This window comes from Syngnathoides biaculeatus, chromosome 14 (genome assembly GCF_019802595.1).
Source record: "Syngnathoides biaculeatus isolate LvHL_M chromosome 14, ASM1980259v1, whole genome shotgun sequence".
NCBI classification, from domain to species: domain Eukaryota; kingdom Metazoa; phylum Chordata; class Actinopteri; order Syngnathiformes; family Syngnathidae; genus Syngnathoides; species Syngnathoides biaculeatus.
Genome location: NC_084653.1, coordinates 4,225,307 through 4,440,675, shown reverse-complemented (window position 1 = coordinate 4,440,675; position 215,369 = coordinate 4,225,307). Strand labels below are relative to the sequence as shown.

Genomic DNA, 215,369 nt, shown 5'->3' with positions numbered 1-215,369 from the left:
TATTTGGCCAAGTGTGTAAGAAAAAACACTCAACGAATAGTCTTTCGAGTGTTCAAAGTAGTAGCAAATGTAGCGCTCCTCTGCGGAAGGAGCAAAGTGAAGAAAAATTAATTCATAACGTGGTGTCTTCCTCTTCAGGACACAATATGCGCTGAGTAGAGAACACGCACGCACTCTCTGTCTAGGACTGAGACAGCACCAATTGATCATCAAGTACTTAGTCACACCAGTCGACATCCGATTCGCCGATCAACGAGAAACAACATTCCTTTCCGCTTCTTTAGCATAACAGAAAATAATAAAGATGAGAGACAATTCGACCCAGGTAGCGGACTTCCCGTTTAAATATCTTACACTTACTGGGCTTCAGCTTGATGCTGTGTTGTCGCAGACGTTGCAGCACAGCTCTCACATCTTCCATGTGGTCCAGGAATGACCTACTAAAGACCTGGGTGTCGTCTAAATATGGGATGCAAATTTCATCCTTCAGCCCTTCCAGGCATTCCTCCATGCACCGCTGGAAAGCTGCTGGAGCATTCATCAGGCCAAACGGGATGCAGATCCATTCATAGAGACCCCAAGGTGTAACAAAAGCTGTAACAGGTCTGCTCTCTTTGCCCATGAAGCCCTGATGGTATGCCTTTCCCTGATCTAATAGCGAGAACCAGGAGTTTCCACCAAGACAATCCATTATGTCTTGCACATGGGGGATAGATTGCCTGTCGTGGAGAGTTTTCTTGTTTGCGTCACGAAAGTCAATGCACAATCATAGAGTCACATCTTTTGTTCATTGGTTTAGTTCATTGTCTATAATCAGCTCAATAATATTACATCCAATGATTTGTCGGCCAAGCTTGCACCTTTCATTACGAGATTAGGGACTTTCACTGAAGTGGTGGGAGCTTCCCCTGAAGCTAAACTAAAGGTTACTTCTACCCAGCCCACATACGACATGTTCTCCCCATTGGCTGCTACTATGTATAAAGGGCCCCCTCTGTCCAAAATTTCAGAATTTATTACACCTGTCACCGATCACAGCTGCTTCACATGAAGTACGATGATTACACCATGTATTTAAGTTGGAGTTTTGTCACTGGCAGTTGCCAGTTCATTGAGTATGCTTTACCGCATCCAGGGTTACTCCGCCACTGCGCCATTACAGTCAAGTCACGCTTTTGGTTACGGACTTTAGTTTACTCACAGTTATCGGACATTGTTTCTTGTGTTTTGGATCCTGCCTTCTTGACTGTGTTGTCATCCATAACTTTTGTTGTAAAAAAAAAACCACTGAGCATCATGTCTTTGTCTGGGAGCCCTGCATCTGGGTCCGCTCGTGCAACGTTGGTTCGTGACACTTGCGAGCCAGAGTCCCACAAAGCTTGAACTTCTTGACCCAGCCCATGGTGGTCCCAGTAACTTCTTCTTGTGCTGTCTCTCTGTCTCATAGGCACGTGCTCTGTTTACCTTCTCCAGTAACAATTCATCAGGGTGTCACTCTGTTCAAGATAAGGCTTTAGGTCATGTTTTATACTGTCATTCTGCAGGCCAATTAATACAGTATGGCGAAACATATTTTGTACTAGATCTGGGTCGTATTTCAAATCTGACTCAGCCTCTTGTGATGCGAACAGGATTTTCTGTCTTAGGTCAAGGGTTCGGATGAGAAAGTTCTGTGGTGTTTTTCTGATGCCCTGGACTTCAGAGGTCAGCTGCTTGGAAAGCTCTGTGGCACTTTTCTCCTGATAGTGGGATCGGATGATTCTTCTGAGGGTGGGGAGTGTTAGATTGACTTTCCACTCTAAATGACTCCGAAGTTACATGTCGGGAGTATTACTGCATCAACAATTTTGAGTCCTGGAGCCCCTTTATTTAGTTCATGTTCTATTTGACAGGCTAAACTTGAAAAGGTCAGACGATCTTTCTGCCCTGGCTCTCTGATTTGGCCAGATATTTTAAAGTCTTTGTGACACACGGCAGGGAGGAGATTCTGGTTTGTGCTCTGTGTAAGCATGCTAGGGCCAGCGGTTAGAATGTTTCCGTGTGCGGGCTCTTTGTCATTCTGTTTCTCTTTGGCAGCCAACTGAAGTTGCAAAGTCTCAATCTTCTTCCTTAATTTCTCCTCTTCTTATTGTGTTTGTTTCTGTTTTAGAGCAGTGGTCTGTGAAGATTAGCATTTCATCCTTAAGTCCGAGCAAGTCAGCCATTCCGTTATTCTCTAGCTCTTCAAGTTCCTTCCTTTGTGTGTAGTCTGAAATTAATTTGATGAGAGCTCTTCGACTTTTACCAGTCACAAGTTCTAGATCTTTCCCTGCAATGACTAAAAAGTCACATATTTCAACCAATTTTTCCCAACACAAATCACATAGCTCTCTTATTCTCTCAACCTGTAGTTTTTGTGCCTTTGATGAAAATGAAGCCCTCATTGTGCTGTGTAGTGGTGAACGGTTTGGTGTGATGCCTTTTTAGCTTAAGAACATGAGAGCAGACTCTCTGTCTCAGACTGTGACAGCACCAATCGATCATTGAGTACTCAGTCACACCAATCGACATCCGATTCACCGATCAACGAGAAACAACATTCCTTTCCACTTCTTTGGCATAACAGAAAATAATAAAGATCAGGAAAAAGAAAAGGTACTTTGCAATACTTAAGCTTCACAGAAAAAAAAAATTAACACAAAGAAACACGCATTTCACTACACCAACTTCTGAGTGCCAGCTTCCCATTCTTTTGTTGACAGCATACTAGCATAGTTAGCATTATGAGGTGATTAATTTGTCTGGTTTCACAATCATAACAGCCCTCCAAACAAAAGTATAAGTATGATGTGTACCATGCCAAAAGTAAGTTTGACACCTTTGACAGAGAAAGCCAAAGACAGCACCTTGAATGGGGTCTTGTTTCTTTTGTTTTTGTCAGTTGGTGAAGCACTCTGCCTCATACCTTGAAATCAGGCACACATCACCCAGCACCTACTTGACCACCGAGCTCTTCTTTTACTTCAACCCCCCGTCATCTCCCAGCTTCTGCTGTGTGAAAGTAGGTATGACGATGCTGTTCGATAAATCCCAACTGAAAGTGTCATTCCATCACAGGCCACTTCAAACACAAAGTCCTCCAACTCCAGCAGCAACAACTACTGCCTCCTCTACAACCTAATGAATGGTGAGTGATAATGGATGGAAACACATTTTAATACTATAAAATCATTTAGATATCATCATCAATTGTAGTTTGGACTAGCTCACTTAAGTTGAATTCGTAATTGTTCATCTTTTCAGAAAATGTTGGACGGAAAACGGAAAAAAATTCTATAATTGCAAATTCCCTATAACTATCGTCCCCACTCTACTGACAAAAATATGCAAAACACAGCATTCAAAATGGTATTGATACAATGCTCCAATTTTCTTCCAAAGTTAAGTTTAGCCAGATACAATTTGAAAATGAATTTCTCAAGGAAATTTTTGAGGTCCACTTGTTTACTACAGAATCCGTAGGTTAAAATTTACCAATCACAAATTCAGAATAGTCTTACCAAATATGTCAGTAAGAAAAAGGATGGATGGATGGATGTTCATACAGTAATCCCTCGCTACTTCGTGCTTCACATATTGTGACTTCAGTGCATCATGCTTTTTTTTTCACCCCTAAAAAATAAAGCTAGATTGGCATACAGTATCATAGGAAGACGCATTGATACAAGGCACGAGATTGGTCCCCGGCGCGACAATGACCAATGAGAGGATGTGTGGATTTATCTCGTGAGCTGATTGGCTGTGTATCATCAAAGCCTCACCCCGCAACTTCCGTTCCAGCCTTTCCCTTGTCCTTCCTTTCTGCCATTTTCTATGGTATTGACTGTGTTCGTGATAACCTCGTGTTCACAATGCCGCCAAAGTGCTGTGCTGATGCGAAAGCTTTCTCCGAAGCGCTCAAGAAGAAGAGAACAAGGAAGAGGATGACGATCAGCGAAAATGTAAAACATTTGGATATCATCAAAGACTCCAGAAGTTACATTTTTGTGCCATTGTTAGGACGTGAATGAATCAGCGGTGCACTACATAAAGAAATATGTGGTAAACATCCCAAGAAAACGTTTCAATAACTTTTAATGAGGAAGCGAAATGTGTGGTGACTCTGCAAAATAAGAGGATTGTTTGAAATGGTAGCTGCGTTCGCTTTGTGGACAGCAGACTGCAGAAAAATGGTCTCGTGACGATGATGAAGAAGCTGAAAAAAGTGCTTAACATTCCGTCCGGAACATTGTGTGCTCCACAGGAGAAAACATCACGTTTGCTTTGTTTGTCAATTTGTTGTAATTTTTGTCTCAAATATGCAACGTATAAATACTGTACTATTTACATATTTTAAACATTCTAGCACCCACACACAAAAAAAAAACTCTCCATCTCAAAGCTACATCGCCAGCACTACCAGTGATGAATGGTAATTATACAGTAATATAATCGTGTTTTGTAATCTAGATTTACATGATAAATTTATAATAATGTATATATTTATAAGGTTTATAATTAAAGATGTTACTAAATACCTCTTTTGTCTTTGGTATATAGATGTTAAAAGTTTGTGTACCCATATAAACACATCCCCGCTACTTTGCTGTTTTTCACATTTCGCAGTTGGTTCTGGCCCCAATTAACCACAAAAATTGAGGGACTAATGTACTCGTTATAATCTGTCATTTGGCTGAGTTCAGTTAAGGATGAACTTAATCTATGCCTCCACTTGAGTAAAGTGGGGAAAAATGGCACAATGAGGGTAACATTTAACGTTCTGATTCCCTCACATGTGGCCAAAGAGAGCCACTGTTGCTAGTGCACATCCAAGTGTTAAAGTGAAAGGGGCAAACACTTGACCACTCAAGACAAAATGAGACACTCACACGCAAACTAACCAGTAAACCCATCACTCTCTAAGCCACAGCCCTTAAAGTAAGCAACACTCGTCCAACACATGTATACTACAACGTGTATAATAATTCATCTGTATAGAACCAGTTTATTTCTTTACTTTTTATTTTGATTTATGATTTTGTACAAGGGCAGCACAGTGGGGCAGCTGTAAAGCATTGGCCTCACAGTTCTGAGGACCGGGGTTCAAATCCCGGCCCTACTTGTCTAGAGTTTGTATGTTCTCCCCGTGCCTCCATAGGTTTTTTTTTCGGGCACTCTGGTTTCCTCCTACATCCCAAAAACATGCATTAATTGGAGAAATAAATTGTCCCTAGGTGTGATTGTGAGTGCAAATGTTGTCGGTCTCTGTGTGCCCTGGGATTGGCTGGCAACCAGTTCAGCGCATACCCCGCCTCCTGCCCGTTGATAGCTGGGATATGCTCCAGCACTCCTGCGATAAGCGGGTCACAAAATGGATGGATTTTATACTATACCGAGCTATTTTCTTCATGATAAATTGATTTAAATTCAGAATTTGATAAATTGACTTAAAGTCCATAGTCAAGATATTTTATTATTATTATTATTATTTTGGGAGGGTTTTTTTATTGTATTTGTGTGGGTTTGTCATCCCTAACTTGTGTTTTCTGCAAAACAGGAAGCGGGCTGACCCGCGTACCAGGCGTCAGGGAGATATGCAACGAGAACATATGTCCTTCAAAGAAGATGGCATTGTGCCGTTAAACTAGATGGAAGTGGAATCATTGTTTGATGTGAATGTAAATTGCTCCAAAGATAAACTAGTGGTTGTCATTTCTGATCACCCAGGCACCCGCATTTTCTCACTGTTGCAAACTCACAACCCACTTTCATAGAAGTACATATGTACTGTATACTGGAGTTCCCTGGCTGACTTATTTCACATTCTGTGCATTATGGAGTTTTTTTTTCCCATTTTCATATCACGCAAAACTTACCATATCACAGGATTTCAAGTGTATAGGGTAATGTACAATCCTAAAACATTAGAAAGAACAAAAGAAAAATTAATAAAATCACATCACAAGGAATAAAACAGTTCAATTGTGTGTTCCTGTATGTTTAAGAGTTTAAAAGCTGTTAAAATACAGAAGGTTTTTAAAAGTAACCAACTTAAAAAGCACGTTTACTTGATCAGCTATGATGTTTAGAAATAACTCTGATTTAAATCTGCTGAACTTTGTAATTACATGTTGCATTGTTGTGTCATTTTGCCCAATAAATTCATTTTTTTTAATGTGTCAGATGTGTGCTTATTTCTTGTGTAGATTCCGTACAAAATTGGAAATGTGGGAGCTGTTTTAATGAGAAAGAGTGTACATCTTGTAGTGATTGTATAAAAGCTTAGATGCTTCTGGCTAGACTTTCCAAAATATATATTCATTCATCCATCCATCACCTGAGCCGCTTATTGTCACAAGGGTTGCGGGAATGCTGGAGCCCATACCAGCTATCTAAGGGCAGGGGTAAACCCTGAACTGGTTTCTAGCCAGTTGCAGGGCACAGATATGATCAACCAGCCGCACTCATAGTCACCTAAGGGCAATTTAGAGTCTCAAATTAATGCATGTTTTTGGGATGGGGGAGGAAACTGGATTGGCCAAAGGAAACCCACACAGAAACAGGGAGAACATGCAAACTCCACACAGGCAGGGCTGTGGTTTGAACCACGGTGCTCAAAACTGTAACGTCAAGGGTCTAAGCAGTTGCGTCCCCATGCCTGGAGTTTGGGCAATATTATTATTTCAGGAATGGGCAAATTACTTTCTCTTCATGTCATCAAACAACGAAACGCCTCATACGCAAATACTGTGAATTTATAATGAAATGAGCCTCGCTCGAGTGGCTTCACCTTACTCATGAGAACCTGAAAGATACCATGACAGGAATGTGTTTCTGAGTTAGCCATTTAATGGAGAAGCACAAGGAGGAATATGGCTGGTGAGTCAAGAGCTAATGAGTGTGACGGACCCTCCTTGTTAGCTGAATTTGAGGAAATTAAAGCAGAGGTTCAAAGTGTGCGCGGCATCTCAGAGATAGAAGTTATTTCCATTATTCCAAATGATTATAGGTCCGTCTGAAACCATTAGTAATATAATTTGACCATCGTTTTGTGAAAGTGCAGAGCATGAGTCAATTAGTAATTATTTTGTTGGGGGGGGGTACTGTAACCAACCCTTTCCAAAAAATTGACAGAAGAGCTGAGGGAAATGCAGGAGGAGCGTTGGACATGGAGATTATTGATGTTGAATTGAAATTAGTTGGAACTGGTGCTGAGTGAAATTAGTCACTTGTAATTGGAAATAAATTTCCATTGACTGTCATGTAATTTTATTTTTACATTTGTGTCACGTCCCATCGGAACGAGAGTAGGACCCAAATGCAGGACTCGGAAGATGCAAGGTAGTTCAAGGAGAAACGTTTATTATATGCAGAGGTAGGGGATCAAGCAGGCAGTCGGGTGCAGCAGCGGTAGTTGGGACGTCGGGCGAAGAGAGCAGGTGAGCGGGCAGGCAGGAGTCGGTACACAGGAGAACAATCAAAGCAGGCAGAAGTAACGAAGGAGTCAGGCTTACAAAGTTGGTCGGAGAACGGGCGAAGGTCGGTACACACAGGTTCGATCAGGGATACCGGAGCACACGAACGGGACATGAAGATCAACGAACTGGCGCCGGCCAGTTGTCATCGGGGTCATATAAATCCACAGCATAATCAGGCTGCATGAGGCGCAGGTGTGCACCTCCCAATCAGCGCACCTGCGCGGGAACCCGCACAGCTCGTGCTGGAGCGGCAGGATCATGACAATTTGAGCATTTCTAAATGCTTTTACTAGAACTGAAAGCTATTCTAGATCAAAGAAAAACACCAATAGCACTATTTCATCTTTGTTGAAATTCAGAATTTGTTTACATTTTACTGTATTCTTACATTTGAGTATTTTTCTGAATTTTATTTGAGTTATTAGATATTGAACGGCATATACTAATCCCTTGTTTTTCGTGGTTAATTGGGACCAGAACCACCTGTGAAAAGTGAAAAACCGTGAAGTAGCAGGGGATGTGTTTATGTGGATACCAGAATGATTAAAATATGTTAAAAAAGTATTTGTACTTTGCATATTGAGCAAAAAGAGATGTTTAATGAAATCTTCAATTATAAAACCTTGGAAATGTATACAGTATTATAAATCTATCATATAAATATAAATTACAGAACACTGTATTATACAGTATTACTGTATAGTTACCATTCATCACTTTGGGACTCTACTGCTGGGGGCGCTGGCGATGTAGCTTTAACATGGAGAGTTGTTTTTTGTTTGTGTGTTTGGGTACCAGAATGTTTAAAATATGTCAACAATACAGTATTTATACTGTGCATACTTGAGACAAGAATTACAACAAAGTGACAAACAAAGCAAACACGTGGTCTTCTGTCGAGTGCAGAATGTTCCAGACACACCCGTGACATCCCCTCTGTCTCACCGTTGTGATGTCCCCTCAGTCTCATTTTTCTAATGTCCTCTCCCTCCCACCAATGTTCCTCTCTTCGTTGCATTACATTTTTTAAGCACATATAGCATCAAGCATAAAAAACAATACAAGAGAGCTAACACGATGTAACTTTATGCACAATTAATTAATGTTTTTATCTTTGAGAAAAGTGGTGTTGGTGGTGAAAAGGTGTTGTCTTTGTTTTTCCTTCTCCATTACCCCGTCAACACAATTCCTACACTCGACACTTCCTACCATATTGTCATTGATGTCTTGTGCAAATTCTTCCTCCACATAACGACGAGCAGCATTGTCGGCGGAGGAAGTCTCACCATATACAGGCATGCTTCTGAGGACGTAGCACTTTTGACATTTTTAAACCAACCTTTACTTGCCGAAAAGCCTCAACCTCAAGGGGGTCAATAGCTTCTTGCTGCACTAGTGCCTGGCTGAAATTCGTCAACAAATTCTGCAGCCTCTTCATTATCGTCACCAGATGATTTTTCTGTAATGCACTGTACACAGATCAAATGCAGCTTCCATTTCGAACAATTCTCTTATTTTGGGGATTTCGCTTCCGTATTAAAAGTTACTGAAGCCGTTTTACGGATATTTACCACATCCTTCTTTATGTAGCACACTGCTGATTTATTCATGCCATCATGGGCTCACAAAAGCTTAACTTCTTAACATTTTTGATCATATCCAAAGGTTTTATCTTTTCGCTGATCATTATCATCTTCCTGTTCCTTTTCTTCTTGGTTGCTACAGAAGAAGCTTTCTCATCAGCACAGCGTTTTGGCAGCATTGTGAACATGAGAGGTTATCACGCAGACAGTCAACAGCATACGAAATGGCAGAAAGGAAGGACAAGGGAAACGGTGGAACAGAGGTTGCTAGGTGTAGCTTCAATGATGCCCAGCCAATCAGCTCACAAGATAGATGCACACATGCTCTTATTGGTCGATGTTGCGCTGGGGACCTATCACATGCCTTGTATCAATGCGTCTTCTCACAATATTCTATGCCGATCCGGCTTTTTTTTTTTGGAGGGGGGTGGGGGGGGGGGACCGCGAAGCGCTGAAGCCGTAATAAGTGAAGTGCGAAGTGGCAGGGGATTACTCTATACATAAAGCAGGAACTTCAGCCTCTGTTTAACATTTATTCTAGTTAGTTTTTATGTTCATTCAAACATTTGGAAATTTATTTCAAAGCTGCATGGTATACTTGTGTAATAGTTCAGATTACTTGACCAAGATGGCGGCGACTAGTGTGGCATCCTTCGGCACCTTTTCTCTGGTACTGTATAGGTTTGTGTGTTTTTCTGGCGTCTCGGGATTCACGTACACAAGAGAGGACTTGCAAACAATCAGAGTCTTCTCCTGCCTTTTTTTCAATAACTCTTGCAAATTCACTGAATCTTTTTCCGGAGTTGCTAGTCCGCACGTTCTTCAAAGCCTTGCAATGAAGAGGGACGCGAGCCGGTTCACAACTCTGCCTGCGAAAGGGGGGACATCGCCTAACGCTTCCGACGATCCATCTTGTGAACCTATGTATTTTCCCCTTGAGTCTGGGGAAGCAAACAGAGGAACCAATGCCAGAGACTGAAGTTTGGGCTACCGTAATTTCTTGAAAATAACGCGCAAATTTTTCGCAAAATATTTTCAACAACTTAATAGAGCACATTATATTTAGGTATGGAAGAAAAATACAAAATACAATCACATTGTGTAGTTGTATACAGGTCCATAGAGTAGTAAATAAAAAAAGGTATACATATACATTTCGATATGATATTCAATGTCTTATGTTACACATTTATATTTATTACGCTAATGTGCACCCCCAACCTGAACTCTATGACCCGCTTGGGGAGCTTGCATTTTATGATTGCTAGCGTAGCATGTTTGTTGCTACTGCACCAAAGATCGGAAACAACTGCGGATGAGTTTGGTTTAACTTAAACCAAGACGAAAATTGTTGACTACAAGGGCTAGTTATACGGCTGCTTTTAAAATAAATGTGTCATCACTCGTGCTGATGACGCCCCCAACCTGGAAGTACCGACACAGTCCAAAACAACGATAGATTGCCTCAATGGCTTCAGGTGGGTATAAAGACAACATCAGCTCCAATTGCGCGTTGTACATTGGTAGAAGGGTTTTCCCTGTTTGATTTTTTTTTTTTTTTTGGGGGGGGGGGGGGGTCAACTTTGGGGGTGCGCATTATACTTCAGGACATATTATACTTGAAAAATTACGGTAATTGTTTTATTAAGAGGTGTCACAGCTGCAAGCTTCAAGTCCGATCATCTGTTGCATTCTAGAGTGCTACCAAAACCAAGCCCTCCCTTAGCCTTTTTTCTCTCCTTCAAAAATAGTCCTACCCCATGTGCATGGAGAGGAGGTTCCCCTTTTATTTTTCCCCAGGGGACCCTGCCTTCCCCGCCTCACCTATGCCACATCCCCTTCTTTCTGGCCCGGGAAGTGTTTGGGCATTGAATACCATACTTGGATGCATTAAACCAACAAATGCGAATTTGTTACCAGGACCCCTGGTGATAACCCCAGGTGGTCAACAGTGCTAACAGGGCTAACTGTGAAAGCCCCGAGTGGGCATAGAATTCCTTTAAAGTAGACCTTAAATTTCTTTTGAAATAGAACTACTCGTGGAATTTGCCCATCTTACTTTCTAAGCTCAGACTGTACTTCTCCTCTCCCAGATGTTATCAAATGCAATGCCAAAACACACTATATACCCCCCTTTAATGAGTTTCCAAAACTCATTACGAACATAGAGGCAACTAGTGACACCTGATTGGAAGTAACAATCCAGTATTAGCTAAAAAAAAAAAAAAACGAACAAACTATTAACTACAACTTAGAAGAATCTGCTTGATCAAGAAATCCAAAAATGCTCAGAGGCAATTAACGAGGAAAAACTATTATTCTAATAAGGCCGAAACACTCCCTGTGCCCCCTCGTCAACCCCGAGGCACCACGTGATCACCGGACAGCCAAAAAAAAAAAAAAACTCATACTCAAGAATTTTAATTTATTTATTTGACCAGGTAGCCTCTCTGGAGTGCCAAGGCACCGCAGCTTCCCGTCGAGAAAAACCTGCTCCGCTAAAGGAACATGCAAAACAGAAGAAGCCATTCTACAAACATCCATTAGAGCCTCTTAAGGCCACATATGGAAGAGGCCCAAAACTGGAAGAGAAAAAATATACAGCAGAGAGATTGGCAACAAGAACTAGACCGGTAAAATACAAAATGTACAATTGTGGAATCGAGCATGGCAGCCTACACACAAAAGACCTTTAAACTGTGGCCATCCTTCATATGGTGCATTGTTTGTAACACTGCCGGAGTTCATTGCATCGATAGGAGTATGCCTAGGGCCCCCTGTCCATTATCACAGTCCATGCATCAGTCCGAAAGTCAAAATCCATCCAACTGGGGCCAAAACAGCTCCAGAATGCATACTCCTAGGGGGGAGAAAAAAAGAAAAAAACATCTGCCAGTATTTTGCAACAGACAACCATATGTAACAATTTTCAGATGGATATTGATTAAAGCAACACATGGATGCCAGTCATGTCCACAGGTTTGAAACACCCTGGTGGGGAAGTTGTTTAACAGAAGTGGAGTTGTTAATGGTACAACCCCCTTACATAGTTCCCCCCTTCCCCAGGGCCCCATAGATGTAGACATGACAGCTCTGGGTGTCATCTTTGTACACCTACTTACGAGAGTAACCTAGTATAATCGTATCCTTCTATAACGCAAATGCAATGGACACACATATTATGTGCTAGCATAGCGCACATGTATATTGTCCACAGCCCATATTTTAAATTTGTTGTCACAAACACCTTGGATCTCCAATCTCCTCAGGGTATTGAACAGCAAGTAATTGTCACCTAAAGTTACAGTGAAGAAAATAAGTATTTGAACACCATGCTATTTTGCAAGTTCTCCCTCTTAGAAATCATGGAGGGGTCTGAAATTTTCATCGTAGGTGCATGTCCACTGTGAGAGAGATAATCTAAAAAAAAAAAAATCCAGAGATTACAATATATGATTTTTTTTTAATGATTTATTTGTGTGATACAGCTGCAAATAAGTATTTCAACACCTATCAGTTAGAATTGTGACCCTCAAAGACCTGTTAGTCCGCCTTTAAAAGTCCACCTCTACTCCATGCATTATTGAATTAGATGCACCTATGTGAGGTCGTTAGCTGTATAAACACCTGTCCACCCCATACAATCAGTAAGACTCAAACTTGTAACATGGCCAAGACCAAAGAGCTGTCCAAAGACACCACAGACAAATTATACAACTCCACATGGCTGGAAAGGACTATGGAGAAATTGCCAAGCAGCTTGGTGAAAAGAGGTCCACTGTTGGAGCGATCATTAGAAAATGGAAGAAGCTAAACATGACGGTCAATATCAGTTGGAGTGGAGCCCCATGCAAGATATCACCTCGTGGGGTCTCAATGATCCTTAGAAAGGTGAGGAATCAACCCAGGACAACATGTCAGGACTTGGTCAATGACCTGAAAAGAGCTGGGACCACCGTTTCGAAGGTGACTTTTTGGTAAGACATTATGGTTCGAAATCATGCATGGCATGGAAGGTTCCCCCGCTTAAACCAGCACATGTCAAGGCCCGTCTTACATTTGTCAATGACCATTTGAATGATACAGAGGAGTCATGGGTGAAAGTTGAGACCAAAATTGGCCTTTTTGGTCATAATTCCACTAACCGTGTTTGTAGGAAGACGAAAGATGAGTTCCATCCCAAGAACACCATCTCTACTGTGAAGCATGGGGGTGGTAGCATCATGTTTTGCCGGTGTTCTTCTGCACATGGGACAGGATGACTGCAGTGTATTAAGGAGACTGCGGCCATGTATTGAGATTTTGGGGAACAACCTCGTGGCTGGGTCTTTCAACATGACAATGACCCGAACCACACAACCAGGAAAACCAAGGAGTGGCTCCGTAAGAAGCATATCAAGTTTCTGGCATGGCCTAGCCAGTCTCCAGACCTAAAGCCATTAGAAAATCTTTGGAGGGAGCTGAAACTCCGTGTTTCTCAGCGACAGCCCAGAGAAGATCTGTGTGGAGGAGTGGGCCAAAGTCCCTCCCGTAGTGTGTGCAAACCTGGTGAACAACTACAGGAAACGTTTGACCTCTGTAATTGCAAACAAAGGCTACTGTACCAAATATTAACATTGGTTTTCTCAGGTATTCAAATACTTATTTGCAGCTGTTTCACACAAATAAATCATTTAAAAAAAAAAAACATACATTGTGATTTTTCTTTTTAGATGATCTCTCTCACAGTGGACATGCACCTACACTGAAAATTTCAGACTCCTCCATGATTTCTAAGTGGGAGAACTTGCAATATAACACGGTGTTCAAATACTTGTTTTTTTCTTCAATGTAGATTTGGTAGTATTTTCACGTGATTATTTTACTACTCATCCCCTTGCTCACAAAGAAAAGTATTATATCATGGACACAAACATGAGTGGACAATTGATTGTCTTAACACACCTTTAAGTGTAATCATTATAACGGCTAGGTTTACACCTATACCGAAGAGCTTTCCGGATTCCGCTGTGGTTGCTGGATCACTTACTGGGTCATTACTGTTCTCGTTGGCCAAAGTCATTCTTGGTGTGCACGTGTATGCTTGTGTTCAATTGGGATGTGTTGCAGGTTGATGCTTCTGAATTTTTTGCCCTTCGAATACAGGCTATGCCATCACAGGTAGCACCCTGAGCATACAAAGAGGGATCCGTAGTGGCCATATCGCCCTCTGTCTGTAATTTACTTTGTAGTTGAAGACCCTCGAGTGCTTCTTTCTCTTCTTCCTCTGTGACCTGAAGTGGTTGGGGGCCATCCATTTTGGTCAAGGTTCTTGTGCCGCTTCTTCATCTGGCACTTTGACACATTGTGAAAGATGGTACCAGGTTGGTGACCCTATAAGATGGATTGCTGTGCTAGTGCTGCGAACAACTTCATATGGACCTTGTCAGTGCTTGTTGAACCACTCCCTCCGGAAGACTTTCACAAACACTTTGTTACCCGGTTGCACTGTGTCCTTGCTTCTTCTTGCGTCTGCCTATCAGCAACATACATTAATGTAGACCTATGTAGAGTTGACAAATATTTGACGTAGGCTCTCATCTCATGCTTCAAGAGGGATAAGCTTGGATCCTTCCCGCAAATTTGTTAGCATGGTGAGGGCATCTGGCGACCAGTAACCAATTTGTGCGGCGTCATATGCAAATGCCAAAGCAGACTTTAACTGCACATCATGAATGCAAGTGGAAGTGCTGCTATCCAGTTGAGAACTGTATGTTGGCAAATTTCAACAAGTTGATTTTTCAAGACTACGTTCACCTTCATCACACATGCCCGGACTTTGTGGGTGATATACAGCTCCCAACCGTTGCTTGATCGCGAAAGCTAGCGAAATTATTCTGACTGTTTTATCCACAAACTCTTTTCCATTGTCTGAAATCCGATTGGGAAGTCCCTGTGATATACACAGATGTGGAGCTTAAGGGTTACTGTGATGGGAGCAGAGCCAAAAGTTGACCAGGCGTAGTCTGCCGACATGGAACGTAGGATGCACGCTCATCGACCTGGGTAGTCTAAGTGATACGGTGAGGTTAATGATTTTGGTGATCGAGAATGGACCAACGAACCTGGGTTTGCGGGACTCCATCCACAGCGGGAGATCCTTGGTGGACAGCCACACTCGCTGCCCCACCCTGAGTTCTGGTGCGGCTCTCCTCTTGCGGTCTGCTGCGGACTTGTAGATGTTGCCCATGCGCAGCAGCATCCTCCGGGCTGCCTCCCAGGTCCGTTTGCAGCGCCGTACCACTGCCAGGGCCAACGGCACCGTGGAGTCAGTGGCCAATGAGGGAAACAGAGAGGGAGTATACCCGTGCACAACGTGGAGTGGAGCCATACCTGTTGAGGCGGAGGGTTGGGAGTTCTGTGCGTACTCAACCCATTTGAGGTGCTCGCTCCACGTGCTCTGGTCCCAAGATACGAAGCATCGAAGTCCGGTCTCTAATTCCTGATTTACCCTCTCTGTTTGGCTGCAGGGTTCATACTCAGTGTGACAAAAAAAATTTAAGGGCTTTTTACGGACATTCTTAGGGGCTGACACAAAAAATTTAGGGCTGACACGGAAAAAATTTAGGGCACACGAAAAATTTAGGGCCATCGTGGGAAATCAAGAGTAAGGCAAAAAGACTCACCCAATGGTGCCATCAACCGTTCTTGGTTCATCAAATGTTCCAGTACCTGTGACAGTGATCACCTGTCGCCCCTTGTGGTAGTTCTCATTGATATGACCATTGTCAATGTCGTCACATAACAGTCTACAGAAAAACAGATTCTAACTCCAATTGCAACTATATACACAAATGTCTTCTACTGATGTCTGTCTCAGCACCCCTACTCTTGTTCCTTGAGCCTACCCAGTGCCGCCTCTATTTGTTGCTGCAGTGGTGCCAAAGTGGCTCTCTTGTCCTTTGCTCTCCCTCTGAGTGTATTGGCCTCGGTGATAAACCTCAGCTTCCTCTTTTCTTCTGCCTCGTCACACAGCCTGTCAGCCTTCTCAATAAGCGTAGATATGTCAGTCTCTATTCTGGCTTTGAGGCAGTAGAGATGAAAAGTGGGCAGGTACAAAGTCTTCCTTTCCCCGCAGTGGTAGTTTTTAGCAATGTCACTGTCTGGGAACATGACTGCAAACACTTTCGAATTATTTTCACAAGATTTGTAACTGTAATTGCTGCAGATCACTTTTAAAGTCCACACGATCTCTGCCTTTAACGAGTCCGCCTTCGGGGATTGAACTACGTTCAGAAAGCCTGACTTCTGGCTGGTTGAAGTCGATGGCTGGACAACTGTAGGTGCGCATGCACTGCGAATACCACTGTCTGAAGTTGATGCTTCACTATCTTGATATTTTAGAAACAGATTCATTCCAATGGAAGATGAGAGAGTCTTTGCCAAATCAGCGTCTCTCCTGTTTTTCTGGTGCGACTCCAGCGCTTTGACGCCCATCTTTTCAAGCTGTTAACTCTGCTTGCACAGATGGCAGTAAAACGTGTGCCGATCTTTTGGATCTGGACGAACTCAGCTCCCAAACTCCTTACTTTCAACCCAACCTTCTTGGAAAAATGCACTTCCCCATGATACAAGTTGGATCGATGAAAGAACTACGCTATGTCGTAACGAAGACGAAGTGAAGTGCCTACTCGTGGAAACAAACAATGGAATATCGACAAGACGGCGACTTGTTGTCAACATGGTGACTTCCGTTGACAATTTCCGGCTGTTTTGGACGCCAGACGGATCGCTACTTTTTTTTAAATAAAAGGTTTTTTTTTAGGGAGAATTTTGGCGGTAGAGGTCCTCCCTTTGATTGTTTGTAATTTAAGGCCTTTTTAGGGGCTTGACCGGTTTTTGCGGATTTTTAAGGACTTTTAGGAGCCCCTAAATGCACCTTCGAAAATTTAGGGGTTTTTAGCGACTTTTAGGGCTGCGTGCGAACCCTGTGGCCGTTAGACTCTGGATGATAGCCCGAAGTTAGACTGGCCGAAGCGCCGATGAGGGTGCAGAATTCCCTCCAGAAGTGGGCGCTGAATTGCGGGCCTCTGTCCGAGATGATGTCCCGGGGGAACCCGTGGTAGTGGACCACCTTGTCCAACACCAGCTGGGCTGTCTGCTTTGCCGACGGGATCTTTGGAAGTGGGACGAAGTGAACCATCTTGGAGAATCGGTCCACTACAGACAGCACAACTGTGTTTCCCTGAGAGGGCAGGAGGCCGGTGACGAAGTCCAACGCGATGTGTGACCACAGGCAGAAGGGGATGGACAGAGGCCGCAACTCACCCACCGGTCATCAACGGGACGTCTTATTGGCCGCACACACCGGGCAGGCATTGACGAATTCCTTCACGTCTTTGCTGAGGTTGGGCCACCAGAATCTCTGCTCGACTACAGAACGAGTTTTTGCCATACCCGGGTGGCCGACCGTCTTGTTCGAATGGGCCCAATTGACGACGTCTCCCTAAAGTGATGGAACGGCGAACAGGCTATCAGACGGACAATCCGCAGCCGGCGGCTCTCCCAGGGCCTCCTTCATCTGTGACTCGACCGCCCAGGTGAAGCCGGACACAAAGCACGCCTATGGCAGGATAGGAGCCGCTACTGACTCCGTGCGCTCCCCCTCGTGGAGCCGTGAGAGGGCGTCCGGCTTGCCGTTCTTGGAGCCTGGGCGGAAGGACAGAGTGAAGCGGAAGCAGGTGAAGAAGAGAGCCCAGCTGGCCTGGCGGGCGTTCAACCGCTTCGTGGTCCTCAGGCACTCCAGGTTTTTGTGGTCGGTGAGGACCACGAACGGTACTTGTGAGCCCTCCAGCCAGTGCTGCCACTCCTCCATAGCCGTCTTGACCGCCAGCAGTTTGCGATCCCCCACATCGTAATTTCTCTCTCCCAGGGTTAGCTTCCTAGACAGGAACACACACGGGTGGATCGTTCCGTCTTTGGGACTCCTCTGCGACAAAAGTGCTCCTGAGTCCGATGGTTCCACCTCCACCACAAACTGGTGATCTGGATCCAGGATAACGAGGATGGGTGCAGTAGTGAAACCTGCCTTAAGTTTATTGAAGGCCTCCTGGCAGGTCCTGGACCATTCGAAAACATTGTGCGGAGAGGTGAGGGCGTGCAAAGGGGCGGCCATGGCGCTGAAGTTCCGAAGGAACTTTCTGTAGAAATTTGCGAAGCCAATGAACCTCTGCACGTCCCTCCTGGTGGCGGGGCTGGGCCACTGAAGCACCGTGTTGATCTTCCCGGGATCCATCCGTATCTCCCCTTCTGCCAGGATGAAGCCCAGAAAGGATACGGATGCTCGATGGAACTCGCACTTCTCCCATTTCACGAACAGCTGGTGCTGCAGGAGACGCTGGAGCACCTCTCTGACCTGTCGGATATGGGAGGTCAGGTCTGCTGAAAATATAAGAATGTCGTCAAGGTACACAAATACGTTTTTGTTCAGGAATTCCCGAAGCACGTCATTAATAAAGTTTTGGAAGACGGCCGGGGTATTGGTCAGTCCGAAGGGCATCACAAGATACTCGTAATGCCCCGTGGGAGTGTTGAAAGCCGTCTTCCATTCATCGCCCTCGCGGATCCACACCAGATGATACGCACTGCGCAAGTCCAGCTTGGTGAAGATCCGGGCTCCTTGGAGGAGTTCAAATGCCGCAGCGATTAAGGGCAAGGGGTACCTGTTCTTGACCGTGATGTCATTCAATCCTCAGTAGTCGATGCATGGTCGTAAAGTGGAATCCTTCTTCTTAACGAAAAAAAAAAACTCTGCACCGGAGGTGAGGACGACGGGCGAATGAGTCCGGTTGCCAGCAACTCCTCGACGTAATCCCTCACTGCCTGGTGCTCCTGTCAAAGAGAACACTCTCCCTCTGGGAGGTGAGGTGCTGGGGAGGAGTTCAATAGCACAGTAATAAGGCCGACGCGGCGGCAGAGATTTTGCCTTGGACTCAGAAAAAAATTCCTTTAAATCATGGTAGCAAGAGGGCACAGTGGCTAATTCGGTAACGGTACTCAGTTCAGCAACTTGAATCCCTCCGTCCTCCCGAGCGGCGAGACACTGCTTGTAGCAGTCCTCACCCCATGCCATTATCCGACCTATGACCCAGTCTATGTGGGGGTTGTGTCTCTTGAGTCACGGGGTCCCCAGGATTATATCACTGCTTCTAGAGTTAAAAACATGGAAACTAATGCGTTCCGTGTGCGTGTCCGGAAAGTCCATAGGTAAGGTTTGTGTACGCTGTGTAACCCGGTATAGGAACTTGCTGTTGGCGGCGTAAGTGATATGAAGACGCTGTATGGGGAAGGTCGCCGCATGCAACGCCTCGACCACACGGGGATTTATTAGGTTAGCGTCTGAACCGGCGTCAATGAACGTGGTCACTAGGTATGAGTGAGAGTCTGTTCCTACGGTGAGGTGCAAAAACGACCGCCCTGACTCAGCGACAGTATACCGCACACGCACCGGCGTAGAGATCCTAAGGTCGGAGCGCTTCGGTCGAACCGGGCAGCGGGCGATTAAGTGTCCAAGACGACCATAGTCAAAACAGCCTGGGCAGGATGCCAGGAGCATGACACACACCACTCCCTAACGTACAGACCTCCAAATCTGCGTACGCATAATTGTTCCTGACGCACCTCCTACAACTAATGTGACCATATTAGAACACGGACGTGACTACTCTGACCATGACGATGCCAAGTCAATGTTAAACGAACTGTCTAAATTAGTCTGGTCCTCTGGACCCTTTGATGTTGGACATTGTACCAAGACACCAGACATTAAAATTACTGTTTTTCCAGGATCTCATGTTTACTGACCTCAATATCCTTGGCCCGCGGCTGGTCACCAGGGGATGGAAGACACTCTCACTGGCCTGTGGAATTCTGGACTCCTGGAAACATCCACCTCCTCATGGTGTACACCACTAAAACCAGTTTTAAAAGCAGATGGTAACAGTCATCGTATGGCGCATGATTTGAGAGCTGTTAATGATGTAACAACCACACCAATGTTACCTGTACCAGACACCCACAGAATGTTGTCTACCATCACACCTGATTTGAAATACTTTGCAGCGATTGATTTGACAAATGCATGCGTCTGTGTCCCACTCACACCTGAGTGTAGACACTTGTTTGCATTCAAATATCAGGGACACAATTTGTAATACACCAGGTTGCCACAAGGCTTCAGGAATTCACCTGGAATTTTTAATCAATGTTTGAAATCATTGCTGCAGGATCTAGATCTCCCAGACGGATGTAAACTCCTTATGTATGTTGATGATCTCCTGTTGGCAGCCCCAACAGCAGAGTTGTGTTTATCTCAAACCAAGCTTGTTTTGTTTCGTTTGCATGAGCTGGGATTCAAAACTTCCAGAAAGAAGCTTCACTGTTGTCGCAAATCGGTGAACTTCTTGGGCAGAGTGGTGTCCTCTGAAGGATCCACTCTGTCCTCGAACATCGTTCTTCTATTCCACAGATTCTTTTCGTCCACTTGGTGATCTTTCTGTCCAACCTCTGACTAACGGAAGGGTCCTGTTCACTAATGGTTGCTGTTACCGTAACCCGGATGGCTCTTTGGCTGCGGCGGCTGCGTTCTTTTGCTTCAAATTTCTCCTAACAGATCCAGGACACTCTTCCAACACCACCTCCAGCACTTGATCTTCCTGAGTGGTCATCTGTCTACCTTAAACGACTTTCTCATAAGTGGTCAGAACCCCATTGGTCCGGCCCACACAAGGTGTCTGCTCGTACCTCCAAAGCCGTCCACTTGGAGGGAAAAGGAACTAAATGGTTTCATTATTCTATGCTTTGCCTTCCTGCAGACTCTTAATTGCACTTTTATTTTATTGTTTGTTGTTGTTTTATTATTTATTGCTTTACGGATCAAGAGAGGGAGAGCAGGAATTTACGGGATTCTTATTATTGGTGTTATTGGTGTTCTTGGTATTTTGATCTGAGATCTCCAACTCTTCCTTCCCACGGAACCCCAGTCCGCCTTTCCATGGAGACGATCGCTAATCGGCAGCACGTCACCCACCCAACCAGGCACACTTCAGACCATGTTCCGTCCCCCCCTTCGCCACTCACATCGGGGACTATTGCACACATACACTGCTCACCTCTTCGCCACAAAACGGACTCTTCCTTCCTTGTGCGTGTGCAACTCCACTTGGCCGATCAGGATCTAAGAACCTTCCAGCGGATTTGGCGTGAAGCAACTCATTCTAATCTCAGCAAAACATTGCCGATGTCCACATCATCACAACCCACCATCCTACGAATCCAACCGCTGATTCGAGATCACAACACTCCTATTTGCTTACACATTCTCTGCAAAGCTCCCATGTCCCTCTGTCATCTTGTACAGCAACAAACACGGAATCTCCATACATGTTTGTCTCCGGCTCTCTCGCTAAGCGTTCCTCTTTCTAATTTCCCTGATCCATTTCATTCTTATTTTATAACTAATGGGTAGACACCAAAGCACTCATCTGCCTATATAGTAGTTATATCACATAGAATACACATTCACACATGGCCTGATTTTATTTCACCCCCAGGGGGCTCCTTTATGCCAATTAGAGGTGTTGTTTATTCGTATCTTTATTTTGCTTGCATCTGCTTCACATAATTCAACTGACCGGCAGATATGCTCACAGCGGTGACTTCAACTGCTGGTCGACCATGAAGTTCATATGCCATCACTGTATGCAATCAATATTGTTCCTCCAGGCCCCCAGACGCATGCGGTGTGATCTCTGAAGAAACATATAAACGCTGAAATTCTTGAGCCCCAGACTCTTGCCGTAGCTCATCAGCTTGACGAAGACCCTGAAATTCCAGAGCTCCAAATGTGTGTGGCAGCTCTACAGACACCCAATCCATTGGGAAGTCTTATACAGTGAACTCATGTAAACAAATGCTGTTACAAACACACTTCCATCTTTGTCTCCTAAGCCTTCAACCACCTCCCAACCACAGACAACTCACAAAGGACGAATTCCAAAGCCACAATTTCGAGAAAATGCTCAGCAGCAGGTAACTGGAGTGGCCTGCAGCGCCACCACTCGAGAAAGGCTCTGCGTGTGCTGTTCGTGACCCCACCTGAAGTGTATTTTCCCCTTGAGTCTGGGTAGTAAACGGTGGAAGCACTCTCAGAGACTGAAGTTTGGGCTAATTGTTTTATCAAGAGGTGTCACAGCTGCAAACTACAAGTATGACCGTCTGTTACATTCTCGAGCCCCTGCCAAAAACGAGTACTGCCCCCCCTCAACCTTTTTTCTCTCCTTCACAAATCCTCCTTCCATAGTGGGCATGGACAGGAGGTCACCCTCTCATCTTTCCCGCTGGTACCCTTCCTTCCCCTCCTCACCTATGCTACGTCCCCCTCTTTCTTGCCCCAGGAAGTCTATGAGTATTGAATACTTGGGTGCAATAAACCAATAAATGCAGACTTTTAACCAGGACCCCTGGTGATAACCCCAGGAGGTTGCACGTGAGGTGGCCAACTGTGAAAGCCCCAAATGGTCATAAAATTCATTTGAAGTAGACTTTATTGTTCCTTTGAAGTAGAATACCTCAGGGAGTTATCTTACTTTTAAGCACAGACTTTAAGTCTCCTCATTTACGTTGTATCTGATTAAATGCTACTCCCCCGGACTGAGCAGAACCAGATTGGGTGGCTCGGGGATCAGTTCAGGATGCCCCCTGGACGCCTCCCTGGTGAGGTGTTCCAGGCATGTCCCACCAGCAGGAGACCGTGGGGATGCCCCAAAACACGCTGGAGAGACAAAGTCTCTCAGCTTAATGGGAACACCTCAGGATCCCCTCAGAAGTGCTGGAGGAATTGACTGTGGAGAATGTATGGGCTTCCCTGCTAAAGCTACTGCCCCTATGACTCAACTTCAGATAAGCAAAAGAAAATGGATGAATGGCTTTATCAGAATCGCAATCAGCTTTATTCACCAAGTATGTCGAAAACATACAAGGAAATTGTCTTTGGATTTGTAGTTGGAGCCGTTCTAGTACGACACGTGACAACAGACAGACAGTCATTTGAGACAAAGATATTGCGGTTACAGTCACAGAGCAATAAAGGCTGCTAGTAATCTGGCAATGATGGAACTGTGCAAAGGATACAGAGTCCTATTGCATATAGAATACCTAATAGAGCAAGACTCCAGTGCAATGGCCATTGTGCAAAGGGCGTCAAGACTTCAAGGAATGTATGCAATTTAAAATGACTGTCACAAGAGCTGCTGAGACAGTTCTACACAAGTTATCCAATCAGTACCCCCATCCAGGGTCTGGTTTGGAGCTGGCACAAAATAGGACAAACTCAGACTAAAACAGACAATCAAAACTGCTGAACGGGATTGTCGGCACCACACTACCCACTATTGAGGACTTGCGCCCAGCGCGAACTAGATCCAGGCATTCGAACAGTTTTTTTCCCCTCTAGCAATTACCGTATTTTCACGGCTATAAGGCGCATTGTATTAAAAGGTGCATACTCAGATGCAGGTGCAATTCCAGTATTTAACACACGTACAAAGCGCACCACATTAGGCGCAGGCAGGGTGTCCCTTGCAAGAGAGTGAGGCACAATTGCATCTTTATTTTTGTAAGCAGAAGAACAAGCTTACACTTTTTCCCCCCACTAAGAGCGTTGGAAGCGAGTTATTAGTCAACACATCATCTTCACCCACAGTTTCACACCAAACCAAAATCTTTACACCACAGCAAACAGGACAACACAATCAGCAGACAACAAAATGATGAGCGAAGAAGTAATTGACACAAAACATCCACTTCAAATGTTGTTTACATACACGTTTAGTGCCGGAAAGGATATAGCTTTATAGCAACATTAGCTTAAAACATACAGGAACATCCATGCATGCTATTTAAAAAGGTACCAGATAGGAAACCAAGTTCAGTGGTATGTACTTTACTGACATATTTAACAGTGAGTTCAGTTGTATTTTATTTAAGTATTTAACTATGTAGCTATACAGTATAGCTGTTTAGAGATACTTGCCGAAACCATGCGGTAGCGTGTATGCATGCTTTTTAAATACTTCAATAAAGTACAACCAAGTTCACTGTTTAAAATATTAAATGCTTCATTAAAATACAATCGAACTCAAGTTTTTCTCCAAGTGCCTTTTTAAATAGTGTGCAAGCATGCTACTGTATGCTTTAAGATAGTATCACTATATAGTATAGCTACATTATTAAATACGTTAATAAAGTACAACCGAACTCACTGCGTATATGGTATATCCCACGCCGCTCACAACTTCACTTTGCTTACCCTGTTCACGTTGATGTCCAGCGAATGAAGGTGTTTTGTAGTTTTTCTTTCACGACAATTGTTTGTTCTTTGTTAATTAATCCATTGCTTGTGTTGTTCTTCCAACTTTGGCCACCTCATCTTGTTTCCACGGACATTCAGCTTGGTATTCTCGACTTGGCAAAGCTCGTTTTCCTACTTCCTCAAGTGCCCAAGCATCCACAATCCTTTCAGAAATTGTGGTGTAACTCGCCCGGGGGTGCCTCTTAATAACGTTGTGTTCGCCATTTGTCATTAATCGATTGCTTATGTTGTTCTTCCAACTTGGGCCATCTCGCCTTGTAGGCTCCCAGTATAACAGCAAGTTCCGAGTTTATTAGCTGCGCTTGTTTATTCACGGTGGTTGTTTGCTCGGCGTCTCAGGAGTGGGAAGCTCTGGACTGTCAAGACTGTGTATAGTGGGGATGGGGCGCTGCTGACCTCAACTCGGGATGTTGTGAGTCAGTGGGGAGAATACTTCAAAGACCCCCTCAATTCCACCAACATGCCTTCCCATGAGGAAGCTGAGTCTGGATGCGCTGAAGCGGGCTCTTCGATCTCCGGGGCTGTGGTCCCCGAGGTGGCTAAAAAGCTCCTTGGTGGCATGGCCCCGGGTGTGGATGAGATTGCCCGGAGTTCCTAAAGGCACTGGATGCTATTGGACTGTCCTGGTTGACACGCCTCTGCAACATCGCGTGGACGTCGGGGACAGTGCCTCTAGATTGGCAGACTGGGGTGGTGGTCCCACTTTTCAAGAAGGGTGACCGGAGGGTGTATTCCAACTATAGGGGGATCACACTCCTCAGCCTCCCTGGTAAGGTCTATTCAGGGGTACTGGAGAGGAGGGTCCTTCGGGAAGTTGAATCTCGGATTCAGGAAGACCAATATGGTTTTTGTGCTGGCCGTGGAACAGTGGACCAGCTCTACACCCTCGGGAGGATCCTCAAGGGTGCATGGAAGTTCGCCCAACCAGTCTACATGTGTTTTGTCGACTTGGAGAAGGCATTTGACCATGTCCCTCGGGGAGTCCCATGGGGGGTTCTTCGGGAGTATAGGGTACCGAACCCCCTGATACAAGCTGTTAGGTTCCTGTACGACCGCTGTCAGAGTTTGGTCCGTATTGCCGGCAATCAGTTGGACTCATTTCCGGTGAGAGTTGGACTCCGTCAAGGCTGCCCTTTCTCACCGAATTTGTTCATAACCTTCATGGACAGAATCTCTAGGCGCAGCAGAGGCGTAGAGTGTGTTCGGTTTGGTAGCCTCAGCATCGCATCTTTACTCTTTGGAGATGATGGGGTTCTGTTGGCTCTATCAAGCCGTGATCTCCAACTCTCACTGGACTGGTTCACAGCTGAGTGTGAAGCGGCTGGGATGAGAATCAGCGCTCCAAATCTGAGACCATGGTCCTCAGTAGGAAAAGGGTGGCGTCCCCTCTTCGGGTCAGGGATGAGATCCTGCCCCAAGAGGAGTTCAAGTATCTTGGGATCTTGTTCACGAGTGAGAGAAGAATTGAGCGAAAGATTGACAGACGGATCGTTGCAGTGATGCAGACTTTGTATCGGTCGATTGTGGTAAAGAGAGAGCTAAGTTGAAAGGCGTGGCTCTCAGTTTACCAGTCAATCTTCGTTCCTACCCTCACCTATGGGCACAAGCTGTGGGTTGTGACCGAAAGAACAAGTTCCCGGATACAAGCGGCCAAAATGAATTTCCTCACCCCATCTCCCATAGAGATGGGGTGAGAAGCTCGGTCATCCGGGAGGGGCTCAGTGTCAAGCCGCTGCTCCTCCGCATTGAAAGGAGCCAGATGAGGTGGCTGGGGCATCTGATTCGGATGCCTCCCTGGTGTAGCGGGCATGTCCCACTGGAAAGAGACCCTGGGGACGACCCAGAACACTCTGGAGAGACTATGTCTCTCGGCTGGCTTGGGAACGCCTCAGGATCCCTCCGGAAGAGCTAGAAGATGTGGCTGGGGAAAGGGAAATCTGGGTATCCCTCCTGCAGGTACTTCCCCCGTGACCCGACCTGGAGAAGCGGTAGAAGATGGATGGATGGATGCATCATCCACCAGGAATCTCTCTGTAAATCGGTATTTTAGCTGAATCATGTTGTAAATCCTGTCGTGAAACTAGTCAACTTTATATGTGAAAGGGGAATACAGCACCGTCAGTTTATTGTGTTCCTGGAGGAAACCGATGCGGATCACCAGGACCTACTTTATCACTGCCGTCTGCTGGTTAAGTTTGGGGAAAGTGCTTCAATGCATGTGGGAGCTCAAAGAGGAGATTGGCGTGTTATGGCATTAGGCTGATGAATTCCCTGAGCTGAGGAACATGAACTGGATATGTGACTTTGCGTTTGCGCAGGACTGATTTCACACTTGAACAAGCTCACCACGAAACTGCAAGGGAAGGATCAGTTTCTGCACGACTTGTTCACAAATGTGAAAGCCTTCAAATCCAAGCTGTCTTTATTCTCCTACACTAGCCTTGCTGAAAGAGGCCAGAGCAAAAATGAAGAAATAAAATGACTCACTGGAAGCACTGCATGGAGAATTCTGTCGTCGGTTCTTGGATTTTGACAAAATTGACAAGTCACTTCAGTTGGTGGCCTGTCCTCTGTCACAAGACCCCGAAACAGCTTCAGAGGAGCAGCAACTCGAACTGATCGACCTTCTGTCCGTCCCTGTCTTAAAAGAGAAGTTCAACTCTCTGAAACTAAATTACTTATATGCTTCACTCAATGAAGCAGCATTTCCAAGGTGTCTACGTGATGCACACGTTTTCAAAATAAACAGTGCACACAGATGAAATGTAACACCGCTCCACAGGCGAAATTGTGACCATTCTTGCACTGATGTTTGTTGACTTTTGGCACCGATGATACAAATTTAATAAAACAAGCAGGACAAGTACATCTCCATCTCCTACCATTAAAAAAAAAAAAAAAAAACAGTCAGAAGGTGAGGGATGGTGCTATCCTGAAGGATAACAGAACATTCAGTGCTTTAAATAGAAATGGTTTGTAATAAAAAAAAACTGCACATTTTATTTATTCATTTTTATAATTTATTATTTCCACACTATTATATACAAACGGAGAAAGAAAGAAAAAGAGAAAAGAAAAGAGAAAAAAGGGAGAGAAAAAAACAATTAATTTACATTCATTGACAGTGGGTTAGAATCGGAGGGTTTCTCTCATCTCCAATTTTTTGATCTCGTAGGTCATCCTCAACCAAGTTCATCCCCGTATGTGCGCAAATAAATTAACTTTAAAGGGAAGACAATAACAATAATCATAGTAGTCAAAAAAAAAAAAGAAAAATGATACCACCTCAAATCACCTTACAACAAATGTTCCAAAAACTATGTGTAATGATTTACATATTCGCTCCAAGTAAAAAAAAATTTAGGTTTCAAATTTTCTTGGTATTAGAGATAGTTGGGTGATATCTGTTCTGACAACAAGACAAGATGAAATACTTATTAGTTAAAAAAAAAATACATGGCACAACATGCTAAGAAAAAGGAAAGATAATAATAATGACAACAACAAAAGCAATAAGTGGTGGGAACCAACAAACAAAATTAAGATGATTGATTTCACATTATGTATTAACATCTTTTGATGTTATGGCATATTTTGTCCAGTTTTCCCAATGTCTCTCAAGCTTGTCTTGTTCTTGCCTCAAGATGAAAGTTAACTTCTCCATTTTAAAGACATCATGAACCACTTTAATCCAATCCTCAACTGTGGGAGTATTCAACCATTTCCTTGTAATAGCTTTTTTTTTTGCTTTTCTGGACCCTTGACAGTGCCCGGTATTATTCCCAAGCATAAGGTTTCAAATTTTAAAGTAATCCCGACTTTCATAATTATCTCCATGTTTTGTTTTATGTCTTTCCAGTTTTTTAAAATGATTGGACAGTCCCAGAACACATGAAAATGTGTCACCTTATTCTCTCCACAAGCTCTCCAGCAGGTGGTACTTGCTCCTGGCGAGATCCTCTGAGCTGGAACTCTAAAAAAGTCTAACTACATTTTTCCACCAAAATTCTCTCCAGGATAGAGCAGAAGTACTTTTCCACTGGTTGGAGATGATCTTTTTCCAAGTTTCCACTTGCAGTTTAACGTTACTTTCCTTTTCCCATTTCTCTTTTATATATATGGGATCATCAACGTCTAATTCCTGTAATAGTCGCTAAATCTTAGATATGTTTCCACCCCCTGGGTCTGACTTATAAGCAAGAAGGAATATCTTAACCATACACAGATTAGTTTGTGATTCTTCTTTTTTCATGATTTTCTCTAGGTAATGTCTCAATTGCAAAAATCTATGAAAGTTTTGATTGGTTAATCGAAACTGATTCAAAGGTAGAGGTGGCAATGGCTAAACAAGAGGCATAGGAAGACATGTACACCAGGTTGGACACGAAAGAAGGAGAAAAGGATCTCGACAGGTTGGCCAGACAGAGGGATAGAGATGGGAAGGATGTGCAGCAGGTAAGGGTGATAAAGGATAGAGATGGAAATATGTTGACTGGTGCCAGTAGTGTGCTAAATAGATGGAAAGAATACTTTGAGAAGTTGATGAATGAAGAAAATGAGAGAGAAGGAAGAGTTGAAGAGGCAAATGTGAAGGACCAGGAAGTGGCAATGATTACTAAGGGGGAAGTCAAAAAGGCACAACAAAGGATGAAAAATGGAAAGGCAGTTGGTCCTGATGACATACCGGTGGAGGTATAGAAGCAATTTGGAGAGATGGCTGTGGAGTTTTTGACCAACTTATTCAACAGAATACTAGGGGGCGAAAAGATGCCTGAAGAATGAAGGAAAAGTGTGCTAGTCCCCATTTTTAAGAAGAAAGGCGATGTTCAGAGCTGTGGGAATTATAGAGGAATAAAGTAGATGAGCCACACAATGAAGTTTTGGGAAAGATGAGTGGAGGCTAGACTCAGGACAGAAGTAAGTATCTGCAAGCAACAGTGTGGGTTCATGCCTAGAAAGAGTACCACAGATGCATTATTTGCCTTGAGGATGCTAGTGGAAAAGTACAGAGAAGGTCAGAAGGAGCTACATTGTGTCTTTGTGGATCTAGAGAAAGCCTATGACGGAGTACCAAGAGAGGAACTGTGGTACTGCATGCGTAAATCTTGTGTGGCAGAGAAATATGTTAAAATTGTACAGGACGTGTATGATGGCAGCAGAACCATGGTGAGGTGTCCCTTCGGTGTGAGTGGAGGTGGGACTGCATCAGGGATCAGCTCTGAGCCCCTTCCTGTTTGCAGTGGTAATGGATAGGCTGACAGATGAGGTTAGACTGGAATCCCCTTGGACCATGATGCTCGTAGATGATATTGTGATATGCAGTGAAAGCAGGGAGCATGCAGAGGAACAATTAGAAAGATGGAGACATGCACTGGAAAGGAGAGGAATGAAGATTAGCCGAAGTAAAACACAATATATGTGCGTGAATGAGAATGGTGGAGGGGGAAGAGTGAGGCTACAGGGAGAAGAGATAGCGAGGGTGGAGGACTTCAAATATTTAGGGTCAACAATCCAGAACAATGGTGAGTGTGGTACGGAAGTGAAGAAACGGGTCCAAGCAGGTTGGAACAGCTGGCGAAAGGTGTCTGGTGTGTTATGTGATAGAAGAGTCTCTGCTAGGATGAAGGGCAAAGTTTACAAAACAGTGGTGACGTACGGATTAGAGACGGTGCCACTGAAGAAACCACAGGACGCAGAACTGGAGGTAGAAGAAATGAAGATGTTGAGGTTCTCGCTCGCAGTGAACAGGTTGGTTAGGATTAGAAATGAGCTCATTAGAGGGACAGCCAATGTTGGATATTTTTGGAGACAAGATTCGAGAGAGCAGACTTCGATGGTTTGGACATGTTCAGAGGTGAGAGAGTGAGTATATTGGTGGAAGGGTGCTGGGGATGGAGCTGCCAGGCAAAAGAACGAGAGGAAGACCAAAGAGAAGGTTTATGGATGTGGTGAGGGAAGACATGAGGGCAGTTGGGGTTAGAGAGGAAGATGCAGAAGATCGGCTAAGATGTCAAAAGATGACACGCTGTGGCGACCCCTAACGGGACAAGCCGAAAGGAAAAGAAGAAGAACAATCTAAACTGATTCTTTAGTTCCTGGAATTGTCGAAGTGCACCCCCTTCAAAAACATCACTGTGTATGATGAGCCCCTTTTCTGCCCATTGTTCGAATCTTATGTCAAACCCGTTGGGTGGAAAATCTGAATCATATCTAATCCATTTTATTATCCACTATGGTTCATTATGTTTGTTTTCATTAATTATTCTATGCCAAATCTTGATGGACACTTTTATTAATGGGTTGGTGTCTTTTGAAAACTTAACCAGGCCTGTGTCCCCTATGATTGCTTGTAAAGGAATATCACTAGATATCATACATTCTATATCTTTCCATTTTGCTTTGAAGGAAGGGTTACAAATGTCAATGAAAGTTTTTATCTGCACTGCTTGATCGTAATTTTAATATTTGGGAGAGCAAGGCCGCTCTTGTCTTTTGACAACTGGAGAGTCTTATAACGAATTATTGGTCTCTTGCTCTGCCAAATATATCATACAAATTTGTCTAATTCTCAAAATGTCCCTTTTGGGAGCTCTACTGGTATATTTTGGAACACATAAAGTAATCTGGGTAGCACGTTCATTTTTATTGTCTCCACCTTCTGTCCTAATCCTAAAAAAGGAATCAGATTCCACCTGGTTAAATCGGATTTAATTTGAGAGATTGTTGTAGTTCTCTGATATAATTGTCTCCAGATTTATCAGAATATTCACCGCTAAATATTTAATTGTTATTGAATTCCAATTTACGTTGAGTTCTTCCTTGATGTGGTGGCCATGGAAATAATTAATTAATAATTGAAATAAATAATAATAATAATAATAATGACAAAATTTGAGTTTTGTATATATTCAATTTATAACCTGGTACCAGGCCCTATTCTGTTAGTTATAAGTAATTCGGGAGGTATTTGGAGGGGTGTCTTAAATATATCAGAATATTGTCATCAAACAGAGTAATTTTATGTTCTTCATCCGTTACCTTGATTTCCTTAATCTTCTCATTCAGTTTGATCCACTGACTCAGTGGCTTGATAAAAAGAGCAAACAACGGTGGTGAGAGAGGGCAAGCCTGACGACAGCCCCTCTCTAGTTCAAAGCCACTGGATAGTCCTCCGTTGTCGTATTTTAGCAAGTGGTTTGTGATACAAGGCTCGTATGGTCTAAGTAAAATCATTATGGAATTGGAATCTCTCTAGTATCTTGTATTTAAAAAAAAAGCCAACCGACGGAATCAAATGCTTTCTTCGTGTCAAGCCCCAATAGAACAGCATCTAGTCTGTTCTTGTGAATTACATCTAGTGTCCTCCTGACATTGTTTTGTGTTTGTCTTTGTTTGATGAAACCTGTTTGATCCAACTGTATAATATCTGGGAGTATTATTTCAAGGCGTTTTGCTAAAATTGAAGTCCACGTTCAACAAGCTGATTGGCCGATAATTAGAACATTCCGTCGTATCTTTCCCTTCTTTTGGTATTACTGTAATAATTGTTTCTCTCTTGGATGCAGGAATTTCTCCTTTCCTCAAGACCCAGTTCAGTTCTAAGCAACAGTGGGGATAACAAATCTTTAAAGGTATAACACTCTCCTGTAAACCCATCAGAATCTGGAGTCTTGTTGGGTTTTAATCTGTAGATTGCCTTTTGAAGTTCATCTATGGATATATCGGCCACTAATATTTTATTCTGGTCTTCTGTGATTGTTGGGAGACTGAGTGGTAGAAGCAGAGATTCAGGTGAGTTATCCCCTTTGCAGTCCATCCGGTTTTTGGTAATATTTTTCAAAGCTAGTTGAAGTTTGTATTTCATTTCTTTAGTAATTGGGTCTTTAATTTTGTGTGTTGCCCTTTCTGCTTGTTGTTCTCCCAACCTATATGCCAAAATTTTGGCTGCTTTACTACCTACTTCAAAATGCCTCTGTTTAAAAAAAAAAAAAAAAAAATTCTGAATCTCTACATCATAGATTTCTGTTGTTTTTTATTTCCCTGATTCTCTGACTAATTTCCATTTGAGTGTCTTTTTTATGTTTTTTCCCACGTCTTCCAATTCTTTTTCTAGTTTATTCAATTTTATGTTGTTTTAACGTCTTGTGAAGTGCCAGTATAGCAATGATCTTCCCTCTCAGGACAGCTTTACCTGCATCCCAAATCTTGAGGGGGGAAACTTCCCCATTATCATTCTCTGACATGTATAATTTTATGTCTTCCTGGAGTTCTTCTTTCATCTTCCTTCATTTAAATTAAGCTTCCAAGAAAACATTTTTTTTAAGTTTTTTAAATTTAAGTCCGAATATACTGGGGTGTGGTCTGAAAGATCCAATAACCCAATTTTAAAGGACTTTACAAAACCAATATCTTGACTATACACAAACAAACAATCAATTCTCAAGTATGTTTTATGTGGTGGAGAATAAAAGGTATAATCTCTGAAACACACATTTTATTCATTTGATTTTCACTGTTTTAAGACTCATTACTAAGTCAGATATTTTGTTGTAATGCTTTTCTTCATTTTCATTTGAAATTAAAGCACACGTTTTCTCCATATACCAAGATGTGTATTCATTTCTTCAATGAGATGGGTGACCAAAGCACTCCATCCATCTGCTGCTGATCTGTTCTGAGGATTGCCACAACAGAATTACCACCAGACTTTGATGTGTGTGTGTGTGTGTTTCTTTCGGCTTGTCCCTTTCGGGGTCGCCACAGCGTGTCATCTCAGATGAACGCATATATATGTTTGGCACAATTTTTACGCCGGATGCCCTTCCTGATGCATTGGCTTAAATGACTGAGAAAACAACACAAAGCTATCTTAATACTTCAATACTTTCTTCTTGGTATGTTTGATATGGACTGTTAAAAAATGCATTTTTTAAAAAAATATATATATGTATCGTATCTTGTGCTAACCCAGCCCATCTGTCAAATTTTAAAAGTTGATGTGGCCGCCGAGCCAAAAAGTTTGCCCACCCCTGGGTCAAAACGATTGTCAATCAATCGACACACGCCATCAAACCAAGCGACAAGATGGATGATGGGCTGACATCATTATTGATGTCAAAGGCTTGACTCATTGGGCATCCCTGAATTAGCATGAAATTGCTGCATACTTGTCAGTGGCGTATTTCTTTAAAACTGCTGCCGTAAAAGGTTACGCACAGCGTAGCGTAGCACATCTCCCTTGTGTTCGTAAAGGTTGGTCATGGCTCATGAGTATCCTAAAACTGGGTTAAAAGTTGCATTAAAGACGTTTCCTTTCTCAGCATTTTAAGAATTTAAAAAAACCTTTCCTCCAAGTGCTTCCAGTTCCTCTCACCTGACTAGGAATGTTCCGAAACAAAAACCAGATCCCGAAGATGCCTATCATGTTCATGTTTGCAGTGTGCAGGTGCTGCAGAAAATTGACACATACTTGTAAATTGCTATGAAGACAACACCGCTGAAAGTAGTGTAATAGAGCCAGGTTTACCATGCTCAGAAGCTAATTTGCACGGTAACCATTGTGAAATAAACAATCAGAGCGCTTCCAGAGCAACAAGTCTTTTTATTACTTGAGCAAACCATTTCTGTTGTTGAAGTCTATCATGGGTGGCTGTTAACGAAAAACATCCTTCAGTACAGTTTATGTTGACGAAGTAGAATAAAATAAGGATAATAAATATTAAGGGTTCAATTTGCATTGCAAAATAAAACCAATTAAAAAAACCTTTGGTATAAAATACTGCCTCATGTCTGTTTGGATGTCGTAATAGATGACTCCCCCTTACAACAAGTATATATTTGACACCAATCATGGATTTGGCAATTATGTGAGATTGTCAAAAGGTGTTAAAGATGTCAGACATGGGTCTGTGTAAGGGGTAATGTCACTGTTAGTACCTTGAATCGAATATTATAAAAGAAAATGTGTTGAAAGTAAGTGACACAGATTTACTGTCGTCAAAAGAACAGACCTCATTGTGTGGGATTCTCATTGAAATGACTCACCAGGTAGAGAGGGCCTTTTTACACCAGCAGAATTTACATTTTTAAATCAATAATACATTTGCAAAAAAAAGGAATGTATTCTATATAATCATATTTAACCCAAGAAAAGTAGTTGACTTTCCAAACATTTAAAGCTTTTCATACCCATTAAGATCTTAAATATGATGCTAAAATTAAAAGAACATTTCTGAACGTGTCTACCAAATGCACCACCGATAAACAGATGGTGGCATATACTGAAGTAATGAGTTGAGCAATACAATATTACAAGTGCACTTAAACAGCCAAAAACCTGGGCCCTTCATACAGCATAAAAGACGACGTGCTTGCAGGTTAAGTGCAGGCTAACGTGCAAAAGATTGACATAGGCAACTTACATTTTGGAAAAATGTTGCAAAACCGAAATTTTAAAGTGTATATATACTGTACAACCTAACCCTAACCCTAACCCTTGTGGGTTTTCTGATAAAAGTAGAGGCTGGAGTTACATAGAGCAGAATACTGTACTGTGTTTGCATCATTACAAGGGTCAGGCCCCCCCAACAGATTCACAGTTTTTGTAAGCAGATAGTTTACAGTTTTGTACAAGCCGGTCCCTCGCTGCAGTTCTGCATGTTCCGTGCATGACGTGAACATAGTGACAGCTTCAGATTGTTGCTCTCTCCCATTTTAAGATAGAAAAGACATTTGCAGTACTTACAAAGCTTCAAACTTTCTGTCACTCAAGTTACATCAGCCCAACAGTAGCCTGACATACAATACCATGTTAATAATAGAATGTGGAAGGAACATAAAGCTGCAGTTTTTACGCAGATGGGAATCAATTAAATTAAGATACTTTCAATTTAAAATGAGATTAACAAAAACATTCAACGCAATTTAACTAAATACTACCTGAAATTATAATACAGTACAGTTTTTTTCTGATTTGTTTTCAGTTTGTACATATACAGTTTTAAAAAAAATTTATTTGTTGCACCAAAAAGTTCATTTGCACATTTCACTGTGTAGTGACTGAGGTTTTTATTCAGCTAAATCTGGTAGCTAAATGGAAAAACAGAAAAATGTACAGGAGAAAAATGACAAATTTGCACAAAAAGCTTAGTCTTGAAGCAACAAAGGTGGATAAATGATCTCTCTTCATCCACACCACATTCCAAAGTTTTCAGCACAAAAGCGTTGGGGTGGAGCCGCGAAAAACGCAAGAAAACAGCAGTAAAAATGTGAAGGTGGAAAAAAAATTAGACTAGGTGGGTCCCCGAGTAGGACAGCAACGTTCATTTGCATGATTTCCAGCGGAACATCCGTCTATTAACTGTGACAGGAGACATCCGAGGAACTGCTGCTATTGCTGTTTGTGGTCTGGGCACGCTTGATGTACAGATTCAGTAATTTCATCTGCAAACAAACAAGCACATGACACATCTCTATCATTGTGCTTCAGCTATTGTATATTTTTCTTTCAGATTCATATTGTACATAAATCTCTATATCGCAACATTCTAAAAAAATGTTCTATTGTTTTTTTTTCGGTGGGGGGGTTTCTAGACAAAAAAATGAAATGGACAGTTTACAGCACTAGTGTATTTAAGATTTAAGGTGTTTAAGAGGTCAAAGTTTTTAACAGCAAAAAGAGCTTTGAGAGGGTCATAAAGCTTGAAATAGGATTAGGGTTTAAATAATCAAAACAATATGTGCTATTCAAGAAAAAAAAATGTTGTACTTTTTTTTTTTTAATCACAAAGTTAATTGGTTAATCATTATCCAGGTCTTACATCCAGTATGACCTAAGGGATTCATCCATCCATTTTTGGAGCCACTTATTCCACAAATGTCATGGGAGTACCCCCCCCCCCCCCCAAAAAAAGGTTCTTTTTTGAGAACCATTTCCATGTACTGTAATTCAGTTCCAAGCGGTTGGATTTCTTGCACAAGTGAAGCGAACATCTTGGCGACATCTGCCTTACACGTCACATGAAACGATTAAAAAAAAAAAAAAAAGAAAAATATTTGGTAATAGTCAGTACCTTACTGCCTGTGAGTTGTGCCAGGTGGGGCTTGAGCTCCTCGCCGATAACAGAGTATATTGCCACCAGACAGAAAACGCTGGCTTTGCGAACGCTGCTCTCTGTGTTGTCATAACCCTGCAATGAGACAGGCATGATTCAATGGTGTCATTGAAGTGCACCTACAGCAAGGACAGCTGCCAATGTGGGAGCGCGGAGAGTACATAAAAACATTTTGAGGAACTATGGCAAAAAAAAAAAAAAAAAGTCGTAAATATTGACAAAGCATTTTCGTTTGGTTCGCTTTTTTTTTAAAGCATTCGACACTGAATCATCAATCATAATAAGTTTAAAATTCAGAATCACAATACTGAACCCAAGCAATTCAAAGTTGTCGCAATTGAACTACATCTGAATTTATTTGAGAATAGATTTTGCTGGCATCATTTTTAAAGTTTTGAAATTTGAGCCTAATCTCAGCAAAACTGTGACGATGTTTAAATTTGTAACTTTGTTCCTATTCATATCGCAGCTCAGTCTCATGAACAAATTTGGGGAGGTCAACGCCAAGTCTGTAATGTGTTTGTTGCCGAGTAAATCCCATTTTCAACATCCATTAATGGTAAATCAGTGACTCAAGGTGTGACAGCCAATTTGTGCCTTTCTGACAGAAGGTACCAATATCTGATGCTTTGCCAATTCAAGGCAAATGGTTTTCAACACAAATGGATGTGGACAGTGAGAAATTTCATACTATGGTTAAGTCCAGTGGCATTATTTATATTTACCCCTTGTGATGACTTAAAACACCTTAAAACACCTCTTGTATGTATGTCCACAGGACAGCAAGGTGGCGAAAAGGCTGACTTGGATGGCCAGTTCAAGGCTAAAACATTCTCAAACCTGCAGGAGTCCTGGGATGATGTCCACCAGCAACTGTATTAGAGAGTCTTTAGTGATGCGTTCAATGACTTTTGTTTCCATCTTGATGGCAGCCAGGTTGATTGGGTAATCTGCTGTCTGTACAATTGGACACAGCACCTTGACACACTGTTCCGGATGGATGGATGCGGCCAATGTCGAAGCGGCGTCCTCGGCCGCACGCACCACCTAACAATCATATGAGCAGAAACAGGAAAAAAAGGAAATCATCTTTGTCCTCGAGTACAGTAAAATTCTCTTGGGGGCATTTTTGAAGGGGACCTGATGAGACATGAGCTCCTTGTTGCACTTTTTGGAGGCAAACTAGCTGAAAGTTCAGTTCATCTTTCCAAAAATGAACAAGTTCTTTTTTCCCCTCAATACGTTACCGGCAGGCCACTACCATCAAAATACTGGTATTTAAATTCACTATTGTTGGCCGCCCATTCAGTCCTCAATAGTCTTTTTTAAAAAGAGGAATTAACACAAACAGAACTTTTGTACTTAATGTGCCAACAAAAACACAACACAGAACGATTGGAACGACGGTGAAATATGCTCCTTGCAACTTTGGCTGACGACACTGACAAAATATTTTTTCTCAGCTACTCTGATACTGGATTACAAAACCAAAGGAATTCTACATTATGACAGTGTGATCAGACAGTCTGCACAAAAGCATTCTGATAAAAAAGAGTAATTGTCCCGACAATCAATTTTTACAATGATGTATCGCATTACAAAACAACCAATGAATACAGTGTCCCGAACACATCTCGCATTCACATGCTGCTGAATGGCGGTTACTAAATACGGCATTAATCCCCGACATTAGAATGGTTAAAATAAAGAGTGCCCAAATGGGTCTTGTCCCGGAAGTCCCAAACAAAACCTAGCACTCTTGAATCAAAATGGAATTGTTTGGAAACTGTTCATTTAGACGTTACAATGAGCACATTCTAAATAACGTTTATTGGGCAGAAATTAACTAAGATCACTTTTTGTTTGCCCATAATATGAAATACTACATTGAACTTGTTCAGGTGAATAACTCACCTGAATCTCCTCACTTGTAACACATGTACTGTCAAAAACAGGTATTTCAAAAATACTAAGGAGGTATAATTTGTATTAATGCTCATTTGGAAATCAAAGTGTGTTGAACTATTGTACTATGGGTGAAGTAAACTACTGCCTGCCTCCCACTTCAGTTTGCAACAACAATCTGTTTTCTTACAGTCATCAGTCCTTGCACAAACAACATTTTACCCTCATTACCATTGCCACAAATAACATTGCACAAGAGCGGACATGGGCAAATTACGGGCCGTTCGGCTTTTCAATACAGCCAGCTGAACAGCTGAAAAAAATCATTCATGAATCATTCATTTCATCTTGTCCCTGCAATGCATTTTCCCAATAGATGGCGCACAGAACATTAGTGCACCTTTTTGGATTGTATGTAGTGTACTCTTTATTACACTCTGATTATCCCGTTGCGTTTCAGCCCTTCTGTAGAAATAAATGCGTCAAAAAAAAAAAAAAAGAAAAATGACAAGGGAACAGTGAGTGCAGAGTATTTTAATAAAGAGTGGACAACGAAATATTTTCTCACTGAAGTCCGATCAACGGCTTTGTGTCTCATATACCAAGAAACCGTTGCGGTTGTTAAAGAGTACAATATCAGCCGTCACTTTGCAATGAAGCACGGAAATTATGCTGGCAAACAGTCAATAAAAGAAAGGGCGGCTACCGCACAGAGGTTGGCGGCTAATTTACAGAATCAGCAGGATTTTTTTTTTTAACCGACAAAATGAAATTCAAGAGTCAAAACCAAGGCAAGATTTTTGCTGGCATTCAAAGTGGCAAATCCCAGCAAGCCTTTTGAAAGAACGCATGGTAAGTGCAGCAGGTCACTTGTGTCCAGAGAGTAAAGACAAGTTAGAAAAAAATCAGTTTATCACACAAGACAGTGACTCTTAGAGTGGAACTGATTGAAGTTGTAGTGAGCGAGTTAAAAAGGCAAGGACCTTTCTGTTATATTCACTATTTCAGATTTTGATAAAATCGTGACGGCACTTCAGCTGGTGTCTTGTCTGTTGTCACAAGACACTGAAGCAGCACCGCTGGAGCTGCAATTGGAACTGATCGAGCTTCAGTCTGACTGATCCTCAAAGGAGAAATTCAAGTGTCAAACTTGACTTTTATGAGTCACTCAACAAAGCCACGTTTCCAAACCTCCAGAGGACTGCACAGAGGATGCTAGTGTTGTTTGGCTCCACCTACGCAGACTTACTATGAACATCAACAATGGCCATCATCGATCCAGGTCAAATGACAATCTATCCTGAGAATTGTCACAACAAAAATAACTCCAGGAAAGAGAAAAAAAAAAGACCAGCAACACTGTCCTCACTAAAATTGGTGAGTTTTTCTGCTGTGTTATGAAAAAAAAAATGCCTATGGAGTGAAAGTGTCTTTTAATTTAGTGCACATTTATTATTATTACTAGCAAGCAGAGTAGGTGCAATGGAAAAGAGGTTTTGTTTGGATTAACAAGTACAATAAAAATACTTTTATTTAGACAAGTACAATAAAAATGTAGAAAACCCATCCCTTAAAAAAAGCAAGAAGTGTATAATAATCGCCTACCATCATTATACACCAAGGTGCTAACATTTTCAGAGCTTTCTAACAACAAAAAAAGAGTGACTCCATGGAGTATTTGTACATTTGGTGTGAAGCAATGTAATGTACCTCTTTGTGAGAATCTTTATGGGCTTCCAAGGTCTTCATGATGGTTAGCTCTGCATAGTTCTTGAATCGGGCTGGCTGATTCTTTAATATTTCTTTCAAGACACGCAGTGCCAAGGCTCGGATGGTATGCTATCAGAAATAGAAGATAGTATAAAGATTCACCGACTCTAAAAAGTCTACAATTCCTATATGAACACATCTGAACAAGAGTCACACCTGTGACTCTTATAAGTAATAGTTCCTATTAATTGAACGTCTCTTGTTCTTTGTTTTGAATGTTGTACGAGGGCGGCACCAACTACTGGAGACAAATTCCTTGTGTGTTGTTACGTACTTAGCCATTCAAGCTAATTCTGATTAATCCTCGTAAAGTATCTGAAAAATTGAGTGCTATAGTATAGTAGTATCATAGTCATGACTGTGAGGCTTCAGTTACATTATTAATCCCAAAGGAAATTCTGTAGTGTTGGTTAAAGACTATCGCGTTTCAAAACCTCTTTCAAAGGAACTCTGATCAAGAATAAGACAGTTGACACTGTGTGTTTCTTTCGGCTTGTCCCTTTCGGGGTCGCCACAGCGTGTCATCTCAGATGAACGCATATATATGCTTGGCACAATTTTTACACCGGATGCCCTTCCTGACATAACCCTTCTCAGGGCGTGGAGGCCCCAGTGGGATATGAACCCACAACCCCTCGTTTACCAAACCAGTGTTCTAACCACTGAGCTAGACAGTTGACACTAAACTGCTTAAATACTAGGAAATAGATCTACTGCACATACTGACATTTCTTACTTCCATTAGTTCCATTTACAAGCAGTTTCAGAGAAGTAATCACATCTCTATTAACATGGAATAGTTACCATTTTGTTATTTGTGTTTTTACAATATTTTTTTGCATTCATATTACTTTGTAAAACATGTACAGTGGAACCTCGGAGTTCAAACATCTCAGTGCTTGTACAAATCATAAGTTCAAACCCCCCCCTCCCCCCAAAAAAAGCAGCATAAAAAAATGCCTAGGTTTTCAATTCAATCCATGGATACGTGAGAATGATTGACAGCTCCCTTCTGACCAATCAATGACCGTTATTTTCTGAACTCCGCCCATGCTGCCTATAACCGATCTTTTACTCACAAACAAAGAGATGGTTACTTTACATTACATGGTTACTTTAGGTCTCTAAACTGTATACCCCTGCTTATATCCGATTTGGAAATACGTATGGTGCTTCGATGGGGCTGGGGGAACGTGTAATGGAGACGAGCGCTATCCAGAGCGATTACTGGGAGGATATTTGGTGCGCTTTTCCACCCCAAAGCGTAATTTTGATAAATTCAAACGGTGGATTAAGGCTTGTGGCCGACCTCACGACCAGCAGAACGTATCAAAGATAAATCAGCACAAATCCGTCTGTTCCAAGGTAAGCTATTCAATTAGTCGGTGTAGCAGCGATAGAGGAAGGAGGAAGTGCTACCTGAGCCTGGCGAAACTCAAAGCTTCCAGCCGCACTTTGGCTCGGCTCTCAACCACTCTTATCCATGATTAAACACATCACATGAATACAAATATTTTGGCACTATTTACGTGTACAGTACGTACGTTCAGACTGATAGAGGACTCGCATACTGAAATCATTTAATCAATCATGAACGGAGATATCATTTTGAATTGACATGTTTATGTAGCGTAATAATGCAAACTTACCCTGCTTTGCATGAACAATAGGCATAAGAAATCTTATCGCATTCGATGTCCAACATTAGTTTTTGATTGATTCTTTCGCATGGACAGCCAACACGTTGCAGAAACTTTAACTGGCGTTCCCGTTTGGGAAACCTTGACATTATGAATATATCCCTGTTGAAAGTAATTCAGGGCGTTCTGTACAATCTTTGTCGATATTTCTGATATTATGGGCAGAAAGGAAACAGAAATACTATCGTGAATTCACTCTAATGAATCGCTCATAATATACTTTGGTCGCACTCCGTCCACCATTTTGATCGGTAGCTTGGGGTGCATAACAACAGTATCTAAGTAGTCTAGGCTTAGGCGCCCTACGCAGATCTATCCATTTTCGGTGCCCAAACACCCTCACAAAACTGAGCCCATATTGACCGGGTAGATTACTCAAGCTGAGCGATGCGGAACGCACACGATTCAGTGCCGACACAAGCCACTGCCCACTTTGTGTGAAGAAGTCACTCAGGCTAAAGCGAGTGCGTGCTCATAGTTTGAGCATGCACATTCGCGAGTGGTTCTCAAGATTGTTTTAGGGGGCCAAAGAAACAAAGCGGTACTACCAGTAGCAAAAGAAAAGTAAAGTTGACCGAACCACAATGGTAAGGAATGAGATAATCACTTAGCACGAAAAGGGAGTGTGTGTGTGTGTTACGGCTCTTGCTGACATCGTATGGCTAAGTCGACTATTTCAATTATCCTAAAGAATAAAAATATAATAAAAGGCAGGTAGTGTTGCCAAAGGAGTGACTGCCGTTACAAAGCAAAGGCCACAGAAAATTGATAGAATTGGAGAAGGTGCTGGAGAATACCCAGTCAAACCATGGAGCGTGACTTCGGTATAACACTTCCTCCTTCCCTCTTGAGTCTCTCCAGCCACCAAAAAGGTTAATGATACACATTTAAGTTGCTTTTAGTTTATGCATTTTTATTGTTAAAATGCCAAGGTGTACATGTTTTTATATAAACAGGAATTAAAATAGGAATTTACGATTTGGAGGTTGGGAACGGATTTAACGTGTTTACATTATTTCCAATGGAAAAAAAATGTTTCTGAGGTTGAACAAATCGGAGATGAAACGCTTCACAAGAACGAATTATGTTGAAACTACTAGGTTCCAGTGTAATAAGGAGAAGCCCATTGTCTGGAGCATATACCGTTTGGAGACTATATATTATCTTGTCCATTTTTCTTGTCTTGTGCTTCGGACTACTCTGTCCTAACCCTGTTAAAAGTTTTCCTCTCCACACCAGACACTTTCCAAAGCTTTGTAGAACTAGGATAAAGATGCTGTATCGGAATCTTTTATCTTTATTCGAAACAAAAGTTGCTTTAAAATTCCGGGTTGGGTTTTCAGAAATGTGTCACAAGGAATTACATTTACCATTAGGATTCTATTACAATAAAACCTCAGCGTTCAAAGGAGAATAACTGCTGACATTGGAACATAAGAATAAGGCATTAGGTTACTTACATCTTTATCGCTTAGTGTCTCCAGAAGGAGGAGGAGAATAGTTTTAAAATGTTCATCCCACACAGCCAGGCTGTCTTCTCGTGTGATCTTCAGAAGCTCCACCAGGGCACTTTTACGTTCTTCAGAGCGCTCATTGTGATTGGACAACTCCTTAAGCAGATCGGCAACCAAGTCGGAGTTGTCCTGACCAACTGATCACCAAGACAGGATGACAGCAAAACAAGATTTTATCTTATTATTTTTATCTCATCTTGTACCTTAAAATACAACAAATTATCAAGTGGCTTTGATTTAACATTTTTCAGCCTGCAAAACCTAACCTGCAGCTCTGTAATGTGTTACCTTTTGATGAGCAACTTAATGTTATAAATTAAATAAAGCAACTGAATTACAAAATATTACATATCCCTCATCAACTGTAGCAGTTGAAATAATAATAATAAATACTATGACAAGGTTAAATTGTCAATTTTTAATTATTTGTAATAAGAATGTATACACACACACACACACACACACACACACACACACACACACACAGACACGCACACACCCACACACAGACAGCCATACACAACTGTTTGGATTGGCAATCAATCCTTTATTATTTATTTTTTAATCAGAGGCCCTGCAATAGTTCCACAAATATCACAACATATATTTTTTTTAATAGTTGCTAGCTGTGTTTGGAATTTAGTGAAGCGAAATTACAAAAACCATCGAGTATAACTCCAAAGATTAAGTGTAAAGGACAGCAACACAAAATTATCAATATCATCCGCAGAGCCAGCCCTGCCCAACACAAAATTATCAATATCATCCGCAGAGCCAGCCCTTCCCTACCCAATGTGGCACCCGAAGCATGACTTTATATGATTCATCCCTTCATCAGTGACTTACAAAATGAATTAAATAGATAAATTTTAACCAGAGAAGCCGTAAACCACAGTTTGATTTGGAATGTGAGAATGCTGAAGTATTGAGAATAATACAGTGGTACCTGTACTTAAGAAATTAGTCTGTTCCGGAAGTCATTTTGTAATGTGAATTTTTCGTAAGTTGAACCGCATTTTACATGTAAATAGCCTAATCCATTCCAAGCCCCCCGAGCCCTCCTCCTTAAAAAAACAAAAAACAAACAAAAAAGATGCAATCAAAGTACATAATGTAAATAAAAATAAAAATGATGTTCATTTACCTTTGGAGTTGGGCGACTATGTGAAGAGAAGGGTGAGTGAGAAGCAAAAGTCATCGTGGGGATGGAGGAGAAGGCAAACGTTTTGACAGCTGAGAGAAAACATACGTACAAATGTACACACTCACATAAGTCCACTAAAGTTTCTTGGGGCCCATGGTGAATAAAAATGAATAAACTTGCAACAAACAAAAAACTCGCGAAAAAAATGTCCTTTTCCAATGTGTGCTAGTGTGTGACAGCGATAGCATGATTCGGTGACAGTCGAGTGTCCAAGGAAAACAAAATGCATCAAGGGTAAAAACTGACATCCCTCCTAGCCAGTGGGATGGCAGGATGATGCTACAGCAATAGCTAATAGGTGAGGAGCTCTATTGCACCACACAAACCAAGACACAGGATGTTTACGTTTGGTGTAATTTGGGGGCTGTGAATCCATATGCCCGTTATTTTTTCCTTTCGTATCCTGAATTTTCCTTCGTAACTGGAGATAATATTTTTCTGAGGAGGCGTTTTGTAACCTGGATTTTTCGTTACTAGAGACGTTCGTAAGTAGAGGTACCACTGTAATAAAGTGTACTTTAACACTCATATAAATAAAAAAATGAACATGGTTTTCCAGCGAATAACAAAGGCAAAGGTTTTACGTTACAACCCCTCCAGAAAAAGAAACATTTATGCAACACTTCCCCCCATGAGCACACTTCTCTATAACATTGTATCTAAAGGATAATTTAATGTGATCTAATCGAATCCTGATAAACATTGAAGAAAATACAATAGAAAGGGAAATCGATCAATTTACAGTAAAGAATACATTTATTAATATTGTTAGTCATGTTCTGCTTGATCTCACACGCTCCCCCCTCTGGCATTGTAACGTGACCCCCATTGAGTAGATTTAATCTATACAAGTGATCTATATCATTTAGGACCTCTCCTTGCAACCCAACTACAGAAATATAAAACTGGTTATTTAGTAATTACCATATCATGTTAATTCTCACTCAGAAGAGGTTATCAACGTAACAGTACACCACACTAAATGATCGGTCCGATACAACTGACACTTCATCTTATTACTGTATATTTACTGCTTTCTCTCCTTCCCCCCTTTTCATTTCCTGCATGCCACACAAATTTGGTTCTTTTAATAGGTTTACAGAGTTCTCTGATATCAGATCAAGATATTACCTTCCCCCCACAGAGAACAAGCATGTACTAATGAGCTGGGCAGGGATGGCAGCACTCATTCGATGTCATATCTAATAAAATGAATTTGGCATTGCTTCACTTTTGAATCAATACTAGCTTCTCAATTATAAAAAGTTAATCACACTAGTTTCAATACATTTACACTGAAGGTGAATCCCCCCCCCGCCCCCATTATGCAGATATTGCCTCATGGGCAACCTGGCTATGACCATCAGTAAGAGGAGGACAGGGATATACTGTCCCAGGTAGAGATAAAAGAAGGGATGGCAGTTAAAGAAGTTGAGAAAGAGCAATTAAAGACAAACAGTGAAAGTAATGAGGACAGTTGTATCATCATCATCTGTTTTTGAATTTTTTCCAAACACTCAGCAAATATTCAAGACAGCGACGGAATTATTACCAGAGAGCATCACCGTGTTTTCACCACTTTCGTTACGTTGGCCTAAAGGGGAGAGGGGTGGAGGAGACGTTGATGGAGAATGGGAAACAGATTCTGACAACATCAACAAATGGAAATGTTTGCTTATGTGTGAAAACAAAGGAGGAGTAGTAATAAATACTAATTGACATAATTTTTCCTGGTTTAAATTGAGGCAGCTCTGGTACCATTCTGACTATTGCACCCCCCCCCCCCCCACCACCAACCACCTTCCTCCATTGATTCCAAAAAACAATTTGTTTCAATGTAAGTATGGACATGTATTTTATTGTTTCTTTTACCTTTTTAGTCAATGAGATGAATTGAGAAATCATACGTCTTGATAAAAAGCTTGTAAAATTATTTTTAGTTTTAATATCGTACACTTTTAATGATCATAACTAGGGCGTCACTCACTGGAAAGCAGATCTCCAATGAGGCTCAACTATTTACAAAAGTGGGAGAAAATTGTCTTTTTTGTACATCTGTATCTTTATTAGCAGGATATTTTATGGTTTATGGAGCATGACAAAGAGAAGGGAGGTTCCATTCATATTCTGGACTGTGCAATTTTCTTTTACCCGGATTGTCACTAAGATTTTATGGCTTCTTTAGCACATGCACCATCCCTCAATAAAGTTAAATGGAAATCTGGATTTTTTTTTTGCACAAAACCGCCAGCACTATATGACTACAAAGCTTGAGGTGGCCTCAAACATTTGATATACAATACTGCTATGGTCTACGATACAGAAAAATCTGGACGAACTCACAGTCACGAAACTGCTCCACATCATCATCAAAAACAGCCTCCTTAAGGGCACTCTTGTCATAGGTACAGATGGTTTCTCCATGGCCATAAGGCGCAAACTCCCGAATTCGTGGCCCAGAGAAGGAGCGCGGTGATGGTGTATTTAGCAGTGAAGTCTTGTTGTCCAAAGCAGTTCGACCCCCTTCCGGTACGTCCAAGCCTAGGCGAGCTTCAGAACCAGGGGTTGACGCAATTCCTTCTCTGCCAGCCTATAAAAGTGCCACACAAGGTGTGAGGACAGTGACGATTTTATACTTGTATATAAGATCAGCTCTTGATAGAAATCGATTTTTTCATCTTTAATGATGCCAGGTAACCCAAATTGCATATATTACTCCCAAAATTTCCACAAGAAGGTGGAGGAAAACCTGAACGTGTACCTCAATTTGTAGAGTTCACTGTAATTTAATCTGCATTTACTCTGTATAACAAGGCATATACAGGGTGATTTACATAATTCCCTCTTTTAAAATTGTTATAAAATCTTCGATTCCCCCCGCCAATTGTGTATTCATGCATGAATTGTTACAAGAAATGGATATGACAGAAAGTTAGCTAGCGTTAAGCAGTAGGTTTTAAGTATGATAGACTTTGATAAATGTGACAGATTACTACCAGCTTGGTGAACTGCCAAGAAATCTGATCAACTGATTTTACTATGAAATCTTGTGGGATGGAACACATAAATTCTCATATTTACTCTTCTTCCAAAGTCTTTGATTTGGTCTGGTAGACCTACTCCTTTTTACAAAATCCAAAGTCAAAAGGTGTTAACTTCTACCTGGTCAAACAGACCACAATGACCCATCCATCTTCCTCGAAGTGCGCCAAATCAGCCACTAAAGAACAACCATACCACAATGTCTGAGGGCCCCCATCTTACATGAAAATTAAACCGTCAACATTCTGCAACACACTGGTTGGATTTCATTTGTAGTTGTGATAAGATACCGTTTGCCATTCATGGTATCGTGAAAAATTAAAGGACCCACAAACCTGACTGAGATCATTCCACACCACAATGTTACTTAAATGCTCATAGATGAAAGAAAAAACATTTATGGTTAATTTATGTGACTAAGAGAGAACAATACAAAACCTTCTACCTTCTAATCAAGCATTTTTACAATACATCATTTTGCTTCGACTCATATGATCAAAATATGAAGTATTCTGTATTTTAGAGTTTTCCAAAGAATTATTCTTACAGTTGAGCACTTTATTTTTTTTATTTCTGTGCTCTTATTGTGAAACTCACAGGTCTATTTCTACTTTGTAATTAGTGAATGAGGAAACACAGTTATCCTCATACGTTCGATTACGCAGGAAAATTTTCAAGATAGGTACTGTATATTTCTTTAAAGAAAATATGAAGGACCAGGGGAAACACTTTTTATTTTATTTTAATGAGATTCAAATTAAACGGTTAAACATTTCAGAAAAGCACTGTTAAAAAATTGATGGTCAGTCATATTAAAAAATCTCGGTATGTAAACTCATGAGCACAACTATATTGTACATATATGCAGTCATACGTACTCCTGTCATATCAAAGTGCAGGCTACACCTTTTTCACAACCTCTTGCTGGGGGTGGCATATTGGAATGAAAGTACAGTAATCCCTCTCTACTTCACGGCTCACCTATCGTGGATTCAGTGCATCCTGTATTTTCACTATACCTATGTATAATACTCAGTATTGACTTTCAACTTTTTGTGAGTGTGTGGGAGGGGTGCGCATTATACATGAGAAATTATGGTAAAAATAAATAGAGTGCACATAAATGCAACAGATAATTAGCGGATAAATTGGGCTGCTGCTGTGCTCTGTTTGCTTACACTAAAAATGAATGAAAAATAATTTTCCTGTGCAAAATATTGTGACTCACTGCATCATCTCTCTTGCCCTCCCGTCTTATTGACTCATTCAGGTCCTCCTGGCTGCGGTAGCTAAAGCTCTGGATGGCCTCAGTGACACCACGTAGTGAGCTGTAAATGTCGTCCGCGTTCATGTTCTCAGTGTCATACTCCATCACACTATCACAAAGTAAGAAAAAAAATAAAACCACATGTAATTTATGCATAATTATGTTTCTTTCTTCATCATACAAATAACCTTTGCAACGATTGAACATAATTTTCAAAAGTGTGGTGTGTTAGTATAAATTTATAGAGGGCCTGATTTACTAAGAGGTTTGTGCATAAAAAACGGGTGCCAAATTGATTGCACATGGAAACATGTGTGGAACCAGATCTAACAACCAGGTGCCTGAATTTCTGAACAGTTTATTTTGTGCATTAAGGGAAGAATATACAGAGAGATACATGAATTTAACACACACACAATTTGATTTTTCAAACCCAAGACAAATTGCACTAGCTGATTTTGCGTCTTTATATAGTCTCTGGCTCTTTTCTGCTGAACTAAACTTCTTCTTCACATCATATGTTTGGACACATGTCACATGTGTGAAACTCATGGGCCTTGGTCCAGATCTATTAACGTAAAAAGCACTTCTACTTACGAAAAATTCACGTTATTTCCGGAACAAATTAATTTTGCATGTAGAAGTACCAGTGCATTCACATTTTGAAGAATGATCATATTAAGATATGGTAGTAGCGTGATGTTTCCCAATCAGGTAGGGGACAGCTGAAGATAATAATGTACATATCTTAGTTGTGTTTGTGGGGAGGTAAGATGCATTTGACAGCTTAGTAGTAGAAGCCTTTTTTCTAGACTTTGTCCTGTGGAAAGGAGTAGAAAAATGAGTGTCCATGGTGGGAGTGCTCCTTTTTGGTTCTAATAATTGTCTACATTCACCTGCTTTCACCGTCAACTGCAGGTCTCTTGTGCTCCCTGTTGTCATTTGTCTCCTGTTTACTCATAGTTTGACACCTGTGGATTCACCTTTTAGTGGATTTTCTTTTGAATTTTTCCCCTCCATTTGTCAGGAGGCTTGCCATGCTGGATCTGTACAGGTTTATCAGCAGATGTTAGGGGAACAAGATTGGCACAGTTGCCTGAGGAAGTAAAGCCTGTGAAATGCTTTACCCACTTGATGGAAGATGTACACTCCCCTCCAAAATTAATGGAATGGCGAGGTCTATTACCTTGTTTTTGTTGTATACTGAAGGTACAGTATTTGTGTTTCAGAATATGGTGGGCATATGGTTTGCACATTTGCTTCACAGTTCTGCGGACCGTGGTTAAAATCTTGGCACGACTAGTTTAGCGTTTACATGTTTTCTACGTGCCTGCGTGAGTCGCCCAAAGATAGCTGGGATTGGTTCCAGCATGCCTGCAACCCTAGTGAGAATAACCGGAATGGAAGATGAATGAATGAATTCAGGAACATATTAAATAACTCAGGACAGAGCAGCTTCTGTTTGAACCCACCAACTTTTCAAATGAGCGAAAGTATTTGAACAGACATGATTATACTAACAAAGTGAGTAAGATTTAATATTTGGTGGCATAACCCAGCCATACATGAATTTTTCAAAGCCACTTATCCTCACAAGTGTCGCAGGAGTGCTGGAGCCTATCCCAGTTAACTTCAAGCGAAAAGCGGACTACACCTTGAATTGGCCGCCAGTTACGCGGCACAAATTGACACCATCATTGAGCAGGAATTGAATCCACAGTACCCACAACAAAGTTAGGCACGCGTACCGCTACACCATCAGTGACTCTTTCGTGGCAAAACCATTACTGGCAATAACTACCCCAAAACTGCGACCCAATGACTTCACCACACTGTTGCTTTCTTCATTTGAAATGCTTTTCCAGGCCTTTACTACAGCCATTTTCAGTTCTTCTTTGTTTCTGAGGGTTTCTTCCTTTTGTCTCCTCTTCAGGAGGTAAAATGCATGCTCTATTGGGTTAAGGTCTGGTGAGTGACTAAGCCTGAAATTCCACTTTTCCCCCTTATGAAGTCATTTGTTGTGTTGGCTTTCTGTTCTGGGTCATTGTCTTGGACGTTGATGAAGCTTCTCACGGTTAGTTTGTATATGTTTTGCTGTAAACTGTCCAGATGAAAGCATTTTTGTAAATTTCAGAATTTATTCGGCTGCTACCATCATGAGTAATAAAGACTAGTAAACCCATTCCAGAACCAGCCATGCAAGGCAAAGTCATTACATTAGTTCCAATATGCTTCACAGATGGGCTCATGTGTTTTGGATCACAAGAAGATCCTTCTTTCTCCAAAATTTGACCTTTCCATCACTTTGCTTGAGGTTACTCTTAATATCATTAGTTCACAAAACTTAGCTGTAAAACGTTTTTGGCTTATCTCTTTACGTTTTTGGAAAATCAAATGATAATGTTTTCTTCAAACAATGGATTCTGATACCATTACCCCTGCCCTGTAGAGGTTGACAAACTCTTTGTCTGGCACTTTAAAGAAAAAGGCATTCAACTAATCAGAAGAAGTTTCATCGGGCAACAAGACAATGACACAAAACACACTGCCAGCACAACAAAGGACTTCATGAGGGGGAAAAAGTAGAAGGTCTTAGACAGCCCAAGTCAATCACCAGCCTTACGGCATTAAAGTACGCGTATTACCTTCTAAAGAGGAGCAAAACAAGCAAAAACTGAAAGAGAGTGAATGCCTGGAAAAGCAATTGTCATGAAAAATGCAACATTGTGGTCATGTTGGTGGGTCACAGGCTTGACAGTTTTTGCAAATGGGGGTTATACCATCAAATGTTAAATGTTATTAAGTTTCTCCAAATGGAAAGTTTACATTCTTAAAAAAATTCAAGCAGGACAGACTTGAAGTTTAAATGGTCAAAGTCTCCTGCGACAATGAAAAAAACACATGATGTTATGCCACAGTTTTCCAGGAAGATTTTTTTTTTTTTTTTTTAAACTCTTGTCTCATAACCACTGTTTAGTTTTTCAGACCGTTTAACACCTTTTAGCAACGGTATGTGCAATCTGTTTCAGTGATTTGATCTGCAGTTCCGTGCCTGCTACTTCTTGGTAAAATCCCCTGCAACATGACCACCAACAGCATGTCCAATTTGTGTGGGCAAAAACGCAATTTAGCATCCGCTATTGGGGATCTTTGTAAATCAGGCCCTTAGTAGCTTGTTGTTTTCACACAGAAAAATTATCCAGTGAGTAAATGAAGTAATGCATCAGTTTCTCAGTCAGCGGTGCTATGTAATATGTAATCAGCTATAAACTGAGATGCCAAATGACATTGGATCTGGGAGCTTCATCTCTTTTCTTTCCCATGCCACCTAATTACCTGGGTGAGTGTGCTCTGCGTAGGACCCTGAAAGAAGGGGCAGCATGGGTGGAGTTAGGCGGAGGAAGAGGAGTAGGGGCAAGGGGTTGCTTTGACAGACCGTCGACACCCCAACCCCATAACCGGCTGTTGCCATAGCGCGGTTGGGAGGGAAGGACGGACAGACAGCGGCGAGAAAATGGAATCAAACAAAAAGAGGAGACCGCAAGACAAAACAAGGTGGGAGGGTGGTGGTGTTAATAGGAGAAAGAGGAAAAAATAAGTGTGCAGATAAAGAAATGTCAAAAATGAACCAGTCTTTAGTAAAACCAAAGATATACTTTAGATGAAAATATTACACAAAGAGAATCATTTCCGCCCCTATCCAAAAAAAAAAAAAAAATGACTTTATAGTTCAATGACAATAATCGAACCCAGATGAAAATATCTTTATTGGCTTCTTAGCATTTAAAAAAGGTTTAGTTGCAATTGAATGAGCTGCTAATTCCAAGTTTGAGATGTGAACTGTATGAAACAAATCTACTTCACTGTACTGGCCACACCTGGCCAATAAAGTTGATTCTGGTTCAGGTAAAATGTTTTATGCTGTACAGGTAAAATCACAATATTGAATTTTGTTGAATGGATTTATAATAAATCACTGAAATGGTTTTTGTTGAGTTAAATTTTAAAGGACAATAAATTTTGTTACTTAAGATGAATCATCAGAGGACAACAAGTAATTTAGACCCGACTGGTTTGTTTGTAAAAGGGCTAAACAGAAATCTAAAGTGGTGTGTTTTGTATCAATTTCTACAGCATGTACTTGAAATGATGTTGCGTCATCAGCAGATCAACGACAATAACAGATTGTAAGAGGTTTGAGAACTTTTAAAATTGAAAATTACTATTCGAACCAAAGCCTATAACATTAAGCATTACCATTTGACACTAAATAAATATAATGTATTCATTACATATTTATATTGATATAATGGCTAATATCCTTTGATTGTATCTGCAAGTAGCTACATTTTGAGTTGAAATAATCTAAGTGAAAGAAAAAAAATCATTGACTGTCAAGGTCTGTGAAGAAAATGTATGAAGACAAGATAGGTCTTCATTTTCATCTTCACTTTACTTTAGTCACTCTGGTTAAAGCTAATAAATCCACTGCCACAAATCAACTGTATTATTATGTCACATCCATGCAAGCTGATCAAGTGAAGTTGATCATCAGGCTCCTTATGCCATTATTAATTAATGACTTGTGTTTTTTTATACCTACAAGAAATGCTAAAAATGCTAAGAAGTAAAGTAAGAAGTTTAAACTGAAGTTTTTTTTCTTGCCTGACTGAAAATATTTCTAGTGAAGAAAACAGTTTGCTGCTCAGTGTGAGAAATAAAATGCTTGATTATTTAAAAATGAAAAAAAACATTGGTTAGTCATTTTTAAGTAAAATGGCTTACTTCTTCTTGTGTATTCATAATAGTTTTTTAAGCATACAAAAATATAATTGTTCTGAATAGTTGATTATTCAAGACCATTTTTAGTATGATAGTCTCATACAAAAGGATTTGAGAGTTGCAACCCTACATGAAACCATAAACATTTCCAAATGTCCAGAACAGTACACACACTACTCATCATTCAGTAGCTAAAAGAGGCTTTTTTTTTCGTGTTGGATGTAAAACAGGTGAATAGGGATGTGCCAAAAAAAATGTCAGGAACTTAGTAACATACGAGTAACTTATGTTGTGAGACAGAGAACACATGGAAGTTGTATTTAGATGGCTAATTGCCAGGCATGCACTCGAAAATGGTGGTGTATTGCAAGCAGATGGCTCTTTACTGTACCTTGGAGACATTCCTCCATGTGAGCAGTTAGTAGGAGAGGTGAGTGGGCTGGTTCGATTGGGTGTGTGGCGAGGTGGCACACGCCCAATGAAGTTGCTTGGTGATCCCTAAAAAGGCCATAAAAAAAAAAAAAAAAAAGCAATTGTGAAAACTGATAAAAACTGTCATTTTGTTTTTTTCCCCCTTTATGTGCGTGACTTGTTTATGTGTGGTGTGAAACACAAAATATGTGCTGAGGAGATGGAATTTAGTTTTTTTCTTGAGGGATTACCATAATTTCTCATGCATAATGGGCATTTTATCCCCCCAAATACTGACAAGTCGATTTCACATTGTACAACAGTATATGGGTAAATGTGGAAAAATGTTTTCATATTTTATAACTGTACACTGCCTGCTAGTGGTTATGAGAAAGGTGGACACTTTCACTCCAATATGGCACTGTAACATTGTGGTTATAGAAAAGGTGTGGCCAACGATTTCATTCCAATATGATGGGGGTACATATGTGTGACAGCATATATGTACAGTTGTGCTCATAAATTTACATAACCTGGGAAAATTTGTAATTTTTTTTTAATATGACTGATCGCTGAATATCAACCTATATTAATTTCTTTATCATTATGTTTTATGTAAATGTTTTTTTCTGAAGTTTTTGATTCCTTAATTTGAATCCCGTTAAAGTAAAAAGTGTTACGCCTAGCCCTTCATGTTTTCTTTCAAGAATTGTACCCATCTCACAAATTCTGGCTGTAGAATCAAACGTGCACAACTGTTTGCTCATTTACTAAATAAAAGCACGGCTGTGAATTTCAAAATAAGAGAAAGTATATAAAAGGAAAACATGTTCAAATAAAGTGCTTAACTTCAGAATATAAAAAATATATATAAATAAATATATATAAAATGTTGTTTTCCTTTCGGCTTGTCCCTTTCGGGGTCGCCACAGCGTGTCATCTCAGATGAACACACGTAATTGTTTGGCACAATTTTTACGCCGGATGCCCTTCCTGACGCAACCCTTCTCAGGGAGTGGAGGCCCCAGTGGGATACCCACAACCCCTGGTTTACCAAACCAGTGCTCTAACCACTGAGCTACGGGGCCTACCAATAAATATATATAAAATAAAAATATTTTAAAAAATTATAATACTTTGTCATCATCATATGGACAAAAGCAAAATTATACACCATAAAAGTGCATTATACATAGGTAGAAGGGTTTTCCAGAATTTTGATGTCAACTTTAGGGATGCTAATTATATATGGGTGTGCTTTTTACACGAGAAATTACAGTAAATAACAAATAGTGCTAAATTTGATCTCAGCAAGAATAATACAGCATACTCGTGGTCATTCAAATGTTGCCTGAATGTAAAAAATTAAAGCTCAGTTTAATTCAATGATTAACAACAACATGAGTTCATTTGAGCTTCATTTACTGTAAAAAAAAAAAAAAGATATTTTATTGTCTGTATTCAATCAACTTACCACACTGCTACCGGCATTACTAGAGTTCTTCAAGTGGTTGTGCAATAATTTGGTGGCGCCATCCTGGAACGTCTTGGGCAGAGCTCCCAGCAGCATAGTAAACTCCGGTGTGTTCAGCTCAAACAATGATATCAGCACCACCTGGGCTGCCTAGAGGCAGTGAGACACATGGAGCATATGTGTTGTATGAGCCAGAAGTACATTGACCCTTCCAAAAAAATAAAATAAAATAAAAACAAAAAAACCCACCAAAACTAAAAATTTATTACGAGACAGAAGACAAAATATTTTCAAAACTGATATACAATGGAGATGTCACATTCAGAGGTCAAAGCAAATTTGAAAGCCAGGCAGCCAAGACAGTCAACATCTTCATGAAAGATTATGGCTTTGTCTGTAAAGAAAACCTGTTGACACTGTGAAAGTCAAAGTTTAAATCAGAAAAGGGAAAAATAGCGTATTACTAACATTGTTTTATTGTTTAAATGTGTGTGATATGGGGTCAAATTTCAAGGGAATACTCTTGGCTAAGTAAAGCAGCAGAATGTGTTTATGGAGACAAGCTGGTACAACAACCAGTGAGGAATTTGCAATGTGCAGAACACTAGGGTAGTGGGTATTGTTTAATTTGACATATTTCACAGTTGCTTATTCAGCAATATTGTTTATATTTTGTGTTTCTTCTTTGACATCAGTACTCTGTTGGCCAGTATAAAACAAACTTATATAAATATATAAATATATAAAACAACTACTCCTACTAATAATACTAATAACAATATGTATAATATTTAGGTTTCGTATATTTATTGTGCAGGTTTGATCTTAAAGTCACAATAATGCTGGGCAGGACTGTTTGGTACACTATGGCTACCAATACGTGCACAATGATAAAATTATGAAGTTATCTCTGGTCGTTGGATCTCCCCACAATTAAAAACCCAAACCATGTTGGTATGGTTTCTTAGGCAAATTGTCCATCAGCTCGGTCATTTGGTACATGCATTTCAACACAAAGTACAGGGTGTCTCATACGTCTCCATTCATAGAAGACATAATACATTACATTAATGGTTCTAACATGTATTTCTTTATATTTCAGATAACCCAAAGAATGCATTCGAATAAAGAGCAATTAATTGAAATCATCCTGATGGCCGGTTCAGCATATAGTTGTATGGTCGTGAGCACATTTAACAGAAAACATGGGACAAGTCTCACACACAACACTGGAAAAACCTATGGTTGTGTTAAAAAAAACAGGAAGTGTTTTCGATCAAGCAAGATGTGGTCGAAGATGTACAGTCAGAATATTATCGAAGCCATAGAGCATACTATATGAATAAGAATGGTTTATGTGAAGAAACGTCTGTAATTTTTCCCATGTATGGAGAATTATGGGACATCCTGTACATACATTTGTCGATGAATACAGTTATTAGAATTGAAGACAGGCAAAAGGATGCAGTTAGTGAGTTCCAACACTGGCCTTCCCAAGCATATTTGTACAGTATATCTGACATCTAGGTCAATTAATTAGAAATGAAGGCACTCATATTATTCATTTCCAGGTTGCATGAAAAAATTGTTTGGTGAGTGAACAATTCAAAAAGCACAAACTCAAATTCTCAGTACATTATTAAAGCATATCAGCTACAGTGTAATCAGCACAGGTAAATTAGAGATGCTACACGCAGTTTCACGTAGTCTTTAGAATGTTGGTTAGGCACGGCGCAGGCAAGAAATTGGATATTTGTCGTGCATTGGAGCTGGTTCTACCTGCTTACACCTTTCTCCCAGGTTGCCCTCAATGGACAGTAAGGCTGTAGCAGTGACTCCACCAGCTAGTTCCTCACTCACCCAGTTATGTAGGGTCTGGGGCACAGTGGCAAGGCATAATTGGCATTACAAAAAGAAACGAGTCTTCCACTGTGATACTTGGATGAATTGGATTGAATATTGCACCGTTTCTTTCCCCTATAGACATGGGTTAGTCCAATATAAAGTATGATACAGTGATACAGTGTTCCCTAAAAATGAAAAAAAAAAAAAAAAAGAAAAAAAAAACAGTTGAAAGACATCTTAAGAGCAACACAACTCTACAATAAAATTTCTTAGTGAATATGGCAACCTGAATGTTTTCGGGGAAATAAATAATGAGTTTATAGTTTGGCAATTTTTATTTTTATTAATTCTGCCATGTTAATTTATTTGCAGTATGGTATAGCTGAAAGCACACTAGTTGTTCATGGAGCTCTTCAGAGGGCTTTGTGTATTGTTGTACATGAATAAATTGCTTTAGTTTGTGCCTTGATTGATAACCTCTATTAACTGGAGTCATTTTTAAGAAGTATGTAACTTAAAATTATAAACTAATGAGGAGGAAAGATAATTTCGAACAAAACACAAAATGAAGACATCTTAACAGCTGCCACAAAGTGTGATCCAAGCCGTGCAGGGGCTGTGACCTAGGTGACAAATAGTCCTTAAAAATTTGACTGCCTACCTAAAATTTCCTTCTTGCAATTGTAAAGGATTTTGTTTTTGCTGTCACAATAACTTTTTATGATTTTTCCCCCCAAAACTATCATGATAGCAGAGCAAAATGAATTTATCTGTATAGTGCATTTCATGGTCAATGTGCTTTACATGATTAAAATGATCTTAATACAAAGAGATAAAACATTTAAAACAGGAAGAAACAATAAAAATGACAAAAATATAAAGATTTTTTAAAAACTAGAATTATAACAGTGCATAGTGTAAAAAAATATAATTAAAATTGGAAATACTCTAAAAAGCAGGAGGGAAAAAAAAAAGAGTTTTCAACCTGGATTTAAAAACATTCACACTTGGGGCTGACATCGCCTCTATTGGTAACTTTTTCCATTTGTGTGCATCATAATAGCTAAATGCTGATTCACCATGTTTGCTTTGGAATTTGCGCTCAATTATTTTACCTGAGTGAGTCGATCCCAGAGCTTGACAGGGTAAGCCTTTTTCATGTATTCAGGACCTCAACCGTTTTGATTTAAAGACCAATAGCAAAACATTCTAAAACTGACTGGAAGCCAGTGCAAGGACTTTAGAATTGGAGTTATATACTCTGACCTCTTATTTCTGGTCAGAACCTGAGCTTCAGCATTCTGAATGTGCTGCAGCTGTTTAATGCTCTTTTAGGGGAGCCTAGTCAGAAGACCATTACAATAGTCAAGTCTATTTGTGATAAAAGCATGGATGAGCTTTTCCAGGTCTGCTTGACACATACAACCCTTCACACTCTAGATGTGTTTTTGTGCTTGATTTTACTAACTGTTCAAGTCACGTCGGAATCTATCAGAACGCCAATGTTTCGGACTTGGCCTTTGGTTTTCAAATATAGTGCATTTGTCAGGTGTTGGAGTTCTGGAGCTATCTGATTCGGGGGGGTTGTGAGCAAACAGAATCTGTGAGTATTGTCGTTTTTCAAGGCCATGTAGGTGATTCTTTTTCCCAATTCCATTCTCCAAACTGCTTATCCTCACAAAGGTTGCAGGAGCGCTGGAGCTGATCCCAGCTAACCTTGGGCGAAAGGCAGAGTACACCCTGAATTGGTTGCCAGTCAGTTGCTGGGCACATAACACCAAGAGGGAATCGATTCCACGCTGCATGCATCAAGTCTGGCGTATGTACCACTACCCCATGAGTGACACCTAACTGAACAATAGAAGTTTAAAAAATAATAATACGTAATACAAAAAGGCACACAATTGACAGTTTTATTTTACTTAGGTAGCTGGTGTGTCAATGAAAAAAATAAAATATAACCATAACAACTGCAGGCGCCAACTGTACTTGCGGTAGCAGGAATATTTTGCCAAAAGACCCACCCTATCCGCGAGCCCACGAGCAGCAAATGACAGCTGTTCAACTTTGTCGGTTTGCTGTGATCTCATTATTGTTTATATATACATTTTGGGATCTGTGAAGTCTCTAAGCACCCATCAACCACTCAACCACCCAAGTGTGGAATTAACGAGATTTGTTAATTCAACACTTTACATAACAGGTACATCTTTTTGCCTCTTTCTGAAAACGCATCTGTTGTGTCGCCACAAGGAATCATAAAACACCTCCATTGTCGTCTACAAACTTAATGCACTGGCTTATTTTTCACATTTTGTACTCCACATTGTTGCTGCAACTAAAATAAATTGCCCAGCCACTGCAAACAATCACTGGTGAATGAGTCGAATGAGGAGCTGGGTAAATACTGGCTGGAACAGGCTGGTGAGATACAGCTCACTACACATCATTTTAATGAAAGCCAGATTTACCATTGCCAAATCAGTATGGAAGCGGGAAGAGGGCTAATTTACACATGAAAAGAAATATTCTCCAAAATATTGATCACTGGGGTATTTTGACAAATTCGTGTCAAACGTTACAAGGAAACATGCAAACTCTTTCACGGTGAGGAAAGTAAGTATAAGAACACTGTGCGGTTTTGCACGTTCTCCCACTTTGAAATCATGTAATGGTCTAAAATATTCATGCTAGATGCATATCCACTGTGAGAGCCCCCCCCCAAAAAAAGTCCAGTAATCACAATGTATGATGTTTTAAAAATGTTATTTCTATGTGACTACTGCAATAAGTATTTGAATACCTGGTAATCAGCAAAAATTCTGGCCCTAAAAGATGTGTCAACTGACACTCCACCTATTATTTTAAATTATAACCACCTGCTTGAGGTGGTTAGCTGCATAAAGACCTATGTCCACCCCACACAATCAGTAAGACTCCAACTACTAACATGGCTAAGATCAAATAGCTAAACATGACAGTCAATCGCAATCGGAGTGGAGCCCCATGCAAGATATCACCCCGTGAGGTCTCAATGATCCCAAGAAAGATGAGGAATTAGCCCAGGACTATACGACAGGACTTGGTCAATGACCTGAATAGAGCTGGGACCACCGTTTCCAAGGTAACTGTTGGTAATACACTAAGACGTCATGGTTTGAAATCAGGCATGGCACGGAAGGTTCCCCTGCTGAAATCAGCACATGTCAAGGCCCGTCTTAAGTTTGCCAATGATCATTTGGATAATACAGAGGAGTCACGAGAGAAGGTTTTATGGTCAGATGAGACCAAAATTGAACTTTTTGGTCAGAATTCTACATATCGTGTTTGGAGGAACACGAATGAGTTCCATCTCAAGAACACCATCCCGTCTGTGAAGCATAGAGGTGCTAGCATCATGCTTTGGGGGCTTCTTCAGGCATCTTCTTGCCCACTAGTATTCTGTTGAATAATTTGATCAAAAACGTCACAACCACCTCTGAATTGCTTCCGTACCTCCACAGGTATGTCATCAGGACCAATTGCCTTTTCATTTTCAATCCTCTTTAGTGCTCTTTAGTTCTAACTTCCCCTTACTAATAATTCCCACTTCCTGGCCATTCACACGTGTCTATTCTACTCTTCCTTCTCTCATTTTCTTCATTCATCAACCTATCAAAGTATTTTTCCATCTATTTAGCACACTACTGGCACCAGTCAACACATTTCCACCTCTATCCTTAAAGGAATATTCATCTGAACAATGAAAAGCCTTAATACAATAGGTCATGTCATATGTACTGTACCTTGATAATTTGACGTTAATCCAATATTTTTAAAGGTGTTTTGAAAGATTTTTATTGGCAATAATGAATTTTCACGGGCGCCGCCATTTTGGCGAGTCACATGACATAAAAAACAGGAAGTGACGTCTCCTGTGCCCAAACAATCACGGACAGTGCTGATTTCTTGGATTTATCCTTATCTGATGAAGAAATAGCAGTATCGGTTGATCGGGAAGATGGAGGAATACATCCGTCCAGATTTGAACCTGTGGCTGTAAATAATGATAAATATTTGGATGGATTTTCGGACAGGAATGACGCGGAGTCTGACTAGTTAACTAACCACAGGCACAGAACGGTTGAACACCGATCGTGTCAGAACAATTTTTGACAAAGGTCGCTCAATGAAAAAAAATACAAGGATTATCGAAGTCTTCAACAAGAACGGACAGCCTTTGTTGAGAGTGAGGGTTCTGCTGTGTGTCTCGAAGCTGGTCTGGGAACACCTCGGGATCCCTCCAGAAGAGCTGGAAGAAGTGGCCGGTGAAAGGGAAGTCTGGGTATCCCTGCTTAAGCTACTTCCCCTGCGAGTCAATCAGTAGAAAAGCAGTAGAAAATTGATGGATGGATAACTCGTGATTTCCTGATTTTGTTTTAGATTATGTCTCACCGTGGACATACACGTAAGATGAAAATTTTCAGACCCTTCCATGATTTCAAATTGGGAAAACTTGCAAAATGGCAAGCTGTTCAAATACTTATTTTCCTCATTGAAGATGAAAAATAACTCTCTCCTTTAAGAATCAACAACATTGTTTTGGCAGAGTAAGTAACTTTATGCAAGAGAAGAATGGCCTTTTTATTCGGCAAAAGTGGTATCAACATTTACGTCGATGAAATGTTACAATACAATCCTCCCTCTTACTGTTTGATGTGCTATTCTTAATTCCCACAACATCTTCAACATAGATATTTAAAAGTGTTTACACTAAACACAATTCCCAATTTTTAACTGAGATCATCTTTGAAATGGAAAACAGCCTACCTTTCTGACATCTGAGCTTTTGGGTTCAGTGGTCCAGGTGATGATACGTGATACAGCCAGGCGAGTCTCACTGGAGTTGACAAAGTCTGTTGGGTCCATCTGCCGTGCCAAAGACTCAATATACTTCAAAATCGCAACCTTTACCTATAAGGTAATAAGCACCGTTCAGTTATGGTGCACAGTGAAGTGCACTAATCAATTCAATTAAATTTTCTATTTCTACAATACCTTGAGGTTTGGTGTCTGTGTCTGATCGACAATGAATCTCATCAATATATTGAACTGTTGGTCAAATGGGAAAGACTCCCTGAAAAAAATGAATAGTTGTCAACTGTTGTGCACAATATTTGGATAATTATGATAGCAGATTTCACGTTGGGCGTGCATAAATGAAGACCTTGTGATATCCAGGGCCTTTTGGACTTTAGCTTGGACTGAGCCAAGTAGGTCTGCTCCCATCTTCTTTAGCAGTTGCGTGAGAAGGACAAACAGCCAGTCCTGCAAGTCGTCGCGATGTACAGTGACAAAATCCACTAAGGTCTCTAGGAACATGCTGAACACCTGAAGCCAAGTAAAATGTTCAGGAATTAAAGCAATATCGGTTACTTTGACGACAGTCATATTCAGGCAATGCTATGTTAATGGGTTAGAACAAACTTACTCTCTGTTATCAAATCCACAGCAACGCAGGCCATGCAATGAGACATATAATACATTAGTTCCAGATGAGAAAAATATTGTCATCAGAAAACAATAATAAAGTTGAGAAAATAAATAATGCATCAAATGCATTTGAAACATTTCACCTTGCTATGTGGATCTGCAAACATTCTTGTGAAGATTTCACAAAGTCTCTTCAGCTCCACTCGGCTGCATAAAAAAATAAAACAAAACTAGGCATCAATCAACTAAATTATTACATAAATCCAAGATTCCTCCTGGATATTTTTTGCTCCTATCGGAACACAGAGTGCACAGCACTTTGCCGGGAATGTCCACTTTTTGTATGTGTTCGGTTAGACATGTTGATACCGTTTTCGGTCCTATCTACAGGGTTACACATTTTTCAAGCCATGCCCGTCTGAAACAGTTTTTGATTCCAGCATCCTTGTCAACTGCCCTCGCTCGATCTTCATCCTTTTTTTGTAACACTTTCGCCATCGTAAAACTTTGAACATACGGTATCTCAGTTCGCGGTATCTAAGTCCCACGTGCCATTCCTTGGTTAACTAACACGTTACACTGCGATTTCTGAGAACTGAGAACACATGTACATGGCAATGGTGAAATTCGATTAACCACTAACACGATTGGATCGTTATACTGTATAAATCTGTTGTCCAATCGAGTAATCTGCGGCAAACAAGTTTCAATGTTTATGTTGCAAAATGCAAATATTTACTCTACTGAGCAAGTTAGAACGGCATATGATAGTCGTGCTTGTGCTAGCACTCAGCTGAACTTGTAGCTCGGAGCCCACCACCGAGAGGCAGGCGCATGATACCACCCCCCCCACCCCCTGAAATTTTCCCAATGGATTTGCGCTTATCTTGAGAATGATCATTTTGGTCTGAAAAAGTCGGAAATCCGTTCATCCCTGCAGAACTAACAAGCTAGTCAGTGAGTTACCTCCAATCTTTATCTCTCAGTGTTTTCTCTGAAATTTAAGAAGGGGAAATAATGAGTGGGGGAGCTGGAACAAGAGAAAAAAAAATAGTATTTTGATACAGAATGTGAGGAGTAGTACAGTGAGGAAAATAAGTATTTCAACACCCTGCTATATTGCAAGTTCTCCCACTTAGAAATCATGGAGGGGTCTGAAATTTTCATCGTAGGTGCATGCCTACTGTGAGAGAGAGAAACCACAATGTATGATTTTTTTAACGATTTATTTGTGTGATACAGCTGCAAATAAGTACTTGAACACCTGAGAAAACCAATGTTAATATTTGGTACAATAGTCTTTTTTTACAATTACAGAGGTCAAACGTTTCCTGTAGTTGTTTGCACACACTGCAGGAGAGATTTTGGCCCACTCCTCAATAAAGATCTTCTCGAGAACAGACAGGTTTCTGAGCTGTCGCTGAGAAACACAGAGTTTCATATCCCTCCAAAGATTTTCTGTTGAGTTTAGGTCTGGAGACTGGCTAGTCCACACCAGAACCTTGATATGGTTCTTACTTGGTTTTCCTGGCTGTGTGCTTCGGGTCATTATCATGTTGAGAAACCCAACCACGACCCATCTTCAATGCTCTGACTGAGGGAAAGAGGTTGTTCCCCAAAATCTCACAATACATGGCCGCAGTCATCCTCTCCTTAATACACTGCAGTCATCCTGTCCCATGTGCAGAAAAACACCCCCGAAGCATGATGCTACCACCCCCATGCTTCAAGGTTCATCTTCCTCCAAACACGGTTAGTGGAATTATGACCAAAAACTTCCATTTTGGCCTCATCTGACCATAAAACTTTCTCCCATGACTCCTCTGTATCATCCAAATGTTCATTAGCAAACTTAAGATGGGCATTGACGTGCTGGTTTAAACCTTTTGTGCCATGCATGATTTCAAACAATGACATCTTAGTGTACTACCAACAGTCACTTTGGGGACCCATACCTCTGTGGTTAGAGCATTGGTTTGGTAAACCAGGGGTTGTTAGTTCATATCTCACTGGGGCCTCTTCTCCCCAAGAGGTGTTGCGTCAGGACGGGCATCCGGTGTAAAAAACTGTGCCAAACAAACATGAGCCTTATTCTGAGATGTTACGCTGTGGCAACCCCTAACTGACAAGCTGAAAGAAACTTACTTACCTTGGTGGTCGCAGCTCTTCTCAGGTCATTGGTTAGGGTTACGGTTACCAAGTCCTGTCGTGTAGTCCTGGGCTGATTCCTCACCTTTCTAAGGATCATTGAGATGCAACGAGGTGATATCTTGCATTGGGCTCCATTCCGATTGAGATTGACCGTCATGTTTCGCTTGTTCCATTTTCTAATGACTGCTCCAACAGTGGACCTTTTTTCACCAAGCTGCTTGGCAATTTCTCCATAGCCCTTTCCAGCTGTGTGGAGTTGTACAATTTTGTCTCTGGTGTCTTTGGACAGCTCTTTGGTCTTGGCCATGTTACAAGTTTAAGTCTTACTGATTGTATGGGGTGGGGAGGTGTCTTTATGCAACTAACGACCTCACAAAGGTGCATCTGATTCACGATAATACATGGAGTGGAGGACTTTTAAAGGCGGACTAATGGGTCTTTGAGGGTCAGAATTCTAGTTGATAGACAGGTGTTCAAATACTTATTTCCAGCTGTATCACACAAATAAATCGTTAAAAAAAATCATACATTGTGATTTATGGATTTTTTTTATTATCTCTCTCACAGGGGACATGCATCAATGATGAAAATTTCAGAGCCCTCAAAATTTCAGACCCCCATTCCACCTTAATGATAAACACTTGTAAATGGCTGGCTGTAAGACCTTACTCTCTGTACTAGATGCATCCCTGGATGATTTACATTCGTGCAAATTATTGGAGTAAACTCAGGCAATGACAAAAAAAAAAATAACATTGTTCATTATTTGGTGTATTTTGTGCAAGATTGGTGACAGTTGAATGTCCAAGAGAGCAGCTCTATTGTGCCACACAAACCAAGATACAGTAAGTACATCATAGGTCAAGATTGACGTCACACCTAGCCAATGGGATGCCAGGAAGATACTATGCGATAGCCAATAGGAGAGCAGCTCTATCGTGCCACACAAACCAAGATACAGGAAGCACATCATGGGTAAAGATTTACGTGTCTCCTATCAAATGGGAAACCAAGAAATGCTCCTATGATAGCCAATGGGAGAGCAGCCCTATGGGACCACACAAACCAAGATACAGGTTTACGTTCGGTGGAATTTAGGAAATCCAGCGCCTATTTTTTCCTTTCGTATTCTGAACTTCCTTCATAACTAGAGACAATATTTTTCCAAAGAGGCATTTCGTGATGTGAATTTTTTGTTACTAGAGACGTTTGTAAGTACAGGTACCACTGTACATGAAAATCCTGTACATTAATCTGTAATTTGTTTCGTTTTGACATTCTAGTATCATAAATATCTTGGCTATATTTAACATACAGTGGATTAAAAAGTCCATCATATGCCTATATTCATATTCCTGATTTTGTGGATTTTATGAGCTGCAATCCCAAATTATGTAAATATAACTAAATAAATATTTGAAACTGTTTTAATTGTGAACCCTGAATTGCAAATCTATGAATGTTTAACTTTTTGGTGAGAATTATGAAAATACATAAACTCTTGTTTTCAAAATTCTTGGAAAGGTCTGTGTCTATCTGCAATTAGCTGGTAAAGGTTGCAAAAAAGTGGGATCGGGAAACCTCGACGAAAAGATTGTACATAATTTGTGGATTATACTACTAAGATTTGTGTTCTTAAAAGGTTAAAAATATTTTAAAATGTTCGATAGAAAATAGATAGATTAACCCCTGTGGATGTCAACACACACACACACACACACACACACACACACACACACACACACACACACACATATATATATATATATATATATATATATATATATATATATACTGTATCGTAGTGCATCCAATTATAAGCCTCACCCAGTACACTTTTAAAGGAAAAAACATTTTCTACATACATAAGCTTCACCTGTGTAAAAGTTGCATGTGCCCACATTGAAACGTGAGATATTTACAAAGAAAGATGGTACAAAGAAAGAGTTGAGGTGAAAAATCTTGAGGTGAAAAAGCCCACCTCAGTATTCTTTGACCCTTGAGGAGATTCTGCAAACCCAGAAGTCCCTCCTTACGCTCTGACCAATTGGAGCTGGCACAGTGGTTCAGGACCTCTGCGACATCCTCAGTCTGGCGAAGATAATGAGGGATGCCGCCATTTCTTGAGCCATAAGAACGTTCTGAGCAGGCACTGGAGGCATCGCTGTTGGCATCATCATCGGAGTATATCCCTGGTGATTCATATCGTCGCCTCATTGGCTTCCTCTGAAAGGAATAAAAGTAAGAAATTATCCAATATAAAAAACATTTCTGAAGAAGCAGCTCCAAGGAAAAGGAGCTGGTGCATAAACACAGCAGGTTACTACTAGCATCAGGCAGCCATTATGCCCTTTTGTCAATTTTCTTATTCAGTTGGTTTACTAAAAGATGAATTTCCTAATTCATATGCAGCCTATATTCCCGAGTTAAAAACTAAACAATGTACAGTAAACCCCTGTTGTATAACAGTTTACACTTTATGGTCCCACTGTTTTTCTTATTCCTCAACACTTTTTTTTAATGAGTTAAAGCAATTGGTAGCACTGGTAGATTCTCTAGGATGCCAATTTTTTTTGTACTGAATGTCTTATTGTGATCTTTTGGGTATTTTTAATCCATCGCTCTCTCTCTTTCACTCTCTCTCTCTCAATATAGATTGACTTTAAATGTGTGTGTTTTTTTTAAAGTGTGTTGTAAGACCCAAAAACAATTACAGGAATTTTCTTTTGGTTCATACTTCTCTTGATATGGTATTTCTATTTCTATATTGTGGATTTTATCACTTGGGTCTGGAACGTAAACCCTGCGATGGAGGAGGGTTCACTGGACAGTATTTTCTTACAAAACATCAGAAGCCAGGCAGGTTGAAGCAGTGCACCTGGATAAGGTGGGATTTTGATGACAAAGAGAGGTGCAATGTGCTAGGGTGAAATTCACAGACAAAAACATTTAAACGGATCATAAAAATGGGGAGGAAAAAAAATCAGGGGTCCAGTAATTTAGTGACACAATATAAAATGCCACATGTCGTACAGCTGTACACATTTGAGATACATTAACTCAAGCAGAAAAGCAAAAATCAAATGATGAATATACACATGGACAAAATTGTGACCCTTCCATTAGAGAAAGAAAACCCTTTTAACTGATAAATCTAACAAACAAAAATGGACAAACTTCACTCAAAAAAACTATTTGCTTTGCTTTTAAATTGTGAACAAACAATTATATAAACTAAAAAAGGTGTCAATGAGACTTATGCACTTTAAGTGGTATTCTGGCCTACTCCTCAAGAGCAAACTGCTCTTTCTATCTGCGGTTTGATGGGTGCCATTCCTTGACTGCAAGTTTCAACTCCTTTTACAGATAATAAAGCCGATTTATTAAGGGCCCACAGAAGGTCACTTCAACAAGCCATTCTCAGTGGTTTTAAGTATGTGTTCCTCCTGTTGCAGGACCCTTGACCTACGACCGAGACTAAGCTGTCTAATAATGGGCAGTTTGTTGCTTTGGTAGTCTCGTGATATCATTGCAAAGACAAATATAGTGCCATGAAAAAGTACTCACCCCTCTCCTGATTTCTTTTTTTTTTTTTGCACATCTAGTACAAACAAAGGTTTCAAATCACCAAACCAATTTTAGTATTACTTAAGAGACAATGCAAGGAAATATCAGAGTTGGACTTGCGGGTTTGTTTCGGATTGATGATCCAAGAGCGCTTTAGTTTGAGGGCATCAAGTGTTGACCAGACGTTCTCCTTCAGGATTTTCTGGTATACAGTATAGGTCATTGCTCTATCAATCACAGCAAGTTGTCTTGGTCCTGAGGCAGCAAAGCAGCCACAGATCATCACACTGCCACCACCGTGCTTCAATGTTGGCATAATCTTTCTATCAAATGGTGTGCCAGATGTAACGTGCTGCACACCTCCCAAAAGGTTATATTTTTGACTCAGTCCACAGAATGTTTCTCAAAAATCTTGAGGATCAAGAAGATATGTGAGATGAGGCATTGTATTCTTTGCTGACAGCAGATGTTTTCACCTGGGAACCCTCCCATGGATGCCATTTTCTGCCAGTGCCTTTCTTATGGTAGAATCATGAACACTGACCTTAACTGAGGCCAGTGAGAGCTGCAAGTCTTTCGATGTTGTTTAAGATTCTTTTGTGACCTCCTGGATGAGTCCTCGTCGCACTCTTGGAATAATTATAGTTGGTCCTCCACTCCTGGGAAGGTTGCAACTGATCCCAGTTTTTTCCAATTGTGGATAATGGCTCTGACAGAGGTTCACAAGAGCCCCAAAGCCTTGGAAATGGCTGTGTAACCTTTTACAGACTGATAAATTTCAATTGTTTTATTTTCATTTCTTCTTGAATTTCTTTGGATATTGGCATTGGTTCTTGATATCTTGTAGCCTACTTCACGTTCTCTGACAGATTCTATTTAAATGATTTTTAGATTCAACAAGTATTGGGGTAATCATGCTTGGGTGTAGCTTGTAATATTGAACTCACCTTCCCCAAATTTGTTGTTAGTCACAGTGAGTGTGATTTAACAAGAGAGCCAATTACCTTTTCCTAGCGGGTCAGAAATTGTTGGATTTTTGTCATGCCATTGTCATTTGAAAACTGCATTTTGTATCTCCTTGGGTTGTCTCTGGGTGATATAAAAATTGATGTAATGATTTCAAACCTGTGCGCGCAATAGATATACAAAAAAACAAAAAAGAAATCAGGAGGGGGAAAAATTCATTTTTAAGACATTGTATATCCTGTGTCAGATGTGGCAAGATCTCAAACTTTGTCTCATATGTCCAGAGTAGATTCTCACAAAAGCATTTTGGCAAATTCTAGTCTTGAAAGTGATCATTCTAGGTTTTTCTTTCGATAACAGAAGGTTACCAACAATTTTGAAGCTACATTGCATATTTCTATACTTCATTCGTGCACGATTGCAAGGAAATGTATATACAGTACAGTGTATTGTTCAATCTGACCCACTACCTTATTCCTGGAGTCTCCTAATAGCTGAAATGGTAAAGAACAACAAGAGAAAAGGAAGTAAAAAAGTTTAAATTGGCACAAAGAACAAGTAGAGTCCTGGATTTGCAAAAGAGGATTTCACCACATTATAGTAAATCATTTCAACTTTTCTGCTAACTGTCAGTTAAGGTTCTCAAGTTATACAGTGTCAGTAAAATGTATTTTGGAAAACTGTGGAAAAAATAAAAAAAATCCCACTCAAAATTCTATTCAACTTACCAGAGCATCAGCAACTGCTGCTTCCACTTCAGTGCCAGTGTTAAGAACCCTCATAGCGTTGACTGATGCTGAGATTCTAGCTTGGTGAATCAAACCATAACGTTCTATAGGTGAGTTGAAAGGATAAAAAGGAGAGAAAAAAGATGTACTACTTTTGGCAAGATGGGTTCATATAGCATAACTTACCTGATGATCAAAAACGATATTTTACTCCCTCCAAAAGTAGTGAAACGGTAAGGGAATGTGCTTTGTTTTTGCCAAAGGCTGAAAAGATTTGGGCTTGGCATAATATGAGACAATATTGTAGGTTTGCTCTACAGGAATTTAGATCCACAGCTGACACACAATTTACAAGATAGCTTTATGTACTGTATTTGTAACAGAATACCACATTTTTAGGTGAAGAAACAAAATGTGCCATCAGATCAATAAGCATCTCTAATGTGGGGATAAAACTTCTAAATATAATTTCTTGTCTCATAATCATCTGTTCCATTTTAAAGGGGAATGTATTGCAGGATGTCAAGTGCATTTAATATAATACCAAAAATCATCAGTTGAAGGAAAGTATTATCAACCTTGTCATTTTGTCACCTTTCCAAAACTAAACAGAACAATGAAAGAGAATGAATGGCATGTGCAAAAGGAGAGGAAAAATTTAGCAACCTTAAAATCTCAAAGAGATGGAGCAGCACCAAAAATGTACCAAAGAGAAAAAGAAACATAGATATACACCAAATTAAAAGAAAAGAAATGAACATCATCAGAATGACCCACGTGAACAATGTCTGGAAACTATAAAACTAAAGGCTATAACCTGTAAAATCCCATCCTATTAACTATGTAGATTGTGTCTGTCACAGGAAATCTCTTTAGAAACCTCCTCTTAGCTGTCTTGCGAAAAGATAAACAACAAAATGCCCCTAATATAGGTCTTTCCTGCAGTTACCACAAAGCATGCAAGTACAAAAGACAACGGGCGGATATGAGACATGGTTTTGAGGGAAAACTAAAAGGGGGCGGTGGGTTGGGACATCTATTCATGCAGGTCACCTGACTGGCCATGGGGGTCAGCTGTGAGAGCACTGGTTGAACGAGAATGCCGTCGGGAAGCTGCGGGGTACAGAAGAGGTGGGTAATATCCTCAAAGGCTGATTATTAATATTTTAATGTATCCCATGAATCTGTTTCACTTTAATATTCTATATATATTGTTTTAAATGGTACGGGATGTTTTTTTTTAAACTGTTGGCATTTAGCAATGTTTAATGATTTTGTTAAACATATTACTACATTTTAAACATTTAAACAAATTTTACATCAATTCAGAGTGGAATGGGGATATTAATTGACAATGTGAATGTAAAATATTTGGGTAAAAAAATGTAGCAGTGTGCTAATTAGTCATGACTTCCACCTGCCTCGATTTTGTATTGCTACATTGTCTTACATAAGGGTGCACAATTATCCATCCATTTTCCTTCACACTAATCCACACTCGGGTCGCGGATGAGGTGGAAACCGTCCCAGATACACCCCTACTCTTATATTGGCCCAATTTGTTTTTTTGTATTTTTATTCTTTCAATTATTATTTAAAAAAGTTGGGTACCTTCCTGAAACTGAATTTCAATTATGGGAGAAAATATCTGTGTCTCTGTATGTCCAACGAAAATAATCGTTAGATGGTGATTGTTCATTACTAATCCATTTATTGTGTTCATTCATCTACTAACAAATGTTTTACAGTGAAGAAAATAAGTATTTGAATACACTGCTATATTGCAAGTTTGGCCACTTAGAAATCATGGAGGGGTCTGACATTTTCATCGTAGGTGCATGTCCACTGTGAGAGAGATAATCTAAAAAGAGAAATCCAGAAATCACAATAAATGATTTTTTTAACGATTTGTGTGATACAGCTGCAAATAAGTATTTGAGCACCTGAAAAAAACAATGTTAATATTTGGTACAGTCGCCTTGGTTTGCAATTATAGAGGTCAAATGTTTCTTGTAGTTGTTCACCAGGTTTGCACACACTGCAGGAGGGATTTTGGCCCACTCCTCCACACTGATCTTTTCTAGATCAGACAGGTTTCTGGGCTCTCGCTGAGAAACACGGAGTTTCAGGTCCCTCCAAGATTTTCTATTGGGCTTAGGTATGGAGACTGGCGAGGCCACACCAGAACCTTGATATGCTTCTTACAGAGCCACTCCTTGGTTTTCCTGGCTGTGTACTTTGGGTCATTGTCATGTTGAAAGACCCAGCCACGACCCATCTACAATGCTCTGACTGAGGGAAAGAGGTTGTTCCCCAAAATATCACAGTACATGGCTGCGGTCATCCTCTCCTTAAAGGAAGACTTTCCCCAAAATTCATATGTACAATAAATCCTCCAATGTGAAGTAATATTATTATTACATATTTTTGACATTAATTGAAAATAAAAATTGAAAATAACGAACATATTTGAAATCCAAGCAAAATCTGGATATGTGCCAGCTTTCAGAGCCAAACGCGGAAGAAACATCCTTAACCCCGCCCCTGACATTGCCAGTGCTTAGCATTACAGACCATTCATTCTAGCTAAGCCAAGATGCCGACTTGTTCTGGACCAAAACTGAGAAAACGCACCCAAATTTGTACTTCTATAACCTCCTGTGGGGTCAACCTGACAGGATAAAGCTGTGGCTGTCACAGCTGAGGCTTATTCATTAGCAGGGAAATTTGCACGCATTTAATCATTACTGGTTATTAGCCGCTAAGTTCTAGCCTCTCGTGCTGGTATGGTAAAGCAACAACATACGTTATGAGGCGCAGCTGTTCAATCCCGGACTTCCGTGTGTGGAGTTTGCATGTTCTCCCGTGTCTGCGTGTGTGTAAACTTGCCTCCTCCCCGTTGACAGCTGGGATAGGCTCCAGCACACCTTCGACCATTGTGCGAAAAAAGAAAATGGATGGATGGCTATATACGTATAACATTTCCCGGTTACTATTTACGGCGATCCGCGCCCGCAACAGCCCAGCCCCCACACCCGCCGCCGGTGGATCGCAAGAAGCTTTGCTGCTTGAAAAGTACAACTTGGTGTTAAAAAAAAAAGTCTGGCCACCTGCTATATATTCTCTACATCTAAATCAACTCCTCAGAAAGGCATCAAATCTCGATCCATTTTATGTTATTGTTCGTCGTCAGCGCCACGTCCCTCCCAACAAGTCGAATTCCGCTTGTGTGTGTTCTGGCTCAAACGCTTGAACATTGTACATTGTTATTTTTATTTTGTCTGCTCAATGGTCGGTATAGTAATAACACGGAGCATCAACTTGCTTTGGTAGCTCTCAGAACACAACACTTCCTTGTTACTATTTACAGCGATCCGCGCGTGATACAAAAAAAATAAATAAATAAAAATTTGAGCCATGCTTGCTGTATCATCTCTACATTTAAACCAACTCCTCACAAAAGCATATAATCTTCGCGGTCCCAATAATGGGACTGTAATTGTTCGTTGTTAGTGCCGCCATCTCTATAACACGTCAAGTGATGGCTGTGTGTATTCTGGCTCAAGCGCACAAGCTTGAACATTGTACATCATGCTATTTTTGCTTTTCTTGTATATAATTATTTTTCACAAACATCGGCCACAAAATGCCAGATAGTGGACGTTCTATGTTCAGTGAAACGTATCCGCGAGCAATAGGGCGTCAGAATACGAAGCACTGCAGGCGTGGCAAATGCTGATTGGCTGTCAGTTTTCCAGCCGGGCTCATTGGAATGTCTGAGCGAGAGAGGAATTTCAATAATACTTTTCCAGTTTAGAGATGTTTTTCGGTGAAATCTGCGGATAACTCTGGCATGAAAAGAAATACTGAACCCTCATCTACTAACTTTTAATGTGTGCTCTCCTTCCTATCAGTTTCGACAAAGTCTTCCTTGAATAAACAACGTAAAGCAAAACAAAGCAAATTTATTTGGATTTCATACACGAGGTAACTCAATATGCTTTACATGATTAAAGGCATTTGAAAACAAAGAGATAAAACATTTAAAAATGGGATAAAAACAATAAAAATGACAAACAAAATATATATTAAAAAAAGAGTTAAAACTGCATACAGTGCAAGTAATATGATCAAAAAGTGGATATAGTCTAAAAAGCATGAGAAAAAAGAAGAGTTTTCAACCTGGATTTAAAAACATTCCCATTTGGGGCTGACCTCACCTCTGTTAGCAATATATTCCGTTTGTGTGCGGCATAATAGCTAAATGCTGCTTCACCATGTTTGCTTTGGACTCGGCACTCCACTATTTGACCTGACTCAGTCGATCTCAGAGCACTACTGGGTTTGTATACCGTAAGCATTTCTTTCATGTATTCAGGACCTAAATCATTTAGTGATTTATAGACAAGTAGCAGAACTTTAAAAACTATTCTAAAAATGACTGGAAGCCAGTGCAAGGACTTTAGGATTGGAGTTATATGCTCTGACCGCTTTGTTTTGGTCAGAACGCGAGCTGCAGCATTATGAATGAGCTGCACCTGTTTAATACTCTTTTTTGGGAGTCCCGTCAGAAGACCATTTCAGTAGTCAAGTCTACTTGAGATAAAAGCATAGATGAGTTTTTCCTGGTCTGCTTGACACATACAAGACTTCACTCTAGATATGTTCTTCAGATAGTAGAAGGCAGTTTTTGTGATTGATTTGATATGATTGTTGAAAGTCAGGTCGGAATCAATCAGAACAACAAGGTTTCGGACTTGGTCTTTGGTTTCTAAAGATTGAGAGTCCAGGTGACTACTAACAGCAATTGTCTATTCTTTATTGCCAAAAACAATTGTCTCAGTTTTGTTGTGATTTAGTTGAAGAAAAGTTTGGCTCATCCAGTTATCTGATTTAAACAGTGGCACAATACCTCAATTGAACTGTAGTCATCTGGAGACACTGCTAAATATAACTGTGCATCATCTGCATAGCTATGGTAGTCAAAATTAATGTTTTGAAGAATTTGGCCCAAGGGTAGCATATACAGGCTGAACAAGAGAAGTCCAAGAACTGACCCTTGAGGGACCCCATAGGTCATTGCCATTCGCTGAGACCCAGCACCTCCAATGGTCAAAAAGTACCTCCTTTCCTCCAGGTAGGACCTAAACCATCTAAGGACCGTTCTATTTAGTCCTACCCACTTTTCCAACCTGTTTCGCAGTATATTGTCGTACGGTATATCTACCGTATCAAAAGCTTCATATGTGAGCTCATTCTAACTTTTTGCTGATTTGTGCTGACATTTGACCTGATGGATTGTATTTTTTCACTAAAATAACAGGCAAACTCATTGCATTAGTCAGCTCTTACGAGTTCTGGATCTATCTGATTTGGGGTGGTTGTAAGTTTGTCAACCACACCAAATAGAGCACGAGTATTGTTGAAGTTCTGAGTGATGATCTCAGAAAAGTGTTGCTGTCTATTTCTAACTAACTCTACGTTAAAATTACAAAGACACTGTCTGTAGCGGTCATAGTAAATTTTGAGTTTTTCTCCACTTGCGTTCGGCTTTCCTACAGTCCGATTTAGATCTCTTAACCATCTTTGTGCTCCTCTACAGTGTTCTCGGTCGTCTCAGGACGGTCTTAGTTTTAACAGGAGCGACAGCATTCATGGAATTTATGATTTTTGAGGTGAAATTGTCCAAAAGTTCATCAACTGTCTCAGGATTCACAGTCTGTGGCACAGCCACAGTCTCCATAAACTTAGTGGCCGTATTCTCATCTATGTACATTTTCATAACAGAGATAGAGGTTGTCTGAACTTTTGGAAGAATATGTAATTAAAAAAGATACACAAAAATGGTCAGAAATAGCCATATCCTTAATGTCAATCTATAGAATTTCAACATCCTTAGAGATGACATGGTCTAATATGTGACCTTCAGTGTGAGTTGGACTCTTAATATGCTGCGAGAGGTTAAATGTGTCTAGTATTGCAGAAGGTTTTTAGGATGTTTTTTTCCACGTTACGGTCAACATGAATTTTAAAGTCCCCTGTTATGACAAAATAGTTGTAGTCAGTACAAATCACTGACAGCAGTTCTGAAAAATCCTCCATAAACTTTCCATTGTATCTTGGAGGTCTATAAATTATTAAAATGATAACCTTTGGGTCACCATTAACTAAAAAACACATATTAAAAAAAGACAGCAATGCCACCACCTTTTTTCCCTGTTCAACACTTGTTCATAAAATTAAAATCTGCTGGTGATGCCTCATTTAAAATGGTATTACAACTACTTTTTCTCAACCACGTTTCATTTAATCACAAAAAGTCCAGACCATAGATTGCAAGTTGCAGGATGTCATTGATCAACATTGATTTGTTATCCAGTGATATAAAAAAGAACTAGTCTCGCAGAGATGGCTGGAGAGAATGGTTTGATAGACTCACATTTTATCCTCGCTAAGTTGGAAGTTCTACTTTTTTGGTGCCATATCTTTTTGAGGAACTTTCTGTCCCTTGTAATTGCAGGGATGAAAAATGCCTGCTCTCCATAGGGATCTGAGTTATTCTGGAAAAGACCCGGTATATATCAGTCAGATTTAAAGATAGTGATCATGGGTGGAGGAGGGGCCTTCTTTCCTTCTTAGTGGACGGTGGTTTCAGGTGAGGGGGGATGGGAGGAAGATCTTGGCGTAGTATGGGGTGGACTCAATCGTTGACAATAGTCTTCATCCTATCCATCAGACCCAACATAGCATTCAGGCTGGGAGAGGGGGAGCCAACATCTACTGTGGATGTATGGTTTTTGTAGTCATCGACGGGAGATTCTGAGGTGGGCAGGAAGCAGTGTGGGAGATTTAAAGTGCTGGCGCATTCCATTTGTCATTTGCCCATCAGATTGTTTGAATGACGCAAATGAATCTGTGTGGACCTTGTCTCACCTAATCTCTTGTTCCTTCGATTGTTTGGGAACAACTGGATCCTCTTGTCCTTGGTTTTTGTAAACATTTTCTTTACAGGGCGGTGAATGACGCACACATTAGAAAATGTCGGCAGCTAATAACTTAACCCCCTGTCTATTCAGACAGAAACCCTCTGCTTTGTAAAGGTTTTTATACTCCCAAAAAAGGCAGAAATTGTCAATGAAACTCACGGATAGTGCAGTGCACACCTTGCCTAACCACCTATTCAATTGACGGAGCCTTGAGAAACGTTCAGCTCCAGACCCGACAAGTGGGAGAGGTCCACTTATAAAAACCTCAGCATCCATCCCTTGCACTTTTGTTCGGAGATCCATGAAATCTCGCTTCAGTACCTGTGATTGCTGTTTGAGAACATCCAGGCCCGCTGTGTGTATAATGACAAATTTCACAGTTGGATTAATACAGTGCAGTCGTCCTCTCCCATGTGCAGAACACCCTCCCCCCAGCTGCAAAAGCATGATGCTTCAACCCCCATGCTTTACAGTAGGGATAGTGATCTTGTGATGGAACTCATCATTCGTCTTCCTCCAAACACGGTGAGTGGAACTATGACCAAAAAGATCCATTTTGGTTTTATCTGACCACAAAACTTTCTCCCATGACTCTTCTGTATCATCCAAATGGTCAATAGCAAACTTAAGACGGGCCTTGGCATGTGCTGGTTAAGAACCTTCCGTGCCATGCATGATTTCAAAACATTATGTCTTAGTGTATTACCAACAGTCACCTTGGAAACGGTTGTCCCAGCTCTTTTCAGGTCATTGACCAAGTCCTGTCGTGCCGTCCTGGGGTGATTCCTCAGCTTTCTAAGGATCGAGAAGCCACGAGGTGATATCTTATATGGGGCTCTACTCCAATTGAGATTGACCGCCATGTTTAGCTTCTTCCATTTTCTAATGATTGCTCCATCAGTGGATCTTTTTTCACCAAGCTGCTTGGCAATTTCTCCTTCGCCCTTTCCAGCCGTGTGGAGTTGTACAATTTTGTCTCTGGTCTCTTTGGACAGCTCTTTGGTCTTGGCCAGGTTACAAGTTTGAGTCTTACTGATTGTATGGGGTGGACAGGTGTCATTATGCAGCTAAAGACCTCACGTAGGTGCATCTGATTCAGGATAATACATGGAGTGGAGGTGGACTTTTAAATGCAGACTAACAAGTCTTTCAGGGTCAGAATTCTAGCTGATAGACAGGTGTTCAAATACATATTTGCAGCTGTATCACATAAACAAATCAATAAAAAAATCATACAAATAAATCCCCTTCATGATTTCTAAGTGGGAGAACTTGCAATATAGCAGTCTGTTCAAATACTCGTTTTCTTTTGTGTATATACAAATTATAACTGGCCTGGATTTCATGTGGAAGAGTAAAATGCAAGAAATGAAAGCAGATTGCATTTGAAAAAAACCATGGACTGTGAGTAATGTCACTTCCATGACGTCTCAATACACTTCCAGACATAATAGGAGTTGAAAAGTTCAAGAACAGGTCAAGTGATTGGTATCCACTTTAATCAGGTGTTATTTTCTCAACCCAAAGATTCCAATTAAAGCCATGCATAGAGAGAACCCACACAGTAGAAGTATGCGCAAACTGAGAGACAGCATGTTTTCGACTATAGACAAAATAATTAATAGCATGTGGCATTTTGGGCAAGACCGTTCGGTTGGGACAATCTGAGCTGGATCAACTGTTCAAAAACAGCTGGTAGTACACAGATACTTACCCAGAGGAGTAAAGCCGCGAGCAGGGCTGGTGTCACGGCTGCTCTCGCGACTAGTGTCGCGACTGCAACCCTGACTCATGCTAGGGCGGGGTATGCGGCTCCGGGCTAGCGTGCGGTAGGGAAGAGCAGCAGGGAGAAGAGCTTTTTTACCAAACAAGCTGGCTGTGAGGATAACAAGTTAGGTGTAAATGTCAGTATGCATTCAAGGAAGAAAGTTAGACAGGCAGGGATGGGACATCAGAGATGTAATGAGAGAGCGTGTTGGACAGACTCAGCAAAATGTGGTGTGATAATGGCTTGCTAATCTTAATCCTTAAAAATGGTTTCATTGTCTTATTTTTTAGTTTTTCTTTATCTTTTACACTTTAACAAAACAATTTGCTTTTCAAAAAAAAGTATTGAAATGCAAAGACACCTAAATGGTTACACAAAAACATATATATAGTAACCTTGGTATTAGAGTAAATTATTCAAAACAACAGACTGAAAGTTATACGGTTAAATAGTTTGTAAGGTTACAAATAGAAGACAACCAATTTCCGTAGTGAAATTCAAAAGTAGCACTGGATAAAAATAAGAACAATTCATGTGAAATAAATATTATTACATATTTTACTTCAGAACAAGCTCAGACATACAGTATAATCCATTGATTTTTATAACGGAAAAAATAAGGGGGAAAAAACACTTTCACTTTGCCTGCACTCTCATTTCAAAACAGCCACAAATAAATTAATAGCTAACTGTCATCAAAATCTAAAAGGACCTATTTCACTATAAGTCAGCTACGCATATTCAGTCAACAAATTAAACTTTGTTGGAATAAATGTTTGCTTTATGGGTTCACAAGGTTTGACTTTCCTGAATGTTTTTCCACATAAGTGAAAGTCTTGCAGCATCATACTGCAATGTAATAAAAGAGAGATAGCTTGTGTGTACGGAAGTGCTCGGACCATACAGTACCTAAGCCCATTCGACTCGGACTCGTCTCTCTGCTGCACCCTTGGCTGCGAGGGATCCTGCTACGTTTGTCAGCTGGTGTGCTGGAAGCAGATATTGCTGCCCGAGGGATCCGACCATAGCTGCTGTGCCCAAGAAGTTTGCCTGGGGAGCTGGAGCGACTGCCAGCTGTTGCAAAGGAGACAGTCATAATCATATATACAGTATAAATATTCTGTACATATAAAGAGCATGAAAAATAATTAACATGAAAGTAGTTGTAAGAATATGACTGGAAGAAAAAACAGGAACATCTGAAATCAATGAATATATTTACAAATACTCAAAAGTATCGCTAAGTATTATACATCCAATGTAAAAAATGTAGTGATACATAAAGTGTTCTATTGAACTAATATGGACAACTTTTATTCAAGACCAAAAGATCGCTATCACATAAAATTATTATTACAGTGGTACCTCTACTTACAAAATTTTAGTTTTGTTACGTGAATCTTTGGTAAGTAGAAAAGCTTTTTACATGTAAATAACCTAATCTGTTGCAAGCCTCCCCCACACACATCCCCAAAAAAGCATTCAAAGTACATAATGTAAAGAAAAATAAAAACTATGTTCATTTACCTTTGGCGTTGGGCGACTATGTGAAAAGAAGTGTGAGTGACAAACAGAAGGCATCGTGGGGGATGGAGGACGAGGCAAACATTTGACCGCTGAGAGAGACCATACGTACGAATGTACACACGCACACCACTTAATTCCATTAAAGTTTCATATAAAAATGAATATCTTGCAAAAAAACAAATGTAAAACTCACAAAGAAGTAGTAGTTTACCAATGCGTGCTAGTGTGTGATAGTGAAACTGTGATTTGATGACACTTGAGTGTCCAAGGTGAATCAAAAGCATCATGGGTAAAGATGGACGTCCTTCCTAGGTAGGAACATTCAATGGCGATAGCCAATGGGAGAGCGGCTTCATGGCGATATACAAACCAAGATACAGGATGTTTACGTTCGGTGGAATTTAGGGGCTGCGAATCCAACGTCTATTTTTTTCTTTACATATACTGAATTTTCTTTCGTAACTAAAGACAATATTTTCCAAGGGGGTGTTTGGTAACCTGAATTTCTCATGACTAGAGACATTTGTAAGTAGAGGTACTACTGTATAATTGTAAAAGGTAAATCTTTAAAGAGAAATATGTTTTTAAAATATTAAATACTCAAATTCTGACATATTTAGGTCAAACGATCTGCCCTGAGATCAGTTTTGAGAGCTAAAACATGCTATTTTTCTGAATAAAAACATTTTTTGTCAGCCAGGCGTAGGAAAATGTACATTTACTGACGGTAAGAGGACAGAAATTATGTAGCACTAAAGTAAATGTATCCAGTTCTCCATTAAAAAGAAAATCCCACATTGTAACATTGACTTAACTGTACTAGAAGTCAATTACATACAATACTTACTCATAATTTGAGTAAAGTATATTAAATTTACAAAAGTGAGTGTTATATAATATGAATTTAGTGCTGAAATGCTAAGTGTCTTTAATATCCTGTAATTCCAGCAACAAATGAAGGCGAGACCAACATGTAATCATGACTATTGACAAAAACATGGTATTGTAATTAACTACATAGTGAGGCAAACGTGGCAAGTGTACACCATACGAGACAAACATAAGACAAAATAATTGCCATTGACACCTTTGAGGTTCCAATCACCATCTCATCACACACAATATTCACAATCAAAACATGCAATAAATTAGTGATCTGAAAGTAAAGGCTTAAAGGAACGAGACGTGCAAAGTTGAGTGATGTCTGGGGATAGTGCTGTACCCATCCAGTTTATGATTGGATGAAGCCTTACCACTGATGGGATTGGCCGATCTGGATCCTGAATGATGGAAGCAATAGGCAGGACAATTGGAGATCAAGAACGGTCAAAATGAGACAGAAAGGATTATGTTTATTGGTTTTATGCACCATGGACTCTTAGGACCCTATGAAATCTAACAACTGTATTGGTAAATTTTGTCAGTTTGAAGCTACATGAGGTGTGGCTGATTTTGACACTTAAATGGATGATTTGATTCAGAAATCAATACACATAACTGGTGATAATTCTTCCTGTGTCCAACTGGAAACCAATAGAAGTTGTCAGACGCATAATACTCTATTCCCAACGTGTGTGCTTGTGTTTTGAAAGGACAGCAAATTCCAGTTTGAGATGCAAAAATTACAAGCTCAACTACTGAGAAAATTACCATATTTACAATTGGCTAGAGAAATTCCGCCCACCCCCACCATGTTAATGCTTGATGAAGAACTGAAAGTGTTTGTATTAACTGCATCTCAGAAATCGTAGGGCCCCACACTTAAAATGACTTAGAATTTGTTGCCATTGGTAGAATGTTGAAAATATCTGTAGCAACAACACCATAATTCAACTCAAAATGCAACCATACACAGCATAAAACGTATGCACACACAGAGATTTATTAGTGAGTGGAGGTGAACACATAAAAGCAGGTCTAAGAAAAAAACAAAATTTAATATTTGTGCATCACAACTTGTGTACAAAACATGACTATTGATGGTATTTCTTTTGCATTAATTAAATATTGCGTATACGTACGCTGAGATTGAGACACCACTTTAGCTCGACTCCGTCCTCTACTGTCCACCGCTGAAGAACTAGCTCCGCTTGCACTACCTGAGCTTTGTCTTCTGGTACGAACACGACCTGAATAAGACGACAGGGAGCCAAAATGCAGTGAAGTACGGTTCAGAATAAGATTTAGAGTGAGAATATGCCACTTCAATGAACAAAACACTGATAAAGAGTGCATCTGGGAGTAACAATGTAAAGAAAATATTAGCCCCCCCACCCCAAAAAAAAGGAAGTTGAAACCAGAGTTTATTAAGGTTATTATTGGGCTTCATCCATCCTTCCATTCATTTATTACCATTTCTCCAATTAAGGGTCATAGTTATGTGTAGTGGAGAAGTAGGGCACAAACTGGATTAAAGACATACGCACAGTACTTCTATTTATACTTACGTTGCATTCATATCTATGAGCAAAATTAGAAACTTCAATTAACCAAACACACGACTTTTGGAATGGGGGACGGAAGTGGAGTAAACACAAGTCTGAGCTGAGAATCAAACGCAAAACCCTGCAGCTGTGTCATACACACGAAACATTCTACAATTCAGGCTAGAGATCTTTCCTCGTCAAAACAGAAACTTGACAATGTATTCATTTCAATGTACTGTAGTGTATTTTTAGATTTTAAAAACAGGAAAAAATAATAGAAGGATGGGATTGATTTTACCGTTAACAACGTGTAGTTCCAACACCAGTGCAAACTATAGAGATCATGTACGTGACGTCTCTGTTTTTACGGCGCCATATTGCCGGTAAAAACAAAGCTGCTAGGCAGTACGGGAGTCGTTGAACTGGAGCATATTTTTCACAATGCCTGAGATGTGTTGTGCTGTTGGTTGTCACAATAGATGAGACAGTTCTTCAAAGAAATAATACTATAGAATACCAGCTGAAAAGACCAGAAAAGATCGATGGATTTCAGCAATTAAGATACACACACCTATTATGTGTGGGTATTTTTATTCTTTATTTTCCTTTCATGCTTTTAAATTATTATAATGTGGATCTTTTGTGATGCGGTTTCCTTTTATAGTTTTAAGTTAAATGATGCAAGTGATGCAGGTCTTTTGTTATGCGGAATTCTGGAATGCTCCAAGGAGTAACTATAAAAGGACGAGAAAGACCATCAACGGGGCTTTTTACCACCACAGCGCTGCTTGGAACAACTACAACTCGGTCTTTGAACTTCAATTTTGTGTTAGTTTTATTGTGCCAGTGTTGTATTGTTGTGTGTGTGATTAAATTGTCTTAAACACAATCCAACTGCTTTGTCACATTTTGATGGTTTGAGCAAGGGGGATTTTTATCTAAATTCACACATAACACTATATAATGATCATTTCAGGTAGGAATTCATCTTCTCAATCTCAAATTATCAAGACGTATTTATAATGCCAAGTTGACTGGAGGAATAATTGTGTTCGTAATTATCATACATCTGCTTCCAATAAAGAAATGCTTTGCTCTGCTCTAGATAATGTGGCAGCCTCCTAGCAGGAGATAGCAAGAACAAAAACGTCTAATCATCAGAACTGTTAGAACTGCTTCCTGTTAAAGAAATGATGACCACACATGTATTCAGCAATCTTCCACACGTGCACACGCACATGAACAAACATGTACACCTTGTTTCCAACTGTTTTGCTTGGCATCTCCATTTTGTAAATCCATGTAAATAAGGGGCGTCTAAAAACTAAATAGAGGTGCTGAGGAGAGGATAATCACAGAGTGCAGTGGTGAATTGTACGAGACAGTTCCTATCCTCTCTCCTCGCAAGACTTGAACCTGTTTAATGAATGTCTGATTGGTGAACCTGACATTGACACATTTGAGAACAATTTGTATTGCAAAAAATAATAAACGTCTGTTTTACAAACAGTTTATTATTTAATAATTATTCATTATTATCATTATTATTCTATAATTATTTCATAATATTTGTTATTATTTTTATTTTTGTTTTAGAGGTTTACGGAGGTAAATGTGTGTCAGCAATACGCTTCTGTGTACGGAGGAGAGGACTCCCTGTCTTAATTTTTTTTCCAATCACAGTTAATGAAGGCAAGTTTGTATAAAACCAGGGTTCATTTATTTAAACAGTGGTATTTGTATTGAAAAAATTGGAGTGGGTCCATCACTATGTGGCATTTATTCTTGATTGAGAACTGATCCAGCAATGAAGTATTTGTATGCGTCCAGACTTTTACACGCTTTCAAACTCTTCTGGGTAAATCTCAACAACTTATTCACTAGATACATGTGTATATCCAGTCGTCCAAGACAACGGGAAGCGAATTAACAGTCAAATTTCTTATCGGCGAAAACATCGACTTCAGCATTAAATGTGGATCTCTATGCCAAGCGTCTCTAAATTTTCTGTGTACCTTTGTTTATTATCACCTTCTAAATGTTAAAAGTATCAGACAAAACTATGGGTGTTGTGTGATAAGACTTTCGTTTCGTCTCAACGGAATTAACTTTCAACAATGCTTTGTTTGACCGGCAATATGGTGATGTAGACAAAAATCCCGTGATTTTATGACGTAGGTGCCCGTTCTCTATTCCTAGAATGACACTCAAATATAAGGATTATTATGTTTGTAATAAAGGCACAAAAACTAAGAGGTCTCAAAGGATCAAAATGTTTTGACTAGATGGTGTACAGTATCTTAACTACTGTATCTTCTTGTGATATTACTTACTTGAAGACCTCCTAAACAGAACCCTGCAAATTACTCTGTGATCTCGTCCAATCTTGGAAGCTAAGAATGGTCAGTTGTAGTTAGTATTTGAAAGGGAGAAAAACACTACAGATTCCAGAAATTGTAATTGAGGCCAAATGTCTCATAGCACTGAGAGCTCTAATTATCTAACTAAAACAGGGGGGAAAAAAAAATCAAAATCTGACACATCACAGAAGATTCATTAAGAAGCTGGATCATGAATGAATAGTAATATTTAGTTGTTTTTTTTTTTTTTAAAACGCAACGTATGTGAAATCAGTCTTCAAAATATTAAAGAATTTAGACAATTTTTCAGGTTGCAGATGCTGTGGGCGTCACTGATAGCTCTGAATATCCTGCCTCCCTGAAACTTTCAGCTGTCAATTAAAAACACAAATACTACATCATTCTCTCACTCACTCTCATGCTCAGAATTTTCAGTGACAGTGGTAGCACACACATTCACAGGCTAGAGAGAAGCTTCATCTAAGCTGACCAAATTGCAAAATGCCGCTCTGCCAGAGAAATTCCCTCCATTGTAATTAAGCGGTACAACGTGCTTCTGTGGCCCCCTAAGGGTTTGTCACATACAGCAAAAGCGTGGGGATAAAATTTTCCCCCTCCTCTCTTCTCACTCCTGCAACACGGTTGGGAAACTATGAGGCTGAAGCCCTTAATGCAGTTTCACTGGACCTCCAGCGCCTTCTTAACTGCATTTTAGGAAGCAGTGGGGCACAGGGCAGAGGATCTCTTTCGTTTCGGATCTTGGATCTGCCTTGCAACCTCACTCAAGGTGCTAAACGGCAAGACATATAGCCAAATAACGCCAAACACATTACATTTTCGAGGTGGGAGCATAATTTGATGTTCAATTGCATATTATTCTGAGAGTAATTCATTATTTTAGGTCATAATCAATGAGGAAAGTGGCTGTTAGGCTGGCAATGGGCTCGGTTCACTTCCGCTTCACGAAATGTGTGTGGTGGCAGACGGCAAGAGACCGAAATAACATAAAACAATTTATACTTCTGGGAAGACATATTTTTTCAAGTTGTGGGCATACTTTCATGGCCAGTTGCATGCTTTACTGGTAGAGATGTGTTAAGTTAGTTATGAACAAGGAGGTGCAATTCTGCCGAATGGCCACTGAATGAAATAAGGGCACTTGGTGTTTATATAGTAGGAGAGCCGCATCCTCATGACGTCATGAAGATACCATTTAATTCCACCCACAAAATCAGGGCAATTTAGGAAATGAAAAAAAGATCTTACAACCAGAACTGAACAGTTTAGTAGTATACTGTTTGCACATGTTTTCACTGCTTATTTTCAAACATATTTAAATAATTTACAAATTTAACATGGATTTTCCTTTTGTGGGTCATTAAAAAGCAGGGCATGAACCCTTTACTTTTCTTCTAATTTTAATTTGATTCAATTTGAGAGGGATGAAACAAAAGAGGAAATATGACAGACAGGTGGCATAGAATACAATAGAAAGAATTACACTTGGAGAGACTGAATTCTGCAGGTGAATATTGTTGTTTGGGTTACAAGGAGACCATGCAGACAGTCCATGCAGTTACACACAACCTACAATCACTTGGAAGGAATAAAGAGAAGAGACAATGGCACACATGTAGCAAGAAAAGATGTGAACAGAGAACTGAATAGAGACATATGAAATTGTCAGTACAATTTGCAAAACTACAGACACTAACACAGATAAGTCTTACCATCACTTCTACCAGGGATCCCATCTTTTTGTTATATAGGAAAGGTCGGCGAGTAGGAGAAGCGGTAAATAAGAAGATGTTAGTTAGAACTAATTCAGGAAAAGAAATTAATGGGCAAGGAAAATGCCCCACTCTGGAAAACATCTGCGATTAGGGAGCTTCTGAAGTAAAGCAAGACACTCAAAGATTTTTAACAGCACAACTGTATAGTCTCAGCCAGGAATGTGTTAAAGTAGGGATGTTCAATTTTTTGTTTAGACTGAGACTAATAGAAATATTCTTTCTTGACTACTTACAAATACCAAGCAGCTATACCACAAGTACAAACCCAATTCCAATGAAGTTGGGATGTTGTGATAAACAAATATAAACAGAATACAATGATTTGATAATCAGGTTCAACCTATATTTAATTGAATACAAAGAAGAAAGTAATTGCTCAAAAATTGACTTTTTTTTTAAGAAATCAATCATTAACTTGGAATTTTATGGCAGTAATACATTCCAAAAAGGCTATGAGATGTTGCAAAAAAGACTGAGAAAGTTGAGGAATACTCATCATACACCTGTTTGTAACATCCCACAGGTGAACAGGCTAAGGTGGGTGCTCTGGGTGTGAAAGTCAGCTTCCCTAAATTTCTCAATTATTCTCAAGCAAAGATGGGGCGACGCTCACTTCTTTGTGAACAAGCATGTGAAAAACAGTTAAAGTCAATGTTCCTCAATATACTATTGAAAGGAATTTAGAGATTCCACCGTACACTATCCAGAATATCATCAAAAGGTTCAGAGAATTTGAATAAATCACTGTGTAAGCGCCAAGCATGAAAACCAACACTGAATGCCGGTGACCTAAGTGTTTTTATTTTTGAAAAGTACATAAAATGCCATTTTTTTCATATAGTGACATTTTGCTTTGTTTCTTTATAGTTCCATTGTTTTTTGTTTCTTTTTCAGTTGCTGCCATGAATTGTACTGGTGATCATCACGCTTTCATTGTGGAAACATTTATCAGAACAAACAAATTTGCAACTGCAACACAACGAGCGTTCCGTTCGCACTTCAATCTTGGTAGACATGATCCTGTACCAGCTCGAAACACGATATTATGGGTTACCAACTTCAGAGCTACTGGATCTACATTAAAAGGAAGCTCAACCAGCCAACCTCGCACTGCCAGAACTCCAGAAAATGTGGTTTGATTTTTAAAACATAATGAAACGGAATGCCATTACATGTACTTTTTCGAAAATAAAAACACTTTTTTGTTTCTTTACTTTATTTGCCTTTTGTTTACTCTATAAATCTGTCAGATCATTTTGCCTGACCCTTTATAAGCATATCCAGAATATTTCTAGTAAAAAAAATGCGCTCTTTTATCAAGTAATAACATTTTTGTATGAGCGGCACCATTTTGACTATTTCTACGAGATCACATGACCTAAAAAAAAACAGGAAGTGACATATCCCGTGCATAAACAAAGGAATACACAATCATGGACAGCGCTGATTTCTTGGATTTATCCTCATCTGATGAAGAAATAGCAGTATCAGTTGATCGGGAAGACAGAGGAATACGTCCATACAGATTTGAACCTGTAAATAATGGTGAATATTTGGATGGATCTTCACATGGGAATGACGCGGAGTTTGACATGCTAACTAACCACAGGTGCAGAAAGGTCGAACGCCCATCGTGTCAGAAAAACTGATTATGGAAAAGCTTTGACAAAGGTGACTCAAAGGAAAAAATATGAGTAGCGAAGTTTTCAACAAGAATGTACAGGCTTTGTGGAGAGGGAGGGTTCTGCTGTGTTTAAATTCACAGATGGGGTGTATGCCAAAGCATTCGTACTCGACGTTGCCCATCAAAATTTTGACAACTTCGCGTAAAGACTAGATAACCAAACGAAAAAAAGACATGCCGTTGTCGGCAAGAACCATTCACCTTCGTACCAACATGATGGCAAATCAAATTGAATTACGTTCACAAATAATGGATGGAAGTCTCAACGCCTGCATGACGTATGAAAGCACAAGAAGTCGCATTAATGGTAAGAAGTACTTTTGTCATCATTGGTGAGCAACATCATAACAATGTTATGGACATTGCTTGAACAATCGGGAGAATGAGTTTAGCCTTCATAAGTTTGCAAGAGACCTGGTTTGTTGTGAAAAATGGATTGCACGGGTGCAGAGGACGAGAGCTTCGTGGGTTACAAATAACAGGTAGGCAGTAATGCGCCCCGGCTCAATGGTGTTCAACAAGTACTGCTGCAGCTTTGAACATCCCCCTAAAAGCAGCACGGCTCAGCTCCATTATATTCCACCACAGCTCCGTAAATCAGCCACAGTGGCTGAGGCGCCGCGTTCGGCGGTCACTGCTTCTGCAATGGCTGCGCGTTGGGCTTTGGGGATGGGGGCGGCTCTGAAGAACCCAGCAGAGAATACCTCACTCAGCCTCGTGTGCGCATAAAGCGCCCCGGCTCGACTGTGTTGCTCAGTACTGCGGCGTCTGTGAACACACCCCTAAAACAGGACGGCTCGGCTCTGTCATAAGCCACACCGGCCGGCTCATCCGCGATGGCTCATCTCCGCCGCAGAAGTGGATTGGATGGGGATGCGGTTTGGCCGTGATCGCATATCATCTGAATATGGCTCGAAACAATAGTGTAATATTGCCCAGAGGGCTCGAAACAATAGTGTAATATTGCCCCGAGGGCTCGAAACAATAGTGTAATATTGCCCCGGTAGTGTAATATTGCCCCGGTAACTTCACTCGGTTGTGTGGTGTTCACCTTTTCGAAAAGAGTTTCCGTGTCAGAAGGGGCGCGTTTGTCTCCCATAGTTAGGGTGCACCTTGTGTTTTCATTGCCGAATGTCCGGGTGACGTCACGGACGGAGGATGCAGCAAATATGGCGACCACTTGTATATCGTAGAATGACACTTCTGCAACTTTGCCCATGGATGCATTCTCCGCTCACATTTATTTTTTCGTATGGACATTGAAGTGAATAATGTTATATGTATTTTTCACTACAATATCTATTTTAGAATGTTTATCGGGATGACACTTGGGCTTTAAATGTTTCTTTTTCTTATCGGGCAGAATATGGCACCGAGCCTTCCTCTGATTATTTCTATCTGAACTATGGCATTTTCACGTGTCCGGTGGTGGTGATACTGCATGTGATTACACTGCAAATTGGCCATGATTTCTTTGTTTACACACAGAATATGTCACATCCGCGCAAGTAGGTCATGTGGATCGTCAAAATGGCGGCGCCCATGAAAATTTGGATTTGCCAATAAAACCACCATTAAATGATATGGGATTAACCTCAAATTTTCAAGGTACAGTAAATATGACATGACCTATCGGATCAAGGCTTTTCTAAGTTCAGTGGAGTCTTCTTATTATTCTTTTTTTTCTGCTTCTCCCGTTGGGGGTCGCCACAGCCCGTCATCTTTTTCCATCTAAGCCTATATCATGTATCCTGCTCTCTAACACTGTCATGGTCCTGCCGGTCCAGCCCTGGCTGTGCAGGTCTCCGCACACCTGCGCTGATTGGGAGGCGCACACCTGCACCTCATCTCCAATAATTAACCCTGGTATATAAAGGACCCAGCGGATGGCCTGTCTTTACCAGATTGTCGCTATCCATGCTTTGTTCCCGCGCTTCGGCATTCCGCACTCCGAACTCCTGTTTACCAACCTCCGCCTGCTCCCTGACCAACCCCGTAAGCCTGTCACTTCTGATTCTTTGGTTTTCCTCTCGCGTTTTTGCCTGGCAGCTCCATCCTCAGCACCCTTCTATCAACATAGTCAATCTCTCACCTCTGAACATGTCCAAACCATCAAAGTCAGCTCTCTCACACCTTGTCTCCAAAACATCCAACTTTGGCTGTCCCTCTAATGAGCTCATTTCTAATCCTATCCAACCTGTTCACACCAAGCGAGAACCTCAGCATCTTTATTTCTGCTACCTCAAGTTCTGCTTCCTGTTGTTTCTTCAGGGCCACCGTCTCTAATCCGTACATCATGGCCGGCCTCACCACTGTTTTGTACATTTTGCCCTTCATCCTGTATTCCTTTAAAAGCCAACATCCATGTTTAAAGGACATCACCGGATGGGCTTAGGAACACTTCAGAAAACCAATGTCAGTAAATCTAGTTGGGCTCCATCCGTAAGTGCAACTCTGCAAAGACAAAGCTATTTATCAACAACACCCAGAAAAACTGCCAGCTTCTCTGGGCCCAAGGTCATCTAAGATGGATTGATGAAAAGAGTAAGAGTGTTCTCTGGTCCGATAAGCCCACATGTCAAATAGTTTTTGGAAATTGTGGACATTGTGTCCTCTGGGCCAAAAAAGAAAAGAACCAAAAGCATATTATGGTATTGGGCTATGTTAGTGCCAATGGCATGGGTAACTTATGCATCTGTGAAGACACCATTAATGCTGAAATGCAGGTTTTGGAGAAACGTTAGGCTGGCTTCCACGCAATGTCTTTTTCATCAACGCCCCTGCTATTTTTAGTCAATCCCAAACCACATTTTGCTCATATTACAACAGCATGTGTTTATAATAAAAGAGTGTGGGTACTAGACTGGACTGCCTGCAGTCCAGACTAACTGCAGTCCAGACCTGTCTCCCACTGAAAATGTGTGCCGCATAAAATATAACAATGGAAACCTGGACTGTTGAAGATCTAAAGCTGTACATTAAGTAAGAATGGTAAAGAATTCCACCTACAAAACTTCAACAATTTCTATCCTCAGTTCCCAAATGTTGATCAAATGTCGTTTAAAGAAAAGGTGATTTAACACAATGGTTAACATGATCCTCTCCCAGCTATTTTGAAACGTGTTGCAGCTCTAAAAAGGAAGTTATTTGTTGAAATATTTGTTGAAAATAAAGTTTATCATGTTGAACATTAAATATGTTTTCTCTGTAGCGTTTTTAATTAAATATGGGTTAAACGTAATTTACAAATCACTGTATTCTGTTTTTATTTATTTTAAGAACATCTCAACATCTTTGGAACTGGGTTTGTACTTCTGATTTCTTTCAATTATCACAATGATGGATATGATGTGATCAAAGACATTTCATTCTTTGTGACACACTTGATGATAGTGTCAAACTGCCACAGTGTCCCGAAGACTTGACTTACTTAATATCTGATTTTTCTTTTCTTTTTTTGCTCAAGTATTGGTGGCTGGTATTGGTAACCTTCACGAGTTCCCAATACCTTGAAATAAGGGTGTATTGATCTCAGTCATCCCTGATAACCTACATCAGGTTGAAAAGTTAGTGAAGTCTCTGGTTTTCATGATGCTTGAGGACTACTTAGCCTTAGCTAACAGAATGAAGGATTGTTCTATTTATGTATGAATCAATCCAGGACAGAATGTAAACTTTTTTTAGTTATTCATTGGGTCTGCAGTCTGTATGTCATACAGAGGGTATGGAACGTATTTAAACCCCTTAATTTTCACCTTTTGTTAAATTGCAGATATTTTCCATTTACGACCCTCATGATTGTACATACCTCACCCCATATTGACAGAAAAAAAAATTTAATTGTTGAAATTTTCACATATTTAACAAGAAAATAAATAAATAAAGAGCCATAAGGATTCGGATCCTTTGTTGTGACATTCATATAGAGCTTGTGCATGTGACCTCACAGTTTGTACGGCGCCATATTGTTGGTCAAACCTAGGTGCTTTCCACTGTGGGAGCCGTTGAACCAGAGCAGATTTTTCAAATTGCCCGAGACCTGTTGTATTGTTGGTTGTCACAACAGACGAGACAGATATACAAAGATATCATTCTATAGAACACCAGCTGAAAAGACCACAAAAGATCGCTGGGTTACCGGTCAAAAAAAGCTGCTCGGGTGTCGCTGAACGGGAGCACATTTTTCCCAATGCCAGAGACCTGTTGTGGTGTTGGTTGTCACAACAGACAAGATAGATATTCAAAGAGATCATTCAATGGAATGCCATCTGAAAATATCGATGGATTTTGGTAATTAAACATGATGAATGGTGCCCAAACAAAATACACACACACTTGTATATCTTAAGCTTCATTTCAGGTAGGAATTATTCTTCTCAATCTCCAATTACCAATAAGTATTTATAATGTCAAATTGACTCATTTGAGAACAATGCGTGTGTGTGTGGCCCCAATCGCTTCCGTGTACATTCTGTGGGGTCATTTATTTAAATATTGGTATTTGAATTGAATACTAGCTGAAAAGATTGATGGATTCCGCCAATGTGTGGCAAAATGCTTCCACGTTCAAGAGCCGTCAACCCGTCACTATGTAGGATTTATTCCTGATTGAGAACAGATCCAGCAACTAAATATTTGTTTGCGCCCAGAGTTTTATACGGTTTCAAACTTTTCCATTTAAATCTCGACGACTTACTCACCAGATACATGTGTATATCCAGTTGTCCAAGACAAGCAGAAGCGAATTAACAGTCCAATTTCTTATCGGCGAAAACCTCAACTTAAGCATTTAATATGGGTCCGCTATGCTGAGTTTATCTTTTTTTTCCACGTACCTTCATTTATTTTCACCTTCTAAATGTCTCATGGTATCGGACAAGACTCTGGGCGTCGACCTATAGGACATATTTTCGTGTCGTCTCCAACCAATCTTGGATTGAACAATGCTTTGTTAGACCAGCAATATGGTGACGTAAACAAAAGTCACGTGATTTTATGAGGTACGTGCATGAGCTCTATACTTTATTCGGGTAATTGTCCATTTCTTCTGATCATTCTTGGGATGGATCTACGGTTTCATTGCGGTCCAACTGTGTTTGATTATACTTATTGGACTTGATTAGGAAAGCCACACACCACAGGATTCTTTCACACAGTTTTATATTTCAAAGAGGAATTAAACAAGGTTGTGCACAGCACTGCAATTCTATCTGCAATATTCATCAAACCTCTTGCTGTCCACTATTTGTCAGAGTGTTAATCTTAAATGTATCTCTTCAGCAGTGACAGAACACAAAATTTATTTTTAATAATCTATTTGCTGATGAAATTCTTCTTTATTTGCAGGAGCCCAGGCATTCTTTTCAGGTAGTCTTCAGCCTTAAGATATTTTCTCAAATATTAGACAACTAACTGGACAAAATCAACAATACAAAACAAACAAACCCATGGACTCCTGCGGATCAAATGCCATACCCTACTTTTACCCTTGCCATTACCCTAGTCCTTTAAGAAAAGCAAGTGAAGAGTTCGTTTTCAAAACGAGACAAAGGCATTTTTTTCAGATTTATGAAACTCCAGCTCCGAATGGATAATTTTGGCGCGAGTTTCGTAAATCTGAAAAAAATGCCTATGTCTCGTTTTGAAGTATATACTGAGGCATTTATAATATAGTCAAATCTTACAGAGCTAACAAATCTAACTTATGGACCACTTCTGGAAAAAAGTTTACCTGATTTAAGACGGTGCAATAACTCGCCTATATCATTAATGAAAAGAATAGCTGCAATACAAATGAAAAGCTTACCTCGAATAAATTATTTTCAATAATTCCATTTAAGACCACAATTAAATGGTTTCAAACCTTAGACTCAACTGTAATCAGTCTATTCACTTTTCAGAAAAGCAAACAGGAGTGACGCCTAAATGCTTCCAATTTGCATTATTTAGCTAACAAATTAAAATATCCTATCAAATGATTGCATCACAATTAAGAGTGTGATCCTTAGCTAGAATTGGAGAAAATAGACAACATGAATATCCCAAAACTCCCTTTTATTTCTATTAGTCTTAAATTTCACAAATGCTTTAAGAATCCAATAATCACATCCACCTTAATGTCTTAATGGCAAAGTCTAGAATCTACAGGATCTCAATGAGCTCCCCAATCTGTCATAATCCAGATTTCGAAATTAATAACACACCCCTTCATTTTAGTATCTGGGAATAACATGGAATTGACCACCTACAACAAAATTTAATAGTAATGTTTTTAGAACGCATGATAAAAATGCAGCCAAATGGGGGCACAAGTCAGTGCAATCTGTAGGCTGGTCTCAAGGTCAGATAAATGCAGAGGGTTGCGTCAGAAAGGGCATCCGGGGTAAAACTTTATGAGCGTTCATGTAAAGAATCCCATACCGTATCAGCCGGGGCCCGGGTTATCAACGGCCTCCCCTGGCACCGTTAACCTGCAGAGCGTTGGTGGAAATTCAGCTACTGTGAGTCGAAGACAAAGAAGAAGAGGAAAGCGGATTCGGTGGAAATTAAGCTACTGTGGGTCGAAGACAAAGAAGAAGAGGAAAGCGGATTTGTCAGCAGAAGAAGAAGAGGAATGTACAGTCTACAACTGAGTGTAGGGACTTTGAATGTTGGGACTATGACAGGAAACGCTCAGGAGTTGTTTGATATGATGATGAGGAGAACGGTTGATATAGTGTGCATCCAAGAGAGCAGGTGGAAAGGTAGTAAGGCTAGAAATTTAGGAGCAGGGTTTAAATTATTTTACCATGGAGTAGATGGAAAGAGAAATGGAGTCGGGGTTACTTTAAAAGAAGTGCTGGCTAACATTGTCTTGGAGGTGAAAAGAGTATCAGATCGACTGATGAGGCTGAAATTTGAAATTGAGGGGGTTATGTATAATGTGACAAGACGCGTAAAAAAAGGAAAGCCACACACCTGTCAATATAGCAACTGACTGGTCATAGTGCATGTCAGAGCAAATGAGAATATGAGGTCAAAGGAAATGCCTGAAGACCTCAGAGGCAGAATTGAGGCAAGGCATTGATCTGGACAAGGTAACAAACGAGACTCTGCTGTACTTAAGGTTGCTAAGACCACAGTGGCCTCAATAATCCTTAAATGGAATATGTTTGAGACGACAGTTCCTAGAGCCGGCTGTCCGGCTCAACTGAGCAAATGGTGTAAAGAGCATTGCTGAGAGTGGTAAAGAAAAACCCAGGCTGTGGCTGAGCTCCACAGATGCAGTCAGAAGATGGGAGAAAGTTCTAGAAAAATCAACCATCACGCAGCCCTCCACCAGATGCCTAACTTCAGAAGAAACATGAAAGCTCGCATGAAATTAAAAAAAAAAAACACCTGGAGGACTCCAAAATGGTGAGAAATACAAGTTTTAGGTCTGATGAGACTAATATAGAGCTCTTTTGCCTTAATTCTAAGTGGTATGGGTAGAGAAAACCAGGCACTGCACATTACCTGACCAATAAAATTCCAACAGTGAAGCATAGCGGTGACAGCATTAAGCTGTGGGGGTGTTTTTCAGCTGCAGGGACAGGATGACTGGTTGCAATTGAAGGAAATATGAATGTGGCCAGTATGGTCTACAGTGATATCCTGGACAAAAATCTTCTCCAGAGTTCTCAAGACCTCAGACTGGCCAAAGGTTCACCTTCAAACAAGACAATGTCCCTAAGTGCAGCTAAAATAAAGGAGTGGCTTCAGAACAACTTGACTGTTTTAGACAGGCCCAGACAGAGCCCTGACTTAAAGCCAATTAAACATCTGTGGAGAGACTTGAAAATGGCTGTCCACCAACATTCACGTCCAACCTGACAGAACTGGAGAAGGTTTGCAAGGAGGAATGGCAGAGGATCCCCAAATCAAGGCGTGAAAAACTCCATTATTCTGAAAACGGCGATTGGCTGTATTAGCTCAAAATGGTGCTTCTAATAAATACTGACCAAAGGTTGTCAATACTTCAATAACCAAAAAATTCAACTAAATTGATTTCTTTCAGTCAATATGTGGTCCTGTGTGTACATTTATTAAGAAAAAAATGAAAAATTATTTTAGTAAATTGTCTGCCATATAAAAAAAAAAGTAGAAACATTTAACGGTGTCTGATAGCTTTCCATATCCACTGTCTGTCAAGAAATTACTCAAAGTAGTGTGGAACATTATAAAAAGTAAAAGGAATACGGACAAAGTAGAATGCATTATTATCCAACTAATTACATTATTTTACATTATTTTCAACTAGACAAGAAGTCATCATGAAGATACAGTCTTTGGTAAATTGATGGACATAACTAATGGATTACCTAAAGATGCATAGGATCCAGGGGGAAGGGCAGCTGCTGAGCTGAATGCCGAAGATGTAGGCACAATTGACACCCTTGACTTGGCGCTGGAGGCAGCATTTACATCGACGTCGCTTCGTGAACGCTGGAGGGAACTCGTTATAATAGGCATCCGGGTGCTCACCAGTTTAGCTGAGACAACAGAGGGAAGAAAAAAAAATGACTTCAGCTCCAGAGGAATATAAATTCATTTTTAAGATCATTAATTGTAACTAACTCCCGGACCATTTCAGATAATGATTTGTTGCTAATACACAATACCTATAAGATTTTGAAAACATGAGTGGACTGATTAATTCTGCACATTGTTTGATTCATGTATTTGGTAAAAGTACAGAATTTACTCTACTTTCAAGTGTTTATGCGTTTCATTTCATTTGCTTAATACTGAAAAACTGCTAATTCAAAGGTTTTATCGATGTGAACAATGTAACATTAATTGGAACACTAATAACTAAATTAGGCAAAAGTGCTTACTCCTTGCTATGCTGCCTCCAATGACCGTCTTCACAGACGGAGGTCGGCTGAAATGTAAAGACATTGTACAGAATCACTGACCGACAAATTAACGTATGGCTATGACAACAAAATCAACTAAAAAATGAATGGCCTCTTGGTTGTGCGTGCACTAACTCACACGTACGCACAGTCACTCACACAAATGACAACAAAAAAACTTGAGTAGAATAACTATCTCTTACTTATTGCAACAAGAATCCAGATTTCAGAAATTACATTTAATAACTTTTTTATTCTCTTTCAAACAATCAGAAAATACATTTTAAGCCTGGCAAAACTATATAAATGTCACAATTACAGGACAGGTTTCCTTACTTTAGGCTCTCCTGAGACGACGATGAGGAACGATCTGACTGGGGTAGAGAGACAATGCTGTCCGAACTCTTTAAATGAGTCTGGAGCGCTTTCTGATATGTAGACTCCAGTGCTTGGAAGAGATGTTCTGCCTCTCGGCTATAGTGACCGTGGAAGCCCCAATAACACCTAATGATGAGGACCAGCAAAAGCATTTTGAGAGCGCGAAAAATGTTCAGGTCTCTTGAGAATTATCACATCACAGCCTGAAACTCTTGTATACAGTAGTACTTACTTCCTTGCAATGGATCTGGCGTCTGAGTCAGCATCATGTATGCCTTTCCTGATGGTCTCAGTCAAAACAGCCACATGCCTAGGACAGTACGGAAACATGGTGAGAAAATGTATTTTGTTCTTCTCTTATCAGTCTCCAGTTTTCCTTGCACTGTCAACAGGGAATGTGACCCTGCCAAACAGTTACCTAAATGCCTTTTAAAGTCTCTGAGGTGGTTGTCATCCTCATTAAAGAGAGGGACCAACTTGATTTGCGAAATTAATGATAAAAACATCCAGAATTTATCAATTTAATGGCCATCATCAGTGATGCACCCACCCTTGACAGCTGCAAAACTCAAGTACAACAATGTGGGAGGAAAGAAAAAAAAAAAAAGAAATTCACAGATTAGGGGCTAGGCGATTATGGAAAATATATATTGAAATTATGATTACTAAGCAATTAGGCATTGATTTTGAAAGTATTCTTAATAGTTTTAACTACTAAAATTCAACTTTAAATATAATCTAAAAGAAAGTACAACCCCAATTCCAATTCCAATTCCAATGAGGTTGGGACGTTGTGCTAAATGAATAAAAGCAGAATACAGTGATTTGCATGTAAATGTAAGGGAGCATGGAAATAGCGTTTAAAGTGCATGTTTTATGTCTGTTTCTTGAGTCATTCTTGTATTTGCTTTATTATTTGCTAGTTATGTTTTTCTGTTTGCTGAGGTATGATAATTTTAATTTTGATGTGACATCACGAGTGTGTACAACATCATCAGTAATATCTTCCTACACAGGGAGTGTGTTGGGCAATGTAAGCTTCTTCTGCTTACATATGTGAAATGGAATTCTTCCTCACTGATTCGTGACCCATATTATATGGTAGCTTACGAACATGGTAAAACACATGCTGGCATGCATGCTAAAAATGTAACCACTGTGTTCAAGTATACTTCAGGAGACACGTCACACAGCAATTGTGCATTTAAGGTATTCTGTCCATTTTGGAGGAAATGTAGGACTTTTAAGTGCATCTTATAGTTGCAAAAATGTGGTACATACCGGTGTAGGCATGGAAGCAATTTGGAGAGGTGACTGTCGAGTTTTTGACCAGCTTATTCAATACAATACTAGCGGGCGAGAAGATGCCTGAAGAATGCAGGAAAAGTGTGCTTGTTCCCATTTTAAAGAACAAAGGCGATGTGCAGAGCTGAGGGAATTATAGAGGAATAAAGCTGATGACCCACACAATGAAGTTATGGGAAAGAGTAGTGGAGGCTAGACTCGGGACAGAAGTAAGTATCTGCGAGCAACAGTATAGTTTAATGGCGAGAAAAATGAAAAATTAAGATGCATTATTTGCCTTGAGGATGCGAGTGGAAAAGTACAGAGAAGGTCAGAAGGAGCAACATTGTGTATTTGTGGATCTAGAGAAAGGCTATGACTGAGTACCAAGAGAGGAACTGTGGTACTGCATGCGTAAGTCTGGTGTGGCGAAGAAATATGTTAGAATAGAGGGAGGAATAATTGTGAATATGATTATCATACATCTGCTTCCAATCAAGAAATGATTTGCTTTGTTCTAGATAATGCGGCTGCCACGTGCCAGAAGATAGCACAAGAATAAAAACATCTAATCATCATCAAAACTGTTGGAACCAGGAGCACCTGTTGTCTGTTAAAGAAATTATGACCACACATGTACTCAGCAATATTCCACACACACACCCACACAAACAAACAAGTACACTTTGTTTCCAACTATGTTTTGCTCATCCGTCTCCTTTTTGTAAAATCCATGTAAATAGGGGCGTTATGAAACTAAATAAATAGAGGTGCTGAGGAGAGGATAATCAGAGAGTGCAGTTGTGAATTGTACAAGACAGTTCCTCTCCTCTCTCCTCGCGAGCTGTCAAACTTGAACTGGTGTCTTTGCTTCCTTTTTGTCCAGTTTAATAAATGTCTAATTGGTAAATCTGACATTTACTTGGTCCTTTGAGCCGGATCTCAAGATACCTGAGGTTTCCAGGGGCTGTTTCCACGTCTAGGCAAAGACCGTGGCCACGGCATTTGAGACCCTTTCCAAGACTGGGCCTCGACTTTGTGTCTGGAGGCTGAGGGTTGAGGAGAAGGCGAAGGAAGTAAAGACATCTCTGGTGAGTTGGAAACTCACACAGTCATGAGGAATGAGTGAATGTGCGTCTGGGTGACGGCGGCAGAACCAAACCACAAGAATACTAGTCCCTATTGAGTAGACTAAAGAGTCTATAAAACTGAGAAAAGGGCAAGGTGTGTCCTGTACGCACTTGAGCTCTGAGGAACGTGTGCATGTGTAAAAGTGTGTGTGGAGGTTCGCTACCTCATTTAAACAGGAAATTGAGTGACAACTGTTTGAGGATGCAGAGGTAAGAATTCTCCGTCACTTGTGGGAAAAGCTTGAGAATTACCTCAAACAGAAAGTAATTGTCACCCTGTTTAGAGGGAAGTCAGTATAATCACCCTAGGTGAACCCCTGACTCCAACAGGGGAAAAACAAATTGCAAATTAGTTGATGAACAGCAAAATAGTTGATACAGGAAATCTGGAAAAAAAAAACGTGTTTAAGGACTAGACGTTTGCGAATTGTGGATAACACAATATGGCTTTGCTGGCCAGTATACCCTTCTGTCACATAGAACACCAGACACTATCCGCTAACTGTTCCAACCTGCTTGGACCCGTTTCTCCACTTCCCTACCACACTCACCATTGCTCTGGATTGTTGACCCTTAATATTTGAAGTCATCCACCCGTGCTATCTCTTCTCCCTGTAGCCTAACTCTTCCCCCTCCGACCCTTTCATTCACGCACATATACTCAGTTTTACTTCGGCTAATCTTCATTCCTCTCCTTTCCAGTGGATGTCTCCATATTTCTAATTGTTCCTCCGCCTGCTCCCTGCTTTCACTGCATATCATAATATCATCTGCTCACATCATGGTCCAAGGGGATTCCAGTTTAACCTCATCTGTCAGCCTATCCATTACCACTGCAAACAGGAAGGGGCTCAGAGCTGATCCCTGATGCAGTCCCAACTCCACCTGAAATTCTTCTGTCACACCTAAGGCACACCTCACCATTGTTCTGCTGCTATCATACATGTCCTGTCTTATCGCACGACATTTAGAGTTTGTCCGATACCGTTTTAACATGTTCTCTGCCACACCAGACTTACGCATGCAGTACCACTGTTCCTCTCTTGGTAATCTCTCATAGGCTTTCTCTAGATCCACAAAGACACAATGTAGCTCCTTCTGACCTTATCTGTACTTTTCTACTAGCATCCTCAAGGCAAATAATGCATTTGTGGTACTCTTTCTAGGCATGAAACCATACTGTTGCTCGGAGATACTTATTTCTGTCCTGAGTCTCGCCTTGACTACTCTTTCCCATAACTTCATTGTGTGTCTCATCAACTTTATTCCTCTATAATTCCCATAGCTCCGAACATCGCCTTTGTTCTTAAAAATGGGAACTAGTACACTTTTCCTCCATTCTTCAGGCATCTTTTCGCCCGCTAGTATTCTGTTGAATAAGTTGCTCAAAAACTCCACAGCCATCTTGCCATATTACTTCCATATCTCCAACAGTATGTCATCGGGACCAACTGACTTTCCATTTTTCATCTTTTGTAGTCTTTCTAACTTCCCCCTTACTAATCATTGTCACTTTTTGGTCATTCACACTTGCCTCTTCTACTCTTCATTCTCTCTCATTTTCTTCATTCATCAACTTCTTGAAGTATTCTTTCCATCTATTTAGCACACTACTGGCACCAGTCAACACATTTCCATTTCTATCCTTAAAGCCCTGGTGTCATCCCTATAAACATTCTAAAATAGATATTGTAATGAAAAATACATATCACAGTAGTCACTTCAATGTCGATACGAAAAAAAAAAGTGAGCAGAGAGCGCGTCATCCATGCACAAAGTTGCGCAATTGAGTGTCCCTCGACATCCAAATGGTCGCCATATTAGTCACGTCATCTGTCCTTGACGTCATCGTCACTTCTGATGTTGAAAACGCGCAGTGCCTCCTACTACGGAAGCCGAACAACAGAGGTATTTGCATTTTTCCGACGCCCCTTCTGACACCGAAGTTCTTTTCGAAAAGGACAACACCACACAACAGAGTGAAGTTACCGTGGCAATATTACACTATTGTTTCGAACCCTCAGGGCAATATTACACAATTGTTTCGAGCTATATCCAGATGATATCCGATCCACTCCCGCGGCGGAGATGAGCCATCGCAGCCGACTGGTGTGGCTTATGACAGAGCCGAGCGGTGCTGCTTTAGTCACAGTCGAGCCGGGGCGCTTTATGCGCGCACGCGACTGAGTAATGCATTCTCGGCTGGGTTCTTCAGAGCCGCCCCCGTCGCAAAGCCCGACGCGCAGCCTTCGCAGAAGCTGTGACCGCCGAACGCGGCGCCTCACCCGGTGTGGCTAAGTTTCAGCGCCCGTGGTGGCATATAAAGAGGAGGTGGAGCCTAGCTATGTTGCTTTTAGCGGTATGTTCAAAGTCACCGCAGTACTCGATGAACACTATCGAGACATTGTTGCCTGGGCGACGCGCACATCAACACATTTCATACGCGGATCTTTTGTTACGTTATGAGAGAGACCTATTACGTGGTCCCCCCCAAACTATTATTTTTTTTTTGGAGCTGTATACACACCTACCTGAGGCCCTGTAGCTCAGTGGTTAGAGCACTGTTTTGGTAAACCAGGGGTTGTGGGTTCGTATCCCACTTGGGCCTCCACTCCCTGAGAAGGGTTGCGTCAGGAAGGGCATCCGGCATAAAAAATTGTGCCAAACATATATATGCGTTCATCTGAGATGATACGCTGTGGCGACCCGAAAGGGACAACCCGAAAGAAACACATACACACCTCCCTGTTATTTGGAACCCACGAAGCTCTCGTAGGCTGCACCCGTGCAATCCATTTTTCACAACGAACCAGGGTCTCTTTCAAACTTATGAAGGGTAATTCCATTCTCCCGAGTGTTCAATGCAATGAGCCGGCATTTTGGCTAACACGAAGGAACAACGAGCTACCTTCCCGGAGGTAAAACTAATGGAAACAAACGAGTCCACTAGGGGGCGCCTCTGTCCTGTAAGTCACTTCCTGCTTCTTCTTGAAAACAAATCCCTCGAGAGGATTTTCATGGCGGGAGTTACAAAAAGCTGTATAAGTCAAAATCATGTTTTGTGGTGAAAAAACACATGGGACCATATTGGCTGTGGGTTTTTCATTAATAATATACCAAAAATCATCCATTTGACGACACTTGCACTTTAATTACCCTTACCTGCTGCACATCCTTCCCATCTCTATCCCTCTGTCGGGCCAACCTGTAGAGATCTTTTTCTACTTCTTTCCAACCTGGTGCACATGTCGTCATCTGCATCTTGTTTAGCCTTTGCCACCTGTACCTTAGCCCTTCGTCACATCTGAATGTATTTCTTTCACCTCTCCTCCGACCCCTCAGTGTCCCACTTCTTTGCTAATCTCTTTCCTTGTATAACTTCCTGTATTTTGGGGTTCCACCACCAAGTCTCCTTCTTTCCTTTCCTACCAGAAGACACACCAAGTACTATCCTGCCTGTCTCTCTGATCACCTTGGCTGTAGTAGTCAACAATACAACAACAACGAACCATTTGAAGAATATAGAATCAGAATGACTGCATGTTTTAAAGCAAACAGTGGCATTCCTGAAGATCACACTCCAGAGAGTGGGTATCAAGAGCAATTAAAAAAATGCCCTTCATGTGAATTCAAATAATCCTACAAAACATTGCGTTGACAAACCAACTGGCAGCCTGTAACAATACATTAACCAACCACTACACACAGAGAGCATGCAACAAAATAAGAAAAGGAAAATTGTCCTAGTTCCTATAACTCTGTTTGCAGCTATTCTTGCATTAGGTGGATATTGTTGTAATCCCTGCATAAAGGCATCACTTAACCAATTTATAACCACTGCTGTTGCCCCGACAAATTCAAAATTGTCGGAAACATATCCACTATTGGCACAGTAGGGTAATGACACTGATATTGTTGAGCATGATGATGAATGATGCCTGCAACGAAGAATGCTTTGCTCTGCTCTAGATAACGTGGTAGCAAATGTAGGATAAACAGGAGGGAAATGTAGGAATAATTGTGAATATAATTATCACACATCTGCTTCCAATAAAGAAATGCTTTGGTTTGCTCTAGATCAGTGTTTTTCAACCTTTATTGAGCCACGGCACATTTTTTACATTGGAAAAATTTTGTGGCACACCACTAACCAAAAATGTTACAAAATGACACTCTGTGTAGTATATTTAATTACAATATAATTTCTCAATTTATTTATACTCACTCAGTGTGAAACCTGGGCCTGTTTAGATGAACACAAAACCGATATCCTGGCAGGAATAGAAGAAAGACACACACGAAGCTCTTCTTCAAGCGCTCTCAGTCTTTCTCTGTTTTTAGTTTTTATAGCAGTTAGGCTTGAAAAGCTCAGCTCACACAGATATGTTGTGGAAAATGGGAGAAACAGATTTGTTGGCCAGAATGGGGAACTCCTTGGCAGCAGTCAACCAAAAACTGTCCAAAGGAAGATCAGCAAATCTTAGTTTTAAACCACGATCCTGTTTCAGTTCAGTTAGTTCCTCCTGCTCTTGTAAAGTCATGTCCTTTCCAACAACTGATGCCGAGCTGTATGGGTCCCTAACCCAGTCAAAGCATTCAGTGGAGGCTGAAGAGAAATAAAATGACAACTTCTTCTCAAGACTTTTCAAATGTTTACCTATTACCTCAGACATTTCAGCAGTGTTCCTTTGCCGTTTGTCTGTGAGTGGGAACATCTCCAGGTTGGCACGTTGCACATGTTGTTGCCAGAGGTGCACCTTTAAACGGAATCCATTTATTTTATCTGTGCTTGTAAGCAGGTTTTCATTTCAGCCCTCCATCCTTGTGTTCAGTTCATTAAGATGATGAAATATATCAGCCAGGTATGCCAGCTTTGCGCACCACTCATCACTTGCAAACAGATTTGAGTAATCAGACCTCTAATTTGTCATAAACATTTTAAGTTCCTCTCGCAGCTCATACACACGGGTCAGCACCTTACCCCACGACAACCATCGGACCTCCGTATGGAGCAATAAGGCTTTATGCTCCGCTCCCATTTCCTCACACAGAGATGCAAATATATGGCTTTTCAGAGGTTGTGTCTTTACAAAGTTCACTATGCGCACCACATCGTCCAACACAGGAACCAGTTCTGCTGTTAAAGTCTTAGCAACGAGGGCCTCACGGTGCAAAAAACAGTGCGTAACAATCAGATCTGGGTTTCTTTCCTTCACTCTACTCACGAAGCCTTTGGTGCGCCCGACCATGGCTGCAGCTCCATCAGTGCACACACTTGTGCAGTTTTCCCACGTAAGTCCTCCCTGGTCAAGATATTCCGATGTGACCCGAAAAATTTCCTCTCCAGTTGTTTTTTCTGGCAGTGCCTTGCAAAATAGGAAGTTTTCTCTAATGGCATCTCCATCCACAAAACGCACATTGGCCAAGAGCTGAGAATGTCCACTAATATCCGTAGACTCGTCAACTTGCAACCCAAATTTCCTACTGATGCGTATGTTTTCCAAAACATGGCATTCGATGTCTGTAGACATGTCATCAATACGCCTGGCAATGGTGTTATCAGAGAGCGGGACTTTAGCTATGTCTTTAACCGCATCAGGGCCGAGCATCTCGTTGACAATGGCTTTACAGGCAGGTAGTATTAATGTCTCTGCCACAGTGTGTGGCTTAGCAACAAGTTCGGCGACTAGGTAACTAGCTTTGAGCGCTTTCTCATTTACCTTTGTGGTTTTTCTCATAAACGTTGCCTGTTTCTCTCTGTTTACACGGAGGTGAACAAAATAGTCTATCGGCTTGTTTTGAAGCGACGGGTGTGTCGTTTGGAGATGGCGTTTAAGCTTGCTTGGCACCATGGCGCTGTTGGATAGCTTCTCGCCACACAGAGTTTGCAGTTGTCCTTTTTAAAAACTTCTCCATGACTGTCACCACGGCCTCTCAGGTGCATCACTAATTCTCTTGGAGGAACGAGGCAATCAGCCCCGTGTTGCCATACGGACAAACATTACATTAATCTGCCAGCCTTTACAGCACGGACACTGGACAATGACATAATATTTGCAGAAAATTATTAATAAATGTTAATTAAAAAAAAAGTGATATTGGATAGTTTCTCACGGCACACCTGACGATCTCTCACGGCACACTTGTGTGCCGCGGCACAGTGGTTGCAAATCACTGCTCTAGATAACGTGGCAGCCACCGAGCAGGAGATACCACAAGAACAAAAACATCTCATCATTAGAACTGTTAGAACCAGGAGCACCTGTTGTCATTTAAAGAAATGATGACCACACATGTACTCAGCCATATTCCACTCACATCAACACACGCACACAAACAAACAAATACACTTCGTTTCCAACTATGTTTTGCTCGCTCGTCTCCTTTTTGTAATATCCATGTGAATAAGGGGCGTTTTGAAACTAAATAAATAGGGGTGCAATTGCAAGGAATTTAGGGATTTCATCATCTACAGTCCATAGTAATATCAAAAGGTTCAGCGAATCTGGAGAAGGGCACAAGACCGAAAACCAACATTGAATGCCATTGATCTTTGATTCCTCAGGTGGTACGCTATCAAAAACTCACACCAATCTGTAAAGGACCTCACAACATGGGTTCAGAAACACTTCAACCAATGCCAGTAAATACAGTTTGGTGCTACATCCGTAGGTGTCCAGACCTGGCTTCCATTGAAAATTGAGAAAGCGCATTATGAAGCATAAAATATAATGGAAACCCGGACTGTTGAAGAGCTAAAGCGGTACATCAAGCACAAATGGGAAAGAATTCAAAATGCAAAGCTTCAACAATGGATGGATCTGTGAGAATGATTGACAGCTCGCTTTTGACCAATCAGTGAGTGTTATTTTCTGAACTCCGCCCATGCTGTCCACATCCGGGATGTTGTACTCACAAACTAAGAGAGTGCATGCTTACTTTAACCCTCTGAATTGCAAGTGTATAGTCCTGGTTACATCCGATTCGGAAATATGGTGCTTTGATGTGGGTAGGGAACGTGTAAAGGAGACGAGCGCTGTCCACAGAGCTTACTGGGAGGATAACTGGTATGCTTTCCCACCCCAAAGCGTAATTTAGACAAATGCAAACGTTGGATTAAGGCTTGTGGCCGACCTCACGACCAGCTGAATTTATCGAAGATAAATCAGCACAAAGCAGTCTGTTCCAAGATAAGTTACTCAAATAGTCGGTGTAACAGCTATAAGGTACAATGATGATGAACATCTCCTGGAATGTGACAAGGGGCTTGCACTACAAATTGACAAAGACCATCCCATTATTTTCCCCATTATTCACTCTTTATTTAATTATTTCAACCTGTAGTTCATATCCGTCTGACCAAGAATCGGTTCTCTTTTCCTCCTTTCTGTTGGTCGAGCTACAACAACTTCACTCATCCGCACTGGTTTGATTTTGGAGCCCTCTGGGTTTATTCCACTGCTGTGGCAGAGACGTGCAGCTTTGCTCCTTCGGCACGTGAGAAAAGTTATGGAGTTTGAGCCCTTGTAGAGTTTTAATCAAACCAATAATATGGGAGCACACCAACCAGCCAACACATCGCAGAAACTTGAACTGGCGTTCCCGTTGGGGAAACCTTGACATTATGAATATATCCCTGTTGAAAGTAATTCAGGCCTTTCTGTACACTCTTTGTCGATATTTATGATACCATGGGCACAAAGGAAACAGAAATACTAACGGGAATTCGCTCTAATGAATCGCTCATAACACGCTTCGGCCGCACTGCGTCCGCCATTTTGATCGGGACCTTGGGGTCCCTAACAACTATACCAAAGTGGGTGGGGCTTTGGCGCCCTGCGCTGATCCATGCATTACTATCCTCAGTTCCCAAACGTTTATTAAATGTTTGTAAAAGAAAAGCTAATGTAAGACAGTGGTAAACATGATCCTGTCCCAGCCTTTGTGGAACATGTTGGAGCCATAAAATTCCAAGTTTATGATTATTTGCTAAAAACAATGAAGTTTATCAGTTAGCACATTAAATATTTTGTTTTTGTAGTGTATTCAATTAAATATGTTGAACTATTTATTTGTTTGGCAAAATATCCCAACTTCAATGGAATTGGAGTTGTAATATATTATAAAATAGAATTAAAAAACAAAATAAATACAGCTATCGCTAAAAGTATGACCAAACCTGGGGTGAATCTACAGTCTCTCTCTCTCTACCTTTCTTTCTCTCACTCTATATCCATTCATCCATCCATTTTCTTTGCCACTTATCCTCACAAGGGTTACGGGAATCTCTCTCTCTCTCTCTCTCTCTCTCTCTCTCTTTCTCTCTAAAAAGAGTAGACGGAGAAAGTCACGATAAACCTTTAGTAAACTTGTTTTTCACGGATTAGAAAGAATACATGATTGTGAGCATTATTACATGACCTGTCTTTATGTGTTCATACAGTGTTTGTGTGGAAATATTCGTTATTTGAAGGTAAATCCTTGTGATCTACGGTAAAGATAGCTAGCCTGTCAATCGAGTTTTCCATTGTGTGTTGAAAATTATATTTTGTTTAAATATACTGTACAAAGTGTAATTTTTTTTATTGTGTATTTAGTTTTACAGTTAACTCCAACTGAGGCATAAAAAAAGGCTTAAAGCACGCTCAGGGATTGAAAAACATGCATTACGCCCCACTACGCACTACACCAAGATGATGGATATATTTAAGAAGCCTTTCTACTTACCTTTCCAGTGTATTGGTGTGCCACTCTTGTAGCATTAGGTCTAAAAATTCATAACAGCGTCTACAAAGGAACCAAAGTTTTGAATAAATAACACAATGATAGAATACAACCACAATATTGTAAAACTACATGCCTGGAGTCATTAATGGTATCAAAAACATGATTCAATTCATAATGATGGATTGACAACCACAATCAGTGCGCCACATAAATTACGCAACTAAAAAACAAAGCAAATAATTTCAATTCAAGAAGCCTTATTTCCCCTAAATGCCAAGAACAAGCCCACCTTACCGTCTGACTGCGACTGATTTAGAAGTGCAGTTACTTGTAATGATGGGGATAAGACGTGGATAGTGCGTATGCTGTAAGACAAAAGTGTATACATTTAAAAAGATAAAGGCAAATAATTTTAGCATTGCCAGGAGGAAATTTTTTTTATTTGAAATCTGTCATTTATAAGGTTGGGCATCAAGAATCGAGAAGAAACTGGAACATTGGAACTAACAAACTAACTGGAACTAACATTCCGGTCCCGCAACAAAGAAGAGGTGGTGAAAACCAACGAAGAAACGCAGCAAAAACCAACAAACAACAAGGAGCACGAAGATGTGCTTGTGCCCAACAGTGGTGGTGCCAAACAAAAGTATGTTATCTTTGTTAAAATTAATGACCAGCTTCCTCAATGCACCACTTGGAATAAGATTATATTGTGCGAAGGAGGCTTTCACAATGTATAGCTTCTGACGTGCTCCGAGCCTCAACCGACAATTGTGCAGCGCTTCAGTGAAGTCAATGTAGGTCTCAGTCAATTGTTTGTGTGAAATAAAATATGGCTAAAACATTGAGACAGCTAACAAGGTTGTTTGCCCTTTTTTAGTGATCGTTTTTAGCATTTTCAGTAATCCCTCTCTACTTCGCGTTTCACCTATTGTGGCATCAGTGCATCACCCCCCCACCCAAAAAAACCACCAGATCGGCTTACAGTACGTACTATAGAGCTCGTCCGCTTACGTCATATAATCATGTGACATCACCATATTGCCGGTCAAACAGAGCATTGTTGAAAGTCTTATAGCACGACATCTAGAGTTTGTCCGATACCGTTAAACATTTAGAAGGTGATAATAAACGAACGAACATGGGAAAATGACAGACACTTGGCACAGAGGACCCACATTTAATGCCAAAGTCGATGTTTTTGCCGATTAGAAAGTGGACTGTTAATTTGCTTCCACTTGTCTTGGACAACTGGATATTCATGTATCCGGTGAGTAAGTCAGCGAGATTTACACAGAAAAGTTCGAAAGCGTACAAAGGTCTGGACACATACAAAAAAAAATTTAGGACACGGAGTCATCGCGTCCATACACGGAAGCGTATTGCGGCCACACGTTAACCTCCGTAACCCTCTCTGAAACAGACTTTTTATTTTTTAAATACGCATTGTTCTCAAATGAGTCAACTTTGCATTATAAATATTTCTTAGTTATTTCAGATTGACAAGAATAATTCCTACCTGAAATGAAATGATCGCCACAGAGCCGTTTGTATTTCGTTGGGCACCATCCATCCCATTTAATTGCCGAAATCCATTGATCTTTTGTCATATTTTCAGCTTGCATTCCATAGAATGCTCTCTTTGAAGAACTGTCTCGTCTATTGTGACAACCAACAACACGATCGGTTTTGGGATTGGAAAAAATCTGCTCCAGTTCAGATGACTCCCAAGCAGCTTTGTTTGACTGGCAACCCATTGATCTTTTCTGGTCTTTTCAGATGATTCTCTATAAAATGATATCTTTGAAGAACTGTGTCATCTATTGTGACAACCAACAGCACAAGAGCTTTAGTGAAATCCGAAATATTTGCTCCGGTTCAAAAGCTCCCGCATTGCGGAGCAGCTCGGTTTGACCGGCAATATGGCCCCGTGCAAACTGTGACACTAGATGTACGAGCTTTATATCACTTTAAGAAGCCAACCAAAAAAAAAAAAAAAAAAAAAAAACCCAGCTCAGCTTTTTGGAGCTGATTGGCTGCATCATCAAAGCTCCACCAAGCAACTCTCTCTGTCCCTCTCTCCTCCTTCCTCTCTGCCATTTCTTACACTGTTACTGTGTGTGCATAACAACTTCGTGAGTTCAAAATGCATCGAAAGCACTGTGGTTAATCTTAAAGCTGCTGTTGAACCACCCAAGCTGAAGAGGAAGATGCAAAATAAGAGGATTGTTTGAAAAGGTGAGCTGGGTTCACTTTGTGGTCAGCGGATTGCAGAAAAATGACCCAGTGACTGAGGAAGAAGGTGATGGATCGGTGAAAAAGTTCAACTTTTGGATATGATCAAAATGGCACAAGTTACACTTTTGTGACACCATTATGGCATGAATGAATCAGTGGCGCACTACATAAAGAATGATGTGGTAAACATATGTAAAACCGCTTCAATAACTTTTTATAAGGAAGCTAAATGTGTGATGATGAACCACAAGCTGTAATAAGGGATTCACCCCCTTGAGGACGAGGCTTTTCGGCTAGCAAAGGTTGGTTTGAAAGATTTAAAAAGCGTGCGACAATCTGGTCCGAGCTGTCGAGTTCAGCAATTGTGTTTATGGGGTTACAGGTATGTCCTTGTACAGAGTGTTGGATTAAATGGATTAACTGTAATGTTCTCAGATATTTGCTCTCTTGTTTTGCTTTGAATGCTCTTTTTCTATGCCTAATATGTTTACATTGACTCGCGTTTGCTTTGTTTGCTTACAGTTGCTTTATTTCTCATGTTTCCTGTGTTTGTTATGTTTCGGACCGCCGTAAGGAAATAAAAAAATGTCATGCTCCTGGCGCCCAGCCAAGATGGGCGGGGCCAGGCAATCAGCATTCACACACCGGCACCTCGTGAACCCGAATGACTCTCAGTATATATAGGACCCGGGGGACGACTAGTCCTCCCCCAGATTGTTGCCTTTGATGCCTCGTTCCCCCACTCCCGTTTGCCTGACTTCTGCCTTCTGTGTACCGACCCTTGCCGGTCCCCTGACCACCCTTGTAAGCTTGCCGCTACTAATACTTCTGTTCGTTTGGACTGACTTGCTGGTAACTGACCTCAGAACAAATAAAGACCTCCTTTGTACTGTCTGCCTGCCTCTTGAGTCGTGCATTTGGGTCCGCCCTCGAGACTCGTTCGTGATAAAAGGAGGATTCGAGGAGATGGTGAGAGAGACATATCTCAAGTTCTCCTCGCAAACAAAAGTTCCTCTTGTTGAGGAGGGGGCACCACATTGGCAAAACGGAAGAGATGTAACAGCGGTGTGCCGGAAGTGGCGTCACAACTGTGCATCACATGCTTTCAGTCCTACACAAGTTTGCTTTGTTTGTGACTTTCTGTACAGCAGTAAACATTTTTATTGTCATTGTTTAACTAAACATTTGTAGTGTTGTAATTTTTGTCTTAGAAATATATAATACTGTATATACTATATTTAAAAGATTTTATAATTCAAGTTTTAACTAAATACTTTTTTGTCTCAGATATGCAAAGTAATAATACTATTTACATATTTTAAACATTTTGGTACCCACATAAACATACATCCCCCGCTACTTTGCGGGTTTTCACTTTTCGCGGGTAGTTTTGGTACCAATTAACTGCGCAAAAACAAGGGATAACTGTATTTTAGTCTGCAAACCAATCTACAAACTTCACATAAATGTCTCACAGTATCACAAACACTAACCCTTTGACCTATTGGTGGGTAAGGAACTGAATCTATGTTTCATAGCAATTGTTTCCATGCGTTAAAAAAAAAAAAAAAATCGATGTTAGGTGAAGTTAGTTTTGATGCCAAACACTGAGTTCCGGTGTGTACCCCTCAATATAAAGACTGCAATCTGAAAACAGGAAGTCATGATATAACTTACATATGTAAACCATTTGACATGATAAAACAGTCCCAAATAACGATTTTTAACAATCCTATATTTAACTGTTAGCTGAAAGATAAATTAATATTAAGTCAATTGGATTAGTTCCACTCACATAATCTTTTAGTTTACACTTTGGATATGGATACTGATTATTTAGAACCACGAGTCAAATGTCCATTGTAGTCTATGCTGTAGGTTGCAAAAAATAAAGTAGATGTTCATAATTTGGACACCCTTTATTTAAACCATGGACACTTTTTTTGATCCAGGCCCCTAAAAAACTGTAGCTGAAATCTAAATAAGAAACAGGAATCAGGACTGGAATCGCTCAAATTCAAATGATGCCCAACTTTAGGGTTGGACAATGTTGATTGAAGAACTATACAATAGATCTACAAATGTTTTGAGCAAAAACATAGCATCTACTGTGTCTAGACAACTTACCCTAAGGATAAGGCGGATGGCAGCCATTCCAGATGTGGCCATGATTTTTGCACTATTGGGCACAAGGTTCAACAGTATAGGCATGGCACTCTCTGCTCCATGGTCAAACTTGTTACCCAGCAGTGATGATAAATGTCTGAAAGACAGAAGTTAGGATTGTGATTAGAACCCATGGATCCATAGTTTGTAGAATCTGATCGACAATGCAAGGAATGCAAGGTTTTGCTGTAGCAATTGTACACATTTGGCTTTTATTTTCAAGTACATTGGTAAGGACGTCTAATTTTTGGACTTCTTCTGCCGAAGATAACCATGGACAGAGTACAGTTGGGAGAATGAATAATTCCTGGCATGAATGACAATGGCTCTTCTAAAACAAAAATAAAGTGCTTAGTAGATTCATACAAAAAAGATCACATCATTTGTACACCACTAACATGCTTTGGTGTGCTTCCACCTCATTAGTCCATCTGTATTGACACTCCGTTTATCAACTCTCTGCTTTTGTTCTTGTATTTTTAGTGTTTCATTCATCAGGGATGTAATAAAATGTAAATGAAGGATGTTTTTGATCAGAAAACTTGGTCATTGTTTCACAGAAGAGCAACCTTAATTAAGTGGAAAGAAACTTAAGTCAACCTGTTGCCCATTTGGTGTCACCAGTTATACAGAAAAAGTATTTGCCCCTTCCTGATTTCGTTTTTGCATATCACACAAAGGTTTCAAATAATCAAACCAATTTAATATCATTCAGAGACAACCCAAGGAAATACAAAATGCAGTTTTGAATTCATTAAGGCACAAAAAAATCCAAACCTTTCTAACCCTCGGTGAAAAGGTAATTTCCTCCTGAACCTGATAACAGGATGTGACACCCTTGGCAGCAATAACTGAAATCAAGCCTTTGCAATAATTGGTGATGACTCTTTCACAGTGCTCTGGAGGAATTTTGTCAAACTCATCTTTACAAAATTGTTTCAACTATGGCCATATTGGAGGGTTTTCTAATACGAACTGCCTGTTTAAGGTCACACCACAGCATCTCAATTGGATTTTAACATGGGCTTTTGACTTTGCCACTCCAAAACCTTAATAGTGTGTTGTTGTTTTTTTTTTAAAGACATTCAGAGGTGGAGTTGCTGGTGTTTTTAGGATCGTTGTCTTGCTGCATGTTCCAAGACCACATGACTTTAAGGGTGAGGTTTGACGAACTGATAGCCTGACGTTTTCCTTCAGGATTTTCTAGCCGGAAGGGGGGGGAATACTTTTTCACGGCACTGTAAATATACAGTAGAGTAGATCCCCACTATTGGTCAGGGTTTGGGGTTAAGCCTGACCGCAAATAGTGAAATCTGCAAACAGCATGGGTCAACCAAATGTGATTATAAATGCCTTGTCCACTAGTTGAAACCAGGGGTGCCCAATGCGTCGATCATGATCGAAAAGTTGATCGCCGAGCCAGTTTTGGTCGATCACTTGACTGCGTGCCCATTAAAAAAAAAAGACAGCCTATCATCTATCTCATGGCTTGATTTAAGTGAGGCTAATACGTCGGTCACGCACGTCAATTGACTGACAGTCGGTTTGACCAATCCTGGCCTCTTCTGACACCTGTCACTGCACATGTGCACATAAAGGTGTGTTCTAGCAAACTGGCCTCCTTTTTACGGTCTATCTTTTTTTCTCCCCAGCCACCACATCTAGCTCCTCTCAATGCAAGAAAGAGCAGCGGTTCGACTCAGAGCCCCTCCCGGATGACCGACCTTCTTGCCTTATCTCTAAAGGACACCAGACACCCTGTAGAGGAAACGCATTTCGGCCGCTTGTAACAGGGATCTTGTTCTTTTGGTCGTGACCCACAGCTCGTGACCCGAGGTGAGAGGAGGAACGTAGATCGACTGGTAAAATGAGAGTTTCGACTTTTGGCTTAGTTTATGGGTTGTTTTCACGTGACGTCACCCATTGTGCTGCCCCAAACGGTGGCCATTTTTGATCCCAGAGCTCCGTTACTCATACATAGACAAGGTGGATGACATTATGTTTCGAACTGCATTTATTGAAGACGCGACCGACGGCACATCAAGCCCAGACTGACTATTAGGCTATCTGGCATACACACATCATGGGACTCAGGACTGCGTAACAAAGGTGCAGTATTGTGCCCTGGATCTTTTACTCTATGTGACAGAAATCATGAAGGAGAAGCACTTGTATACATACACAACCTGTAGGCTAAAATGGAAAACGAAAGGCAGTGGAATATATATATTTTTTTTAATATCGAGGCAAACTAAAAAGTAAAACCTGTATGTGAGTTCACCACAAGCAAAGCAAAATGTTTATTATTTGTTTAAAATTTGATGACAATGGCAAAAAGACAAAAGAGAAAAGAAATCCAGTATTTCACAATATTCACAAATCTTTCAAGTAACTAACAAAAAACGATATTAACTGTAATGTTGGCCTTCTGAAAAGAGTATTGATTGAGCTGATTAGCTCTGCGACACATCAGCACGATGGAGGTTGTGACCGGGCAGCGTGATAGCAGCGTCGGGCAATCGTTCACAAAGCCAAGTCTTCGTGAAACACAGAGCCGTAGAACGTCCAAAGTCTTTCGTTGGAAGCGTTAGACGATGTCGCCGCTTACACAGCCGGACTTGTGTACCGGATTGCGAGGCTTTGAAGAGACACAAGAGATATTCTGTCCATAAAATTTATGAAAAGAATCAGCAAAAAAGGACAGTCTTGGCGGAATCCAACTCTCATTGTCAACGAGTCCTACTTACTGCCGGCAATGCAAACCTGGAAAGCCGATACTAAGGGGTTTGGTACCCCATACTCCGGAAAGACCTGCCCCACAAGACTCTCTGAGAGACATAGTCAAAGGCCTACTCCAAGTCCACAAAACCAGTAGACTAGTTGGGCGCACCCCATTGCATCATCAAGGACGCTGCCAATGTTGTTGAGTCCACTGTGGCACAGCCAGGGTTCTTACCAATCACACCCTTTCAGGTCTCAGAGTCATTGCCCACGTGAGCATTGAAGTCCCCCAGGAGAACGATGGAGTCCCCAGTGGGCGTGCTCTTCAGCATTCCCTCTAAGGACTCCAAAAAGGGTGGGTACTCAGAACTGTTATTTGGTGCATAGTCACAAACAACACTAAGGACCCGTCCCCCCACCCGAAGGCAGAGGGAGGCTTCCCTCTCGTCCACCGGGGTGTGAACCCCAAAGTACAGGCACCAAGCCGGGGGAGAATATGTATACCCACACCAGGTCGGTGCCTCTCACTGTGTGCAACTCTAGATTGGAACAGAGTCCAACCCCTTTCAAGAAGACTGGTACCAGAGCCCAACCAGTGTGTGGAGGCGAGTCAGACTATATCTAGTCGGAATTTATCGACCTCACACACCAGCTCGGACTTCTTCCCTGCCAGAGAGGTGACATTTCTTGTCCCTTGAGCCAGTTTCTGTAGCCAGGAATCAGATCCCCGGGGTCCCTGCCTTCAGCCACTGCCCATCTCACACTACATCCAACCCCTATGGCCCTTCCCACAGGTGGTGAGTCCATTGGAAAGGGGACCCAGATTACTTTTTTAGGCTGTGCCCAGCCGAGCCCCAAGGATGCAGGCCCGGCCACCAGGCGCTTGCCTTCAAGCCCCAGTTCCAGGCCTGGATCCAGAGGGGGGCCCCAGTCACTCGCGTCGGGGCAAGTTACACCTAGAGCCATTATTTTTACTCATCATAGAGGTTTATGGAGTCATGCTTTGTCTGATTCCTCACCTTGGACCTTTTTGCCATGGGTGACCCTAGCAAGGCTTGATGCCCCAGACAACTTAGCTCCTAGGATCATTGGGAAACATAAACCCCTCCACCACAATAAGCTGACGGCTCAAGGAGGGGAGGGGAGAGATTGAGAGATTAAATACAGCTTTGGGGGAAGGAAAAACACGAATTGGGCCCTGAAAGAAATTCAGAAGTCATCCCATAGGGCTGCACCTTTTCAGCTTACCCTAGTGTGATGCAGGCCTCACGGACCACCTGGGAGCGTAGATCTTTCGCCGATAGTTTGAGCGGTGCCTCCAACAAACGCAGCTGCTGAGGGAATCCCTCATACTCCGCTGCGCCAGCCAGCATTAACGAGCGAACCTTTTTCAGCTAAAGTAAGATCATGATGAACAGATATGAGTCAATATTGCTGTGGTTTTCCTTTAAATACCTCATGCTCACATAAAAGCAAAGCCATTTGTTTGTGAGGTTGTCTGGCACTTACATTCTGACTCAATTTACATTGGAAAAATTACCTGTTCAGGGTTGTGTGCATTTTTAACTTAGCAAGGCAAAAACAAAGCAAATGTATTTATATAGCGCATTTCATACATAAAATAACTCTCTGCACTTTACATGATTAAAAGCATTCAAATACATAAATAAAAACATTTGAAAAAGTACAATTAAAACGGCTTTATACTTACTGCTACCACTCTGTGCTCCCAGTCGTGCTTGTCATCTGACAGAACGTCTCTGATTTTTGTCATGTGTTCTTCCAGCTCTCTGTTAGAGTAAATCTGGTGACAGTGGGTACAGGTTTTTTTCATGACTATCAGATCCAATTATTTTGTTATCCTATGATGAAAGAAAAATATTTTCAAATACCTGGACGGAGGGCACATCTTCAAAAGATTTTATAAAATCCACTTCATCAACAGCCCCAGCAGCTGGCTCTTTACCTTTAAAACAAACAAAACATTATATAATTGTACACAGCGTACATTAACATAGACATACTTAAATACTTGGAAAAGCTAATGGTTTGTGGTAAGACGTGTGTAACAAACACACACACACACGCATGCATCCACACACACACACACACACACACACACACACACACCTGTGGCCTTTGCTGAGGTTGCTGAGCTTGGTCTTCTCGCAGTCAGTATAGACCTCTTGCCACTAGGAGGTGCTTTGGATGATGATGAGGAGGAGGACCGGCCTCCATCAACTGAGTCCTCATCTTCAAAGTTCTTATCTGGAAAACATAAAAAAAATCTCTATAATCTTTTAAAATACTGAATTGCGTGTTTAGGTCGAGCGCTGCACCAAATTTTTAAACATAAGCAATAAATGATTCATCCCTCATTGCTTCAGGCAGGAGGGACAGACATTTTTACACAATGCTCTTTCCATTTAGAATGACGCAGCGTGAAATACATTCAGTATTTTTCTTATCCTTAATCAGCACAGTGGACAACCTGACGCAGCTCTGCAATGCAGCAAAGTATTAATACAATATGACATTGTAGTATGATTAACAGGAAAATCAGTCATTGAGTAAGGACCTGTCCATGCTTCGATTTAGCATTTATCTAACCATCCTCCTGACCTTTGTTAAACTAGTTTGACAAATGTGCATAAATATCAGACATGGAAACACCAAAGTCATGACAAAGGTGACAAGACAAAAAAAAAACTTCCAAAAAAAAACTTCAACACTGGAAAAGCTGTGTGCTTAATTTGTGGTACACAGGTCTCTGTGTTACCAAAAAAAAAAAAAAAAAAAAGCCACTACATGATCAAACATGAGGATAAATACAGAAATTTGTCTGATTAGAGATTGCAGAAGGGAGTCTGATGTGTTGCAAACAAAACTGTTATGCTAACAAGGATTTTTTACAACCAGAGATGCAGCAGTCAGGACAAGTTGCCTCAGTTGTCATTTCTCAGAAAGTCGGGAAAAAAGGTAGTGTTTTCTGATATAGGGTTTATTAAGGACTGCTGGTTGGACGGTTGCGCTGTTATGTCCGTTGAAAAGGGGTCCATTTGAGAATGTGTCACTCTCCTGACGCACTGCAAAGAGGCGGATTGAGGAACGCTGGAAACTTAGACCTTCAGCTGAAGAACAGAGTTTTTTCTCTGGCGTTGGATGAGAGCTATGACGTACTTGACACTGACCGGTTGCTCATTGTATTATGTGGTATAACTGCAGACTTTCAAATCACGGAGGAGCTACCAGCCATACAATCAAAGAAAGGGACCACCACTGGGAGTGACTTGTTCACAGAGGTAACTGGATCTTTTGACACATTAGGACTCAAATGGGACAAGCTGGCAGGTGTGACATTGAGCGGTTGTCCAAATCTGACTGGGAAAAATGTCTGACTTTTGAACAGAATGAAAGATAAGGTGGCAGGAAGAAACCCTATGCAGAAAAATTGACATTTATATCTTGTATTATACATCATGAAGTGTTGTGTTAATCAGTATTAAAAATTAACCATGATATTGATGCTGTAACGAGTTGCATCTGCATGAGAGCATTAAATCAAAGTTTGTTGCACTTTTGGAGGAAAATGAGACAGAATATGGTGACAAGATATAACTGTGCCAACATGTGGTTCAGCCTAGGCTGAAAAGTGTCTGGGACCTGAGAGACCAGATTCAGGATTTCTGTGTGAAGAAAGGACAGGACATCCCACAGTGTTTAGATGAAGACTGGGTGGAAGACCTCGGATTTCTTGTGGATGTGAGTGCACTGTCGAATGAACTAAAACTGCTACGCTTGGGCCTTTTTGTTTATTAAATTTACAGTGCAGTGAAGTGAAAGTTGCAACTTCTCTCAAGCCAAGTGGAGAACAACATTGTCACCCACCTGCCAACATTAAAGGAAGCAACAAGATCAGCTGATCCCCTCCACAAGTTCTCATCCATGTTAGTTTTTAAGGTGATTTCAAGATTTTAAAACAGTTGATGGTGAAATGCACATGGTTTCTTCTCCCTTTAACTGTAGTTTACCAATAACGCACCAACTGATGTTCAAATGGAACTCATCAACCTGCAATCTAACATACTTCTGGCATAGTGCAGTGATCAAGTTTGATAAATTCAAGCAGATCCTCTATCACTGATGACCACCGCTCAGCTTTTCTTTACATAGCCACCTCAGACAGTCAGCAAGACTTGAACATCTTTGATATTTTATGTCTTATGTTACACATTTAAATGTATTACGGGAATGTGCGCCATCAACCTGAGCTTCTTCTTGCTTGCAGAATATCTTTAGCAATGGATGTAGAAAGTTGAATGATGCTGCCAAACGGTTTTAAGGTTAATGTTATGTTGCCTCCTATATTTCAAATACATAATTGGCTTTTTTTGCACTGTATTGTCTGTGCTTTCATCCTTGATCAGGCTGTGCCAAGGTGGAATTTTAACATTATACACCATCTCATCCTGTACTTTTTGTACTTTTGCTTGAGACCAGACCTTTTTTACTCAATAAAAGAGAAAATCTCATCTATTATTCACATACCCCAACATTAATTAAAGCAACAGTACTTTTTTTTTTTTTTTTTTACTTTTACCATTACTATGGAGAGTATACATAAGCAGCATCTCAAGGTCGTCTTTGCTCTACGTTGCCCAGACTGTGTTGCTAACTAAAGCACTGGTGGTGGACGGTGTTTGTAATTATGAGTGTACACCTTTAAAAACATGAGGAGTTCTGTATCATGTAAACTAGGAAGTAGAAGTAGGCTGAGCAGCAGATGTGTGCTTCTGTGTTTAAAAAAAAAAAGAAATAAAGACGTCGGGCTGTGGTTCACTGCGCTGGATCGGTTTTCATGTGTGCTGAGAATGTGTGACAGGTTTGCAAGACTACACAAAATAAGTGATTTTTTTCAATATCTATGTATTTCTACTCTTAACAAATTTTACGTGCGCGATTTTTCATGCTCAACTGTGCATATTTGCGAGTGCGATGGCGCGCCCGTCAAATCACAATGACTGCAAATGGCCTCATAAACTGCCTCGTATACAACAAGCCGAATGTGGAACACATTCGACCAATGAAAAAAATCAGACGCGTATCAAGCGTTTCCGCCTCGGTTGCAAAATTCAGATCGGAAAATGAACGAGTGTGGATCCTGGCACGGGAAAGTCAGATCGGAAAATGAATGAGTGTGGATTCTGGCACGGGTTACGGTCCGAATATTGCAGAAAAATGGAAATTCAATCCATCCATTTTCTTACCCACTCATCCTCACAATAGTCGTGGGGAGAAAAACTGAATATTTTTTTTAATCCATGCAATTTTAAAAAGATGGTATCTGGGGAGTTTAAAACAACGAGATCTCAAACTACGTAGAAATAAGCATAATGGACACAAAAAAACGTGAGGGTGCACACAATTAAAACGCTCACTTTTTTTAATATGCCTATTATGATCGTTTCGACGTAGTTTGAGTTCTTGTTTTGATAGCGAACTGATGCTATAGAAGAGCTGCTACAAATTGTAGCTGATAGAGGGCAAGAGGCTGCATCATTAGCACTGTGAAGCTTCGCCTCAAAGCGCTGACAATAATGCGGAATAAAGGGAACCAAGACTCTTGGGATTAAAAAAATGTTTCCTCTCAAACGCCATGGATGGCTCAGAGGATGATGTGCTGTGGGAGGAAGATGGGATTACAGTTCATGATGCAATGAAGGAGGCAGCGGAACTGGTTCAAGTCATAAATGATGAGTTTCACAGTGATGCAGCAAAGGTAGCTAATATGGATCTTTTTCAGACTAGAGATGAATCAGATGCTTATTTTGAAGGCTTGGGCAAGGATGTGTAATGTAGTGGATAAACTGAACTATGCACAAACATTTTATGCACAAAATTTAAGTTAAAGGGCTCCTGTCATGAAATGGATGATTTTTAGTATGTTATTAATGAAAAAAACGCCAGCCAATATATGGGCCCATGCATTTTTTTCACTTGAATGTTGTAAGGACAATTTTTTGAAAAACAATACAAGTACAAAGATTACAAATAAAAACCTTGCAATCTGGAAATACATATAATTCCTAATATTTTGAGCAAATGGAGAGTAGCAAAATGGTTGACAATAGTCTCCACCCTGTCCATCAGACCTAACATTGCATTCAGGCTAGGACAGGAGGAGTCAACATCTACTGCAGATTGTTTGGTTGTCTAAGTTGGAGAGGGGAAATTCTGAGGTGTGGATGGCTCCCAAAGGGCAAGAAGAGGTGTGAGGTGTTGGAGATTTAAAGTGCTGGGTCATTCCATTTGTAATTTGCTCCGCCAATTGTTTGGATCACACCAATAAGTCTGTCTACATTTTGTATCGCCTTGTCTCTTGCTCCTCCTATTGTTTGGGAACAATGGATCCTTTCATCCTTGATTTTTGTAGACTTATTTTGGGGGGCTGGTGAATGACGTACATAGTAAAAAATGTTGGCAACCAACAACTCCTTGCTTATTTAAACAGAAACCGTCTGCTTTGTAAAGATGTCGAAGATCCCAAAAACATGCAGAAATTGTCAATGAAACTCACGGGTAGTGCCATACACACTTCGCTTAACTACTTTTCAATTGACGGAGCCTCGAGAAATATTCCTCTCCAAATCGTACAAGTGGGAGAGGTCCGCTTATAAAAACCTCAGCAACCAAACATTGGACTTTTGTTAGGCAATCAATGAACTCTCGCTTCAATACCTCTGATTGCTTTTTGAGAAAATCCAAAGCCCCTGTGTGTATAATGACAGATTTCAAAGTTGGGTCCCGATCAGTAATCTACAGAAAGATGTCAGACACCAAGTCATCAGTAAAACACAGTACATTGGTGTTCTTCTCATTGCAAAAATGTTGTACATCCTTGACGGCTCCATTACCAACTATTAACGTTTGGGGTCCCAATTTTTACTTGGCTGATTTAATTTCATACCTTTCAGAGATGGTGAGGAATGAGCATTCTTGGCGAGGGTCTTGTAAAAGTGGCTCCAATCTATTTTTAAGTCTGATGTCAATGTTTTGCATTGCCTAACATTCTTTTTTTCTTGCTCTTCGCTGTAACGACCGTCCATGGCTGCTCACTCGGGATTGAGGCAGCCTGCAACGCAGGCCAGCCGGATTCTTCGGTCATCTGCTGGTGGTGTGGTGTCCTCCCTTTTATATGTCCTGTATCTTTGGGCTTTGTTCCCAGGAAATTCCAGGAAAACTGCTGGAGGATCTATTATTGTTTCCGCAGTCCACTTCTGTCCTTGTTGTTGAGCTTAGAGGCTGTCTGTTAGCACACTTCTGCTCACCATTTTGAGAGATCGGTAGTAGTTTCATTCCCCGACTGTCCATTTACATCCACATAGAATTCAAGATGGTAGATTTTGGATTAAAAATTGACAACGGAGACCCCAGACAGTTGAAAAGCTGAAGCTGTATATCAAGGAAGAATGGGAAAGAATTCCACATACAAAGCTTCCTCAGTCCTCAGTTCCCAAATGTTTATTTAATGTTGTTAAAAGAAAAGGTGGGTGTAACAGTGGCAAACATGACCCTGTTACAGCCTTTTTGGAATGTGTTGCAGATGTAAAATTCCACGTTAATATCCATCATCTACTGCTTTTCCGGGTTGGGTCGGGGGGTAAGTAGCTTCAGCAGGGATACCCACACTTCCCTTTCCCCAGCCACTTCTTCCAGCTCTTCCGGAGCAATCCTGAGGCATTCCCAAGCCAGTCGAGAGACATAGTCTATCCAGCATGTCCTGGGTTGTCCTCGGGGTCTCTTTCTGATGGTACATGCCCGGAACACCTGACCAGGGAAGCGTCCCGGAGGCATCCGAATCAGATACCCCAGCCACCTCATCTGGCTCCTCTCAATGCAGAAGAGTAGCAGCTCGACACGGAGCCCCTCCCGGATGACCGAGCTTCTCACCCTATCTCTAAGGGAAAGCCCGGACACCCTGCGTAGGAAAATCATTTCGGCTCCTTGTATCCGGGATCTTATTCTTTCGGTCACGTCCCACAGCTCATGCCCATAGGTGAGGGTAGGAACGTAGATTGACTGGAAAAGTGAGAGCTTCGCCTTTCAACTTGGGTTCCTCTTCAGCATAACGGACCGATAAAAAGTCTGCATCACTGCAGACGCTGCATTGATCAGTCTGTCGATCTCCCGCTCCATTCTTCCCTCACTCGTGAACAGGATCCCAAGATAGTCAGGGTTCATACTCAGTCTGACCAAAAAAATTTAAGAGCTTTTTAGTGGCATTCTTAGGGGCTGACATGAAAAAAATTAGGGGTGACACGGAAAAAATTTAGGGCCATTGTGGGAAATCAAGAGTAAGGAAAAAAGACTCACCCAATGGTGCCATCAACTGTTCTTGGTTCATCAAATGTTCCAGTATCTCAGTACCTGTGATAGTGATCACCTGTCGCCCCTTGTGGTAGTTCTCATTGATATGACCATTGTCAGCGTCTTCACATAACAGTATACAGAAAAACAGAATCTAACTACAATTACAACTATATACACAAATGTCTTCGACTGATGTCTGCTTCAGCACCCCTACTCTAGCTACTTGAGCCGACCCAGTGCCTACTCTATTTGTTGCTGCAGAGGTGCCAAAATTGCTCTCTTGTCCTTTCCTCTTCCTCTGAGTGCATTGGCCTCGGTGATAAACCTCAGATTCCTCTTTTCTCATGCCTCCTCTCACAGCCTGTCAGCCTTCTCAATAAGTGTAGATATGTCAGTCTCCATTCTGGCTTTTTTGGCTTTGAGGCAGTCGAGATGAAAAGTAGGCAGCGATGCCAAATGTAGCCAGGTACGAAGTCTTCCTTTCCCCACGGTGGTAGTTTTTAGCAATGTCACTGTCTGGGAACATGACTGCAAACACTTTCGAATTATTTTCACAAGATTTGTAACTGTAATGGCTGCAGATCACTTTTAAAGTCCACACGATCTCTGCCTTTAACGAGTCTGTCTTCGTGTATTGAACTATGTTCATAAAGCCTGACTTCTGGCTGGTTGAAGTCGATGGATGGACAACTGTACGTGCGCATTAGGGATCGCAACCGGTTACAAATAACCGGTTATAACCGGTTTTCTGTTTTTTTTTTTAAACCGAAACCGTAATCGGACTTTCGAAATCAGTTAAAATTTCCAATAATTTCTTCCGGTTCCGGTACTCCACATTGCGCTATTTTTTCAACATCATCTCCACTTTTTTCAAGTTTCGCTGTTAAGAGTAAAGTTAGACTCAAAACAACATTCAGTTAAATCAAAGAAACATCAAACATGGCATCGAGGAAACGCTCGGTATACTTTCATGCCCTTTCTGAAAGTCCGAAAGAAGAATGTCAACATTAAAACATTTTTACAAAAAAAAAAATAACAAAAATTCAACTTACACGAGTGCGTTGTTGAAAGCCACATTCAACAAGCTTGTTTTTCAACATTGGAAACAAACTACCCCATTACCGCGGAGTAAATTAACGATCGATGGTGTAGCGCCAGAGAAAAGTAGTCGGAGGGGGAGTGACGGACACAGGAACAAAACTTGTTTTATTGGCAGACATCAAAACACTACTCACATAACGGGGGGAACTCTGTGAACTCGTCACTCCGGAAGAGCAACAACAAAAACAGTCCGTGCGGAACCCCGCACCCCAACTCGAGGTCCCGCGGGTGAATTTGACCCCTCCGTACAGGGCACTTAACCACGCCTCCTGAAGTTACGTCACCCCACGTGTGCTAACCTCAGACAAACAATTAGCAAAAATGGCGGCGCAGCAAGAAAAGACTAGAGCGAAACTGTCCGATTTACCATCTGATTTCTCACTCGCATTCTTAGCTAACAGTGAAATATCGTTGAAAAGGAGACAGCAGGGCTTCAAGTATTTCAGCGAGGGGTATTTCAATGGTAATTACATGCATATCGACGGAGAAACCATTGATATTAGCGCGAGATCTTTCCGGAGTCAGAGGAAGACCGAGAAGCCACATAATATAATATATTATAACCCAAAAGACGAATTCGTCATTGACAGTTTCCTATTTTCGTGTTACCTATTACACTTGTGTGCAGAATCTGTATGTGTATCTGTATCTGTATAGCCGTTTGTGAACCGCCGTATGAAGGAAAAGAAGCAGGCGAGGCTTGATTTACGAGTTGTTTCTCTCGTTTTCTTTGTGTAATGTCACGCGCTATCCTCAATAATTATTCTTGAAATAGTGCCAAACCTACGTAAGTCCCGACCGAGTACGACAATCACTACTTTATAGTGTCCTCAAACATCCTTCAGTCTTGGTGTCTCGGTCCACGTTGAAGGTTTTTAAGACTCGCTAGTCCGGTTTTGCTTAGCTCGGGAGCCGCCGAACAGAGACACGTTCGTGCAGTCAGATCATCGCAAAATATCGCTCAACACAGATCAAGTGTGTCAATCATTCACACGTAGCTATGTTATGCAAGCGAAGAACTGCTAATTCATTTATATGAGACGAATTGAAAATCAAATATAGGGCATACCTTCGTGCAAAGTCCGGTTTAGCTTAGCTCTGGAGCGCCGAACAGAGACACGTTTGTCCAGTCAGATCATCGCAAAATATCGCTCAACACAGATCAAGTGTGTCAATCATTCACACGTAGCTATGTTATACAAGCGAAGAACTGCTAATTCATTTATATGAGACATGTATTGAAAATCAAATATAGGGCTTAGCTTCGTGCAAACGTATCTGTTCCGGTTGATGGATTCAGTTGATCATGCAGTCTTCCACAAAGTTTGATCCATGGAAGACATTTTTCGTACTCAGTCTTATGTTCTGGTTGATTTTAGATGGATTCAGTTGATGGTGCGGTCTTCCACAAAGTTTGATCCATCGAAGACATTTTTCGTCCTGGGTCTTCGGTTTTGGAAAGGGTGCGAATTGAACTCCACCAACTAGCCTTTCAGGATACCTGTCGTCACTATTACAAAGTCCGTGACTACACCTATTAACCTTATCTATTGTTAAAGAACCGAAATACGCGATAAAATGCTAACAAAAGCTATACTGGACCATGCAACGTTGTCTGAGGGAACGGCTGGGGCAAAAAGGGGCGTGGTTTATGCAGATCTCTGGCCTCTGATTGGTCAGCGACACGGATGACGCAATTTCTACGGAGGGGTCAATTATGTAAACACCACTATGGTACCGGTTTTAAAACCGGCTAATCGTTTTTTTGCTAGAACTGTTTGGTTAAAACCGGTTATGACAGTACGCGTTTTTTTGCGATCCCTAGTGCGCATGCACTGCTAGTCCCACTGCCTGAAGTTGATGCTTCACTATCTTGTTATTTTAGAAACGGATTCATACCAACGGAAGATGAGAGAGTCTTCGCCAAATCAGCGTGTTTCCTGTTTTTCCGGTGCGACTCCAGCGCTTTGACACCCATCTTTTCAAGCTGGTAACTCTGCTTGCACAGATGGCAGTAAAACATGTGCCGATCTTTTGGATCTCGACGAACCCAGCTCCCAAACTCCTTATTTTCAACCCAAGCTTCTTGAAAAATGCACTTCCCCGTGATACAAGTTGGATCGATGAAAGAACTACTAATTTCCGGCTGATTTGGACACCAGACGGATCACTATTTTTTTTTTTTTTTACGTAAATATTAATTCATTTTTTAGGGAAAATTTTGCCGGTAGAGGTCCCCCCTTTGATATTTTTTTAATTTAAGGCCTTTTCAGGGGCTTGGCTGGTTTTCGCGGATTTTAGGGACTTTTAGGAGCCCCTTAATGCACCTTCGAAAATTTAGGGGTTTTTAGGGACTTTTAGGGCCGCGTGCGAACCCTGGATATTTGAACTCCTCCACTTGAGGGAGGATCTCATCCCCAACCCGGAGAGGGCACACCACCCTTTTCTGACTGAGGACCATAGTTTCGGATTTGGAGGTGCTGATTCTCATCCCAGCCGCTTCACACTTGGCTGCAAATCACTGCAATGAGTGCTGGAGATCACGGCTTGATGAAGCCAAGAGAACCACATCATTTGCAAAGAGCAGAGATGCGATGCCTTGGCTACCAAACCAGGAACCCTCTATGCCTCGGCTGCGCATAGAAATTCTGTCCATAAATGTTATGAACAAAATCAGTGATAAAAGGGAAGCTTTGGCGGAGTCCAACTCTCACCGGAAATGAGTCCGACTTATTGCCGGGAATGTGGACCAAACTCTGACAGCAGTCGTACATGGACCAAACAGTTTGTATCAGGAGTTCGGTACCCCATACTCCCGAAGAACCCCCCACAGGATTCCCCAAGGGACACGGTCGAATGCCTTCTCCAAGTCTACAAAACACATGTAGACTGGCTGGGCAAACTCCCATGCACCCTCGGGGATCTTACTGAGGGTGTAGAGCTCGTCCATTGTTCCACAGCCAGGACGAAAACAACATTGCTCCTCCTGAATCCGAGACTCGACTTCCCGACGGATCCTGATGTCCAGTACCCCAGAGTAGGCCTTACCAGGGAAGCTGAGAAGTATGATCCCACTATAGTTGGAACACACCCTCCAGTCACCCTTCTTGAAAAGGGGGACCACCACCCCAGTCTGCCAAGCCAGAGGCACTGTCGCTGATGTCCACTCGATGTTGCAGAGGCGTGTCAACCAGGACAGTCCCACAACATCCAGAGCCTTTAGGAACTCCGGGCGAATCTCGCCCACCCCCGGGCCCTGCCACCGAGGAGCTTTTCAACCACCTCAGTGACCTCAACCCCAGAGATAGAAGAACACGCCTCAGAGCACCCAGACTCAGCTTCCTCGTGGGAAGGCGTGTTGGTGGAATTGAGGAGGTCTTCAAAATATTCTACCCACCGACTCACAACATCCCCAGTTGAGTTCAGCAGCGTCCCGTCCCCACTATCTGTTGACGGTGCACTGCTTCCCCTTCCTGAGACGCCGGATGGGAGACCAAAATTTCCTTGAAGCCGTCCTGAAATCATTCTCCATGGCCTCACCAAACTCCTCCCACGGCCGGGTTTTTGCCTCAGCAACCACCGAAGCTCTATTCCGCTTGGCCAGCCGATACCTATGAGCTGCCTCAGGAGTCCCACAGGCCAGAAATGCCTGATAGGACTCCTTCTTCAGCTTGACAGCATCCCTCACTGTCGGTGTCAACCAACGTGTTCGTGGGTTGCCACAGGCACCAACCACCTTACAGTCACAGCTCCGGTCAGCCACCTCAGCAATGGAACATCGTCCACTCGGATTCAATGTCTCCCGCCTCCTCCGGGACGTGAGCAAAGTTCTTTTGGAGGTGGGAGTTGAAATTCCTTCTGACAGGGGAATCTGCCAGCCGTTCCCAGCAGACCCTCACAATACTGCCACATCGGACTGGCATCTTCCCCAACCATCGGAGCCAACACACCACCATGTGCTGATCAGTTGAGAGCTCCGCCCCTCTTCACCAGAGTGTCCAAGACATGCGGTCGCAAGTCCGATGACACAACTACAAAGTCGATCATGGAACTGCGACCTAGGGTGTCCTGGTGCCAGGTAGACATCCTGAACATCGTGTTTGTTATGGACAATCCGTGATGAGCACAGAAGTCCAGTAACAGAACACTCGAGTTCTGATCGGGGGGGCCGTTCTTTTCAATCACGTCCTTCCAGGTCTCACTGTCATTGCCCACGTGGTCATTGAAGTCCCCCAGCAGAATGATGGAGTCGTCAGAGGGTGCGGTCTCCAGCACTCCCTCTCAGTACTCCAAAAAGGGTGGGTACTCTGCACTGCTGTTTGGTGCATAAGCACAAACAACAGTCAGGACCCATCCCCCTCCCTGCAGGCCGAGGGAGGCTACCCTTTCATCCACTGGGGTAAACCCCAACGTACAGGTCCCAAGCCGGGGAGGCAATATGTATACCCACACCTGCTTGGCGTCTCTTCCCGTGGGCAACTCCAGAGAGGAACAGAGTCCAACCCCTCTCAAAAGGAGTGGTGCCAGAGCCCAATTGGTGCGTAGAGGTGAGTCCGACTATATCTATATCTAGTCAGAACTTCTCGACCTCACGCACCAACTCAGGCTCCTTCCCTGCCAAAGACGTGACATTCCATGTCCCTAAACTAGTTTCTGTAGCCGGGGTTCAGATTGCCAAGGTCCCAGCCTTTGGCCACCGCCCAGCTCACATTGCACCCGACCTCTAAGGCCCCTCTCACAGGTGGTGAGCCCATGGGAAGTGGGACCCATGTTACGCTTTCGGGCTGTGCCCGGCCAAGCGCTCGCCTTTGAGCCCCACCTCCAAGCCTGGCTCCAGAGGGGGGCACCGGTGACCCGCGTCCGGGCAAGGGAAACAAAGATTAAATTTTTGTAGTCATCATAGCGGTTTTGGAGCCGTACTTTGTCTGGTCCCTCACCTAAGACCTGTTTGCCATGGGTGACCCTACCTGGGGCTTAAAGCCCCAGACAACGTAGCTCCTAGGATCATCGGGACACACAAACCCCTCGACCACAATAAGGTGACGGCTCGAGGAAGGGTCCAAATTAATAAATTATTAGTGTGTGTTTAGTTTGAACTTCAAATCTTGTCTTTGTAGCGTATTCAATTAAATATAGGTTGAACATGATTTGCAAATCATTGTAGTCTTTTTTATTTACCCTTAACATAACACCCCAACTTAACTGAAATTGAGTTTGTCCCAGTCGTGCTCACTGGACATATAGAAGATTCGATATGCACCTGTAACCCCAAGTTAATTAAAATTGTGTTTGTCCCAGTCATGCTCACTGAACATATAGAAGGTTAGATATGCACCTGTAACCAAAACGATCATGATGTATTGGAACATTTACTTTGTGATGGTTTGAGACAGCTTTCTGCTCTTACACATCATGAGATATGTCTTGACTCACACATTTGCAATGAAATCGTTTTGCAAGATATCCTTTAGGACTGAACCAGCTGATACTGTTCATGAGCACTGGCAATGGGCTGGATTGCTGTTTGATTAGTGATTGACTTTACCTGTTCTTGGCTTTCCATACCTTTTAGTATCTCCCTTTCTTCCATTGTTGAATACTTTTCTGCTGCTTTATTTCACATTTTTACAGTTTAAATTCTGATCTTATCTGTTCTACATTTTTAATGTATGGATTACTTGGGTTGTTCCCAACAAGGGACATTCTCAGGTCAATAGCACCTTTGGAAGTATATTCAGTGCAAAAAATGGTAAAATACGGTAAATATTTCAGCCACTGTGCTCATAATTGGAAAAGATAAGTTATTCCTTCCCCTCTCTGAGCAATCACCTAATTGTGGTGGAGGGATTTGTGTGTCCAAATGATATACAGAGCTCAGTTTTCCCTGTTGGTATGTGGGAAGTTCACAAAGGGCAAAAAGGTCCTAGGTGAGGGACCAGAAAAAAACATGGTCAAAAACCGTCTGTGATGATAGGTATAAAAGGATGCAGTTTTCCTCGCCCAGATATGTTTGTGTATTGTTTTTGTCAATACAGCACAATGCAAACCATATTTACTCAAAGTTAGTATAATTTGCATTAAGACCTACTTATCTAAACAAACAAGGTCAAATACAAAAAAAAAAAAAAAATCATTTTCCCCTGGGAAATTTTTGAAAAAATGAATGGCTGTGGTGCATTCTGGCAATATCTGTGAACAAAATTCAGACAAAAATTAATTTCCAAATCCTAACCAAGACAAAATTGGGCAGAAGTTCCGCAAGGGCCAAGCCCAAATTTTTTTTGCCCCCCATTCCCCTATCACTGGATAACATAAAATCACATTTGTCATTAAAATGTGCTTAAAATATGCCATCTTATCTCAAGAACTATTCAGTAAAAAGACATCTAAAATTGTCCTTTTCCCCACATTATACATATTGTAGAATAGATATAGAATATACACAAAAATATATCCTAGAATTTCTACACTGTACAATAAACCATGTTAAAGAAGTTGATCTGTAGCAATTACAATTAATGTTTAAGTCTCAAAGTTGTTATGTCGCGTTGTACTGATACACTCGACCACATTGCTCACCATCTTATATATATATATATAATATATATATATATATATATATATATATATATATACACACACACACACACACACACACACACATATATATACACACACAGTCACTCACATTTGAAAAACATGGGTGTGGTCAGTCATGCTCGCAGATAAAGTTGCGGGTGTGATTAGGGATGGTCTTAAAATAACTTACTGGATTAATACAACATAACTGTAAATTAGAAATGAAAAAACAAATGCATAACTAAAATGGAAAACTAAAATTTAAAACTCAGAAATGATCATTTCGAATTTCTACTGATATTAGTAGAGTATGATATAAAACGGTATTTTAAAATTTTGATCAATAAAAATTCCTGATCTGACAAACTATCTGAAGAAAATTTAAATGTACTGGCCTGTCAAGGAATAAACACGAACAGTCTATACTCGCAATGTTTAGAAAATGCTGAAAGTTTAGTTCAACATAATCGGCATTCGTGACATCAAGCTAGCGATACATTGGTACAAACATTCCTGTCGGCAATTGTGACGTATTGTTGTGTGTGTGTGTGGGGGGGGGGGTCACGCACCACAGGACTTCCGTAAATAGGAGGCCGGCTTGCTAGAACGTGCCTTTATGTGGACGCGCTCGACGTATTGGCCACACCTGAATCAAGCGACGAGGTGTATGATAGTTGTTTTTTTTTGTTTGTTTGTTTTTTTTTAAACGCCGTCACACTGCCTCACGATCGACGCAATGGGAACCCCTGGTGAAACTGAATTTCCTTTGACATGGCTCATGATGTTGATGACTTTCGACGTAAATGCGCTCGCATTACGTGAACCAGTTATGAACATGCGCTTTCGTACATGCTCCGTACATGCTCATTACGGTTAACTTGCATTTCCTGTTTCCGGGTGAATACTGGTTGTTTTGGAGCAGGCTTCTTTAGTTAACAACGTTTATGAAATAAACACATAAATTAATGTCAAGTCCACCAAACTAAGCGACATCTTGAGAGAATGCGAGGGAAGGGGCGTTACTGTTACAAGTGTTAGTGCCTAAACATGGCTACGCTCGTGAAAGCACAACAACCAACTCAAACGCATGTTCGTTCAATGTTGTCAACTAATATCCGGATTAATTTTAGGCAAGTTTTCATCAATTTTCCGGAGCAATTTTCATGAAAATCTGTAATTCCGGGAAAATCTGGAGGACTTTCATCACTTTATACAGGACTGGTTGTTTCCGGAAAAAAAAACCTGATGTTTATCATGGGCAAAAAAGGACAAACCCGAGTGGTTAAAAATTCTTGAACATTCATCTTGAAGGTTGGTAAGAGTTTCCAGACAATATTATTCTTGGTAATAGATTGATGGCATAGGAACTGGTAGAGAGAGGGCTAGAGAAAAAATGAAAAACAAAACAAAAGAAACTTGAGGTACTCACTACTCACCTGAGCAGGAAGAGGAGATCATGTTACCAGATATTTGAACCTCGTCGAATTTGCTGAAGATTACATTCAACCTGTGATGCAGACATAGGATAAGAATTGGGAAAAAATGTGAAAAAAACAATCCAAAAACATGTAACTATGAGCAAAGATACACAGCATAGGAAACCTAAGCGTAATCACACAGCAATGTGAGGAGATAACACTACAATAGTATCAGATAAACTAAAAACTGAATTTACACTGGACAGAAAAATGGAGCATTTAGTTACGCAAACGTTAAATAATTATGGCCCAAAGGCCAACACCTGATGTGTGTGTGGGGGGGGCAGTGTATAATAAAATCAATATCTCAACAGCAGAGTTATTGTTTGATCAGCATTGTGTCTCATTTGTTGCTGTGCTACAGAAGGAAGAGGTTGTATGAACACTTAAATTGAAAAATGCGGCTGGAAAATATTCCCATTAATGAATCAAGTATTTACCTACCTACCTTCCCCAATGCAGAGAAATATTATTGGTCCCCTTCTCAGATTCTTGTATTGTAACATATTTTTAGCAATTTGTTTGAGACCATCAAACAAATATAAATGTAAGAAGTATAACCCAGGTGAACTTAAAATGCTGTTTTTAAATGACAAATTCATTAATTAAGGGATTATTTTTTTAAGATACTTGGCCTTGAGTGAAAAAGCGGTTACTTCTCTTCCTAAATCATAAATAATTGTGGCTCATCGTGATTTTTGGTCACTGAAGCCTGACTACCTAGAGACCTATTCCATCAAGTATATACTGAAACAGAACCAGTTTGACAAAATCAAGATGGACAATTGAGCTAAAAAAGTGTCAACAAAATAATACGGTCTGAACTAATTAAACAACTGCCCAAAAAATAAACATTTATCAGTCAGAAAGGCTAACAAAGCCATTTGTAAAGCTTGGCATCTATGGCAGAGTTCCATGGGGAAAACCACTGCTGAGAAAAAAAAAGAAAAGAACGTAAAGGCTCATCTGAAAAAGGTGACTGGCGACCATTTCAGGGTGTAGTCTGTTTTTTGCCTGAAGTTAGCTAAGATGGGCTCCAGCACTCTCATGACCCATGTGAGGATAAGTGGCTTGGAAAATGGAATGGAATTGGAGGGTAAAAGAATGATTCCCAAGATTTTTGGAAGAATACTACATGGAGTGATGAGATGGTGTATGAGATGTCAGCATGTGCAAATCCTGCGGCTCTGTGCTTCCACCTTCAGTGCTTAGTTTTATTATTTATGTTTTGCTCATTCAAACTGCTTCCTGTTGAGCTAAAGTCACCTGGAGCCTCAAGGACCTTCTTAAAACTTCTTTTGTGTGAGATGAGTATGACAGCGGAGTCCTCTTGTTCATACATCATCCAGGAGTTCATTACAAGGGACATCGGCTCTCGTGGATTATGTTCTCCACAGGGAGGTAGCAGAGGCACCATAGGGACCATAAGCAGAAGCGGGGCTGCCAAGCAGGCAGGCTAGCTAGGTGTAGGATTAATTGTAAATATAATTACCATACATCTGCTTCCAATAAAGAAATGCTTTGCTCTGTTTTTGATAACGTGGCAGCCGCTTAATGGGAGATAGCACAAGAACAAGAACATCTCATCATCAGAACTGTTGGAACCAGGCGCACCGGTTGTCTGTTAAAGAAATTATGACCACACATGTACTCAGCAATGTTACACATACATGGACGCGAACAAACAAGTACACTTTGTTTCTAACTATGTTTTGCTCTAGATATTGTGGCAGCCACCTAGCAGGATAGCACAAGAACAAAAACATCTAATCATTAGAACTGTTAGAACCAGGAGCACCTGTTGTCATTTAAAGAAATGATGACCACACATGTACTCAGCAATATTCCACACACATCAACACACGCACACAAACAAATACACTTTGTTTCCAACTATATTTTGCTCGCCCGTCTCCTTTTTGTAATATCCATGTGAATAAGGGCGTTTTGAAACCAAATAAGTAGGTGCTGATGAGAGGATAATCAGAGAGTGCAGTGGTGAATTGTACAAGACAGTTCCTCTCCTCTCTCCTTGCGAGCTGTCAAACCTGAACTGGTGTCTTTCCTTCCTTTTTGTCCTTTTGTTGTTTTATAAATGTCTAATTGGTAAACTCAACACTAGGCAACAGAAGAAACCCTACAACCAACGAAAACGCTTCAGACCTCTTCACCAGAGACCGCTATGTCCTATTCATCACTGAAACCTGCTCACATTCATCCATCCCAGACTCAGCTATCAAGCTAGCATGCTTCACAACACATCGCTTCGACAGGACTACTGACTCCGGTAAGACCAAAGGAGGAGGTGTGTGTATTTACATCAACAACAACTGGTTTAGAAACACGGTAGCTAGCCGCTGTTCCAAAGACCTAGAATATCTGTCTGTGAAATGCCAAGCATTCTACAGTCCTCAGGAGTTTACTTGTCATGCTAAGAGTTGTTTAAATTCCACCGCATGATAATGCTAGCTCGGCCCTCAAACAGTCAGAAAACAAGATCAACCTGTAGCAAAACCAATATCCAGATGCGGTGCAAAACATTGACAGGGATTTCAATCAAGTGGAGTTAAAAATCAGTGCTTCCTAAACTCAACCAGGTAAAGTGTGTGACTACAGCCAACACAAAGGACATAATTTTGAGTACCAACAAGCTGAGCTACAGGGCCAGACCTCCACCACACTTAGACACTTTTGATAATATCAACGACCAATTCATTTCTGCATATACACCCATCCAAAAATCCTCCCACACCATCACTAAGACTATCCGGATGCGGCAAGACTGTTCAACTGTACTGATTGAGACATCTTTGTGGACGAGGACCTGAATACAATAATCCGTCTCTATTGAGCAGATCACCGATTGCGGATTCAGTGCCGAGAACCCCCCCACCAAAAAAAAAAAGCCAGATAGGTTTACATCAGGCACTATAGTTACATGAGGCGGATTGATACAACACGGATTGATACAAGGCAGGGCCCCAGCACAACATGCGGAACAACAAAGCAACAACAAAAAAAAACATTTGATTGGTGACTAGCGCGACATCGACCAATGAGAGCGCGAATGGCAACTTCCCTTGTCCCAACCATTTCTTTATTGTCGACGTCTCGTCCACGCTGTTGACCGGCTGCATATGTATCTTAGTCTTGTGTTTGTGACAACTTCTGTTATTTTTTAAGCGATAGCATTTTTTGAATAGGTAGTTGCAATACTGTACCACTCCTTTTTGGGACACATCAAGAGGAATCAACCACTTTGTGCAGCAAATTGCGTGGGTACCGCGGGGACCTACTGGGATGTCCTCCAGGGCTCCGGACAGGGCACTTTTCATCTTGTTGGACCCTGCATTGTGTTTCTCACACTTGAGGATGAGGCTTTTTGACTAGAAAAGGCTGGTTTGAATAATAAAAAAAATATCTAGCCTCAGAAACATGCCTCTGTATGGTGCTGCTTGTCAGTACATGGAGAAAGCGTTTCCTAGATGGCGGCCGCACATTTTTTAACGGATGAAAAAGGCCTTTTTTGGAAGAGGACAGCTATGCGTGCTTCTTCAAGGACCGTGTTTCCGATTATCATGTTACAATGCTGAAGATAAGTGAACTTAAAACCTCTAACCTTGTGTGTGTGCGTGCTTACATTTGGGTCTCCCTTGTGTTTCCGACCAGTCAGGCGACTGTTGTAGGAAAGATTAAGAATTTTATTATTAAACATTTAAGTAAATATGTGCACTATTGTAATCTTAGTCTCAAATATGTAAAGTAAAAATACTGTTTACATATTTTAATCATTCTGATACCCAGATATGCATACTTGAAAATTCCCAGGTTGTGTGTGTGTGGTGGGGGATTGGGGGGTCCTACTCCACAGTTTTGTCACATTTTGCAGAGTGTTCTGGTCCCCATTAACCACTAAAAATGAGGGATTACCTTATATTTACAGAGACTGTACTGTTACATCAATACCTGAATGGATATGGTCATGGTGGAAAAACGCCACCGGGTCTACCCCAACCACAAACTTTGGATAACCATAGGGGTGAAGCAACTGCTGGAGGACAAACATCGCCTTCAAAACTGGTGACAGGCCTCACACCACCATTGCCCGCGCCGACCTAAAGAAAGGCATCAGGAAAGCCAAGGTAGGCATCAATGACCACTTGGACAGTAACAACAGCATGTAAGTATGGATGGCAGTCCAACATCCCACCAACTACAAACCGGGCACCAGAGCTGCTGAAGGCATGCCGAGCTGGCAGAGAAACAACCTCTTCTTTGTTACCTTTGAGACTGAATCACCAGGAACAGCTACACTGCCACCAGCGACCGCAAGGAATCCCGCCCTCACAGTGGATGTGCACTAGGTGAGGTGCACACAGAGGGGGGTCAACCCAGAGAAAGTAATGGGCTCCGACGCGATCCCAGGGCAGGTATTAAAGGATCAGCTTGCTGGAATCTTTACCATGATTTTCAACAACAACCAACCACAACCAAGTTCAACGATACCTGTGGTGATAAAGTGTTTTGAGAAACTGCTTATATCATGACCATCATCACCGCCAGCTTGATCCAGACCAGTTTGCCTGCAGGGCAAACATATCAACAGACGGTGTGAATATAGCACTGCACAGTGCTGTCCCACCTGGTTAAACAAGAATTATGCCCACTTTCTCTTTGTGGAATATAGTTCAGCGTTTAACACAATCCTACCATACAGCCAAGGAAACTGCTGAACCTCAAGTCTACCTCACTTCACATGCCTCTGGATAAAGAACTTTTTAACAGAACGCTCACAAAGAGTCAGGACTGGCCACCACACCTCTGCACCACTGACACTGGATCCCCTCAAGGCTGCGTGCTCAACCCAATGCTTTTCTCTCTTTACACTATAACTATGCGGATGACATCGCAGTGGCATGCTGCATCACAGGAGGTGATGAGTCCACTTACTGTGATAAATTGCAGCAACTGACCGTGTGGTGTCAAGATAATAACCTCCTCCATGCAAAACAATGGAGCTCATCAGAATTCAGAAAAACAAAACTTTCATCAATGAGACATGTTTAGAAAGGGTGAGTGACTTCTGCTTCATGGGAGTCCAAATTGAGAAGTTGATCTTGAATAAGAACACACGGAATGCTAAGAAGGAACAAAAAAGACTCCACTTCCTGGTAATCCTCAGAAAGAACATCAGCCAGAGACTGCTTGTGCCGTTTACCACTCCACCATGGAGATCATCTTCACCTGTTGCCTGTGCACGTGGTTTGCCAGGTGCACAGAAGTAATCACAAAGGAACTCCAAAGGGTCAAGAGTCATCAAAATGACTGAGAAGGTCATTGGGAGTCCTCTGCCCACACTGGAGAACCTTCACAGCTCTTACTGCTTCAGGACAACCAGTGCAATCTTGAAGGACGACCACCCAGGCCACTCCCTGTTTGTCCTACTGCCATCCGGGAGACAGTACATGACCATCAAAACCAGAACACATAGACAGAAACACTTCTTTCCAAGCGCAGTAAGAGCCCAAAACAATCCCTCTCTGTAATACTTATGCAACGAATTCCAGTATTTAATATATGTATGTCCAATTAAAAGATAGCATTCTAACAACCAAAAACTAAAAATGACAAAACGAACCAGCAGCACTGGCGGATACGTCCCCAGACATTCACGGGGCTGGTGTTAGCAACAAACCAGCAATCATGATGCTTCCCTTTACCAGTGAGGATGATCACGGACTACTGCAGAGGATGTCAAGCTGGAAACGAAAATCCAACATCTACATGGATGCAAATGGACAGTCAGGCAATTTAAACCCTCTAGCGATGTCTCAAAATGGTAAGTAGAAGTGTGGTAACAACCAGTCATTCATCGCTACAGCAAAGGGGAAGACAAAAAGAACATGAGTCAATGCAAAACACTAAGACCTGTCTTACAAATAGATTTGAGCCACTTTTACAAAACTCTGGTCAAGTACAGTAAAGCCTTGGTTGGCGAACGTCCCCATTTTCAAACAAATCGATTTTCGAACGAAAATTTAGAGATTTTTTTTGCTTGTTTTCAAACGAAAATCGGTACTCGAACGCCCCCAACAAAAACCCGGAAATAACATTACAGACGGCCAGACCAGGTGACCGACGACACGCTTTGTTGTAAATTACCATGCTGCCGAAAAAACCCGGAAATAACATAATAAGTATGAATAAATAAATCAATAAAATTAGCAGCTTACAACCTAACTTTCAACAGTCATAACAAATCAAGTACTAAAACTGCCTTTTTCCATCAGAAGAACATATCTAAATTGAAGGCTTGTATTTGTCAAGCTGACAAGGAGACTATCGTCCAGGCTTTTATCTCAAGTAGAGTTTATTCTTGTAATAGTTTTCTGACTGGACTCCCCCAAAAGAGCATTAAACAGCGAAAGCTCATTCAGAATGCTGCAGCTCGGGTTCTGAACAGAACAAAGAGGTCAAAGAATATAACTCCAATTCTAAAGTCCTTACACTGGCTTCCAGTCAGCTTTAGAGTGGATTTTAAACTTCTTCTACTGGTCTATAAATCACAAAATGGTTTATGTCCTGAATACAGGGAAGAAAATAAGTATTTGAACACCCTGCTACATTGCAAGTTCTCCCGCTTAGAAATCATGGAGGGGTCTGAAATTTTCAGCGTAGGTGCACGCCTCCTGTGAGAGAGATAATCTAAAAAGAAAAATCCAGAAATTACAATGTATGATTTTTTCACGATTTATTTGTGTGACACAGCTGCAAATAAGTATTTGAACATCTGAGAAAACTGATGTTAATATTTGCATGTCCACTGTGAGAGAGATAAAAATCCAGAAATCACAATGTATGATTTTTTTAAAGATTTATTTGTATGACAGCTGCAAATAAGTATTCAAGACAAATACTTGTAACATGGCCAAGACGAAAGAGCTGTCCAAAGACACCAGAGACAAAATTTTACAATTCCACACGGCTGGAAAGGGCTATGGAGAAGTTGCCAAGAAGCTTGATGAAAAAAGGTCCACTGTTGGAGCAATCAGTAGAAAATGTTAGAAGCTAAACATGACGGTCAATCTCAATCAGAGTGAAGCCACATGCAAGATATCAACTCGTGGGGTCTCAATGATCCTTAGAAAGGTGATGAATCAGCCCAGGACTACACGATAGGACTTGGTCAATGACCTGAAAAGAGCTGGGACCACCGTTTCCAAGGTGACTATTGGTAATACACTTAGACGTCATGGTTTGAAATCATGCATGGCACGGATGGTTCCCCTGCTTAAACAAGCACATGTCAAGGCCCGTCTTTAGTTTGCCAATGATCATTTGGATGATTCAGAGGAGTCATGGGAGAAAGTTTTGTGGTCAGATGAGACCAAAGTGGAACTTTTTGGTCATAATTCCACTAACTGTGTTTGGAGGAAGACAAATGATGAGTTCCATCCCAAGGACACAATCCCGACTGTGAAGCATGGGAGTGGTTGCATCATGCTTTGTTGGTGTTTTTGTTTTTGGGGGTGTGTCTAGCCAGTCTCCAGTCCTAAATCCAAAAGAAAATTTTTGGAGAGAGCTGAAACTCCGTGTTTCTCAGCGACAGCCCAAAAACCTGTCTGATCGAGAGAAGATCTGTGTGGTGGAGTGGGCCAAAATCCCTCCTCACCTGTGTGCAAACCTGGTGAACAACTATAGGAAATGTTTGACCTCTGTATTTGCAAACAAAGGCTACTGTACCAAATATTCACATTGGTTTTCTCAGGTGTTCAAATACTTATTTGCAGCTGTATCACATAAATAAATCATTAAAAAAATCATACATTGTGATTTCTGGATTTTTCTTTAGATTATCCCACCCTTCCATGATTTCCAAGTGGGAGAACTTGTAGTATAGCAGGGTGTTCAAATGTTTATTTCCTTCAATGTACATGAAAGTAAGGCTTATGGAATACAAACCCATTGGAACTCTGAGATTGACAGACTCTGTGTTTCCATCTTCAAATATTTCTTATACTGTAGATTGTCTTTGTTTTATTTTTTTATGTTTTATTTCTTTTTTTTAAATACTGTTACTAATGTAAACCACATTGAGTTACCACATGTGGGAAATTATACAACAAAATTTGTTTTGCCATGTTACAGTAATTCAGAATTTACATTTAATTAATGGGCACCTTGTGAAAATATCTCCTCAATCTGTGTTTATATAATGTGCTTATTTATTTCAATTTTAGATAATATTTATTCCTGTTCTTTTTATCTTTATTATTACTTTTGGTTTTTTTTTTAACCTCCGTCTTTAGACTGAATGGCCTGCACCTTGTTTTTGTTGCACTTTTTGTGGGGACAATAAATCTGAATCTGAGTTGAAAGCTTTTTGAAGGTGGGTGTCTCATTACTGTACATATGACATAAATGTAGCATAGCATTTCAGAAAAAGTTTAGCCTACCAATAGTCATAGGTGGTTGTGGTAGTGTTGCTGTGATTGTGCAACTTGCTGTGATTCATAGCACAATGAATTTTGCTCTTTAACTGAAAATCCTGAAGGACAATGTTCTGCCACCTCAAGCTGAAGCGCACTTGGACTCTGTAGCAGGATAACGATGTGAAACATACCAACAAGTCAACTTCTGAATGGCTTAAAAAAACATAAAAGTTTTGGAGTGGTCTCGTCAAAGTCCAGACTTGAATCCGAATGAACTGCAATGGCGTGACCTTAAAAAGACTGTTCATCCTCGAAAACCCCCAACTCACCAGGGAAGAGTGGGTCAAAATATCCACAGAGTGATGTGAAAGACTTATTGCCAGTTTTCAATTGCCAGAAAACACTTTCAGGTATTGATGCCGAGGATGCCCCAGTCATTAGGTTTAAGGGGCCACTACATTTTCCACACAGGGCCAGGTGACTGAATAGTTATTTTTTCCTGAACAAATAAATTCACAATTTAAAAACAGCATTTCCCTTTCAGCTGTATTACATTTGTCTGATGATCTTAAAGCTGGGAAATTATGCAAAATATAAAGGTGTCCAACATTTTCTCATGGCAACCTATCCATATGTCAAGCAATCAACTTCAACAACAGATAGTTTTTTGTAGCCTTTGTTCTTTAGTTGAATATAATATTTCGTAATTGCAGCAAGCTGTTTTTAATGCTTAGCCAGCCATACCGAGATTTGTCCACCAGAATGGGAACAATAAAACAAAACACAGGACAAATTCACGAGTCATGAGAAAAAAAAAATGGTAACAGTATAGACATGTACTTCTGTGATCGAAGGGTTTAATTCGGTCCTCAAACCATTTGATTTATAGATCAGGTTTGAAGATAAAAGAAAAAAGATCAGCTCAAGTATGCAGATATCCAGGGAAAGAGGACTAAAAAAAATGCATGTTTGTGAATATCAAATCAAACATTTACAATTATCACAGGTCATTTATTAGATTTGGATTATAAGAGATAATCCAAATCTTGCATTTTTTTTAATTTACCAGCCAATATTGTATGGGCAAATGTCGACCAAAAAAAAAAACATGGACATATGGAAGTACCGTGACTGAGGGAGGCCCTTCTTGCTGATATCCATCCTCACCCTCTCACCCACGTGTCGGTAGATCTCCACCAAACAACTCATAGCCCCATCTCGTACCTGAGAGACAACACATAAATGTCCTTTACCTGTCAGTATTGGTTTTTTTTTTGTTTTTTTTTTTGTATTTTAGTTTTGTTTTATTGAGCGGAACAGTGTATGACTTGTTAGCACATCTGCCTCACAGTTCTGAGGACAGAAATTCAAATCCTGGCCCCCCTATGTGGAGTTTGCATGTTCTCCCAAGCCTGCATGGTCAGGGTCCTCTGATTTCCTCTCACATCTCAAAATTATGCATAATAGATTAACAGAAGACTCCAAATTGCCCTTAAGTGTGAATGTGAGGTGGCACGGTGGAGCAACTGGTTAGAGCGTCGAACTAACATTTCTGAGGACTGGGGTTCAAAACTCGGCCCCGCTAGTGTGGCATTTGCATGTATTTCCCAAGCCTGCGTGGGTTTTCTCTGGGCACTCCAGCTTCCTCCCACATCCCCAAAACATACATTACTTGGAGACTGTAAACGCCCATAGGTGTAAATGTCAGTGCAAATGGTTGTTTGTTTTTGTGTGCCACTCATCGCAAGTGCAGCAACAATGCTGCACTTTCTTCATTTAAAGACAGCAGGTCTTACAGTGAGCTTTTTCAGAGCTACTGTAGTAACCCTTTCCAACTTAATGGAATTGAACAATTCTTTACTGAGCAATGCTTCTTGCAAAACTCAAAACTGGTTTGTGTCCCATCTACCTTTATTTTTGTTCTAGAGTGCTCACTGGTATTGTAGTTAAGTTATCACTTTGTGGATTGTTTAGTACTTCCTGATTTATTCGGCATTAGTATTAGTCCTAGTTTTGCAAACTACACAAAAGCCAAGCTGGATTTGAACCTAAAATCTCATTTATTCATGTATTCAGAACTCCTTTAGTTATGTAGAACTCATATACACATTTATTTTAACTTAAAGATTAATTTAGAATCTTTGCATATTGTTTGCTAAAAAGTGGGCATTTCATGATTAGGATTTTTGGGGCCAATCACAGATCTGCGAGTTTTAAAAAATTGATAACCGATCCGATCACCAGATGGAGGAATGTGTTTGTTTGAATGCCCTGTTAATTTTTCTGTATATATAATGGAATCTTTGGGTTCGAACGACATATGGGTCATACAAATCGGACTTTAACCCAAAAATGTGTTCAACCCAATTATCAGAGTCCGAACACCAGAGCAAAGCTAAACCCGTAATGAACACCCCAGTAAATACCCGAGTCAATCCCAGCGATCCCGAACGCATACGACGCGGTGCCAAGACAAGCCACAGCTTACTTCGAGTCGACCAGCCAATCATAGTCCGAGCGCGCATATTCGCGAGTGCTTCTCAAGAATTTTTGTTTTTTCCCTCCTCCGTATGTTCTTTCCCATGGGCCCAACGAAAGACAGCGGTGAAACCAGCAGCAACGGAAAAAGGAATGTAGTGTAAACCACAGTGGATTTAAGGAAGGCGCTAATCACTAAGTACCAAAATGGGATACTTGTTACAGCTCTTGCCAATGAGTATCGTACGGCTAAGTTGACGATCCTAAAGAATGAAAATGTAATAAAGGCAGCTAGTATTGCCAAAGAAGTGACTAGCATTACAAAGCAAAGACCACAGGTAACAGAAGAAATGGAGAAGCTACTGGAGAATTACTTCAGCGCAACACTTCCTCCTTCCCTCTAGAGTGTCTCTGACGCCATGAAACCAGGATTAAAAAGATAAATGATACACATTTAAGTTGCTTTATATGTATGCATTTTTTATTGTTTAAATTCAGGGTGTACATACTTTTAGAAAAAAATAAATTGAAATAGGAATTTACTATTTGGAGGTTGGGAACGGATTCAACTCATTTATATTTCCTATGAAGAAAAAAATGTTTGAGGTTGAACAAATCGGACTTTGAACGCTTCACAAAAATGAACTATGTTCGAATGCCGAGATTCCACTGTACTTTTGTACTGTATACTGAGTATATTCAAAAGTATTCTCTAGTCAGGTCATGTACTCAGTCATTTCACACCAACATTACGACGTGACGGAAATAATGGGTGCTCACCTATTGTAAATTAATTATTTTATTGTAATTAAATTACTTCATACACACACACACACCTGAGGATGATTCCACAGAATGCCGCCACGTTTACATAGAACCATGAGTACTACCACTATCTTGTTAAGCTATATAGTGGTTTGTTGCCTGCTTCTGAGCAGGATCAAATTAAAATTACATGAACAAGCAATCCTGAAATGAAAGTCCTCTCCTGAGCACCAGTGACCAAAAGCACACATTTTCCTCCATTTCGTTTTATAATACACATCGCATGAGCCATTGTTAATGTTGTTTTCCATGGATTTGATGAAATAAATCCCAGTGATCGTAAAAGATGTGACACAGTGATGTCAGAATACAAGATTTTATTGCAGTAGTCTGAGATTTTGCAATCCTGAAAGACCAAGTTTGTCTTATGGTCTGATGCATTATGTGTTGTCTATCACAGACTTCAGTCCAACACTGCCGACTTTTGTTTTTTCAATTAACTATTGGGAGTTATATATTTACATTGTCAAAAGATCTATGATAGGGCTATTATTAAAAAAAAAGAGCTTTTGGATTCAAATATACTGTACAATACATGGGAACGCAGAGTAAATGTCTTTTGTGGAAACGATCAACACCCTTGATTGAAGTGGCGAAAGATGAGAAAGCCGATCAGCAGTTCAGCATAAAATGCTAATTGCCAATATAGATCAAGCCGATCAGATTGGTGTAAAATCTATCACACAGTAGTGCAATGAAAATAAAGAAATTTAATTAATAATCGTGATTACATTATTGATCAAATGCCCGCGATCCTGCAGCACTATAAATTAAAAAAAAAAAAAAAAAAAAAAAAAACGATTAGTCATACCTGGCTTGTGGGATCTCCCAGCAGGTTACATATGTGGGGGACAATCTTACTGAGCGTCAAGCCTTGAGCTCCGTACCTGAAGGTCAAAAAGGGTGATGAAGTAATCAATTAAGAGAAAAATGCTTTTTTAAATTACATTATTACACAATATAAAATATAAAGTATTTTTAGCAACCTACAGAATGATAGCAATTCAAATCAGCAATTATATGGTAAATTGTTTTATCCATTTTCTGAGCAACTTATCCTCACAAAGGTCACAGGAGTGCCGGCACCTATCCCAGCTGTCATCGGGCAGGAGGCAGGGGACACCCTGAACTTGTTGCCACCCAATGGCAGGCCACAAAGAGACGAACAACAGTCACACTCACGATCACACCTAAGGGCAATTTAGAGTCGCCAATGAATGCATGTTTTTGGAATGTGGGAGGAAACCGGAGTGTCCGAGGAAAACCCACGCAGGCATGGTGCGAACATTCAAACTCCACACAGGCAGGCCTGGGATTTTAACCCTGGATCTCAGAAATGTGAGGTTAATGCTCTCACCAGTTGCTCCAGTGTGCTGTCACTAAACTGTTCCAACAGTCAAAACAACAGCCAATCTATTAAATAATTTACTATACAATATGTCCACACTTGTTGCACCAAGATCTACTTTTCAAGCAGCCAAACTCCCACAATCTAACTACCAGGAGGCGTCTGTATTGTTGCCGCGACGGTAGTGAAAAAAGCAAAAGACATAAATAGGAGGCCAATTCGCCAGCTTGGTAAAACACGCCTTCATGTGCACATACGCAGTGACACATCAGAAAAGGCTAGGATTCGATAGACCAACTGTCAGTCAATCAACACGATGAGATCGAGGTATTGGGCACACCTGTATCAAGTGATGGGCTGGGTGATGATATACCATGACATTTTTTTGGGTCACGTGATCGACCAAAACTGCCCACTCGATTGTAATCGACACATGAAGGACTCCTACTATATACAGTATGTTGTTTTGTTTAATTTATTGTCTAATTTATATAAAAGTAGGGGTGTGTTTTTGTACTTCAAATAATGACAAATGATTATGTTGATGTAGTTGAAAAGAAAACTACATGTACAAGATATTTCAAACACTAACGAGAAAAGACATATAGATAACTACCAAAAAATAAAATCAGAAGGGAACAGGAGACTCACATATTCAATGTGGCAATAAGGCAAAGGCAGACTCCTTCCCTGGTCCTGTTGTTCTTATGTTTGAAGCCTCCCAGCATTCGGTCCCACACATACTGAAACACGATACAAAGGACTATGTGACCATATACAACAGTAACCAAGATTTAAAGAAAATAGTGAATTACCTGTGGAGATGCAGCTTGCTCCATGATCTTAAGTAGCAGTGCTTGGTCTTGTTCTCTTACTTGGTCTTTGGCATCTCCCAATCGATCGATAAGACTACGCAGAGCTGAATGAATAAACATGAAAAAGATTAAAAAAAAAAAAGTGGTGTTAATTAGAATTAATCAAAATATGATTACATACGGCAGCAGGGTGGATGGCTGGTTAGCACCTCAGCCTCACAGTTCAGAGGAACACGGTCAAACTCCGGCCTTGCCCGTCTGGAGTTTGCATTTTCTCTCTATGCCTGCACATTTTTTCCCCCCCTCGAGTACTCCAATTTACTCCATCCTTCATGTACTTTCAATTAATCTACCATGCATCTTTTTGGGATGTGGAAGGAAACCGGTGTACCCGGAGAAAACTCACGCAGGCACTGGTGAGCATGCAATGTCAACATACACAAGGATGGGATTTGAACCCCGGTCCTCAGAACTATGTCAGACATGACGATTTCGGCAAGTTATGGTAACCGATCTTTCGGTTCCGTTGATTTTTGTCCTCGGAAATGGTGGGAAAGATTTTTCGGTTCTCATTGATAATGCTCATGGGAACCGGTTTTTACATGTACTTCAGAATAAAGCCTTAGCAGGCATGAGCATTTTGTCTTTTATGCTTAGCAACAGACATGTTTGACTAGCGTTTGAGTGACCCAGATATGAATAAGTCAACCTTGCATATGCGTAGCACAGAAGCGGAAACCGGTGCTGTTTGTAAACTGCACTGACAAAGCTGGGCGTTTTAATCATTAAAAATAAAGGGGTTCATGTAGGTTTGTTTGACACAGATTATTGTATTTCGTTGAGAACTTGTTTTACATTCCACACATGGGCAAATTTTATTAAAAGTAAGCCTTGAGATCTGGGAAACGGACTTTCGGTTCCGTGTTTTCTCAGGCTGGGTAACGACACGGTAATGGAACGATCGTTTCCGTGAAATGCTCATGCCTGTATGTGTAATGGCCCGTTTTTTCAATGGTTTGTCTTTGTGTTGCAATGTCAAGGAGAGCGCTGGTGGGCGTGGACATCGGCAACACACCTGCTACAAATTGTAGTCATTAGCCTATTTAGGGGGCTCCATGACATTGTGCGGAGGTTGGAATATTCACCCCGTTTGCCGCCGTCTTTTATCTTAACTTAGTACTGTAATTCTAAAGAGATATTGTTTAATAGTTTTTTTGTCATGTCAACCTATGTTATCCATTTTTTGATACTCTCCGGTGGTGAGTTTCTTTTTTGTGTGTGTTTCGCCATTGCATGCTACCTCCGTTGAATAAAAATTATTTTTTTGGACCTCTGATCTCAAGTGTGTTTTTGGGATGTGCTCTTACACCCCTGACACGATGAGGCAGATGTCAGGCATTAAAAATAAAATCATTTGTAAAAGGTAAAAATTGTTTTAAAGCTAAATTCAGTTTTGGTGTCCTAAAACAGCTCTATTCTGCAACTGCTGAAAAGATTGTCGGTAACCGCCCCCACCCAACCTTGTCGATTTGCAAACCGCCAGAACTAAGACAAGAGAATACAAAATCCTCTCGAAACCTCCACATCCTGATCACCAGGCTCCTTCCCTCAGGTAGGTAGTACCGAACAATGCAAAATAAAACAAGCAGACATTCCAACAGGTTCTTCCCGCTTGCACGTGGTGCAGACAACATGGCTTGGAGACAGATACATATTGCACAGATCTGACTACAAGACAAATTTGCTCTTTCACACCTGCAATGTCAGGCTACTGGAATAAAAACTATTCTGATACCACCTCATCCCGTTTTTTATGATTATCGGTCTTGATCTATTTAACCCAAATGGGACGGGATACACTTGTTACCGTGGCAACGTCAACACGAGTGGATTGCACCTACTGAATTAAAGAACAAAATGGGAGAAATTGTGTGCTGGTCACCGGTGCTTAGAGGAGGACTTTCATTCAAGCCTTGCTTGTAACCTAGAAAGCTAATGCTAGCACTAACGGTTGTGTGTCAACGTGCTGCCATTCATTCAAATCATGCTCTGAAGTTTCGGTGTGGATGAAGTAATTTTATTACAATCAAGTAATTTAATTACAGTAAGTTAGGATCCATTATATGTCTCATGTTGACTGATAAGAATATATGACCTGACTAGAGTAGTGATTTCCAACTTTTATGGCACCAAGGAACATATTTTACAATTGGAAAATTTCACGGCACACCAACAAACAAAAATATAAAAACTGGATACATTATTGATGTATGTGCTAACCACCAACTGATGGAAGACCATTAATTTGTTCTGTAATTTGTTCAGTCACTATGCCTAACTGGCATAAATAGATGAACAAAGATACATTATTGGTTGTCAGTATTTATTGAGCAATTAAATACGCAGGTATATACAGTAAATGAACAGCTCATTTATAAAGACTCATGCTCCATCTTGTGATCAGATGGATGATGGGTTATCGTTTTTTTTAAACTTGCTGCTCAAAAATCTTGATCGCGTAAAGCCTAGTATTTTGCGGGGTAAATGTTAATTATGTAATTGATTGGATCAGGGAATTATAACATTAAAACCGATCAGCATAAAATGATAATTATCTGTCAAAACTGATCAAACCGAACAGATCAAGGTAAAAAGTCTAAAAGAGGGCTAAAAGTTCATCAGGTACTTCACCAGTTACAGATCGGCAAGATTTATGTTTGCAAGGCTTTAATTTACCATTTAACATTGCTTGGGCTTGATATCAATGTTTTATCTGAAACTACCGTACATTCAGCAACATTGGATGGATGCCATTTTTTGTGACCTTAACCAAAACCAGCGAGGCCTGCAGGTCTTTAGATGTTGTTCGAGGTTCTTTTGTGATCTCCTGGATGAGTCGTTGTCGCACTCAAGAGTCATTTTAGTTGGTTGTCCACTCCTGAGAAGGTTTGCCGTTGTTCTCAGCTTTCTCCATTTGTGGATAAAGGCTCTGACAGTGGTTCGCTGGAACCTCAAAACCTTGGAAATGGCTTTGTAACTTTTTCCAGACTCAGCTATCCAAAATTTGAGGTTAGTCACAGTGACGAGATTTAACAAGCGGGGGGTCAAAAAGGTTTGGATTTTTTGGGGCCTTAATAAATTGAATTGTCATTTGAAAACTGTGTTTTGTATTTTCTTGGGCTGTCTCAGAGTGATATTATAAATAGTTTGATGATTTGAAACCTTTGTGTGTTGCTCTTCATAAAAAAAAAAAAAATACTTTTTCACGGCACAGCACATGAAGCGCACTGTATTTTAGGGCGCATGCTAATATAGAACAAAACTGAGTTTAATTCAACTTTATTCTTCTATTTAACAGTGCACTCATTTTTAGCCATCCTCTTCTTTGTAATCCACTGGGAGTTGCTGCACCACTGAAGTCCTTGCACAGAGAGATGACGCCTTCTGATAAAACAAAAGCACCAATGTGGACCTCCTTGAAAGTGTTCGATCTTCATGTCTTATGCTATCGTTATTGTTGACTGTAGAGAATTTCTCCCGGCTGTTCCTTTTTCAATAATGCATTGTTCTAGTACATCTTCTGTGTCCCCTTCGCTTTGTTCCTGCAGAAGCTCCGTTTTGTCTTCTTAACTCGGTGCATTTCATTTTCTTGATTTCTGCACTTCCGAACCATAGATTCATTAATGTTGAATTCTTCGGTGGGTGCTCTATTACCAATTACAACCACGTAATTGAGAGTGACATATGTTGTTTTGCAGCATACTGGGAGTATACCAAATGGGGCTGTGGCAGAGGTAAGCGTACGTACCGTACATTTTACATAATGTTCTCTGGTTTATTGCTCCCAGCATACATTGTGAAGGTATTACGTATTACGTTGGCTGATTGGTTTATCACTGCTAGCATATGCAGTGTACATATTGCATCCCTGTGTCAGTGGAAAATAGTCAGAATCAAGCAGAGTGCTTACCAAAATCAGACAAGCCCATTTTTACAGATTTTGGAACTCAATGCACATATAAAGTGCACCGGATTAAAAGGCAGAGCATCAATTTTTGAGAATATTATAGACTTTAAGTGCCCAAAATGCGGTAAATTGTGCAGAAGAGCAAATGCATATAATAATATATTATACAAGACAAGAATGTCTGAATGGATTCTTAAATCTGAACCCAGAAGTTTTAACATCTAGAAAGCAAATGTTATGACCTTTAATAACATCCAATCATTCATTAATAGTTGAAACTTACCTGTTCCCACATGGGCCCGGAATCTCTCTTCTAACCTTGTCACTAAAGCAGACAGGAGATCCAAGCCGAGCAGAGCTACCTAGTGGAGAGAGAGTATGTTTTATTCCACCTCAATAAACCAACATGGGGCCAAAGGCAGTTGCACGCATCAAACCTGATAATGAAGACAAGAAACACCATAGTATTCACGAAAGACGTAGTAGCAAAGTATGGAAATGGATGATTCCCTCCCTAAGGAGTCTTAAATAAAGGTAGAAATTTTGCTTAATTATTTAGACATTTTTTGTGATTTTTTTATATTTCATTTTGTTTTCTGTCTATTAAACTATAGTAATTTTATTTTGGAGTGTCTATAAAAAATTATTGGATTTACATTCAGGGAATCATTATCAATTAGTCAACCTTTTTAGAATGGATAAATCAGTAATGTTCCTCTGAAGGTAGTTACTAGGGATATGTGTTGAGTCTATTTATGAACTTGACTGACTTATCTGAACATTTACACTCAACAATGCAAGTCTTTCAGACATTGCCTAAAAAAGTTCAGATGTACTCTGCATAACTCTATGGCTAAAGAACACCACCACTACAAAGGTCTTGTGAAGATTAAGAGGACAGCCTAGTTTTCTTTGCTGACAGGCTGCCACAGTCTTCAGTACAATCTAGCCGTACACTACCACTCTCCAAAACCAGGCATGTGATTTGACTGAATGAAAAAAGACTGAAAAAAGGGGTCCGGGGACTGCAAGCATGATCAAAGGATGATCACAAATTTGAATGTGCAAGTTTTATGAATTGTATTATGAATTAAATATATCGAGTACATCTATAAATAAATGCTTTTCTGCTTTCAAAATGTACACAATATGATCGTTCATTATTTAGGTGCATAGCTTTAACCCAAAAAATTACAAATTCAAATACAACTTCAACTAACTAAACTACTAGAAGTGAAACTAAATTGAATTCAGATTTGCGTCATGGCATCCAAGCGTGCTTACATAGCGTGTAATGTATATCGTATCCATTCAAAAACATTTTAATTTCTTGTTTTTGTCCATGATTGAAACGCATGAACCTGACAATAATTATTAAAGCTCAAGTGTCATCCTATAAACATTCTAAAATAGTGAAAAGAAAAATACATATAACATTATTCGCTTGAACGTCCACACGAAAAAATAATTATGAGCGGAGATCGTCATCCATGCGCATAGTTGCAGAAGTGTCATTCGACATCCAAGTGGTCGCCATATTGACTGCATCTCTTGTCCGTGACGTCACCCTGGACATTCGCCATTGAAAACACGCTGTGCCCCCTACCATGGGACACGCCCCTTCTGACATGGAAGCTCTTTTCGAAGAAGAGAACATCACACAACTGAGTGAAGTTACCGGCAACCACCCCGGGCCTTATCGACAAGGCCGAGGCAGCCGCTGGCCTTGTCAGCAAGGCTGAGCGACAGCCTTCGTCGGCGAGCCATCACGGCAGCCTTCATGGCCAAGCCTGACGCGGAAGCCGTCCGATGCTCACATCGACACATTTTGCACCCCTGCCATACGTACGCGAATCTTTTGTTACATAATGCGATACATATTTTTTAGTAGCTTGTTACACACCTACCTATCATTTGGAACCCACGAAGCTCTCGTCCTTTCTACTGGTGCAATCCATTTTTTACGACGAACCTGGTCTCTTGCAAACTTATGAAGGGTACATCCATCCTCCAGAGTGTTCAAGCAATGTCCAACAATGAAACGAGCTGGCATTTTGGCTAACACGAAGGAACAACGAGCTACCTTCCCGGAGGTAAAAACAGAAACAAACAAGTACACTTGAGGGCGGTCTTGCCAAGTACGTCACTTCCTACTTCTTCTCGAAAACAAATCCCTCGAGAAGATTTTCATAGCGAGAGTTACAAAAAGCTGTATACGTCAAAATCATGTTTTGTGGTGAAAAAACACATGGGTCTATGTCGGCTGCCATTTTTTTATTAATAACATACTAAAAATCATGCATTTCATGACAGTGGCCCTTTAAAGTGGGACTGTCATCCCTATAAACATTGTAAAATAGATATTGTAATGAAAAATATATATAACAGTATTCATTTCAATGTCTATACGAAAAAATATATGTGAGCAGATCGTGCGTCATCCATGCGCAAACTTGCACAATTGAGTGTCCCTCGACATCCAAGTGGTCGCCATATTAGTCGCGTCCTCTGTCCTTGACATCATTGTCACTTTCGCTGTTGAAAACGCGCAGTGACTGCTACTATGGAAGCCGAACAACAGAGATATTCTGATTTTTCCGAGGCCTTTTCTTCACCGAAGCTCTTTTCGAAAAGGACAATGCCCCACAACCGAGTGAAGTTACCGGGGCAATATTACACTATTATTTCGATCCCTCAGGGCAATATTACACTATTGTTTTGAGCCATATTCAGATGATATGCGATCACGGCCAAACCGCATCCCCGTCCGATCCACTTCCGCAGCCGGCCTGTGTGGCTTATGACAGAGCTGAGCGGTGCTGCTTAAGGGGGGTGCTCAAAGACGCCGCAGTACTGAGCAACACAGTCAAGCCGGGGCGCTTTATGAGCACACGTGACTGAGTAACGCATTCTCAGCTGGGTTCTTCTGCTTCTTACTTCTGAACTCTCACCTCGTTATTGACTACCCTGTCTGCAACTGGGTTGGTTGTTTTGGTGGATCTTGCCTTGCAATACAAGTAGTAGTGGACGTGAACAAGGGATGAAGTCCGTCACGTTTGTTGGCCTTGGGTTGACATCCAAATGTACCAGCGATAGAAGTTTGTTTTCCTTGCTTCTAGTAGTTTGACATGTTTTTCTCGTTTCGCGTGAACTTCCAGTGCCTTGAAACCTCTCTTAACAGAGTGGTAACTTCTTTCTTTCAAACGGTATCGACAATTTCTCATTCCATCCAATCCCATCGGGGCTTATTTTTGACATATCTGTCAATTTCTTTTACTCGAGAGGTGCCTTTCTCTCGACCACCGCCATTGTGTTCACTTGCAAATACAGTCACTCACATTTGAAAAATGTACGGGTGTGGTCAGTCATGCCCACAGATATAAAGTTGCGGGTGTGATTAGGGATGGGTGGGATTACTGAGCTGTTATACCAGAGCATGTAGTTGTCAACTAATACCATTATCATAATTTTTTGACACTCCGCAGACTGAGACAGACATTTTTAGAGCTCAATAGACATTCAATTTTAAAATTAAATATTCATATGATCAAATCATTTTATTTCATCATGTTGTATTGTCATAATCTAGTGTAATTTACAGCAGTATCTATTGTCAATCCATTGATGAAAGATAGCAGTAGATCATCTATAGCTTCCTAAAGCATGGAGAGGGGATAAGTTTTCAACTTCAAGATAATGCGGTGCCACGGGGGAAAATGACCATTCGCATTTAGATATATGGACACAATAGTAGAACATTAGAACTCAGATCAAGTCAAAGTAAATCACAATCTCATACTTATTCTGGTTAGATACTGAAACATTATCTGTGTTATATCCCAGAAATGTTTTCAGTGTAACTGAATTTCCTTTGACATAGCTCATGATGTTGATGACTTTCGACATAAATGTGCTCATAGTACGTGAAGAAGCTCAGAACATGTGCTTTTGGCATAAATTCTGAACATGCTCAGTACAGTTAACTTGCATTTCCTGTTTCTGGGTGAATTCTGATTGTTTAGGATCAGGCTTGTTTTGTTACCAACATTTACGAAATAAACACGTCAATTAATGTCAACACCAACATTCCCTCAATTTTTTTACGTGTCTGAGCAAACATACTAAGCCCGTGAGCACTTCATCTGACCACTATGAGCAACATCAGACGTATACACTGTCGTCAGATCAGTGTCATACATTGAAGCTTCATGGCTCATTCAAAGATTCAGATTACAGCATTTACATTCCCATGAGAACATTTTTAAGAACAATGTTGTTTTTGCAAACTTACAATGGAAATCTCAACAAACGAAAAAGTACATTGCTAACCAAACCAAGCTAACTATGAAATATAATTTTGAAAGGTTGCTTCCAATCTGTTTTTCTTGGTGTAAAATTTAATTATTGTTTCCAGAATACCTTTGGCAATGCATGTTGAAAGCTGAATGGTGATCCCAAACAGTTTTATGGTAAATGTTATGTTGCCTCCTGTACTTAAAATACAGAATTAGCTTTTTGTGCACTGTATTGTCTGTGCTTTCATCCTCGATCAGGCTGTGCCAAGGTGGAATTTTAACATTATACACCATCTCATCCTGTACTTTCTACTTTGGCTTCAGAGCAGACCTTTTTTACTAAAAAAAAAAAAAGTATTTTTCTTCTATTATTCACATACCCCGACATTCATCAGCGCAACAGCACTTTTTTTTTATAAATGATTAATTATTAACTTTTTTTATTTTACCATTATTATTGAGAGTAAACATAAGTGGCATGTCTAACTTTGGTCTATGTTGCCCATACTGTGTTGCTAACTAAAGCACTGGTGGTGGACGGTGTTTGTAATTATGACCGTACCCCTTTAAGAGTGCGGTGCTTCTGTGTTAAACAAACAAAAAAAAAAGACGTCAGGCTGTGGTTCACTGCACTGGATCGGTTTTCATGTGCGCTGAGAATGTGCAACGTGCGCAATTGCATTCCAGAAAATAAGCGGCATCTTTTGATGTATTTTCACTCAAAACAAATTTTATGTGCGTGATTTTTCATGCTAGACTGTGCAGATTTGCGAGTCCGATGGTGCGCGAGCACGATGGCACCCGTCAAATCACAGTGACTGCAAATGGCCCCATAAACTGCCTCGTATACAACTAGCGTTTTCATGTGGAACACATTCAACCAATAAACAGACGCGTATCAAATTTTCCGTCTCACTTGCAAAAGTCGGACAGGAAAATGATTGAGTGTGGATTCTGGCACGGTTACTGTCGGAATATTGCAGAAAAACTGATTTTATTTTATTTTTTAATCGATGCAATTTAAAAAGACGGAATTCCTCCTACAAATAGAAAAATCACATGTCCAAAAACACAAACACTGTCAAGGGCATGGCCAAGCCACTCCCCTGGGCGGTGCTGCCTGTGAGGGGCATGGCCAAACCACTGCCCTGGGCAGTACCGCCTCTGGCAGCTGTCACACAGCTGCTCTGCACTGGGCACTAATTAGACCAAGCATTTAAGCCTTGAATGTGGCATCAGCATTTCCCAGTTCGTTGCGCTGTTACTGTGTTGAACACTGTTTTTCCAGAAAAAAAGTAGAACTTCCAACTGAGTGAGGATAAAATATGAGTGTTTCGAACCAATGTCTCCAGCTATCTCTGTGAGACTACCTATTTTTAATATTAGGTCTCTGGTTAACAAATCAATGTTGATTAATGACATCATGACAACCTATGAGCTGGAAATGTTGTCATTAATTGAAACGTTAACAGAAAGTAGCTGTAACACCATTTTAAATGAGGCAACACCAGCAAATTTTAATTTCATGAACATGTGTCGAACAGAAAGAAGGTGCTGGTATTGCGATTTCTAAATCTTTATCCCACTTCTTCTTCGCTAATGTCTTTCCTTGGATGACTTTCTGTTTTCTGGGGTTCCACCACCAAGTCTACTTCTCCCCTTTCCGACCAGAAGACACCCCAAGTACTCTCCAGCCTGCCTCTCTGAATACCTTGACAGTAGTATTCCAGTTTTCTGGGAGAAAGGTGACCCAAATGTTATCATTTTAATAATTTAAAATAAATAATAGTTTAAAGATACAATGGAAAAATTATGGAGCATTTTTCAGAACTGCTGTCAGTTATTTGTACCGAGTACAACTATTTTGTCATAACAGGACTTTGATATTTATGTTGACAATAACATGGAAAAAACAACCAAAGAACTTTCTACAATACTCGACATATTTGACCTCTCTCAACATATTAAGAGTCCAACTCACACTCAAGGTTACATCTTAAACCTGGTCATCTCTAAGGATGTTGAAATTCTATCGAATGACATTAAGGATATGGCTATTTCTGACCATTTTTGTGTACTTTCTGAATTACAGATTCTTCCAAAAGTTCAGACAATCTCTATCTCTATTCGGAAAAGGTAAATAAATGAGAGTTCAACCGCTAAGTTTATTGAGACTGTGGCTGTGCCACAGACGGCAAATGCTGAGACAGTTGATGAGCTTTTGGACAATTTCACCTTGAAAATCAAAAATGCCATGAATGCTGTCGCTCCTGAACTAAGACCATCCTGAAGCTACCTAGAACACCGTGGAGGAGCACAATGATGGTCAAGAGATCTGAATCGGTGTAGGAAAGCGGAACGCAAGTGGAGAAAAACTAAACTCAAAATTGACTATGACCTATACAGACAGTGTCTTTGTAATTTTAACCAAGAGTTAGTCAGAGCTAGACAGCAACACTTTTCTGATATCATCAGTAAGAACCTGATGAGGCCCTGTAGCTCAGTGGTTAGAGCATTGGTTTGGTAAATCAGGGGCCTCCACTCCCTGAGAAGGGTTGCGTCAGGAAGGGCATCCGGCATAAAAATTGTGCTAAACATATATGTGTGTTCATCTGAGATGACATGATGTGGCGACCCTGAAAGGGACAAGTCGAAAGTAACCTCCATCAGTAAGAACCTGAACAAAACTCATTTGTGCTCTGTTTGCTGTGGTTGACAAGCTTAAAACCCCCTGAATCAGATAGATCCAAAACTCATAACAGCTGACAAATGCAATGAGTTTGCCTGTTAAATGTCAGCACAAATCAGCAAAAAGATGAATGATTTTACATCTGAAGCCACCCAGAGAAAACTCCATTAACCTGTCAGAATTTGATACAGTTGACCAAAAAACTGTTGAGAAAACTGTTCAGCAGTTGAAACCATCAACAATCTGTCTCGTCTCAACACCATCTGACATTTTCAAAACTATTGTGACGTCAGTGTTAGTTGATTTGCAGCAAATAATTTCTCACGTCAGCCTGGCGAGTATCCTAAACCTCTTAAAGTCGCTGCTGTTAAGCCTCTTCTAAAAAAACAGACCACTGGACGATTCCATGTTAGCAAGCAATAGATCCATCTCAAATATCCTCTTCATAGCCAAGATTGTTGTGAACATTATTTTTAATCAACTCAGCAATTTCTTGAATTATATAGGAATTTTTGACCAATTTCAATCAAGTTTCCAAACTCATCACAGTATAGAATCTGCTCTTATCAACGTGCTAAATAAGGTTGAATAAGGTTGAATGAGAGTTTATTTCAGCTTGTCCCGTTACCGACTGTCAATTTTGGTCCTGTTGGATCTTAGTGCGACTTTTGCTACAGTAGATCATAGTATACTGCTGAACAGATTGCAAACGTGCGTAGGACTAAATGGGACAGTTCTTAAATGGTTCAAGTCCTACCTGGAGGAAAGGAGCTACTTTGTAACCATTGGAAGTGCTCAATCGCAACAAATGGCAATGACCTTTGGTCACTCAAGGGTCAGTTCTTGGATCCCTCCTGTTCAGCCTGTATATGCTACCCTTGGGTCAAATTTCTCAACGGTTAAATCTTCACTATCATAGCTATGCAGATGGCACTTATATATACAGTCTCTCCAGATGACTACAGTTCATAGGTGTTGTGTCACTTTCCAGAACAGATAAATAACTGGATGAGCAAAAAATTTCTTCAACTAAACCACAACAACTAATTCGGACCTGACTTTCAACAGTCATATCAAATAAATCACAAAAACTACTTTTATCATCTGAAGAACATATCCAGTCTTAAGTGAAGGCTTAGTGTGTCAAGCAGAACAGGAAAAGCTCATTCATTCTTTTATCTCATGTAGACTTGACTACTGTAATGGTTTTCTGAATGGACTCCCCCAAAAGAGCATTAAACAGCTACAGCTCATTCGGAATGCTTCAGCCCGGGTTCTGACCAGAACAAAGAGATAAGAGCATATAACTCCAATTCCTCCAAGTCCTTACACTGGCTTCCGGTCAGCTTTAGAATAGATTTTAAAGTTCTGCTACTGGTCTATAAATAACTAAAAGGTTTAGGTCATGAATACATTAAATAAATGCTTACGGAATACAAATCCATTAGAACTCAGAGATCGACAGACTCAGGTCAAAAAGTGGATCTCAGAGTCCAAAGCAAACATGGTGAATGCAATATTAATTGGACACTCTAAATTGACCCTAGGTGTGATGGTGTGATTGTGAGTGTGGCTGTTTGTCTCGATGTGCCCTGCGATTAGTTGGTAAACAGTTCAGGGTGTACCCCGCCTCCTGTCCGTTGACAGCTGGGATAGGCTCCAGCACTCATGAGGATAAGTGGCTAAGAAATGAATGGATATATATATATATATATATATATATATATTGTGATGATTTATTGCTGTTTGGTGACAAAAAGATACATTTGGTGCTTTTTTTTTTTTTTTTATCTATGCAGACCGTATATGTGGCACTGTGTTTGGACATTAATAACATGAACAGTTAGAAACATTATTATTTTTGACCCACCCACTAGACAAGACACACAACATTTTTTAGAATACTTTACCCCTCAAATTCAACTCTTGTGTGACTGGACATGTATATCATTTCCTTCGCTTAAGTGTGTTCGTTCTTATAGTAACAGTAATTCGCCAGCGGAGGGGGCTGTGTTGCAGCCACCAGCCGATGCTGCCCAGCTCATTCACAGAAGAAGCTGCAGTACATTGAAATGCATGGCGGGTGAGAACTGTTAGCGGATGCTATCTATGTGCCGTGAGCAAAACGTGTATTCTGTGCTGTTTATAGAAATAAAATAACTTTAATATGCTGCACAAAGAATTGGGTGACTCCAGTTCCTAAAAGTGTAACATATTTTGGTGAGCCAGCCAAGAGGTGGCGTCGGTGGACTTCAAACCCATCAACTCCCCTTCCTTCACCAAAGAGATGAACCTTCATCAAACCTAAATGGAGGACATTCAGCTTCTGCAAGACCAAGTAAGTGCAGCCCTGTGGCAGACAAAGGAGGAAACTCTACTGGATGTCTGCAGGTCCTTGAAGTGTGATGGCCTGGACAAGAGAGAGCCCGTCAGCGTCCCACAAAGGTTGCTTATAAGGAAAGCAGAAGAGGTACTGGGTGGTATAGAAATGGATTGTACTGATGTGCAGATCAAAGAAGTTTGAATAATGTCCTGATCGAAATGGAAAAACAAGACAAAAGACCTTGGAACACTGCTGAGAGAAGGCTGGAAAGCGAATCTTCACCATCCCACTCAATGCCAGCTGTGAAAGCATGTACACAGGAGAAATACTCATCACTGTGCCACCCTCTGCCAAAGAGTACAGAACCTTCACTAAGACTCCTATCACACATGTTGTCTGAAGTTACACTGAGGAGAGAGTTTAAAATATGTGGACAAATGGGGTAAAGTGGGCAGAAGGATAAATTGTCATACCTCAGTTTAGTCAGACCGACAGAGACAGGGACAGAAAAGGGGCAAGCAGAATCAGATAAATAAAGCTCTGATCAGGGCTGTGAGTCCAGGACTGCCATTAAGAGGCATGTTGGAGATAAACTGTGGGTTGACACTCTCCACAATACTCATCATCCTGTGAGGTCACTATAAGGTCGATGGCTCCACAGACCTTTACCACCAACTTATTAACCTATCTCAAGACCCAAGGGAGACGGCCCTGAACTTCGTGTTCGCAATTGAAATAAAAGACAAGTTGTTATGGAAAGCTGAAAATGAAGATGCTGAGGAACTTTACAGTCGAGCCATCGTCCAGCGAAGGTTTCTCAGGTCCATTGAAACAAGATTATTGAGTGACTCTGTAAAATTTAACATATTCCCCTATCTCAATGATGTTGGAATCACAGATGAGGAACTCATAGAGAAAGTGAATGAAGCTTCCAGGGTGGAAAATGAGCGAGAAGAAAAGTGAAAGAGGTTCACTGCTGCTCGAGGCCCTAAAGTGCAAGAGCTTTGCTCAGATGTTCAAACTGAATATGCCCCATTCAAGAACATGTCCAAGCCCAAGGAACCCAATTCAACAGTGACTGTCCAAGCAGTGAAAGGTAAAGAGAGCAAAAATTAGCAGACCATGAACATGCAATAGATGATGGAAGAGCTGCGTACAGAAATGAAACGGATGTTGTCCGCTGCCTTGGAAGTCAGTCAACACCCCCCTTCAATGAAGCAGAGACTGAAAAGTTGTCAAAAGTGCAGAAATGAAAGGACAGGTGACAATTGTTCACACTGCTTCAAATGTGGGCAAGATGGTGATTTCTCCCGTGGCTGCAGGGCGCAGAGACAAGTGCCGGGAAACGGACCAGGACGACTGGAGAGGGACCACCAGTAGTCCAGACCAAGGACTCCCAAAATCAGCAAAGACCCGTTGGTTTGTCACTGCCAGAGACAATGCTCCAGACTAGAGCAGCAGCAGTAAACTCAATTCAGCACCAACCGTTCAGGCACCAATCACAGCTGGTTGGACTGGTTGGGAAAGGTGCATTGTTAGCTGTTATATGGACAGTCGTCCAGTTAAAGTGCTGTGGGACACTTGTGCCCAGTCGTGCATCATTAATGATTCCTGGCACCTACAATATTTGCCTCACATAGTCATCAGGCCCATCTACCAGATTTCTGCCAAAAATGCAAATAAAGGAGCAGCCACAGTCATATCCTGTCGTAGAGTATAGTACACTCATTCAAGGGTTTACGTGATCAGGATTTTTAGGGTCGATCAGCAAGTTTAAAAAAAAAAAAAATGATTACCGATGCGATTATAAGATGAAGAGCAATGAGTATTTAAAAGACCTGTTCATTTACTGTATCAAGTTGTGTAGTTAATTAGGCCACAAAAAATGTTGTGGTTCGGATTTCCTACATTTCAGATCTAGGGTAGGTAGGTAAGGTTTTCTTGTTTTTTATTTTTACGTTGTCCAATTGTAACCCGACATCCGACAAGCATACGCTTAGTCTCTCAACCTGGCAGTGTGTATTTATTAGACAACATACTACTATTAAAATTTATCTGCATAAAGTGATAGACAAACAGTCTTGTATTTTATTTTTTGTTGAATACAAGTCAAATGCTGAAAACTTTAGTGATTAAATTTTTAAGTCAACTTTATACAATCTCACAATTCAAACCAGTGCTGTGAATCTTGTGATCTTTACTGATCATGGGTCTTTTGAAAATAAAGTCTAATTTTTTTCTTTCCTCCATATGGTCTTTGTGTTATTGCAAAAGGCTTCGTCCAAAAACAAGAAACAATGTCAAAAATCAGACATGGGAAATAATGAAAACCTAACTTGACTTAATGTGGCTCAGTAACGCTATGATATGGGATGAGGCAGTTACACCAGCTAACGCTCGTGAACAGACGCATGTACACAACGATGTGGCAACAAGTGGCATGAAAAACAAGGCTTAAATAAAAAACATAATCAGGGCGCAACGAGATGCAGGTGCTGCCAACCAGCAGCAGCAGCGCGCACTAGGAACTGGCACAGCCACGTCCCCGCCTACTGCGGCTGCTGTCAAACACCTGACTTAACTCTGTGCTTCCATAGCACGCGCGCATTCGCAGCTCATGGAGCGTGCTAACTCGCTGCCCACGGGGCAGTTGAGAATCACGCCCGTGACACATTTCTCATGTGGTGTAAAAATTTTAGGGTCAGTCAGGAAATCGGAACCACAAGCTTAGTTTTTATGTCTAAATATTTATAATAAAAAATGTATCTTTGTCCATCAATTTATGCCATTGAGGCAGTAAATATGTACAGCAATAAATATTTACTTTGTGACAATTTTGTTTTTTGTGTGCTGTGAGATTTTTCAATTGTAAAGTATGTGCCTGGGCTCCAAAACGTTTCAAATTCATGTGTTCAACAGAACGGCAGCATGTTTACAAACATTAGTTTTAGCATTAGCTTGTTAGGCTACATAATGTTTTGATGGCTTGCGAGGTGTATTGCATTAAAAGTAAGTGAACATAGCTGAAGCAACCCTTACACCAGGTCCTCTCCTGTCCTGACCACCAGTGACCTCCAACACGTGTTTCCCCCACTTTCTTCTTATACAATCGGCGTGATCCACTTGTGTTGTAATCCCCATAGTAACGAGTGTATCCAGTCGCATTTGAGCTGATGTGGTAGAGCCCAATGGTAGTAGAAAATTGGATGCAGTGGTATCAGAATACAAGATTTTATTGCAGTAGTCTGACATCGTGCAATTGTGAAAAAGCAAATTTGTCTTCTAGTCTGCCTTGTCTTTCCTCTCTAGTATTGTAGTTTCACCAGGACATTACGTGTTGTCTCTTAGCGGACTTGTCTCTCCCATGCAGCCGACCATTTTTTTTTTTAAATAGCTTCATTGGCCGTCGTATATTTACATTTCTATGTCAAAAGACATATGAAAAGGCTAAAAATAAATTCGTTTTTGTATTCAAATATAATGGGCAGGATGGCGACATGGAGTAAATGTCTTTTCCAAAGCTGATCAATGACATAATTGATCAGATTGGCGGATTATGACAATATATCCAATCATCTGATCACCATAAAATGCTAATGATCCTACAATACCTATCTCACCGATCAACTCGGCGAAAAGTCTAACTCATTCACCAAGAGGACTTGGCTGCTGTGAGAAAGGCTTTTAAAAATTTATGAGTTACTGGTCTTATAGTACTTTGAACCAGGGCTGTATGTTTTGGTGGGACTGCTGGGAAAAAAAATAAAAAAACATGCATTTTCAAGTCCTTAGTAAACAAAAATATATACAGAGGTGGACATGATCAAAGAAAAGTGAGAAAGTGATACATGTACACTGTCTGTAGCAGCTTTTTCTCGAGGAAACAGCACTTACCCCAATAACCATATAATAACGCTAAACAAGTACCAACACACATTGATAGTAAAATTTTGTCAGAAAACTTCTCTGAAATAAATTAGCTTACTGTAGCTGTAGCATGGATTTATAGCACATCTTTATTAATGACGCAAGACGAGATTGTAGTTGCAGAAAAGATAAGCAATCTGTCTCTTTTAAGAGTATCTGTTCTAAAACAGTTTTGGTGCAGCTAACAGCCGCATGTCCTCAAGCCAGAGATGTGGCCGATCAGACGGCAACCACGGGATGGATTGTGACATTAGTGATAAGTCCTGCTACAGGCGCTGGTATCAGGAATCACATTGAGAAACTATAACACCAAGAACACCCACACCTAGCCAAACAACCCACAAATAACACTGTCCAGCAATCCACCTCATGGGGATGAGGTACTGTATGTATACAATCATACTTTCATCATACTCAAATATGATAATGCAGCATAAGAAAATATAACAATAATAACAATATGTAGAGAGAGCTAGCAGCTAGACGACGAAATTTTGTGCATTTAATAAAAGGTTCTCTAAAATCTATGATTAAACTTGATCATTTTTAAAGCTACAATTTGCATGTAAATTATCATTCCAAATAGAGATCACAAGAAAACATGAATCTCCACTGTGAGAAGAAGATCTGACATTGAATGGACTTGACTGCAGTCACCGTGATTTGACGGGCACAACCGCTCCCGCGCACCATCGCACTTGCAAATATGCATGTCGAGGGTGAAAAATCACACGCATAAAATTTGTTAAGAGTAGAACTACATGGGCATTCTTAGCACACATGAAAACCCATCCAGCAGCGAACCACAGCCTGACTTTTTTTTTTTTTGGAAGCACACGTCTACTGCGAGTTTAGTTTTAGTTTAGTTTTAGTTTACTCCGCCTCTCTTCGGCTCTTAAATGGCTACACTCATAATTGCAAACCCCGTCCATCCACACAGTCTGGCCAACATAGAGCAAAGAGAGTTAGGCATGCTGCTTGTGTTTACTCTCGATAATAATGGTAAAAAAAAAAAATGTAACAAGTGCTGTTACTTTAATGGATGTCAGGGTATGTGAATAATACAAGAAAAAGTGGAGAAACTGGATGAAATTTTCTTTGTTTTGAGGAAAAAAGGTCTGGTCTGAAGTCAAAGTAGAAAGTACAGGATAAGATGTTGTATAGTGTTAAAACACCTTGCCACAGCCTGATCAAGAATGAAAGCACAGACAATACAGTGCATGAATAGCTAGTGAAGAAAATAAGTATATGAACACCCTGCTATATTGCAAGTTCTACCACTTGGAAATCATGGACGGGTCTGAAATTTTCATTGTAGGTGCATGTCCACTGTGAGAGAGATAATCTAAAAAGAAAAATGTATGATGTTTTAACGATTTATTTGTCTGATACAGCAGCAAAATAAGCATTTGAACACCCATCTATCAGTTAGAATTCTGAATTCTCAAAGACCTGTTAGTCCGCCTTTAAAGGTCCACATCCACTCCATGTATTATCCTGGACCTGACGCACCTGTGTGAGGTCGTTAGCTGCATAAAGACACCTGTCCATCCCATACAATAAGTAAGACTCAAACTTGTAACATGGCCAAGACCAAAGAGCTGTCCAAAGACACCAGAGACAAAATTGTACAACTCCACACGGCTGTAAAGGGCGACAGAGAAATTTCCAAGCAACTTGGTGAAAAGAGGTCTACTGTTGGAGCAATGATTAGAAAATTGAAGAAGCTAAACATGACGGCCAATCTCAATCGGAGTGGAGCCCCATGCAAAATATCACCTCATCATTGAGACCCCACAATGATCCTTAGAAAGGTGAGGAATCAGCCTAGGACTCCACAACAGGACTTGGTCAATGAGTTGAAAAGAGCTGGGACCACTGTGTTGGTAATACACTAAGACGTCATGGTTTGAAATCATGCATGGCACGGAAGGTTACTCTGCTTAAAACAGCACGTCAATGCCCGTCTTAAGTTTGCTAATGACCATTTGGATGATACAGAGGAGTGATGGGAGAAAGTTTTATGGTCAGGTGAGACCAATATCCATACTTTTCGGTCATAATTCCACTAACCATGTTTGGAGGAAGACGAAGGATGAGTTTCATCCCAAGAACACCATCCCTACTGTGAAGCATGGGGGTGTTTTTCTGCAAATGGGACAGGACGACTACACTGTATTAAGGAGAGGATGACCGCGGACATGTATTGTGACATTTTGGGGAACAACCTCTTTCCCTCAGTCAGAGCATTGACGATGGGTCGTAGCTGGGTCTTTGTACATGACAATGACCCAAAGCACACAGCCAGGAAAACCAAGGAGCACATTAAGGTTCTGGCGTGGCTTAGCCAGTCTCCAGCCCTAAACCCAAAAGAAAATCTTTGGAGGGAGCTGAAACTCAGAAACCTGTCTGATCTAGAGAAGATCTGTGTGGAGGAGTGGGCCAAAATCCCTCCTGCAGTGTGTGGTGAACAACAACGGGAAATGTTTGACCTCTGTAATTCCAAACAAAGGCTACTGTACCAAATATTAACATTGGTTTTCTCAGATGTTCAAATACTTATTTGCAGCTGCATCACACAAATAAATCATGAAAAAAAAATCATACATGCATTTCTGGATTTTTATTATTAGATTATCTCTCTCACAGTGGACATGCACCTACGATGAAAATTTCAGACCCCTCCATGATTTCTAAGTGGGAGAACTTGCAATATAGCAGGATATTCAAATGGTTTTCTTCACTGTACCCTTGAAATGGGTGTTTCAACAAGACAACGACCCCAAACACACTAAGAAACACGCAAAGTCTTGGTTCCAAACAAGTTAATATCATGGAGTGGCCTTAATCCAATCAAGAACTTGTGGGGTGCCATCAAAAATACTGTTTCTGAAGCAAAACCAAAATGTGCAAATGAACTGTGGCATGTCGTTACGGAATCTTGGAGTGGAATAACAGCTGGTTGACACCATACCACTCATACAACTAAATATTAGTTCAGTGATTCAAAGGAGGCAGCACGGTGGAGCAGCTGGTAAAGCTTTGGCCTCACAGTTCTGTGTGGAGTTTGCATGTTCTCCCCGTGCCTGTGTGGGTTTTCTAGGCGTGATTGTGAGTGTGGCTGTTTGTCTCTATGTGCCCTGCGACTGGCTGGCAACCAATTCAGGGTGTACCCCGCCTCCTGCCCGTTGACAGCTGGGATAGGCTCCAGCACTCCCCGCGACCCTCGTGAGGATAAGCGGAAAAGAAAATGGATGGATGATTTAAAGGATTGATAAAAATACTGGTAGTTCTCGTTTATACTTTTATGGTCACACATGCATTTCCCCAGATGAACACTAGAGCAAGAGGAATTTTTTAAGAATCCCCACATAAAACTAATGACAATTACATATTAAAATGCATACAGGCTAATTATTGTGAAATTCTGCAATGTTTCTTAAGACCATAGATTGTAAGATACGTCTGCATCCTCTTTTTTTCTTCTAAAGTTCCGTGTCATCATCTGTTTGTTTGTTTGTTTTTTTTCTTATTGTGGCATGCACAAGATGGGAGAAGCCAAAAAATAACTACCGGTACCAGTAATCAGACTTCATTGGTAACCATACAGTAAGCCGTTTGAACCGTGATTAATTTGTCAACAAAATTACTTTAAGAAGTTTTAATAAATTAAAGAATCCGATAATACAGATGAAAGTGAGGTAGAAAAGTAGATGAACAAATCTGGCTTCCTTCCATAAATGGTTGCTTTAACAGGGTTTCCAAAATTAAGCAGATTTCTCTGCAGCCTAAACTTCAGCAGCTCAGAGCGACACTGTCACATGCTTCACTCTTACGGCTGTTTTTCACACTCATGCTTTTTACTTTCCATCATGGCATGGCCCTGTTGCCAAGCTGGTTCCAGTGTTGTTGGACAAACAAATACATCCTCCAAAGCCACTAGTACAGCAGCACCCCCTCCCCCACAAGATTCTTGTATGACTGCTGTTTTTCAGATTAAAGCTAAATTAAAGCAAATTTATTTCTATAGTGCATTTCATACACAAGATAACAATGTGCTCTACATGATAAAAAGTATTTGAATACAAAGAAATGCAACTTTTAAAAAATAGGAAAAAATAAAATCACAAAAAAAAAGTACAATTACAACTGCATAGAGTGCAAGAAATAACACTGAAAATATGCAAACCAATGACAAAAAAGTAATAGTTTTCAACCTGGATTTAAAAACACACTTGGGGCTGACGTCACTTTGAACCAGCATGTTTTGAGAAAGGCTTCTTAAAAAACATTGGATCCAGAGGCAGAGGCTAAAAGCGGTTGTGGTGCCAACTATTTTTTTTTTCTACAGCCATCGACACTTCCACCACCAGCAAAACAACTAAATCTCACAGCCACCGCGATGCAGCAGCAAAGCGGCATAGACAAGAGGTTAACATTTCTCTGAACTGTACATAATTATAACTATTATGGTTGTTATGCACTGGGTAGTAGGAAAAAAAGACCCTAGTCGTGGTAAAAAAAAAAAATATATATATATACATTGACACCTCTGTTGTGGCATTATTTCAAGCCATGATGTACAAAAAGAAATGCTTTGAGATACCGTCATATGCTACTTGGCTGCTCGTCGTCCACACTGTCTGATCTACTCAAACATACGGATTGACGATGTTTAGTTGAGTGCTCCTGTCTGGTGAAATCCTCGTTTGAGGAGGACTCATTTATCATTATCTGTTTTAAGTCCGTTGTCCAGACGCCGGTGGGTGGGACTTCCTCCCTACGGCGAGTCTCCTCTGTGATCGGTCTGTGGCCAGCTTTGGGCTGATGGCCAGCAGCTTCAGGTCCTGTGAGACCATCTCCTGCCAGGTCGTTCGCACCATGCCACGGCGTCCAGGGCCAGGTAGTGTCATGACCAGTGTTCTTCTCACCCAGTCCTCCTCATCTTTTCTTTGCACAAGTCTGTACCACCTCAGACGCGATCTCCTCACCACTTCACCAATCGCCTCCATTCCCAGACTTATTCCCAATTCCTTGCTTTTCTTCCTGTCTCACAGAGATATTCCACACATCCATTTGATCATTCTCATCTCCACTCTTTCAAGCTTCTGTTCCTGGTGAGCAGTCAGGGTTCAACACCCAATCCCATATACCGTTTGAATCATTTATATGGACTGACAAGATGAAAATTGAGGTTTTGGAAGGTATATGTCTCGTTAAATTTGGGGTGAATGGAGAACAGTATATTTCAGAAAACGTCATACCAAAAGTCAAACATGGTGGTGGTAAATGTGATGGGCATGGGCTGCTTTGGTCTTTCAGGACCTGGACAACTTGCTATGATAGATGGAACCATGAATTCTGGTTTTTAAAAGAAAATATTAAAAGAGAATATTCAGCCATCTGTTTGTGACCTAAAGCTTCCTCTCACTCTTTTACCTGCCATCTCCATCCTCATCACCTTGCTACCAATATACTCACTCTCTGTCCCTTCTATATGTTTCCAAACCATCGAAGTCTGCTCTCCCTAACTTTGTCACACATCTAACTTTGACTCTCCCTCGAATGAGCTCATTTCTAATCCCAAGCAACCTGCTCACTCCTAGAGAGAACCTCAACATTTTTATTTCCGCTACCTGGAGCTCTGCTTACTGTTGCCTCTTCAAGTCAGACTGTCTCTAATCCGTACATCAAGGCTGGGCTCACAACTGTTTTAAACTTTGCCTTTCATCCTAGGAGAGACTCTTCTGTCACATAACATACCTGATACCTTTCACCAGCTGTTGCAACCTGCTTGGACCCATTTATTCAGTTCTTTACAGCAATCACCATTGCTCTGGATTGTTGACTTCAAGTATTTGAAGTCCTCCACCCTTCCTATATATTCTTATGTAGCCTCACTCTGCCCCCTCCAACCCTCTCATTAAAGCACATATATTCTCTTACTTCGGCTAATCTTCATTCCTTTCCTTTCCAGTGCATGCCAAGACTTTTCAAATTGTTCCTCCACCTGCTCGCTGCTTTCACTGCAGATCACAATTACTTTTTCACATTGGGATCAGTAATTTAGATTTTTTTTTTCTTATTGAATGAAATCATTTAAAAACGGTGTGTTGAGCTCACTTGCGTTATATTTATCCTATATTTACATTTGTTTGATGTTGTCAAACATTAAAAGTGGGTAAAATAGAACTAGAGAAGGGAGTCAGTACTTTTTTACAGCACTGCAAACATGATGTTGTGACTCACATTCAAGTGTGCCGAAAAGGTTTTAATGCTGTTCGCCCACACTGAATAAAAGGTTTCCTAACTGCATTCCAAACTTGAACCTAGGTAAAATGTGAAATGGTTCAAGGGTCCTTCAAATCGGCAACTGTGGATCATTCATAAAGACATAGTCACCGAGTTAAAGGGATTCTGCATGAATGAGATTTGTATTAACCTGCTTGCTCAACCAGTCAATGAATTACCAATGTAAATCACATGCCATCTTGTTGCCTTGACTTTGACACTGAAAATGTCTTACCATTGAGTACACAAAAGTACACAAATTTTGAAGTAAATGGTAATTTTTCCTGCGATTAGGTGGCAACCACCTCAGGGTGTACCCTCCCCGTGTCCGATGATTGCTGGGATAGGCTCCAGGACTTGTGGAACTCTTGTGAGGATAAGTGGCTCAAAAAAAATGGATGGGATAGTCATTTTTCAAGGAAAACGCCATTTCAGTCAGGGTCACTTGCGTCACTGCTGTTGAAAAGTAAAATCTTTAGTTTGATTAATTCAATTTATCTTTTTGAAATCTCAACAAGCATTTAATACAGATCATCCCTGTGATAAACATAGATTATATGATAAATCGAAGAAGATAGGTTCATAGATCCACATGCAACACATGCTACAATGATGTAAAGGCATTAACTCCAACCACCCATGAAAGGCAAATTGCATCTGTCATGCTTCCTGCCGCTTACGATCTCAAACTAAATTTCCATACTCGTTGCCAACAGATCAGCTGAGCCAGTTTGAGTGGTTACAGGATTTGTTACAACATGAGCACTTCAAACTCTCGGAAAATTACAAATTTGAATTGTGTATTTTTCAAAAGAAAATTTTTTATCCTTCATCAAGGACCAATAGTTTTTCTTTCACAATGTACTGTAATGATAATAATCAAGAACAGAAAATTACTGAACTGCTTCAACTACAACAATATAGACAGACATGATTGAAGAGATTCAAAGACTTTCCAGTGAGACACATGCCGCAGGCATAATTTTTTAAACAACAGAATAAAATAGAAGAATGAGACCACACTGCTGTGAGTGTTATTAGCCATTACTACATGTGTATAAGTGTAATGTCCAAAGAAAGCAATCGGTAATTATAGTAGGGAATATAAATTGCAAGTGATAAAAAAAATCTGTATCAATATAACAATGTTAATAATGGTAAACTCAAGACATTGTGGGCCAGATGACCCACTTTGATCTTGTGTTCTTCGAGACGAATTCTCTGATGTGTATATTGAAAAATTTGCAGATTTTAAATATTGGAAGTTTAACTTTAGCTTGCTCAACCATAGTCATAGTCATTCCTACCACACTGCATTGTGCATGAAGTCGCACAAATGTTTATGCCTCAACAAAATACTTAAGTTCAATAAGCATTTTTTTTTTAAAGCGTGATTTGCTTTTTCTTTCAGTGTTTCATAATGACACTACAAATTTCCATTAGATTTTTTTGTCAGGACAACAAGAAATGATACTTTGCAAAAATGTGTCTAAAAGTTCAGTGTACAGCTTGTTTAACACTGTAAATTTACTTTGAACATGCATGGGGCTCCACTCCGATTGAGATTGAAAGTCATGTTTAGCTTCTTCAATTTTCTAATTATTGCTCCAACAGTGGACCTTTTTTCACCAAGCTGCTTGGCAATTTTCCCGTAGCCCTTTGCAGCTGTGTGAAGTTGTACAATTTTGTCTCTGGTGTCTTTGGACAGGTCTTTGGTCTTGGCCATGTTACAAGTTTGAGTATGATTGTATTGGGGCAGACAGGTGTCTTTATGCAGCTAACGACCTCACACAGGTGCATCTGATTCAGGATAATACGTGAAGTGGAGGTGGACTTTTAAAGGCGGACTAACAGGTCTTTGAGGGTCAGAATTCTAACTGATGGACACGTGTTCAAATACTTATTTGCAGCTGTATCACACAAATAAATTGTCAAAAAAAATAATACACTGAGATGTCTGGATTTTTCTTTTTAGATTATCTCTCTCACAGTGGACATGCAGTTAGGATGAAAATTTCAGACCCCTCCATGATTTCTAATTGGGAGAACTTACAATATAGTAGGGTATTCAAATACTTATTTTCTTCCCAGTACAATGTGAAATGTGGACTTGTTGGACCGCAGAACATTTTTCCACTTTGCATCAGTCCCTTTTAGATGAGCTTGGACCCAGAGAAGCAGGAGGCATTTCTGGGTGTTGATGATAAATGGCATTCACTTTGCATCACAGAGTTTTAAGTTGTACTTTAAGCCCAACCGACCACCCTATATACATTTTAAAATATATATTGTAATGAAAACATTTATTATTATTCACTTCAATGTCTATATGAAAAAATAAATGAGCGGAGAGCGTGTCATTCATGCGCAAAGTTGCGGAATTCTCACTCTACATTGCAATGGTAGCCATATTGGCTGCTACTTCATTTACTGCAGGCATGTGATTTGACTGAATGAAAAAAAAACTGAAAAATAGCCGTGGGTTAGGAGTCTGCAAGCATGATCAAAGGATGATCACCAATTTTAATGTACAAGTTTTATAAATTGTATTATGAATGAAATATATCTAGTACATCTACAAATAAATGCTATTCATTTTTCAAAATGTACACAATATGATTGTTCATTATTTAGGTGCATACCTATACCCCCCAAAAAATTACTAATACAAGTTCAATAAAGTACTAGAAGTGAAACTAAATTTAATTCAGATTTGTATCATGGCATGCAAGCGTGCTTTCATAGCGTGTATATCATATTCATTCAAAAACGTTCTCATTTCTTGTTTTTGTAAATGACTGAAACGCATGAATTTGACAACAATTATTAACGTTATGTTTCATTGTCAGTAAATCATAAAGATATTTTACAAGTAATTACTTCTGAACTCTTACCTCTTAATTGACTACCCTGTCTGCAACTGGGGTTGGTTGTTTTGGTGGATCTTGCCTCTCAATACCAGTAGTAGTGGACGTAAACAAGGGATGAAGTCCATAAGGTTTGTTGGCCTTGAGTTGACATCCAAATGTACCAGCGATAGAAAAGTTTGTTTTCCTGTGTGCTTTTACCGTTTCACGTTAACTTCCAATGCCTTGAAACGTCACTTAACAGAGTGGTAACTTCCTTCTTTCCAACTGTATCGACGATTTCTCGTTCCATCCAATCCCATCGGAACATGTTTTTGGCATACAATATCTATCAATTTCTTTCACTCGAGAGGCGTCTTTCCTCTCAACGACAGCCATCGTGTTCACTTGCAAATGCAGTCACTCACATTTGAAAAATGTACGCGTGGTCAGTCATGGCCGCAGATATAAAGTTGCAGATGTAATTACAGATGGAATCTCAAGACCTTAAAATAACTTATTGAGTTGTTATATCCAAGTATGTAGTTGTTACCTAATACCATAATCATAATTTGTCACTGCACAGACTGAGACAGACATTTTTAAAGAGGTCGATAGACATTAAATTTCAAAACTAAATATATAATCAAATAATTTTATTTCATCATGAAGTAATGTTATAATCTAGCATAATTTACAGCGGTATTGAAGATGCTCGGCCTATCTTAGCCTGGCCTACCTTTCTAACAACGAGACACGTTTGTAATCAAATATTGCTGTTGAAGAACTATCAAACGTGAGTAACTACATAACTTGTACAACCTACACAACTTGTACAACGAGAACCGTGAGGACTGATAGAAAAGTGCACAAGTGCATTCTGGCGATATCTGTGAACAAAATTCAGACAAAAATTGAAAGTAAAATTTCTAAATCCTAACCAAAAAAAAATTGGGCAGAAGTTCCCCAAGGGCCAAGCCCAGATTACCCCCCCCCCATTCCCCTATCACTGGATAGCACAAAATCACATGTCATTAAAATATGCCTAAAATATGCCAGTTTATCTCAAGACAAATGAATTAATTGAACGATTCAGTAAAAAGACATCTAAAATTGTTCTTTTCCCCACATTATACATATTATAGTATAGACAAAATATATCCTAACCTATTTCTACACCGTACAGCAAAACCTGTTAAAATAAAAGTTGATCTGTAGTAATTACTATTAATGTTTAAGTCTCAAACTTATGTCACGTTGTACTGATACACTCAACCACATTGCTCACTATCTTTTATATATATATATATATATATATATATATATATATATATATATATATATATAGTCACTCACATTTGAAAAATGTACAGGTGTGTTCAGATAAAGTTTTGGGTGTGATTAGGGATGGCCTTAAAATAACTTAATGAATTAATATAATACAACATAACTGTAAATTTAAAATAAAATAAACAAATACATAACTAAAATTTAATTTAATATCATTTCCAATTTCAACTGATATTAGTAGAACATGATATAAAATGGTATTTAAAATTTTTAATCAATAAAAATTCTTGATCTGACTAACTTTATCTGAAGAAACATTAAATGTACTGGCCTGTCAAGGAATAAACGTACGGTCTATACTTGCAATGTTTTAAAAATGCTGAAAGTTTAGTTCAACATAATCGGCGTTCGTTGCAACAAGCTGGCGATACATTCAAACATTCCTGTCGGCAATCGTGACGTATTGTTAAAGAGACTTCTTGTGCTGTATGGTTTTGCTGATGGCTTTATAGTCTGTATCATACGTCATTAAATTTAGCTTCATGCAGGTGTTGACACTTTCATCTGTTAATCATGAACATAATTTAATTTGATTTGCCATCATGCTGCTAAGATGGTGAACAATTCTTGCCGACAAAGGCATGTCCTTCATTCATTTGATTATCTTGCCTTCATGCGAAGTTGTCATAATGTTTCTTGTCAACATCAAGTACGAATGCTTTGGCATACTCCCTATCTGTGAATTTAAACAGACAGCAGAACCCTCGCGCTCCACAAAGCCTGTTCATTTTTGTTTAAAACTCCGGTACTCATCCTTTTTCTTTGAGCTACCTTTGTCAAAAGTGTTTTCATAATTAGTTGCTCCACCTGATTGTCATTCGACCCTTCTGCGCCTGCACAGGTCGACTCCCACAGCAAACTATGGCAAACCCACTAGGACAAACTTTCTCTGCGTCATTTGTGTTGCCTGCACGACAAAAATCACATGTACAGTTTGTTGTTATGAGGGCTCTGCAAGCCATATCCAACCATCAAAAGAGCCAGATATGGCTTGCGAGCCATAGGTTCCCAACCCCTGCTCTAACATGTTCTTTGTAAGTGTCAATTTCACTTTTGAAAAAACACCTTGGTTATAGAGAAACAAAGGCCCCTATGACAGATGTTTGTGTTTGAACCAGTTCTGCATCTGGTTTGTTAATATTTAGCTAAGACCGCCCTTCTTCCTCTGATTGGTTGACTCTGTGGCAAAAACCCTCTTGTATGAGCACGTGTTATGTTGACAGGTCTGGCTCAAGAGGAGAAAGGGAAGGTGGAGATCTTTGTTAGTTATGTAGATAAGGTCGAGAATTTTGAATAATCTGATTTCAGATTGGATGGAAACACTCAGCCCACGTTATAATGTATTTTGCACATTTCAGTCACCACACTAGTGTTTTTCAGTCACAACTGCTGGCATGATCAATCGTATCACACTAAAGTCAACTGTTAGACATGGACAGTTTTTTACTTACATTTAAAACTACTCTATTGTTATTTGAATACGATTATATATTGAGTGCGGTATACTGCAATATATCATTTTTGCTGATGACCTAAAAAAAGATCATTTTGAAAGAAAAAAAAATTGTTCTTTTTATGCACAAAACAAAGTGAAAATGCTCCAAGACATGGTCCACAAACTGAGGTAAAGAGCATATCGTGGGTTACCACAACAGTCTCACACCGAGTGGCCACACAACTGACACGTTAGATATTTTGACCTTGTGGTGAACTCACTTTTGTTACAAGCAGTTTAGCTTTTAGTGTCACGAGCAAGTGGCATGGAGTTCAACCCAAATGCAAGACTAAAAGAGAGTGGCGTGATTTTTAAGGGTAGTTTAATTCAGGCAGAAGTCATACACAGATAGCAGTCCAAAAAGGCATAAGCACAAAAATATGGAAAAAAAGGCAAGGTCAAAAATTCATGAAACAAGCTCAGATGACTAAAAGGCAAAAACTTGGAACGTGCACAAAACAAGACTTGACTTGATTATGATGGCACAGGAATGCTGGGATGTGGTAACGAGGCAAATAAACCAACATGAAGCTCATATACAGTACTCACACAAAGATTAATGCACGCTCAAAAAATGAACTGGCAACTAGCAATACAACAGTGGCCTGGCCACACCCTGAAATGTAGTACTTATGTGTTGAGTAGGCTTTACACCAGCGGTACCCAACCATCGAGCTGCAGACTGGCACCAGTCTGTGGATCAAGTGGTACCGGGTCACCCAAGAAATAATTAGTTCCTTTGTATTCATTATGCAAGTCTGGACAATCTTTTATTTTGAAAAATTACCGGATTCGCTTGGTCACATCTCAGTCACTTCAGCGCCAAAATTTGTCCCCACAAGCTAGCAAAATGAGTAAAAAAAACGGACATCTTTGGAAAGTTTATTTTTGAAGAGGAAAAGGCCCAGTGACGAGCCTACAAACTCCAAGAAAAAGAATGTTATTAAGCACATCAAACCACACTCCCTTAACCCATGCCTTTATGAGGAGCTTTGTGAGGAGATGGACACGGAGCACACACAGCTTCTCTTATACACGGAAATAAGATGGTTATCCGGACAGAAATCACTCGGAAGTCTTTGAATTATAAGAGCCGCTGTAAAGATTTCTCTCAGAAAAGAAGTTGCCACTGGCAGAACATTTCAGTAATGAAGAATGGGTCGCAAAAGGGGCTTAGTTGTGAGACATTCAGCCTGCTCAATTAATTCAATCTGTCACTTCAGGGGAAGCTTACAACGGTCTTCAAGTTGGCAGATAAAACTGGATTTAAAGCCTGACTGGATTTGCGGGGATGGTGTGTGAAAACAGGCATATTCGACATGTTTCAAACATTAGCGGGGCTTTTGTGTGAGAGTAAATCTTCATTCTCCCAGCTGGCGCATGATCACCTGTCTTTGCTATAAAAGAGTTCCAGCGCTACTTCCCCACCAAAAAGGACCCACGAACTCCCAAGGGATGGATCCACGACCCATTATCAACAACCCAGGTGAATCCAGCACTTCTGCGCAACAAGATCAACTGCTGGAGATAACAAACGACGGTTGCTTTAAAAGTATTTTCAAGATAACAACTCTGCCAATATTCTGGATTATAGTAATGGGAGAATACCCGGGGATCGCCACCAAAGCACTGAAAACCCCAATGCCATTTATGACATCCGATATGTGTGAAGAGATATTTTCTGCAGTGGCAGCAGGCATAACAAAACAACGGAATAAATTGGACATGAGCAACACAGTTTGGGTGTCATTGTCTCCCATTACCCACAGACTGGATCAACTCATTGCAGAGAAACAAGCTCAGGCCTCCCATTGTTTTAGCATTATGGTGTGTTAAAATTTTCATGCACTTTAAATTAATTTTCGTGGCGAATCTGTATCTTATTTTGAAGGCATGTTTAAAGTGTAAGGAATGTCTCATTTTTAACCCAAATTATCTTATCTAGACGAAAATACAGAGATTCCTTGGGTTAAGACGGTCTCGACCTAGGACATTTTGGGTTTACAACGCCTGTCCCCCGTCCGCCATTTTGTCTGGCAAATGTTTGTCCGCGTGCACCGGGAGTATCTTCGCATTTTTTGCCCTCCTTTTTAGACATTATCGCCCCAAAGAAGAAAGATGTGAATTTTAGCAATGCTTCTGCACCCAAAAGAAAATCCATTACTATAGAAACGAAGCTCAAGATCATAAAAAGATTGTCGGAAGGAGAGACACCAACACCACCAAGGCTTCAGTCGGTCAACCGTGGTAACAATTATTAAAGGTCTAGTGTATAAACATCCTAAAATAGATATTGAAATGAAAAATACATATAAGATTATTCACTTCAATATCTACACGAAAAAATAAATATGAGTGGAGAGCTCGTCATCCATGCGCAAAGTTGCGGAAGTCTCATTCGTCATCCAAGTGGTTGCCATATTGGGTGCATTTAATGTCCGTGACGTCATCCCGAACAACCGAGTGAAGTGTCCGGGGCAATATTACCCTATTGTTTCGAGCCATATTTAGAGTTTAGACATGCGGATCACGGACAAACCACCTCCCCGCCCTATCCACCTCTGCGCGGCGGTGATAAACGCCCACTTCCGCAGCGGTCATGAGCCACCGGGGCGACGAGCCACACCAGCCGACAAGGCCGGCAGCAGGCTCAGCCTTGTCGACAAGGCCGGTAGAGATCCAAAAGGCCTGCGGAGGCTGTCCTTCAGCGGCTGCTGCATTTAGCAACCCTGATTTATGGATTACGCCCCCCCCAACTATTGTTTTTTTTAGTAGCTGTATACACACCTACCTGTCATTTGGATCTCACGAAGCTCTCCTCCTTTGCACACATGCAATCCATTTTTCACAACAAACCTGGTCTCTTGCAAACTTATGAAGGGTAAATCCATCTTCCCGAGTGTTCAAGCTATGTCCAGCAATGCAAGGAGCCAGCATTTTGGCTTGACCACTTGAGGGCAGTCCTGCCATGTACATCAGTCCATGAGTTCTAAGTGGGAGAACTTGCAATATAGCAGGGTGTTCAAATACTTATTTTCCTACTGTAAATACACGGCGTTTGCATAATTTTAAAACAAGAACGAAAACTTCGTATACACATTTAGGATAACGAAGCCTTTACTATTTGTCAATTTATCACTAACTAAACCAAACAAGAACTTCACAAATACTTACCAGTCTTTGTTTCAAACACGACGCATATCCTGCTCCCTGCGTGCTCGGCACTTTCTTCATGGACAACTATTTTGTCAGCATTAGAACGTGTATGTTGTCTAACTGGCTTAAAATGATAACCTTTAACGCCTTTATAAAGCTTGTATTCGTCTCCTTCTTCGTGGGACACTTCAGAACAGTGTTCATCGCTCAAAATATCCGAAAATTCATTGTTGTTCTTAAAATATATTCCAATGCTCGCCATTGTTGTTACCGATTCTGACGTCACCTTCCTACTCGGCTGTTTCCGCTTCGTTTCCATCTTTGTCCGGCGAATCCAGCAATGTACGATAATTTTTTGCCGATAATCGAAAAATAAAAATGTTTCTTTTATAATTTGAATTTCAGATTCGAATTCTGCATAAAAAACTGTATAACATGAGCAAAAAGGTGCATTGAGGACCTTCCATACACTTTAAATGTAATTATAGGGACCAGTCAAAGAGCATTAGGGCTGTGGCCGCCAGCAGAGGGAGATGAGGCAGAGGGGAGAGGAGAGGAGATGGTTCAAACTGACAAATTTATTTTAGCTGTTGAAAAATAACATTCTTGGAGTGTTTAATAATAAAAATAAATTTAACTGTTATGTAGGTATATTTAGATAAAAAGAGAATTAATAAAAAAATGTGGAAATACTGGTTCTTGTTGTCTTTATTATATTATTATTATTTTATTATTTATTATCATGTTTATTATATTGGATATTCGATACAAACAATTAACGTAACCCCTCCCGGTCTGCAGTACAAAATTTTCAAGCATTGACCAGTGATAAAAAGGTTAGGGAGCACTTGTTTACACAATAAGGATTTTTGGGGCCGATCACCAACTTGTTCATATACTGAACACGTGTACTTAATTGCTCCAAAAAATTACATTTACAACAATGCATCTTTGTTCAGCTAGTTATGCCACAACAAATGAAGTCTTCTATTAGAAGGCAGAAAGGTCATAAAGTAATTAAAATATCCACTTTTTGTGACAATTTTTTTTTTATTAGTGTCCTATGAGTTTTTCAACAGTAAAATATATGTGGATTGGCTGCATAAAGGTTGGAAATAACTCCGCTAGTCAGATAAAGTCTTCTAATTAGTCAGGTCAAACACCAACACCACAACAAGCTAAAAATAACGGGTGCTAACTTTTTACATTTAAATTATCCATCCATCCATTATCAGAGCCACTTATCCTCACAAGAGTTGCGGGAGTGTTTGAGCCTATCTCAGCTATCTTCAGGCAGGAGGCTGGGTACACCCTGAACTGGTTGCTACCCAATTATAGGCTAGTTAGAAAGAACCAACCATTCACACTCACAATCACACCTATGGGCAATTTAGAGTGTTCAATTAATATTTCATGTTTTCTGGATGTGGGAGGGAACCGAAGTACCTAGAGAAAATCCACACAGGCACGGGGAGAACATGCAAACTCCACACAGGTAGGGCTGGGATTTGAACCCTAGTCTTCAAAACTGTGAGGTAGACTCTCTAACCAATTATTCACCATGCCACTAGTAAAGTAAATAAATTAGTTTAAAATTACTTCACACAGACTTTACAGCATGATTCGAAAGAACACCTGCACTTAAAACCTAGCACTAGCTTTCTAGGCAACATAACGTTTTGCTCGCTGCTTGCGAGACATATCATAAAAAGTATATGAACATAACTCAAGCATTCCTCAAAGGAAGATGCTTTCCCAAGCACCACTGACCACCAGCACATTTTTCCTCGTTTTGTTCTTTTAACACGGCGTGATCCATTACTGTTGTCATCGCCACGGAAACGAGAGCATCCGGTTGCATTTGAGTTGACAAGCTATGCCCAGTGATCATATAAACGGGATGTGGTGGTATTAGGATATAGGATGTTATTGCACTAGTGCAATTGAGAAAGACCAATTTTCTCTTGTCAGATCCATGCATTAAAACCTGTCTCAAATGTTTCTGTTCCACAGCTCTGACGTTTTTGGGGTTTTTTTAGAAAAATGCATTAGTTTTCAGATATTTACATTATTTCGTCAAAGACACGTGACAAGGCTCACAATAAACTCGCCTTTGGATTCTGCTGTAGATGATGGCGACGCAGAGTAAATGTCTTTTGAGGAGGCGATCAAAGACATCATTTATTGAGCAAATTATGACATTAAAGCTAATTAGCATAAAATGCTAATTATTGGCCAATACTGATTAGGTTGACCTGATCGGTGTAATGTCTAATGTTGAGTTATTTTGTGAGGAAACCAAGTTTACACTGTTATACAAGTTGTACATGGACTACCTCACATTGTTGTAAAGTGCCATTTATTCAATTGTTCCCTGAACACATGAGGAAACAAAGTGTCAAAGGTGTACTAAGTTTTGTGATATAGTATGGCAATAATGGTTCATTTTGAGACATATTTAGATCATACTGTATGTCCACCTTATAAATGGTGATTGTTTTATAGTTCACTAAAAAGATAAACAGGTTGCATTCATACAGCAGAATTCTACAAGTCCCACGTATATTTCCTCATTCAAAATTCTGTTCAAAGTTTTTGCTTAATAATATCTGAAACCATTTAGATAAAGTAGTGATTAAAATATTGACCTCACAAACACCAGAGGCTTAACAATATTTACCAAGCAGCTGTCTCGCTTTATCTGGTGTGGAATATGTAGATCCTGCTGTGGATAAAATTAAACTCTATCGTACTCAAAACAGTTTTAACTCAAGTAGCCTTTTCAATCACCGAAGTACAAGTTAATGTAATCTATAAAAAAACACAGGTTCCTTGCAAGCCGAGAACTATAAATACTGTCATATTTTCAAATTCACTAAATAAAATGAAAACTGTCCAAAGATTCGTAGGAAACCTTACACATAGAAAACTAACCACCATGTACGCATTTGGGGCTGGATTTACACCCCAGGTAAGTGACCAGTTATGATTTTATTGCATATATGTGATTCTTTTACGCTTTATATGAATATTGTATGCAACACATATCTGATATGACAATGTTTACGTTTTATGTTAATGGACAAACCAAATGTGCTGAAGCCCAAAGTTTATGTCAACAACACCGCAAGTAACAACATGCAATTACCAATAAATCAGATTTTGAATGCAATAGTAACTAGTCAACTGGAACAATAAATGCATAAGTAAGTAAGTAAGTTTCTTTTGGCTTGTCCCTTTCAGGGTCACCACAGTGTGTCATCTCAGATGAACGCATATATGTGTTTGGCACAATTTTTACGCCGGATGCCCTTCCTGACACAACCCTTCTCAGGGAGTGGAGGCCCCAGTGGGATATGAACCCACAACCCCTGGTTTACCAAACCAGTGCTCTAACCACTGAAGTACAGGGCCTCTGGAACAATTAATGCATAAATAATACAAATCTTAATAAATGCACACAATTTTATTGGCCTGTGCTTAATTTGAATTAAAATGGGTAATCTAAGCATGACCACTCCCTACCATCTGCAATTGTTTTTAATGGTCGATGATTCAATGCTCCTCTCATGCACCATTTTTAGACCACATCTGTCTATGGTTTCATTGTAGTTTAGATTTACAGCAGGTATTTTTTAATATATTGTTTGAGCAGACCCGATGTTTATACACCATCATGGAACTCAATGGCGCTCTCGAAATTAATCACTTGATTGAGTACTAAATGAGAATAAATTAATTACATTTTTTGACAGGTTAATCATTTCGTTATTGTTCAACTTAAAACTGTCAAAGATCCCCTTTATTTTAGCCTCTTAACTGTAAACATTCTGATTTCTGTAGTCCTCTATGAACATTTTTTTTTTTGTTTATCTTTTTTTTTTAAATCAGAATTAAGTTTTTAATTTGAAAAAATAAACTATTTCCTTTGTTTTCTGACGCTACGGAAATTATGGTAAAAATAATACTCCATTTAATTCATTACGAAAAGAATTATTTGCAGCCATTGTATGAATAATCTGTAATTGACATGCTGTTGAACCTGAAGCAACTTCAGAAATGTATTTAAAACTTGTAGCCTTTCGCATAAATCAGTCACCAAGAAGTATCATATCTCTCAGTTTCAAAAAGGTTGATGAGTACTGACTACAGTCCAACTCGTGATATTGCTTAACTGTTATTTGTTTTTTGTGTAATTGTTAATGATACTAAACGATAATCTGTTAATAAACAGTAAATGTAAAATTTATTTTCGCAATAAACTTTAAAGATAAATTTTCAATCTGATTAATTAATGGAAAAAAACTAAAAGGATCTTCTTCTTCTTCTTCTTCTTTTCCTTTCGGCTTGTCCCGTTAGGGGTCGCCACAGCGTGTCATCTTTTGCCATCTTAGCCTATCTCCTGCATCTTCCTCTCGAACCCCAACTGCCCTCATGTCTTCCCTCACCACATCCATAAACCTTCTCTTTGGTCTTCCTCTCGCCCTTTTGCCTGGGAGCTCCATCCTCAGCATCCTTCTACCAATATACTCACTCTCTCGCCTCTGAACATGTCCAAACCATCGAAGTCTGCTCTCTCGAATCTTGTCTCCAAAACATCCAGCTTTGGCTGTCCCTCTAATGAGCTCATTTCTAATCCTATCCAACCTGGTCACTCCGAGCGAGAACCTCAACATCTTCATTTCTGCCACCTCCAGTTCAGCTTCTTGTTGTTTCTTCAGTGCCACCGTCTCTAATCCGTACATCATGGCCGGCCTCACCACTGTTTTGTAAACTTTGCCCTTCATCCTAGCAGACACTCTTCTGTCACATAACACACCAGACACCTTTCGCCAGCTGTTCCAACCTGCTTGGACCCGTTTCTTCACTTCCTGACCACACTCTCCATTGCTCTGTATTGTTGACCCCAAGTATTTGAAGTCGTCCACCCTCGCTATCTCTTCTCCCTGTAGCCTCACTCTTCCCCCTCTACTTTTCTCATTCACGCACATATATTCTGTTTTACTTCGGCTAATCTTCATTCCTCTCCTTTCCAGTGCATGTCTCCATCTTTCCAATTGTTCCTCTGCGTGCTCCCTGCTTTCACTGCATATGACAATATCATCTGCGAACATCATGGTCCAAGGGGATTCCAGTCTAACCTCATCTGTCAGCCTATCCATTACCACTGCAAACAGGAAGGGGCTCAGAGCTGATCCCTGATGCAGTCCCACCTCCACCTTAAATTCCTCTGTCACACCTAAGGCACACCTCACCATTGTTCTGCTGCCATCATACATGTCCTGTACTATTTTAACATACTTCTCTGCCACACCAGACTTACGCATGCAGTACCACAGTTCCTCTCTTGGTACTCTGTCATAGGCTTTCTCTAGATCCACAAAGACACAATGTAGCTCCTTCTGACCTTCTCTGTACTTTTCCACGAGCATCCTCAAGGCAAATAATGCATCTGTGGTACTCTTTCTAGGCATGAAACCATACTGTTGCTCGCAGATACTTACTTCTGTCCTGAGTCTAGCCTCCACTACTCTTTCCCATAACTTCATTGTGTGGCTCATCAACTTTATTCCTCTATAGTTCCCACAGCTCTGAACATCCCCTTTGTTCTTAAAAATGGGAACTAGAACACTTTTCCTCCATTCTTCAGGCATCTTTTCACCCGCTAGTATTCTGTTGAATAAGTTGGTCAAAAACTCCACAGCCATCTCTCCAAATTGCTTCCATACCTCTACCGGTATGTCATCAGGACCAACTGCCTTTCCATTTTTCATCCTTTGTAGTGCCTTTCTGACTTCCCCCTTAGTAATCATTTCCACTTCCTGGTCCTTCACTCTTGCCTCTTCAACTCTTCCTTCTCTCTCATTTTCTTCATTCATCAACTTCTCAAAGTATTCTTTCCATCTATTTAGTACACTACCGGCACCAGTCAACACATTTCCATCTCTATCCTTAATCACCCTTACCTGCTGCACATCCTTCCCATCTCTATCCCTCTGTCTGGCCAACCTGTAGAGATCCTTTTCTCCTTCTTTCGTGTCCAACCTGGTGTACATGTCTTCATATGCCTCTTGTTTAGCCTTTGCCACCTCTACCTTTGCCCTACGTCGCATCTCGATGTACTCCTTTCGCCTCTCCTCAGTCCTCTCAGTATCCCACTTCTTCTTCGCTAATCTCTTTCCTTGTATGACTCCCTGTATTTTGGGGTTCCACCACCAAGTCTCCTTCTCCCCTTTCCTACCAGATGACACACCAAGTACTCTCCTGCCTGTCTCTCTGATCACCTTGGCTGTCGTCGTCCAGTCTTCCGGGAGCTTCGGTTGTCCATCGAGAGCCTGTCTCACCTCTTTCCGGAAGGCCGCACGACATTCTTCCTTTCTCAGCTTCCACCACATGGTTCTCTGCTCTACCTTTGTCTTCTTAATCTTCCTACCCACCACCAGAATCATCCTACATACTACCATCCTATGCTGTCGAGCTACACTCTCCCCTACCACTACTTTACAGTCAGTAACCTCCTTCAGATTACATCGTCTGCACAAAATATAATCTACCTGCGTGGTTCTACCTCCGCTCTTGTAGGTCACTATATGTTCCTCCCTCTTCTGGAAATAAGTGTTCACTACAGCCATCTCCATCCTTTTTGCAAAGTCCACCACCATCTGCCCTTCAAAGTTCCTTTCCTGGATGCCGTACTTACCCATCACTTCTTCATCGCCCCTGTTTCCTTTACCAATATGTCCATTACAATCTGCACCAATCACAACTCTCTCGCTGTCTGGGATGCTCAGAACTACTTCATCTAGTTCCTTCCAGAATTTCTCTTTCAACTCTAGGTCACATCCTACCTGTGGTGCATAGCCGCTAACCACATTATACATAACACCCTCAATTTCAAATTTTAGTCTCATCACTCGATCTGATACTCTTTTTTACCTCCAAGACATTCTTAGCCAGCTCTTCCTTTAAAATAACCCCTACTCCATTTCTCTTCCCATCTACTCCGTGGTAGAATAATTTAAACCCTGCTCCCAAACTTCTAGCCTTACTACCTTTCCACCTGCTCTCTTGGATGCACAGAATATCAACCTTTCTCCTAATCATCATGTCAACCAACTCCTGTGCTTTTCCTGTCATAGTCCCAACATTCAAAGTCCCTACACTCAGTTGTAGGCTCTGTGCATTCCTCTTTTTCTTCTGACGCTGGATCCGGTTTCCTCCTCTTCTTTGTCTTCGACCCACAGTAGCTGAATTTCCACCGACGCCCTGTAGGTTAGCAGTGCCGGGGGCGGGCGTTGTTAACCCGGGCCACGACCGATCCGGTATGGGATTCTTTAGATGAACGCTCATATTTGTTTGGCACAGTTTTTACGCCGGATGCCCTTCCTGACGCAACCCTCTGCATTTATCCGGGCTTGGGACCGGCCTACAGATTGCACTGGTTTGTGCCCCCATAGGGCTGCATTGGAAAAAAACTAAAAGGATCGATTCTAAAAAAAAAATGTTAGTGGCACTCGTAAAACTCCCATTGTCTTACATTTGTATGTATACATTTTTGGGCTGCACTTACATTGGCAGATATCTGATACAGTGGTATCACTACTTACAAAATTAATTTGTTCCGGAAGTCATCTCGTAACCTGAATTTTTTGTTACTAGATACGTTCATAAGTAGAGGTACCACTGTACATGTCATCTTTTATCCACATTTGGAAGATGCCTTATTCCAATGTGATGTGCAATTCCATGCCTTTTTTCCCCACTTAATGCTTCCATGATGCTGAACTGTGCCACTTGAAAGCAAAAAAAAAATATTAAAGTAGTCACTTGAACCTTGCAGTCAGTGTAAATCCAAATTGAGGGAACCCACAACAGTTCCAACCTGATCAATGGCTTTTACCTTGAAGTTGCTGGAGTTCACCCAGGAGCTGGCAATGCCATCAACCATCTTATCAAGAGCAGTCTGATCCTGCTCAAGGTCATGAGACTTCTCCTTGTCCAAGATGTAGTCGACAATCTCTTGCCCCACCTGAAGACGACGGCCTACATCTTTCTGTAGAACCTGGGCTAGGCAGCTCTCCATGTTGGATTCCATTAACCTAGCTTTTAAGAATCAACTTCTCTACCTTTGTCAGTCTTTTCACTTAAAAGATGGATGATTGTCAGTAATCCTGAATGCTCACAGCAGCAAGAAAGACCAGTCAACTCTACTACTTGGATGGAGGTTAGTTACCCGAAACACAATTAACCCAAAAGGACTGTCCTTCTTCTTCTGGAAGCACACCAGCAAGCTAGTGGCTGTGCCCTCGAGACTGATAGAGTTTGGCTTTGGGAATGGCACCAATGCACCATGTGTGTCTGGGCAGCAGCTGGGGAAAGTTTACTCGTGCCTTTTACTTGGGTTTTTACTTTGAGCCAAACCACTCCTGTTGTTTTTAAAATGGTGGTTTGGAGGCACAGCAATTAAAGCAGCAATTGGAGAAGGATGGAGGCCAGATCACATCTCCAAAACTTTTCCTGGGATCTGCCCTGGAAAGGCCTGGAAGAGCAGAAAACAGATGAGAGAAAACAATAACAATTGAAAACAAAGGCTCAGAATTTGTTATGTCACCTATAAACATGTCACTCTTCTAATGAGAGCTTTGCATGCTCAGAAGGATGATCAAATATTGCTAAGGAAGCACAGAGAGCTGCTAGGGCTTCGCATGAGACGAGTGTTTATCCACTGAATTTTCAAACTGCTATATGGTACACAAACGTTCACACTATTTGCCTTCCGATTTTTTTTAAACTAGTTTTTAAATCAACAATGCGCCATACCAAATCGTATGGCAGATGCCTTCCCAAATATTGTTGAAACATTACAGATACATGTAAAATAATAATAATAACGTGTTCATTTATAACACTGTCTTTTATTACACAGGTGGAAAGGTCAACCACACACAGTGCGAAAAATGACAAAATAAGGAGAAGATGTGACATATATGTATCCCATGTGAGAGCCACACCTTTAGGCATTGTGTGTGGAATATTTTGTACGTTGCCACCCTGCTCGTGTGCTTTTGTACTGCGTTAGATAAGCTCTTGCTAGCTCGAAGACACACCATCGCTGCTAGCAAAGCAAGTAGACACCTTGACACGCAAAACAAGGGATATACTGTGTCAAAATCTCGACAAAAGATTCTTTGCGGTATATCTTTTCGTAGTTTATCTTCCCCAGACAGTACGTGAGGAATTAAAACTAAAGCTTGTCCTCTCGCGGAGCGCTTGCTCCCTTTCAATGGAACGTCGGTGTGCAGGCACAACACAAAGAAGCAAATATGACAAGGGAGGGTGGAAGCAATAGGGATAAACTATTGTAATACATACCATATTCTGTATTAAGGCTGCAGGTGATGTGGATAAATAAGATCCTAATGTTGTTTCGGTATAAGGCCTTAGAAACACGTCTTTTTCTCGCGCTCCACCCGGAATGCTGCCTGCAGCACAAGAATGGGATCGTTAAGCGCATGCGTAGTAGGAAGAAGGATGATGGCACTTGGAGAAGTGTCGCATGGCTCACTGAGCCGCTGCAAAACAAATGGCGTCATCTGCTGGACGAATAGACGACAACATTGGACTGATTGCGATACAACACACAGCAGTGGTGTGGACTGAGGGCCTTGCTTTACAGCTTTCTTTGCTGGCCGAAACTATCAAAAGCGTGGCCTGGGTTAACAACGCCCACCCCTGGCACTGTTGACTTGCAGGGCATCGGTGTGAATTCAGCTGCTGTGGGCCGAAGACAAAGAAGAAGAGGAAAGCGGACTCGTCGGCAGAAGAAGAGGATCACAGAGCCTCCAACTGAATATGGAGACTTTGAATGTTGGGACTATGACAGGAAACTCGGGAGTTGGTTGACATGATGACTAGGAGAAATCTTTGGTTCATTTTCACTGCTCCAATCCATACCTGATTACCTCCAGACCTATTCAATCAAGAAATTCCTTAAGCAGATCATACATATTTATCATAGAATACTGTACTGGCAAACACTATAACCGTGGTCTAAAAGGTACTTATTAATGATCTTCATGACCACCTGATCATGTTCTCACCTGTTTTCATTTTTTAAAATAAGACTCGTCACCTTGTTTATAGACGTGAGTTCGTATCTCACTGGGGCCTCTACTTCCCAAGAGGGGTTGTGTTAGGAAGGGCATCCGGCGTAAAAACTGTGCCAAACAAATATGACCGTTCATCTGAGATGTCACGCTGTGGCAACCCCTCACAGGACAAGCAGAAAGAAACTTACTTTACCTTGTTTATAGACAATTGTCACTTCTTTCAAGCTAATTTTTGCTTAAAAGGGAAATCCAGTGCTTTGCATGAACAGTGTATTCAATAGGTCATGTAATATGTACCCTCTTTTGACAATGTGAAGTTAAATCCTCTCTCATTTAATAGTGTTTTAAGAAGATTTTTATCGACAATTACGAATTTTCAGGGGAGCTGCCATTTTCGCGAGTCACATGACCTATGTGCGCGGATGTGACAAGTACCGTGCCACAACAAAGGGTCAATTACATGGGACACCATTTATGCCCAGCACTGATTTCTCTGATTTATCCTCATCTGATGAAGAAAGACGGAGGAATACTTCCATACAGATTTTAACCTTTAGCTGTAAATGTTGAATATTGAATGGTTCTTTGGCCAGAATGACGCGGAGTCTGACCCTGAAAATTCACAATTGTCGACAAAAATCTTCTCAGGATACGATTAAAGGAGAGAGGATTTAACATCACATTGTCAAAATAGGCTACATATTACATTACCTATTGGATACACTGGTCATGCAAAGCACTGGATTTCCCCGTTAAAATAAGTAGACAAAAAGTTTTCCAGTAGTATAAGTTATTAATATTGCATGCTCTACTGGTGATTTTTAATTATTATTGTTATTGTTTTTAGGCAGCATGATGGAAAAGGTGGAAAGCCTTGGTCTCACAGTTCGGATGTCCCGGGTTCGATCCCGGACCTGCCTCTGTGAGGTTTGCATGTTCTCCCGTGTCTGCGTGGGTTTTCTGCGGGCACTCCAGTTTCCTCCCACATCCCAAAAACATGCAACATTAATTGGACACTCTAAATAGCCCCTGATGTGATTGTGAGTGCTGCTGTTAGTCTCTGTATTCAGCTCACGGTGTACCCCGCCTCCTGCCCGTTGACAGGCTCCAACACTCCCGCGACACTTGTGAGGATAAGCGCCTCGGAAAATGTATAGATAGATTGATGTTATTGTTTTTACGTGATGCATCTAATTTTAATTTCAGTTTTGACTTTGAATTTGGAGGGCATTTCAACTTTTTCTGCCAATAATCTTAGTTTAAAAAAAAAGAACAAGCCCTACATTTCCGAAAAATACTTCACAAACATTTCCCATCATATCAGTTTAGTTTGGAAAACTCTTATTTCATTGATTGAATCAGTGTTGTGAATCAAACATTACTTGGTCATTAACATCAGCACAGTTAGAAATGCTAGCAGTTTTGACATTATGTATGTGACTATATGACAGCGTGCTGTAGCAGCCTGGCTAACCGAGTGGCGGCCTTGTTGAAAGGTTGATGTTCCGTTAATGGACCACTGTCATGAAATGCATGATTTTTAGTATGTTATTAATGAAAAAACGGCAGCCGACATGGACCCATGCGTTTTTCACCACAAAACTTATACAGCTTTTTGTAACTCCCGCCAAGAAAATCCTCTCGAGAGATTTGTTTTCGAGAAGAAGCAGTTAGTGACGTACCTGGCAGGACTGCCCTCAAGAGGACTCGTTTGTTTCAATTAGTTTTACCTCTGGGAAAGTAGCTCGTTGATCCTTCATGTTAGCCAAAATGTCTGCTCGTTGCATTGCTGGACATTGCTTGAAGACTCGGGAAGATGGATTTACCCTTCATGAGTTTGCAAGAGACCGGGTTTGGTGTGAAAAATGGATTGCACCGGTGCAATGGACGAGAGCTACGTGGGTTCCATATCACAGGTAGGTGTGTATATAGCTACAAAAAAAATAACAATAGTTTGGAGCGGACCACGTAATCGGTCTCTCATAACGTAACAAAAGATCCACCTACGTATGACAGGCGTGCTAAATGTGTCGATGCGCGCATCGGATGGTGTCGGCTCGCCCACAAAGGCTGCGTGTCTGGCTCGCGGACGGCAGCGGTTCTGAACAACGCTGCCGACAAAGCCGCACTCAGCCGCGTGCGACGACAACACCGTAAAGCGCCCCAGCTCGACAGTGTTGTTCATCGCGGATGCCGGCTATGAAGAACGCCGTAAAGCGGACCGGCTCGGCGCCATAATAAGCCATCTCAGCACCAAAAATGAGCAACCCCCGGCCGAGGCTCCACGTCCGCCATTCACGGCTTCGGCGAAAGCTGCACGTCGGGCTCGTGGACGGCAGCTGCTCTGAAGAACGCTGACGACAATGCCGCACTCAGCCACGTGCAACTACAACGCTGTAAAGCGGCCTGGCTCAGCACCATGATAAGACACCTCGGCGCCAACAGTCACCGACAAGGCCGTCGGCCGGGGTGGCTCATAGTGGAGCCGGGCCATGATGGCTCATCTCCGCCGTAGAATTGGATTGGACGGGGAGGCGGATTCGGCCGTGATCGCCTATCATCTGAATATGGCTCGAAACAATAGGGTAATATTGCCTCAGTTGTGTGATGTTCTCTTCTTCGAAAAGAGGTTCCATGTCAGAAGGGGCGTGTTCGTCTCCCATAGTTGGGTCCACCGCGTGTTTTCAATGGCGAATGTCCTGGGTGATGTCACGGACAGGGGATGCACCCAATATGGCAACCACTTGGATGTCGCCGAATGACACTTTTGCAATTTTGTGCATGGATGACGTGCTCTCTGCTCATATTGATTTTTTCGTATGGACATTCAAGTGAATAATGTCATATTGTAGCGCCGGAGAAAAGGAGTCGGAGGCGGAGTGTCGGACACAGGAACAGAACTTGCTTTATTGTTCGACATCAAAACACTACTCGCATAACGGCGGGAACTCTGTTAACCTTTCCTCCGGAAGCGCAACAACAAAAACAGTCCGTGCGGAACCCCGCACCCCAACTCGAGGTCCCGCGGGTGAATTATGTAAACACCACACAAGCCCCACCAGAATTCACCCATAGTCAAAATCCTTGTGCCGTGGAGGGATGATGACCCGACCCCGGCGGGTGTGCACTGTAGGGGCCGAGGGGGGCGGGGCCGCACTGTCCATTGAGTCACGGGACAAGGGCTCAGGCGGGGTCAAGGGTACCCCGGCGGGCGCAGGGGCACAGGGCAAAGGGGGACGACCCCGGCGCGGGGGGAGGGCCAACCCCAAAGGCTGGTCAATGTCCAGGTGCGCGGGTTTGACCCTGTCCACGGAAACAGTCTCGGGTCTGCCGCCAATGTCCACGAGTAGGCTCTTATCCCGTGCTCCAGGACCCTGAACGGCCCGTCGTATGGGGGGCGGAGAGGTCCACGGTGAGCGTCATGACGAACAAACACAAAATCCGCAGAGCGCAGGTGACGGGGCAGCCGGGCAGCTGGGGTGCCATGTTGCGACGTGGGAACCGGCGCGAACCCTTTTGCGGCCTCCAGCAGGGAGGACCGTTGCCTGGCTGCGGACCAGGGCGCTGTGGCGTCCGGGATGAATTCGCCGGGGACCCGCAGTGGCTGGCCGTAGACGAGTTCGGCGGATGAGGACAACAGGTCCTCCTTGGGGGCGCACCTGAGGCCGAGCATGACCCACGGGAGCTTATCCAACCAGTTGCCGTCCGTCAAGCCGGCACGCAGGGCTGCTTTCATGGAGCGGTGGAACCGCTCGCAAAGACCGTTCGCCTGGGGGTGATAGGCGGTAGTGCGGTGCAGCTTGACCCCCAAACTCTCAGCGACTGCGTTCCAGAGTTCAGAGGTAAACTGAGGGCCACGATCTGAAGAAAGGTCGCATGGTGTCCCGAAGCGTGCAACCCACGTGCCGATGAACGCCCGGGCCACGTCTGACGACGTTGTCGAGGAGAGGGGAACGGCTTCGGGCCAGCGGGTCGTCCTGTCCACCATGGTGAGCAAGTAGGTGAATCCGTGCGAGGGAGGAAGTGGACCTAACCAAGTCAACGTTGACGTGGTCAACCTCCTCTCGGGGACAGCAAAGGGCTCCAAGGGGGCTTTTGTGTGGCGATGCACCTTAGCCCGCTGACAGGCCACGCACGAGTCGACCCAGGCCTGCACATCTTTCTTGAGACCGCGCGCACACGAACTTCTGGGCCACCAGCCTCACGGACGGTTTCCTTCCGGGGTGGGAGAGGTTGTGGACCGCCTCGAAAACAGCTCTTCGCCAGTTTGCAGGGACCAGCGGCCGAGGCTGGTCAGCCGAGAGGTCGCACAGCAACCTGACGACGCCCGAGTCACCAACCGCGACTTCCTCCAGGCGCAAACCCGTGTCAGAAGTCTTGAGGGCCTGCACCCCGTGGTCCGAGGCCTGGTCTGCGCTCATGCGGGAGTAGTCGAGACCCAGATGCACAGTGCCGACGATCGCCCTGGAGAGGCAGTCCGCGACCACATTGGATTTGCCGGCGATGTGTTGGATGTCCGTAGTGTACTCAGAGATGAACGACAGTTGGCGTTGCTGGCGGGCGGACCACGGCTCGGCCACCTTGGACATGGCGAAAGTGAGGGGTTTATGGTCCACATATGCCGTGAACTCACGGCCTTCCAATAGGGAGCGGAAGTGGCGGATCGCCAGCCAGAGGCCGAGGAGCTCTCTATCGAACGTGCTGTATTTGCGCTCCCTGGGGACCAGCTGACGGCTGAAAAAGGCAAGCGGTTGCCAGGCGCCGCCGACCCACTGTTCGAATACGGCTCCAACAGCGTAGTCCGATGCATCGGTAGTGAGAGCGACAGGGGCCCCGTGGGTCGGGTGAGCCAGCATAGCGGCACGACTCAGTGCGGCCTTCGTAGCCTCGAAGGCTTCCATCCTCTCGGCCGTCCATTCAACGTCCCGGTTGGGGGCCTTGTCTTTAAGAGCCTCATAGAGCGGGCGCATGATGTGGGCCGCCCGGCGGATGAACCGGTGGTAGAAAGTCACCATCCCCAGGAACTCCCGGAGGCCCCGAGCCGAGCGAGGTCGGGGAAAAGCGGAGACGGCCTCCACCTTTGCCGGAAGGGGGGCGGCGCCGTTCTTGTCTATGAGGTGCCCGAGGAACTGGATAGAGGGCACCCCGAAAACACACTTCGCCGGGTTGATGATCAGGCCATGCTGCTCAAGTCTTGCGAAGAGGTCGCGGAGGTGCATCAGATGTTCATCCTCCGAGGAGCTGGCGACGAGGATGTCATCCAAATAGACGAACACAAATGGCAAGTCCCTGAGCACAGAATCCATTAAACGCTGGAAAGATTGTGCCGCGTTTTTAAGACCAACGGCATCCTCAGAAACTCGAACAGTCCAAACGGAGTGATTACAGCTGTCTTGGGAACGTCTGAGGGGTGCACGGGAACCTGGTGATACCCGCGCACCAGGTCGACCTTGGAGAACAAGATTTTGCCTGCCAGGTGGGCTGAGAAGTCCTGAATGTGTGGAACAGGGTAGCGGTCGGGCGTAGTGGCGTCTTTAAGGCGGCGGTAGTCACCACACGGTCGCCACCCACCACTCGGTTTAGGGACGATGTGTAGTGGCGAGGCCCACGAGCTATCCGAGCGGCGGACGATGCCCAGACGCTCCATGTTGGCAAACTCGGACTTAGCGACTGCTAGCTTCTCGGGATCAAGCCGTCGGGCCCTCGTGTGGATCGGGGGGCCCTTGGTCTCAATGTGGTGCTCGACCCCATGTTTAGTCGTGGCAGAGGAGAAAGTGGGCGGTGTCAAGGCAGGGAACTCACCAAGGAGGAGTTGGTACTTGGTGCCGTCCGATAGCGAACTGGAGAGACCACCATAAGTCGCCTCATTGCGGACGCAGGCGACCGTGGAAAAAGTCAGTGCATCCACCAGACGGCCCCTCTTAACATCCACCAGCAGCCCGTGGGCACAAAAAAAATCAGCGCCGAGGAGAGGGAATGAGACATCCGCAGTGACAAAGTCCCATGTGAAGCGCTGACTCCCGAAACACAAGTCCACAGTCCTCATGCCATAAGAGCGGATAGGGGAGCCATTAGCGGACAGTAGGGGTGGCCCATGAGTCCCGCCAGCGGCGTCCTCCGCAGTGGCTGTCAGGACGCTCCTCTGGGCGCCGGTGTCGCAAAGGAATTTGCGCCAGGAAAGGTTGTCCTTCACGAACAGCAGCCGGCTCTTCACGGCCATGCTCACGGCCGCTGCGAAGCGTGGGCTTTGGCGTTTCCCGACGCGTCGTAGTTGCAAGGGGCGCGGCACCTCTTCGCTTTCGCACCGAAACGGGCATGGAAGTAGCACAAGCCTGTGCCAGCACGGCCGTCGGTGCCGAAGGGGCCCCTGCTGGATGCCACCCCCGCGCCCGAAGGTGAGTAACTGCGCGTCACGGCCAGCGTCTCAGGGGAGAAGCACTGGGTTGCCAGGAAGAAACGGTCGGCCTCCTCGGCCAGGGCCCGGGGCTCAGTGACAGTACTGTTCGCGAGCGCCGTCTGAACATGCGGTGGCATTTGCCTGAGAAACAGTTCCATGAAAATGAAATTGGGCTCTTCCGTGCCCAGCAGGTTTAGCATCATTTCCATGAGTTCGGAAGGTTTGCTGTCCCCCAGTCCATTAATAGCCAACAGACGTCGGGCACGTTCGGGCCGTGAAAGCTCAAAAACCTTGAGAAGGTGAGCCTTGATCCCAGCATACTTATCTCGGGCCGGGGGAGAGGTGATGAAGTTCACTGCTCTGGCCGCCGTTGAGCTCCCGAGTGCTGAGACAACGTGGTAGTAACGCGTGGAATATCTGAGATCCCGCGGAGGGCGAACTGAGCCTCAGTCTGTGCGAACCACGCTGCCGCGGACGTCTCCCAAAACTCCGGCAATTTGAGGATGGCGGTTGCCATGTTCGTTTCAGTCTCGAAAACGCCGGGACTGACGTCGGGGTCACCAGTGTAGCGCCGGAGAAAAGGAGTCGGAGGCGGAGTGTCGGACACAGGAACAGAATTTGCTTTATTGTTCGACATCAAAACACTACTCGCATAACGGCGGGAACTCTGTTAACCTTTCCTCCGGAAGCGCAACAACAAAAACAGTCCATGCGGAACCCCGCACCCCAACTCGAGGTCCCGCGGGTGAATTATATAAACACCACAATATGTACTTTTCATTATATTTATTCATTTTCATTAACATTTAGAATGTTTATAGGGACAACACTTGATGTTTAAAGGGAAATTCAAGTGGTTAATGTAACAATATATCCAATAGGTCATGTAATATGTAATGTTAAATCCTCTCTCATGTAATAATGTTTTGAGAAGATTTTTATCGACAAGAATTTTCAGGTGCACTGCCATTTTCGTGAGTCACATGACCTATGTGCGCTGATGTGAAACGCTCAATTACATAGGACACCATTATGCCCAGCGCTGATTTCTCAGATTTATCCTCATTTGATGAAGAAATAGCAGTATCAGTTGATCGGGAAGATGGAGGAATACTTCCATACAGATTTGAACCTGTGGCTGTAAATAATGTTCAATATTCAGATGGTTCTTCGGGCGGAATGACGTGGAGTCTGACGAGCTCGCTCCGGTGAGCGGCTCGGCTGTATATAATGTTGAATATTCGGATGGTTCTTCGGGGGGAATGACGTGGAGCCTGACGAACTCACTCTGTTGAATGGCGGAGCTGTGAGCTCGCTCGATAAAAATCTTCTCAAAACACTATTAAATGAGAGAGGACTTAACATCACATTATCAAGATAGGGTACATATTACATGATTTATTGGATACGTTGTTACTCCAAACTACCGGAATTTCCCTTTAAAAGATAATGTATGAGCACTGAAATTGAGTCATTTCTCAACTGATTTTCACAAGGTTTACGTTTTTATCAACGTCACAGCACACTGGTGTGAAACTCAAGGCCTGAAGCCGTGATGGCTCATCTCCGCCGTGGAAGTGGATCGGACGGGGAGTTGGTTTGGCCGTGAACGCATATCATCTGAATATGGCTCGAAACAATAGGGTAATATTGCTCCGGTAACTTGACTCAGTTGTGATGTTCTCTTCTTAGAAAATAGCTTCCGTATCAGAAGGGGCGTGCTCATCTTCCATAGTAGGGTCCACTGCGTGTTTTCATTGGCGAATGTCCGGGTGACATCACGGACAGGGGATGCAGCAATATGCACATTGATGACGTGCTCTCTGCTCATATTTATTTTTTCATATAGACCTTTTCGTGAATAATGTTATATGTATTTTTCATTACAAACTCTATTTTAGAATGTTTATAGGGATGACACTTGACCTTTAAGTACAGAGCTACCAAAATGGCAGAGATAAAAGGTTCAATGGCCAAGTGTTGTGTTCTATGATTGAAGAGTACAATAAACATTGAAACTGTTGGTAAATTGAAAAAAATGAAAATGTTTTATATTGTTCAAATGTATCAAGTATTCACTGATGACATTCAATCAAAAAATTACTCTCTGAAATGTACCATCATTGCAACATTACGCAGACAAACTCACTTTTTTGCAAACATACTTGAGGACAGTTATGATGGTCTTTGTTTTATAACTAAACTTACAACTCTTCACCAGCTAAAGTAAAGATCTTTGCACCGAAAACAAAAGAAAAAAAGTCCACAAAAAAAAAAACAAGCCTGGCTATGCATTCTGATCAGTTTTGCAGGGTTCCTCACTCTCAGAATCGTCCTCCTCCTCCGATGAGGAGGAGCACTTATCGACTTTCTCCACAGACGGCATCTTGATGACAATCTCATCATCATCACTGACCATGGACTTCCTCCTTTCCAGGAATGAAGGGGTGCACATTGGTGTGATGTCCTAAATGGTGATGAGATGGACACAGGTTATTGTACACCAAGTAAAAACACATTTAAAGGTCTAATCCAGAGAAAATGTATTTGCATTGTCTATCATACAAATGCAGCTAAAATTTCATGAAGAAATATTTAAAAAATTCTCAACACAAGAGAAATGAAATAAATTAGCGTCAAAGTCAGTCTCAAAATTTTGTTCAAAATGTCGCTTAGATTCGGCAAGTTCCGGTTCTCTCCGGAATGTGACAACACGTCACGAACACATTGTGCCAGAGAGTCAATTGTTTAGTATTGACAAGTAGCTCCCTAGTTTTAAATGTAAGTACAATACAGAAATATATGTCAACTAATCCGTATCCATGTGATGTTTAGGAGGTGGCAGAATTTGTACAATGTATAAAGTTAGTGTACTGTTGATGCTGAGGTCTTCCTCAAATTTGACTACAGCAGTGTGTGCTCTCAAAAGCTCGGTGCATTATTTAAAATATGGGCTAAATACATGTAAATAATGCAAACAATGCGCTGTAAACAATGGACATTACTCTGATCTGACAAAATATTCCAAATTGAAAATATGAAATGTTTTTTTGTCTTATCTTGCAGAAGGCCAAAGTTACTACCTTGTGCATATCCACCTAGCCACTCGTACCTTTCACCAGACAAAGAGAATTTTAACTCCAAACATAAAAGACGGGTTTATGAAAAACGAGAAAGATTAACAGTGAGTTTAATAGTCCATCATGTTACAGTTTTCTTGTACATGTAGTTCTCAGATCTGTGAATAGGCGGGGTCAGATACATTTTATAAATCTGAATTAGAATTAATTTCAATGCATCATATGATTTTGGAAACCATACCACACCAACATCCATGTTAAAAAAAATACTATACCGATGGGTTGTTTTCACTGACGTCACATTTTTTGGTGAATTACCCATACACCGCTTTGCGCCACCATTTAACCTTTCTACCTAACGCGTACTAGTGTTGTAGACTCCGGAATGCTCTCCGTTACTGTTTGCGTTTTTGTGTTTCACGGGCATCTCGGGACTCAAGTACACAAGAGAGGCCTTGCTAACCATCAGAGAAACTTCTTCTGACATTTCTTCTGACTGTTTTTCTAACAACTCTCGCTGACGCTTTTTCAGAGTTGCTCGTCGGCGTGCACTTCGAAGCCTTGATACAAAGAGGCTTGCGATTCGGGATACGAGTGCGACTTCGAAAGTGGGGAAATCGTCTAACGCTTCAGACGAAAGATTCTGGACGTTCTGCGGCTCTGTGCTTCACGGAGACTTGGCCTTGTGGACGATTGCCCGACACTGCTATTACGCTGCCCGGTCTCAACCTCCATCGTGCTGATGTGTCACCGAGCTAACGAACTTAATCAATATTCTTTTCAGAAGGCCAACATTACAGTTGAGATCACTTTTTGTTAGTCACTTGAAAGATTTGAGAATTTTGTGAAATACTGGGTTTGTTTATTCTTTTGTCTTTCTGCCATTGTCATCAGATTTTAAACAAACATTTCGTTTTGCTTGTGCTGAACCAATATACAGGTTTTATTTATTTTTAAAGTAATAAATGGAGTTTGCCTCGATATTAAAAAAATATATATATTAGACCGTCTTTTGTTTTCTATGTTAACACACAGGTAAGTGCTCCTCCTCCGTGATTTCTGTCATATAGAGTAAAAGATCAGGGGCAAAATACTGCGCCTTTGTGAGGCAGTCCTGTTCCTATGATGCGTGTATGCCAGGTACCCTCGTCAGGCATGTGATTTGACTGAATGAAAAAAGACTGAAAAATAGCCGAGGGTCTGGGGGCTGCAAGCATGATCAAAGGATGATCAATTTGAATATGCAAGTTTTATAAATTATATTATGAAAGATATATATCAAGTAGGTCTATAACTAAATTATATTCTGTTTTCAAAATGTATACAATATAATGTGTTCATTAATTAGGTGCGTACCTTTACCCCAAAAAATTACAAATTCAAATACAAATTGAACTAAGTAAACTACTAGAAGTGAAACTAAATTTAATTCAGATTTGCATCATGCCATGCAAGCGCGCTTTCATAGCGTGTTTATCGTATCCATTTAAAATCATTTTAATTCTTGTTTTTGTGAATGATTCAAATGAATTTGAAAATTATTAACGTCATGTTTCGTTATCAGTAAATGATAGACATTTTTACAATAACTGCTTCTGAACTCTCACCTCGTGTCTGAGCAAACACACTAAGCCCATAAGCGCCCCCTTTGATCACTGTGAACAATATGACTGATCAGATCAGTGTCATCCATTGAAGCTTTGTTCACTGTGAGCAATGTGACGCAGGCACTGTGATCAGATCAGTGTCATCCATTGAAGCTATATGGCTCATTAAAGATTCAGATTTTAGCATTTCCGTTCCCATCAGAATTTTTAAGAACAATTTTGTGTTTTTGCAAACCTACAATGAAAATGCCAACAACAACAAAATTACATTGCTAACCAAACCAAGCCAACTATGAACTATAAATTTGAAAGATCGCTTCCAACTTTTAGGTTTTTTTTTAACCCACAATGATATCCCTATCTGTTTTTCTTGGTGTAAAACTGAATTATTGCTTGCAGAATATCTAGCATTTATTGTTTAGCAGTGCATGTTGAAAGCTGAATGATGCTACCAGACAGTTTTAAGGTTAATGTGATGTTGCCTCCTATAGTTAAAATATGGAATTTGCTTTTTGTGCACTGTATTGTCTGTGCTTTCATCCTTGATCAGGCTGTGCCAAGGTGGAATTTTAACATTATACACTATCTCATCTTGTACTTTCTACTTTGGCTTCAGACCAGACCATTTTTACTCAAAAAAGAGAAACTATTATCCATTTTCACCACTATTTCTTCTATTATTCACATACCCCGACATTCATTAAAGTAAAAGCACTTTTTTTTTTTTTTTTTTTAACTTTTGTTATTATCGAGAGTAAACAGAAGCAGCATGTATAACTGTCTTTGCGCTATGTTGCCCAGACTCTGTTGCTAACTAAAACATTTGGTGGTGGACGGTGTTTGTAATTATGAGTGTACCCCCTTTGAAAGACAGAGGTTGGCTGAGTCAGGTAAACAAGGAAGTAGAAGTAGTCTGAGCAGCAGACCTTGTGCTTCAGTGTTTTTAAAAAAAAAAAAAAAAAAAGGCAGGCTGTGGTTCACTGTGCCTGATCGGTTTTCATGTGCGCTGAGAATGTGCGACAAGTGCACAGTTGCATTGGTCTGGAATTTATTTTTTTTTTAAATACATGCAATTTAAAAATCCCGCCTATAAACGGAAAAATCACATCTGCCTAGTAGTCAGTCTGGGCTTGATGTGCTGTCGGATGCGTCTTCAATAAATACAGTTAGAAACAATGTAGTCTACCTTGCGTACACTGAAGAAAATAAGTATTTGAAGACCCTGCTATATTGCAAGTTCTCCCACTTAGAAATCATGGAGGGGTCTGAAATTTTCATCGTAGATGCATATCCACTGTGGGAGAGAATCTAAAGAAAAATCCAGAAATCACAACGTATGATTTTTTTTAATGATTTATTTGAGTGATACAGCCGTAAATAAGTATTTGAACACCTGTCTATCAGCTAGAATTCTGACCCTCAAAGACCTGTTAGTCCGCCTTTAAAATGCCACCTCCACTTCATGTATTATCCTGAATCAGATGCACCTGTGTGAGGTCATTAGCTGCAAAAAGACACCTGTCCATCCCATACAATAAGTAAGACTCAAACTTGTAACATGGCCAAGACCAAAGAGCTGTCCAAAGACACGAGAGACAAAATTGGACAACTCCACACGGCTAGAAAGGGCTACGGAGAAATTGCCAAGCATCTTGGTGAAAAAAGTCCACTGTTGGAGCACTCGTTAGAAAATGGAAGAAGCTAAACATGACGGTCAATCTCAATCAGAGTGGAGCCCCATGCAAGATATTACTTCATGGAGTCTCAAAGATCCTTAGAAAGGTGAGGAATCAGCCCAAGACTACACGACAGGACTTGGCCAATGACATGAAAAGAGCTGGGACCACTATTTCCAAGGTGACTGTTGGTCATACAACAGACACAATGGTTTGAAATCATGCACGGCACGGAAGGGTCCCCTGCTTAAACCAGCACATGTCAAGGCCTGTCTTAAGTTTGCCAATGACCATTTGGATGATACAGAGGAGTCATGGGAGGTTTTGTTGTCAGATAAGACCAAAATGGAACTTTTTGGTCATAATTCCACTAACCGTGTTTGGAGGAAGACGAATGAGTTCCATCCCAAGAACACCATCGCTACTGTGAAGCATTTTCTGCACATGGGATAGGACGACTGCACTGTATAATGGAGGGGATGACCGCGGCCATGTATTTTGGGGAACGTCGTCTTTCCCTCAGTAGAGCATTGACGATGGGTCGAAGCACAAAGCCTGGAAAACCAAGGACTGTCTCCGTAAGGAGTATATCAAGGTTCTGACGATGCCTAGACAGTCTCCAGACCTAAACCCAATAGAAAGTCTTTGGAGGGAGCTGAAACTTCATGTTTCTCAGGGACAGCCCAGGAACCTGTCTGATCTAGAGATCTGTGTGGAAGAGTGGGTCAAAATACCTCCTGCCATGTGTACAAACCTGGTGAACCACTACACAAAATGTTTGACCTCTGTAATTGCAAACAAAGGCTACTGTACCAAATACTTACATCTGGTGTTCAAATACTTATTTGCAGCTGTGTCACACAAATAAAAAAAAAAAAAAAACATACATTGAAATTTCTGGATTTTTCTCTTTAGATTATCTCTCTCACAGTGGACATGCACATAAGTGAAAATTTCAGACCCCTCCGTGATTTCTAAGTGGGAGAACTTGCAATATAGCAGGGTGTTCAAATATTTTGTTCACTGTATGTATGAGTAACGGAGCTCAGGGATTGAAAATGGCCGCCGTTTGAGGAAGCACAACGGGTGACGTCACGTTAAAACAACCCATAGGATGAAGGATTAAACCAGGACAGCAGTATCTGCATACGTGTGAAATAATGTAATTTGCATGTTTCAGGGTATGTGGAACGCCTGTTAGAAGACCTCCGGACCCTCTATGTGGATGTGGACCTAATAACATCCTCTGCTGACGACCAAGCACCATCACTTCTCAGAAACCAGGAGCCAGTCGGGATCATTTTTCAAGATTTTCAAATCAAAGCTGTCGAAAATTTTTTTACAAATTTGAAGAAGCTGATTTAAAAACTGTCGGTTTGTTAAACTGAAACTAAATTCTATCCAGATGTAACTTCAGCAGCTGAAGTTTTGTTACAAACTTTGGACGCATGCTGATTAACCAGTTAAGTTGCAAAAAATAATTAGTCTGGTCTGTTCAATAGTCATTTTCTCACTTTGTGTGAATCTCTGTAAATATGACCTGCATGATGAAAGTAAGGTGAGGTGGCATATACTGTGGATTTATTTCATTTCTGTTGTGTTGAAAATTAAAATATTTTTGTATGAAATTTTAACTATTTGTATGATGGACAAATAAAATACATTACCTCTGGATTAGTACTTTAAAATAGCGTTTTGGAGTAGTTTGACTCGGCAGCTGTGTGTTGGTGCATGGGTTTTATCACATTGTCACCGGGGGAAATGTAATAATGTTAATGCACCACAGTAGTTTAGGCACAGATATCTGACCCCAGACAACATACATAACTGGGGTCATTTTCAGTCTGTGCCTTATCTGCTATAAATACATTATGGTGGTACGTACATCACTGCATGTAGTTTCATTCAAGGACTCAGACTTCTTCTGAGTTATATGGTTAGCCTACAAAGACAAAAACATGGTTAAAATGCAACCATAGCTTTATGATACTGCAGTTATGTTATGCAAACCTCTAAAGCCGAATGGTCATGAGATTTGACAGATTTTACCAAAATTTTTGGAAAATTACTTTTCAATCCTCCAAATACATTGGTGGCTTTTGGTCTAATTAAGTAAAGTGACTGGTGTGGAGGATTATTTAAAGTGAATTTATGAGCATATTCATCACCATCATCAAGTCTCAGTAATGAATGTCCATGGTGTCCTGTCATCAGAATTAGATTACAGGGAGTTCTCACGTTAAAACGGTCTCAGCCCAAAACATTTCGATTTTTTGACGCCCATGTTTTGTCCACCATTTTGGCTTTAGCATCATAGTGTTTCTGCTTAGCTCATCCATATTGCTTATCTTTGTTTGTGCGCTGAGAGTTTATTTACCTGTTTCGCGCACCTCTTCACACTGTGGCCCAAAAGAAGAAAGCTGGGTTTTTTAGCAATGCTAGTGCAACCGAAAGAAAAGCAATGACCATGGAAACAAAGCTTAATATAATGAAAAAAAATTGGGAGAAAGGAGTAACACCGGCAGACATGACGGACATAAAGAATTTGGCTTCAGTCGGACGACTGTGGCGATTATGATTAAGGACAAAGCCCGTATTTTGGGGCTTCAAGTGGGGTTACACCACTATGAGCAATACAGTGATCACGGACCATTTTTTTTGTGAAGGAAAAACAAAATGAAGCAAAGATCTTCAATCATTGCCGAGATGGAAAGATTACTTACGTTAGGGATTCAAGGATCAGAATCAATGTAGGCTTACTATCACCCTAATGTTCACTAAGGAAAAAGGGACAGTGTATTTTCCTAACTTTGACAGAGCAGAAAGGCAACAATGCTGAGGAGGAAAAGACCGCGAGCAACGGGTACTTACTCACGCTTCCGTAGCAATAGCTAATCACAGCGCCGCATCATTCTTCGCTATCCCCTCTCACCATAATGGTAAGTGAAGCATCTTATATTTTTTATTTTAATGTATTTTATTTTTTATATGAAGTAGCAACACCCATCCATCACGAGGGTCATGGGAATGCTGAAGATAATCCCAACGGTCATCGTAAATTTGGACTTTAAAGGAATAGTCTGCTGAACAATGAAAATAGGTAGGTAAAGAGATAGGTCATCTCATATGTATTGTGTCTTTAAAATTTGATGTTACTCCGATATCATTTAATGGTGTTTTTATCGGCAATTACGAATTTTCATTGGCGCCGTGATTTTAGGAAGCTACATGACATACTTGTGCAGATGTGACATTCTGTGCGTAAAAAAAGAAATCATGGCCGATTTGTATTGTAATAACATGCAGTACCACTTTGTTCATGCGAAGTTGGCAAAATGTTGATGGGCAACGTCGAGTACGAATGCTTTGTCATACTCCCAATCTGTAAATTTAAACACACAGCAGAACCCTCCCTTTCCACAAAGGCTGTCCATTCTTGTTGAAAACTTTGGTGGTACTCATTTTTTTCTTTGAGCAACCTTTGTCAAATGTTTCCATAATTACTGTTCCACACAATCGGCGTTTGACCGTTCTGCGCCTGTGGTTAGTTAGCAGGTCAGACTCCATGTCATTCTCGTCCGAAAATCCATCCACATATTCAGAGAAGGTCAGAAGGAGGTACATTGTGTCTTTGCAGACCTAGAGAAAGCCCATGAGAGAGTACCAAGAGAGGAACTGTGGTACTACATGCGCAAGTCAGGTGTGATGGAGAAATATGTTAGAAAAGTACAGGACATGTATGAGGGAAGCAAAACAGCGGTGACATGTGCCATAGGTGTGTCACAAGAATTATAGGTGGAGGTGGGACTGCATTAGGGTTCCGGGCTGATTCCCTTCCTGTTTACGGTAGTAATGGATAGGCTGACAGACGAGGTTAGACTGGAATCCCCTTGGACTATGATGTTCGCAGATGATATTGTGATCTGCAGTGAAGGCAGGGAACAGGCAGAGGAACACTTAGAAAGATGGAGTTACGCACTGGAAAGGAGAGGAATGAAGATTATCTGAAGTAAAACAGAATATATGTGCGTGTATGAGAGGGGTGGAGGAGGAAGAGTGAAGCTCCAGGAAAAGGAGAAAGCGAGGGTGGATGACTTCAAATATTTGGGGTCAACAATACAGAGCAACGGTGAATGTGGTAAGGAAGTGAAGAAACAGGTCCAAGCGGGATGGAACAGTTGGCGGAAAGTGTCTGGTGTTCTATGTGACAGAAGAGTCTCCACTAGGATGAAGAGCAAAGTTTATAAAACAGTGGTCAGGCCGGCCATGATGTACGGATTAGAGACGGTGGCTCTGAAGAAACAACAGGAAACAGAACTGGAGGTAGCAGAAATGAAGATGCTGAGATTCTCGCTTGGTGCGAACAGGTTGGATAGGATTAGAAATTACCTCATTAGTGGGACAGGCAAAGTTGGATGCTTAGGAGACAAGGTTAGAGAGCAGACTCCGATGGTTTGGACATGTTTAGAGGCGAGAGAGTGAGTATATTGGTAGAAGGGTGTTGAAGATGGAGGTGCCAGGCAAAAGAGCGAGAGGAATACCAAAGAAAAGTTTAATGAATTTTGTGAGGGAGGACATGAGGACAGTGGGCGTTACAGAGGAGGATGCACGAGACAGGCTTAGATGGAAAAAGATGATACAGCATGGGAACCCCTAACGGAACAAGCCGAAAGAAAAAGAAGATTTATATCCACAGGTTAAAATCTTTATGGACATATTCCTCCGTCTTCCCGATCAACAGATACTGCTATTTTCTCAGCAGATGGGGATAAATCTGAGAAATCAACGCTGTCTGTGATTGTGTTTACGCACAGAAGACATCGCCTCTTATTTTTTTTTAAGTCATTTGACTCACCAAAATGGCAGCGCCCATGAAAATTCGTGACTACCGATAAAAACACCATTAAATGATATTGGATTAACCTCAAATTTTCAAGGTATAGTACATATGACATGACCTATCGGATGAAAGCTTTTCATTGTTTCTTTCATGGTGAAACCCGACTTAAGTCGAAATTCGAGCTAAGTCACTAGTGTAGGAACAGCTCTCAGTCATAGACCAAGGACTCCCTGTTCTGGGAATTCACAATGTCATAGTGATGCAAAATAAAAAAGTAAGTAAGCTTCTTTCGGCTTGTCCCTTTCGGGGTCGCCACAGCATGTCATCTCAGATGAACGCATATATGTGTTTGGCACAATTTTTACGCCGGATGCCCTTCCTGACACAACCCTTCTCAGGGAGTGGAGGCCCCAGTGGGATATGAACCCACAACCCCTGGTTTACCAAACCAGTGCTCTAATCACTGAGCTACGGGGCCTCATAGTGATGCAAAATCATATTCAATAAAAAGTTGTCAAGTCAGAGGTTGAACAACATCCCTAAATTAATACTGTATTTTACCACAGAGTTTTCACTGCAGAGTATATAGTTAAGAAAATAAGTATTTGAACACCCCGCGATGTTGTTAGTTCTCCCACTTAAAAATCATGGAGGGGTCTGAAATTTTCATAGTAGGGACATGTCCACTGTGAGAGATAATCTAAAAAGAAAAACCCAGAAATTACAATGTATTATTTTTTTTAACATTTTATTTGTGTGATACAGCTGCAAATAAGTATTTGAACACCTGAGAAAACCAATGTTAATATTTGGTACAGTAGTCTTTGTTTGCAATTACAGAGGTCAAACATTTCTTGTAGTTTTTTCACCAGGTTTGCACACACTGCAGGAGAGATTTTTGGCCCACTCCTCCACACAGATTTTCTATAGTTCACTTGGGTTTCTGGGCTGTCGTTGAGTAACACAGAGTTTCAGCTCCATCAAAAGATTTTCTATTGGGTTTAGGTCTGGAGACTGGCTAGGCCCCTCCGGAACTTTGATATGCTTCTTACGGAGCCAGTCCTTTGTTTTCCTGGCCGTGTGCGTTGGGTCATTGTCATGTTGAAAGACCCAGCCACGACCCATCTTCAATGTTCTGACTGAGGGAAAGACGTTGTTCCTCAAATACATGGCCGTGGTCATCCTCTCCTTAATACAGTGCAGTCGTCCTGTCCCATGTACGAGAAAAACACACCCAAAGCATAATGCTACCACCCGCATGCTTCACAGTGGGGATGGTGTTCTTGGGCTGGAACTCATCATTCGTATTCCTCCAAACATGGTTAGTGGAATTATGACCAAAAAGTTCAATTTTGGTCTCATCTGACCACTAAACTTTCTCCCACAACTCCTCTGTATCATCCAAAAGTTCATTGGCAAACTTACAACGGGCCTTGACATGTAATTTAAGCAGGGGAACCTTCCGTGCCATGTATGATCTCAAATTATGACATCTTGGTGTATTACCAACAGTCACTTTGGAAACGGTGGTCCCAGCTCTTTTCAGGTCATTGACCAAGTGCTGTCATGTTGTCCTGGGCTGATTTCTCACCTTTCTAAAGATCATTGAGGCGCCACGAGGTGATATCTTAAATAGGGCACCTCTCCGAATGAGATTGACCATCATGTGTAGCTTCTTCCATTTTCCATAATGATTGTTCCAACAGTTACCCTTTTTTCACCAAGATGCTTGGCAATTTCTCCGTAGCCCTTTGCAGCTGTGTGAAGTTGTATAATTTTGTCTCTGGTGTCTTTGGAAAGCTCTTTGGTCTTGGCTATGTTACAAGTTCGAATGTTACTGATTGTATGGGGTGGACAGGTGTCTTTATGCAGCTAACGACCTCACACAGGTGCATCTGATTCGGGATAATACATGAAGTGGAGGTGGCATTTTAAAGGCGGACTAACAGGTCTTTGAGGGTCAGAATTCTAGCTGATAAACAGGTGTTCAAATACTTATTTACAGCTCTATCACACAAATAAATTGTTTAAAAAAACCAAAATCATACACTGTGATTTCTGTATTTTTTCTTTTTAGATTATGTCTTTCACAGTGGACATGCACCTACGATAAAAATTTCAGACCCCTCCATGATTTCTAAGTGGGTGAACTTGCAATGCAGCAGGGTGTTCAAATAGTTCTTTTCATCACTGTAATGGCGTGATTTTGGCATAAAAAGAAAACATTTCGCATTACTCTCATTCTAACTCACAGTGAAGCAGTGGATCGAAACAGGATTATCATCTTTCATTAAGAAATGATAAACACTATAGTATGGAAATTGGAATCACTTACAAATCCCGGGAAGTCATAGTCAATGCCGTGTGCTGCAAGCCTCTTGCGAATATTCCTCTCCTTGCGCAGAAGCTTGTCGGTCATCTTAGCGACTTCGTTATTGGAACGTTCCTTGTTATACCGGACTACAGCTGGCTTGGAAGGACTTTTAAATGTCCTTTCTGAGCCAACAAACAGCTTCTCGTGCAACTTTCCTGGTGGAATTACATGACCTAAAAATTTGAGACGTGCATTCCATAAAAAATAGTGTTTTCTCCATGCTACCAAAAACCTTACAACAGCAAAACCCCAATGAATGATAGGTAAACAACTACCAATAAAACAGACTTTATAAACACTTCAAATTAATGCATGAATATACGCTGATTTAGATTTGATGATCCTGCTGGTACAAAAGAAATACACAACTAATCTATCTAGATGGAAAATCACCCAAACATTGATTCGATATACTTGATATCTTGCCTAAATATATCATGACATCAAAATCCTTTTTCTCCCACTGTTTTAACCATAACATAGATCAAAATGAGTCTGCAAAGTAATGTTTGAAATCTATATGGCATGTCGATTGAATGCAAAAAGCAATAAACATAAGGCTTGCAAAATTATTATCAGAGTTCAAAGTGTTTTGTGATGTAGTTATTAATTATTCAAGTACCTGCCTACTTTGTGATTGATACCCACCCACTCAATTCATTTTAACAGCAACAACGCTTTTCCAGGTTATACGCAAGGGAGTCTCAGCCGCTGCCAAGCCATACAATTACATATGAAGTATACATGTATTTCTGATCGTATTGGCCAATAATTGGCATTTTTTGCTGATCGGTTTTGATGTCATAATTCGCCAGGGGAAAAAAAAAAAGTGACATCATTGATCGGCTCTAAGAAACATTTATTCTGCTTCCCTGTCGTGCACAGCACATCTGAATCCAGAAGGTAGTTTATTTTTACAGAGTACTATTTATCGTTTTTTTTTCGTGTCTTTTGACGTAGAACGGAAAATATCTGATGGACAAATCATTAAAAAAAAAAATGGTACAGTGGGAGCGAGAAAGTGGCTGACAGACGGATCAGACTACAAGACAAGCTCTTTCACGATTGCACTGTCTCGCAACAGCAGTGCTTCTCAAATAGTGGGTCGCGCCCCCCTGGGGGGGCGCAGGGCTATTGCGGGGATGGGGGTAACCCTGGGAAAATCTTTTTTTTTGCCGTACTAGAATAGTGTAATAGTGTAAGTGTAATTGCATATCCACTCCAGTAGTTGGCAGTGGAGCTCTCATTGTCAGAGTGTGTGCACGGAGTATTAGCTCTTTGGCGTAGGGGATTTTTATTACAACGAGCAGGCAATCTGAAGTACAGTAAACAAATCCATAAGACACAAGAAAAAAAATTTAACAGGGATGAAAGGAAAGGGGGAGACAGACGAAGACAATGAAAAAAGAAAGTCACTCGAAAGCTAAGACAAGGAAATATGACGAAGCGTATGTAGCGCTTGGCTTCACTGTGACTACAGTGGGAGACGAGGAAAGAAAAACAAATGTTGGCCGTTGACAGCATGAACCCAAATAAATTAATGCACCACTTAAAAACTGACATCCCAAGTGGATTGCGTGGAAAAAACGTGTGGTTGAGGTCATCTGTGGTCAGGGCAGGAAAAGAAATCATGTAAAAAAAGAAAAAAGAAATCTATACTCTTGCTGAATCATGAAATATTAAGCAAGATTCACCTCACACAAAAAAAGTAGCGGCTTATTGTCTGGAAAATGCGGCAGTTAATTGTTCAGTTTTACCACCTTCCACCCCCAACCTACTGGTATGTGCTAAGTGACGGGCTAATTTGTAAAATTTGCACATGCAAGCACGCAATACTCACATTTAATGAGCCTTTCTCCCATCAGGTAATTGTTCATGGTCTCTGCTACAATCTTGGCTACTTCATCACACTCAAACTCCACAAATGCATAGCCTTTGCTTCCTCCTGTCTGAAAACAATTTCGTATTAAAAAGAGAAACTTAGAAAATTGACAAATTATAAATCAATCATATTAAGTCACAATTTATTTCATATTGTTGGTACGTGGGTATTACAACAGTACAAATTCTTATGCACGCAAAAGATAAACCTAATGTAAAACAATAATTTGGGCTTGAATATCTGACCTTAGACAACTGTTACAGTTAAAATCATTTTCAGACTGAGCCAAATGCCTATACTGATAACTAGGGCTGGGCGATTATGGAAAAAATTATACAGGGTTCATATTCAGTCTGACCCAAAAAATTTAAGGCCTTTTTAGGGGCATTCTTAGGGGCTGACACGAAAAATTTAGGGCCATTGTGGGAAATCTAGAGTAAGGAAAAAAGACTCACCCAATGGGTGCCATCAACCGTTCTTGGTTCATCAAATGTTCCAGTACCTCAGTACCTGTGACAGTGATCACCTGTCGCCCTTGTGGTAGTTCTCATTGATATGACCATTGTCAACGTCTTCACATAACAGTATACAGAAAAACAGATTCTAACTACAATTGCAACTATATACACAAATGTCTTCTACTGATGTCTGTTTCAGCACCCCTACTCTAGCACCTTGAGCCTACCCAGTGCTTGCTCTATTTGTTGCTGCAGAGGTGCCAAAGTGGCTCTCTTGTCCTTTGCTCTGCTCCTGAGTGCATTGACCTCGGTGATAAACCTCAGATTCCTCTTTTCTTCTGCCTTCTCAATAAGCGTAGATATGTCAATCTCTATTCTGGCTTTCTTTTGGCTTTGAGGCAGTAGAGATGAAAAGTGGGCAGCGATGCCAAATGTAGCCAGGTACGAAGTCTTCCTTTCCCCACAGTGGTAGTTTTTAGCAATGTCACTGTCTGGGAAAATGACTGCAAACACTTTCGAATTATTTTCACAAGACTTGTAACTGTAATGGCTGCAGATCTCTTTTAAAGTCCACACGATCTCTGCCTTTAACGAGTCCATCTTCGTGTATTGAACTACGTTCATAAAGCCTGACTTCTGCTGGACAACTGTAGGTGCGCATTAGGGATCGCAACCGGTTACAAATAACTGGTTATAACCGGTTTTCGTTTTTTTTTTTTTTTAACCGAAACCGTAATCGAACTTTCGAAAATCGGTTAAAATTTCCAATCATTTCTTCCGGCTCCGGTACTCCACATTGCGCTATTTTTTCAACATCATTTCCACTTTTTTCAAGTTTCGCTGTTAGAGGAAAGTTGGACTCAAAAGAACATTCAGTTAAATCAAAGAAACATCAAACATGGCATCGAGGAAATGCTCCAAAGTATGGGAGTAAACTTGTTTTATTGGCAGACATCAAAACACTACTCGCATAACGGGGGGAACTCTGAACTCGTCACTCCGGAAGAGCAACAACAAAAACAGTCCGTGCGGAACCCCACACCCGAACTCCAGGTCCCGCGGGTGAATTATGTAAACACCAATATGGTACCGTTTTCTTGCTACAGCTGTTCGGTAAAAACCGGATATGAAAGTAAGCGTTTTTTTGCGATCCTCGTGCGCATGCACTGCTAGTCCCACTGCCTGAAGTTGATGCTTCACTATCTTGATATTTTAGAAACAGATTCATACCAACGGAAGATGAGAGAGTCTTCGCCAAATCAGCGTGTCTCCTGTTTTTCCGGTGCGACTACAGTGCTTTGACGCCCATCTTTTCAAGCTGGTAACTCTGCTTGCACAGATGCGAGTAAAACATGTGCCGATCTTTTGGATCTCGACGAACCCAGCTCCCAAACTCCTTACTTTCAACCCAAGCTTCTTGAAAAATGCACTTCCCCGTGATACAAGTTGGATCGATGAAAGAACTACGCTACGTCGTAACGAAAACGAAGTGAAATGCCTACTCACGGAAACAAACAATGGAATATCGACAAGATGGCGACTTGTTGTCAACACGGTGACTTCCGTTGACAATTTCCAGCTGATTTGGACGCCAGACGGATCGTTATTTTTTTTTAAATAAAAGATTAATTTATTTTTTAGGGAGAATTTTGGCGGTAGAGGTCCTCCCTTTGATTTTTTTTTAAATTTAAGGCCATTTTAGGGGCTTGACCGGTTTTCGCGGATTTTAAGGATTTTTAGGAGCCCCTAAATGCACCTTCGAAAATTTAGGGGTTTTTAGGGACTTTTAGGGTTGCGTGCGAACCCTCTTACTTTCAACCCAAGCATATTGAAAAATGCACTTCCCCAGAATACAAGTTGGATCGATGAAAGAACTACGCCACGTCGTAACAAAGACTAAGTGAAATGCCTACTTACGGAAACAAACAATGGAATATCGACAAGATGGCGAACAGTTGTCAACACCATGACTTCCGTTGACAATTTCCGGCTGTTTTGGACGCCAGACGGATCGCTATTTATAGAATTTTGGCGGTAGAGGTCCTCCCTTTGATTTTTTTCAATGTTAGGCCTTTTCAGGGGCTTGACCGTTTTTCGCGGATTTTTAAGGACTTTCAGGAGCCCCAAAATGCACCTTCGAAAATTTAGTTTTTTTTTTGGGGACTTTTAAGGCCGCGTGCGAATCCTGTTATAATCACAACTTTTTAATTGTTATTGAAATCACCAATTAACTCATTCAGTGCTATCGATTGCTGTTGAATTCAAATATCCATGTTAATAAGGAGGACTGGCAGTAAGTAAGTTTCTTTCAGCTTGTCCCTTTCGGGGTCGCCACAGCGTGTCATCTCAGATGAACGCACATATATGTTTGGCACAATTTTTACGCCGGATGCCCTTCCTGACATAACCCTTCTCAGGGAGTGGAGGCCCCAGTGGGATACAAACCCACAACCCCTGATTTACCAAACCAGTGCTCTAACCACTGAGCTATGGGGCCTCAATATGGAGGACTGGCAGTGAACATGACTATTCATTGATTTTAAACAAACTATTTGTTCAACCACCAAAACTCAAGTTTAAATATAACAAAAACAACTAGAAGATAAATCAACAACAAAATAACAGGGGAGACACGGTTAGAAAACCTGCCTCACAGTTCAGAAGATCCTGGATCAATCTGACCTCCCTGTGTGGCATTTGCATGTTCTCCCTGTGGAT

General features: G+C 41.1%; 2 protein-coding genes and 1 non-coding gene across 3 annotated transcripts in view; all 3 read right to left on the bottom strand.

The window, feature by feature from the left end:
• Positions 1-34,069: 34,069 nt before the first annotated feature.
• Positions 34,070-189,957, bottom strand: clasp1a (cytoplasmic linker associated protein 1a). Its single transcript, XM_061840755.1, has 41 exons — positions 189,601-189,957; positions 188,129-188,767; positions 152,140-152,218; positions 147,890-147,993; positions 147,726-147,817; positions 146,538-146,613; positions 143,550-143,647; positions 133,950-134,020; positions 118,594-118,731; positions 118,356-118,429; positions 118,175-118,267; positions 117,712-117,857; positions 113,704-113,839; positions 109,633-109,703; positions 109,339-109,398; positions 98,430-98,507; positions 98,156-98,323; positions 97,799-97,845; positions 97,283-97,453; positions 82,702-82,809; positions 81,934-81,960; positions 80,063-80,227; positions 79,100-79,204; positions 71,453-71,512; positions 70,400-70,503; positions 67,120-67,364; positions 63,131-63,194; positions 62,986-62,988; positions 62,722-62,885; positions 62,553-62,631; positions 62,325-62,468; positions 55,671-55,820; positions 54,177-54,283; positions 48,965-49,112; positions 47,038-47,284; positions 46,247-46,288; positions 43,437-43,627; positions 40,217-40,345; positions 37,442-37,648; positions 36,560-36,676; positions 34,070-35,930 (listed from the first exon to the last, which is right to left on the bottom strand). The coding sequence occupies exons 2-41, from the start codon at positions 188,321-188,323 to the stop codon at positions 35,844-35,846; spliced, it is 4,590 nt and encodes a 1,529-aa protein (XP_061696739.1). The 5' UTR covers positions 188,324-188,767; positions 189,601-189,957; the 3' UTR covers positions 34,070-35,843.
• Positions 189,958-198,759: 8,802 nt separating this feature from the next.
• Positions 198,760-215,369, bottom strand: part of nifk (nucleolar protein interacting with the FHA domain of MKI67) — a 20,582-nt gene continuing 3,972 nt past the window's right edge. The window contains exons 3-6 of the mRNA XM_061841332.1: positions 212,152-212,260; positions 210,273-210,484; positions 204,983-205,039; positions 198,760-199,201 (exon numbers count right to left, since the gene is read on the bottom strand). Of these exons, the coding sequence (XP_061697316.1) occupies positions 199,022-199,201; positions 204,983-205,039; positions 210,273-210,484; positions 212,152-212,260 (558 nt within the window). The 3' untranslated portion in view covers positions 198,760-199,021. The remainder of the gene's footprint in view (positions 199,202-204,982; positions 205,040-210,272; positions 210,485-212,151; positions 212,261-215,369) is intronic.
• On the bottom strand, positions 204,817-204,945 carry LOC133512772 (small nucleolar RNA ACA64). The gene has a single exon (XR_009798290.1). It is a non-coding gene; the product is annotated as a small nucleolar RNA ACA64 (small nucleolar RNA).

Excerpts from the sequence above, each read along its gene's own strand:
- clasp1a (XM_061840755.1), bottom strand. The coding sequence starts at position 188,323 with ATGGAATCCAACATGGAGAGCTGCCTAGCCCAGGTTCTACAGAAAGAT. Across the intron at positions 146,614-147,725 it reads CTTATTGCCACATTGAATAT|GTACGGAGCTCAAGGCTTGA; the intron begins GTGAGTCTCCTG and ends TTTGACCTTCAG. Across the intron at positions 109,399-109,632 it reads AAATCAGTCGCAGTCAGACG|ACGCTGTTATGAATTTTTAG; the intron begins GTAAGGTGGGCT and ends GTTCCTTTGTAG.